The 288,358-nt window shown below is 43.0% G+C and overlaps 1 long non-coding RNA gene and 1 pseudogene across 1 annotated transcript; one reads left to right on the top strand and one right to left on the bottom strand.

The window, feature by feature from the left end:
• Positions 1–6,098: 6,098 nt before the first annotated feature.
• LOC135321818 (uncharacterized) lies at positions 6,099–184,769 on the top strand. Its single transcript, XR_010381921.1, has 3 exons — positions 6,099–7,240; positions 183,024–183,156; positions 184,607–184,769. It is a non-coding gene; the product is annotated as an uncharacterized LOC135321818 (long non-coding RNA).
• LOC105085137 (mannose-P-dolichol utilization defect 1 protein-like) lies at positions 91,525–95,955 on the bottom strand (annotated as a pseudogene).
• Positions 184,770–288,358: the final 103,589 nt, after the last annotated feature.

Below are 288,358 nucleotides of genomic sequence, written 5' to 3' on the forward strand. Positions count from 1 at the left end.
AAATTATTTGTCAAACTTTTTTGGAGAGCTAAGTCATAATATTTGGGCTGGGCCCCAGGGGCCCAAGATGCCTAGGGACACAGCCTCTGTCCTGCAGTTCGTAGGGCATCCTGGTGTCCTAGGAGAGCGTCCATCCTGGTAATGGCGTACAGGGTGCTGGGAGCAGCTCAGTTCTCCCCGGACAGGGGTGAGGGGCGGTCAGAACAGATTTAACAGGGGAAGTGAAGCTTGGCCTGACAGCCTTGAGGGAGGCGACCCTCCCAGCACCTTCATCCTTGGGAAGCAAGCCTTTCAGTGGAGCAGGGCCTTTGGGCTGAGCTCAGAACGATGTACATTCCATTCTGTCTGGCCCTTCATTCCATGTTTTCCATGCTGCAGAGCTGGAAACGAGGAAAGGCAGAAGACTTGTTTTAAAGTCCTTCTTCTAAGTCACACTGAGTACTCTTAGGCCTCGTGCACTGTAGACTGAAGTAGACTCAGGGCTGGAGTTGGGACTGAGGGAGGCACTGTGCACGTACCAGCTCAGTCAGCCACTCTCCCCTAAGCCTGGTGACCTGGCCTCCTTAATCCATAATTAACCTGAATCCGCAGGTTGCACGTGGCTTGGATGCTGAACCACTGTGTCTCTCAGGCCCCTTCTCCTCTTCCACGGCTGCTGCCTGCATTGCTCTAACAGCCCGCTTTCTTCAGAGACCTCCACGTCACCTTCATACTGCAGCTGTAGGGGGGGACTTGACCTATGGGTTTGAATTAGGTCAGTCTCACTCCAAACTCCCCATGGCTCCCCATGGCCTTTCCCATCAGCCCGACATTCTGAATCCTCCAACAGCTTCCCTATCCTTCCTTCTGAGACATCTGTTCATCTTTAGCTCTTGTGACTACCTTGTGGTCCCTCACTTCCATGTCTCCACTGAGATTTCCTCTAGGGAAAGGGACGCTGAAGAGATGAGCTGGAAAACGTGTTTCTTCTCCCGGCTCAAAGATCAGTTGACTGCATAGCTAGTCAAACCACTTAACATCTCTGAGCTGTTTCCGGGGCTCGCTTGCGCAGGACGGTTACACGTGCTCTTTATTGTTGCCGTGGTTTATAATGGATGCAGTGCAGACATCCTGGGTTCTGTATAAACATCTCATCCGATGTATGTTAGTTAGCCTTCCAGATGGCCTACGATGAACCTTGCCATCAACTTGCCAGCCCTTTGATGCAGCCAGCCTGGAAGTGAACCCCTGGCTTTTCATGAGACTGCAACTTCACCAGAGACCTCCAGGTAGAAACACCCAGCCAGGGTGCCCCAAACTCCTGCTTCACAGAAACTGTGAGAGAGAACAAATCATTACTGTTGTTTTAAAATCTCAGTGTAATTTGCTTCGGAGTAATAGGTGACTAATACAGTGGGTACTTGTATTATCTCTGGCAGACAGGGAAGCTGTGGCTCAGGGCAGTTTAACAACCTGTCTGAGGTTGTACAGTTGTCCAAAGGCGGTGGAACCGGGATCAGACCCAGGTCGGCCTGCTCAGAAGCCTGACACCCCAACTACCGTGTTATCCTCCCCCCTCATTACCGTCCCTGTGCCTCATTCGTGGTGGTGCTTACTAAACAGTTTCCAGTGACTGAGCAAACCGTTTTCATGACTCAGTATATAAACAAATCGCATGAATATGTATTTACAGGGAGTTAGCCTGTAAAAATGAAGGATGAATGAATATTAGCAATCTCTATTGTCAGTTTGGAATTAGCCTAGTTTCTTTAAAAATTCTAATCCCCAAATGAAGATAACTCTACCATTTGTTCTGACTGTAGAAATGCTGTAAAATACTTAACACAGAGAAAAAGAAATTAAGATCGCCCCTTCCCTGTCAATGTTGACATTTTGGTGAAAAACCATGTCCCAGATATGCATAAATGCAATTCCAGAAGTTACAATAAATTGCATTATATTAAATAACTTGTTTTGAAATTTGCTTTTGTTGACAAGTGATATTAAAAACATTTTCGAAATCCATAAACATAAATACACATCATCATTTTTAACGGCTTCATGGTTTTCAAGTGTATAACAGGATAATTTAATCACTCTGTGATCTGTGGACATTTATTTTTTCCCCAAATTTTCACTATTATAAAGTATGCCTTGTTGAACATCCTATGTATATCTTTCTGTATTTTCTTGTATATATTTATCCCTGAGATAAATTCCTAAAAGTAGAATTGCTGGTTCAAAGGGTATTTTGAAAATATTTCATATTTTCATAAAATCTGCCAAACTGCATTTCAGAAATATTGTACAACTTATCCTGCTAATGGCAAGTGAAAGTGTCCACTTCCCCACGACACTGGCAGCATTAGAGTTGGTAAATTCCTCATGTAAATGTGGTGGGTTCGCTGACCTGTGTGGTCCTCTACATGGCACTGATGTAGACTGACTTTCCCAACAGCTGTGAGCAAAGGCAGATAGGATGTCTCTATGGTAGCAAAGACTCGTGCCTACAGGGACGTTTTCCTGGTGCCTCTATTTTGGTCTTGACATATTTTAGTAATGTCAAATTGTTTCTTATACACCCAGTAAATATCCTTAGCAATCGTTAGTTCAAAATTGTTTATTCTAACTTGAGTTGTATAAAGTCACGGCACACAAGTGGCTTATTAAAACAAAAGTAACCCGCCTTCCATATAAGGAGCCTTTGTTTTCCTTATTTTTCTCTCCCTTCCTCTGAAGCCTTAGTCCTCCCTCCCAGCCCTCCCCTTCCCCACCCCACACCCCCCATCCCAAGCAGACGTTACCAAGCCCTCTTGTGCCCTTTGCTTGCACATGGAAGTGAGTCGTCCAGCTTCTCACCTGACCACAGCCTTGCCAGAGGCCCCACGCTAGAAGCACCCACCAGGCTCGTAGCACCACCAGGCCACCCTGCAGCCATGAGGCTGCTTGCCCCAGTCCCCTTCAGACCATGAGCTCTCCAAGGCCAAGAACCCCCCTGTTGTTTGCATCTCCCTGGTGCCTGGCATTGAAGAAGCACTCAATCAACGTTTATTGAATGAATGAAACCTACCAGTATTGTAGGTTGTCATCAGCAACTAAGCAGCGCATGGGGTGAGCTGGGAGGAGCTCTGTCCTGGGGACAGGTGACCAAGAGACTGACCTTGTCTTAGCTTCTAACTGGCTATGTGACCGTGGGCAAATTTCTCCACCTCTTTCAGTCTCCATTTCTTTATATGCAGTGAGTTTGTTCCTCTCAGTGGTTTCCAAACCTGGTTGTGATCAGAATCACCTGGGAAGCTTAAAAAAAACACTGATTCTGGGGCTCCACCCCAGATGCAGGGCGCTGGATTCAGTTTGGGAACCACTGGACAAACTCATCTCTCTGTGTCTCTCCTCCCTTATGTGACCAAGAACACATTGCCAGCTTTGAGGCCTCCATTTGCAAATCTGTAAAATGGGGATGATAACCATAGTGACAGCCCAGAGAACTTCATGGAGCTGAAATGAGACTCCAGTCTTGGGAGGAAGGACCTCAGAAACTTCTAACAGTTCCAAACATATTCATGAACTATTGGCCTTTTCTGTCTGCTTTTCTCAGTGTGACTTGGGGGCCAACTTTGGCTACCCAGCCCTAATGGAGCGATACGGAGCCCCTGAGTTAGCCCCGTCTTTTGCTTCTCCCGCTAGCAGTCCAGATTCTTCTGAAATTGCCTCCTTTGTTCCTCACTTCAGGGTGAGGGATCATCTCTTTCCAGCTTCCCTAAAACCCTCGACTCTTGAGCCAACTTAACCATTTCCTCCCGCCCCACCTCCACCCCCTGTTCTGTCCCTTATCCCAATCCTCTGACACGTTCTCAGATTTGTCTTCCACATTGGCAGGTGGCCCGCTCACAGGTTGGCCGGCTGCCCTGTGTTTGGGTCAGGGTGCAGGGATGATGCTGTAAAAAGCTGACAGGAAGCTGAGTGAACCAAGATGTGGGCTTCGGCCCATTACTCCTCCCACAACCAGGAGCAGAGGGGACCAGTTTGTGTCGGTGCTCTCCTCGAAGGCCCACCCCTGGCTGTCGATGATGAGGAACGAGAGAAGGAGGATAGAGGGAAGGCATTAAAGATTTACTGAGAAGCTACTCCGCACCAGGTCCCGTTCTAGGCACTTCACACGGATTTTCGTAACAGCCAAGTTTACAGCTCATCTGCTTTGCCATGCAGTGTACGTAGGCATCTGATTGGACCCTCATCCCAGGCCTGCCTTGGGAGCTGTGATTGCCATCTTCCAGATCAGGAAGCTGAGACTTGGAGGAGTGAAATGTCTTGTTCGATGTCACCCGGTCAACAGGAGGCAGAACAGGGATTTGAACCCTGACCCAACAGACTCAGGCATCCGCCATGCCCGACTGGGATGGCATTTATTCACGCTCCATATTTAGCATCTAAATTTAGTTCAAGCAGGGAAATGCTTGAACCTAGAATGGGATTTCTTCTTAGATTTTTGCAGCCAAAATTATTTTAATTTTATGGCTAGGAAAAATGTAAACTTACATTTTCAGCAGACCAGAGATGATAAAGTATGCATTTGTCAAATAAAATTCTTTGCTGTGATAAAGTAAATTATTCCTTGGCCTTGTAAAAAATTAGGCCTCACTTGAACTGTTTTCACTTCAGCCTTTGCTAATATTTCTGTTATCTCCATTAGGGATTACAATGATGAATGCCTTTTATTCGCATCGTTAAGCATTTCAGCGAATGTGTGAACACACGTAACGTCGTAAGTCACAGGGAAATGAAACAACACGGTCTCCTGGAAAGAAGGGAAGTCTTGAGAGTCTGACAGATCGGGTTAGCGTCCTGTCTCTGCCGCTCTGCAGCTCTGCAGCTCTGCAGCCTTGGTCAGATGCTGCAGCTTCTCCGGGGCTCCGTTTCCTGGTGTGTAAAACACAGTAATACTTACCTCACTGGGTGATTTTTAAGGATGGAATGAGAGGACATACTCATAGCACTTTGCTTTACACAGTTCCTGGCATGGAGTAAGTGCATAATAAATGTCATGGTTATTATTGGAATCGCTCTCATGGTAACTAGTTGTTTAATGATACGCCCAGGGCTCACTAGTTATGAGTCCTCTGGGCAGCAGGACTGAGTTTCGGCCTTCCCGTCTGGGGGACCCAGCTGCTGACGGACGTCCGCCCCTGTTGGAAACAGCTCAGGCAGCAGGCAGAAGTAGGTGAAATCAGTGGTGGGTGTTAGCTGTTGAGATCCTTTTGGCTGCAAGCTACCAAATAACTAACTTAAAGTATCTTAAACAGTTAAGAATATTGATCACCTCTTACAAGTATTCTCAGGGTAAGGTGATTGCAGGGTTGTTTAAGTTGTTCGGAGATGCCACCAAAGTTCCAGATTCTTGCCTTTCTTCTTTGCCATCCTCAGCCTGTTGACTGCTGGGCTGGCTCTCTCATGGTCACAGGGTGGCTGCAATAATGCCAGGTGTCACATCTTTACACCACAAAATCCAAAGGTCAGAAGGAGAAGAGGGGGCCGATCTCATCCTCATGCTTCCTTTAAAGAAAGAAGAAAAATTTCCCCAGAGCCCCACCTTCCAGAAGATTTCTCACCCCTTCCATTGGCCAGAATTTTATCAAATGCTCATCCCAGACTGGTGGTGAGGGAAAATGGTTAGGGCCAGTGACTCTCAACTCTGTCTGAGATTGAACTGGGGTGAGGGGGGAGCATCTTTAAAATACATACGGATGTCTAGGTTCTACTCTTAAAGATTGATTTAAAGGGGCTCAGCTGGGGCTCTGTAGTGCATATACACGTTTATGTGTGTGTGTATGTGTGTACACTCCAAAGAGCTCTGATGAGCATCTAGGGTTGAAAATCATTGGTTTAGACTCTTCAAGTTTCATCCCCTGGGATGGAGAGCATCTTAGTCTTCAGTGAAGCACATGGCCGTGGGATAGCTGAACCAATTCAAGTTCTAAATGGGGTGTGTGGCTATTGGTAGACATCCAAAAGCACCTGAAGCATCTGCCCCACACAGGTACAGTTAGGGTATCTGGATTAGGCCACATGGTATTTTGAAAAAAAAAAAAAATGTGAACATCTGACAGACCAGAGGAGAACTCCATGTGGCCACCAGCAAATTGCCTCGGTTTGGTTAATCTCTCTGAGCTTCAGTTTTCTTATCCGAACAATGAGGAGAATGCTACCTACCTCCGGGAGTAGTTTTGGGGTTAAATGAAAGCAAGGAAGTGAGAGGAGCTGACACAGATTAGGGCTCAGTACATGCTTGGTAATGTCCCTGGGGGTCAGATTTTTCCTGTTCCAGATCAGGAAATATAACTGGGCCTGCCCTGGGGCCCGCTGGGCCTGTTTACCTTGGTTGTGACCTGAATGCTCGACCAAAGCAACAACAGCAACGTTCTTCTGTGTTGTTTGGAAAGGAGGTTTGACACAGAGTTGGTCAGAGGGGCGCCCTTGGCGGGGCTGGGTGGCAGGGTTCACTGACCATGGAGGGAGGAGCGAGGCATGAGTGCTGGCTGGACTCTAGGGGGTGTCCGAGCCTGCAGGCCCTGCAGGCTGCTTAATGGAAGCTTTGGGTGTGGCCCGCCTCCTCGCTGTCAACTTGGCGGCTCCTTTATCTGCCTACTGTCCAGGAGGAGTCAAGTGTAAACCAGCGGTCCAGGGGAATGGGTTGTCAGGTCACTGAATCAATGCTACAGTTAATCTGTTAAAAACAGCAAGGCTCCCCATTTGTAAACATCTCCTTGATAAGCCCTTTGTAGCATATACAACCTAGGAAAATGAATGGCTTCCCACCAGCTGCCCTGGAATCACTGTCTCCCTGTGCTTGTCCAGATGCCCTCCCAACTCAGCTCGGCCCAGCCCAGCCTAGCCCAACCCAATTCTACACACGTGGACCCAGCTGAGCAGAGCTCGGAGCGATTTCCAAGGAGGAGAAGGTGGGAACCTCCATCTTTAAAAAGCCCAGAGAATCGGGGAATGAAGTAATTCCAGGAGTCTTCCCAGTGTAAGGGTGTGATTGTGGGCTGAAAACTCAGGCAACCATGAGCTTGGAACCTGGTTCTCAAGCTCAATGCTGTGTGGCTTTGGTAAGTTAATGAGTCACATGCTGTATGTGTTTGACTTCTGTAGATTTAACTCCACAATCTTGGGAAAAGAGCACAAGAAGAGAGATGACTATCAACCACATGGGTGACATTGCCTGCCATCTGTTCAGTGAGCACGCATCCTGGAATGAGAGGTGGGAAATGTGGATCTGAGTTGTCTAAGGCAGCTTTGGCTTGCTTGTCTCTGCATGAACATCTTCTGTTGGGTGCGATTTGAGTATTTAGGGCAAATGTATTGGCTGTAGACCATTTTCGCCTTGCCTGCTAACTTTGGAATCCAAGGCCTGGCTACGATGGGATTCCGTGCCCTCTACCCAACATGATAGCACTACCCAGACGGTATTATGTCACTTCCTCTTCCAGAGTGGGAGGCTCCTTGAGGAAGGAATCTGGTTCTTCTCCAGCTCTTGGTTTCCCTTGCTCCCTCTCCCCTAGAACCTAGTCCAGATCCCTACCCTTAGTAAATACTAAGATGAACACTTGGTGCCTATCTGCTCCGACCTCGTTCTTACCTGGAAGCCGCTGCAGGAAGGCTCTGTTGTGACTCACCCTCTCTAGCCAAGCTGGTCGCCTCAGTAGCGAGCTCCCACCCCAGACAGGCCAGTGAGTTCCTTCTCTGGGATTCCTGAATCCAGGAATGATGCAGTGGCTCAGGAATGAAAGATGGAGACAGATTTTTTTTTTTTGATGGTGCTCAAACTCCTGCTTTGAGTCCTAGAATCCAAATACTTGTCTGTCCTTGGTGAGACCCGGTGTCCTCTTCAGAAAGTGGCATGCTTACCTCAGTTAGTGCAAGGTAGGTTTCCATCACCTGCAGCCAAAGGAGTCTTCATCTTCACAATAATTTAGATGAGAAAATGACCCCCTGCTCCTTGGACAGGCTCATTGGCAGAGGCAAGCGTCAAGAATGAGCCCTATTAGAAGGCGTTGGAGTGACCACAGAGCCGAAGCGCTTCGCAGATAGTCGTAGGCCTGGGCCGTGGTGGCCTGAGATAAACCTGATGGAAGTGTCTCTGTGGATGAAAATCTCTCAGGCCAGCCAGTTAAGATGCACTGGCTATGTGTCACCAGGCATTACTAAGGAAGCAGGTGAGGTTAGAGACTTGGCTGTGCCTTTCCCATGACGAGTCTCCCCTCAAGCTCTTTGGGGAAATGGCTCAGTTTCAGTGCTTTGCTTCATTCCAATCGGGGGTGTAGCCTTCCCGTTCTGCCGCTTTTGGTAACACTGTAACAAATCTATTTGGGGAGGCAGTGTGGGTCTGAGAGTTAGAAGCCCTGAATTCCGGTTTTCTATGTACAATTTGTCTCATCTCTCTGGGCCTCCCCTGACTGGTCTGTAAACTGAGATCAGAAGTTTGGTCCTGCCATCTCCTTCCACACTTGCCAGCTAACTCTACTCCTACCTTCTCAACAAAACTGCCATCTAATGTTCACCGCACAAACTCAGGAGTGCAAGAAATACACCTTTGATTTTCTGCAATGACCTTAATTTTTGTCTCAAGCCCCGTTTACGCTTGAGTGGTCTTTCCCATCTTTCCCCAGGGTCACTGACAAATTCTGGAAGATTTTAGAGACTGATCCATTTGGCTATTAGTACCGTCCTCATCCCCTGTTATCCTGTCTCATGCAGTCATTGGTAGCTAAGTAACCTGCTCAAAGTCTCACATGTTGAAATGCAAACCCAAGCGGCGAAATTCTAAAGTCAATGTAGATGTAAATATAGACATTGTCATATATAGATATAAGCTATATATACACATACATAGGTGATACCTTTTTTATGATTCTCAAAAGTCTATGAAGGAGGTTTCATTGCCCCCATTTTACAGATGTAGAGACGAGCACAGCTTCCGTAAGTGTCTTTCCCTAATAAGAAGGCTTGGAGATTCTAACTCACTTCTGTCTCATTCCAACCCCTGAGCCCACCCCCTAAAATCAGTGTCTCAATTACATTCTCAGAAAAGACAAGACCTGAGGCAAAGTGTCAAATGAAACATATGCTAACTTCAGGGCTGGCTGGCATCTTGGCCACCTGCCCTATGGTAAGGACAGAAGCTGTCCTGGGGATTGGATGTAGTTCTGTGGATATTCTGACTGAAAGCCTGCATCCACGCCCGTGGCAGTCCTCAGCTTCTCCAGGGGAAGGGCTGTGTTGGAAACAGTGAAGAGTAAGGTACGAGGCAGATGGGGTGGGAGAGAGATTTCCAGCAGAGGGAAATGCTATCTGGAGCTGTGATTCTTGGATTAACATCGAAGAATGAGAATTATTGCTAATGGAAAAACTTAGCTATCATCAAGTCAGTCCTACTTTAAATTTAACTTTTTTAATTTTCAAAATAAATTCAATAAGCCTGTAAACAATCAAAGACAAAGTCCTAAGAGGCACTCACAAAAATCTTTATAACATGATCACATTTGGTCTTAATATTCCAGAAGTTTTTCCTGAAATTCTTTTAAAAATAATTGTACCTCTTGGATTGGTAATTTTCCACCCTTCTCATGTGGTGTGATTTTGTAACTCCTTTTTTCAGATGACCACATAGATTCATAACAGTGATTTCTTTTTTTAATGGAGGTACTGAGGATTGAACCCACGACCTCGTGCATGATAAGCACGCGCTCTGCCACTGAGCTATTAGTCTTCCCCTGTAACTTATTTTTTATGAGTGTAAAACACTCCATTGGGTAGGTATATCATACATATACAACCATTTTCCTATTTTGGGACACAGAGGGTTTCCCCAGTATTTTAGCCGTAGTAAACGATACACTTTCCAGCCTCTGCCCTTCCAAAGGAATCTCCATACCTAGCCCGTATCTTCTCCTCTCAGACAAAGCCACGTCACCCAGTCTCTCCACTTTGGTTGACAGTCTCCTTCCTGGGCATCTCCTGTGGAATCTTGCAGAGCAGACAATCCCATCTCTCTTCTCTGTTCTCCACCCTTTAACATTTCCAGCCATGTGTAAGTCTCCACCCTAACGTATCACCCTCGACCTTGTGTCTTTCTATTACTCTGTCTAACATCCCTCTCTTCACCCCGTATTACATCCCAGGGCCCTCTGGCTTCTACCTCCTGCATCCCACTGGAATTGCTCTTGCCAAGACCCCCACATAGCTCCCATGGACTTTTCTCAGGGTGTGCCTTTGGGACCTTGCTTCTCCGCCAGCCATCTTTGGCCTCTGTGGCATCTGTCTTTGTGTCCCTCCAATCTCTGTGCCCCAGTCTCCATCTCCTTGCTCTGTCCTGTCTTCCTATCCCTTGCATGTCAGTGTGCCCAAGGATCTCATTCTCAGCCCTCCTCTCTTCTCACTTTAGAGACTCTCCCTTTCTCTGGAGTTTCATTCTTTCTCAGTTTAAACCACTCTCAGGAAGTTGCTAACCCACCCTGGCAAACTTCTCTCTGTTTCTACCTTGAACCCTTCTCCTAATCTTTATTCCAGCTTCCATCCTTCCAGCTTACAAACATACGTCCAGAGCTTTGTGTGTGCCAGGACTTGCTCTAGGTTGGATGCAAACGTGAATTAAAACACGCTCCTCTCTGAAGACTCATATCTCCGTTTGCTGCTGGACATCTCCACTTGGATGGCACACATTGAACTCATTCTGGAGCTCACTCTCTCGCCCGGACCTGCTCCGGTGCCTGTGCTTAGTTAATGTTAAACTCGGGGTTATCCTAGACTCACTCTAACCTCAGTCTCTAGGCCCTACGAGTCTCTCCATGAGTATTTCTGAATTTGTAAGCTGACCCTCTGTTTTCTCTCCACAGCCCCATCCTTGGCCCTTGTCTCCTACCTATCCTTTTGCAAGAATCTTTTCATGAATCTCAAAGTCTTTAGAATAGTTCCTAATACAGCATAGCCATGTCCCCAATGGTTAAAACATCTGACGGCTTCTCACTGCATGTGAGATAAAGTGCAGGTGCGCTTCTGTGACATCCATGTCCCCTGTGTGTCCTGGCCCTTGCTCAGCCCTCTAGCCGTCTCTCTGCTAATCTGTGTCTTACCTTCTATGCTCCACAGCTCTGAGCTGCTCGTAGTTTAACCATCTTCTGTTGTTGTTAGTGGAGGTACCAGGGATTGAACCCCATGCGTTCCACCACTGAGCTGTACCCCACCCCCAAGTGCAGCCATCGGTGCAGTCGTGCAGTCGCTGCATGACTCCCTTTGCTTGTAAACCCCTATCCTAACTTCTCACTTATCTAGGTCCACTTTGTCTTTAAACCTAACCTCAGGCATCATCATCTCAAAAGGCCTTTCCTGAACCTCTCCCTCCCCGCCTCAGTGGGCTTAGTCACCCCAGGTTCTGTGCGATCCCAGCAGCCTGCCCATGTCTTTTTCACTACACTCATCTATTGCTTATCTGTGCTCATGTCTATCTTCCTTAGGAATTCAAATAAATGTTCAAAAAGTTAAGTTAAAAATCCCATATTTGTGCCTAGCAATTCTATGTTAGTTACCAATCACTCTAGTTCAGAATAATTTGTGGGGACTCCCATCATAAAACCAGGGGAGAAATGTGTTGGCAGGATTGTCCAAGGTCCCCAGTTGGGCCAAGAATTGAGATTTCACCTTTGACCTCCTGACTTTCCATCCCAGGCACTGACTTTGAGACCGCAGCAAAGCTCCCAGAATGTCAAGGCACTGGACAAACTCTCTGCCCCACAGATTAATTTTAGAGTCATTGAAATTCTGCCAGCTCTGGGGGGAATGATTGGGAGCCAAGCTGACAACCAGCAAAGGAGGAAATTACTCTGTGTCTATTTCAAGATGAGAGAGTTGTAACCACGGTGCCTCCCCCCAGTGATGCTGTTCGAAAAAAACATAAATTTAATACTTTCATGAAACTCAATCTTCTAACCATAAGTGTTTCAGGGCTCTCTTTGATGTTCAGGAAAAGTAGCCTGGTGCCAATGTCTTTTGCACATATGGTGTGAAAGCCGCCTGGCACTTGAGTCTGGCATCTTGCGTCCCCAGCTATCTGGAAGGAAGAGTTAATATTTGTTTTGATAACTCAGCAAATATCTATTCAGGGCCTGCTGTGTTCAAAGCATGCTGTTGGAGAATGAGCAGAGGTTCTGAGTTAGTTGAAAGAGTGTTCAAATCCTGTCTTGGCCCCTAACTGGTTACAGATCATTGGCAGAGCCCTTCTCCCCTTGAGCTTTGGTCTCCTTGTGTGTGAAATGGGGTTAGAATACCCACCTTTCAGCTAGACGGGAAGGATTCTGTGAGCTAGAATAAGAAAGAGCCTGCCTAGCACAGTGCCTGGGGCCTAAATCTTTATTTAAAAGAGAAACTAGGAGAACTCAGTTCCCTACAAATACAATTTGGGTTGGCAAGTTGTGGCTGCCATCGTACTGCAGGTGGCATTAAACACCACAAGGGATGCAGCCATTGCAAATGCATTTGGCTGCAGAAACACAAAACCAGTGGCGGATCAGTAAATGATTAACAATGGACTCTGGGGGAAAAGAAAACCCTGATTTGTAGTGTTTGCTGATTTCTAGCATGGCAATACTCCCAGCATGGCTGGTTTTAAGCTGCCAGTGGGATGGAACTGAGTGCGGAGTTGTGCAGATACATGGCATTCAGTACAGGGTACACTGCTGTACATAGTGTAGAACCAGGAGATGTGCTATCACCGCCATTCAGATACAACAGAGGTACGTAGTGTCAGGAGCATAGATAGTAGTAAAATTTGTATAATGTTCAGAAATCAAAAGAATTTTGATTCCTTATTACCTTTATTTTTAACGTAATTTATTTGATTGTAAGATTGTATAAATTTTTAATAATGGGCCCACAGAGTTTCTGGAAATTTAAGAATTCCCTCTCAGGAGCTGGCTGAGTCAGCTCCAGCACACACTGCACAAAGTCCTGCCGTAGTGACTTAAACATGTCCCATTTTACGTGTCTCATGTGACACAAAGTTCAGGGACAGGCAGTCTAGGGCTGGTGGCTCAGTGAAGCCATCTAGAGCCCCAGACTCGGCTCTGCCGTTCTGAGCATGAGTCCTTCATCCTCGTGGGTACTACCACAAGACTGCAAGAGGGCTGCTGTCCCACCGGACTCCACATCCACATCTCATGCATCAAGAACAAGGAAGGAGAAAAAGTGTGAAGCATGTTTATTTGGGAAGAGACACTGGATCATTTCTAGTTGCTGCTGTAACAAACTGCCACAAACTGAACTCAAAAGGAGCAGAGGCTGAAAACAACACAAGGCTGTTATCTTACAGTTCTGGAGGTCAGAAGTCCAAAAGGCTTCCCAGGGGGCTAAGGTTGAGGATTGTGTTTTTGTTTTTGTTTTCTGGAGACTCTAGGGGAGAATTTGTTTCCCTGATTTTTCCCGCTTCAAGAAGCCACCCACGTTCCTTGGCTTGTAAACTCCTCCTAGCCTCAAAGCCAGCAGTGGCCAGTTGAGTCTTTGATCACATCACTCTGCTCTTGTCACATCGCCTTCTCTGACTCTCCTGCCTCCCTCTTTCACTTATAAGGACCCTTGGGGTAATATCAGGCCCACGTGGATAATCCAGAAAAATTTCCCCATCTCAAGATCCTTGTCTTAACCCCATCTACAAAGTCCCTCTTGCCAGAGAAGGAAACATCTTCACAAGTCCCAGTTTTTAGTACATGAACAACTTTGGGGGCCATCCTACCATGGCCACTTTCCCCAGGGGCTACTTCCTTCTTCCCACTCTCCCACCGGCCACAGCTGGATGTCACAAGGCCACCCTTTGTTCAGGGCAGGCCAGGAGCTTTTAGAGCAACACAGAAAATGTGGATAAGGTAGGAGGGGCTGGAAATGACCGCTGGGCCATGACTGCCCACCAGCAGTGTCTGCCACGCTGGGGAATAGTTAACAAATATCCAAGTAGGTCTATCCAGAAGGTAAGACACCTCACAGTCCCACTTGACTCAATGGAATTATTTTAAAAAATAGGCCACTATCCTAAATTAGTAATTGGTGGGTTTACTATATTCAGGGTCATTGTTCAAGCGTGCCTCCTTGTTTGTCTTCCTCTCCCCGTTCCTCGGTGGGCTCATCTCAGGTCCCCGCCCATTTTGTGGCAGGTAATAGATAAAGGAGATGAGTTTCGGTGCTTGCTTTTGTGTCTTACACAGGGTGGGTGAAGGCTGACCTTCCCCCCCCCTCAAATCAAGGAGGAGGGAGCAGGAGGCAGCCTTGTGACCAGTTGCTCCCGATGATCCACCCTTAATCATGTTGGAGACTTTGTCCCACAAGGCCCACTTTTCAATTGTTTAGACACTGTACTGGGAGGGGCGATGGGTAAGGGGATAGGTAGCCAAAGGCCTCTGATGGCAGGTGTGTTGACTTTAGAGAGTGGAGTTACCTGCAGGGAGTGAGGATTTCACGGCTGACACGCTAGCTCCTCGTTGGCTTGGCCAGGGGACCCGAGTATTCCCACATAATAGGAAATACAGCCTAGAGAAGTATGTAACTGGAGAACTCCTGATCTCCAACGTGGCCACTGGAAAAAGAATAGAACCCAAGAGAAAATGGTCTCACTGACAGGGAAACAGTAAAAATTGGACCAGGACAAAGCTGTACAAAATTGATCGTATCCCATAGAAGTGTGGCCAGTGTCTCACTATGTCACTCAATGTCCCCTTTATAAGGTCAGAAATTTCAGAATTCACTCTCCTCAGAAGCATCGTTTCCCTTAGAAACATCTAGGCGCCATCGTTTTGGCACGGAGGGCGGGGGGAGAAACGCTTCTCTCTCCGCAGCCCAGCACGGCAGCTGTGCCCACTCTTACAGCTAAAGCATTTCCTCCTCTCTTTCCTCCTCAGTCCTGAGTGAGTTGATTTGCTAACCTTCACATAAATATATGCTTCACCACTCTTTTGGGCAAACAGGTGAAATAAAAATCAATTTGAAAGCCAGAAGAATGAGCGAGCAAGAGGAAAGCTAGAGAGTCAGCCACGGGAGGCCTAGGGAAGCCAGGACATCCAGAGAGGCGCGGAGAGGGGAAGCCACGTCCAGAAGGGCAGGCTGGGCCGCAGAAAGCAGCAGGCGACTTGGATAAACACTTGACATCTCTATATAGTGCTGAGGTCGCAGGGGGCCCGGAAGGAATTTTCAGGGAAAAGATATTATAGACTAAGAACTTCCCTTTCGAGTCTCTCTAAACAAGGGCTTCGTATGCAGATGCGGTGGTGTGGTTTTTGTGCTGCTGCTTGTCCCCTTTGCAAACCGCACGGGCTGCATAAATGAAGCCAGCCTCCCCGAGAGGGGGCTGAGCAGGCTGAGAAGTTGGTGGGGGAGACCGTCCCTCCTGCCGTCGGCTCCCTGCCTCTAATGGCTCCTCCAGCCGCTTGAGACAGCAGGGGCTTAACATTTTGACACCGACGTCCAATTTTTCTTGGTCCCTTCCTGTTCTCGGCCACACGGCGGTAGCCTGAGTTGTCCAGGATCTTGTGAATCCACTTAGTCACGTCAGCCAATGGGGGCCTTTGGAGTGTAAACTTTGCTGACCGGGGTGATTTAAGCCACGTCTTGGTGACAGGGCATCCATCTTAGCAAATGGTGTGGGGCCAGCAAAAGCCAGGGACGCTCAACCTGAACATGTGACCACTGTTCAAAGACGCACGAGAAGTGTGGCAAGGACAGATTCCTTTTTAAACATTGTGGTAAAATATACGTAACATGAAATTTACCGTTTTAATCATTTTTAAGTGTACAGCTCAGAGGCACTGGGTACATTCATATTGTTGTTCAACCATCACCACCATCCGCCTCCGGAACTTTCCCAGCTTCCCAGATGGAAACTCTGCTCCATTAAACAATAGTTCTCTGTTTCTCCGCCCCCTGGCCTCTGGCAACCACCGTCGGACTTTCTGCCTCCATGAATCTGACTTCTCTAGGTACCTCATTGAAGTAGACTCATACAGGATTTATCCTTCTGTATCTTGTTTCTTTTGCTGGGCATGATGTCTTTAAGGTTCATCCATGTTATAGTATGTGTCAGAATTTCGTTCCCTTTTCTGGCCAAATAATATTCCATTAACATGCCCTGTTTTGTTTATCCATTCATCTGCTGTGGATTGGTGTCTCATGTGGCTTTGATTTGCATTTCCCTAATGATTAGTGATGTTGAATATCTTCTCATGTGCTTATTGGCCGTTTGTGTCTTCTTTGGAAATGTCAGTTCACGCCCTTTGCCCTCTTTTAAACCATGTTGTTTGGATTTTGTTGTTGAGTTGTGTACAGTACGGGTTCTTGGATAACAGACCAGGGAACAGTGACAGCTGTGACTTAGAGTCAGTCACCAGTAAACAGGCCTGCCCATCCTCCCCTCTCTTTAGGCCCAAGATTTTAAAGTGTCATTTGTATAGATTTGTTTCTGGAATATTCCAATATCATTGCACCACCATGACAATCACTGGATATTTTAGTTAAAAGGTATCCAGGCAAATGGTGTAGCATTGTTTTAGAAATAGTGAATCCAGAGAAATAAGAGTTGGAAATCTGGCATCTGGAAATCTGGTCTCAGTTTGAATCTATAATGTCAACTAGGACAGAGGGCCTGAAATGGTAGAACCCAGCCCAGAATTTCCATGTTCTAATTATCTTCTGACCACTGTTGGGCAAAGCTGCATGTGGCTTACCTTACTGGCACTTCTGCTGCCCAGGCAGTACCATCTTGAGGGAAAACAGGGTGGCTCTCCGCATAAAATGCTGTGGAACATAAGAAATTAAGAAACTCTACCTTACTGCAGGGATTGGTGGGGGAGGGAGTGGAGTGAGGGGAAACTCCAGCCTCCAAGCATCCTTTGAAGTCTTCCGTATGGTTCTGAGAATCCCAAGAAGTGGGTACGTCTTGCGTCCTCTAGGAATTTGTCCTTCTGGAGTTGTGTGGCTTTAGCTTTGTTCCTCTCCCAGCCTTGATTTCTAGAGCAATATGTTTTCTGGGCATTGCTTGTCAAAGCTTTCACCAGGGCTGCTGGTACCTACCAGTGCCTGCTCAAGGCTGCTGACTGGCCTCAAACACACCTTGTCCAATGGTGTCTCGACTACTGGCTTCAAAGTTGCAGGTACCTTGCACTTGCCTTGTCCCATTCTTCCAGCTTGTACTTGCTTTTGTATGGCAGCCTCCTTACCGCACATCAGGCCTGGACCCTGTGTACAGGACAGGACCTCAGGGCTGTCTGCCTGACAGCATGAGCTGTACCCAGACTCACCTCACAGATGCAAACACACTGCTCTCTGGCCAAACTTGTATAAAGGAACCCATAAGCTTTTTCCCTTCCAGGATACTCTCATCTCTCTCCCTTATTAAAATAGATCTCACTGGGGCCCTCTGGCCAACATTGCCAGCCATGAATAAACCTCAGGGTGGGCACAGGTGAGGCTCAGACTAGGACCCCATTACATTATTTTGGAGAGAAAAGCACTATATTTCAGCTAGTTATTCATTCATTCATTTTTTTCTGAAGATGATTCTAGCACAAAGATGCTTCCCTGTTTCAGATTGCAAGACATAAATTTTATTCCTCCAATGAGACTATTCTCATATATTTGGGCATTTTATTGTAAAATGTTTTGCTCTGTTCATATAGACATGTGTATATATATTCACTTAAATATATATTTATATATGTGATATATATAATTATAACACAAATTATATGTATATATCTATTTTTAAATATATATGAATAAATATACCCATTAACACATTCATTTCCCAGCCCTCCCAGGGAGATTGCTGAATCTTGAGAATGTAAGTTTGGAGTCTTCCTGGAATAACTGAAAGAAGAGCCATTAACGAGTCCTGGAATGCACTTCTTATTCTGTAGTCTCCTCAGCGTACTGTTCTAATGAACAACTCCAGTGGAGAGGAAACCAAACTTAGTCTGTATAACGCCGGGACTCACAGACGGGGGAAGGCAAGTGCTGTGTTCGTTGAAGAAATATTTCATTTTTTGACTTGGCTTTAGATGACATTATAATCAAAAATGGAAGAAGTACTCATGCTTAATTTAACAGATCCGTTAGTGAAAGGACCTTTGGAAACATGTCCAAACTTTTCATTATACAAACAGGAAAACTGCACAAATGGGGAAAATGAGTTGCTTGAACTCAAATCCTGAGCCAAATGTCACTTGTCCATCATCTCTGTCCAAATACGTCTACGCAGGTCATTCTGAATCCTAGCTATTACCCTCGGACTGTTTGCTGATGGTTGTTTCTGACTAGTAATGGCTTGCAGTATTTACCTTTCCAAGGTCTAACATTTAGTGTGTGACAGAACACTGATGCAGAGGAAGAAGATGGTTTTGACTGTGAAATCAGCTCTATTCTAAGGCCATCTAGAAAACTGGACGAGCAGGGCTTCTTTATTGAGGGTCCTTGGAAGGACTTCAGCCTTTGACATTGTATGAATTATTTCATGCATGAGTAGGTATGTGTGTTTTCTTTAGGGAGAAGATCTGTTTATCCTGGACTCCCTTGGTTGGATAAGAGAGAAACTTTAAGCGTAAAGGTAATTTATTGGCTTATTTTCCACGGGCTCAGACCCAGGACACTAACAGCTTCCAGAATGGCTGAACGTGTTGGTTCTGCTTCTAGCTCTCTCCGCCTCTCAGCTCAGCCTGCCTCTCGCTTTGTTCTGACTTAAGGTTCTTTGTACTCAGGGCACAGAAAGGCCGCCGACCACTCTACACTCACCCTTCTGGCTTCTTACTACTGAGTAGTAAGAGAATGACCCCCAGTCCCCTGCATGGGTCACTCAGACACACCTTCCCATTCACTGGTGCAAAGCCATTGAGCCACCCTGGCTGGTCCACCTGGGTCATGTCTGCAGCCAGTGCCCCCACAATGATACTGACAATCTCACAGAACCACACGGAGTAAGGGAGGAGTCCCACAGAGGCACCAGAAGAAGGGAGATGGGAAAGCACACGGAGCAGATAAAACTAGAGCAAACTCAGGCCACCATTCACCAGACTTTCAAAGGGTGTGTGATCAAAAAGGTTTAGAACCTTAGGCATTCTTAGGGCCAAAGGCCAGGTCATGGACTTCCTACTAGGTCACATTGAACACTCTCCTGACAGAACTCAAGAAGACGGATCATTTGGTTTTTATACAGGAATGCATTTTTGCCTCATCCACACAAGTGTGCTTTGAGCACTCACTCTGCAAAGTCAATGTGTTTATGATTTTAGTTTCTTTTTAAGAGACATATTGTGTTTGGGTTTACTTCAACTACACGGTCTCCCCATAGGGTCATTGTCAAGTTACCTGAAACAAATGAAAACAGTTCTGTTCTCTGTAAAATATAATTTGCATACCATGTGATTTTATCATGGCCTGACTGTGCCTGAAAGCACGCCACACTTTCTACCAGTCGGAACTCAGGACAGTCCTCATCCAGGGATCTTGACTGCACAAGTGCTGCTCACCTCAGTCTGAGAGCCTGGGAACCCTATTGTAGGGCACGAACTAGGGGATTTAGACGATTACATGAATGTTCAACTTGTTTTATCATCCTTTGTGGAATTCCAAGAAGTGATATTTTCGGCCATTGTACAGAGGGGAGTAATCTTCCTGGGAATGATACAAAACAGCTCCCGAGGAGAGTGGCAATTTAGACAATGTTTTGTGGAGATGGAGTCCTCCAGGAGAAGGGACTGAGCTTTCATTGCTCTTAATTAGGGGATCTGTTTTAATGCTCTGTTGATCCTCTTTCTGATGGCCCATCAGGGTCCACGGAGAGGGGAGTTAAGCTCCAGGGCTTTCTGTGTGGGACGTCCAGAGAGATGGGATGGGGTGATGGAGCTACAAGGAGGAGGGGAGAAGAGGGGAGAGAACCAGAATGTCAGGTGCTTGGGTTCCAGCACCGGTCCCCTCTCTGGTCTGAGCAGGAACAGTGCTGGGTCAACGGCCCACCAGCTGAACCCTCCCTCAGGGAGCTAAGTTCTACCACTGGGAGAATTCTCTCTGCTGTCTCCCCTTGGGACAACTGGAAGACTTTGAAGACCTAGGAGATTAAAGTGCCATCACTCTACTTGAGATGCTAAGCCGAGCCTCTGGGAGTGCTGGCCCTGAGCTGGGATAGCGGGGAAGGGACACCACTACGACACAAGTTACACTTATCAATTGAAAATCACAGTGAGTCAACTGTGCAGGAGAGTCTGCTGCCGATGTAGACACCATTCTCACCCATCTAGGGTGAAGATTTCATGCTCCCCCAAATCACAGAGGCTGGAGCCGGGAATGACAATTCCCAGAATTCCCTGCTGAAAGGTTCCAGGTTAGATTACTTCAGTGATCACAGGCATGAAGGTACGAATCGCAAGGTGAACAGAGGCCAAACCATCATTAGTGCTCCTCTGGCAGTGGTGGGCAGATGCGTGGATTTTGGCAAATGGGAGGCTTTGCGATGCCCTCCAGGTGTGTTACCCTCGAATTACTTGCCTCTTTGCTGCCTGTGGTTGTCATCAGTGGTCATTCTGTGACTCCAGCTTCTTGATCTTCTAAAAGCTAGTGGTGAATCTGAGAGCTGGTGAGAGTGCCCCCTAACTCTCTCTTCTTCAGTTCCTCCAGTGGTTTTGTTAGATCCTATTTCCCTTCCCATTTGAAATACCTGCAGTGAATTTTTCTGACTGATTCCTGACTGCTACTAATAAGGTATAATATGCAAAAATGCCTCTGAGTACGAGAGAATGTGAAAAATCAGATTTTTCAAAAAGACAAAAGCCGAAAGTGGGTTTTGGAAAAACACCGCCTGCTGTCAGTATTGCTCTCCATAAGGCAGCTGTTTGGGGAACAGAGCGTCTATTTGAATTTCTGGGCAACGGCTGTTTCATTTGAAAGAGCATACTTACTATTAGAACATAACTTTATATTTGAGATGCTAAAAAAAAATTCCCAAACAACCCAGGCTATTGTTTTGTTAATACAAATTTCTAGAAGTAAAATTCAACAAAACTTGGTTGGTGGTACTTGGAAGACAGAGTGATTCATAAAGACTTGAAGGAGAGAGGGCTGACCCCCCACAAGGAGGAACTTCAGCATCTCCACTGGGCTTGGGTTACCCCGTTCCCTTTCTCTGCGCTTAAATGTTATGTTGTCAGTGGAGCCCTGCCCGAATGGACACCGTTTCAAACAGCACTTACCTCCATCTTCTGAGCCATCCCTGTCTCCCTGCTCTGCTTCCCTTTTCTTCATGGCACTGATCACCACCTGATAGACTATAGATCTGTTTGTTTCGCTTTTACCGTTTGTCTCGCTTTTACCGTTTGTCTGTCCCCACTGAATTCCAGGAGGGCAGACATGTTCGACGGCTGGGTTCACTGCTATATCCTTAGTGCCTGAACTGTGCTTGGTACCTAGAAGGTACCCAACAGATAGTCGTGGAACAGGTGAGTCCACTACCTGAACATAGCCACAGGGCACACCTTTTCTTTCCTTCTTAAAAATAGATTTAAAGTAGTTGCATATAGAGGATCTTAGATTCTTCTTTTTTCTAAAAAAAAAAATCCCCCCACTTAGCCTGAAGGAGTGCACCTCAATGAGAAAGAAAATGAAGATGCACATTTTTTCCGCAAAAACTTTGAGGTATGGAGGGATGAGTGCTCGTCTCTGGCCCTGCCTCCTGCCTGGGACTCAGACCAGCGCCTGAAAAGAGGAAGGTGCACCAGTAAAAAGATGCCAAAGCCTGCACATCCCAGAGATGCCTGAAAGGTGCCACTCACTCAGCCAAAGGCCTGTAAGTGGTAGATATTGCTTTAGCTTAAGCTTCCCCAGGCTGGAAGGAGGCCCTGGGGTCTCCTGCTTCTGGAGCAGGAAGTGGCAGAGCTGTCACCTGACCAGCCCCCGCAGAAGAAGACGAAGTGGCAGGCTGCGTCTCACAGCCCAGAGGACTGCGTTTCCAAATAACAGTCTGTGTGTTCACAGGCACACAGGGGACACCCCGTGGAGGCTTTCCCAATGGGTCCAGAGGAATTCGGAGGCAGGGGCTCGGGCAGAGCCTGACAATTCTGTTTTTCCACTGTGACTGTGGACTCTGAGCCACAGATTACAGCCTTGCAGCTCTGACTCCCATGGCTGCAGCTACCACGAGAGCCACCTCCTCTCCCCGCTGTCACCCACCTGTCCTCCTCCCTGTGAATAGACAACGTTTAGGACTCCTGCTGCTACCACTGAGAACGTATCACACTAATTGAGTTCTTGGTTCTCTTTAGCATCAGCCTTCATCAAAGTAGCTTTGCTTGGCTCTTATTCAGTGGTAAAGATGTATTATAATTGGAGGTCTTAAATCTTATGGCAGTACTCATGGATGAAATAGCTCGAACAGTGACATCTAATGGGGCTTTCTGTGCTGTTCAATATGCAGCCATGAGCACTTGGGATGTAACTGGAGCAAATGAAGAACTGAATTTTTAAATTAATTTTTATTAGTTTGAATTTAAAATTTCGGTAGCTACATATGGTGGTTCAGATGCAGAATATGCTTACATGCTTTTTTTAGACTGTCATTTAAAAGAAAACACAAACTTTAAATGAGAATGTAATGCTTGGAGAACGGTGGTCCAGGTCTGGGTTCAGCCCTTCAGTACCTTTGCTCTCATTTGGCTCATCATGATGTGATAATTTTGATGATCAACCTTTGATATTTAGGAAGGGTTCCCAGCAGAGGGATGGACTTCTTATAGCCACCCATCAGGAAGAGACGGATCCTCTGAGTGTGCTGAACCAGTTTCTAAACCTTAAAGACTAAGAACCAGATCCTGGACCTGATGCATTCCCAAAGGATGCCCCACTGAGGGCCACCAACTGGCTGGGTACCGCCTGGTGTCACCTCATCCACACTGCCGATGACTTTCCTTCCAAAGGTCAATGTACTCACGTAACTAGGAAGACCAGCACAGCATACCGAACTGGCACTTTCGGCCAGATGCCTTGCTAGGTGTTTCATTATGTGTTCTTTTATCAAATTCAGCTTTGCATGAGCAGCATTTTCCTGCTTCTTTCACACAAGTACACTGAGCCACTCTTTGCTGGTCACATGGCTAGCAGGGGGCACTTGGCCTTGAACTCGGGACTCCGGTTCCCAAAGACAGCGTTCTGCCTCTGAGCTACCCTGCACCCCAGCTAGGCTCAGAGCAGCCTGATGCAAGGCAGGAAACATAGCTTGACCCACTTGTGCTGAAGTCAGAGGGCTCTTCTGAAGCAGCAAGATAGGAACTCGGGTAATTCTCCCAAAGCACGCATCCCCTGGGCTTCTGGCTTCCATTTTATGGAGCATACATTTAAAATGAAGCTCCCTTCTGAGTTTTCTTGTTGAGCGCTACTATTGTCTTTGAGAGGTTTGTCAAAAGATGCTTGTTTCTACTGGAATCCTGTCTACAAAGGAACTCTTTGTTGTTCACAGAGACTCTCCAGCCTCAGGCCTGGGAGCCACCAAGTCACGTTCTGTATGATCTAAGTCAGCGGAAGCTGGTTCCCTCCACACACAGGTGACAGTCGGGCTCGGGCTTTGCTCAGCTGTCTGAACGCCAGAGAAATGATGGTGCCTTTTGCAGCTGTCCAATAAGAGACACAAGGCATATATTTGGTTTGACTAGAGATTAGGGAACAGAGCAACAGCCATTTTCCCATCAGTACGGACCCAGGAACTGTGGGTGGGTTACTGATGATGATCAGAGGATGCTGCTGAGAAGAGGCATCCTCAGAGTATCACATGTGATGTCTTGGCTTTGAAGATGTGCTGTTGTTCAGTCCAGGAGAATCCCTCCTCTGGCACTCTGGGTGTGATCCTCACGCTCCTTTGAGCTTCGTCCGAACAGCTTCTGGGTGGTGCCCTCGAAAGTGCGTCTACCTCAGATTTTACTCAGCAGCCAGTTGGGATCTGAGAGGAATTGTCTCTTTTTGCCAAGGAGCCTTTTGTAGCAGAGAGGATGTGATGTGGTGGGGAGAGGGTGGGTTTTGTATTTGGGCAGACCCGGTGTTCATCCTGTCAGTGCCCCTGCTTAGCCATATCTTGGGAGAGTCATTTCTTTATTTTATTTTATTTTTTATTGAGGTACAGTTGATTTACAATATTGTGTTAATTCCTGGTGTATAGCATACTGATTCAGTTATACATACACACATACATATATGTATGTTCTTTTTCAGATTCTTTTCCATTATAATTTATTACAGGATATTGAGTATAATTCCCTGTGCTATGTAGTAGGACCTTGTTGTTTATCTATTTTATATACAGTAGTGTGTATCTGCTAATCCCAAACTCCTAATTTATCCCTATCCCATCCCCTTCTCCCCAGTAACCATAAGTTTGTTTTCTAGGTCTGTGAGTCTGTTTCTTTTTTGTAAATAAGTTCATTTGTATCATTTTTTTGGATTCCACATGTAAGTGATATCATATATTTGTCTTTCTCTGTTGGACTTCATTTAGTATGATAATCTCTAGGTCCATCCATGTTGCTGCAAATAATCATTTGAAGCAGCAATGATTCATTTGCTGCAATGAAATCATTATTTCATTCTTTTCTATAGCTGAATAATATTTCAGGATATATACCCCACATCTTTCTTATCCATTCATCTGTTGATGAACACTTAGGTTGCTTCCACGTCTTGGCTATTGTAAATAGTGCTATGAACATTGGTGTGCACGTATCTTTTTGATTTCCTCAGATATAAAGGCCATTCATATGCAGTTTCTAATGCCATGTTCCATACTTTGGTGAACAGGGCATCATTCTAGATTAGTATAGGAAGCTATTTACAGTGCGGTAGCCCCACAGCAGGACTCAGAAAAGGATCACTTATCCAGTCTGCCCAGGCTCAAGGATCCTGGGTCAAGCATCCACTTTGATACAAGTGGCCATGGCCAGAGATAAAAAGGGCAGGCATGATGTCCAGGGGCAGCTGGGTGAGGAGAGAAATCCCAGAGACAGAAGGTCCCTGTGACCGGACCTGGACAGACACATAAATTATGGTTGTCACAGTTAACTCTTGCTGCTCTCATGTGAAAATATTGACTGAGATTTGGTCCCAGTTGAGAAATGCAGAACCAACAGGCATTAATTTTTACATTGAACCCAGATAAGAGTTCAAATCGTGATTAGAACTGATAGAATGTAAACAGCATCCTGACTGGTCAACTTGGTTAATTGTTCCTTCCTGCCAAGCTCATTAGCTTCTCTTAGATCTACCTTCTGTAACATGTGCTCTAGACTTAGAAACAGCAATTGCCCTGGTTAGGGTAAAGACTGTTCCTTTTATTCTGTAAGTTACAGGGAAAGGTTCTAGGCACTTAAGGGTACAACGCAGTAAGACCTGAGATGCTTGGTTCTTATTCTGCAACATGATTGAAGAAGTGTAGAAATGAATTCCACATGTCCATAATCACTTCTCACATTTTGGCTACTTTTTAAAAAAGCACTGGAAGTTAATGATACAGTATTAGTAGTAAACACAAATAGAACTATTCAAATCAAAGTTTGGTGAGAGTGGAGGCCACTTCAATGTTAAAATATACTGCAACTCCATGATTTTGGTGGGAGGAGGCAATCACTCTTCTATTTCGAAGATGCCCTAAATCCTCTGGGGTGCTAGGTGGTAAAAGTGCTTGCCACTCATAGAGTTAGAGATTTTTTTTTTTAATCAGAGAATGTAGAGTTTCAGAATGTGGGCTCTGTAAGTGCGAGGTCAAGAGGGGAAGGGACAAGGGACAAGGAACAAGGAGTGAGCGCCAAGAGTGAAAGATTGACACTTTTTGCTTTGCCGTATTCACGTAAAGGTTCTATATATACTTTCTTCACTTAAATTGTCTTCACAAGCTTCATCTATTGTTCACTTACATATTTAACACATTTTTTTCCATGACTCTCCATGATATGTCACTATTCTAAGTGGTTGTGTCATTATCAGTGGGTAAAACAAAAAGATTCTTACCTCCTTTGTGCTTTCATTCTAGTGTGTTCTGGTCCAGTGAGAGAAGCCAGACAATAAATATAATACATGAGCAACTTTTATAGTGGTAAAGGTGATACTGTGGAAAAAGAAAGATGTAGAGCAGGTTAAGGGGATCAGGGCCCCCCCAGGTGGAGTGGGGGGAGTGGGTTACAATTTTAAGTACAGCCATCAGGGTAGGACATATTGAGAAGCTGACAGCTGAGCAAAGACCGAAAAAAAGTGAGGGAGGTGATGACAGGAGTATCTGGGGGAGGAGCATTCCAGGCAGAGGGAACAGCCAGCGCAAAGGCTCTGATGTCACAGAGTGTCTAGAATCTTCAAGCAACCAAAGAGGCCAATGTAGTTGGTGAGAAGTGAAAGCTGGAGGAGGGAGAGATGGATTCAGAGAATAACAGAATAGGTGTGCAGCATGTCAGGGACGGATCATGCAGGAACTCTGAGACCACTGAAAGGTCTTTGACTTTTACTCTGAATAAAAAGAAGAACCATTGGAAGATTGTGAGCCGTAGAGTGACATGAGCTGACCCATGTAATTTGTGGAGGCCTGTCTTACATACAGCAAAAATGCACAGATCTGAAGAGGATCACCTGATTAAGTTTTAAAAAATGTGAAATCCGTGAAACCATCACCCAAGTCAAGATACAGAATATGTCCCTCACTCTTGAAATTTCCATCATCACCCTTTATTATTGTGTTTGTTATTTTTTCTATTTTATTTGGGTTTCATTCATTTTTCTTTTTTTTAGCGTCCAGAGGTGGTAGCTTAGATGAGGAGTTGGCGGACATTGTCTGTAAAGGGCTGGATGGTAAAAACTTGAGGATTTTGGAGGCCACACACTCTTGGTTGCAGGTACTCAGCACTGCCACCGTAGCACAAAACAGTCATAGGCAGGATGCAGTCAAAGAAGCTGCATTCCAGCAAAACCATGAGCGAAAACAGACGGCAGACTGGATTTGGCTTATAGGCTGTAGTTGCTGACCCCTGGACTAGACCACTGATTTTCAATTTTCCTTCCTGTTTGTTTTTGCTATTGTATTTTTCAGTTCTAAAATTTCCACTTGATTGTTACTTCTTTGCTGAGATTCTCCACTTTGTCATTTGTTTCAAGACTGTTTGTAATTGCTCATTAAAGCATTCTTATCATGGCTGCATGAAACTCTTGGGCACAGAATTCTATTATCTGTGTCCCCAGGTGTGGTGATTGTCTTTCTCACTTAAGCTGAGATTTTCATGGTCCTTGGGATAATGAGTAACTTTTTGATGGAAACCCAGACAACCAGGGAATTACGTGATGAGCATCTGGATCTCAGTTGCCATCAGCCTCCTCTGACACTGCTCTGGTGGAAGAGGAGGGCACTGCCCCATGACTCCCAGGTGGAGGTGGAAGTCTGGGTTCCCCACTTGGCACCCGCTAATACCGTCCTGGCTGAAAGGGGCAGGGGTGCTTAGGGTTTCCTGCTCACCAGGGGACTTCCACGGACCCTGCAGAGGGGCCTTGCTATAAGTGGGCAGTGGTGGAAGTCCTGGCTCTCTACCAAGGCCCATCTGACTCCAAGCAGCAGAGCTGGGGAGTGATGCCTCTTTATTGGCAGGTAGGGGTGGAACTTCAGGCTCTTGGAGCTCATTACTGCCCAGCAGAGATGAATATCCCTTTTCTCCAATTTACCTTCTCTGATACTATCCTGGTGGAGGGGGTGAGTGTCTTGTGACAGACTGATAAGTGTGGAAATCTAGGCTCCCTACTTGACCGTGCTGGTGACGGTAGGAGTGAGGCTGTAGGTTTTTCTGTCTGGCCGGAGCACAGCAGTCAGCATCTAAGTCTCCTGTTTTGCTAGGCTGCACCTTATTTGGCCCTTTGGCTAGCTCTTCATCTGCACCTCCTGGAGTCTGGGGTCCTTAGCCTCTCTGCAGCCAGTCTGGAATACCTGAAAACCCAGGGACCTCACTGCCATGTTGTCTCTTGGGGCCTGAGGTCCCTAGTCAATTGCCTTCTTCTCTCCATCTGAACACTCCTTATTACTGCTCACAGCTGAACTGCAATCCCCTTAGGTCACCTGCTTACCTCCCATGTGACCAGCTTACCTGGATACCTTCAGCCCTCATCACTCCCCTGCTCTTTTTAGTGACTCAGAGGTCTCTACTTCCTCCTGTGTCTCTCCTCTAGGTCTTTGCTTCGGCTACTTTGTCTCCCTGGAGGAATTTCCTAACCGAGAATATCTCTTCCTTCACAAATCTGCTTAGCAGAGCCTTCAGTGATGCTCCCAGTGCAGAATGCATCTCTGTCTTCACCATTCCCCTGGAGTATTTTATAAGTATCCCCACTACAGAACGTCAACAGAGGAGCCAATAATATCTCCACCATGTGCTGGGTGCAGTGCGGTGCCAGGGCTCACAGGTGAGTGGTATTCAGTCTTCTCTCTCAAGGAGTTTGCAGCTTGGTCTTAACACACTGCAATGGAACTTTTCCTTTACATGGCTGTCTCCTGCTAGGCCTAATGAGAGCAGACCTACGTCTCCCACTATTTCTGTTCTGCAAGTATCATCTACCATCAGACATGGTACACAATAGACTTAAACATCTACAAAATCTAGTTATGCTAAGAATAGGATCTTCACTCTTGGGGCTTGTTACCATCAGCAGTGGATTTGGAATTCCATGGATACCAAGCAGAGGATTCATCACCATGAATGTGTTGAAATGCCAGCCACAATGTACCCTCAGGAATCAAAAGTAGTTTTTCTGTGTTCTAGAATTATACTTAGAATCATAGGCTGTAGGAACTTATCTCAGAGATCAGTTAATTAATCCAGCATTTCCCAAAGTGTGCATATATTAGACTGATGGAATATAAGATGGCTTTTGGTGGCAGATGGATGAATTTTTTAATAGTTACATATTTTTGAATGTACATTAGAAAGATATACAGAGAGTACCCAAGATATCACTGCTTAACGAGTAAGTATAAAGGCAAACGTTAGATAATCATATTTTAAATATGAAGAAATGGTAAAAATCATGAGGGTGGTACACGAATGGGAACAGTTTGCTTATTTTGCAGACGCCTAAACCAAGGCTAGGGAGAGTCTTGCCCAAGGTCCCACAGCCTGAGAGTGGCTGAGCAGGAATGAGGCCTCTGACCACCTTGGCCTCCAGCTGGAGAAATTTCTGGGTTGCGTCCCTAGCGCCATGTGGCTGTAGAGCAGGACAGACTGGAGGATAGGAATTTGGGTGTAGGCACCAGGTGGCTAGTTTGGAGCCGTCTAAGAGTGTGGGAAAGAAGGAGGAAACCAAAGGGAACAGAAAGGGCTGGGCTGTGAGAATAAGCCTTCAGTGCTGTCTGGGCTGCGGGCGGCGGTGGGTGGCCTCGCCCTGGTGACTGCTCCTCTCCGCGGGGGGCAGTGTGCGGGCCTCGCTGCGAGAGAGGCTGCTGCCCTCAGCTGCCTGCTGATGCCAGTGGCCCCTGGTACCAGACCGCCGCCAAGTGGGAGATGTTTTCCGTTCACATCCAGACAGTGTCTCTCTTTTATTTAGTTCCACCACGCAGTGCTCTTTGGTGCCTTTGGGTTGGAGGTATGTTCTCATCCCACTGGGGGAACTGTTCCCTGGGGACTGGATTGAAAGGAATAGAAGGAAAGAATTTCATCACCCTTCTTCGCCACCTCATTCCTGCCAAGGAGGGCTGCAAAGAGCAAACCTGGCTCCACCCAGAACCGGTTCCCGAGAGAGAAACCTGACCTTGTCTGCGGAGGTGCGAGCATTGGTGCGCTGAGTGGGGCTGGCCTTCTCGGAGTGAAGGATGCTTTGGGCGCCTTGATTTCTGCGGAAGGATATCTCCGTGGACGGTTGGATCTTTTAAGTGAGGATTTAATGCAGAAAAGCCTACTCTCCAGGCTCTCACTAAAAAAAGTTTTTTCCCACATTTGTTAAAGAAATCCGTGTTGAGCACCTACCATGTGGCCGATGCTATGTTGGGCCCTGGGGATACGATGGAGGACAAGCAGGCTAAATCCGCGTCCTCTTTCATTCTAGTGGGGAGACACCAATACCCCAGTAAAGGCAGGAGGGAGTCAGGGACAGATGGTGATCGGATGAGCTGGAGGATGACGAGAGAGGCTTAATTTAGAGGGGCGGGTAGGGCAGAGCCACGGGAGGAAGGGACTGTCGGTTGAGACCCGAAACACAAGGAGGCAGCCCCCAAGCGAGAAGCTGCGGGTAGAGCCCTCCGGGCAGAGTGAGCAAGCGCCGAGGGGTGGCGCGGGGAGACAGTCTGGCCCCTTTCCCGAGGGCCGGCGTGGCCCGAGTGTCGTGGCGGCGCGTGGGTGGGAGGCGGCGCCGGGGGGAGGACGAGAGCCATCTGGTGCTGGTCTCTGCGGGCCACGGGGAGGAGGCTGGACTTTCTTGGAAGGACAGTGGGAAGCCACGGAAAGCTCAGCACCGGGGGCCAGCGTGTGCTCGTGGACCGGGAGGAGGGCAGGGCAGCCCCCCTCCGGCCTGACTGAAGCCCAAGCACCAGGAGGCCGTGCCACCCTGTCCTCTCTGTCCTGCTGGATTTTGAGTGACACTTCCATCTTTTATGGAGGGACTCTCTAAATAGCGTTGTAGACCTCATTACATATAAAGACTCTGGCTCAAGACATAAAGTGCTGTTGGCAGTAACTGCACTGAACGATTTCCTTCCCAGCCCGACACTAGGAGAAAGAATCCCATCTCCTAAAGAGCAGTATGTGTTCCTTCCTTCTGACAGAAGGAATTAGAGACTACCTCTGCTTTCCTTTCTCCTCAGGTTGCCAGGATGCTCAGGGTAAAAAAATCTATAGCCCCCAGACAGCGGGGATGTAGCCTCCATGACCTAAATAGTTGGAGTCCATTTCCCATTCCTGATCTTGGTGTCCAGTTGAAAAAATGAAATCTTCTTGGTCCTGACTTTTTTTTTCAAATCCTTTCTGTGTTGAAGAAGGCATTAAAAAAAATAATAACTGACTTCCCCAAATGGCCTCTGAATCAATATGCTGTTCTCTGCAGCCCAGGCTAGTGCCCCTCCCGTTTTCTGGCTTTACACATTCTCATCCTTTGAGGCCCCGGCTGTTGCCACGTCCTCCAAGAACTCTTCTCCAAACCCTTGCAGCTCATCTGGTGAGCACCACATTGTTTAGTCTCAGGCCCTGACTCATATCTCTCTTGTGTGTTAGTCTTCTCTTTCTAATTAGATTAAATTATACAATTCAGGGACCAAAATTTTTTTAAACTATCAATTGAGTACCTATTAGATGCAAGGTCTAAACAAAAATTTGCTTCCTAACGCTCACAACTAACCTGTGAGGAAGGTTAGGTTAGGTTGAGTTGGGTAAACCTGTTTCCTCTTGTTTACAAGCAAGAAAACTGAGGCTTAGAAGTTGCCTGTAAATATGATCAGAGGGCAAGTGGGTAGAGCCAGGATACACACCCTCTCTGGCTCCAAAGCCTTGGCGCCACAATACTCCTTACATTTCTGAGCTCACCCTGGGATCCCAGAGCTGCCTCTCACATATCCAGAGCACTGTTTCCTATCTACTCTCTGCCACTAGAAATTCTCACAGCAGAGAGCAGGTTTTTATTTAGGGCAAGACACCAGATTTTAGTGCAAATAACTCTCCCCAAATCCCATTCAACACTTTAATCTAGAGTTAGCAGACATGTAATGGGCACTGGGTTCCACCTCTGATGTGGGGGAGGATACAGAGGTCACTGACCCATGGTCTCTGTCCCCAGAGGGCCCACAGTCAAGGGGTCTGAGCAGATCCTGTTCTGAGTGTTGCTTTGACGTAGGGGCAGTGGAAAGGCTAGTTCCCTTGTGAAAGTGGCAGAGAGACAGGGGGAGGGAGAGAGGAAGCTGTTCAAGGCCTGGGTTATCCTTTAATTTATTAATTCAAGTGAGATTTATTGAGGGCCTGCTGTCTGCCAGGCGTTGTTCCTGGCACCGGGAGTTGGTGGTGAACAATGCCTACCCTCATGGAGCTGATGCTCTAGAGAGATTGTGACAAAACGATTAGATAGACTGTGTAGTGTGTTAGAAGGTGATGAGTAATTAAATGAACCATATAGTGATTAGGAGGTGAAAATAAAACAAGGACAGGGGTTTGGGTAGTGTGTGTGTGTATGTGTGTGTGTGTATGTGTGTGTTTGCAGGGGGGCAGCAATTTTAAATAGAGTTCAGGAAGGCTTCACTGGGACTGTGTTTGTGTAAAGATCTTAAGATGGTGAGAAAGTGGGCCAGAGGGATCTCTAGGTAAAAGCACATTCCAAGCAGAGGAAGAGAGAGTGCAAAGGGCCCGAGGCAAGAATGGGTCTGGTGAGAGGGAGGAGCAGCAGGAAGGCAAGTGTGCCTGGACTGGAGCGAGTAGAGACAGAGCAGTGGGAGGTGAGGGCAGAGGGGAGGGCCAGGTGGCTCAGCCGGGTGGCCCCCGGAAGGAGTCTGGTTTTTACTCAGAGTGATTGGGAGTCACTGGAGGGTTTGGGTGGAGGCAGGTCATGGTGCACCTTATACTTTAATAGACTCATTGTGGCCGTTGAGTTGAGAATGAATTGAAGTGGGCGCCCTGGATTAAACTGTGTCCCCCCTCCCCACATTCATATGTTGTAGCCCTAATTCCCATTGAGATGGTATTTCAATGTGGGGCCCTTTGGGAAATAATTAGGTATAGATGAGATCATCAGGGTGGGGCCCCCAGGGTGAGATTAATGTCCTTATAAGAAGGAGAAGAGACCAGAGCTTTTTCTCTCTCTGCCACATGGGGACACAGTGAGAAGGTGGCTGTCTGCAAGCCAGGAAGAAGCCTCTCACCAGGAACCAAAGAGCCCAGCATCTTGATCTTGTATTTCCTGCCTCCAGAACTGTGTGAAAGATATGTCTATAGTTTAAGCCACACACCCAGTCTATGGTATATTTTGTTACAGCAGCTCAAGCTGACTGAAGCAGTGGGATAGGGGTGAGGAGAAAAATGATGCTGGAGCAGAGTGTAGCAGGGGAAGTGGAGAGAAGTTTGATTCTGGATACTTTTAGAAGGAATTCATGTGGGTTAGAAATGAGCAGATTAAAGATGACTGAAGGTTTGGGCTGATAACATGGAAGGATGGAGGTGACATTATGGGGATGGAGAAACTCTCCATCAGGAAGAGTACGTTTGGGAAGGAAGAACACCAGCTCACACGTGGGTATGTTAGGTTAGGACATCTGTTGGGCACCCCCAGCAGAGATGTTCCACAGGCTGGGGATCAGAGGGGAGGCTCAGTCCAGAGACAGGAATCTGCTGGGATTTGAGCGCTATCATCTGGGAGACTCACATTTACCACTCTGAGCCTTTCTTTCCTCATATGTAAGATGGACATAATAGTACCCTTAATGGGAGAGAGACTCAAGAGGATAGAAAGAACAAATTACTGTAAAGTACTTGAAAAAGTTCGTGCATCATATGGATGCAAAATGTTATTTTTTCAAATGGTCACTTATCAGTGAAGGCATGTGAGGACAGGTGCAGACTGTGTTTTCAAAGTGCACCCCAAGTTCTTTCTTCATTTAAATCATCTGCCATAAGAAATGCAGATTCTTGGCCCATTCTAGACTTACAGAATCAGAATTTCTGAAGATTTGACTCCGAAATTCGTGTCTCTGCCTCTCCTCAGCTAATTCTCGCGTACCTAAAAGCTTGAGAATCACAGGTACAGGGAAAAACACCTCCACCAAGATGGCACATCAAAGGTTATCAAAAATTCAAGCTATCGCAGACTCTGAGTAGATCTGGGTGGCTATTGGTGAGGTCAGGGTCAACCTGAGCACACCAGGAGAGGGTGGAGCCAGTGAGTGGAACAACATGACCATGGCCAAGTCAAGAAATCCGAATTAGATTTAGAAAGTGAGCATGAGGCTGGAAACTGAAGGGGCGGTTGTTGGGATGGAGGAAGGATGCCAACTCAGGAGCAAAGCGAGAAGGCCTTAGCTGAGCCCCAAGCGTGGGCCTGGAGGGAGGGCAGCTGGTGACGGGTCTTGTACTGGCTTCTATAGACCCAGGCATGTGCAGCAGGCCAGGCTGGTTTAATGCTGGAGCAGAAGCTCTCTGAGAGGCAAATTCTGTCTGGAGGGTATCAGCCCATGCTGATTGTGCTGGAGATGCAAGTGTGATTCCTTTCCTGTGCATCCCCAGGCCTGGGAAGGAGGCCCGGTGGCTAGAGCCTCCCTCTGCAAGACCAACCTTTCTTTGTTCTCACCAGTTCCTGCCCTCTTACTTGTGAGTCCTCCTTACCACTACGTAGGTGGTAATTGATCCACAATGGACATGTTTTTATTAGAGTAATGGTACCACTTTTGCAGAAAAGAGCAATATAATTTTGTTAATGAAAGTCATGTGTCGAGACAAGGGTGGATGAGGACTTCTGGGTCTGGTTTGGCCCCGGCTCAAAACCTTCCGGGAAAACACCAACTTTCAGGGCCACACCCAGAAAGTCCCATTTACCTCTGTCAGGCCCATCTGCTTTGCATTAGAGGAATAATAACCGTCGTCTCGCAGTGCCCTTTCATAAATATAAAATGTGCAATAAAATGGTTATTAGAAGGTAATCAATGGTGCTTATGTTTTCTTTAGGGAGGACATTGATGGTGAATTTGCACATAGCCCCCTTGGCCATTCTGTGTGACTGGCCAAAGTCTGTTTTGCTCCTTGGCCCTTGGTAGGTCAGAGGGCAGGACCTCTGAGAGTTCCTTTGCCAGGAAAGCATCCCTGTGGATCCTCATACTGGAGAGGAGAGAGAAGACCAACTCCGCGATTGGCCCAGGGAAAACCCTCACCTGCTTAATAGCTTTAAGGTTGGGATTAAATGAACTAATGCTGATGAAAGATACAAGCTCAGTGGGCTTCATACTGCCAGGGCTTGCTTCCCCGTCTTATTTGAATATTCCAGGGCAACTTGCAGAATATTAAGAAAGTTAGGGGCACTTTTTAAGAAAGTCAAAATCTTTCCCATTAAGGAAGCCCACATGATTTTCCCTTTTTCTTCTAAAGCATTCACTGGAGGGTCCCCACAATTTAGAACTTGATCAAATAACCCATGCAAACCAGCAGGGCTCAACCTACATGTTATTTTATAAAGGTGTTAGATTTTGTTTTAAATATATTAACTTAAGAAAAAAATGTATTAACTTAAGAAGTAATGGTATTTGTGTTTATCATCAGATTACAAAATCCTTCGAAATAAGAACCCTGTTGGTTTTTTTTTTCCCATTTCTGTCTTTTTCAGTACCCAGAAGAGTATTGGGTGCTTTTTTGAAATTAATAAGTGTCTGTTGACTAGCTGGTGATTGCAACGTCAATATTTAGTTGTTAATTTATTTGTTGTTGTTTTAAATCAACAAACATTTATTGATAGGTACCATGCCAGCTAGAGGAGAAACTAATATAATAAAAGTAGATAACTTTTTTCCAGAACCTACTCCATGCTAGAACTGTTCTAAGCACTCTATGTGTATTAACCCTTTAATCCTCACAACGTATGAGTGCCTCAGATTTGCAGACTAAGGAATGAAGGAGGTCTGACCATGGCACCCATGCTCTTAACCACTGCAACACAGCTACCTGATGAATAAATGAGGCCTGGTCCCTAACCTCAAAGGGCTTTCCATCAAAGAGAGGTCAGGGCTGGGAGTGAAACCCATGAGGAGGAGGTATGGCAGGCAAGGACCAGATACCAAGGGCCCAGAATGATGATGGAGAGGTTGGGCCAAATGGCCTTCAAGAATTTCTGTAGAATGAGGCCCACACCTGCAGAAATCTTGTCTTCATTTGCTCAAAAGGGGCTCCATTCGTCCCTTCTGAAGTTAATCAGCTCAGGTGAGGGCGCTGCCTGGGCACCATGTTAGAATCATCGACTCTCAGGCTGCTTGCCTAAGAGGCTGTGATTAGGCTCCCATTCGATGCCCCCGTCCTGGGAGAATGTCCCCCATCTCTGCTTACATGCTCTCAGGGCTGTAGACCTCACCACTTCACCAGATGGCCCACTCCATCATCGGGCAGCTCTAGCGCAGAACTGAAATGGTTTTCCTCCAGCACTGACGCAATGGGGTTCCGCCTTTCTCCAGAGGTCAGTCTTTTTTGGACTCCCTGAATCAAGTCTTCTCCAAGAATACAGTTACAGATTCTTCAGCTGTTTCTCAAAGGACACGATTTCTAGACTTCGTTTGTTCATTTACTCATTCAGTGAACACTGGGCTAGATGTGAGGGATGCAAAGATGGTCTAATGTTGGTCTTGTCCGCAGAGTTCATGATGTTGGGAGGGAACAGCAGCGATTCCCTGGGCAGCTTGTTGGGAGCTAAAATGGCTGCCTGAGCAAGGTCCTAGAAGAGGAGAAAACCCACCTCCTAGAGGTGCTGGCTTCTGGGTCACTCTAATGAGAGTGTTTCCTGTGGTTCCTTCCTCACCAACCCTACATTCTTCTGTCTGTGTCCTCTCCTTGAGTCTCCTTGAGTGTTGTCATAGACATCACTGGCTTCAAGAAGCACACATGCACGTTAACTGCAAAATCTCTTTCCCTAGAGCAAAGCCCTCCCCAGATCTCCATCCCCGGTTGTCCAGGTGCCTCCACGACCCCTCCACTGGCAATCCCAAAGTCACTTCCAGCTCAACACATCACCACCCGAAGCCATGGTCTTTCTCCCAAGACAGTCTCAGAAAGCTTAGGGCAACCTGCCTCTCATCAAATAGCTAGCAAGTAACAGTGACCAAACTCAAACCCAACGCTGTCAAAGTCCATTCTCATTCTGGACTGCTTTCCACCCACTACAATCTTTGGGTCAGGAAATGTGGGAAGGAAGGTTCGCAGTCTTTCCCTCTTGTTTCACCTTCTCTCCGATGCCCTCTTCTGCGGTGCTCCATCTGGTATTTTGGTGCTCCTTTCTGCAAGGCTCTTGTCTCAGTAAAGAAATCAATGCGAATGGCTTCCTCTTCCCTGAGGCCTTCACACTTTAAGCCTCCGCCTTCACACTGACTCACGACAGCAGAAAGAGTTATTCTCTGGGAACAGAGGACTTCCCAACCCTCACCGTATACTCAGTTCTACTATGCGAGTCTAGTGCTTTTCCACCAGAGGTGGAATCAGTTTTAGTCTCCACTGTCTCTCCAGGCCCCAGAGCAGTGCTTGGCTCAGAGCTGGTCTCGGCATCCCCTCACTGACTGGCTGGATCCTGTCTCTGCGCCGGGCCAGAGCATTTAAAGGTTAGCTTTAGAGTCTGAAAGTAAGTCCAGTTGTTCAGAATACAGTTCAATGCAGCATCTATTTAATGAGCATCTACAATATACTAGGTATAGTGCCAGCTCCTGGGATTTCAGCCGGAAAAAGACGCAGCTATGGGCTTCAGGCAGCTCAGAGGGGATGGAAGGGAGGGGCAGAGGGGGCAGCGGTGGTGGTAGGGGAGGTGGGGCAGAGCAACGCAGTCGTTGTGTGGCAGTGGGACTGGTAAAAGACGCGAGGCACTGACATGGGGCGGAGCTGGGAGCAGCTCGCTCTGTGGGTGTGAGGGGGGGATGGGAGGGGGATGGCAAGGTGGAGCTCCCGCGACCCCCAGACCGTCAGCTAACTTTCCCAGGACAGGACTGAGCATGCTGTTCTTGATCCCTCTTGGGTGGAAGTGGAAATTCTTCCAGGGCCTGAAAGAGAAGTAAAATCTAGAATTGCAGTGTCTCAGAGCTGAAGGAGGTATCAGAAACATCTAGTCCAGTGGATTTCCAACTTCCTTTTAGTAGCAGACACTTCAGCCTAAATCTTACCAGGACACCCACTTTGTAAAATGGATCCAAACTGAGTCTCCGGCAGCTTGAAAACCATGGTGTAGGCCAAGCCTCTCATTTTTCAGGTGAGGAAACCAAGGACCAAAGTCCCAGAACACACGAACGGCAATATTGGCCCATTGTGGGTCCCGGGTCTCCTCTCTGTGCTGCTGGCGGGTCTGGGCGGCGGAGGGACCAGCGGACAGCCCGCCGGCCTGAGATTAACCATCAGGTGCGGGAAGCAGTTACATTCTGCATGGGCGCGATCCGCCCGTCCCGTTCTCCCTCCCTGCAGTTTATGTCAAAACATGCAGGCGGGATCCTGCTTCTTCTCACGTTTTAAAAACATACAGTGGACTTGTGTTTACAGTACTGCAGGGGGATGTGACGCGTAACAGCAGAGCACACCACCCCCTGGAAGAGCCACCCAGCCCTGACCGTGGCTCTCTTGGTCCCAGACCACAAACTCTGGAAACGCTCTCCTCTGGGCTCCAGTTCAGAGTCTTGCCAGGGGATGTCTCTGAGCTTCAGGTCTTAAACAATGTTATACGCTGTGCAAACAAACAGCACCAACAACGATCTGCCCCTTGGATCCGAGCCACGTCTGTCTGGGCCACTCAGCCTGGGATGCTCGCAGTGGGGTGGGGAGGGAGAACAGATTAGGGATCAGATTTCCAGCTCCAGACCCTGTTTTCCTGCTTCTGTGGGACCATAGGTGGGCTTCTGAGCTCACTTGGCCTCAGCTTCCCCATCTGAAAAACGGCAGAAGCTACATAGCTTTGAGCTCATTTCCTGGTTTTCATGTGTGTGGGGGGGGGGGAGGGGTTGCTGTAAAATCTTTTTTAAAATGGGAATAGTACAGGCAAATCCAAAACATAAAATAGACGAAAGCCAAGCCGTTTGGTTTCAGGCAGCTGGAGAGACCTTGGTCACTGCCATCCCCTCTGCTCTTGGAGCCCTTGAGATGCCTCTCTGGATCCCTAGGGTCCTCAGCACGTGGTTGGATACCTCATGATTTCTCAGGTCCTTTGGGCTCAAACATTCGCACAAACAGAACTGTAAATTCTAAGTCACAGTTGTGACTACAAAAATATGTCTGTGTGTACACGTATGAGAGACTTTACAATTTGGCATTTTATTTTATTTTGACCAAGACATTGCATTAAAAAAGTTGGCAGATCAAGGTTCACAGCAAAACTGAAGGAAAGGTACAGAGATTCCCCATGTACCCCCTGCCCCCTCCCTCCACAGGCAGAGCCTCCCCCGTCACCAACATCCCCCACCGGAGTGGTACATCCGTTCAAATTGATGAGTCTACATTGACCCCTGTGTGAAAAGTCCACCAAGAGTCCACAGGTCAATGAAGTACATTGTGTGGGTTTGGGCAAATGTATAATGGCAGGTGTCCACCAGTATGGAATGGTACGGAATATTTTCACTGCCCTACAAATCCTCTGTGCTCTGTCTCTTCATCCCTCCCACCTGCCCCTCCCAAGACATCGTATTTTTAACTGATTTTCTTGATTCGAAAAGGAATACATACTCATTCTTAGAAATGAAATTACTGTGAAATAAAAATCCCATGAAATCCTGCTCTTCTGAATTGAAATTATATCAAAAGATGACTCTGCCACTTACAGAACCTTCCAGGTCGAATGAGCACAGCTCAGAAGGCAACTGGTAAAGCCACTCACTCACCTTTGCTGGTTGGGAGATGACCCCGTTCTCTCTCCTGTGTGCCTCCTTCACAGGGAATGGATCTGTCTATGTATCATGACCCACTTGATCCTCAAACTGGAGGACAGAGGAAAGCGATGGGAAGTGCCTTTCAGAGGGAGAGGCTGTGTCTAGGACTGTGTGGTGAGGTTGGGAGAAGCCAGGAGTAGAACCCGGCAGGGCGGCTTCAGTCTGAGAAAATGAACCCTTCACTCATTGCCGCTATGATTCCTTTTTCTTTCTTTTCACTTCTCTTTCTTTTGCTGCCATACTGGGAAGGAGCTTTGCGTCTTTATCCTGGACCATGATTCCCACAGCCCCGACCCCTACCCCCAATTCATCCCTGCACCAATTTCCTCTGCCCTCCCTAGTCCCCCAGCTCCCATCTCAGACCCGTGGAGTCCAGGAAGAGACAGTGATAACCTAGGCCACCACAGGGTGAATGATGACTGTGGCCACTGGCCCTCAGCATCACTACCACGGCCCTTCTCTGGGCTGTCCCGCACTGCACAGGACACAGTGCTAAGGGACTACATTTCCCAGACTCCCTTGCAGCTGGAGTGCTAGGTCCTCTTTAGGCCCAGCTAGCAGATGCCCTTGCTGGGCATTTGGAAGGTGAAAGGGAAGCAACGACTCCCCACAGTTGATGGCAAATCGCATGAATGGCAACAACGAAGCTTTCTGCAGCCCGCTGAGGTTTAAGAATGAATTCTTTCAGGCATCTTGTTGAGGAACCATCGCCTGCCATACACATCACCTTCCTGAGTTTCCTCCATTTTCTTTAGTTTCCAGGCTGTAAAGTGGAAGTAAGAAGAACGCCTACTTCCCAGGGGTTCTGAAGACTACGTGAGGTGAGGCAGGGGAGGGCTCAGCACGTGCCTGGCACGGCCCCGGGCTGGTGGATTGCATTCCTTTCCATTTTCCACTCTGCCCTGGGCCTCAGTGCATCTTACCTGCCCTGGAACACAGCCTCTTCCTTGAAGTAAACTTGAAGCCAACACTGGAACAGTGTTTCCCAAATGGTTCCACAGAACACCCCCTCGGATACTAGGGTCCCAAGCACACATTCTGGGACCACCATCCTAGAATATTCCCTGGAAGAAGCGTTAGAGATCTTTGCTTTCACAACCCTCCATTGTAGGGAGACTGGGAAGATGACTTTCCTAACGTTACATAGCAAGTGACTTGCAGGGGAACCCTGGTCTCTTAATTTTAGGGTCAGGAGGAAAAGTCATGATGAAATACCTGTTTTCCTATCTGTAAAAGTTTATAATAAACCCTTTTCTTTCTACCTCATGTGGGGCAAGTGATAGTAAAATATTATTTGTGAAAATGCTTTGGAAATCCTGTGAATATATGTCTATATATTCATATACACATTTATATTTGGAAAGGCTTCATATGAAGATAAGGCATCACTAATGATCAGTGTTTGTTAATTATTGACTAAGCGTTTGTTGAGCACCTGCTAGGTGTCAGTTACCACCCTCAGTGCTGGGCACACAGTGGAGAACCAGGCTGCCAGGGGGTTGCCTTCCTGGAGCTCACACGCTGGGTGAGCTGGAGCTCGAAGGGAAACATAGAGACGCACAGAGGACAAATAAACAAATGAATAAACAAGACAATGTTGGGAGGTGATAAGTGCCATGAGGAAGTAAAGTAGGGAGTTCCTATCAAGAGTGACAGGGACTGTTTTAGACTGGGTGGTCATGGCAGCCTCTTGGAGCAGGTGACCTTACACTGGCCCTGGATGACCAGAAGGAAGCAGGCAGGGGGACCTGGGAGGAGAGGATGCCAGGCAGACCGAAGGCTGGACCAGAGGCTTTAGGTGAGGCAGGACTGGTGTGGGATGATGTCCTACAGGGGAGGACCACACAGCCTGGCGCAAACAGAGTGGAGGAAAGGAAAAGGTGGTAGTTTGGATACCCAAATTCTAATCCTGGCTCTGCCACAAGGTAGCTGGCTTACCTGGGACATGCCATATCATAGCCCTGGCCTCAGTTTCCTTATCTGTCCAAGGGGAGCATAAATCCAGCCTTAGCCAGAGTTGTGCTACAACAGTGTGACCTGCCCTCAAACACCTCTGCTCAGAAGCCCAGTGATAAACCACAATCTGTCTCAGGCCTTTCCTGGAGTCGGAGCTGCCGGGATGAGGGCCCACCGACCATCCGCCAGCACACAAAATACGAGCCCTGTTCTGGCCCCACGGACAACAGGCGCAAGACAGAGGGTCTGCTTTTTCTTCTCGTGGACTCAAGCCTTCAAGCCTTTGGACTGAGTGCCAACAATAATTCATCAGGAACGCTTTACAACTCAGCATTACAAAACCTGTTAGGAGACAGATCGCCCGCAGGACGGGTTTGAGAAGGAAACGTGTTCAGGGCTGGTGACCTCAAGATGATTAATGATTTTTCACAGGGTGAACTCTGTCCTCTGCCTCCCATGTGCTGTGTGCTCCTTTGCTCCCTCACCAGCTTCTTTGCAGGGGAGGGGGAGGGGAACGCCAGAAGGGGAAGCCGGCTGATCAGAAAGAAAATGCAGGAACAAGAACCCTGTGTTGGAAAGGTAGGAACGTCTTATTGTGATGATTTTATTTTTATTTTTAATTTTTGCAAAAACAGCAACGCAGGTTCTATAATCTTGAAATGTACAATCTGTCTCTGAACTCTGAACGAGCTCATTTCTCTGATGCATTCTGCACAGTGCCTTGTCTTTCACCATCTTTCGTATGATGAGCATCGCTCCCATCTCCACGGACCCAAACCCTGACTTTATTGAATGTGGGATGTAACAGAAGAGGAAATCACGACGTTTTGACGTTTGAAGTCATGGAAACTTGATTTTTACTTTTTAAGATGAAAAAAAAAAATACACAGCTGTGATATATGCTGTTTCAACACACCAAAAGTATAGCGTTATTGAAAGAAACACTTCTGGTCCCCCCATCCGCTTCTTTAGTCCTACAGCCCTGAGATCATCAATGTCAAATCGGTGCCGTCCTTGGTAGGCGCTTACCCACGTTAAACTGGCAATAGTCTCAGACACCCTCCTGCAGAAAATGGATGTTCAGATGCAAACTGAATAGTGGCGGACCTTTCCAATTTCGTGGGAAAAGCAAGTTTATGATGATGAGGATAAGGGCTACTATTTATTGACTGCTTAGGTTAAAGCTACTCTTCTGTTGTAGTGCATTACGCATGCATTAATGACAACCTTATGATGACCACAGGAGGTGCTTACTAATATTATCTGCATTTAACAGATGAGGAACTGAGCTGTGGGATAAGGCTGAAACAGTAAAAGCAGGATAGGAGTCCAGGACATCTCATTCTGGCCCTGGGGCACTGCTGGATGCACCTTTCTCAGTGTTAAGTCTTTCTTCTATAATAGTCCCTGAAACTCTCTTGACTACCCTGAATGTCTGCTTGCAAGTCATTACAGGCAACAAAACCAATGAGTAGGTAGGAAGTGATTAACAGTATGCATGACTGGGGATTGTGCTGTACACCAGAAACTGACACATTGTAATGGACTGTACTTCAATTAAAATTAAAAAAAAAAAAAATAAGGGCTGAGATTCCGGTCTCCCATACCCACTGTGACAGCTTCTCCCCCAGGGGTCCCTGTTCTGGGTGAGCCTTCTTGATGTTATAAACACATGTGTTTTTCTGCTCCTAAAACTACTCCTATTCCAAAAATCTTATTAACTATATAACCACTTCTTGGTATCTTGCCTGACTTTTAGGTGCTCCAATACCTGAACAGGTTTGAGAACCTCTGAACTTGACCCTGAGGGCATGACGAAGTGTGTAAAACTTGTCGACATGTATTTTGTGGTTGTTTTGTAAAAGCAGTCAAAAGATGACAAAGTATCCAAGAGCCCAGCTTTAGACTCAGAGCCTTGATTCAATTATGCCTCTTCCATGTAGCAATCGTGTGACCTTGGGCCTCAGTTTCCTCACCAGAAAATCGGGGATGATAGCACTACTTGCTTTATAGGGTTGGAATCAGGATTATTTGAAATGGTGTTAAAGGAAAGCATTTAACACAGTGCCTGGCCGACAGGAAGGACTTCATGTCTAGTAGCTGCTGTGATGAAAACAATCATTTACCCTACCTGTTCAGAATTCTTCCCCTCACTTTCACTAATCCATTTGGAAGAATCATCATCTGAAATGTATCAGTAGTTGCGCACTAGACTAGGCTGATACTACAGGTCCTTTTAAAAACTTTACAGAATATGAGATCCATGCATGATAGAGGAAAGAAGGGAACTGGACAACTGGTAAAACACATCATCTGCCTCATTTTAAATTGAGAGTCAGGCAGGTCATTCCCCCACCTTGGCCAGTTCCTGGCAGATAGACCAGGTGGGGTGGGGGCCTTAGTGTAAGTGCTGGCTTGAGATGTTCTTGTTCTTATAAAGATCCTAAGCGAGGCCACCCTTTGGAAGATGCAGTCCAAATGAAGTCCCCCACTAAAGAACCAGAACAAAACAAAAATCTAATTACCTCCCAAAGTCTTCACCTCTGAATACTATCATATTGGGGTTAAAGTTTCAACATACGAATTTTGGAGGGACACGAATGTTTAGTCCATAGCCGGCGGGCGCTCCGAGACCACAGGCCACTGCCGTCCACCTCAACTGGCTGAGTGAGTGGCAGCCAGCCCCTCTGTGTTGGGAGACTTCCTTCATTCTCTTAGCTTGTTCTCACACCTGACATTCTAGATGCTTCCCCTGCTGTAACCATCTGACATGCGTCTAGTAAAGGTATCGGTGTCAACATATAGATTAAATAGCAGAGTGTATTTTTCTTACTTTGAGGTAAAGTGAGGAGAAATAGAAATTCAGACAGTGATTCCTGCATCCCATTGCATTGCATCACATTCCTCAGTGGGAGGAAGACTGAAATTCAGGGAAGTGAGAACAGCGTGACCTTTCCGGAGCCGAGGTCACTCTGGGGCCCACGGACACAAGAGAGCAGGGAGCTGCACTGTAGGATTCTCGCTTTAACGGGGTTTGCTGCCTTCCTGCCCATCTGATTTGTTCTTCTCTTTCTACTGAGCATCTTTCTCATTCTCTCCCCTTGACCGACCTTTTCTTCAGTCTCCTCTGCTCCACTTACAACTGCGGCTCACGTGTGGTTCCTCATGACCTCTCCGTGGCTAAGGATGCAGAGCTGTGATCCTGGGCGGTGATGCTGCCTCTCGGAGCCTCGCTTTCCACTTCTGTAAAATACGGGAAATAAACTACATGAGACGCCAGGTCCTTTCAGGAGAAACAGCTGTGCTGTCAATGTTGTATTTATTTCCCCTTCGCCTAGGAAAAGAGGCCGATGGTTTGAAGCTAGGCCTTGATTTGGATTCAAATGCGATTAGACATAATTTCCAAAGTTAGCTTGTCTGAAACCCAAGCCAAAGAGATTGAGAAGGGCAGGCATCCTCTTAAACTTGGTTTAAAGTAGAGCTCACTTTACGGCCAACCTAAAAGGTCACAGAGAATTCAAAGGCCAGGCTGACACAGACTTACACTTCCCTGAGGGCTAAGAGAGACAGCACATCAGAACGAAGTGAGAACTAGGAACGTTCGCAAGAGCGACAACCTGAAATACACTCTAATTTGCTAAAAAAAAAAAAAAAATTTTTTTTAAAAAGCTTTACTCTTTTGTCTCTTGTGATACAACCTCATAACTAACCAGTGTGCTGCAGCTTTGTGGCTGAAAAGCACCTGCAAATGCGTCATCGACTCCTACTGCTAACACTTTGACCTTTGACCTCCCAGTGACCCACACCCAAGGGTATTTGCACCTTTTGTGCTTCCCTGTTGCCCTCACTTTGCCCCAGGCTGGGTGCCTTCCGCCCCCTGAGTGAGGTGTCCTTCCCCGTGGTTCCTTACTGCCCTCACATTTTCAATACATATTGCAAACCATTTCCAGAGACTGGGAGCTCCTGTGGGTAAGCACTTGTTTCTTATTACTAATTTCTCACTCCCAGAAAAAAAACAACCAACCAACCAAACAAACAAACAAAACACAGCTCCTGACACTTGGCAGGTGTTCAATATTTCAGTGAATAATGGTTCCAAAACCTAGGATTTTATCTCAGATTGCAGGGTAGTTAGGGAACAGGGGAAGTTACCTTGCTTTTGACTCAGTATCGCTTCGTGTCTTCCATTGACCACCATCCTTTGCCAAACTCATCATGTTTCTTGAGCTGACCAAACGTACAACAGTTACCTTGGGTGGGGTGGGGAGGACTTTAAAGGTTCCATCAGCAGAAAAAAAGCTAAGTAACTTGGAGTAAATCTCATAACTCAAGGCTTCATGATCTATAAGGATCATCAGCTCAAAGATTCTCACTTAATAGCAGTTTTAAATTTGGTAAAACCTCTCTACTCTTAAATCCCACTGACAGTTTCCCCTGCCTCTCTTCAACCCATCAGTAGCTTTTAGGACGAGAAATCTATAGCAGGGACCCTAAGCTGTCAGAGGGACCTAACGTTAAACAATGATGATACATGCAATTTGCTATTTTACAGTATCTGGAGTGTTCAGCCTATGCAAATGAATGGAAACACAGACAAAGCTTTGGGAATGAGCTACTTAGTAGGGTTATTTATCACTTGGGGAAACTGAAAGCGACCTACAGGGCCAACATCAAGGGAATAAATGGTTTGGCAAATTTCTCACGGATGACTCAGGTAACACCAATATTTACGAAGGATCTGCTCTGTGCCAGATGCCTTCTGGGTGTCATTTAGTACAGACGCCCTCTGAGTGGTTCGGCGAGGATGACATCAAGTGACCAGGCAGCTGTACCAGGGGCAGGTTCTCTGCGAGGGGAAGTGTGGAATGTGATAGGCATGGTTCCTAGATGTAGGATGGGGAGGACGTCTGGAGGGACCAGGGAACATTTTCAGAGGACAGTGATAGCTAAGCTGATTCATGAAAAAACTCAGACACTTGTGTTCTACACAGAGAGAAGGGTGTGTGCAAAGACCAGTTGCTAAGGTGACCTTATGCATTTGGGAAACTAGAAGAGCCCTGATTGGCTGTTGTTCAGTGTAGAGTTTTGGAATCAGAAGAGGTAGGCTACAGTGGTAAGCCATGTTAAAATACTTGAATTTCTCCTTTGAGAAATGGGGAGCCACTGAAGATTCCCCTTTTTTTTGTCTCCCAGGAGGAGAGAAAACTATGTATCCAGAAAGCTTCCAGGACAAAGGAAAATAAAAATGATAGAATATTAAAAACAACAGGAGACATTGCACAGTTCTAAGTCTAATGTGATCTTATCTATGTAAAGACAAATAACAAAATGCATGAGAAAAATCCTAAACAAAAATATGCCAGAATGACAGCAGAGGCTGCCTCTGGGCGGTAGGATAACACATGACTTTTCTTTCTGCATCTTTACTGTTTCTCATACTGTCTAAACTTTCTACTTGACAGAGTCTATAATTTGGACAATCAGAAAAATACACAAAAATAACAATCTTACAACCTAGAGGTCCATGAAAGATAAATGTTGGCCACATGTTTCGTGGGGATTCAGGGTGGCCTTGTTTTGGGGGCCCACCCTGACCAGATGTCCTCGTGGGAGAGGGAAGCCAGGGCCCCTCCCCTAGGAGAGAGTGAGGCCAGACACACGCCCTCCCTGCCTCCGGGTCTGGGCTGTGCTGCATGGCTGCCCATAAGCCCCAGCTCCTGCCCAAAGTGAACAAGGGAGACTTATACTGACCGGGGGACTCGGATGAGACATGGTCATGCTGAGTGTGAGCAGTCAGGGGAGAGGCTGACGTGAGAGGTCACAGTGTGGGTGGAATCTCAGTCTCTGTGAGCACCACGGCATAAAGCATGGAAGAGGGGAGAGACGGACCCTGTCAGAGAGATGGTCAGACAGACAGACACAGAGTCATCGTAGAAGATACAGAGACAAGGCAAGGATACAGAGAAAAACAGACGAAGGAGAGGAAGAGACAGAAAGAGATGGGGAGACAAGAGAGAAAGACAGTGAGAGACAGAAGCAAAGAGAGATCATCAGAGGGAGGAAATACAAGGTGTGAGAGAGTGACAGAGAGAGAGAGAAACTGAAGGACCAAAAGAGGCAGAGTCAGGAGACAATGAGCAAAAAACAGGAATAGAAACAGAGACGTACAGAAACAGAGGGAGACACTGCAACCGAGAGTACAGGATGAAAGAGAGAGAAAGACAGAAGTGCAGAGACACGGAGATGATACACAGACAGGGGCTGGCAAGAGAGGAAGAGGGTGGAAGCGTGGCAAGCAGGGAATGTTCCCGGCAGGCACATCAGAGGATCTGTGTTTATCATGTCCAAGTGGTGGTGCGTGCTCAGAACCTTTTCGCAGACATGCATGGCCTGTCCTGAAACCCATTTCTTTCCTAGTTACATTCCCAAAGTGTCAGTAATATATTTTTTTAAAGGTTTAAAAAATCATTTGTATAACAAGCTGTAATTTATGAGGCTCTGCTGTAGTCAGGATTTTCACGATCACTTCCCTCCATTAAGTAGCTAATATTTTGGTTCCTCAGTGAGATTTTAATGCCCATTTTACTTATGTGGAATCTGAGGCCCAGAGGGGCTAAGCACCTTGTCCTCAGGGCATGACTAGCAATCCGCTGAGCTGGAATGAAAGCCCCAGCCTCCCACACTCCCAGTTCCGGCGCCACTGCTACCGCACGCCCCGCTGCTTCAGTCCATCGTCGAGTCTTCAGTGCGCCATGCTGGGGGCTCTGTGTAGAGGGATCGGGAAAACAGCTTAATGCATCAGTAATCATTAAGTACCTGCTGTGTGCAAAGGCACTGGGGTGGTGGTGACACGGTGACAACCAAGCCGTGGTTTCCACCCTCAAAATGCTTATGCTCCAGTTGGGAAGACTAAATTAACAGAAACCCATGACAGTCCCTCAGCTGTGCCCTGGGGCTTCTGGTTGACTTAGTTTGAACACCTACTGTTTTGGTGGCGAAAATCCAGAATCCTCCTTGCAATTTCCAGAAATTCTTGCTCCTCTTCTTCCTCATGGTCTCCTCTCTTTCTGCTGCTGCAACTCCATGGGCCATGGATTGGCTCTGGACCACTTGGGAAACTGACCGCGGCCCCTTGGCCATTTTATTTATCCAAAAATCTCTACTCCTACGGGCACATGCTATGACTTCACCAGTGTTAATGAAGGTTTGGGAGGGAAGGGCAAGAACCCTCTCTCTCAGCGCCTGCTTTTCCCCCCTGCTGGGCTCGCCACATTGGGCTTTGCTGTCTTCCCAACCCCCTACCCCAGACACGCCTACATCTTGCTGCGCACAGACCCCCAGCCCCCGCCCACCACCTGACATAAAGTTCAAGGCCCCTTCCTTTGAGGTTTAGCCTCACCCACCACCTAGCCTTCCCCAGATCTTCTGAAACTGAGGGGCATGCATTTTTCTATGTCCTGTTATACCTGAAGCAATCAGAGGTGTACCAGGGATCAGTTGTGAGGGCATTGTGAGGCAGAAGGAAAAGAGGAGGGTGAGTGGGAGCTATCAGGGCAGGAGTGCTGGAAGCCAGGGTTCTAGGGGTGGGTTTCTGGAAAGCTCCAAAGCTCTGGTGGAATTTGCTTTTCAGGATGTGCAGGTTGCTGGGACAGCAACCAACCATCCACTTCTCTCTCTGCATCTCCTAGAGCCTGGCTGGAGGGTAAGAGCTACAACTCCTCGCTCCTGACCTCGAGGCCCTCCGTCCCTACGTGGTTGGCTAGGGATGGCGGGACACAGCAACAAAGCTTGCATTTGTCTCTCTGGAGACTCTGGGTTCTCTCTTTAAGTGCTCACTTTGCTAGAAGACAGAACTTGCTCTTATTTTCACTTTCAGGACGAGGAAACCAGCCTCCCCTCAGACCTAGCTGGAGGGGCAAAGGCATTTGTATTGCATCTGTTTCCAGCTGCCTTTGAGCATAGCTCATCTTTTTACACGACCGAGAGTTTAATATTTATCAAATGCAACAATGCATCCAGCCCTGAATGGAAACCGCAACAGCATGGTTCCCGGCCTCCTGGGCCTCCTTTCCTGGAGGGGGTGATCTCACCCGGGGACCGCCGAAGTCCCCGGGCATGCCTGTCTTCTGTGTGAGGCCCGGGTGAGTCTTTCATTCACATGTGTGAAAAACGTTCCAGAAATATGTCCGGAGGCTTTCCACCAGCTTCTGCTAACACAGGTGTTATGTCTTCTGGCCTGGGCCAAATTCATATGTTTACATTCTTATTTTTCAGTCATCTAGTTTAATATATACCTAAATAGTCACCCACCACAAGTGAAGTTTTAAAAATAAGGCCCCAGAAAAGAGAGGGAGAAGGAGAGGAGGACGTGCGGACAAGACTGGGGTCTGCAGCCCCGTGGCCCAGGGTCCCCTGGCTGCGTCCATGGAGCAGCAGGCAGCTGCTGGGGCAGCTCAATTTCAAAGAACCTCTATTTCCACATCTGTAACATGTGGATGATAATAATCCCCCTTACTGACCTTACAGACTTGTCATGAGGATCAGAGCTGCTGATGGACTTGAAAGTGCTTTGAAAACAGCCATATCCACAGCGATCATGGCTATTTCCTGGGCATCTACTTTGTGCCCGGCATGGGAATAGCACTGGCAGAGATTATCTGGTTGAGTCTCCACAGCCACTATAGGAGGTAGATGCTTTTAGTCCTGTTTTACAGGAGAGGAAACGGAGACATCATAGGATTAAGTAAATTACCCAAGATCACACATCTTGTTAAGAAAATGTAAGCCTTCTAATCCCTGAGCACGAGCAGTTTTTAAACTTTCTTCCTCCTCTTCTTCTTCAGGTTTTTCTTCTTCTCCTTCTCCTCCTGCCCCGGCCCCTCTTCTTGTAAATGATGTGATAATCATTAGGATTGTTCACCAAATCCCTCTCTGCTTGGCAAGTTTGTGATTCTCTGCCCTTGTTAAAATCAGCCACAGCCATGTGACTGGCTTTGGCCAATGGCATTTGAACAGAAGTGACATATGTCCCTTCTGGACAGAAACTAAAAAAAGTCTGTGCATGGTTTTCCACATTCCCTTCTCACTTCTGGAAACATGTATTGAGTTGTATCTGTTAGAGTAACAGAGCCCTCCCCTAGCCTGTCCCATCACATCCATCTGCCCTGGAGATGTGCGTAAGGGTAAAATATCTGTGTGTTTGTGTCTGTAAAATCTCAGAGATTTGGAGTTGTTTGTTACTGCAGCCTAACTGAGCCCATCCTGACTGATACAGGTAGCAGACCTGGTGGCGAAAGCATTAACAGGGAAAAGAGCAGATTGTTGTAACAGGGATGGCACTGACTGGAGCGGGAGTCTCTGAATTTGTGTACAGCTCTCAATGTGCGTGGTAAACTTGGGCATCTCAGTATATTATATTGGAATACAAGGGAGGGAGAGTCATATACCTCAGGAATGATCAGGAGACAGCAGGCAGAAGTCACGGTATTCCTAGCAGGATCCAGGAAATACTACTGTGTTATGTAAAAAAAAAAAAAAAAAAAGTTTATTATTCTCTGTTAAGTTTCACACCACCTAAAATGAGATAAAGACAAGAAGCAAATGCACTAAATAGTTGAGAAACAATTTTTTTTTAGAAAAATGTAAATGCTTTTCTATGTATTTATTTAATTCCCCATCACCGAGTCATACCACCTACCCAATAGAAAGATTTTTCAATTTTTGGATTTTTTTCATTGGAACACCTTGTCCTGTCCGGTCCCAAGACGCCAGTGTTCTGTGGGTACATGGCTCAAGGACAGCTAGACTAAATTAATGACTTCCCCTCTCTTCTGTTACAATGCCCTCAAATTCTGAGTCCATGAACCTCAAACCTTTCCTCATGTCCTTTTGGAACTCTTTTTTTTTTTTTTTTTCTTTAACAATAATGCCACTTGTGGCTAGTCAGGTGACAGATGGCTAAGCTAACTCTGGAGGCTTGGAAAAAATGTAAAATAGACAGGTTAAGAAAATGAGAAGGAAGCCCAGTGTGCTTTTAGGCAGACTGAGCGGGGAGATCTGTACAGCGTGAGCCAGAGAGTGGGCATTGCAGGGTCTAGGTCTCCTCAGCACGTCTAAGATAGACCCGCTTCTGTTCATTGCCATGACCACTGTCAACTGTTGCCTGAACTGTGTCAATAATCTCCCAGAAAGTATCCTTGCTGCCCAGGGCTGGAGCCGGGGGGAGGCCAGGGAAGTACCTAGGACTTAACATTTAAGGAAGCACTCATACTTGGGTGTTGACTCCCAGCTTGCACAGCCAGGAGAGTGAGTGCTTCTTTCAATGTTTTGCACTAGGTGCCTCCCTTGCCGCCTCCTCCTGTCCGCACTGCTGCCAGGCTTGCCTCCTCCCATCACGGTCCACGCCACAGTTAGAACAAAATAGGAATCTGATTCAGGATGAAGTTACACTTTCTTGTTCATTCATCAGTTCATGGAGTTTTTTCTTTTTTTCTTTTTTCTTTTGTTATTGGAGGTACTAGGACTTGAACCCAGGACCTGGTGCATGCTAAGCACATGCTCTACCACTGAGCTCTATCCCCGACCCCTCATTGAGTTTTTGATTGATTGAGCCATTCATTCAACACACGTCGAGCCAGGCACTGTGCTAGATGCTGGATTAGAATGATGAGCAAGACTGCCTGTGTTCCTGTCCTCCTGCTGCTGACATCTGAGTGAGAAAGACAGACAGGACACTGTGAACAAAAAGAAACAGAAAGACATGATGAACTCTAAGTGCTGGAAAAGAAACAAACAAGGGTTGAGGTGTCAAAAGGGCGAGGGCAGGACTGAACTTGGATGTTCACTCCTTGGACTGGACAACGAAGCCCTCCCTGAAGAGGTGACAGACAGGCTCGAAGGTCGAGAAGCCAGAGTGTGAAATGAATTCCAGGCGGAGGGGACAGCACATATAAAGACCCTGGGGCAGGGGCTGGTTTGGAATGTTCAAGAAGTGGAGTGGAAACCAATGCCATGTGTGGAGTGGGAAAGGTGGAACCCGGGAGCATGGGCCAGACTGCACTGTGGAAGCACTTCAAGTTTGGCTCAAAGTGCAACGAAAGGACGTGAAAGTGATGCAGAGGGCTCGTGTGGCTAGATCAATATTTTACAGCGTTATTTCATCTGCTATGTGGAGCCTAGTGTCAAAGGGGAACAGACTGGACAGAGAAGATCAGCGTGGAGGCAAGAGACACTGGTAGTCTGGACCTGGGCGTAGGCACTGGAGATAGAAGAGAACAAAGGCAATTAGCATTCTGGTGAGCGATGGACAGAAGCCATTGGATGTGGGTGTGAGTTGGGAGTGACTGGTGAGGGAAGCAGAAGGGTCAGGAACTCTAGGAGCTCCCTGCATCAATGAGAAGATGTGGAAGGGAGGGGAGGAACAGGTGCACGTCTGCGGCAGTAAATCCGTAAGACTCCTGCAGGTTAGTATATGTTTGAGGAACTGTTAGACATCCAGATGAAGATGTCAGGCAGCCGGCTGGCGGTGGGAATAGGCAAGGGCTACAAGTGTGAACTTGGGAGTCAACAGCTCACACTTTAAAAGACAGATGGCACTGAAAGTCGTAGGAAAACTTCCTGCTTCTGGCCAAGATGGAGTAATAGGAACCAGATTTACCCTCACATTCGACAGAACGAAAAACTGGACAGAATGTAAGAAATGAGTTTTCATACGAGAAATATTCAGCAGCAGAGGGCAGTGGCTCTGAGGGTGAGCCATCACACGAGGTGGGCTGTGATGTCCTGGTTTCCTGCCTGGAGAGTTTCCAGGGGGCGATGTAGGGATGGGGGAGCCAGGCAGAGTCTGGCGGTGTCCCTGAGTTGAAATGACAGAGATGGGAGTCCTGGGAGGCCAAGGTGGACAGAGTTTGTGTTGCAGACGGGAGAGCACACAGATGTGCTGTGGCTGTGCCCAGGACCCAGCTGGCCTCGTGGCGGCCTCCTCTCCCGGCTGACCCAGACCGCAGTCTGATATCTGCACAGCCCCGGGCAGCGGTCACAGCTTTCCGCCTCCTTTCGTGGGTGGAAGATTCCCACTGAGCTCCAGGTTTCACGCGGCGAGCCTGACACTGGCCCCCATCACCCGACAGGGGCCTCTTTCCCATCGCAGTTGTGGACGGGCTGGCTGCCCCTGCTGGCTCCTGGCTCGGAGCCCCGCAGGCCTCGAGTCCCTTCCCACTCACTGCTGTTTCTCTTCCATGTGTGGCCTGCAGGGTTTACTGCCCTTGTTTTGAAACATGATTATGTTTTTTAAAAGCCTTTTATATCTCATTGCTGTTTTTGTTTTTCGTTTTTTACTTTGGCTGGAAAGTAATGGAATAATCTCGATTTTTTCCCTTCCTGGGTATCAACGTTGGATTCGCTTTCTTGACATGTGCTCTTCGGGTGATTCTGCAACACCCCTTCCCCTAGTTGTCTCCTATCCCACCCCCCACCCCACCCCAGCCTGCCTCACTCTCCCTGTGGAGTGCTCCAGGGACCCACCCTGGCAACAGTCTCTCATCCAGTCCCACTGCTGCGGGTGCCACATCACTGCCATGGACTCCAGCCCAGGCCACCCCGTGGCACGCCCATTAGGCACTCCTGACTCAACACATTCGAGATCAAACCCTGTAACTTTCACCCAAATCTGCTCCTCCATCTGCATTACCTAGTGTGGTAAATGGCACCCCATAAAACCAGATATTTAAGCCAGAAACCTGAGTGCTATCATAGATCTGTCTCTCTCTCTCTCTCTTTTAAAACTAGCACATCTAATAAATCACTGTTTGACAAGTTTTACACGTGTAACCTACATATATCTTGATCTGCTGGCTCTTGCCTTGAAGTTAACCTTGGCTTGGATTCATAGAAAAAAAATCCGGCAGTTTGGCCACCAAAAATGAAAATTTAAAATAATTTTAACCTTTACTGAATTCTGTACAAAACTAAGGAGAGGTCCCATTCATACTATACAGCAGACTTTGAAATCTTCTAATCTATCTATCTATCTATCCATCTATCCATCTACATCTATCTATGTATCAACTCTCCCTGAGCTACTTCTTTCTTGTTTTTTTTCCTGAAAAGGTCTAAAACTCTTCAAACCCTGCTACTATTTCCAAACCCAAGGATTTTTTATTCCCCATTCTATTTTTTTGTTTGTTTGTTTTTTTCATGATCTACTCCGGACTCTTTCTGCTGTAAGTCAATCTCATAATTGTCTGTACCTCTCGGGTTTCCCCCAATTCACATCTCTTTCAGCACCATGAAAGACCAAGGATGGAATAGAGTCATAGACACATCCTTGGAAGGAAAGGAGGGTATTGAAGAGGGAGAATGAATTTATCTCAAGTTTAATATTTTCATCTCTCATCACCAAAAACCAATTAAATTTCCTTCACATCTGTTCCCTTCTCTCCATTCCTGCTGTAACAATTACATCCCAGTGTCAAACACGGTGAAGAGACAGACATTTTTCCCTAATTGGACAACTGAGCCCACCACGGTTTCACTGATGCTGGCAGAAGAGATGTTTCATGGGTCAAAGACAAAGGACAATTTACTGCTCACAGTAATAGCAGTAGCCAGGGTGGTGGCATCATTGCGCCTTTTCCCTGAGCCCCAGTTCCCCCAGGATGATGAAGTGAGAGCCAGAAGACACCTGCACACACAGTGAGTTCACGGCAGGAGAGGAACTCTGAGCTTCGGAAACCACACCTTTTATGAGTAAGCATGTCTCCTCTTTGCTCTGGCAGGTGGTGGGGCAGGGAGACGCTGTCTGTATCTTCCCTTTGTTCTGGAGGAAGATTCTAGTGCTTCCAAGGCTGTTGGACATGCAAAGGGCCTTGAAAAGGTAGTCCAGAATAGGGAGCAGTCAGTGCCTCACTCACAAGACACCGGGAAACATAAGGAGACCCATGGGAATCGTCTCCTCTCACCTTCTCTGGACAATCATCATTTATTGTTGAACTGTTACAGTATCTGCCCAACTGGCCGGCCGGTGCCCAGTCTTGCTGTCTTCTGGCCCATTCTTCCTCAGCTGCAAGGGCAATCTTTCATAATGCAAATGGGGTCATGCAACTACCATTGTTACAATTCTTCAATGGTCCCTTAGTTCCTACAGGGTAATTTCCTTAGTGTGCCTCATAAAATAGTTTTTGATTCAGCTTTTGCCTGGCTTTTCAGCCATCTTTTCTATTCTGTGCTGAAAATGTTTGACGTCTAAAAATGACATATAATCCTTCGGTTAATATTTTCACAGTGACTTTTAGAGCTCCCTCGACATGGGAAGCAATTTACAGGTTAATGGGCTTGAGACAACCTTTATAAACTACTTTGTAAACGTGTCAACTATTCTTGCTGAAGTGCATCTCAAATTCTGCTTGTACTGCTTGTATGTGACTGTGTGTGTGTGTGTGTGTGTGTGTGTGTGCGTGCTAATGATAGACAAAGGAAATTTAGGAGGAAAATTCTGTAAGCCTAACGAATGGAAGTACATGTTCTATTTATTTTTATTTTTTTTTCTGCAAGGATCTAGGCCTTGCAGAGATCAACTATAGTTGAATTTGCCTCCTGTCTGTTTCTCACAATGACCTCTGGCTCTGATTTGCAAGTGGGGTTTAAAATCCCCTCGCTAAAGTTCACACAACTGTCATTTCAGGGGCTTTGCATTTTCTCCCAGTCTGAGCTCTTTTAGACAAATGTCAGTTTTTGGTTATTAGCCTGGTGAGAATTTCTAGAAATAAATAAACAGTTTGGAGAAGGAAACCCACTCTGGGAGTGGAGACTGCGAGTCAGTGCCACGTTGGCTTCTGTCCTGAGGCTCTTTTTGACTGAGACTTAAGGCTGGGAGTGGCCTTGGAGCACTGCTTCCTCACATCCACTGCTGGAATAGAAGTCCCTGCCAGGAAAGGGGTGGTAAAGCGAAGTTTATGTGGGGCATTCATGACATACTGAAGCAAATAGATGATTTTTATAATGACTCGAAATTGATGAATTTATCAGGGATTATGACATTTCATAATTGTTGCCTCAAGAGAGACCCAGGTCTAACCTATGCTGCCTCCTTATCTCCCATGACAACCCATTGAAGATTTATTATTCCTGCCCTTTGCTGACTGAGTGACCCTAGGTGAGTCACTGCTGTGCCTCAGCTTTCTACCCATAAAATGGGAACAATAAAACAATGGGATGATTGTGAATATTGAAATGAAATACACAATGTTATGTGAAGTGTACTTTAAGCTATAAAATGCTATAAAAAACAGAATGTGTATTTTTTGGCTCCTGAAGGCCTACTATTCCCTCTTATGCTGCTCCGCTTTGACCCCAGGCTCTGGCTGATTTGTATACACAGAGCGAAAGTCATGAACATTTATAAGAAAATTTTATTTTTTTCATCAACAGTTGTTGCAAATGGAAATATTTAAAAACACAATTAAAAGCATTGCTATTTTTCAAAACTACAGGCAAGCAGTTAAAAAAAATAGAAACCAATTGGCAGTATTAGCTCCAGTCCTTGCCCTGGAATGATGTGAACTTGACCTGTCATCGCCCAGACGTGCCTCTTCACCCGCCGTTTGCTAGACGGCGAAGTCCTCAGGGTGAACACAGACTTGTCATTCCCCAAGGTCAGCACACTGTGTGAGTGTGTAAGTGGGCAGTAGATGTTTGTTTACAAAAAAATAAGTGGGCCTTGTTTTCGTCATCTTTAAAGAATTAGACTGGGACTACATCAAGGCTCTTTTAAGTAAGGCTGGTGACACACTGGGTGGGTTTTGAAAGAAATCTTGTGGGCCACAACTAGCATTTTAAAATGCAATAGAAGGGAAGAGTGAAAAACGTTAAGAGTAGATTACACACAGTAAGGTAGACATCGCTTTGTGAAATCTTTGTTTCAGTTGTGTGTGTGTGTGGTGGGGGTGGGATGTATGCGCTGGGTCTAGATGTGAAATACGTATGTTTCTTATTGTCCACTATTGCTGGAAATGTATGAAAAGCACTGGACTAGTCAGTCCTCCCGTCTCTAATGTCACATGACTGCTGTCACCACCACCATCACCCCTCACATTTGATTAATATTTTACATTTTACAAAAAAATGCTTGCACCCTCCCCTTCATTTGGCCCTCATCAGAACCTGGAGTGGAGGAGGGACATGTGATTACATTTACTCTTTGCATTCTTCTTGTAGAGGAGGAGAGACTTGTGTCCTCAACTCTTCCTTCTAGAAGGGATTATCTTTGTCTGGAGAAACCTTTAGACGAGGCCTGGGAAGGATGTCCAGGCTGGAGATGCTCTCAGGAAGAAAGGAGAAGGTCCCTGTGTCCTGTGAAGTGAGCTGTAGAAGAGGGGGCTTGTGTGCAGGGGGAGGCCAGTGGGGTTGCATGGGAGAGGGGAGGTGGTGAGGTGGAGAGAAAATTTTTTTTTTAATGTGTATATATTTTTTATTGAAGTATAGTCAGTTTATAATGTTGAGTCAATTTCCGGTGTACAGCATAATGCTTCAGTCATACATGGATGTACATATATTCGTTTTCATAGTCTTTTTCAGCATAAGTTACTACTATATATTGAATATAGTTCCCTGTGCTATACAGTAGGAACTTATTGTTTATCTATTTTATATATAGTAGCTAGTATCTGAAAATCTCAAACTCCCAGTTTATCCCTTCCCACTCCCTTCCCCCACTGGTGACCATAAGTTTGTTTTCTATGTCTGTGAGTCTGTTTCTATTTTATGTCTAAGTTCATTTGTCTTTTTTTTTTTTTTTTTAGATTCCACATATAAGTGATATCATATGGTATTTTTCTCTTTCTGGCTTACTTCACTTAGAATGATGATCTCCAGGTCTATCCATGTTGCTGCAAATGGCATCATTTTTTCTTTTTTATGGCTGAGTAGTATTCCATTGTATAAATATATTACAACTTCTTTATCCAGTCATCTGTCGATGGACATTTAGATTGTTTCCATGTCTTGGCTACTATATATAGTGCCTCTATGAACATTAGGGTGCGTGTATCTTTTTGAATTGAGATTCCCTCTGGATATATGCCCAGGAGTGGGATTACTGGATCATATGGTAAATCCATTTTCAGTCTTTTGAGGAATCTCCATACTGTTTTCCATAATGGCTGCACCAAACTGCATTCCCACCAGCAGCGTAGGAGGGTTTCCTTTTCTCCACACCGTCTCCAGCATTTATCATTTGTGCACTTTTTATTGTTGGCCATTCTGGTGTGAGGTGATGATGGAACCTTGGAGAAGCTGGGCTCCGTAGTGGAATCTGCTGTGATGGCATGAGCTGACCTTCTTCCCAGGACTCCACCAACTTTCAGATACAATCACTAAACGGTCATGAACTTCTGCTGTGATTGGATTTCTTGTGGAAACTAGCACAGAGCTGACTTCTGCATGGAGTTGTAGCCAAAGTCAAAGCAGAAACAGTCTCTGTGGATGAGGAGAGAGCAAGCATCTGGGTGACAGATCAAGAGACTGAGGGTCAGAGAGGCCTATGACAGCTTCTCAAAAAGAAGCTGGGTGGTTGACCAGAGGTGCTTAGTCAGCTTTGTGCTAGATGAAATGAAGGACAAGAACCCCCTATTCTGTTTCTGTAAAGTGTTTTTAAAACTGATATAGATCTATGTACTTGAGGCTCAAATGTGGTGTTGGCTGGGGAGGGGGGTAGTCCACACGTAAGTTAGCAGAAAATGGTCAACAAGAAAGACACAGGCTACCTCAGCTGGAGAAGAGCACCTTTCTTTCTTTCTTTTTTTTTTTTTTTTTGGAGTACAGATAATAACTGAGAGTTGTTGCCATGTCCCCAGTGGGGCAGAATTTTCTGTTAGTGCTGAAAATCAGGTGATCTCTATTATGCTTCCCACTGCTATACTGCGGAGATGAAAAAGTCAGAAGTCACCCTCAGTCACAGACATCTGCAGCAGGCACACTTACAGGGTGTCTAGAGAAAGGTGACAGGTGTCCCCAAGTTTTGGCATGGCAGGGAGCTGCACTGTGGCCATCAGGAAAGGAATGGTGAGAACCACAAAAATACAGCGAACACACTACTGTATGTAAAATAAACAACAAGGACCTACTGTATAGCACAGGGAGCTATATTCAATATCTTGACCTATAATGGGAAAGCTCTGAAAAATAATAAAATAATATATGTATCTGAATCACTTTGCCATACCCTGAAACTAGCACAGTGTTGTAAATCAACTATGCTTAAACGAAAAAATAATAGTAAAAAATCTTAAAACAACAGTTGTTAAATTATAGGTGCTTAAAAAATCAGTTCAATTTATGAAGGAAGGAATGAATGCGTTTAATGTATTAAAGAATAATAAAAATACCCAAAAAAGGGCCAAAAAAAAAAAAAAGCTAAACAATTCCAGACAAAGAGACTGAGAATTCTTATCAATTAGACAGTTCAGTCCCAGAGTGAGGAAATGTCTGTTCCGATGCAGGTTGGGTTAAGCACAGTTTATCATGGGACAGTGAGGGCACAGAGACTGATGCGGTGTCAGGGTGGTACACTGAGCAGGATCCAGTCAGAGACACCAGGCTCATGTCATCTCTTCTCTGTCCTGCGGTGATTCTCAAATTGAGGTGGGGAGCATCAGTGTCAAGAAGACTTTGTTAAACAACTGCTGTGTTCTGGCAGATTTTAATGAACTTTTCCCTTATTACACCCTCTCTCTGCCCCTTTCTCCCCTTTCTCAACCAACTGAAAATTACTACCTGCAAAAGAGATATTACCAATGGGCACGCATTTTGGTCGAGAAAGTTCGAGAACTCACGGGCAGGGTTTGTAGCCTGGGCATCGGTTCATGTCACGTGTGTAGAGATCTGCATATCATTCTTTTTCTCGTAGTTTAGATTCAGTTATTCTCAGTGTATTCCTGAAGTCTATCAGGTATCAAGATTTGAACCAGATATTGGAATTAACTTTCTTGCCTCCAGGGTAGGCAAACCAGGTAACCAGCTTCTGCCCCGTCACTGCGCTCTACCTGAGCGAGGCTAACTCTTAACAAAGCGCTCTACGTATTACAAAAACGCCTTTGTAAACCACAAAATGCTCTTTGAACATAAATGGAAGTGATTTCTGCCCTGCTCCAACAGTCTTCTACACTCAATAAGTCACTGCATTCACAGTGGTCTCTTTATGAAATTCCCCATCCCCCACTTCTGAGCAAGTAACTTGATACAGCTTTTTGGAGACCCCTTTGTCTGTCGGTAAATAGCTCAGGGGGAAGTTACAAAACCTCTCTCCCCAAGAGTACTTACCAACCCATGAAGACTGGAGTGAAGTTTTCACATCTTTTATTTCTGAACCTCACAGTGACTCTGGGAGAGAAATAGGATGATGCCCATTTTACAGGTGAGGAAACTGAGGCTCAAGCTACCTGTCCAGGGGCTTTAAACTGAGATCACCCGACTCTCTGAATACCCTCCAACCATTAGACTATCAGTGAGGTCAGGGAGGAGGTCTGTCTTGCTCACTGCTGCAATTCTAAAACTTACTCTGTAGAGCAATGCTCAGTAATGTCCACTGGATGAACAAATGAATGAATGAAGGAATGATTGCATGCAGATCAGCTACAACATTCAAATTCCCTGGGGCTGAGTGTAGTGTCTGGCAGGGAGTAAAGCTCAGTGGATGTCTGTGGTAAGGATGAGTGAGTGAATGAATGAGCGAGTGCCCCTGTGAGGGTCAGACGTGCCAGATGGAGGTTAAGTGCTCACTCACCTGGGCTCACCTCCAGGTTCAGGGACAAGGATGTTTCTTCGGGTCCTTGTAGACACTTCCCGACAGTTCTGGAGGAAGCCTCGCCCATGGGGCCTGGGCGCCTCCCTGCTCTCAGCACACGCAGCAGGTCTGCAGGAACACACACCCGTCAGAAGCATCTTTCCTCTACAGAAAGCAGAGCTGGTATGTGAGTTGAGCATCCCAGAAGGCTGTCACCCCTACCCCCATCCTTGGGACCATATATGGGCATCTCTTACCCACAGATCAGCCATAAAAAGTCCACTCTGCCCCGCCTCTCTGAGAAGCAGCATCTCAGTGCTCCAGTCCCTTTGTCCCAGTCCCTGGGTCTTATTTATGGTCGGTCTGTTTCAGTGTTCACAGTTCCCAGGGAGGCCTCGCTGCTCTGCTGTGGGCCTTCCGAGGACTGTTGATACTTGAACTCCTGTCCCAGTGAATCAGCTACCCTGTGCATTTAACACACCGTCCTGCCCACATCTGCACTCTCGGAATGTCCTCCTTGTGTGGCTTTGCCACTTGGGGGCTGGAGTTGAGGAAAGGAGATGCTCTCTTCTCCTGTCCTGTCTCTTCTTCCCGCCTCTGCAACAAGCACCTCTTGTTCACAGCAGAGCAGCCACTGCATTCAGGTCCACCCCCACTGCCCAGGCCTTGGCCTGGCTCTCCCCATCTCTGGCCAGCTGATGGCTCGGTTTCTTGACTGTTCAGTGAGGACCCAAGGCCTGTCTTGCTCACTGGGCAGGGTGTCACTTCTGGCTTGACTGAGTCCTGCTTCCAGGACATGTTCTAAAAGTGGCTTGTTTGTTGATATAAGCTTTTCTTGTCTTTTCTCATTTTCTCCTTAGAGCATGTTAATTAAAAGAAAACCAATAAATAAACAGCAAAATAATTGATGCTAACCAACGATCAGTGTACAAATCATCACTCACTGCCTAAATCCCAACTTTTTAATCAGGCACCCCAATCAGGGCCTTTGCTTGGTCTTTGTGCCTTTTTGCGGGGGGTTGGTGGGAGGCAGTTAACATTGCTCCTGCTTACCTCGTGCTGTACATGTTAGCCCCTTTGCGCATGAGCTCTTCCTTAACCCTTGGAACATCACTGTGGGCAGCACAGGGATCCTGTCATGCAGCTATGAAAACTGAGGCTCCACAATGTCAATCAGTTGTCAAGTTCATGCTCGTTAGTGCAAGAGTGGGGACGCACTCACATCTCTCAAAGGTGCAGCTTGCTTTTATTTCTGCCTCATCCTTCTTTTTAGAAAGAAATAGTCAATAGAAAACTCTCCTCCGATGGCCCATCATTGCGTATGTCATGGTCTTTGTGCCCAAGAGATCTTGGATACAAAACTCCCATACGAAGCTACGAAATAGGATTAAGTTATGTGATTTATCATGTTGCCCAAAAGTGGAGGTTTCAGTTTGTTTTCAAAGGAGAAGTTGCTAAGAGTGTGTGCCTATATGTGAACTTGTTATGAGTCCAAACTCGTGACAGGCCAATAAATAGGGAACAAAGTGTTGGGGCAAGCAGTAGCAGCTTTATTCAGAAAATCAGCAAACCAAGAAGATGGCAGACTAATATCCTGGAGAATCATCTTACCCCCAGCAGCATTTAGGCTCCTTTTATACTAAAAGGAGATGGGGTGTGGTTGTTTGTTGCAAACTTCTTGGTGTCAGAGTCCTTTGTTTTTGCAGCTGCCCAGGTCATGATGTTCCTGTAAACCTCCGACAAGACAAATGTTATTCTCTGTTCTGTAACTTTTTATCTCTGTATGAATGGAGAAGTGTTAAAACCTTAAAGGTCAGAGCCTTGAGAATGGGCTGTCTAGCCTGTGTATTTCAGGCTCTAGGCAACATTCTTTTACAAAAGGTACAGAATCAGTATGACTGAGCCCAGGAAACAGAGCCCAGGGTTACAACTAAAGGAACAGATCTAAAGTGGAGTCAAATATTTTCTTCCCTATTACAAACTCAGGAGTTAGTGGAATTAATGTTCCCTGACATCCATTATGCCTCTGTGATAAGTACCTCATTTAATACTCTCAAACAGTCTTCCCAGATAGATATTCCTCACTTACGAGGCTTTGATTTATTTCTATTCTTATCATGAAAAATTTCAAATATATGGAAAACTAAAAATAATACAATACACACCCATATTTCCCTCATCTAGATTAGCAGTAATTGTCAGTTTTCCATATTTACTTTCTTTTTTCTCTGCTTAATTAAAGTATAGACATCAGGACATGTCACCCCTAAATATTCCAGGATGCAGTATGACATAAGGAATTTTCCAATATAACTATATATCTTCATCTATATACATAAATTTTCTAATATAACATTGAGTCACATAGGAGGAAGTTCCCCATATTAAAGCAGGAGACATGTTCAGAATTTATCAGCTCCAGACAAGTAAACTATCTTTGGAACCCTGTAGGATGACCCACTTTTTTCTCACCATGCTGAACACTGAGTTATAGGGCTTACATTTGAGAGGGTGAATTCCCTAAATGTAAAGGTAAGAGGGGCTGTAGATGATGCTTGGAGAGACTAGGCACTGACTGCAGCCCCCAGGTAGCACCTGCATTTGGAACTTTCCATTTTGCATCTCCTATCTTTAAGGTCACTCAAAGTGCAGAGAATACGTAGGCCCCTTGTACCCAATGGAATTCAGGGGGTGTAGCTGGATGTGATGAACCTCAAACTTGAAATCCTTCTTAAGAATCCTGACTATCTTTTTAAAAATATGAATTCTGCTTTATAATCTCTCCAAGTGTGTCTTAATATGTATTCATGAATGTATTGTTCATTCATTGCAACAGCTGTCTTCTGAGGACAAGCTATGTGCAAGCACTGGATACAGGTTAATGAACAAGTCAGACCTAAGAGGTGGGATCATTTTGTTCCCACGTCCTCACTCCGCTTTCCTAGTGACATTAGCTCTCTATAGGCGGTGCCATGTTGACCCCAGGGCTTCCTGTGTTCCTTTTTCTCTTTGGCACACTTTGCACCGGGTTTGAGAGAGGAAATGGTAAGTTTGCAGGTCCCAGGAAGCAGGAGGTGTCCAAGGGTGCTGACCGATGTGGTCTTCTGGTGAAGCACAGTCCTTGTATGTTAGTGGCTGGTGGCTCAGTCTGGTTTGCCGAGAACTTGATTCACTGGACTCTCACTGCACACCTACTGTGTGCTGGACTTCAGTGGTCCTAAAAAGATGAATAAAATGGGTTCCTGGACTATGAAGCAGGCAAATGTGTGTCAAACTAATTATATGATAACATTATGGGGGATCTCTAGTGTTCATGGCCTCTAGCTCTCCATTCCATGAGAATCTGTTATTATTCTTTCATTCACTTAACGTGTATTTATTGAGAACCTCCATTTTAGGTGCTGGAGACAATGAATAAGATAGACTGAGTCCTTAATGTCATGCAACTTACCTTCTAACATGAGGTCATACTCCTTTCTGTAAAACGTATGTTTCCCCAGTGGCTTACAGTTGCAAAGTACTTTTTTCATACATACCTAATTTTGATACAACATTCCATGAAATAGGCAAAATAAGTCTTCTTATTCCAATGTTTCAGGACAGGAAATTGAAGCTCAGAGAAATTAAGAGGCTTGTGAGTAAAGCAACAGGTCTGGACTTTTAAGATCATGCTCTCGTCTCCCCATCACATGAACTCGAGTTACTGAGGTCCCAGGGCTGTGTAAGGCATGGTACTCAGCCCTGAGGATAGAAAGATGAAGGCTCCTGCATGTATAGATCAGGTCCTGACTCCCTCCCTGAGCTTCCGTCTCTTAATAATGTTGTTTCTTCCTCTCCCTTTCCTTCCTTCCTTCCTACTTCCCCTTCTCAGTGAACAACACCACAATTCACCGACTTAACCAAACCAACATTCTAGGGATAGTCTCAGTTTCTCTCTTTATCATGCTCACCCCCTATACCTTGTCAATTCAGCTTCCAACATATATTTTGAATGTGTTCAGTTTTCTCCATCTCCACCATGACCTTCATTGTCTACAGCCCTTTTGCTTTTCTGGACCGCCACAATACATCCAAAGAGATGTCCTGCTCCTGTCCTTGCCCTACGAAGAGCAGACTGAAACTGAGTGCACTTTGAAAAAACTAGGCATGACCCTTCCTTGTTTAATATCCTCTAATGAACTCAGTTCCTCTTAGAACAAAATCCTGCCTCTCTCCCCTGGTCTGTGAAGCACTGTGTGATCTGGTCTCTTCCTTCCTCACCCTTATCCATAAACAACCTATCCTCATCCTAGGACTCCCGCCACACTCTCCTGCCAGCCACCCTGGTGCTCTCCATCGCATGAGAATCCCAAGCTGATTTCCATTTAATGGCCTTTGCTCTTTCTTTTAATTCTCACGTGGGCTGGGCCTTCTAATCATTTGATTCCCAGATTAAATGTCACTTCCTCAGAAAGACCTTCTTCGGCCTATCTAACGGAGCGCCCCACATTCTCACAGCACTCTGTTAATGTTCTGTATTAGACCAATCTCTGTCAAATACAGCTTCTTGTTTACTTGCTTGTCTACCCTTGCCTGTCTCCTTCAACAGAAGGTAAACCCTGGTAGATCAAGAATTTTATCCATTGTCTTTCTTTATCCTCAATATGCCCATAACAATGGCTAGCACATAGTAAATGTTCAATAAATATTATTTGATGGAAGGAATTAAAGCCAGGGCTTTTTCTCTCCAACTATGAATACATTTTAACAACTTCTTGCTCAAAGCAGTTGATTGTAGAATATGACCAGGTAAGGGCCCATGGGTATAAATCTCTGGACTTGGTAAAAGAGAATGGCTGGGAGTTCTAAGTGCTAATTCTCCACGTAAGTGAAGCTAGGAACCCACAGATTGCTCTCTTGGCAAACCTTATCTTTCAGAGGCTCTTAAGTAATAAATAATCAATGAAGACTGACTTCAAACTCAGTGCTCTCAAGTTGCCTCTCTGACATCCATGCAATAACCCTGTGATATGAAGCTTAACCACGTCATGGGACAGGTGAGAAAATGATGTTCAGGGAGGTGAGTTAATTTGTTCAAGGTTGTGTGTCACAGGAGAGCCAGAGCTGCAACTCAAACCCAGGGCTGTTTGATAGCTGAGCCATCCTCTTCCTGCCCTGAAAGCCAAAGATACATTAGCGAGCAGAGCCTTTTCAAGATTAAGGAGAGAAGTGTGCAGGTGACCTGGAAAATCATGACACATCTGAGTGGCTGATGTTCAGACTCAGTGAGTGGAAGTGCTGTCCAAGACAACTCTCCATCTGAGTGTAATTTTCTCTTAAAAAAGAGCAATTTCACTGCAAACTTGGGAAGCACCTTCCTCAGAGAGAGCCCAGTCATAAGGGTGCCACCTTCAAAATGCAAGAATGCCTGATTTGTGCTTTTTTCAAACGGTAAAGAGAGCTCTGAAGCATATTAAATTTTTATGAGGTGTGTTGCTGACTAAAAATTTTTTTGAGCAAATAATCATACAAAAAGAGTAGACCACATACTTAAAATTAAAACCTCCAAATAAGAAAAATATTTACTAAACAAACTTACACCAAGCCACAGTGACCTTCCTAATGGGCTTTCTCCCTGAAATATTGAGCTAATTCAATTCTTGGAATAATTTTAATCAGCAAATTGATGGGTCATTAGTAGAGAATGGTGATACTTGAGGTATGGCCTGTGGGATAATGTGAGAATCCTGGCTAACACGGGAAAGATCTGCGGAGTTCAGGCCCATCACTAACTGTGTGATCTTGGGAATCCAGATAAGCTCTTTGGGATACAGTTTCTCCATCTTTAAAATAGAGATAGTGGTATGTGCCTTTATTGTCTCTCAAGGTAATTATAAAAATCAAATGATTAACGGATGTGAAGACATTTGAGGTAATGAAGTGTAATGGAAGTGTAAAATCCTTATTTAGGATCTTAACGGTACTGATTATTCCGGCAACGCTAACAGACTTATTTGCAATGCCCAAGAGCGGGAGGCTTTTGTCTTAGGACTCTTTTCCCCTGTTCTTTCCTTATAGCCCATCCCCAAGAGCTTTTAAGGCTTTCACCCCGGAACACGTGCAGTTTGTTATTTTTATGGCCTCTGTTACAAATCTTGTCCGTTCCCTTGAGCCTGGTTATTTACAAGACTTCTAAAAATTCTTCTTCCCTCAGTTCCTTTTTCCTCCAGGCCATCCTGTTATCTTCACGTCATTCACCAAAGCAAAAATAGCCCATGACACCCAACTAACCATCAAAAACAGCCCTCCTACCAGATAGACTTCCGATTAGACCTCCTCAGCTCTCCATCACTCAGTCTAACTTGGCTGCAGCCAGATGGACCTCTTCTTTGTCCTCTAACACCCATTACATTTTCCCACCTCCAATCTTTGCGTTTGCTGCTCCTCTTCCTAGGACTGCTCTCCCTTCTCCCAAATGTCCATTTCAAGCTTCCAGACTCAGCTTAGGGCTGCATTTTCACGGTAGTTCTTACCTTCATTAAATTCTTTTCACGATTCGTCACCCCTGAGCTGATGGCCTTTCCTAATTGGAGCTGGTTTATCCAATCTGTTGAGAAGCTGGGCTGTCAGACTCTTCCTCAGTGTTTCCCCAAGTTTATTATTTATAGCAGTGTTTTCCAAGTCTTGGACATGACTCACAGTAAGAAATGGATTTTACACTGAGGCCCAACACACACACACACAGACACACACACACACACACACACACACACAGACACACACACATACATACATGAATGCATACAAAACAAAAAAATTCAAGAAACATGAATTATCCTTGTATGTGTAATACACGCTGGTGGTGTTTTATAGTATTCTAGTCTCTCATTGAAGCAATCTGGCTGTAACTTACACATTGATTTCACAATCCACCAATGGAGTGAAACCAGAGGTTTGCAAAACACTAGTTTATAGTATCAATTTTATGTACAGAATCTTTTGGAGCCCGGCTCTTGGTATTCCAAGCTAAACTTTTGGAATTGAAAAAAAAAATTCCTCTTTCAAGTTTTGATCATGCACTCGCAAGTCTTGACTTTCAAGACCATTCTCTATGCTATGAGCTAGTGCAAATTTGTTTAGAAACTCCATTCACTATTGATCACCTCCTGTGGTGATTCTGTCAAATTCTAGCTCTTAAATATCAGTCAGTTTTCTTCCTCCTTACTGTATCTATTGCTACTTTGCTAGTTCAGAGCCTTATCATCTCTTGCCTAGAATATACCAATGGCCTCTCAACTGACCTTCCAGTCTCTAATATTATCTCTTTCCCTTTGATTCTTTCAGGTCAAAGTGTTAATTTGCACATTGTATTATGTCAATATAGCATAAATTCTATAAATAGCATACAAGTACTCTTAATATGAATGCAGCAAATTTCTTTTTAGGTCTATTCATAGGAATTTAAAGTATTTTTGTTATTGTAAAAGGGATCTTTTTGTATTACATCTTATAATTATTTCAGACATACAGGAAAACTTTTAAAATATGTATTTTTAACAGTTATGTTATTGAACTATCTTATTACTTCAAAAGTTATTCATTTAATATTTTTGTGTGTTTTCTAGGTATACAACTATATATGCCTCAGATAAATAAAGCTTTTATTTATAAGACATTTATACATTTATAAGCACATGAGACATTTTAAAGTCTTATTTCTTTATTTTATCTTATGGTATTATCTAGAAGTTACACAAGACTGGTAAATAAAATAGGCGGTACCTGTTGTTCTTGTCTTGTCCTTGACTTTCATAGGAATTCATCTGATATACTATAGCTAGGAATAATTCTGTCAATTAATTTTTAGATCAATATCTTTTGTCATGTTAAAGAAATAGTCTTCTATTCATTTTTACTAAGATTTAAAGTAAACAATAATGGATTTTGAATTTTATTATACATTATACAAGAATTTGTTAAAGTGACTATATAATTTTATTCTGTTAATTCATGATGTGATTAATTATATTAATAATATTGTGTTAGAAATAATATGTGGATCTGGAATAATATTATGGCAATTGGTCAGAAGAACCAGGAATACCTCAATCCTATCTCAAGTTTTTGTCACCCTCCTAAAAATGTTCCTAAAGGGGAAATATGCACAAAGAATAATTACAAAGAGGATCACATTCCAATTTAAAGAACTGGAAGGCAAGGCTGGGCCACATAGAACACTAATTTTTCCTAAGCTAATTTGGTTCAGACTAAAGTTTGAAAAGAAAACTATTACTTCTTTTTCACTAAACCCAAACTGAAGCCAAGTCTCAGATCTTTACACCCCAGTCCCATTAAAAGAAGACGTGTGAAAGAGAAAGAGAGAGGGTGACTGGTCTTTCTTTGAGAAAGCCCTAAGTTTGCTTGTGGCATCTGATGAATGGATAAATAGGAATAAGACAGAAGTCAAGTCCGCTTGAAAGATTTCCTAATATTGAGACAGTCTTACTTTCTGGAATAAACCATTAACAAATCTTGTTGCTTTTTTCCAAAAGACAGCCAGAATCTGCTACATTCTCACCACCTCCACTGGTATACCATGGTCATGGCCACCACGAACTCCTGCTTGGATTATAAGAATAATCTCCAAAGTGCTCCATTGCTTTTACTCTTACTTCTAAAATCTATTCTCCATTCAATTCCAGAGTGGTTCTTTAAAATTCAAACATAAGACGAATTATGCCACTTTGTTGTTCAAAATTCTCCTATGGCTCCCATCTCATTGGAGCAAAACTCAAAGTCCTTCCAATGGTTTATAAGTCCCTACCTGAGCAGTCCCCCTGTACCTCAGACTCTCTGATTTCTTCTCCTACTGTTCTCTCCTGGGTCACCACAGGCTTTTTGCTGCACCTTGAACACTCCAGACACATGTTCCTTGTTCTTTTCCCAGCCTTAGGTAGCTTCTTCACATGAATATGCTGACCAGTATCTGCTAAATGCTTGAGGTGGATCCTTTGAAGATCTCCAGAGTTTTCTGAATGGCTGTCTTCTCTGGAACTCTATCCTGAAAACTCTAGCTGCCTTTGTCTTCTCAGAATCTTAGCTCCACCTTCTCAAATCAGAGAGTATGCTGGGCTCCACCTGTGTTCCTCCTCCCTGCACCCCAGCAAACCCCAGCTTGCTCTCCAGGTAGCAAGCTCACTTTATTTCTTATCTCTCATCCATCACTCATCACCTGATATCCAAAGACTTGAAAACCATTGTTTTATATATTTTGCCCAGATAGTCTAGTTGTTTTAAGTGGAAGGGTAAATATGGCTCACGTTACTCCATCTTGGCTGGGAGCAGAACTTCTTAGCCCTTCTTTTTCTCCCCCCATTTTTCTGTTTTATTAGGTAGAATTGTTACATTGACTGCACATACACAATATATTGCATGTAAATACATATGCACAATATACTGCACATTTTTTAAATTTACTTATATGTACTATTCATTGTTTCCAAGAATGTTTAGAGCTTTAGGTTTTTAAACTTACATAGTTATCAAAGGAATAAAGCCAACCACAAAATAAAATAAGAATGAATTCCCAGAGATATATGTACCCCACTATTAACAGCAAAAGTCTTTATAATTGCCAATATATGAAAGCATCCTTAACGCACATCAATAGATGAATGGATAAAGAAGATGCCGCATGCGTATATATATATATATATATATCTTATATATATATATATATATATATATATATATATAATGGAATACAACTCACCCAAAAGAAAGAAGGATATTTTGCCACTTGCGGCCCTTTATTCACTTTTTTTTCTTCTTTTCACTTCAAAAGCCAAAATTTTACAACTGGCATAAACATTTCCACTGCATCAAAAACAACAAAATACCTAGAAATAAACTTAACCAAGGAGGTTACCTATACTTTGAAAACTGGAAAACATTGATGAAGGAAATTGAAGATGATACAAAGAAATGGAAAGCTATCTTGTGCTCTTGGATTGGAAGAATCAACATCATCAAAATGGCTGTACTACCCAAAGCAACCCACAGGTCCAGTGCAACCCCTTCTTAATTCCCTTTTCTCCTTTAGTTTTTCTCCACAGCACTTACTAACATTTGACACATTCTTTATGTTACCTATTTATTTACTTATTGTCTATTTTTCTACTTACTAGAATATAATTCTACAAGTGATTCTTACTTGTTCAGTGATGTATCTTTTGACCTAGAGAAGGGGTTGGCATGTTGTAGGTACTCAATAGTTATTTACTGAGTGCCAGCATCAGGAGGAATTTCCCAGGACCATCAGGCTGTCGTTCGACTTCTGCAAGAAATCCTCAGTGTCAGCGGGGTCTGTGTTTGCGGGCTGGACACTCAGCTGCAAGAGTCTGTCACCTCTGGAGTCACCCTCCTCGTGGAACACTTACTCATTCCTCTTGCCATCTCTCTTAAAGCGCTTTGCTTACCCAACACTCCTTAACCGGATCACAACTCTGAGAAGCATGGATGGAGGGTCTTAAGTTTCTTTTTAAAAATATAATCACTTTATAGCCAAGCATATATGCGTTTCTTCTCTACACCTACCCCTAAGCAGCTGCTATTTAATCCTCATCTCTTGCTTTGTATAAAACATGAACGTTAAAGGCCTTTTTAGCTCATAAGGGTGGAAGTTCAGGTGGGAATGAATCCAAGGGAAACTTTGGACTCACTCAGCAGGGGTGGGCCAGCTAAATAACAGCACCTTTTCCCACAGACTTCCCCTTGTCAGAGCTCTGAGCAAGCATTTCCCATCTGTCAGCTGGGCCATTCAGCAGTCACTCACTTGAGGAACTTAGTTAAGTGTGCGCATGTGTGAGCATGTGTGTGTGTTCACTGGAATGTGTGGAGGTCTCTGGGACAGGTTTTCCCAGTTTTAATCTCTATCTGGGCTTCACTTTGGTCTCAGAGATTTTGTACAGTCTTTCTTCTCATGACTTATTGGCTCTGTGTCATCCTTTAAGTCTCAGCTCAAATACTTTTTAGAGAGGACTTTTCTTTCTAAACCAATTAATGAAGGTTTCTCCTGTTACTATCATCCCTTGATGCAGTTACAGAATTCTGTAATTATCCAGTTTTTTATTAATTTATTTGGTTATTGTCAGTTTCTTCCTGCGATGTGACATCCATGGGGAGAGGAACTTTGCCTGTCTTGCTTATTTCCTTTCCCCCTCTGTCTCACATAGGGCCTGACATATAGTAGGTATTTAGAAAATGTGCATTGAATGAATGAATTAAGCTACTAGGAGAACAAAAGACAAAAATGTCAATGAAAGAGTGCAGAATTTATAAGGAATTGCATATTTGTATATGGCTAGGGTAAAAACTGCTAGGTCAGAGTGGAGATTCAGGGCTAAATCAAGAGGGCATTTTATACCCTGCCATGGTGATAACTAGACTTTATCCTGTAGATGATGTGGCTCAATGGAGGGGCTTAAGCAAGGGAAAACACAGTCATATGTTTTGAAATAATCGATCTACCTGTGGAATAGTGAATAGATCAGAAGAGAATAAGACATGCTACAAAGGAACCAATTTGGACACTGTCAGAGTAATCTGGGTGAGAGATGGTAAAACTTCTAGGTAAGGCCATTGGCAGTGGAAATAAAGGAATATTCAAAAGATTTGAAGCAGAAAAATATGTTTTGCTTGAAAGTGGGAAATGAGGGAACTGGAATTAAAAGGAGTAGAAACAGAGCAGCAATAAACTCAAATGGGTCAAACAGAGCAAAGAAACATTGTTATAAAATGAGTCTGGGTTGGACCTTAGTAAAAATTATGGAATAAGAATCTCTGAAGATCCTTTCCTTCATAAAAGCCATGAGAACACTGGCAAGAATTGTCAGAATTAACTCTTTCAAAACTGTGGAAATTAACTAAAGGCTTGAAGCAACCTGAGGAGCATGTATTCAAGAAACACAACTGAATCCGGGTATGAAAATTTGATATGAACAGTGAAATTTTAATTTTTCCTCTTTCCATTCCCTCATTTTTAGCTCCATGGGAACCTTGAAACTAACAACCTGTAATATTAGTGAAAACTAGCAGTCTGTCATCCACTAGAGGGTGCAAAACAGGATTGGAACCATTTCAAAACCCTATTTCCAGAGCATTGACATTATCTAATTAGTCTGGTGGTATCCTGGAAGACTCCATTCTCAAGGCTGTCCTTAGCTTGCTTAGCATAAAAAGTCTTTACCACAGAGCACTTGTTGAAAACAATAAAGGACAATTGCTTAATATTGTGGCTTCCTAAGACAGTAGCTAACAATTTGGGCAAATAATGGGCTAACTGAAAAGCTTAAAGGAAAAGCTTGAGAATAAGATCTTCACACAGAGCTTTCAAGAGCTTTGACATATTCCTGAAAATCTAGTAGCTCATATGCAAGAAAGACCTGAGAAGGCTGTAAGCTCTTATCTGTGGCTGGTTTTGAGGTTCTTCTCAGGGGGAAACTGAAGGCTAAGGTGAAGTTGTTAACTGCCTGAGTGTTGAGGGCATGTTAAGCATGCACACAGGACTTTTTGGCAAAGACTAGGGAACTTATTGGTTCCAGGAATTTAAGGAAATCTATGTCTAATTATTAGCTGACCACTAAACTAACAAAGTAGAGACTTCACTATTGACCCATGTCAAAGAACACAGGCTTTACAGAATTAGTTCAGTAGAGTCACTAAACAAATGATAGCAACAATAAACGGTAACAACAAACCCTGGTTGGCAGATGGGAGAAGAATCTGATTTCCAAAATTGCCACATTTTAAAAAATATTCAGCTTTGATAAAAAAAAAAAAAAAAAAAAAAGGGTATGCAGAGAACAAGAAAGTGTGGCCCTTACACAGAAAACATGTAGTCACTAGAAACTGAGGAAGCCTAGATTTTAAACTTAAAAGACAAAGAACTTAAATCAGCTATTTAAAATATATTCAAGGATTTCAAGGAAAGCATGTCTAAAGAACTAAAAGAAAGCATGAGAATCATGTCTTACCAAAATAATATCAACAAAAAAATGAAAAATTAGAAAAAGGAGCCAAGTGGAAATTCTGAAGTTGAAAATTACAATACCTGAAATGAACAATTCACTACAGGGTATCAACATCAGATTTGCACAGGGAAAAAGGAAAAATTAGGAAATTTGAAGATAGGTAATTTAAATTATTCCATCTGAAGAACATAAAAGAAAAAGAAGAAAAATGAACAGAGCCTGAGAAACCCATGGAACACCCATCAAGTATACCAACATACATATAATAGGAGTCTCAAAAGGATGTGTAGGGTAGGGGAGTTAGGAGGGGTAGAAATAATATTTGAAGAAATAATGGCTGAAAACTTCCCCAACATAATTTTAAAAACTTTAATGTACACATCAAAGAAGCTTAATGAACTCCAAATAAGCTAAACTTGAAGAGATACACACTTTTACACATTATAATCAAAGATAAAGAGAAGATCTTGAGAACAGCAGAAGAGAAGTGACCAATCATGTACAAAGGACCCTGAGTAAGATTAACAGCTGATTTCTCATCAGAAACCATGAAGTCCAGAAGGCAGTGGGATGGCATATTCAAGGTACTGAAAGAAAATAATATCAAACAAGAATACTTTACCCTACACAACTATATTTCCAAAATGAAGGTGAAATTAAGACATTCCAAGATAAACATAACTGAGGAAATTTTTCAATAACAGATCTGCCTTATAAAAATACTAAAGGGGTCCTTCAGGCTGAAATAAAAGGCATCTGAGAGTAGCTTAAATTCTGCATATGAAATATAGAGCATCAGTAAAGGTAACTATATGAGTAAATATAAAACACAGTATAAATGTATTTTTTGTTTGTAACTTTTTCTCTTGTCTGATTTAAAAGACAATGGCATAAATCAATAATTACATATCTGTATTAATGGGCATACATTGTATGAGGATGCAATTTGCTTGACAATAAAAACACTAAGGAGGAGTGAGAGAATGGTGTTATAGAAAAGCAAACTTTTGTATACTATTGAAATTAAGTTGGTATTAATCTGAGCTAAATTATTATAAATTAAAAAAATACATTGTAATTCCCAGGGAAACTACTAAGAAAATGGCTGGAAAAAATAGTGAAAGAAACAAAGGAATTAAAGTATGAGACTAAAAAATATCTATTTAACACAAAAGAATGCAATGATTTAAGGATAGAGAAATAAAAAGGACATAAGACTTACAGAAAACAAATAACAAAACAGCAGACATAAATCCTACCTTATCAGTAATTACATTGAATGTAAAATGTGTTAAGTATTCTAATTAAAAGACAGAGATGGACAGAATAGATTTAAAAAATTCAATTATATGCTGTCTACAAGAGACACACTTAAATTTAAAGACAAAAATAGGTTGAAAGTAAAAGGATTGAAAAAGTGATGCCATGAAAACAGTAACAAAAGAGAGCTGAGTGGCTATAATAATATTAGATAAAGTAGACTTTAAGTGAAAAAAAAGCTATTACAAGAGATAAGGGTATTATATGTAGATAAAAGGGCTGATTTCCCAGGAAGTTATAATAATTATAAATATATAATTTATTAAATCTATATTTATTTATTTATTTTATGTCAGTATAGTTGATGTATAATATTATATTAGTTCCAGGTATACAATACAGTGATTCAGTATTTTTATAGATTATACTCCATTTAAAATTATTACAAAATAATGTCTATATTTCCCTGCCTTGTACAATATATCCTTTTTGCTTATAGTTTGTGTCTCTTAATCTTACACTTCTATCTTGCCCCTCCCAACTTTCCTGTCTCCACTGGTAACCACTAGTTTGTTTCTCTATATCTTTGAGTCTGTTTCTGCTTTGTTATACACATTCAATTAAAAAAAAATTTTTAGATTCCACATATAAAAGAGTATTTGTCTCTCTCTGACATTTCACTAAGCATAATACTATTTAGGCCTATCCACATTGTTGCAAATGGCAGAATTTTATCCTTTTTTATGGCTGAGTAATATTCCACCATATATATTTTACATAAACATATACATATACATATATATATATATATATATCTCACATCTTTATCCACTCATCTGTTGATGGGCACTTAGATTGCTTTGATATCTTGACTATTGTAAATAATGCTGCTGTGAACACTAGGTATATGGAAAGTAAACCTAACAATAGAGCTCAAAACACATAAAGTAAAAACAGACGGAACTGAAGAAAGATATAAGCAATTCAACAATAATAGCTGGAGACTTCAATACTTCACTTTGAATAATGAACAGAACTTTAGAAGGAAGATCAACAAGGAAACTGAAGATTTGAACAACATTATAAATCAAGTAGATCTAACCTACCACTACAGAACACTCCATCCAACAGCTGCAGAATAAAACAAATCTGAAGTATGGAATCAGGTAGAAAAGGCATAAAGACCTGGCATTGGGAATAATCAGAGAGTGTGAAACATGAAGCCAAGTACACTTAAACTCAAGGGCATATGAAAGAGGCAAATTGGGTTCATATGTTTGTGTCCCAGACTTTAAAGACACTCAGTTGAATTTTCAGACATGAATCTCTTTATTCAGGATGTAACTCTCACTCAGTCACTCAAGTCATGATCTCTCCTTCCCCTTCACAGGTAAACCCTGGGGTTTAATACAGTCTACTGTCACTTCTGGCTTTGCCAAGAAACCAACTTGCCAAAGTGTTGAGACTTTGGAAGACTGAAGACAAAAGACTTAGCAATAGCACAGATGAAAGGATGCACGAGGTTGCACATCAGTTCTGAAGAGGATGGTTCTTGAATGGTAGTCAGGGAAGAGTGCTTTCTAAGAAACTGGCTTGTATTTAAAGCATCTTTGCAACACAAAGGTACAGCACTGTCCATTACTATGGGTCCTGAGCATTTTGGTACAATGATTAAATTCTCTGCTTTGGCTGTAGCACCAGGTGGATCTAATTCTTCCTGTTAACACATGTATTATATTGCACAGCTTAACCTCTCTAAGTCTTAGCATCTTTATTCATAAGACATAAGACAGTAATCATAACAGTATCCATCTCATAGGGTTGTGAGAATTAAATGAAATAATAGTAATGCTAAGTCTTTAGCTCAGTGCCTTGTGAGTCTAACACTTGGTAGATTGAATCTCTTTCGAAGGGACTGAATCTCATTAGGCTGGGATTTAGAGCACTGTCCAGGGGAAAATCACTCTTTTAATTTAGGTAAATTATTTCCCTGAAAGTTATTGCATCAGATCAAGCTATATTAAAAAAGAAATCCCAACAGCTCCCCAAGGACTCACTACTCCCTGCCAATGTCATCCTTGGAACAGAGTCATGAAATGGTTAAGCAGGAAAAACCCTGGCCTGCTCCTCTTAGGGTGAGTGTTTATTAATATTACACAGGAAATATCAAGTCACCCTGCTTCCAGCCAATGGAGCAAATCCATTTGTATGTTGGACACCCACCCCCTCCCGTCCCAACTAACGTTTTCATAAAAAGTTGTCAAATGTCAAACTAGTCTTTTATTGCTGTAGCAGAGAAGCTTAGAGCAGAGCACAAGCTGAAGCTGAAAATATGACCTGGACTCAGGACAGGATGTGGCAATGATGGGGGAGGAGAACCTTGTGGGGCCCTCAGAGGGTTAACATCGTCTGAACGGAGACCAGACTTCAGAGCAGACCAGAGCAGGGAGCCTTTCCTCACTTTTTGTAGCTCAGGACTTTCATCCATCTCTTAGCAAGAACTCGAAGCTGGTTGTTTTTGTAGGAATACAAGCCTCGATGATCATTCCAGAAAAATGAAGCTAGTTTTTGTTTTAGAGCATGAAGTCAGTGCTTTTGAAATAACACTGTTGTCATAAGGTCTTGAGTTAAAGATCTCTATGGATCTCATTCTGTAGACATTCCTGAGTGCTGCAAATAGAATTGTCTATTTCAGTCAAGATTCTGGTGCCCAGAGGGAGCAAAGCCAGGTGGGTAGCAGCTTTCTGATGCTTTTTAAACCAGTTTACTTCTGCTGAATGAGAGCAGAGCGCTCATTCCCCGGCAGACTGCAACCCCCCGCCATCCCACGCCCCCCGCCACCCCCGTTTCCTCCATTGTAAAGTGAGAAACTGGGATCGCTGATTTCTAAGGTACCCCTGGTTCTAGGAGCCCCCGACATAATCCCCCAATCCCCAACCATGGTGAGTCTGAGTAGCAAGAAATGAAACGTGAAGTGTGTTCCTTGGTCCTGGGGGACGGGAACTCTAACAATTTCCTGGTGACCTCGTACAGCCCAGCCGTGGAGAGAAAGCGTAAGGAATAAAAGGGGATAGGAATGAGATTTATGTTGATATATTAGGTGAGGGTTACTGGCCACGGCCGCCCTTTCAGCGGGGTTGGAAGCTGCTGGCAGGTATTTTACCAGCTACGACATGTATATGTGAGAAGGAGCCTCCTATTGGGAACTTTTCCAAAGTCTAATAAAGCTGTGCTTTGCTCCATCTGACCTTGGCCCAGCGACAGGTAAGCCCCACAACTTCTGCCACCTTATAAACACTGAGATGGGCTGCAAGAAAGGACTGTAGAGGCTCTATTTAGAGGCTTAGATCAGCAAGTAGGCAGAAAATGTCAAAACCACTCAACTAATTTATCGATGGCTTTGACAGGAGTATATAGGAAAAAAATTCTGCCTCGCACTGCACATGTCACTCCAGCCCCTTCACCTGGAGGACCCCAAAGTTAAGAAATGGCCCAATGAACACACAGTGTTATGGTCAGATGCGGACAGAGGTAGGAAATGAAAAGAAAGTATAGGTGAGCTGGGGCCACTAGCATCCCTGCCTTTATTTCTCTTTCTTTTTCCCTTTTTTTTCCTCCTTTCCCTCTCTCCCTCTCTGTCTGGCATAATTTGAATGTTTACTATATGCCATGGCACTGTGTTAGGAATTAGAAATGGAGATATAAAAAATGCAATCTTGTCACCAATAAAATAATAGTATCAAGATCATAAGTAATGGATGATGAACTCCATTCAGCTCCTAACACCTAGTTCCATAAGGAACTCTTGGCTTAGTTTGGCAAACCACAAACAATGTGATAGATGGGTAAATATAGGAGTAGAGGAAATCACAATGCACTTTCTTAGGGTAATGGTGAATAGTTAACCAACACGGCGACAAGCGAATGGGGTGAAAGGTGACTTGGAGATTTCCAGGTGGAGGTGTGGGAGGAAGGCGTTCTGGGTATGAGGGATGGTATAAAAACACAAAAGAGGATAGCAGTTGTGGGGAATAGAGTGGCATGTAATTTCACTAGATCGTAGGGCTGGGGGGAGGGATGTGGGGACTGATGGAGGATGAAGCTGGTGAGGTCAGTTGGTGCCAGATCATGGAAGGTCTTGCTAATGAAATTCTTCAGAATTATTTCTAGCTGGAGGAGGCCGTGAGGAGGATGACTTAAGTGGGGTGGGTGGGCAAAGGTTCTGATTAGATTTGCATTTTATGAAGCTCGTTTCAATGACAGTAGTAGATGGAAGCTAAAAACTCAGTTAGAAAATTGTTGTGAAAAGGTGTGAAGAGAGGGGTTGTGAGTGTGAACCAAGACAGGGATAAGGGACAGCACTCCAGGTCCAGAGGGGAAATAGACGTGATGCACCATAAGAGAGTTTGGAATTAAAATGAAGGCAAGGAGCACAGGCATCCCTAATACTGAGGTGCTTTGCAAGCCCCTCAAAGGAAAAAGCCAAGTAACAACTGCAGATAAGTATTAGACAAATCTCAGCGTGGCAAATGCCCTAGAGGGTCTGGACATTTTGAAATTCCTTTGAACAGCAACCAGGTTAGTAACCAGGATCTCTTTTCTGGCATGCATGGAGTTGCTGTGATAACAAAAGACAGTGCAAAATGAAGTTACTGTTTTCTCCTTGGTCTTGGGGGTGGCTGTTAACTTCAAAGAGGCTGGAGAGAAGGTCTATGTGTCTGAGCTGAGCTCCTCAGCCAGCTGTGCTTGTGAGCCTCAGGCCTCAGTTTCCCTGTGGGTGTGAGATGTTCCAGACCAGGCTATGTCACCTGAGTAGCTGTGTCGCTGGGACTACTCTATAGCAAGAGAGGCTTGTAATAGGTGATCTTTCAGACTTTTCCTGAAATTCTTACTGTTTACCACCCTGGGCTTAGCTTGGCATGTGTTAGGGGTCCTAATAAAGGTTTATTGAATAAATAAACAAATGAACAGAGTAAGGTGCCTTGGAGTGATTTCATGAAAAGCATAAAGTGCCCGTATCACAAAGTTCTTGGGGCAGCCTCCCTGGTGCCAGTTCCTTTGAGTTTAGGGTCTGATTTCTGGGTGAAATTCTTCCCTTGGGGTGAGGGAGAGGGAGGAAGTAGGAGCGTTCGGCTCTGAATCATGGAAAACGACCACACTGAAATCAGATCTTCTCTGCCGGGTGCAGATTTGTTCCCGGGTGTCAGCCTGCAGCGTTGGGTCATCAACCAGCTGCGACGCTGCACAGGTTGTATTTTTTCCTGCAACATTTGGTAGAACGTTTCAGGCTGGAGGAGGGGGAGGAGGGGGGTGGATTATCTGAACCAGATGTTTGGGGGCCATCTCTGTGACACAAGTGAGTAATTAGTTTTAAGTGATTATCCATGTGACCAGTCTGGGTGCACTCAGCTTTTCTGGGCTGAGGAAGCAGGCTTGGCTGGCTGCACCCTGACTGGAGAAGAAGTGAGAGGTGCTGAGGGCTGTGTGCGTGTGTATACCTGTGCCCAGAGATTATTTCCAGAAAAAGCTTTATGAGTCGAATATAAATGGCTATCTGGGATACCTGGGTGATGGGTCTGGGATGGCTTTGACGGGTCCTCCACACAAAATGCTTCTGTGTGCACAGAACAGAACAGACTTAGAGGAAAATTGCTCTCAGTGTGGAACATGTGATAGACCCGGGAGTGTCCTCTGGGAACCAATTGCCGAGGCTCCTCTTGGATGCGGGACATGCCACCTGAGAAGGTGTGGTTTGGTGGCAGCTGAAGAGCAGCTGTCCTCCCAGCCTCTGTAGCTCCTATAGCTTTGGTTCTATGTCAGCCTCAAGTTGTGCGTAAGATGCTGGCACAGAGGGTCGGGAAACCCTATGTTGACTGATGTGAGCCTCGTGGAGGGAACAGTGGCTCAGAATAGAAATTATATTAAATTCCAGAAAAGAAAAGCACATTTCTCACCTACGTGCAATTCATGACCCTCATGAGACTTGTACCTGCAACAAAAGTGAGTGCCATGAAGTGTCAGAATTACTGCCACTGGATGTTCCGGGGAGGGGCGGCAGGGACACAAAAGACAGAGGGACAATGCCTCCTTGAGAGGCAGGAAAGACTTAATAAACGAGACAAGATCAAGATACGAAGATCTTGAGTTCAGCATTTAACAAGAGGCCAATAAGAATTTGCCCTCGCACATTTATTTTAAACCACAAAAGGCTACCGAGGATGACTTTAAACCTGCAAACGCCTTTTTGGTTTCCATGGCAGGAAACCCCCAAGGCATCATTCCACCAGCCTCCATTCCCTCTGGCCTCCCTGGCTCGCAGTCCAGCACGTTCCCGTTTTCCTTCTGCCCCACGGGAGGAAATGTGAGATATTTCACTTGAGACAGATCGCTCATCAAAGGAGGGCGTTGCTCACTCCGAGTCGTCCTCACTGGGCCTCTGTGGGTTTGCTTCCATCCGTCCATCTGCACCTGAAATGCAGGAGCCAAGGGGGTGGGTGAAGAGGGAAGATGCTGGCCCCTTCTTCCTCCATCCCACAGGGGGTGGGACTACTGTTGGTCAACATTGTTGGTTCCTTCACCAAGACCGGAGGCATTCTGAGCCTCCTCTATGTGTAGAACACTGTGCTTAATTCTTAATATGGGTTAGCTTCTGAAATCTTTACAACGACCTCCTGTGAATGACATGGATACTACTCAAATATAACAGGTGAGGAAACCAAGGCACGGGAAGTTTAGTGCTACACTTAAGTAGCACTTATTTCTGCACCCAGACCGGTTCATATATTTACTCTTCATAATAACGCTAGGAAGTTGTTAGAAAAAATTATCTAATGCTTGGAAATAAAGCAAAAGGGGGATGGCACACTCTCCTGAAGTCCCACTCAACACTGTCTAATGAGCCTGCGGTCATAGGCAGGACAATGGCTCCCCAAAGATGTCCTCATCCTCATCCCTGTATGCAGTGAACTTGTCATGTTACATAGTAAAAGGGACTTCGCAGATGTCACTGGGGTTATAGAATTTATGGTGCGGAGATCATATTGGACTCTGTACGTGCTCACAAGCTAATCATTAGAGAACCTTCTCCAGCTGTTTTCAGTCCAAAAATCCAGAGAAGGGGAGTCAGAGACATTCGAAGGTAAGGGGGATTTGACCTATGTTGCTAGAGGGGCCCACACAGCTTCTAGGAGCAAGACCAGCCCCTGCCTGACAGCCAGTAGGGAACAGAGACCTCAGTCCCACACGCAGCCAGGTGGAGCTTGGAAGCGGACTCTTCCCACAGCCACCCTATTAGAGCCCGACTGGCTGACACATTGACTTTGGCCTTGGGAAACCTGGAAAAGAGAAACCAGTGGAGGTAAGCCAGCGTCCTGACTTACAGAACCATGAGATAATACATGGGCATTGTTTTAAGGCACTAGATTTGTAGTAGTTTGTTTCAGCTCCCCAGAGTTCTCTAGCAGTGCCACCCCCCAGAGGGTACAGATATGATGGAGATGTCTACTCTGCCCTATCCCATTCGGCAGCCACCAGCTACCCCCAGAAACTGAACACTTAAAATGTGACTACTGAGAAAGTGGATTTTTAATTTTATTTACCTTTAATTAACCTGGATTTACATATAGCCGTGTGAGGCTAGTGGCTACTGTATTTGGTGGTGCAGCTCTAGAGGGGAACATTTGTTCCACTGACTATTATTGACTAGGGCCCAGACAGACTCTTCAAGCTACCTGTCAACGTAGAGGTTTTGTCTGGTAGAGATGCAAATTCTTTCTGTCTAATGAAAAAGGTAACTTCAAAGGTTACAGATTTATTGCCTGTAGGACATTAACCAGTTTGTTTAACATCTAATCTGACAATCTTACTCCAATTCTTTCTCTAGTGCCTACAAAAATCTCAGTTCTTCAAATGTTCTTTGAACCATTTTTACCAATCTTTCGGCCCCTTGCTTTAAGGAGTTAGAAAAAGCTTTGACAGCTGTACATCTGTGCCATGTTTTTTAACTTTTTGAAAGTCATGCTATTATTAGATAATGTTATTATCCTCATTTTACAGATGGTGAAACTGAGGCACAGAGAGGTAGATAATTTGTGCAAGGTCACACAACTCATGAGAGTTACAGCCAGTTTGACTTCAGAGGCCATACTCTTAACAAGTGCAAGCAAACATCTTGGTTTGTTTGAACATTGATTCAAAAAAACACCATCAGAGCCTCTTGGAACTTGCTTTTGGGGAGCCCTGTAAAAGTGAATATTCATAAGGCAGAGAGATGCCTGGCCATGTGGGTTGGTAGGAGGTGCATAGGGTTTAGCATATACACATCTGAAGATCATGCCAGGGGAGGGCTGAGACCAATTCCTGGTGGCTGCTTTTTTTTTTTTTAATTTTTCATTGATGTGTAGTTGATTCACAATGTTACTATCAAGTGTAGAGCAAAGTGATTCAATTTTATATATATATATATATATTATATATATAATATATATATATATGCACACAAACATACATACATACACACACACATATATTTTTTCTTTTCAAGTTATTTTCCATTATATGTTACTACAAGAAATTGAATATAGTTCCCTGTGCTCTATAGTAGGTCCTTGTTTTTCATCTATTTTACATATAGTATAGTGTGTCTGTTAATCCCCAACCCCTAATTTATCCCTCCCTGCCCTTTCCCCTTTGGTAACCACAGTTTGTTTTCTATGTCCATGAGTCTGTTTTTGATTTGTAAACAGAATTTGTATCTTTTTTTTTTAGGATTCTACATATAAGTGGTATCATATGATATTTGTCTTTGTCTGACTTACTTCACTCCATACGATAATCTCTACACCCATCCATGTTGCTGTAAATGACATTATTTCATTCTTTTTTATGGCTGAGTAATATTCCATTGTACAAATATACCACATCTTCTTTATCAAGTCATCTGCTGATGGAAATTTAGGTTGTTTCCATGTCTTGGCTATTGTAAATAGTGCTGTTATGAATATTAAGGTGCATGTGTCTTTTTGAATTACAGTTTTCTCCAGATATATGCCCAGGAGTGGGATTGCTGGATTGAAGTTAAGTTGTTTTTGCTTGGTTTTTGTTGAGGAAGCTATAGAAGAAAGAAGATAGCAGAACTCTCAGCAAGTGACTTAGCTAGTTTCCCATGTCAGATATGCCTGGTAAGGTGTCCAGTAACAGAGTCACATCCAGTAACCATTGGAAAAAGACTCCCTCCCTTACCATGATAATGTCATAGTAAACTGTGTTTTATTTCTCTGGGATCTGGAAGACCTACACAGGGATCACTTGATCTGCTGCTGAAGGCCTGCCTACAGCACGAGGCTCTGCCAGCAGCAAAGGCGAGATGCTTCCCCCTCCCCACTTAGACTGGCACTGGGTTTCCCCAAGGCTTCTTTGCTGTTGGATCATTGGGTGACATTTAAGATGTCTGATCCTTCTTCTTGGAGTTCCTAAACCATTATTCTCCTTAAAGAGGATCACTATGAAACCAACTTCACCTTAAAAAGAAAATGGGTTTGTGAAGGCTATGGACTTATATCCATTCTTGTAAAAGTTTAAAAGATTAAAAATCTATTACTATAAACAAATGATATCAATGATTATAGCTACTACTTTTGAGCTTATATGTGATAAGCAGTGATTGCCATTCAATATACATCATCTTAGTTAACTCAACCACCCTGAACAGTAACTCTAGTTCTCTGCATTCTGTAGCTGATGGAACAGACCTGTAGAGGCTGAGATGGTGCATCCCTTGATCTGGATGATCTAAAACCTGTGCCTCTTCTGACTATTAGAAAACATACGAAATTAAGCCCAGTGTCTTTTCTCTTTTGTGTTTCTAATACCTAACATAATGTGTGAATTTATTGGTGCTTCATTAATATTTGCTGAATAAATGCATGCATAATGATTGAAAAAAGTATATAAGGCATTCATTATTTCATTAATCCATAAATTTTTATTGGACAACTGCTGTGTGCTGACTCTATGCTATGGTATAAGAAAGTAGGGGTATAAAATGAAAAAAGATATCTTCATGGGAATGCAAAGCAGTACAGCTGTTTTGGAAGAGAGTTTGGTGGTTTCTTTCAAAACTAAGCATAATTCTACCATACAATCGAGAAATCATGCTCCTTCGTATTTACCCAAGAGTGCTGAAAACGTTTGTCCACACAAAAACTGGCACACTGATGTTTACAGAAGCTTTATTTATAATTGCCAAAACTTGGAAGCAACCTAGATGTTCTTTGGCAGGTGAGTGGATAAACTGTGATACACTCAGACAATGGAATACTATTCAGTGTTGCAAAGAAATGAGCTATGAAACCATGAAAATTAGTGGAAGAACCTTTAATGCATATGACTAAGTGAAAGAATTAATCCAAAAAGGCTACACATACTGTATGATTCTAACTATATGACATTCTGGAAAAGGCAAAAGTATGGTGACAAGTTAAAAAAAAAACAACAGTGATTGTCAGGGGTTAGGGGAAGGATGGTGAATAGAGAGAACACAGGAGATTTTCAGGGCAGTGAGTGTGACAGTGGTATAATGGTGGATACGTGTCAGTATCCATTTGTCCAAACCCATAGAATGTACAGCACCAAGAGTGAACTCTAATATAAAATATGGATTTGGGGTGATTGTGATGTGTCAATGTAGGTTCATCAGTGGTGGCAAAGGTACCACTCTGGTGGGGGATGTTGATGATGGGAGAGGCTGTGAATGTGTGGGGGTGGAGAGATTTATGGGAAATCTCTGTACCTTCCTCTCAATTTTCTTGTAAATATAAAACTGACTGGAAAAAATAAAGGATTGAAAAAAAATATATTTTCATTGCCCCTGGGGAGCTCATGGTCTGAGAGCTTATCAGTTCTACTTATCAGTGATAAGAGAACTTGTCAATGATACTAATTCTGACCTCACTGATTACTGGGATGCTGCAAAAGACACTTTTTTTGTGGGCTGGTACACTGAAGTGATTTTTCTCCATGAAGTTTTATTTAATAATTTACAAGCTCTTGGTTACATTTATAGTATTTATAGTGTGTGATTTGGAGGGGAGGCAAGCAGTTTTTTTCATGTTTAATTATAAAGAGTATTCACATCTAGTGTAGTTTTTTGTTTGTTTTTTCATCTTTTTATTATTTTAATTTTTTTATTGAAGTACAGTCGGTTACAATGTGTCAATTTCTGGCGTACAGCACAATGTCCCAGTCATGCATATACATACATATATTTGTTTTAATATTCTTTTTCATTAAAAGTTATTACAAAATGTTGAATATAGTTCAATATATGAACTCATCTACAAAACAGAAACAGACTCACAGACATAACAAACAATCTTATGGTTACTGGGGAAAGGGAGTGGGAAGGGATAAATTTGGGCATTTGAGATTTGCAAATATTAGCCACTATATATAAAAATAGATTAAAAAAACAAGTTTCTTCTATATAGCCTAGGGAACTATATTCAATATCTTGTAGTAACCTTTAGTGTAGTTTTGAAGAGGATTTTATTCCCACAGGAAAGATTTCAGAATGACCTAAAGAGATGTGGCATTTTATCCTTGGGCCCAAGAGTCACATCATGGAATCCAAGTAATTCTAGCAAGTTTGTGGATTCTTTATCACAAGAGCATCCTGAACCACTCTCAAAGATTGGGTTTGGTACCAGACACTGATTTTGGTACCAGAGAGACTTGAGAAAGAATCTCAGCTCTGCCATTTATTAAATAGTGACCTTTGAGAAGTTATTTAAGTTTCCTGAGTGTCAACTTTCTCATCTGTAAAATGGGGATAATGCCTTCCTTTCTGGGTTGCCACAGAGAGTAAACGATCTCAAGTAGAGAAGAGCGGGGCAGGAGCATGGTGCTCATAGCATCTTCATCACTCCATCAGTGGGAATGGCGAATTTACTATTCCTTTGCTCTTCATTCCTAATCATAGTTGGAGTTAACACAGTGCTTCTCTGACCTTAATATGCCCACGAACCACCTGGGGATCTTGTTAAAATGCAGTCTCTGATTTAGTAGGTCTGGAGCAAGGACTGAGGGTCTGCATTTCTAACCAGCTCCCAGGAGATGCCAGAAGCTTCAAGGCTGTAACAAATCTTTAAGCATTAAAGTGACACAGCATCATCTTACACACAGGGCAAGTTCCACCATTCTCTGTTCCTTTGCTGGGGAAGATGAAAATACAAGGCCTGGGATGGAAACTCTAATTGAAATAACATGATTTCATTGTTTTCTGGAACTATGCTAAAAAGAGCACTAGAAATTTAAGATCCAACCTTCCATCAGTTTTGCCAGGCTGAATCTTTGGTATTTTGCTATTAGAAATCTTTGTCTATTGTGTGGTGTATCAAAACTTTTGTTCCCTCTCACTCCCCCTATTAGGTATCTCCCCACATCCTCTTACCACCTTCAGTTAAGCTTGGTGGCTTCTGATGGATGAATCTTAGACCAACTCAGTTATGACTGGTAGGTCACATGTCCAACACCTGGCTGATACCCATTTTCAAACTAAATATACAATTTTATTTTTGGTAAAAAATGTTTTTCAGATGAAAATGAAAATTACAATGGGAAATTGTGGCTGGCAAGGGAAAAGAGTCATTTGGGGTAATATCTCTCATAATTGGGGGTAATTTTGACAAACGTAGACGTTGTAGAATTCCCACACATCCTCCCTGCCAAAAAGAGGTCAGGAAAGAGTGCTGTCCACAAGGCAAAAGCCTGAGCTCTCCTCCCCTTTCCAGCCCACAGATGGGATGGTGAGCTTCATGGCAGTCAAGCTTTCTGCTCTCGCCCTCAAGAAATGTGTTTTATTCTACCCCTGGTGAGCAATTAGAAGTTTTATGGCTTCAGCCATGAGCAGGGTAGAGCCTAGGCTGGGGAATTGGCCATGGGATTTAATCAGAACTTTGGTTTTGGTTTTTACATTCATGAAAAATATGCACTGTATTCTCTGTCTCAGAACAAATTGATCACTAACTTAGGTTTAAAATAGAGCAGATTTCTGTACTCTTGTGTTTCATATTGAGGATATTTACAAAATAGTTTTTCCTTTTAGGATATTGGGTTACCCTGTGATTATAGCATGATTGAGGGTTGGTGTAGGTCTGAACCTGCCACACCCCCGTGCCACTCTGCTGGGTTCCTGTGGCTGAAGCTGCCCTTCTGTGATCTCAGCTCTCAAGGATGCTTGTGCAGGGACTTGTGATTTGAAACAAAATATCATGGGTAGAGTTGCTTATCTCTACGACAGGATGGGTGGTGTGAGCGAGGGCTTCGGAACCAGGTAGATCTGAGTCTGAATCCCAGGTGTACTACTGCTGTGTTGCTCACCTGTGACATGGTTAGGGTGAGGCAAGGGAGGCTCCTAGGATGTAAATTTAAGGTGGCACTCACACTCCAGTGATGGCCTTGCCCTTGTATAGCCCTGAGAGTGGGTGCCTCCTTAAATTGTGCACTTAGGTGCTTCTCATTCCTTACCTGGTCTAGTGTTGGTGTGTGACCAGGGGCAAATCACTCACCTGCCTCAGTCTGTCCCCTCATCTGTGAAATGAGGGCAAGAAGAACTGTCTTATAGAATTGTCATGAAGATGAAATATAAAGATGTTGGTAAACTTCTTGACGCGGTGCCTGGAACTGAGCTCAATAAATAGTAACTGTGTTTAGTTTTAATTCACCCATTAATTGGGCATCTTGAGTAACTCCATTTAGGGTAGCTAGAGTTAATCCCTTTTGTCCTTTGGAGTCAAAGAAAGAATCCAGGAACATTTAGAAGTGTCTTCATTTAGGACAGTGTTTCATTTAAGTTATTCTTTAGGAAATAATTTGTTTTGCATCTAGTTTTACATATACTTATTTCTCAGAGTTAAAGTCTAAAGTGTTGTACCAGCAAAACGGGGAAACAGAATCTGAGCGTATCTAGTTATGCGCAGGGCAGAGCCAGGAGCTCCCCGGAGAGCAAGCACTTCATCGTGGGGAGACAGAATGTCCCACCCAGAGAACGAAGCACCGGCTGATTTGGGCTGGATGTGCACAGCGTCTGCTGGCCCCAAGGTCTGGGATGCAGCCACAAGGCGTCCCAGACTCTGATCCTGGGGCTGTCACTGGGCTCACTCACTTAGCACACACTCAGAGCAGCTTAAATTTCTACTTGCAGAAGCGTGTGTTTTCCTGTTCTTTTCTCTCATTGCTTGTTTTTCCTCCTGGTGCAATGCTGATCAAGGCGTTCATGGTCAGGATAAAGAGGGGAATCTGTTAGAACACTGGCCTGGTAAGAGGAGAAGCTCTGAGGGGCTCGAGTCTCCCAACTGATACTCTTGCCATGTTGCTCTGAAGGGAAGAAAAAAAAAAGCCTCATGATTTTTTTAAGCTCCCAAGTTTTGTGCAGTTAACTAGATAAAGACCAGGTACTACTGATTCTACTAGATCCTACCCACCCCTCTTTTGAATATTGCTTCTAACTGGGCTGCTGAGGGATAATGACCGAGGGTTATATTCTGGACTTCTGGTTCCAGCTCGATGTATTTGCCATCTATTTAAGGGTTCTCTATCTCAGTTTCTTAATCTGTAAAATAAGAGATTAAATTTTGGGGGCCATCTTTTTGTAGGATGAACCAATTCTGAGGCCACTGTGTGTGTGTGTGTGTGTGTGTGTGTGTGTGTGTGTGTGTGTGTTTGTGTGTTGATGGGAGGGTGTAAGGGCTGTCTCCTAGACTTGGAGGCTATAGTAAGTCTAGGTTTAATATTTGAATCACTTGCTATGTATTCAGTTCTAGGCCATACACCACTTAGGGAGAGTCAAGACACATATTTCACTTCATTTTCCTGCTAAGCCTGGATTTTTTCACCTTGGAGTCCCAGGTAGCTCCTTGATCAGAGCTGTTTCATAGGACGGAAGCAATTTGCTATTCTGAGCCCAGGGAATTAAAAGAAGGAAAGGAAGGAACTTCTTTGACCTGGAGAAAGTTAGCAGCTGGCTTGATTGATGACAACTACATGAATGGACTTGAGTAGGATCTAAAGAAAGGCATAATGTATGTATAAAGGTGTGGGAGAGTGGTGGGCATAAAACTCCTATAGAAACTCAGTGAAAATCCATTTGACCTAGAGGATTTAGGTGAGCAGCTTACCTGGAATCTTTAAGGTGGTATTGGAGTTGGACTGAAGGAGGGGCAGAGCAGACATGGAAAGCTGGAGCAGGAAAGAACCCTGAGTGGGGGTGGGGGGTGAGTGGGAGGGGGGCAGTGCTTGTTTGTTGCTGTTAAGATAGAAAATAAATGTTACATAATTTCAAAACACATAAATTAGGTTACTCTATTTAAAAGAAGATGCTAGATTTGTCTATGTTAAGTGCTTATTTCATTCTAGACTATTAAATATAAACTTCTCACACTGTTAAAAGAGGTCCTAGCCAATTATACAGGTAGACTTTCCCAATTGGGTATCAGAATAATACAATGCAAAGAGCAATGGGTCTTAAGATGGATTTGAAGGAGAACTGGGAGACATCCGGATTGACTTCTAAGTACCAGACACTGTGCTAGACAAGTTACACATGTCATTTAATTGAGTATTCAGTCCTCAAACATTTGACTGCCCCTGTTCAGGCACAGGGACACAAAAAGGAACAAGGTATAGGACTTTCTCTGACACTGTCTTAGTCTAGTGGGGCAAATATACTCATGAGCAGACCAACATAATTTTGCGTGTGTTGGGAAAAACTCAGTCTTCCTTCCATGTACATCTCACTCGCACCTACTACCATACTCACAACATTTCTGACACCAGATGTGTGGGGCTGGTTCAGGTGAGAAGGACCCTAAGGTTGGGTGGATGAATGGCAGCACTGGAATGTACTTCCAGTAGCCAGCTCAGTTTTACTGCTCCTTTGTCTCCTTGTAATGGAGGAGCTGGGCAGTGATAAGGCCATTGCAGAGGGAAGAGACTGCAAAGGTTCCAGACATGAGGGGGTCTCCAGTTTCCTGCATGGAGGTGAAGATTCTGGCCAGGGAGCCCCCAAAGAGTAGATAGAATGTGATTGTTGAGAGCTGGCCCGTGTACCCTTTGGGATAGTTGCTGGCTGTCTGGAGCAGCCCTCCTATAATACAGGAGAACAAATCTGACTACATTGGATCTGTTTCTTTGGTTTTTACCACTGTGCCCTGTTTCTGGGCTTAATCTTGGTAGCTCTGCACCTTTTGTCAAACAATGTTGCCTTTAGCCTGAAATGTAAGGGAGAGCCTGTTCTCAAGGCTCTAACCTTTAACGATGTTAATACTTCTGCACTTATGTAAAGATAACAAGTTGCAGAATAGGAAATAACCTTTGTTTTGTGGAGGTTTACAGGGACACCATGACCTGACCCACATGGACAGCTGGAAGAAGAAAGAATTCCTACAGCAAGAAGTTTGCAACAATCAACCACACCCCCTCCCCTGTTTTTTGTATAAAAGACTAGAATAGGATGGTTCTCCAAGAGGTTAGTCTGCCATCCTCTTGGTCTGCTGGCTTTCTGAATAAAGTCGCTATTCCTTGCCCCAACAGGTCTCCGCATTTATTGGCCTGTCCTGAGGGGAGCAGAACGAGTTTGGACTCGGTAACACTCCCACCATCACAGCAGGCAGGTGGGAGGCCTGGAGCAGAGTGACTAAGGCCAGGGGCTTCAGTGGTGAAAGCTCAACCAGCAGGACTGGGAAAGCGACACCTTTCACAGTCTTTCCCCTGTAGTGCAGGACCCGGAAGGCATCAGGAACAGGGCTTCACCCCCAGAGCTGAAGGAGAAGTTGCTGGTGAAGCTGTGGGCCATGGTCCCAGTCAGTGCCACCAACGCTAGCTAGCATTACAGACTGGTGACTCAACCCGTCGGCACTCTCGGCTCCCAGGAGTTTAAACACTTGGGGCAGTTTTACCAGAAGTGACCCAGTCACGATGCCCGGCCCCAGGACTCTGCTGAGGAGCATCTTGAGACAGGGAACTTCCTTAGAGTGAAACATGTGTCCTGGGGGGCCGCGTTTTCTGGTCGCACCCTCCCTGCTGTCCGATTTGTAAAGCACACCGACGCCGTACGCCTGCGCAGTCCCATCTTTTGCGCCCTCATTTACGCTTAGGCTTTGGCGCCAAAAACCGCCCGCCTGCGTCTCCCGCTCCTCCTGCCCCGCGCCGTCTGGGCTGCTTCCTGCGGACTTTACCCTGGCAAGGTGAGAGAGAAGGAGCGTGAGGCTCTAAAACGGCGTTGGGCTGGGGTGCTGAGGCTTTGTGTCCGCTGTCCTCTCGGGGTTTCCGGGGGGAAGGCGCCCACGGAAGCCAGGCCGCGACCCTGGGCGCCGACCGCGTCGCCTCAGGTCAGCCCGGGCGCTGGCGGGTCTGCGGCAGGAGCCAGGCGAGGAGACCCACATGCACAGATTTTCGGTGATCTTACAAAGTGGAGTGTCAGAGATGTGAACGGTTTATTGTGGGACGTATATTGATGCTCCTCTGATAATGCTCCCACCGTCCCATAGCAGTAAATACTACTCTCCCCATTTCTCAGACGAGGAACGCTGGGAGCTACCAGGCCACTCAGCACTTGGTCACAACTGGGAACCAGCCCTTAACCTGAAGCTTTTTCCAAAAGGGGGCCACTTGGACCCTCAGGAAGGGCTTGGATTCAGGCCTGGCTCTGGTACTAGGGAGCCAAGATGGCTCGACCGTCATCTCAGCTCCATGGGCCTCTGCTTCCCCCTGTGTCACCAAAGATACTGAGACGTGGCAGTGTCCCAGGTCCCTTCGGTTTCTGACATTGGGACGACTTGCCTGCAATCTTCAGATCTGACCTCGGTTTAGTACTGCTGTTGGGGAGATACTGTGGGTTGGCCTTCACGTTGTACAGTTTCTCTCTGCTCCAACACGTGGTAGAGACCTCTCATGAGTTGCCTGGTGGAACGTGGTAAGACAGTTGCCTTTGGTGAGGGGTCCAGTCCAGGTTTATTCATTTTCTTGCTTTGTTTTACCTGTGTGTAAAATGGAGATGAAGCACTGGCGAAGGAAGAAGTTTAAACCATTTGCAATCTCAAGCTTCGTAACCCAGTCTTTGTCTTTTCTATCTTCTGTTCTTTTCTTGACTGAGGATTTGCCCTATTTTGGGAGCTTTTCTTTTAGAATTTGGCATCTTTGAGCATTGAGAAATGAGGCTTTTGTAGCAGAGCAGGTGGCTCAGGCCGTGATTCGGATTTTTCTCTCAGGACCCAGGTTGTAATTGGGGGTGTGGAGTAACTGTAACAAGGTGTCAGAAAATACTTTACAAATAAACACGACAAACTTAAGTCAACACGTTGAATCTACAGAAAGTTTAAATCAAAGCCTTGGAACAAGACGGATACGCCTGTGTTCTAGTTGAAAGTTAACCTTGTGCAAAGCTTTGTACAAAGGCAGTCCCAACTGGCAGGAACTTGAAACATAACTGAATACGCTGCCCTAACCAAGAAATATAACAGACTGCTTACTGGGGCCCTTGGAAAAGAGAATGTGTAATCATTTTCTGATCTCTCTGATACGCATTTCTATGAATAACACTGGGGACAAGTGAAGACTGTTTTATGGTTCATAAGGAATCAACTCCATGAAACATGATTTTGAGGCTGAGCTGGCCTACACATGTCTGAATCCCTGAAGAATCTTTAAAAATAAGCATCAGCTCAGCTTCCCCAGCAGTATCAGAGGCCTCTTATCTGCCTTGTGTTCTATTCCCCCACCTTTCTCCTTCCACTCACAGAAGACAAAGACGACCAAAGAAAATTGAGCTAATCCAACATTTGCTACATTTATTCTTTTTCTCTAATTAAATATATTTTGCTAAGTATTCCCTCTCCTTTTCTGGCTTGGACAGGATGGATCTAAGAGGAAAACACCCAGTCATTTTAAAGGGGACGCAGGAGAGTAGATGGTAGTGTGTTATTCTGGAAAGAATAACGATGACTTTGTGTTTGTTCCTGACCTACAGATCTTGGATCCCCTGTCTACTTGTCATGGGGCCTTTGGCATGCTACTGAATATCTCTAAGCCTTCATTTCCACATTTGCAAAATGGGAAGGATAAAAACTAGTTGATAGGGTTGTTGTGAAAATTAAAGGATATCACGAATCATATAATCATGACTTATTTCTCCTAGTTTCCCCTATCATGAGAGTTTTGAGGGTTATCTCTAGTAAAAAAAAAATGATGACAAGAGTGGGAAGAGTTGGAAATGTTGGAAAATGGACACATTAGTAAGATTGTGCATACTGGCCCCCTTGTGGCTGGGGATGACTTGGGTTGTGAACAGAAGAGACAGTACTCCTTCATGTATTCAATTATTATGTGAGACCCTTTCAAGCCCTCTCACCTGGAACTGGCTTCTTTGAGATGGCTGCTCTGTTAGCGTGGTTCCCAGAGTGAGTCTGTTGAGCAAAGCCCTATGCTGATGGACATGCCGTGTGATAGTAAAAATACATCCCTGCTGCTTTAAGCCACTGATACATTGATATTTGTTGTTATCACAGCAGAACCTAACTTATTCTGACTGATAAAATTCATCTTCAGATTATGGCATTTCCCTTTGGTGAATTTCATGCATCTTCATGGTTATACCTTATTCACCATCTTCCAAGTTACTGCTTAAAAAATCTGCAGTTACTATTTGTAACAGTAGTGTCTGATTTAGCAGTGACATGCCCAAGAGAACTTTTCTGAATGGCAGCATCTCTTCTGTTAACTTGATTTAAGCAACGTTGACTTTTCAGCTAGTACCAGCTCCAGAGAGGCCAGTGTTCTCTTTAAAGACTCTGTATTCTGACTTGTGTTAAAGAGTCTCAGTTTTGTATCTCCAGTCTAAATCTCCTGAATTGCAGATTTGGTATCCAGTTGCTGTTTAATAGGTACCTTGGATGTTTTATAGGTACCTCAAACTTGATTTGGCTTGGCTAAAAGTTGGTTTGGCCAAAGCACTATTGTTTGTTTCCCAAATTGTACTCCACCTACTCTGCACTTGTTCTTTCCTATAATTTGAATGAAACCTCAGTTTCTTATCCTGGCCTGCAGGACCATGCCTGCCTCTGATTCCTTCATCCTTGCTCTCTCCCCCTTGTGCACTAGGACCCAGTCACATGACATTGCTTCTGATTCTTAAACATGGTTCTTTCTTTCCAGTCTCTGGCTCTCTGCATTTGCAGGTGCCTTTGCTTGGATCCCTGGATCTTCCTGCGGCAAATTTCCTTCCCATCACGGAGTCACCCTCAGGCAGCCCTCCTTGTTGGCCTCCTTTCCCATCCGTAGAGACTTGCTCCCTACCGCATTATTCCACGGTGTCTTCTTCAGCACCACCATCTCACATATTTGATTAAGTGTGTCCTCTCTGCCTCCTCATCTTTCCTTAGGATGTAAGCTTGTTGAGGGCAGGGGCTCTCTGTCTGCTTCACTCTGTATCCCCTCAGGCCTGGAATAGCACTTTCCTAGAACATAAGAGGCATTACATCAATGTTGGTTCTGTAGGTTTGGGGAGGCATGGGAATGGTGCAGTGCTGAACTTGTGTATAGTTACGTCCCTTTCCCCATGAGGGGCTATTGTCTGAAATATAGAAAAAACTCAGTGAATTCAATCAGCAGTCTTCATTAAAGGAATGCCTGTTAGCGAGGGAGGAAGGGGGTGGGGAGGGATAAATTGGGAGTTCAGGATTTGCAGATACTAACTACTATATATAAAATAGATAAACAACAAGGTCCTACTGTACAGCACAGAGAACTATATTCAATATCTTGTAATAGCCTATAATGAAAATATGAAAAGGAATATATATGTATATTTTTTCTTTTTTTAATTTCAGAGTTTCTTTTTTCTAGTTGAAGTATAGTCAGTTTAGTGTTGTGTCAATTTCTGATGTACAGCATAATATTTCAGTCATACATATACATACATATATTCCTTTTCATATTCTTTGTCATTTTCATTATAGGTTGCTACAAGGTATTGAGTATAGATCCCTGTACTCTACAATATAAACTTGTTTATCTATTTTATATGCAGGAGTTAGTATCCGCAAATCTCAAACTCCTGATTTATCCCTCCCACCCCCTTTCCCCCAGGTAATGATAAGTTTGTTTTTTATGTCTGAGTCTTTCTGTTTTGTAAATAAGTTCATTTGTGTCTTTTTTTTTTTTTTAAATTCCACGTATAAGTAATATCATATGGTAGTTTTCTTTCTCTTTCTGGCTTACTTCACTTAGAATGATGATCTCCAGTCTATTCATGTTGCTGCAAATGGCGTTATTTTGTTTTTTATGGCTGAGTAGTATTCCATTGTATAAATATACCACTTATTTATCCAGTCATCTCTAAATGGGCATTTAGGTTATTAACATGTCTTGTCTATTGTAAATAATGCTGCTATGAACATTGCGGTGCATATATCTTTTCAAATTAAAGTTCCCTCTGGGTTGTCCAGGGGTGGGATTTCTGGATCATATGGTAAATGTATTTTTAGTTTTTTAAGGAATCTCCATACTGTTTCCCACAATGGCTGCACCAAACCACATTCTCACCAACAGTGTAGGAGGGTTCCCTTTTCTCCACACCCTCTCCAGCATTTATCATTTGTGGACTTTTGAATGATGGCCATTCTGACTGGTGTGAGGTGATACCTCATTGTAGTTTAGATTTGCATTTCTCTGATAATTAGGGATATTGAGCATTTTTTCTTGTGCCAATTGGCGATTTGCATGTCTTCATTGGAGAATTGCTTGTTTAGATATTCTGCCCATTTTTGGATTGGGTTTTTTTGTTGTTGTTGTTATTAAGCTGTACGAGCTGTTTATATATTCTGGAAATTAAGCCCTTGTCAGCCTCCGCATTTGCAAATATTTTCTCCCATTCTGTAGGTTGTCTTTTTGTTTTGCTTATGGTTTCCTTTGCTGTGCAAAAGCTTATAAGTTTAATTAGGTCCCATTTGTTTATTTTTGCTTTTATTTCTATTGCCTGAGTAGACTGCCCTAGAACATTGCCAAGATTTATCTCAGAACATGTTTTGCCCATGTTTTCTTTTAGGAGGTTCATAGTATCTTGTTTTATGCTTAAGTCTTTAAGCCATTTTGAGTCTATTTTTGTGTATGGTGTGAGGGAATGTTCTAACCTCATTGATTTACATGTGGCTGTCCAGCTTTCTCCCAGTATCACTTGTTGAAGAGACTGTCTTTTCTCCATTGTATATTCTTGCCTCCTTTGTTGAAAATTAATTGACTGTAAGTCTGTGGGTTTATTTCTGGACTCTCTATTCTGGTCCATTGATCCATATGTCTGTTTTTGTGTAAATATCACGCTGTTTTGATTACTGTAGCTCTGTAGTATTGACTGAAGTCTGCAAGGGTTATTTCTCCTTTTTCTTCAGTATTGCTTTGGCAATTCTAGGCCTTTTGTGATTCCATATACATTTTAGAATTATTTCTTCAAGTTCTGTGAAAAATGTCCTGGGTAATTTGACAGGGATCATATTAAATCTGTAGATTGCTTTGCGTAGTATGACTATTTTCACAGTATTAATTCTTCCATCCAAGAGCATGAGATGTCTTTCCATTTCTTTAAATCATCTTTAATTTCCTTAATCAGTGTTTTGTAGTTCTCCATGTATAAGTCTTTCATCTCCTTGGTCAGGTTTATTCCTAAGTATTTTATTTTATTTTTTGATGTGATTTTAAAAGGAATTGTTTCTTTACCTTCCTTTTCTGATAGTTCATTGTTAGTGTAAAGAAATGCAATTGATTTCTGTATGTTAATCTTATATGTGTATGTATAAATGAATCACTATATGTATACCAGAAATTAACTCAACATTGTAAATTGACTGTACTTCAATTAAAACAAACAAACAAAAGAATGCCTATTAGGCACTGAGCTAATGACTGGGCATAAAATAGGTTTCATCTCAGCCTTCCCCAAGACTCTTAAGGATCTAATTACAGCTTTCATTCATGGTGTATATTTTATGTGCCAGGCTCTGTAATAGGCACTTTATGTATATTACCTCATTTCACCCTCACACTTGCCTTTGGTACCCCTGTGGGATGTTTTCCTAAATATTTGCTGCTCTTTCTCTTCCAGGCACATGGTGTCATCACACTCCTGATCCCCTTTGTTGGGTGGGGCCTTATGATTAGTTCTGGCCAAAGAACAGACTTAAGGCTAATGTGCCATGTGCCACTTTCTGGGGTGTGGCCCTTGGGTGCCACCAAGAGGGTCTCTGGAGCTTGTATTCCCTCTGGCACAGCCACCAGGTGTGTGGAAGGAGGCTGCCCTATTGGCCTGGTTCCTGAATGTGTTTGGAGCAGGGCTCTCTCCTTGACCTGGGAGGACATGTGTGTGATCAAGAAATGCCCCTTTGCTATTTCAGGACATGGAGAGTTGGAGCTTACGTGTTACTCCAGCATCACCTAACACATTCTGACTGATGTGTGAGGTACAGTGATGCCACTTTATAGATGAGACACTCCATGCTCAGGGAGGTGACTCACCCAGGGTCACTCAGCTAGCAAGCGGGGCACCAAGACTACAGTATTTTTACAGTTCAGTGGTTACACTGTTTTTAACAGATACATAAATTTAACCAGTACAAACTTCATTCACTGATTTTTTTCAAGAAATATGTATCTTTAGTTTCTCTAAATCAATCTTAGTCTGACTCTAAGCTCCCATCTCACATAGTGGTGGGAAATTCAGTCTCATTGGTCTTTTTTGTATCTTTACTTTTTTCTTCCCTAGACTTTACAGAATATCCCAGGGGTCATCTCTGGAGTACACAGTTTTGGGAGACCTAGTCGACCTCATGGTTACCCCTAATGCTCTGTGTGGTCCCTGAACATCTGGAGAGTTTACTGATTCAGTGACACACTTAGACAGAGGAATCAGTTCAATCCTAGGTACCTGTGTCTAGAGACCTGCATCTCTCAAAGGTCCTGCCACTTCCCCTAGGCCTGGGAAGCAGGGTCTTTTCATTCTCACTATACTGGGCATCTTCAGATCTCTGAGCTTTCCTCTCCCTCCCTGCTATCCTGCTTCCCTTCCACTCTCCTTTCCTTCCTCCCTTTCTTCCTTCCCTTCTTTCCCAATATTTATAGAGTGTCAGCTATAAACCAGGGACTAGCCTTTGTGTTGGGTGTAGAGAAGTGAAACGGACAGAAACTCTTGCCCTCAGGATGCTCAATAACAGAGAGTCATAGAGAGACAGACAACAAATAAAACCAATAAGCAAATTGTATCAAAGCTTGGAAGAGTTTGGTGCTACAGAGAAAGCAAAGTAAGGAAGAGGGATGGGAGGTGTTGGGAGGAGGTCAGGATGAACCTCGCATTTTGCACAAGGCAAAATACGTGATGAAACAAACTGGCGAATTTCTGGAAGAAGGGACTTCCTGGCAGAGGGAAATGAACATGGAAATGCGAAGAGGGCAGAACAGCATGCCTGGGATGCTCTGGGAACAGCTAGGAGCCTGGTGTGGAGATGGAATGAACTGTGTTGGGGCAGACCAAGCCCCATCTTTTATTTGGAATAAGAGGGGAGCCACGGGAGGAATCTGGGCGGGAGTGATGTGATCTGATTTCCATTCTAAAGGGGAGGGAGGGTAGAGGGCAAGAACTGAAGCAGGAAGAACACTTAGGGTGCTATTTCAATAATTTCTTTCAGTATTGGGGCGCCTCCCTCCTCTGTCCCATGTTTAGGTGCCACCCCACCTCCTTCAAATGTGCTCCCTCCCTCCCCTTCCTTGCTCAGGGAAAGCTAGCTGCATGTGTTTGAAGACTTTCCCAGAACCAAAATGACCTCCATAACCTGTACACACCTTCTAAATTGGGCTGGCTTCTAAAGTTAGAGGACACCAAGGCTCACCTGATCTTGGAGGGCAAGAGAAAAGTGAAAAGCCCAAAACACAAATAGTGCTCATTTTTTCTGAATATTTCACAGCAGGCAGCAGCAACAAAACACTAATGATCTCAATAGATATCCTATCCCCCAGACATTGTGTTAACAGGCGCTCCAAGTAGGTACAAGTTACCTGAAAGTGTGGGGAGAAGAGATAAGGAAGAAGAGAACTTGGAAGCGTGCTCATGTGTGTAGGTGGGGAGGAGGCACCTTCTAGCAATTAAAGTAGAATTTCTAGGGACAGGCAGAGGCAAAGGCAAACGCTCCAGATGTTGTAGACAAAGTATAGAACATCCAGTTAAATTTGCATTTCAGATAAACAATGAAGAGTCTTTTGAGTATGTTGGAAATATCTTATGGAACATACTTAACACTAAAAAAATTGTTCACTGTTTTTTGAAAAGCAAATTTAACGGGTGGTCCTGCATTTTTATTTGCTGAATCTTGCAACTCTAATCACAGATGATATTTGAATATAGCCGTGGTTGAGAACCACAGCCTGATTCTTCAAAGATGTGTGTCCTCTAGGCAAAGAAGTGGGGAATGAGAAATACGGAGATTTGGGTGGAAAAACAATACAGGAACAATGGCAGAGCTTGGAAGAGCCTGGCTCACTTTGCAAGAGAGGGAGAGAATTACATTAATTATGTAAAATGTGTTTTAGAACCTTTGGCTTACTTCTTTCTTACCTTCCTTCCATGTAGAAGAAAGATGTATTTGTCCATGACTGAGGCTAACATTAATCATGACAGTTTATTTGTCTTTATACTGCATTTCTGATTTAATGTGCTAGTTGAGATATAGTTGTTTCATGAAAAAGAAGTCATCACAATAATTTTTTTGTCTCCTGGACCCTCAGGATAATAAATTAAGTGTTCACATAAGCCTTGTTGACACAGAGGGGAAGTTTCTGACTCAAAAGACCCCAAACCAAGAAAATGAGACTTCAGATGAACACGGTGTCTCCCTCCCTGTTGTCACAGGCAGGGTCCCCTGGGGCTATTTATTGCTGATGGATGAAAACAGCCATTCCTCAGGCTGGTCATGATTGTCCACCTACTGGGAAGTCCATCCATAACGTACGTATTTCAGATGTTTCCGGCGTGAAACATTTATCCTTTTAATACTTGACCTACAGCACGTATGTGTGATGACTCTCATATATTAGGTGCTCCGGCTTCACGCACTTCTCTTTGCTCCAGTGGGAACTATTTTAAATAGACTTTCTTTGGAGTCATGAAAATCCTCAGAGTTTGAAGGAAATTCTCTGAAGTATCTGTCTCGTTAAATTTTCGATACTACAAGGAAACTGGATTTTGCACATTTTGCAATTTGCTCAGTTTGGGCAGGGTAAACATTTATTGAATACCTCCCAGGTGTGAGCCCCTGGACTTGGGAGGCAGTGGGTGGATAGTGGCATGGCATTTGTATTTCACAGGATTAGAATTCAAGTTCCAAAGTCACTTCCCTTTAACACTATACTATTTGGCAGTTTCTGGTATGAAATAGGGTGTCAATCTGAACCCAAATCCTAATAATGCTAATTCGAATACTAAGCCAATACCAATTCTAACACTTGTATTAATACTGTTGCTGATACTGATAGCAACATCAATTGCAAAAGCAATTCCTGTTCTAACACTCTGTAGTAGTCAGGGTTCTCCAGAGAAGCAGAATCAAGAGAATATGTAGATATAGAGAAAATGGTTTATTTTAAGGAATCAGCTCACACAATTATGGACACTGGTAGGTCCAAAATATGCAGGCTGGGCCAGCAGGCTGGAGTCCCAGGTTAGGAACAGATGCTTCCTTTTGAGTCTGAAGGCCAACTGCTTTCTTTCATGCAGGGGAGGTCAATCTTGGTTCCAGTTGGCCTTCAACTGATTGGTGGGGGCCCACCCACCTTATGAGGGGCAGTCTGCTTTACTCAAAGTCCACTGATTTAAATATTAATCTCATCTAAAAGCACTCTCACAGAACCATCCAGCATAATATTTGACCAAATATCTGAGCACCAAGGCCCAGCCAAGTTGACACATAAAATTAATTATCTTACATAGGTACAGATACTAATATTAAGATGTACTAATATTGTATTAGTCAAGAGTTTCACCAGAGAAACATATCCAGTGATTGATTGATTGACTGATTGATTGACTGATTGACTGATTGCAGAAAATTGGCTTGTACCATTGTGGGAGCTGGCTGGCCAAGTCTGAAATCTGTAGGGCAGGCCATCAGGGAGGACACACTAGAATTCTTAGGTAGAAGCTGATGCTGCCTTCCACAGGAGGAATTTCTTCTGAAAAGTCTCAGTTCTGCTCTTAAGATCTTTCAGCTGACTGAGTCAGATAACCTTCTTTAATTAAAGGCAACTAATTGTAAGAGTTAATCACACCTACAAAATGCCTTCACAGCACCACCTCACTTATTGTTTGGTTGACGTTGGTTACTCTAGCCTACAACTAGCCAAATTGACACATGAAACTACCATCACAAACCTAGAGCAGCATGCACACGACTTGGCAGATACATGTATCCAGTCATTTCTAGCTAGGATGGTGAGAGAGACAAAGGAAGACTATATATTAATCCCAATATTCAGAAGTTTATGATATAATAGAAGAGATATGATTAGACTCAAGTATTTATATGACAAGGTAGTAAATAAACCAACAACTGACATTTCCTGCACTGTTGGAATGTACTGGTCACTGGGTTAAGAGCCTCATATGTGTGTGTGTGTGTGTGTGTGTGTGTGTGTGTGTGTGTGTGTGTGTGTGTGTGTATATAGAGAGAGAGAGTTGATTTACAATGTTGCATTAGTTTCAGGTATACAGCAGTGGTTCAGATATCTATCTATCTATCTATCTATCTATCTATCTATCTATCTCAAAATGATCTGAAAAAAGATATCTATATTCTTTATATATATATGTAGGTTATATAAAATTATTACAAGCTATTGAATATAGTTCCCTGTTCTATACAGTAGGACCTTGTTGCTCATCTATTTTATATGTAGTAATGTGTCTGTTAACCCTAGATTCCCAATTTATCCCTCCCCCACCCCTTTCCCCTTTGGTGACCATGTTTGTTTTCTATGTCTGTGAGTCTGTTTCTGCTTTGTAAATAAGCTTATTTGTATCATTTTTTAGATTCCACATATAAGCGATATCATGTGATATTTGTCTTTTTTCTGTCTGATTTATTATGATAAATACTAAATACTCTAGGTCCATCCATGTTGCTGCAAATGGCATTATTTCATTCTTTTTCTGTGGCTGAGTAATCACATATATTTTTATATTTCATTTTCATGCAGCTCTATAAGATAAATATTATTATTTGTATTTTTCAGTAGAAACACTGAGTCTTAGGAAGTTTAAATTATTTGTCTAAGATCACACAGCTAACAAGTCTTAGAATGAAGATGCTCATCTGGGACCAGCCAACAGTTTTAGGCAAGATAGGAAGAATGAAGTTTGGTGGAAGGGAAACAGAGGAAGTGTTCAGTGGAGCTGGAGACTGGAGAGTCATGGGGGAGGTAGCACTGAGCCAGGCCTGTGGTGGGGGGACTTGAGTGGATAGAATGGAGAATGCAGGATTGAGGAAGAGCAGGATTTTCTACCAGGAGGAGCAAAGACTTTGGGGCGGACATATATGTGGGGCACGGGGTCCTCTAGCATGATGGCAGTGCCCTCCATCAAGGGAGTACGAGAGGAGCCGGGGTGCGTAGACACAACTCTCATGATATCTTTGGGTTGGGTAGATTTCTCAGGAAAATCACTTAATATGCTGAGTTTGGTACAATGAAGTATCACCTCACACCAGTCAAAATAGCCATCATTAAAAAGTCCATAAACAAAAAATGCTGAAAAGGGTGTGGAGAAAAGGGAACCCTCCTACAGTGTTGATGGGAATGTAATTTGGTGCAGCCATTATGGAAAACAGTTTGGAAATTCCTTAAAAAACTAAAAATAGGCTTACCATATGATCCAGCAAATCTACTCTTGGGCATGTGTCTAGAGAAGACTCCAATTTTAAAAGGCACGTGCACCCCAATGTTCATAGCAGCACTGTTTACAATAGCTAAGACATGGAGGCAACCTAAATGTCCTTTGACAGATGATTGGGTAAAGAAGATGTGTGTACACACACACAAACACACAAAATGGAATACTACTCAGCCATAAAAAAGAATTAAATAATGCCATTTGCAGCAACATGGATGGATGTAAATGTTATCATACTAAGTGGTGAAGTAAGTCAGAAAAAGACAAATATCATATGATATCACTTACATGTGGAATCAAAAAATGATACAAATGAACTTATTTACAAAACAGAAACAGACAGACATAGAAAACAAATTTATAGTTACCAAAGAGGAAAGGGGGAGGAGGGATAAATTATGAGTTTGGGATTAGCAGATACACACTACTATGTATAAAATAGATAAACAACAAGGTCCTACTCTATAGCACAGGGAACTATACTTAATATCTTGTCATAAACTATCATGGAAAAGAATCTGAAAAAGAATATATACATGTATGTATAACTGAATCATTATGCTCTACACCAGAAACTAATGCAACATTGTGAGTCAACCACACTTTGATTAAAGTAACTAAAGAAAATAAATAAAAACTAAAAGTGTAGCTCAAAAAGAAAAAAAAAGATGCTGAGTTTGGTTTCTTGATTAACAGTACTGCCCAGCCCCCCTTCCGTAGAAGCACAAGTAAAACCAGGAGCCCAGGAGACAGAAACTGTCAGTGATGCGGTCCATTAATGTTACTGGTAACAGTGAGAAGAGGAAGAAGAGGAGGAGGAGAAGAAGGTGAGGAGGAAGGAGGGAGCCTTCTGAGAATGTCACTTCTTCTCAGAGCCTGTGATTTTTGTGGCTCATTTGTAGGAAAGTGAGCTTACCTGCCGTGCTCGTGTAACTTTTTGGGACACGTTCTCATTGTTTTCTTAAAGCCCTAAGCTGTAAGGAAAATCATGGAGAAACGGAGGATTTGAGTATCTGAAAGCTGCGAGGCCAACCTGGCCAAGGCATTTTTTTGGGTGCAAAATTTATAAAATGCCTTGGAAGTATTTTCCACGGCACATTCGGTGACTTCACTCAGCCCTGCTTAAATGGTCTATTTTGGTTTTGAGTTCATAAAGCCCCTCTCTCTCCCTCTCGTCTCCCTGCTCAGGTTCATGTCCAGATAAAACAGCTAACTCAAATATGGTGTAAAAATATAAGCCCCTTTTCGCCTGGCTTTTCATGCTGCGCCCCAAAGTGTGCCTGGGTGTTGAAAGTGAAAAGGGGGTGGGACTGGGGGGGAGGGTGTTTTTCCAGCCCAGGTTATGAGAGTGGGCACTTTCTGGAGCTTGCAGCCAGAGCAGTTGCACCCTCGTTGCCATGGAAACCATTCAGGATGATGCCCGCATGCAGTGGTCGGTTGAGAGCTAGAAAACTTGCCAAAGTCAGCAACTGGAGTAAGTAGAGTAAATCAAGTTAAGAGGGAACGGGACAAGATTTTGGAAAAGGAGAGAATACATGGGTCAAACCATTAACCAGACCTGCAGGGTTAAGATGATGAGATATAAATTGACTGGTATTTCCTGAGTTTAGGAAAGGAAGTCTGGATGGGATTTATATCTGGTCCTCTGGCCCTCAGGGCCCTGTTGGTACCTCCCATCCCCGCCGCCTGCCTGCCCAGTGGGCCTCAGGTGTGGAGCATTTAGAGCAGGATGGGGCGCAAGCCAGAAAGCTCTGGGTTTTGCAGCTATAAATACATTTATCCAGCCCGTCATCCTCAATTAGAGCTGGAGTGCCCACAATGCCGTGCTCTTCCTACAGGCTGCAGGGAGGCCACACAGGGTGCCCCAAGCTCTCCTTTCTGGTCTTTAAAAACCTTTTCTCTTCATGTCCTGACAGTTATCTGTGGGGCACAGCCTTGGCCCTGTTGGAACCATGACAGTGAGAATAATGGCCATGTTGGGCTTGGCGGGAAGGGGACTCTGCCTCTAGGCAAGGTAGAAGGTTGGTTTGGCCACGGGAGATCCTCCTCCATCTGCCTGGCTTCACTGACTCAGGTGTTGATGGGGGAGCTGTACTCTGGTCTGTGTTGTCACAAAGGTGACAATAAATTCTTGTACCCATCTGTTTTTTTTATTATTTTTAGTTAACCTTCCAATTGTCTTGGGAGAGGGGTAGTAGTGGTTATTTGTTCCACTTTACAGATGAGGAAATTGGAGCTCAGAGCGCTTAAGTGGCTCACCCACGGCCACATAAGCCGTGTACACAGAGGTCAGACTATGACGTTGATAGTTACTCTCATTTTATAAATAAAGAAACTAAGGCTCAGAGAGGCTAACAAAGTACAGGGACACACAGTGAGCAAGATTTGGAGCGAGGTCTTAAATGCAATACAGTCAGAGTCTGTCTGACTTCACAGCATCACTGAATTCCACCTGCTCTGAAATCCTGCCCTCCCTACTGCTGTCCCTGGAAGGACTCCTAGAAAATGCCAGATGGGGCCTCTGGAATTGAAGAAGATGGCTGTTGTCTTCCTCTGTCACCCCATATTGGTTTCTCTAAGCTCTCCTCACTATCCATTTATTCATCCATCCATCCGTCTGTCCATTTATTCATCCATTCATCTTTCAGTCCGTCCATCCATCCATCAATCTATCCACTCAAACAATCACCAAGTGCTCATTGTATCAGGACCTGATCTGGGTGCTGGGAACACACTTGTGAATAAGTTGTAAACCCAGGAGTCATCCATGATTCCAGTTTTTCCTTACTTTCAATATCTCCACATTTTAGTCCATTGCTGTCAACACCACCTCCAGCCAGGAGGCCATTCCTTTCTCTTCTCTCCATGGTTCCATCCTACCTCAAGACCTCATCGTCTCAGTGATAGCCTTCTGTGTTTTTTCCTGTGTCCACTAGTTCATTCTCTACCCAGCAGCAAGAGTAGCTTTTTAAAAAGCTACATCAGATCACTTCATTCCCCTGCTTCAAATCTCCCAATGGCTTTTCACTCTACTTAGAAAAAAGATGGCCTCCTTATCATGATGACTTTTTATAATCTGTACCCCCTCAATGAGTCTCTGACTTCATCTCCTATTGTTGCTACTCATTCTCTCTCTCCAGCCAAGCTAGTTTTGCTTCTGTTCTTCACACACCTCGTTTCTGCCTCAGGACTTTGGCCCCGCATCCCCCTGCCTGGATGACAGTATTCTGGGGTGGTTCCTTCCTGTGCTCCTGTCTCAGCCCTGCTGTGGGCGCCAGGGAACGTTTCTTGGCATCCTGTCTAAAGAAACCACTCTGCCTTCCTCCACCACATTTCTCTATTCTGGTATCACTTATGACTCTAGTATCATTTGTAATTTGTTTATTTTCTTTCTCTGCCCATTAGAATTCAATCCTTTGAGGCCAGGGACCAGGTATCTCTCCTTCACTGCTGTGTTTGCAACACTTCAAGCAGTGTTTGTGTGAGGGAGCACTCTGCAAATGTTTGTTGAAAAAACAAGATGGGTAGATATGATCCCTGCCTTTATAGAGCTTATAATCTAGCTGGAGAGATGAAAAATTATAAGTATTTATTAATATTACCAGATACGTGATGACCCACATGATTTCAGAATCCCTGATTCTGGTGCTGTTTTCAGCAGCTGCTCTTATCTCCAGGGTCCATGCTGGCTCCTGATGCCCTTTGTCCACATTTTGAGTGTGGGGTGGGGAGAGAGATCAGAGCGCATCTGTTCAACAAATGTTTTGATTGGTCAGGCGCTGGAGAAGACTTCTGGGAGTGATAAAAATCAGAATGAAAACTTGTGTTATTTCTGTTCTGCAGGAAATTAAAGACCTAAACCTTGGCATCTTTTGTGAGTTTGCACCTAAGAGTCCTACTTCTGCCCTCTGAAGTCTTGCAGAATATATCTGATGTCTTTTCCCCTTTTGAACTAAAATATGTTCATTTCCAGTATTTTGTAATGTATAGCCAAGTAGAGAGAAGAATATAAAATTACCTAAAATCCCACCAGAGATAAAAGCTATTAATACATTGGTGTTTTTTCTGCCTGTGTTTCTTGGTATGTGATATATAAACCCATCCATCTCTATCCGTTTATCTAGAACTTTTCACAAATTTGAGATCATGGAGTATGTACAAAGTGGTATGTTTTCAGACTGAGAAGAGTCAGTGAGGAGAGATTGGATGAGGGCTGTGGGTGGGCAGGGCCAGGCTCATGTAAGCCCCGTAAAACACCATGGGAAGGCTGGCTTTTATGCTGAGTGTTATGGGAAGGCACTGGAGAATTTTAAGAAATGATACAGTTTACATTTTGGGCAGCCTGTTCCTATATTCTCCCCACACTGGAGGCAGGCAGGAAATTAGGAGAAAGGTAAGAGATGGGGAGGGGACAGAATAAGGAGGTGGGCAGGAATAGTAGAAGTGTAGAGGACTTGCTGCTGGACTAGACACTGAGATGTGAAAGAAAGGGAGGAATTCTGTCAGTGAGCTCGTGCACACAGGGCTCTCACATAATGATGCTCTGGGTACCCTAACTATTTTAAGAAGTGCATTAGATTCAAGACACAGTCAAAGATAATAGAAAGGGTTTACAAACTTAACGGATAAGGCGAGAAACTGACCTGCAATAATATGATATATTACCATGATTAACTGCTTTCATAAGAAGAGATGATGACTATTTGATCACTTCATTTTAAAAAGAGGGAGGTGCCTAGGTGTCAGTAAATTTCCTTCTGTCCAAACAAGAATGATTAACTTCAATTATGACTGCCTTTGGAGAAGTGTGCAGGCCTTTTCATGTGTTTCAAGGTATTTCATTTAGACATTTTGGAAAAACATACATCTCTATTCATAGCAATGGTTACTGTTCTGATTTATAAGTTCTGCTCCACTGTAAATCATTCAAAACTCAAAAATTAAATTTTATGGCATAACACTTTGATGGCTCTATGCCTGAGCAAAGGGCAGGAGGAATGCAATTTTTCTTACTGCCAATTACGATTGGACTTCTTTTCGTTATGTCTTTTTTTTTCAGTAGAGCAGACTGTACAAGTCATATATGTATGTATGGTACACTAATGCTCTGTTAAAAAAGCTATTCAAAATTTGACTTAAAAAATGGTATGCCTTTCATCATTAGCTCAATCTTATTTAGTTTTAGAATTATGTTTCCCAAGCATACTAGAAATTTAATATAAATTCCCATGTCTAGAGCATAGAGAATGTCTGTGGGGCTTGGCCATTTAATTGCATTGGGTGCAAACATGAATTATTCAGTTATACCCACATCAGCAGGAGTGGGTCTTTATACAGATGTGCTTGCTCTTTCTGACAGTACTCAATTCTCTTTTCATGTACATGTATATTTATATATATTTTGCCTCTCTCCCAGGAGAATGGGATTAGTTTGGCTTCCTTATTCGGGGCGAGGAAGGAAGCCACATCTGTTGAGTGACTACTGTGTTCAGGCCTGGGATGCTCTAACGCACTGTCACCGGGTCTCCCCTACTGTCCTTCATCGCCCTAGTTTTACAGGTGATAAATGAGAGTCAGAGAGGTTCAGAGACTTTCAAAGTGTCATACAGATTCTAAATCATTGAGTCAGGATTTGAACTCAGATCTGTTTGGTGCCATGCTGTGCTATTTCCTCTTCACTGCGGGGAAAAATGAAATGTGTTCCTTGTAGCCTTTGTTCTCATGTTCAGCTAAAGACAACATGTGTTCTTGCTTATTAGCCTGACACGTAATATTTGAGGGTTTCTCCCTTGAAGAGTGTTTGTGCTGTTATTTGTTATCCAAGTAGTTATAAGAAAGAAAAGGAGAGCTGGATAAAAAACAAGATGATTTAATAAGTATTCACTGAGCAAGTTCTGGGCACCATGCTGGTTGCTGAGGGGGGGGTTCCCGGGGATGAGTTAGATGGTTCTGAAAAACCTCTGCTTCTAGGAGCTGGTCGGAGGGCGCGCTGACTGCAGGGACCACACTGTGATTCTGTGATGGAGGCTGGGCGCAGGGAGAAGTCCGCAGACCACGCCGCCAGGCATGGGGAAGGAGCCCTAATGGGGGAGGTGGCACTTGGGCTGGACTTTGAAGATGAGTAACAGTCCGAGAGGCAGAGCAAACAGGACAGGATTTCAGACTCAGGGACCAGCATGAGGTCGGCTCACGCTGAGTGGTTGAGAGGCATGTGTTTACCTGTTCCCTTATTTCTAGCATCTTACTCAGGGAGAAGATTCCGGCAGGTTGTTGCCTCAGAACAGAAGGCAGGTCAGAGCCTGGCAATTGGGTTTGGGAGTCTGTCCTGAGGGACAAAGGTGTCTGGAGAAGCAGGCTCACCTGTTGAGCCTTTAGTCAGCCATGAGGGGAACATGAGTTCCAGCTGCCAGGGCTGAGCCAGAGCCCCAGGGAACGTCTCAGCGTACCCAGCCCTGACTGGGTATAGGTTATTTTATTGTGGCTTAGAACCACCGTTAGATCTTTTGTGAGAAAAGATTTCTGTAAATCTATATTCTATGTTGATACAAATAGAAATATTTTGCATTAAGATAATTCTCCTCCTCTGTATCAGCATGACTACAAGAACATCCATTCCTTATGTTGTATAGCAGTTAACAATTTGTACATTCCGTGTACACACCAGTCACCTGCAGTCAACCACATATTCATGAAGGCTTCTCCGAGGCACCACATATCCCTTTATTTACAATCTTCATTTCTCAAGAAAGTTATTCACGAAGGTTAGATGACATTTCTAGGGAGAATAAACCTAAAATGACGGGGAAAATTTTGGCAAAGAGCAAAGTGTAAGAAAGGAAGATGGCACCATGAATGGGATGGGAACGGAGAAGACATGCTGTAACAACCTCTCATGTGAGAGAGAAAGTTGCAAGTTTGGGATTAAATTTTTGGCAGCTGAAGATACTGTTCCTCTGGTTGGTTATTTAATATGACACTTACCCCTGTTGAGAGAATGCAATTTTGCATGTACGTGTCTCATCGCTGCTCCTACTGGGAACCCTGGGTGGGCAGGGCCCATGGTGCCTTCACCTTCAGACTTAGTGTCTTACATGTTAAAATGATTAAATAAAACAGATGTCTAGCTGAATAAAGAAGAGACTTTAGCAACCCGAACAGTGCTGTTCCCATTTTACAGATGAGTAAGAGAAGGTAGACCTGGATCAGAAGCAATGCCCTTTGACTCCTATTCTAATCCAGTACTTGATTGTCTAGATCCTGATGTTCTTTTTTCGTCCTCATTCAGCCATTGCAAACTCTGCAGATGTTGAAGAGTGAGGTGCTCCTCAGACGAGGCTGAGCAGCCCTTCACACACGTCTGCGTTTGGCTGGAACGGGCGTCATGGGACACAAGGCCCTTTGATATTTTCATTTCCTTTTTGGTGTTTTTTTTCCCTTAGAATTGAGAAGTTGGTTTCTCTCAGCCTTTGTTCTTTGTCGATAATCACAGCATTCCCTAATAGCTTTGTGTTAATGACCATCGCGCCAAACAGCAGATGGTAAAGGGGGAGTATCAGGGGTCTGTGAATCACGTGGAATTTATGCAGAGTCCTCTAAGAACTCGTATCACAGAGTTCTGCAAACGATTACGCCTCTCTGCTGTAGCTGTTGTCTTTTACGTCAGTCTTTGGAGCCTGCTTTGACTTCAGTGACTAGCAACACCCTTACACAATAAAGACCTTGCCACGACAGCCTGTGGCAGCTGGCTTTGCAAATACTCTTGCAAATACTCTTGGTCTCCGGGTTCGATTCTTCCAGGAAAATATCGGGACTCTGGGCTGAGGAATCAAAAGTTATTTTCCATGAGCAGAAAACACGGTGGAACTTTTAACCTTTGCTTTATACATTCCAAGCAAGGAGCATATCCATCTTTTTGTATTCTTAATGCAAAGGAAGTATTTATTTTATGGGGACTAGTAAATGGGTTTCCTATGCAATGTGCTTTCTAGAACACAGACCATGTATGTTACATAAAACAGACATACTTCCATCCCAGGGGAATCTCTGTTCTTCTTGCTTTTCTTCTCACCTCCCTGAGCTTTGATCTTGACGGAGTGATGCTTTTGCCTCTGGCTGGAAGATTCATAAATCTGAGGGGAGGAAGAGGTTGACTTCTTGGCTCTTCTCTCTCTTAGCAGCTCATGCTAGATTTATCAAAGACCTCATCTCTAAGAACACGCCTGTAACACCTCAACATCCTTGTAAGATTTCTGTGAGCTTTTCCCCTCTGCCCTTTTGGTTTTTAAAGGCTGATGTAGCTTTTGGTATGTGGGGGATTTGTGAGGTTAATGGGATACTTCCAGGAGATGTAAGTTTTTGCCAGAGGGTTGAATCGTGACGAAAGAGTAGGGTATACTTTTGGTCCCAGGGACACTTTTTAAGCTGAGATGGGACAAAGTAATTGCCTTTGTTTTCGATATCAGGAAGATGTCTTTTAGAAAGCTGCCCAACAAGGTAGCCCTTGACAAGAATCCCACAGACTCCCAACTCTGGAATTTCACCTTTGAGTTTTAAACACCTCTCACAAAGTCCATTGAGGTTCAGATTCCTGGAATTAATAATAAACAAACTTATTTTTGCTGAACTTCCATTGTTTCAAAAGAGATCAATAAAACTCTCCTAAGTCAGAGACTGTGCAGAAACATTACAATTTTTTCTTCCCTCTTGTTTTGCTGAACTCCCCTTTTCCCTAGGCCTAAAAGTTCACCTGCGTTGGTTAGCCTGGCTTTATTTAATGCTGCACCAAGGTACTGAAGGCTGGTATAGTGGAAGAGTTTTCAAGCCAGACAGTTTTGGTCCCCCTGTTCTGACTAGTCACTTCCTAGATTTGTAGCCTTGAATAAGTTACTTAATCCTCTAGTTTTCTCATCTGCAGAAGGGGATTAATAACCCAGACTTTGCTGCGTTACTCTATGGATTAAATGAAACAGCACATAAAAGCATCAATACATAGCAGGCACTCAGTGAATACCATTCTTTTGCTTTCCATGACACTGAAGGAAGGGTTTCAGTTAGAGGAAGGGCATCATCAGGTTTGTGCATAGAACTATCACTCTGGATGCTGTGTTGAGTGTGCACTGGAGGGGTGTATTAATTATCTATTGCTATGTAGCAAATTATCGGTTAGTTGGTGAGAACAACATACATTTATCACCTCACAGTTTGTGTGTTAGGAATCCAAGCACAACTTAGCTGGGTCCTTGGTGTCTCATGAGGCTGCAGTCAAAGTGCCAGTTGGGGCTGGGATCTCATCTGAAAGCTCAGCTGGGGAAAGATCCACTTCCAAGCCCAACTGGTTGTTAGCAGAATTGAGTTCTTTGCAGATTGTTGGACTTAGGACCTCAGTTCCACACTGGCTGTCAGCTGGAAACCACCTTCAGTTCTTTGACAGTTGGAGATTTTATGGGGGTGGGGAAAACAGTGAATTTAGTTTCAGTCGTGTGTTTTAGAAACTTTAGCTCTCATCTTTGCTGCAAGGCTGGTCAGCCTGGGGCTCACTCATGTTAAGGTAGAATTTTGTGCAGAATCCCAGGGTATAAAACAATGAAAAGTGGAGTTGCTCTGGTTGAATCTAGGGTGGGGATGCATGGAAGTAAGCCTGTTGAGGCTCCCTCTTACCTCTGCAGAAATTTCCTTAGGTGCCATATTGGTTTTGGGTTTGAATATATCTGACTTGGGGTTTTAGCCACTCCATAAACCCTTTTCTAACTAATAAGGGATATAAATCCATATTTTAAAAACTGTACATAAGCAAGGAATAAGTATTGAAATATCATCAGGTCTTGTGTAATCTCCAACTGTTGAGATTTGTATGGTACAACACAGCCTTTTCTCTTATTTATGCAGAATCCAGTGGTAAATAAGTCTCAATTCACATGACTTTGAGTGTCTTCACCTCTGCATTACTCCTGTGACCCAAAGGAGATCACAGGTGCCTGGAGAGGAGACTTGGGACCATAGCTTCCATTCTCTGATTATGATTCCTCTGTCCAGCTTTATCATTAGTTCCTGGATTCATCTTTTGCATCAAAATTCTGAAACTTCTCATATAGCTCTGGTGGACAGAAATTATTCTCCTTTTATTATTGTAGTGTACCAGTCAGCTATTGCTACCTAACAAACAACACAAAACCTCAGTGACTACTTGCCCATCTCTACTGAATTCTTGTGTTTTAGTGGCGTTCTTGTAAATATCTGATGCTCACTTTACTTGATAACAAAGGAGTGGAATTTGCATTTATGCTGAAAAGTTCCATTTTGCTACTTACTAACCTCCAAACAATTCCTCATTATTCAGTCTGTATGGGTCCAGAGGTTGCTGTAAATAGAAATAAATAATAAATGCCACCATAGTTTGGTCAGTTCACTGACATAGATTGCCACTTGCATATACATATCTCACCATCTGTGATTCAAGTTATTTCAGAAAACATAAGGGGGGGGGGACTCTGACTATCAGAATCCGAGACAGACAGTGGGCCCAGGCCAGGTGCGAAGTGCTCAGAAAACAGAGGAGGTTATGGATTCCAGAGTTTCTCCAGGGTTTACAGAATGACTGCGGGTATCAGGGTGTGGGTGTCAGCTCTGGCAAAGCCCTTCTCACCTGTGGCTGTTGTTTCCTCTTCTGCAAAAGCGAGACTGTTGGCTGAGGTGGCCATATACTTTGCTGTCTATCTGCTGTACTTTTAATGGTGAAAGGAATGACAGTTCCAGGACAAGAGCTCTAAGCCGGATTTGCTGAGGCTATTTGGGACCTAACATTGGGTAAGTTCTGTGAGTCCATGAATCTCAAGCAGAGATCAGCATTTACTGCACACCTTCCATATGCTTGGCCTCTTATTGTACAGACTGCATATATTCAAGTGACCTGTCTTGGCTTTATTTCTCCCCCGGGTCTCTGCACCCCTCAAGGTCCAGGCCAAACCCCACCTTTTACAGTGATTGGTATAAGATACTCTTTCCATCAATTATACTGGTAGTCAGTCCTATCTGCTCCCCAGAGATGAGGGAGGAGAGACTCGTAGGGGTTCTGGGCATAGAAGCAGGTGTGATGGTGTCATTCGCCAGGCTGCCAGGCAGGACTGCAGTCCTGGGGGCTCCAGGCCCGCTCCCCGTTTCAGGCCCAGGCCTGGGCTTTCACAAGCACATGTTTCCTCTGATTGATATTAAAGGTCAGGCCAGGTCCTTTATAGGCCGCGGGAAGTGAGGCTTATTTCTTGCCAGGGGAGTTATTATGCCTGGTATCACAGGGTTTATAGGCCCCGGGAACCGTGTCATGGGGCTTTTGAGTTTAAATGGAGGTAATTCATAGGCTCCAGAAGACCTGTAACGTTTATAAGAATTGCACAGTTTTGTGTAGCTCTCAGGTGCCTAAAATTCAAGGCTCCGTTTCTCAGTCGTTGTCAGATTCTGGCTGTCAGAGTCAAAGTCGTGCTTGTAGTTCTAGGGAAGACCATAGGACTAAATAAAATCTCAGTAGGAAGCTTAAAACACAACTCTCCAGGCTGCTTTGAAAACATGAGAAGTGTCTTTTCTTCCTAAGGTTATCCTAGCTTTAGACTAAAATAAAGTTGCCCACTGATACATAGAGCTTGAGAAATTAGAGTAAAAATGCATTTTTTAAAATGGGACAGACATCACATTTTTAGTAGGAGCCAGACTGGAATTGTGCAGGTGACTCTCAATTTTACGTTTATGATGGTTTAAGCCTTACAAAAGCTTTTCTGACACTGCCTTATATTGTTTCTATATCTTACAGCTAAGAAAATAGACATTCAGAGGTAATAAGCATCCTTCTCAAACATTCCTGTGTCCAGGCTAAGTGCCACGCCATCTAACCCCAGGCCCCCCGTTCTTTCCACTGTTCCAGTGCTGATACTGCATCATGGCTGGTCTCTCCCTCCCCCTCCCCTTCTACCTCTCTCTCCCTCTCTCCTCCTTATGGTTTGGGTATTTTTAAGGCTGAAAGTAAATCAGAATGAAGCAGCCACTCTTGATGAAGCTGCTGTATTAGCTTACCTTTCATTTTCGTTGTCTTCTTTATGGGAATATCATTCCTCATCACCATTTTTTAATAAAGATAACAGTATTAGTACCTCCCATCATAAATTATAGATACTGTCGTTAGTCCTACTGACACTAAATAGGACTGGTTAACTGGTGACTGCAGGTCTCAAAATAAACTAGGTCTTATTTTTTCTTACTATTATCATGCACTAGCATTATTTGTTAAGACCATAGTCAGGGGCTAAGGTTTGGCATGGACAGAGAAAATTCCCACACACCTCTCTGAGCACTTTGAAATTTATTGCCATCAGTGACAAAAAAGTCATTCAAGAAAATAATGTTTTCCTCTTTAGGAACCTTTTCTTTGATATATAAGGTATTGATTATATAGCCAGTTACTGGAACTTGCGTACTCTATTCCTTTTGAGCTGTTATTTAATCATTTCTAATCTTCACTTTCCTGATCTATATATAACATGTGGATAATAATACTTTATTTTAGCTTTTGCTGGGAAAACTGAGACTTCGAGGTATTTTGTGAATACTAATTAAATTGGTTAAATAATGAAGAAATGTTTTTATACCAACATTTTAAAGTGCTGTGAATTGAAAAGATACTTATACAGGGTATCCTGTATGTGGTACAACACCAAGCTGGGATGCTTACATGATAGTTCAATTAAATAAGATAAGGAATGAAAAGATACTGGAATAGTACCGGGTGCATAGTCAGCCCTCATCAGATTCTAACTTTTATTATATAATTATCCATAGTTGCAGAATAGCTTGCTTTTGGGCTCCTGAAAATTGAAAGATAGTAAATTATTTCTTAAAGACTCTTTTCCTCCTAAAATGTGCATTCTAGAAACTGGTTCTGTTTGATCCTCAAGTCAACTGAATGCATATATATAGAAGGACCATGTCAAAAAGATAATGAGAGAAGGAGAGCTGTATGTGGTTGTTTGATGACTGTTCAGCAATGTTCACTTTTCTTCCCCCATATGGGCAGAGTATACTTAAGACTCTTTGACTTTGGGCTTGGCCATGCGGCATGTTTTGGCCGATGGAATGCTAGAGGGTAGAACATAAGCAGAGACCTTAAATGTGCTTATGTAGTTTGACTTGGCTCTTGGCTCCAGTAATCATAAGAAGAGCGGGCCCAATGAAGATGAGAGATGTGTGGAGTAGGCCTGAGTCTTACCTGTGGCCTGCAGCCAAGCCCAGCTCACCCAGCCCATGATATGAAGTAGAGTTGCCCCAGCTGACCAGTGGATCCATGAGCATGAGAATACAGGCTTACTAATGGTAGCACTTACCTTTGGGCTGGTTTGTTATGCAGTGTTATTGAGGAGATTGTTGACTAATACATTGTGCATGCATCCTCTTACCTAGGGGCCAGGACTCTGCAGCTCTGCTCCCAGTGTTCTCCGTCAACTCTGTATCATGCCATGCCTGTTGCTTGACTTCCGTAGACAAACTTTTCTATAGTTTCATATTGACCTGAATGAATTGAGCTCTTTAGTTTTACAGGTAGAAGTTACCCTGAAGTCATTTAGTTCAGTCTCTTCGTTTTACAGATGAAGATGTCAAAAGAAAAAGCAATTTGGCTAAAATCTCACTTTTCTTAGAGGCACGGAGAATGAATCCAGGCATCCTGATGTGCCCTTCTGCTGCATCTTTTCCTTTTGCCAAATGAATCCCGTGAATTGATGTTTCAAGATACTGTAAATCTGCTTTAGCAGGGGAGAAAGAGTTGATAAGCAGCTGTGAAGGGCTGGTGAAGGCGTTCGGGAGTGGTGCTGAGGAAAGTTGAAATCGACAGGTTGGTCAGGCATTTGCTGTGGCTAGAAATAAAGGCTCTTCTGAAGTGTGCACTCACTGGGCTTGTTCAAAGAGTTTCTCTGGGAAGAAAGGGATGAAATTAAGCCATGGAAATTTTTGGCCAAGTCATGAAAAAACATTTTCCAAAAGAGCTGTTAATTTGATGGTGGAATGAGTCACAGCCCATGGGCAGGGCTGAAAATCCCATCAGCTGAATTACTCAAAACTTAACTGGACAATAAAAAAATGTATGATCAAGGCAAACATCCCTGCGGGGTTAAGCCAAAGAGACGCTGTGTCCCTGTTTGAACTTTTCCTTTGTATCTTCAGGCCAAATCTACATGGAAAAATTACCTGGTACCTCCAATCATGAGAATGTTGGGGCCAGATTATTTCAATACAGAAGATTTTCCTCATTTCACTTGTCTTCAGGGTCAAATTCATTGAATGAAGACCAGACTTTCAGTATTGTTATTGTGGCAGGCCTGGCGCTGACTAGTTGAGAGTTGGAAAATAAAGTTTCTCTGTGAATTTAAACCTTGAATTTCCCAATTTATAGGAAAATATGGTCCTGTTTAGTAACAATGATATCCCGATGAGGCTTGCTAACTAGAAGTACACAGCAGTGTAGTTTTAAAAATAGAAACCTAGTTTTAAAGGTGTTTATCTTTAGATATACAGTGGTCCTTCCATAATTCCTTCTAAAGATTCTGCGCCCAATTCCAGAGTGTGTCTGTGTGTGCGCGCGTGTGTGTGTGTTTTCCACACCGCCAAACAATTCTCTGACCCCAGCTGGGTGTCCTACAATTAAATTCAGTTTTGGCACTAACTACCTGGAGAGAGAGTGTCAGATCCCACAGGTTAAGGGCTCAGTCCCACAAGACTGTCTTCCAGTGCAGATGTCAGTTGTAATTCCAGGCTGTCACCTGTGCTTCTGGATAAGTAGCTTTAAATCAGAGGTTGCCATGGCCCCTTTCTTGGGTTAGATTGATCTGCTGGAGTGTTTCACAGAACTCAGGAAGCCTGTTTACCCACTAGAGTACTGATTTATTACAAAGGATACAAATCAACAGCTAGATGAAATATAAAAGGCAAGTTCCCAAACAAAGGAGACACTCCTTGTGGAGTTTGGTGCACAGAACGGTGGCATGTGGATGCCTTCCGATTTTCCAGCCTGGAGACTCTTCGAATTCCATCACTTTGGGTTTTGCTGAAGACTTCATTTCAAAGGCATGATTAATAACATCATTGGCCACTGGGGATTGATTCAACTTCCAGCCACTCTCCCCCCACCCACCAGAGGTCAAGGGAGTGAGAATGAAAGTTTCAACCTTCTAATCACAGGGTTTCCAAAATCACCTCATTAACATAACAAAAGACCCCTATATTGCTCTCATCCTTTAGGAAATTCCAAGGGTTTAGGAACTCTGTCAGAAATGAGGATGAAGATCGAGTATCTATTTCTGACTACAAATCATAATACCACACCCTCCTTAATTTTTGTTTGAAAAGAAAGAAATGAGATGGTCCCTACACCGTGACAAGCTGTCTAAGATGCCTGGTGACACCAGCACTCCTTCACTTCTCAAATCAAGCATAACTCCTGGGGAAGCCCTTCCTGCACCCTGTGTTAGGACAGGTATGAAATGCACAGAACCAAATGCTTTTTCGGGGCACTTATTTCAGCCTGTAATTGTGCATTCACTTATGTGACTGTTTCATTAACCTCTGTCTCCCTCATTAGTCTGCAAGCTCTTCACTTAGTGTCCTTGGTCCAGTGAATCAGTGACTGTGTGATCAGACTGAGGATGGACACTCTTGGTTTTCATGTTTTATTTCTCTTTCTTCTTGAGGCATCTGTTCATACCCCTTCCTGGGTCTCTTGTGAAATGGCCTGTTCAGTGGCTTGTAGTTGTTCTCAGGTCAAGTTCAGGCTCCGCTCTGTGACCTTGAAGACGTCCCAAGCCATCGTTCTTCCTCCCCATCTATACTCTTCCCTTTCTCCCTGATTCCTACCTGGAACTCCACTTTCCAGCCACCATGGGACGTCTTCAGTTCTTCAGTGCAAAGCTCTGTGCTCTGTCTTTTCCTTCTTCCTCTATCTTGCCCATGTTTCTCTTTGGGTTTGTATTAATTTTCTAATGGTGACTGTAACAAATTATCACAAACTTGGTGTTTCAAAACAATAGAAATGTATTTATTCTTTCATAATTCTAGACACCAGAAGCCTGAAATCAAGGTCTCCTCAGGGCCATATTCCCTCTGGAGGCTCTAGGGAATAACCCGATCCCTGGCACTTCCTGCTTCTGGCACTGTTGCTTCTCCTTGGCTGGTGGCTGCCTCTCTCTGCTGTCTTCACATTGCCATCTGGGTGTGAGGCTTCTCTTCTGTATGTCTATCTTATAAGGATCCTTGTCATTAGGTAAGGACCCACCTGGATAATCCAGGACAACCTTCTCATCTCAAGAGCCTTAACTTGATTACATCTGCAAAGACCTTTTTTCCAAATGAGGTAAAATAAGATAAAATTACAAATTAAGGGGATTAAGATGGGGGTAACTTTTTTGGGTAGGAGCCACTATTCAGCTCACTACAGGTCTTGATGTTTTTTCTTAAGAATTTAAACAGCTTTTATTTTGTTCTCTCTAATGACTAATTAACCCTTTGTCATATTTGATAAAGAATATTTTGGGCACGTGACAGCTTGTCTCTTAACTCCCTTGGTATTGACCTGCAGTCCTGTAGCCCCCATGACTGACTAGGTTATTCTTGAGTACTAGCCCGAAACTGATTAAGAAGAATCCCAGTCTTCACGTATGTCACTAGAAGGAATTAAAGGGGATCCTCTACATAAGGATCAGCAACATGCTTCATATTCCCTTTTTACAGTTTTCTAGTTTTCTCATATTCCACACTCTTTAAAATGGCTCATTCGAGGGGGAGGGTATAGCTTGAGTGGTAGAGCACATGCTTAGCAGGCACGAGGTCCTGGGTTCAATCCCCAGTACCTCCATTAAAAAAATGGAATAAAATAAAATGGCTCATTCTCTCAAAACACCCTTCCTCCATCAAAGAATCTTCTTGTCCATTTTAGAAATAGTAGAAACTTTGAAAATGGACAGGGATTTACTTGACATAAGAACTTGTGATGGGAATTACGTAAACTAAGATCCTTCATGTAGATAGTTGTATTTAGGTGATGAATACAAGGGGACCCATTGTACCTTTCACTCTTGAGTGTGCTAGAAGGTGTCCTCCTCCAAGAGCCAGATTTCACTCTGAAGATTGTCCTAACCTCTCCCTAATCCCTCCTCACCTTCTAGTCTCATTCTTCCCTGTACCCCACAGCCTCCGGGCAAGCCAGGCTGAACCCATTCCTCCTCCGGGCTGGGTGGAGAGGAAGGTGCAAATTCAGAACACAATTGGCAGACAAGGGGCAGTGTGAGAACATCTTCACATTAATACATTTTTATGGACCACTCAAATTTTCCAGCTTCACCTTATGCATCTATAGGTGTTACCTTTGGGTGTTTGTTGATTACTTCAAAGCTTAGCAAGTTGTTTCCTCTACAATCTGTTACTTGATAATTTTTTTTTTCTGTATTTAGTCCAGATGATACTCTCTTGCACTTACTGATATGCTTCTTTGATATTTTAAAGCCATTTATTCATTCAACACAAACTATTTGAGAGTTTGCTGTACTTCAGGTGCCAAAATGGGAACTAGGGATACAGAAATAAAGCCATAGGCTAGCCATTAAAGATTGTCAATCAGAAGGGAGACAGACAGGAAACAAACACATAGAATCTGGCATAGTATGTGTAAAAGTGCAAGTACGTGCACCTCTCAAAAGGAGGATGGAGGAGGAAAGAATTTATACTTTAAGTTCACAGTGGCTGGTATTCGAGGCCCTGCAATGAGTTCTGAACATGCTTTGTATCTACTGCTCTCAAGAACCTTTCAAGATAGGTATTACTATTTTTTTAATTTTATAAAATTTTTAAAGATTACTTTCCATTTATAGTTACTACAAAATATTGGCTATATTCCCTGTGTTGTACAGTACATCCTTGAGCCTGTCTTACACCCAAAAATCTGTACCTCCCAGCCCCTCCCACCCCCAAGATGCCCCTCCCCACCCACTGGTAAACCACTAGTTTGTTCTCTATACAAGAGAGGTATTATTATTATCATTTTGCAGGGGTGGAAAGTTAAGAAACTTGTCCAAGATCCCACAGTTATCAGGTGATAGATCTGAGTTTTCTTTTGCATATTTCTTTTTTGGCTTTCAAATATTTTATTCAGTGGGTACCTACTCACTTTTATGAGGCTTTTCTAGTTTTTAACTGTTCTTTGTAGAGCAGGCTTGCTGTTGGTATGAATTATATAATTTTTAACCTTTCAACGGTATTTTAAAATTCAATTAAAGTATTTTTTCAGTATACTAAATTCAAAGAAATAGGCCTTTAAAACCAGGGAGATAGATTCTCTGGGTTGAAAAAGGGGCCTTCCAAAGAGGTTATACATCATAGTAAATTCCAGATAAACTATGTATTCATCAACTTCTGAAACCTCAAAAAAAACTAGAAGGAAACATAGGTAATTCTCTAATCTCCAGATGTGTAATACTTTTCTGACCATAAAACAGTGAAAGGAATTGCAAACATAGAAGAAAACTAATTTTACAATATAATTAAAATTTATACATGGAAAACAATACATAAATTTAAGTGCAAATAATAGAGTGGGAGAAGATTTGCAAAAATTATTACAAAGTTTTGATAACCTTAATAAATAAATCTTAATTGTTTTTACCACAAAAAGAAATGATAATTATGTGATATATAGAGGTGTTAGCGAATGCTATGGTGGTAATCATGGTGCAGTATATAAATGTGTCAAATGTCAGCACATACACCTTAAACCTATGCAATGTCATATGTCAATTGTGTCTCAATAAAAAAAAAGAGTTACTGCTGCTCTCTAATATGCCCCCCTTTACACTAAAAGAGGATAAGTAAACAAGGAAATATTGTAAAAATACCCCCTCCCCACTAGATTCAAAGGATGATAAACATACAGGTGGGAAGAAAAAAACTCGTGGAAGGGTCAGCATTTTTGCTTTATTCAGGTCTTCAACTGATTGGATGAGGCCCACCCACATTAAGGAGGACAATCTGCTTTACTCAGTCTACCAAGTCAAATGTTAATCTCATCCGGAAACATCCTCCTGGACACACACATTCAGAATAATGTTTAACTAAGTATCTGGGCACCAGGTAGCCCAATTAAATTGATACATAAAATTAATCATCACAGTTATGTAGAGTCACTTCAGCTGCATTTTATTGGTTAATGCTCATTACCAGCAAGATTCAAAGGGAATGGAAAGAGACTCCACTTCTTTCAGAGTCTGTGTGCTTTATCACAGTGAGGCAATGATGTCTCTGTGAAATGTGCATGACTTGATCCTGTCTCTTATCTATTGATAATCAGGAAGGTGGGACCCAGGAATCTGAATTTTTACAAATTAATTGCAGTTTAAGAACCCATGTCCTGGGCAATGGGGAACAATCTGCCTAATGGGGTTTTTCTTCAACTCAGATTTTTCTTTCTTTAGGATTTAGACCTTTGTATCCAGTTGTATTGTTTCTGTCTTTATTTTTTGCTTTTCTAATCCTGTCTCAGTATTGTCCTCTTGAACTGAGTCTACCTCATAACACAAAAGAATGGCACTTTCTCTTATTTTTTATTTTTAACCGTGCTAAGTTATTTTAAGATATGCCTTTTAATTTTAAAATAATTTTATATTTATAATAAAGTTGTAAAGGTAGTACAGAAAGTTCCCATGTTTCTCACCCATTTTTCCCTCCCTCTCTAACAGGTAAGCATGGTACATTTGTCAAAACTGAGGTGAAATGCCCTTCTAATCATGTCATGTCAGGGAGGTCATGGGATCCATGTGACATACCATTGAGGATATTAACCTTCACACTTGGTTAAGACGTTGTCCACCAGGTCTCATTGTAAAGTCATTATTTATCCCTTTCCATACTCTATTCTTCAGAAGTGAGTCACTGAGTCCAGCAACCCCAGGGGGATTGTGGGGGGCAGTTAAACTCCACCTCCTGGAGAGGGGATTGTTGACACATAATATTGGGAATTCTTCTGTAAGGAAGATTCCAAATACTATATTTAGTCCCTTAAAGCCAGGAATTTTCAAATAGGGACGTTAGATAGAATGGATTATCATAGCAGCATTGCTCAGGACAAAATGAGGTCCATTTCTTCCAGCTTGTACAACAATTTATACATCTTCTTTTCTTCTACTAGGTCTACAGTAAAGGTACTATCTTTAGGATCTATTAAAATATCACATACTGCCTTAATAAAGATTATTTCCTGAATTCTGAGGGTCACTAAGTCAGCTGCCTAAACCAGACTTTTAAAAACCAAGTGAAAAAGACCATGCCATGAAAAATACAATTGCCAGCGTTTCCAAGGAAACTGGAGTACAAAGGGGGCTGTTTGCCTAGAGAGGTCTGTTTATTTTATTTTATTTTTTTAAACTATCAAGAATAACCCTTTGAGATGTGACATTCTGTTTTCACAAGCGCACTCAAGGTGTCAGACAGAGCCCAATTTTATATTCCTTGAAAATAGAGTGCGCTGCAGTGTTTGCCGGACTTTTCAACATGTCACTTTCAACCAATTTTATGTACAAATGGGTTACAGTCCCATGAAAATATTCAGAAAAAGAGGAAACTGTTTCAAAAAGGAGTATTAAGTATTATTACATTGAAAACCATTCAGTGGAAAAACCTTCCCAACCAGCCTCCAGTCTCTCAGAGGAGCAAGGAACCAGCGTATTTGTGTAAAATGGGAGAATCCATCTTGACCAACTAGAGGTCTGAGGGGAGCTCAGTTAAGTCGGCCATTCATCCCTCTTCTAAAATCAAGCTTGCTTTGGTGATGCGATCTTGGAGTCGCTTTCAAAGGTGCCCACGACCCTCTGCCCTCTGCCCTGCTTACTTCAGTTCCCCCCAATGTGGCTCCAGAATGTACTTGTTCACCCCAAGACCGGGTCTTCGGACCTGTGAAGAACTTATTACGTGAGGTTTATTGAGAAATGTCGGATTACAGGGTATTCCAGAAGTCGTTTCCATCTTTAAAATGATATATTCATTTAGAGTGCTGAGGGCTCGCTTCTTAGATCTGTCATTTTAAAATATGCCCCTCTCGCCCCAATGCAGCTTTGATGGATCCACGCCTGAGAGCAGCTTTTCGAGGTTGTGTCAAGACAAGAAGTGGGGATAATTTAGGGTGACAAGACCAATTTTAAAAACAGACACCCAGTGTTCCTTATTTTGGGGACTGGGCTCAGACTGAGCTACTTCGTGGCATCTAGAGCTTTGCAGAGAGCTTCTCAAGTTTTCCTCTTTGCTCCCAGGAAAGTGAGGCTTCCCACCAACAGCACGGGTTGAATCTATGCCCAGAGCAGATTTCAGAGACTTGAAATCTAGGGATGTCATGTGAATTTGGTGGAATCTTTATTGACTCCCCTGAACTTCCTCCTTGACAGGCTCTTTTATCGTTGAAAATAGTTTGTACCCATGTGCTCTGTACATAAGTGTTTTCTACTTCAAAATAAAATGCCCCTGCCATCTTATCTTGCCGTCTTACTCAGTGAGACTCTGAGTGGCCAACTCCTGGAGAAATGATGATCCAGGTAGAGGATACATTCTTCTCTTCCTCTGTCTGTTTCCCATTCTGCCTTCCAGGACATGGCCCCTATCGTAGCCCCTTGATTGGTGGCCCCCTCAGAAAACTAAGTTCAAGCCCTAACTCCCAGGACCTGTGAATATGATCTGACTTGGAAAAAGGGTCTTTGCAGATGTAGTTAATTTAAGGATCTTAATATGAACTCAGCCTGGATTAACCAAGTGGACTTTAAATGCAGTGACACACATCTTATAAGAGACAGAAAAGAAGGAGACACAGACACAGAGGAGAATGCCAAGTGGAAGACCCAAGGGAAGATGGAGGCAGAGATTGGAATTATGCTTCTGTAAGCCAGGGAACACCTGGAGAAGATGGACGAGAGAAGGAAGGATTCTCCCTCAAAACCTCCAGGAGGAACAAATTCTTCCAGCATCTTGATTTCAGACTTCTGACCTCCAGGACTGTGAGAAAACACATCTCTGTTGTTTTCAGCTGCCAACTTGTGGTGATTTGTTATGAGTGCTGGAGAAACTTAATACACGTGTGTTCCCCCAGCATTCTTATCACATTGCTCCTTGGGAGACCTATTTCATTCATTCAGTTCGTGCTTATCAGAGTCTAGGTCCTGGAAATATCAAGACCAATAAGATAAGCCAGTGCCTTTGAGGAGTTCATGACCTGGGAGTGGAGGGAGACGGCTCTGTGCTACCGCCACTCAGCTGCGCCAGGTGCTCGAAGACGCCCAGGTTAACCTGTCCTCACACCTCTGTGTTGGCCTGTGGCAGGGCTTCTCAGCCCCGGGGTGTTGACACTTGGGACAGATGAATCTTTGTTGTTGGGGCTGCTCTGCCTCTACCCACTGGATGCTAGTAGCAAGTCCACCCCCTCCGTTGTGACAATCAAAAATCTATCTAGGCATTGTCGAATATATGTCCCTTGGGGGAGCAAAACTGTCCCTGGTTTTTCTCTGTCTGAAACATGGTTGCCCTTGACCATCTATCTGGCAAGCTCTTGAATCTCTCTTGATTCTCAAGTCTGGGTGCTCCTCCTCCACTCCCTCCACTCTGCACAAACCTTGGTTAGAGCAGTTGTCTTTACTTTCTGCGTTTTTCTGTCTGCACCTCTAGCTTCCTCCAAGACTCCAGGTGTTGCAAGAAGATGTGGGTGTCTTTGCACATCTCTGTTTTCCCCTCCGCCCAATGTTTGTTGTGACAAGAAGGAAAGACCCCTTAGAGTCACACAGGGAGGCCTCCAAAGGAGACAGATGTGCAAGGCCTAGAAAACAAACACTTTATTACTAGAAAGGGCTTTCTCCCCACACCTCAGTGTAGCCTCCTGGGTTGCTGGACTGGGCCTATGTGGATCACAAAGGCTTCTTTTGTGCCCCTGGCCTGAGGCCAGCAATTTGAGCAGCCTGGCCATCTTCTGAGAACCCTTTTCCCTGGACCCCACCAGCTTGTTCTGTGGTTCAGCAGTCCCTTGAGGTATTCCTGGGAGAAGGGTTCTCCTGGTCATTGATACTTAGGAAAACCTGCCTCCTGCCTCTCAGAAATCCACAGTGCACACAAATGCAGAGTAAAGGCTGAGATGAGAGCTTGATTTCACATGATACGTATCACTGTTTTCTGAACTTACAGGACCATGGGGCCCAAAACACTTCAGAAATCTGTAGCATCATAAAATACATTTTAGGAAATAACTTAAGTTCATCCCTTAATATTTGTCTTACGTCAACTGTTGCACACTGATTTATGTTGTTTTTATTTGTTTTGGGGTTTTTTTTTTAGATTTAAATTGACACCTATAAATGAGGAGATTTCTCCTAAAAATAGGTTTGAGGGCTTCTTTAATTTTTCTTGTCCTATTTGGTATGAATTATCTGGGACTGAATGGTGTCTCCTACACTTAAAAGGGAAAGGAAAAGTGTTCTCCAGGAAACCCTATCCCCACCGTTCCCTTTCATCTCCCTGATGGAAGCTAAGAGTCAGATGCCTTTTATTATATGCTTATATTCTCATTTTTGCTGAAAGTAGAGAAGTATTGCTCTCTTAGAAATGAGGACAAAGAGACATTAGGCTTACAGTTTGTGTTTTAAGAAAAAAAAAATGGAAGTGGGCATCTTGGGCAGCATCACCTCTCACGTTAGAGTCTGCCTTCCTTCGTGGAGAGAGGAGGCCGGGGAAAGAAAACCCCAGGCCAAGCTCACAGCGGGAAGTAAAAACCCCTTCCTTCCAAGGCCGAAAATTAGGTCTCGACGTTCAGAATTTCCACCGGAACTGGGTCCTCTTCCACTTCCTTCAGGAGAGAGACTCTGAAGAGAATCTCCGCTCAGTAGGGCGACCCCCAGGAAGTGAGGAATCTTTGGGGTGGATGAAGTGAGACAGCTGGACATGGAGAGGAGATCTCTCCTGCTGGATGGCATGGTGCTGGACATGAGGAGAGGGACTGGGAAGTGTAGGTTGTGTCTGTTATGTTTGTGGCAAAACCCATTAAGAAGTTGGTACCACAGGTCGGTGGGGAGTGGGGATTCGGCCACAGACAGAAAGAAGAGAAGCGAGGGACACTGAGAGATTCTTGTGGACTCAGGCTCACCGGATTGGAAGGATGTTAGTGGAATCTGATTCACACCTTCTGATACCTAAAACTAGGGCAGATTTATTCACATTAAAGTGTAGTGACAGGTGACCCCAATTGGATGTACTTTTATGTAACAGGCAAGGAGAGGAGCTCCAAGGCTTGCGCCAAAGAAAGGGTCTGTAAGGAGGGGGTGGTGGACACCAGGGGTGGCTGGAGGTGGCCTGGGTGGGAGGGCTGCCCTAAATGCAGACTCACTCTTTGTACCCCTCCAAGCTCACCTGGCTGATGGACTATGGAGCATGGATACAGGGCGCTCAGGCCCGCCAGGCGTTTGGACTTCGGTGTCAAAGACAAAGACCATGAATTCTTCGTAATTCAGCACATCTTTTTAAAATCATTCACTTTCCACTGAAAGAGTTAAAGTGGCACCTCACTGTGACCAGTGCAATTAAAACATCATTTAGACACTTGAAGAATAATCTGGCTCCAGATTTTAAAGGGCCTCCAATAAGATCCCGTGGGCCCTTTAGGGAGCGAGATAGAGTTGTTATTGGTGTGAAAGGAGGGTGAGGGGGCAGGGGGTCACAGTCTAACCCAGCGAAGATAAATCTTCCTGTGCTGAGCAGAGGCCCGGCTATCCCCTTGCGATGTGGACTTTATACACAGGATCTGACTCGAGATTCATTAAACCATTCCCATTTAAGCCACCAGCACCCACGAAGGCAGATCTGGGCAATCTCATATTCCAAGAAGTAAATGTAACGTCGTAGGCCAATGAAATTGACTAGTCTGACAGGAACACACAAACAACCGGGATGTGGGGTGGCACCCCGTGTCCCCCTGCCGTGTTTACTTAGGACTGGAGGTCCATTAAGTGCTCTGTGATGGCCTTTTGATAACATGCCCACCTTTGTGGGGCGGCTGGGGCTGGATGTCTGCCCTTAAATGTGACAGCTGACATTTTTGGATACATTTAAAGATGGGCTTGTCCACCACAGCGACCAGGACAGAAACCACACATTTTTAAAGTGATAGCCTCTCTTGCTCATGCTTAGGAAGGAACAAGTGGTTCTTTTCAGGGCTTTCCGTTTGTGTAGAAGGTCTCTTTCCTCTGTGAGAAGATTGTAAAACTTGGCACTAGAGATTGGGGATCTATCCCTGGAGGGAGCAACATTTCAGCAAATATTTGTTGGATGCATTAGGAAAATACGGGTGAGATACATGCCCTTTATCAGCGGTGCACATTTTGAGGGATGGGGAGGGGAGGCAGACACCCCCAAATGCTTTACCAGCTTGAACTTTGATTCTTAGAAGCCAGCTCTCTGGAAGTTTGGAGAGTGAATTGTGGCTTTCAGAGCCACAGCGTCCCTACTAAGTCATATTTCTGTTAGTTCCCTGCAAGCACCCATACGCTCTACCTTGCAACCTACCTTCACTTCTGTGTCTGTTCTTGGCTCCCCATCTCCCACCCTGCTGATGACGACCTATTGTTGATCTTTTTCTTTTCATTGATTGATTGATTCTTTCATTCCTTCACCTAATGTTAAGTGAGCGCCTGGCACTGCCCTGGTGCAGGGGATGTTGTAGTCAATAACTCAGAAAATTCCCTGTTTTTGTGGAGCTAACATTGTAGGGTAGGGCAAAGGGAGAGACAAATGATAAATAAGTAAATTAATTAATAACCATGATAACTTAGACAATTTTTTTTGTTTTTATTTTTTTTCGGGGCGGGGGGAGGTAATTAGGTTTATTTATCTATTTAAATGGAGGTACTAGGACCTCCTGCATGCTAGGCATGTACTCTACCACTAAGCTATACACTCTGCCCATCCCTGATAACTTTTGAGCATAATAAATGCTATGAAGAAGGTAAAACAGGGTGATGGGGGAGGAGAGTGGTGGTGGAGAGGAAGCCGGATTTAAGGTGGGTGGGCAGGGAAGACCTCCCCGAGGAGGAAGCCCTGAGCTGAGATGGGGCCCGGAAGCAGTAGCCATGTGTTTTAGAAGCAGCTGTTCCATTTGGAGAGGTGGCCCGAGGGCAGGGTAAGGTTGGATTGGTTGAGAAACACCAAGCAGCTGGGAGACCAGAAGGGTATGAGCCAAGGAGGGATGTAGGAAATCTGGTAAGAGAACTAGGTTGGGCTCAGGGTGTGTAGGGTTCTGAAGGTCAGGGGTAACGGATTAGGCTGCAGTCAGCATAGGTGGGGATGCTAAAAGAGTGTGTAAGCAACAGTGTCATGTGATCAGATGTGCATCAAATCAGTGTGGTGTTTCTTACTGTTTTAGGGCCAGTTGTATGTAGCCGTGCTGTGAGACGTTTGTAGCAGTGTGAACCCCTCCTGGGGTCCTAGACTCACAGCGTGTCTGTAGAGTAATGAAGGGACACATTCTTCCTGTCCCACTGTCTCTGTGCTCTGCAGGGAGGACCCATGCCCTGCTCGGCCCTGGCACCCCAGTGCTTTGTACACAGTGCCTGGTCCGTGAATGTCTACTGCACTGACCTTAATTATAAGCTCCTGGAGGTTAATAACATTTGCCCAATTTATTTTGCAGAATTCCAGAGGGCCCTTAAGAACAGTTCTTTGATGATGAATTGGGCTCTTGAAATAATGGGATTAATGGAGATGGCTCCCACCCAGTTGGGAGCTAATTAAGGTGAACTCCACCAAAAGAATTTATTCAAATGACTTCCCTTGGTCAATTAGTTTCCCGCAGATGATTTTAGCATATTTCTAAAATGTTCCAGTGTTCAGGCAAAAAAATCAAGATTAAAAGCCCAGGCTCCGTATTGGAGGACCCAGAAAAAAAAAGTCAAATTTTAACGCTGTTCCCCTAACTTCAAAATTAAACATATTACATTCTTGGGAGTACGATTTCAGCCTCTTTACATTTATGATACAAATGGAGCCATTCGCTCTCACTTCAGTCTATAAAGGCAAGGCTCGTTAGAAGGAGGAAATTTCCTTTATCATTAACAGGCCACACTCACATGATAAAAAACGTCTCCACTCTTCCCGCCTCCTTCCCCAAAACTTCGATTCTCATTTTAAGCGGTTCCCACATAGGCTATTTATCTTCCACATTTCCCCAACTCTCAATGGCACCATTATAGCCTTTATTTGGAATCATAAAACTTGGAGAATAAAAAAGAAGCAAATTAATCCTCCCAGGGGAGAAAAGGAAGACGGATCCTGCCAGCTTTTAAATTGTAGGATTGGACTGGCCTCGAAACACAGTTTTCTTTTTCAACAGCTTAGCCGGTGGGGGGAAATGAATGGTTATGACAGAGAATCCCAAAATAAAATGCAGAATTATGCAAACACGTTCAAAACTGACATCTTGAAGTAAAAGCTGTTGAAAGCCGGAGGAATAAACAACATGGGCTGGAAGGGGAACATTTTGAAGCTACGAATGGGTTACTCTGCTTTTATTATTCACAATGGAAAAATAATCTCCATCATGATGTGAAAACCACAATTTCCTTTATTTGTGGATCCTGCCAGATTAAAAAGCATTCAGGGAAGAAATGCGGCTGGGAGAATTGAACGCTGTCCGAAGTGGCAAGTGCTCTGTGTCCAGAATCCTGTCGCAGACGCCGGCTGGCTCTGTCCAACTGCATAACTCACTTAACCTCCTGATAACTCGTTCCCATCATCAGGCTGGAATTAGGGAGTCAGCCTTTCGTCTGGGGCCTGAGATCTGGATTTCCCAGCTGCCAGTTGGAGAACATGCTTTGCCATTTCAATTTGCTCTAAGGAGTCTCAAGGTTGTTGTGAAAACAAATGATAAAAGTCAGTTAACAAGCCGGCTGCCACCAGAGCAGCCAATGAGAACACCTCGGGCCGCAGAACGCCTCTAAGTGCATCCCTAGTTCTGGGAACAGGTTCCATGGTGACCAAAGCCTTTGTTATTTTATTTCCTTTCATTTTTTGACTTTTAAAATTGCGAGGTAGAGTCCCTGAAGAATTGATGAATATTGTGTTCTCATAAAGTAAAATGAAAATCACTGAGCTGAGAAAGAGTATACAAGCAGGGTAGAACAGTTTAAAAGGATCTTGGAGACGATCTGGTCTAGCACCTCATTTTGCAGAGGGGGAATCTGTCCACGCAGAAAGTTTAAGTGACTTAGCAAGCTCAGGGGGCCATGGGTCTGGTAGTGGCTGCGGGCTTTGAAACCTAATTTTGATGGTGGTTTACTTAATCCTGTAATTTGAAGGTGAATCCTTGAAGAAGGCTGACAATACCAGAAGTTTTGCCTAACAGTCAATTTGATGGCGGACGGAAGAGATGCTGAGGAAATGTTGGATAATGTCTTTTACTATAAACGAGGTCTCCTGAATCTAAAGGGGGCACCCTTTAGAAAAGTGGTGAAGGCATAGCTGTTAATTGCAGTGTTTAAATTGCAGTATTTTAAAAGATGAGTTTAAAATTTTTCTCCCTTTCTTTCTCCCTTTCTCTCCTTCCTTCCTTTCTTCTCTGGCTTTCTCTGTCTCACCTTAAATTTTTTTCCTTTTTTTTTTTTTTTAACTTGAAGAGAAGTTCTGAAGGAAAACTAGGGTAAATCTCAGCCTTGGTGACCTAGTGTTGGGGGAAAACCCGGGAAAGTGGAGGGTGGTTGATTCACATCGTAGAGAGGAAAAAGCTCCCTGTGATTTACTCTGACTTGCTAATTTTCAGAAGGAAATTAATAAAATTGATTCCAGCAAAAACTCTAAGTGGACAAATAGAAGAAAAACAGATCGGGAATTGTGACTATTGAGGGCAGAGAGAAATCTTACCCTCAGGGAGAAATAAATATTTAGGAGAAATCACTAACTCTCAGGGTCGTTAAAGCAAAGATCACTCATAGGATGGGAGCAAACCCTCCCACCAACTATTAATTCCAGTTCCGAGACTCGGTGGCAGTAACATGATTAGTTATTGTGGGTTCTGGAAGAAAGCGGGACCTTTGGCCATAAAGCCCTGGAAATATGTATTTTTAAGTACTATAAAAGATGTGGAAAGCAACTTTTCTTTTCATCCTGGGGGCTAGAAATAATACACCTGCAAGGACAGATGAATGGCATAATGTTGGCATTCAATGGGGCATTAAACATTTTGCACCACGTTTATGGGGTTTTCCTGTCATTAATTCTAGGTAAAATAAACTTTTAAAAAATGTTTTGTTGTGTTTTTGGATGGCGTTTATTTTTCACCAACTTGCTTTTCTTTGCCATTTTTTTTTCCTTCTGCCAGGTTTCCGTGTCTATTATGTTTTCTTGTGTCCGTCATATTCTTGGCTCATTTCCTAACTGGCCTCCCTCCCTCTTCTCTGGGGCCTTTCTTTTTCCTTTACCTGCCCCCTCGATGTTCTTTCTTTCAGTCCTGGTGCACGTGTTCAGACCCAGGTCAGGGTCGGATGTGGTTGGTCCTGCTGGCCACTGTTGCTGTGGTTTGCCTGTGGTGCCCTGGGATTGGCAAGGTCTTGGACAGACTGTCCAGGAGTTGCAAAGACTGGGGCCACCTAAATCTCTCCATTCCCAGGGTATCCGCCCCACAATTGATTGTGATGGCAAGGTCTTGCATTTCTTCCTCATTCAACATGTGGTCTTCCTCTTCGTTTTGCCTGCCTCCTTTAAAAAAAGTCTCCTATTAGAAGGACATGCTCCTTGCTTTTGAAATTTGGGCAGATTTGCAGCAACGGGAGAAAGGATGGTGTGTTGGGTGAGACGTGCAATGGGAGTTAGGAAACCAGGGTCCTTTGTCCCAGCGGCTACTCACATAGTGCCTGTGGGACACTGGGCAGTAGCTAAACTCTCTGATGGTCAGTTTTCTGAGAGGTTTGCATAAGATCAGTGTGTCGTCTTCTCCTGGGGTCCATAATGTCACTAAATCCTCCTCTGGGGCTCCAGGCATGATAGAGGAGCCAAGCTGTCTTGATAAAGTAGACCTGAGAGACTCAAAGGGGTAAAATTTGTCTCTAGGATCTAAGGATGACAGCTTACAAAGTGTGGTTCAAGGCCTAGCCTATAGGGACTCCTTAGAGCTCTGTGAAAGTTGAGTAACTTACTTAATAAATCATCATCGAAGGCTTACCATAGCAGCAGACAGACAAGACAGATCCCTGATGTCATGGAGCTTAACTCTGGTTAGCATTTCAGGTGGTTATAAGTGCTAGGAAGAAAGTCTCACATGCTAAGAGGAGGGTGAAAGGTTGCTATTTTATACAAGTTAGTCAGGGAAGCCTGCTGGGAGGAAGCAGCATTGGAGCAGTGTCTAGGGAAAGAGCATTCCAGGTTGGAGGAACAGTTAATGCAAAGACCTAGAGGTGGGTCGTGTGTTTGAGAAACAGCAAAGGGTGGCTGGTGCTGAGGGGTCGGGACTCCTGGGCTCTGCCATCAGGTCCATCACTGTATCCAAGGCCTGGAGTTGGGCAGGAGTGTGATGCTAAGCAGATGCTCCAAGGCCTGCCTGGTGACCAGGAGATGGGTGAGGGATCTTGTAACTCTGGATCCTGAGTCTTTAGTCCAGTTAACGAGCATTCTGTTGAAGACTAGTCATCTATGATCCTAGTAGTCTGTGGTAGACTCTGTGGAACCTTGCTTTGGTAGCTTAGGAACAGTTTTCTGCTCAATTCTAGAGATTTCACCATTATCACTGTTGGTTGATCCTTTGACATCTATCATTGTGGACATGGGGCCATTTCCTGAGAGTAAGATGTCTTAACACTCAGCACTGGGGATGCAGGACAATGGATGCAGTTTCCCTCCTGATGCTCAGACAGGACTCTCAGGCTGGATTTAAGGAATCCACTGAGAAATGCAAGTAAGATTATTTAACTGAATTAATCCAATCTGGTAGGGAGACTTTGCTGGCCTCAGATTATGGATAACCCGCTGGTGCTTATTAAACAGGGAACTGCTTTGAACAACTCCGTGACTTACCCACTTTACAAAGGACTTGGAGGGCGAGGCAGTTTATCCTCATGTCTTTGTAAAACCCTCCCCTGTCTCAGCAGAAGAATCCCTTTTAGTTCCTGGGTCCAAGCAACCAGGCCTTGGGGAAAGACTACATTTGGCACACTAAGAACATTCAGGATCAGAATTTAATCGGCCCCCTCGTTGGTTGGTTAAAGATGCTGTCAGTTTAGCAGCTTTTTTTTTTTTTTTTTCCTAATTATCTTATTTTTTTCTGTTCCAAACTGTCATTCACTGCTTCTGTTTTTTTTTAAATATTTTTTTGGGGGGTGGGTGGAGGCAGTTAGGTTAATTAATTAATTAATGTAACTTTAATGGAGTACTGGGATTGAACCCAGGATCTCGTGCATGCTAAGCACACACTCTGCCACTGAGCTGTACCCTCCTCCCTGCCCCCTTTGGCAGCCTTCACAAGGAGAAACTTCTGGAAAAGAGATACCACTTTCATCCGAGTGGTCTTGTTTTCTGGACCCCTGTGATAGTGGCCAGACTTCTCGGTGAACAAACAAATGTCTCTTGGGTCCTCATGCAGAAAATGTTTCCCAGATGCACCCACCACCCCTCCGCTCACTGAACTTGCTTTTTCAGCTGTGATGTCAGCTCTGGGCTTTGATTCACAAGGCAACTTAACCAGAAATCCCGCCTCTCTGCTTATCCACAAATCCTACTGTTCCTCAGGCCCAGCTTAAACCGTGCACCTTCCATGAAGATGCCCAGAAACTCTCCCTTCTCTGCCTCTTCTGAAGCCCTAGGACACTCCCTGGCTGCCCCTGCCATGTCCAAATCGTGATCCTTCTCATTCTCCATCTCCCCATTTTGGAGAGAAATATCTTGTAGTTGGAATTCAGAGTTTACCCCACAGTGCCAAACATCAGATCTCTTTTTTGTTGTCTCCAGGTTTCTTGAAGCCGTGTCTTCTTCATTTGGGTGTCCCCAATGCCAGCATGGTGACACATTGTGGGTGATCATCAAGTATTTGATGCCAAAATCAGTATAATTATCTGAATGGATTTAGGTGGAGCACAGACAGTATGCCCAGCACAGGATATACACCATGTTATGAAGAACTAGTGCAAATGAATAAAAATGCAATCTGAATACCAAGAGGTACATGAAATAATTCACATCAGATAGATTAGCAGACGGTGTTTGACTTCACTAGTTATAAGGAGGCAAAATGATCATGCTCCTTGCTGCTGGGGACTATGACTTGGGATTATATATGCATTGCTGGCAGCCGTGTATGTTAGTGCATGTCACTGCACATTGATAATGTGTATTCCGAGTCATAAAACATTCATGTGTTTTGACATGATAATCCTGCTCCTAGAAATTTATTATAAGAAAATAATGTAAAATAAGGAAAAGAAACCCTACAATTTTTCATAGTCGTGCTCCTTATAATTTTAAAAGCAAAGCTGCAAACTTCACATCCAATAATAAGGGTTAAATAAAATCTAATACATATGTAGTCTGTGGAATACTCTACACCTATTATAAAAAGCATTTATGGAGGTTTTAAACAAATTGAGCTACCATTTTAAATATAATGTCTAATGATAAAGCAAAATACCATCTTTTTTCAGTAGCTGTACTGAGTAGGGGAAGGAGGGATGAGTAAGAATTAGAAGAGCTGGAATTGAAGGCAAGGGACATTTATTTGGCTTGTATTTTACCCTTCCTGATCTTTGGGTTCTTTGTCTACGAAACAGGCATGGAAATTTTTACCTCTTATAATGAGATATAATGTGTGCCAAATCCAGGTTCTGAGAATAAAGGGCATGCTCAATGCATGTAGATGATTATGATTATGATTATGGTAACTGGGAAAAGATTACTGAACTTACAACCTAGACCAAAGAGCCAGGACTATGATACATAGTTAAGACTGAATGGGGAAAATGGGCTTTGGTGTTGCTTCTGTGACTGTGGGAATTTTAGGAGGGAGAGCTTGCTGAGAAGATGAGGCAGGATTTTGAAAGATTTTAAAGGATTCCCATCTCCCTGATGGGGTGGGGAGAGCACCATAGGAGGGTGGGAAGATGAAGATGAGACAGTGAGGTGGGGATGTCCGTGGATTATGGATAAAGACAGGCTGGCCTGGTTAGTAAAGAGGGGTGTTTAAGTGAGTGAGTGGTGAGACAGATGATGAGGACAAGATTCTTCATTTCTTCCCTGGGATCTATTTTTAAAAGAAAGTGAATATTTGAATGGTAAGGTAATCCTTGGTGGAAGACTGAAGCTTCTGATGGAATGGAAGGAGTTAACAAACTCAGACTTCATCCTCTGCCTTCCTTTCCTATCCCTACACTCTGTCAGGAAATGACCCAGGACCAATCATTTACATCTTAGTATGAATTCATGTCTACTTGTTCCTGTTTTCAGCAATCAAAATTCATTGGAGAATTCTTCAAAGTATTTGTACTTTCAATCTTATTCTTTACTATTGAATGAATTACATTGTTCCATGTGATAGGAATTCCAGTAATCAGGGACTCTAGAGAGAGGCACACATTTAGTGCTGACATTGAATATGTAAATTGCCAGTAACTCTGCCTACATATAATGCCACTCCTACCATAAAATTTATCACTGTGCTTATTTCTCATTAATTAATTCAGTCTTTTATCCATCCATCCATCCTCTCATCCATCCACCCTTCCATCTATCCATCCATCCAACCACTTTTTCCACAATCTTCAGAGCAGCAGTCATTGGGATAATAAAAGTAAATATGACGTAGTACAAGTCCTTGAGGATCTTGGAAGATTATTCTTTTTTTTTTTAACATTTTTTATTGATTTATAATCATTTTACAATGTTGTGTCAAATTCCAGTGTTCAGCACAATTTTTCAGTTATTCATGGACATATACACACTCATTGTCACATTTTCTTCTCTGTGAGTTATCATAACATTTTGTGTATATTTCCCTGTGCTATACAGTGTAGTCTATTCTACAATTTTGATATCCCAGTCTATCCCTTCCCACCCTCCACCCCCCTGGTAACCACAAGTCTGTATTCTCTGTCTGTGAGTCTATTTCTGTCCTTTATTTACGCTTTGTTTTTGTTTGTTTGTTTGTTTTTGTTTTTGTTTTTTAGATTCCACATATGAGTGATCTCATATGGTATTTTTCTTTCTCTTTCTGGCTTACTTCACTTAGAATGACATTCTCCAGGAGCATCCATGTTGCTGCAAATGGCATTATGTTGTCGGTTTTTATGGCTGAGTAGTATTCCATTGTATAAATATACCACATCTTCTTTATCCAGTCACCTGTTGATGGACATTTAGGCTGTTTCCATGTTTTGGCTATTGTAAATAGTGCTGCTATGAACATTGGGGTGCAGGTGTCATCCTGAAGTAGATACCCTTCTGGATACAAGCCCAGGAGTGGGATTCCTGGGTCATATGGTAAGTCTATTCCTAGTCTTTTGAGGAATCTCCACATTGTTTTCCATAGTGGATGCACCAAACTGCGTTCCCACCAGCAGTGTAGGAGGGTTCCCCTTTCTCCACAGCCTCTCCAGCATTTGTCATTTGTGGATTTTTGAATGATGGCCATTCTGACTGGTGTGGGGTGATACCTCATTGTAGTTTTGATTTGCATTTCTCTGATAATTAGTGATATTGAGCATTTTTTCATGTGCTTTTTGATCATTTGTATGTCTTCCTTGGAGAATCGCTTGTTTAGGTCTTCTGCCCATTTTTGGATTGGGTTGTTTATTTTTTTCTTATTGAGTCGTATGAGCTGCTTATATATTCTGGAGATCAAGCCCTTGTCGGTTTCACTTGCAAAAATTTTCTCCCATTCCGTAGGTTTTCTTCTTGTTTTATTTCTGGTTTCCTTTGCTGTGCAGAAGCTTGTAAGTTTCATTAGGTCCCATTTGTTTATTCTTGCTTTTATTTCTTCTAGGAGAAAATTTTTTAAATGTATGTCAGATAATGTTTTGCCTATGTTTTCCTCTAGGAGGTTTATTGTATCTTGTCTTATGTTTAAGTCTTTAATCCATTTTGAGTTGATTTTTGTATATGGTGTAAGGGAGTCTTCTAGCTTCATTGTTTTACATGCTGCTGTCCAGTTTTCCCAACACCATTTGCTGAAGAGACTGTCTTTATTCCAATGTATATTCTTGCCTCCTTTGTCAAAGATGAGTTGACCAAAAGTTTGTGGGTTCATTTCTGGGCTCTCTATTCTGTTCCATTGGTCTATATGTCTGTTTTGGTACCAATACCATGCTGTCTTGATGACTGTAGCTCTATAGTATTGTCTGAAGTCTGGGAGAGTTATTCCTCCAGCCTCTTTCTTTCTCTTCAGTAATGCTTTGGCAATTCTAGGTCTTTGATGGTTCCATATGAATTTTATTATGATTTTTTCTAGTTCTGTGAAATATGTCCTGGGTAATTGGATAGGGATTGCATTAAATCTGTAGATTGCCTTGGGCAGTGTGACCATTTTAACAATATTGATTCTTCCAATCCAAGAGCATGGAATATCTTTCCATTTTTTAAAGTCTTCTTTAATTTCCTTCATCAATGGTTTATAGTTTCCTGTGTATAATTCTTTCACCTCCTTGGTTAGATTTATTCCCAGATATTTTATTACTTTGGGTGCTATTTTAAAGGGGATTGTTTCTTTACTTTCTTCTTCTGTTGATTTATCGTTAGTGTAAAGAAATGCAACTGATTTTTGAACGTTAATTTTGTAACCTGCTACCTTGCTGAATTCTTCAATCAGCTCTAGTAGCTTTTGTGTGGACCTTTTAGGGTTTTCTATATATAGTAACATGTCATCAGCATATAATGACACTTTTACCTCTTCTTTTCCAATTTGGATCCCTTTTATTTCTTTCTCTTGCCTGACTGCTGTGGCTAGGACTTCCAGGACTATGTTGAATAGGAGTGGTGATAGTGGGCATCCTTGTCTTGTCCCAGATTTTAGTGGGAAGCTTTTGAGTTTTTCACCGTTGAGTACTATGCTGGCTGTAGGTTTGTCATATATAGCTTTTATTATGTTGAGATATGTTCCCTCTATACCCACTTTGGCGAGAGTTTTTATCATAAATGGGTGTTGAATTTTATCAAATGCTTTTTCTGCATCGATTGAGATGATCATGTGGTTTTTGTCCTTTCTCTTGTTGATGTGATGTATTACACTGATTGATTTGCGTATGTTGAACCAGCCTTGTGTCCCTGGGATGAACCCCACTTGGTCATGATGTATAATCTTTTTTATGTGTTGTTGGATTCTATTTGCTAAAATTTTGGTGAGGATTTTGGCGTCTATGTTCATCAGTGATATTGGCCTATAATTCTCTTTTTTTGTAGTGTCTTTGCCTGGTTTTGGTATCAGGGTGATGGTGGCTTCATAGAATGAGTTTGGGAGTATTCCCTCCTTTTTAATCGTCTGGAAGAGTTTGAGAAGGACTGGTATGAGTTCTTCTTTGTATGTTTGGTAGAATTCCCCCGTGAAGCCGTCCGGTCCTGGACTTTTACTTGTAGGGAGGTTTTTAATTGCTATTTCTATTTCCTTTCTAGTGATCGGATTGTTCAAGTGTTCAGATTCTTCTTGATTCAGTTTTGGTGGACAGTATATTTCCAGAAACTTGTCCATCTCCTCTAGGTTATCCAGTTTGGTTCCATATAGTTTTTCATAATATTCTCGTATGATATTCTGTATTTCTATTTTGTCTTGGAAGATTATTCTTGAACAAAAGCCCTCTTCAAATATTCTGAAAAATATTTTCTATGCAGAATTAGTTAACTAGATCAAAGACAGCAAAACAATATTCATGGATATCTCTTGTTCAGAGACTTTGCACACATTGGGCAGCTTCAAGTCAACTCTCATAGGTCTCCAGTATAAATGCCAAGTGGAGTGTCCTGCAAAGCTCCTCAATATCTGGCCCCCCAAACCTTCCCTCCTCATGTCCTGCCCCTCCCCACCACTCTAGCTGCTCTGCTGCACTGGCTCTTGGTCTTGAGCAAGCAAACTTTTTCACATCTCTGTGCTTTTGTGGACATTCTATAAATATATCCCCAGCCTGGAACACTCCTCCTCTGTCTCTTATCATCCCAGTACTCCTCCCAATCCCATTCTTATACTATTTTCTCTCTGAAGCCTTCCTGGTCCTTCCCAGGTAGAGCAAGCCACTGTCTCATTTGTATCCAAGAGCGTGTTAGGGATGCCCGTGACCACTGTGAGGCTTGTAAGATAGTAGTAGACGTCTGGCTGAAGTGGAAAGCATGTGTGATTCCAGGAGGGATGGAGTTGGCCATGAATTCTGGCTCACAACCTTCACAAATTGCTTGACCTTGAATTGGTTACCTGACATCCGTCAATTCCTGCTGCGCTCATATTCTCGTTGCTTGCCTTACTGGAAACAATGACCCCTTGCAAAGTCATTGAGGGGATAATTGGGGCATTGTGAGGAGAGGAGCTGGTCTGTGACTTGCACATGGTAAGAGCTCAATATTTGCTCACGTGTGTCCCCTTATTGTCCGCCTTGGTATGTCAGGCTCATCAGGACACTGAGGAGCCCCCAAGGTCAGGACCACCGACTGCTTACGTGTGTGTCTTTCACAGCATCCAGAGAGCACGTGCTTCTCAGCAGCAGTACAGCATGGTGACTAAGAGCAGGGGCCCTGGCTCCCAGCTCCCCAGGAGAAGCCTGATGCTACCACTTCCTAGCTGTGTGAACTTAGGGAAATTGCTTGAGTTCCCTGTGACTCTGTTTTATCATCTGTTGAGTGGGGATAATAATAGTTGCTGCCTCACAGAGACGTTATGAAGTTTACCTGAGAGTCTGGCCATGGTAAGCCCTCATTAAGGGTGACTATTATTAGTAGGTGCTCAGGAGCTGCTTTTCGAAAGGCCAGTGAATAGACTTTAGTGTGCCGTGGTCTCAGGAAGTCTGGCTAACACGGAGGTGTTTATTTGGTTCGGAAAGCCTGTTTTTTGACCTACCTATAATTATTTTCTATTACTAGGTTATTATTAAGTTGAGAGGAATGACTTTCCTGTGATGGTCAATGTCCCGAAATCCTGAAGGTTAAATGCTATCGATGCTTCTTACATCCAAGTGGAAATTATTCTGTTGGTTTTAATAACGTGGATGTGTTCTAAGGTGCATAGTTGTTCAAAAGTCAAGGTTTTTCTGTAAAGCAGTAACCAGAAATATCTGAGAATGTTTGGAAATACTCTCTTCAAGTCTTAATCCTCCCATTCTCAAAGGATCCATGTTGCTGGCCTTTTGTGGGGAAGTTTAACCAGATGACAAAACCTCGGAGGAAAAGAGCCCTGTCTTATTCTTTATACCCCGTTCAGCTTCCAGAGCAGTCCTGGGCCCACAACATTGCCCACTAAAGACCTGTAAGGTAATACCAAAAAAGGGGAGTTTTTATCCTTCCCAGCCTAGAGTTCATGCTCTGAATTTCCGCATGATCATCGCTCCACTCTAAGGAAAGCATTACTGTTGGTTTGTGCCAGTATTTCATTCCTGATTATGAGATTTTAAAAAAAAAATCTAAAGCAGCATCATTTTCTGTGGAGAGGGTTGGATTAAGGGAGCCCTGCGGCCGAGTGTCACCTCTGCCTTCAGTTAGCTGGTGAGTCATGCCTTTGAGCTTGTACTTCCCCACCTGAATGTGGAGCAGTTCATGTTAATACGGTGGTAATGAGGGACCACCTCAATGGCTCACCGTGCGAGACGCTGCCAAGTGCTCTAGGAGCATCCTCGCATCGGTTTCCGTAGCAGCCCTGAGCAGGATCCACGTCCACCCCCTTCCTGTTACAGGCGAGGAGTCTGAGTTTAGGGCGTGCCGTCATTTGCCAGAGGTGTAAACAGCGGGCTCAGAACTTGAGCTCGGGCCTGTTTATATTTCAGGAGTCTATGAATAACCGTTCATGTGTGACAAAAAGTGTTAACATGTTTGATTTTTTATCAGGGAGGATGAAGAGCTGACTTCTAGTAGATTAAAAAGTGCATCCATCCCTCCCTCCATCATTCCTTCCCTCCCCTGCTCCCGAGTCTTCTTCAGTCAAATCCATGGCCTACCTTACAGAGCTGGAGCAGTAATGTTCCCCCATCATTCTCCCTCTGTGGTGCTCTGTGTTTCTCTTCCTGTGTGCTGGTTATAATTGCTGTTAAATAATTAATGATTCACTGGGTTGTTTAATGTCCGTCTCTGGCTAAAATGTAAATCGTGTAATGACAGGGCTGCCTCTGCACACTCTGTGACTCCAGAGTTTACCTAACCCAGTAAACAAGGCCAAGAAGAAGTGTCTGTTAAAAGGATGAAAGAATGAGCACATACCACATGCCCCATGGTGGGGAGGCCAGAATTAGGAAAGGTGGACTGATGGCTGACCATGGTAGTATTTCTTTTCAATGCCGGGCCCGCCTTTCTGATTACACACGTCCCCAGCCGTGGGCAGTAAGGGCTAGTGGGCAGCTCTGTTGAAGCCCAAATGGCCATCCTTCATCAGTGCTCTGAAAGATCCACTCTTGGGGAGGGTGTAGTGCAGTGGTAGAGCATGTGCTTAGTGTGCACGAGGTTCTGGGTTCAATCCCCACTACTTCCACTAAACAAATAAATAAATGAATAAATAAACCTAAAAGGTCCACTGGATGGGTGGATCACTGTTAAGCTCCTTTACAAAGTGAACATTTGTTCATTAGTTCATTCATTTGTGCACTCAGTCACTCTGTCAAGCCGTCGTCACTGCCACCAACATTTCCTGAGCACTGGCTGGTTGCGGGGGACAACGCTGTGAACAAGAGCGTACCCTCTGGGAGAGAAAAATGCTATCAGCCATTCTCATGAATCAGAGAGTACACTTGCATTATTTCTGGTCCTCACTTTGACCCTGCAAGTTATTATAATTATGTTGTGAAGGAGGAAGCAGGCTTAGGGAGGGTAAGTGGCCTGGCTAAGGCCACACGGCTAGAGAGTACCAGAGCTAGGACTTGAACTGAGGGCCGATAAGATTCTAGAATTCTGTCCCATGAGATAAAAGAACATGTGACTGCGGAGTGGGCAGCATATCTATGCAACTGTGAGCGTTACTGAAGATTTACATTCAATTGTATGTGCGAAATTTGCTCTTTAATGCTCTGCACTGGTGCATAGCGCACGAGCTCTCCATTGAGGAGGTCATGCAGTTAGGGGACTGAAAGGAGAGCTGGCACTGGGGCATGTCCCTTGGATGGCGTCCCCGGGGGAGGTCACATGGGATAGTCTGGAAGGAAACCAGAGCCTCACAGATGCATGTGGACTCAAGGAGAGCTTTCCAGACAGAAAAATCTCACATGTAAACTTTTTTTTTCTCCCAGAGAGAAGGGGTTGTATGTTCACTTGTTGAGGGTGCTCTCGCGAAGGTCTGCATGTCCTCCCTCCTACTCTCTTTGGTGCAACACGGAACGATGATTGACCCCCCCCGCCCGCAGGCGAAGACTTCTTTAGAAGAGAGTAAAAGACCTTTAGGTGACTGTTACCCATGGTGACTGGACCGACAAAATTAGCCAGCCACAAGAGAACTTTCACCTCTGAAGCCGAAATAGTGTTGTGTGACAGTCCAAGCCTGAGCTGAGTGTAGGGAGCTCTGAGATCTGATCCTAGCACTTGCTGGCTGTGGACCTTGGCCCTGTTCCCTGAACTCTCTGTCCTTTTATTCTTTATCCCTAAAGGAAATGGGCTGAGTGAACCAGCTCAGAGGATCTTGGCTACACTCGGAGGAGCTACAGAAACTGTGGGCCAGTGCCTTGGGGAGCAACGTGGGGTCATAGGGGACACAGAGGTAGAGATCTGGGACCTCCACTCCTGCATCAACCCCAGCATTTCTGCTCTTATTTGCCTTCTCCATTGGAGATTTCATTTGAACAAAGCTTCCTCTGCTTTAAGAGAGGTCCGTTGGTCTCCCGTCGCTGCAGCCCCTTCAAGGCCCCTTCCAGAGGGGTCCTGGCCACCAATCTACATTTGGCTAAGACCTCTGTGTGACCCTGGGTGCCTCAGTTACCTTGGACTCCTTCAAGTCAGCTCACAAAGGGCTGAGAATTGGGATTTGGCTTCAGGTCAGGAATCCTGGTGCTATCAGTGTGGGCTGTGGGATGGAGCCACAGGACCTTGCAAGAGTGACTTTCTGGGAGGATGCAAGGAAATTTAGCAAGTCATTAAGGAAACGACTGGTGAGCAATTCGTGATCAGCTGCCAGCATCAGCTTATTTGCATGGCTGATGGTTGAAACAGGATCCTACCTGTAGCTTCCCCTGCAGGGGCTCCCAGCCAGCCCTGCCACATCGGCTGGGCCTCAGAAGCTTCTGGGTCTCCACTCACCCAGGACTGCTGGGAGGACTACAGATCAGGTGGGCCAGAGCCCGAGGGCAGCAAAGGAAAAAGGCTGGAGCCAGAGAATGATGTCTGTTGTAGCTTCCCTCAACAGGAGAAGGAGTGGACAGCGCTATTCCAAATTGATTTCCTAATACCATGTAAAGAGGTATTATAGAATAGAGGCCAGTGGTTGAGCTGTGTGACTCTAGGCAAATTACTTAACTCCTGTGAGTCTCTGGTTCTTCATCTGTAAAATGGAGATGATACTTGTATATATTTCACAAGATTGATGTAAATTTTGCACTTTAGAATGTCTGTATGACACTTAGCATGGAGCCCACCATGTAGAAAAACAATTATTCTTTTCATTTATTGTTTGGTTCTCTGGAACTTCACTATTTCTGCGATTCAAAGGGTGGTAAAATAAAGCTAATGGATGGAGATGTCACTGATCTTCATGCCTGGGGGACACTAGCTGTCCTCGCGAGTGTACCCGCTTATTGGTGCACGTACAATATGCTTAGGTATCTGGTCGGTATGTAAGTATGTACCTGAATTTGGCCATATGGTGTTGTGTCTATTCTAACCAAGCCAAGGAGGTCAGAAAAGCCTTTCAGACAGTAACACATGCAGTCCTGACTCCTGTCAAGTTCTGCTCATTTCTGTATTGGAGGATCACTCGTTGAGTGCCTCCACCCCAGGTCAGTCATTCCCTACAGGCTGAGGATGTACACAGGATTCTTGACTCAGTGGAGTTTACTGGAACAAAGGGTAGACATTCATCTATTCAACAAACACCTTGTCAGTGTCTGCTTTGTATCTGGCATTGTTCTAGATGTCTGAGATGGAAAGAAAAAGAAGATGCAGTCTTTACCCACAGGAACCTGTGCCCTGCCAAGAGGAGGAGCAATGTGTGACATCCTCACCAGCAGCCCACCGAGCCCTCTCCTTCTTCAGGTGCCTCCTGCTCTACATTAATATGACCCATAACAGCCCTGACCAGTGGTCCTTCCCGGTTAAAAAAGCCGTTTCCAAGGGTCACTGGACAGCTGTGATGTCAGAAATATCAAATGGGAATCACTCTCATTCCTATTGTTTCCAGTCAGTTAAAACATAAGGTCAGTGTGGACAGACCCTGTAGTCACGCGCAAGTCTTGTCTGCCTTTGTGTCTAGTTCCGTGAGAGCAGGAGCCTGAAGTTCACAGGGAATTTCTGTACTTGCCCCGTGTGTGCCCGCTGTGGCTCAGAGCCTCCTTGGCCAGGCAGAGTGGAGGCAGGGCTGCAGGCAGCTGCACCCCAGGGGGTTTCCAGGAGCCTGGCCTCACTTTGAGAGAAGGATCCTCCCTGACCGATCATATTCCTGTTTTTCCTGCTTCTATTCGAAGCAGCAGTTTTGAATCTCTTTCGTATCATTGCTCGTTGGTGGCCAATAACCTTTCCTCTGGTGGCTGGTTCCCAGTTTCGGTAACCTCTCTGCCAGCTGCCTTCTTGACTGTGTCTCAGTAGATCGTATCTCTCCAGGCCCTTCCGTTTAGGTAGAGTCTTTCCATCCCTCTGTGTCTATTTTTTATTTTCCAAAAGCCCCGTGTGCTAGAATTTTAATACTGGAGTCTGTTTCCTGGTTGGGTCTTGTCTCTGTTAGCCAATGATATCATGTTTCTTTTTAACACATGGCCTGTGGTTTTATTCTCTGCCACATTTGGATGCTGTTTATGGCTTCTGTGAGGGAAAGGTTAATTTCCCTTCGTGGTGTCTGATTTTCTTCTTTTAAGACGTAAACAGCTGACTTGGTTTTAGTTGGAGTCAGAATCTCTGTGTTGACCCAAATCTCTTAGAGCCTCCAAATAACACTTGATAGTACTTGACCGATAACAGTGGGCAGGCTTCACAGCCATCGTTCATATTTCTTTCCAGAACCTGTTATGTCTCCCTCTGTAGAAACCTTCTGTTTCTGCTCTTTTCTCCCCTTTTCCATTAGTCCCTTTCCCACTATGGCTTCTGTGCCTCTCTCGGGGACCACCACAGTGGCCTTATAAATGCTCTGCTTGCTGCAGTTCTTTCCCGGTGTTCCTCTCACCCACTTCTGCCAGCCAGTGTCTTCCAGAAGCACAACTCTGATCCTACACACATCACACCCATGCTTAACCCATTCCTTACTGCCTACATCTAAACTCTTCAGGCAGATTAGTCCTCAAAGGTCTCAGTTCAACCTTGAGACTTCTGTGAGATTATATGAGGCTCGAAGCCAAGCAGAATATCTGGGAACTCCTTCAAGTCCTCTAAGAATTCGTGTTCTTAAGCGGTAGCTCCTGCCCAGCCACGTGCGGTGAGTGTTCACGCTGCCTAGACCCTCTCCTTCTTTCCCTTCATCTCTAAACGGCCTGGATATCCTTCAAGACTCAGATCAACCCCTTCCCCTCCAGCTGCCTCCCCATCTTCTCCAGTTCACCTTCATGTCTCTTGATGCTGTTCTTGCCTGAAATCCCAGTATTGTGACTGCAGTGATATTTACCAGCTAACGGGCCCCTAATCATTTCATGCATGAGCCGCAAAATCTGACAACATCTCTCCAGTTAGTCCAACTCTCAAAGTTGGGTTAAGATTATAAACTGGCTGATTTGTACCTAAAATTGACACTTAAACTTTCCCCCCTAGACCCCTGTGGTCTGGAGACTGGTAAAGGATTTTGGTTGGTGGTGGGGGTGACTCAGAAAAGCTGTGTCTCCTACGGTCTGATCCTGATTAAGAGATGCCTGTGCATCTGCATGTGAATCAGATCCTCACGTCTCCACCAACTCTTCCCCCAAATGTGGCCCCTCACAGGGTCCAGGGGTCCACAGTCACCTCTCTGCTGTGTGGATTGAACTAGGTGTTAGTAAATATGACATCTGCTCCCTTGGGGCCCCTTCTGATTCACTGGTACCCTCTTTGGCCCTCCCACATAACTCCATGGGCGCACTTCCTGGACACACCCCCTCATGCATCACACATGTTGGTGTCTGTCTCCACATCCCTCCACTCACCAAGCCCTGCCACTGCTCTTAAGGTCTTTTGTGTTCACACCTGTGAGCCATTCAGCACCTTGTTCCTTGGGTCCCTGTTCTCACCTCCTCCCAGCTGCTTCATTCACCCACTTTTGTGGCTACACCCTGTAGCTGGTCATTTTCTGGAAGGGCTCCACCATGGAAATCATAAAATCCACACCTCCCACTCTCTGACCACAACCCTCCTCTGCTTCCAATTCCCTTGCTCGCTTGTCCTCAACTCTGGTTCTTCAGTTGGGCCCTCCAGTTCATCGACCCACTTCTTTGCCCTGCACAGTCTTTAGCTCCTGTCTTTTCTCCCCTCTCTGCATCCACAGACTCCACTTTTCATCACTCCAACAACTCTTTAAACTTTATGTCCTGGCTCTAACTCTCCTGTTGTCACATACACATGACCTGCTACCCCTGGGTGACTCCAGTCATCTGCTCTGTCTGCACTCCTGGCCTGGCTGCTGGCATTCAGTCAAGGTCAAATCCATTCTGTCCTACAGATCAAGGCCACTGTGCACTCACACACATGGTCCTCCACAGATGCCTTACTGCCGCCCAGTGACGACAGGCTGTTTCGCTCTTCAGAATTCTTGTCTGTCGTCTAGTGATAGTTCACATTCTCTCCTCTCTTCTCAGACCTCAACTTCTACTGTACTCTCATGCCCAGCACATAAAAAACAATCATCAGAGGCCTTATTCATTTTCTACCATGAAACCTATAAACCAGCATGTATCCTTGCCCTTCCTTCCTCTTTAAAATCTTCTCATCTGGCTCTCTGGCTCTCTCACGACTTTTCTCCTTCACTTTTTCCTTCTCTGATGGTTTCTTCATCTCCTTTTTTTGACAGCAACTTCCCATCAGTATTTAAACATATTTATTTTTTTCTCATCATCAAAAAAGAGAACAAATTTTTCTTTAACCTTATGTCTCACTCTATGGACCACCCAGTCCCTTCTTCCAAAAGTATGGAAACTGAAACCACTTGGCTTGAGGGACTAGAAGGTGCTCCTTGTGACTTAAACATGTGATGCTGGCTTGTAGGGGTGGGAGCTGAGGGAGGAGCCTGGTGCTTAGTAAGTATTGATTAAACTGAGTTGAGTGAAGAGAGGCTTGTTGGGTGTCTACATTGTTGTTTAACAAATATGCCAAGAATTTGAGTGCTACGCAGGAATGACATAGAGTCGTTGCCTCTGAGAAACTTATGGTCTAGTTGGAGAAAGAAGTACCAGCCCTTGAAGAGGTGGTAGTGCAGGATAGATGCTAACTGAACTGGCTCAGTCTTCCAAATACCCGCTAAACCTGATCCCTTCTTAACTATTGCAGCTCACTGTGATGGTCTAACGCAGTCTCATTTCTTTTCTTGGTTATTTCAGTAGCCTCCTGTTTGACCTCCCTGCTGATTTCTTCTCTCCCTTTGGCCAGTTTTTACAGCCCATATTTGCTTTTTGAAATATACCACATCTTGTCTCTTTTTGTCTCCAGTCTCACCCCCTTGGATGCCAATCTTTGTTAGAGTTCACATCAAATCCTCATAATCTGTACTGATCGCCAACCCTCTGACATCACCATCTGTGCATCTCCACCTTGCTGACTGGGCTCCAACCGTACAGACCTCCATGCTGTTTCTTAAGTGCACTATGTTGACTCCTGTCTCAGGGACTTTGTACTTACTACCGTTTCTACCCGGCAGGCAGTTTCCTGAAACATCACCTTGGCTGCTCCTTTACGTCTTTTAGGTCTCTGCTCAAATGTCACCTAATTAGGGAGTCCTTCCCTAGTCACACTGTATATAATCCTGGCCCTCTTAATTCCCTCTCCCTCACCCTCCTTTATTTTTCCTCTAGCATTTATCACTATCCAGCAAGCAATTATTTTTTTCATTCATGTATTTTCCATATCTTCCTACTAGAATGTAGACTCCAGAAGGGCAGGGTCTTGGTCTTGTCTCATCTTTAATGTGTATGTACAGGTCCTTGCACATAATAATCACTCAGTAAATAGTGAGTGACTGAATAATGAATGATGAAAAAGAATCTGTTCCCAACCTACCCCATGTGCTCATTCATCAATTCAAAAAGCATTCATTAAGCGTCTATTATGTGTTAGAAGATGCTTACTGACATCTTCGAGGAGCTGGTGCTGTGCTGTGAATAAGCCCCAAAACAATCTGAGGATTTCAGTGACAACCAAGGCAGATCAAAGTGACTCAGATGTCTCCAGTTCAAAATCCATGGTCTGGTGTCCCCATTCTAGACCCAAGCCCCAGGGCTGGTTAAATGCTAAAGGACTTGCGAGTAGAAGGTCATGACATAAGCAGACATCACATTCTCTTCTTCTGCTTGGTGTCAAGCATCATTTTTCTAGCATCCAGAGGCTGGAAAGCTCATTAAAACAGTCCCATCTTAGTCCTCATTTTACAAATGGAGAAACTGAGGCCCAAGAAGGAGGGACTTGCTTCGAATTAGAGAGTGAGCTGCCTGCCGAATTCAGCAAGAATCACCAGGTCCTGCTTCTTGGGTAGGGGATCTTTCCACCATACCACACTGCCTCTCTGCACCACTCCTTCCTTTAATCCCCTCCTTACAATGTCCTCCTTTTCTTCTTGACAGTCAGAACTTTGTTAGGGAGCCGGGCAGTGTGTGCTATGAAAAGCAACTTTATAGCTCTGTGCTGTTATGATCATATTTGGGGGCGGGGTGGCGAGAGCAGGCGGGAAGGAGCCAAACAGCCTGGCCTGCATGGCTGCTCTGTATTTTAATGGGATCCCCGCTGGTCACACCCTCTCCCGGGCTCCCTCACCCGAGGGCCACATCGCGGTCACCAAGCAGTCGGGGAAATGAAAACAGTAATCTTAGAGCTTAGAGTGGAGCTGAAGGCAAGCCCTCCCACCCCCCACTTAAGGCCTGGTGCTCAGACAAGGCAGCAAAGGAAAGGAAGAAAGCAAGGGGCCAGAGCAGCAGGGCCCTCCTAGGAGGGAGATGGAGAGTTTGTTTTTCATGGAGGGGCCAAAAGCAAGAGCCTGCCGCCCACACCTGGCTGATTACAGCCTCTACTCTTTGGCTAAGATGCAAAATATGGTAGAAGACCCAGGACAAAAAAAGAACCTATTATGGGACAAGTTCAGCTTATCTACATAGAAAGTGTCCTCAAAACTTGTAGAGGCAGGGCTTATGAAAGCTGTGTTACAGGAAAGAAATCAATGATCATTTAGTGAAAGAATGTAATTACAGAGCCTTGAAATAAAACATCGTATCAACAGCCAGCGTTTGTCGAGCGCCTGCTGTGCGTTAGGCACTGCGCTAATGCCGACGCCTGCTATCTCCTTTTCCTCTTCAGCCCTACACGGGGAGTGCTGCGACTGGCCTGTGTTGTGGCCGAGGAAACTGCAGCTTAGACAAGTTAATGGTTCGCCTCAGGGCACACAGCTAGTTAAAGTGTGACATTAGGAGTCCCGCTTGGGATGTGACTTTAGATTTTATGTTCCTTAACACTATTGTTTAATTTGTGCTGAGTACTGGGAACAAAGGAATCAGAATAAACAAGACTAACATAGCTCCCATTCTCCAATGTAAGAAACAAACAAACAAAAACATCTGATAAAGTTGCCAGCTGGTAGGTAGCAGAGCTGAGGGTTAAAACAAAGGCAGTCTGACTCCAATGCTGGTGCATTCACCGTTTTGCCAGGAAACACTTACATCCTCCACAACACAGACCTACTTGTCTATGCAGGCACATTCGAGTCAAAGTGACCCCCAAACAGCTCCCTGAACAAGCTCATGAGTGCCTGTGCACTCTCTTCCCTCTACTCACAAATCCCCCCTCCTTCTCGCCTTACCTGCTGGAGGAGATGTTCCAGGACCACCAGAGACCTGTGCGATTGTCCCAAGCTTAGCTTAACCTTAGCTAGGAGAATGGTCAAGTCCTTACAAACACTGGAAGAGGCAAAATATCTAGGTATACATGCCAGCAGATTGGTGGATAAGCTCAAGGTATATGGAGTTCTTTTCTGTTTGTATATTCTCAGTGAAATAAGACACAGAGTTATGGACTGAATGTTTGTGTCTCCTTCAAACTGGTATGTCGATGCCCTAACTGTTAATGTGAAGCTGTTTGGAGGCAGGGGCCTTTAGGAGGTAATTAGGTTTAGATGGGGTCATAAGAGTGCGACCCTTTTGATGGGATTATTGCCCTCAAAAGAAGAGGAAGACAGAGTCTGTATGTATGCACAGCAAGAAAAGGCCATGTGAACACACAGCAGGAAGTTGGCTGTGTGCGAGACAGGAAGAGAGCCCTCACCAAGAACTGAATTTGCCAGTAGCCTAGTCTTGGACTTCTCAGCCTTGAGAACTATGAGAAATAAATGCCTGTTTTTTTTTTTTTTTAAAGCCACACAGTCTATGGTATTTGTTATAGCTGCCTGAGTTAAGACAGTAACTTGTACCAAGAAGTGGATACCACTGTAACAAACACCTGAAAATGTGGAAGTGGCTTTGGAACCGGGTAATGGGTAGAGGCTGGGAGAGTTTTGAGGTTCATGCTAGAAAAAGCCAAGGTTGCCACGAAGAAATTGTTAAAGAAGATTCTGTTGAGAACTCAGAATGGGAAGAGGAGAGATACAGAGAAAGTGTCTGTCTTTTTAAGAGAATGCATAAATGATCGTGAACAGAATGTTGCTAGAAATATGGATGGTGAAGACCATTCTGGTGAGGTCTTAGGTGGCACTGAGGAAGATGTTATTGGACGATGAAGAAAAGATGATCCTTATTATAAAGTGGCCAATAACCTGGCTGAATTGTGTTCATGTTCTAATGACTTGTGGAAAGTATAACTTCCAAGAGATGAACTTTCATATTTAGCTGAGGACATTTCCAGGTAAAGTGTTGAAGAAGTGGCTTTGTCCCACCTGACTGCTTACGGTAAAACGTGAGACTGGAGAAACAAATTGAAGTATGACTTGTTAAGCAAATAGGAATCGTAACATAAAGGTTGGGAGAAGTCTCAGTCTATCCCTGAGAAAACCAAGGGGGGGGCTAAACAGCCATCTGAGGAGATTTGTGTAGGCATAAACTGTGGATCTCATCAGCCAGCTCAGCAGAGCTAGTTTGAACAAAGAGGATAAAAAAGAAGGAAGACTGTTGGACTTTTTTGATTTTACAGGACAGAACCACAGAGCCATTTAGCTGCAAATGTGCCCTATTCTTCAAGACAACAGTAGACTGACCCTAGAGGCAATTCAGAGATCCTTCTCAGAGATACCTCTTTGGTTTCAACAGGCCAGACAGGAACTGCCCAGAGCTGTGGGGATGTGGCCCCTGCCAAGCAGAGCCATGGGAGTGGGATCACTGCCCCAGGGAGTCCTGAAGCTGGGACTGCTGCTCTCGTGGGTCCAGCAGGGAGAGCATTGACCAAAGAGGATTATTCTTGAGACTTAAGATCTAATGGAATTTGCCTTGCTAGGTTTTGGAATTTCTTGGGACCTGTCACCCTTTCCTTCTTTCCTCTTTCTTCCTTTTGGACTGTTCCAAAAGACCATTGGAATGTCTCTGGGCCTGTCCTGCCGTTGTATTTCGGAAGCACATAATGTGTTTGGTTTCACAGATTCACAACGGTCTCCAGGAATTTTGCTTCAGGATGACTCCTACCTGGGATCTCACCCATATCTGATCGATAAGACTATTCTCTGAGAGACTGTTCGGTGATTTCAGACGTGAGGAGCAGGTAGTGTAGGCTGTTCAGGAGAGCGGGAGAATGGATGTCAGAGGGGAACGCTGGAGGGTTGCCAGGCAGCATGAAAGACGTGTTGGAGAGTGGCTGTCGTACACTGAGTGTGAGATCCATCACTGTGGTTTGTGCTTTTTCACTAGAATATTCAATCGTCCAGGTGCAGAAGCAGAATTCAGTCTACCTGGAGTTTGGAATTTGCTAGGTGAGTACCATTGGAGGAGGCAGAAGCAAAGAGACTGAGAGCTTCTGCAAGAGCTTATGGGATCTGAGTTAGGCAGGAAACTGGGAAGAATCACCAGAGGAAGGAGAGAAAACTGAGGGATGGAAAGTGGGGCACAGAGGGGAGCTTAGAGTTGGGATCAGGAAGGGGCTACAGTGACTGGTCATGATGTTCTCAGGTATGACCAATGCAGGTGGAAGACAAGATCATGGGAAGGAAAGAGGCCAGGGAACTGTCCGGGTTATTTGAAGAATCATTTGTGAGGATAACTGCCAAGAATTATGACGGTGATGCTGGAAAGAGGGACAGTAAGTCAGACTAATATGAAGGAATGGGAGGAAAGTAGTCCCGGGGTCTCCAGATGACAGCTGCAAGCAGGGGAATGATGTGTGCTGTTGACATCCATTTCCAGGGAGCAGTGGCGTTTTAGGGAGGAGGAAGAATCGGTGTCAGAGGTGCCAAAAAGGGAAGACCAGGACACCTATTCCTCCTCCAGCTCTAGAGGATTTGGTAGAGAAACAGCCACCATTGAGGAGGTTATAAGAAGCCAGTGTCCTCAGGGTGAAGCCAGGTTTTAGTGAGAACAAAAGATGTAAGGGATGTTCAGAGAAGGAGCTCAGTTACAGACGATCTTACTGATGACACACTGGCTTGTCGTGGGCTTCGTAGACCTCAGTTCTCGTACAGTGTCTTACCTGGGCTGGCACTTACATCATGGTGGAAGGAAGAATGGGGGTGATTGTTCTGATCTCTTGAGCCTTCCTGGTCTTCCTACCTGTTGAGGCATCCAGCTTGTCACTTACTGAATGGGTGAGTCAGCGAATGGATGGATGGATGCCTAAAAGCTGGCTTAGAACTGGATGGAGTTAAAGGTACATGCTCATCTGTCTGCTTCTACTGAAGGCTGGGTTCACAAACACACATTTCTCTACCTGACTTTCAAGGCCCTTCACATTCTAGCTCATTCCAACCTATCCTATCTTGTTTCCTACTCTTTCCAAATTTGAATTCTCTACCCGACAGTTTGGGCTCCTCGCTGTCCTGTCAAAACACTACTCTCATTCCTGACTCTTGGCTTTAGCTCAGGAATTTCCTCCTGCTAGAATGGCCTATTGTAGTCCTGTTTCCCCAGCCAGTTCTTTCCTGTCCTTCAAGGCCAAGGCAAGTCAAACGCATCCCTGAACCTCTCCTGATATTAAAACCTGCCCTTCTCAGATTTTCTGCAGCTCTTAAAAATGTACCGCACGCTATAGAGTGAGTTATATCTTGTCTTTTGCTATTTGCTATTTTAAAAGGAGGATTAACCTTGATTTTCTGGGTGAAATATTGAGTTTCTTAGGGGAAGGAGTGTTTTCTCTACTTGATGTGATGTGTTTCTTGCAGTTTTGGGCCCTTTGCCAAGCTCAGCATCCTGCAGGCTCTGTCCAACTGTAGGTTATTTCAGCTCTTCTGTTAGTCCTTGCCTTTCTCCTTTGATTATCTTGAATCTGCTGATTTCCTTTCCTCCTGGGCTTCCCTTCCATTCCAGGGAGCTGGGTCTCCTTCTGCCTTTTCTTGCCCGGCTTGCCTTTCTTCCTTCTTGAGTATAGAATTTACACAGTTCAGTTCAGGGTCCTCTTCTTTTCTCTCTCTGCACCTTCCCCCAAATGTATGAGCCACTCTAAAATCTCACCAGTCACCTTTTTGCAGCATCTTCAAAATTCATCTTTCCACCTGGCTACATCCCCACAGACTAGAGTTATTTCTGTAACTACACACTGAACACTTCCATGTAGGTTACCTGGATGTCTCCTCCAGTTCAACATGTTTGAAATCAAAATCCACATCTTTCTTTTCATATTAGGTCTCCACCTGCAGGACCTATTTCTGATAATGGCACCGGCCTGCTTAGCACACTGAAAGCCTTCATTAGCTTTCTTGTGATCTGTGGGGTAAAATGTAAACTCTTTGTCTTGATGCGTAAGAACCTTCATAATTTGGCCTCCACTGACCTCTCTAGCTTCATTTTCCTGACCATACAACGAAAATCCAACTATACTGAACTTTAGCATGTTTCTCAAATGTAGCATTCAAGTTCATGTCTCCATGTTCTTGTACATGCTGTTCTTTCTGCCTGGATGCTGTTCCTTGCTTTTCTGTCTAGGGAATTTAGATTCAGCTCCAAAATCACCTTACCTCTGGGGGCTTATCCTAACTTTCCAGAATTCAATATGGCCACATTTGTATTTTCTTTGTGTGCTGTTATGTATATACTGATTATAAGACATATGCTGTATTTATTTATTTGCATGACTGTCAGCCTATTCTTTTGTTTATATTCTCTAGCACAGTATCTGGCAATAATAAGTGCTTATTAAATTTATTTTGAGACCATCAATAAATGAGTAAATGAATGAGTTCTCCCAACTTCCTGGGCCTCACATTTCAAATTAAGATTTGACTTTCCTGTGTCCTTTACCTCTGTTGTTTCTTGTTCTCTCATTTTTAATTACATTGAAAATGCCCCATCCGGTTGTGCATTCATGTCTCCACTGCTGCAACCTGTAGTCTCTGCTCCCACTTCACATCCTTTTTTCCTTTTGGTACAGGGCTGATTCCTGTCATAATATCAGCTTTGGTAATACGACTCCCTGCCAAATTTAAGATCCATCCACAGCTCCTCTTTGCTGTCAGGACAGAGTCCACAGTGCAGCCTTTAAGATCTTCTCTGATCTGGAAGCAAGTTGCTGCCACATCATCACTTAGTTCCCTTCACTCTGAATAAGACATGTCTCAGCTACCAAACACACTTTCCTTTTACCCCTGTGGCATTTATTTTCTTTAAAAAAATCTGGATGTTTATTGTGCACCTACTATTAGAGATTTTACTGTATTGTTTTGTCCTTAATCCTCAAAACAACATTTTGAATATTGAATTGGGTTGTATTCTCCTCAGTTGTACACGAGCAACCTAATTCTCAGAAAATTGAAGTATCCAGGGTTATACCCATTTTACAGATTTTACAGTTTCTGACTGGCACCCTTTTTAAAAAAGTATTTTTTATTTTTTGAAGGGGGAGGTAATTAGGCTTGTTTATTTATTTACTTAATGGAAGTGCTGGGGATTGAACCCAGGACCTTGTGCATGCTAATCATGTGCTCTACCAATTGAGCTAAACCTGCCCCCTCTGACTGGCACCCTTTTGGAAGGATTGATTTTTCTTTTGTGTATGTCCTCTTTTCCTACCTCACTGTAAGTCTGAGTATAGGCACCTATTAACAACTCAGCCCTACTGATATATGGAAGAAAGATGAAGCGCTCACAGCTGACATACTGTGTTGGAGTTGGCTGACCACCTTCTGAAGGAGTCAGTTAACAGCAGGTTCAAAATGAACATCTTTTAAGCAGTTTGCACAATTCTATGCAAAATTAAACAATCAGGAGAAGTCTCAGAATAATTGTGACATCTCAGTTAAGGTTGCTGGTCTACCTTGTTATCCCTCATTAATGCCTCATCCTTTCCCACGATCTTGGACCTTTATATACTTTCTCAGGTGGTACAACCCAGTGATTTATCAACTTGATTATCCCTCTTAACATCTGAGATTTATGAGGTGCAGGCCAGTCTTTCAGTTACACTTTAATTGTGTTAACTGCAAATGCAATTAATTGTGTCAGCTTTGGGGAAGAATTTCACAGCTCCATTTGGGGGAGGGTGGTAAGTCCCTTATTAAAGTAGTATGTGTTGAAATTCTCAAGAGAAAGCCCAGATTCTATGATTTTTGTGAGGCTTGACTATATTCTCCTCCTTCTTTTTTTTTTTTTTTTTCTTGATTGCTGTTCATCAAGGAGACTGGTAGCTGCTTGCTTGTTGCAATTCAATTTGGGGGATATTAGCAAATGAGAGTCATTTTACTTTCTGTAATACCAGCTGTCAAAATTAATACCCCATGCCTCCCGCAAAACATAGCGGTACCTGTTCTCCTGACTTGATTTGCTTGCGCTCTGAGCTCTTCATCATCTCTTGATTCCGGCTCCCTGCCCGAGGCCAGGTTCCTTGGGAAGGGGCTCAAATGCCCTTTCCTGCTTCCAGCATTAGCCTGACTCCCGCCTGTACTCACTCCGGGTCCTCACATAATAAATCACTTTAACCCGTTCCTAAAACAAGGTCAGATTGTACTGAGATTCTTAAAAAGAATCTAAAACTCTCTATTTAGGTGCAATTCTCACGGTAAACCTTCTGGTCAAAGAAGGGACAGTAACAGGGTCTACGGAGGGAGGGAGGGGGCGGGGTGTGTGTTGGGGCCCAGTAGCTAAGGAGGGAGCGTGTCCTCTTGCTTTGGCCAAGGAATCTTTGCGACGTTTGAGTGGGCTTCCACGCCATAAACATCGGGGGGCATTTAACATATCAAACGCAAATAAAAATGACATGCAGATGGCTCACTTCTGAGGAGCCTTGTGCAGTTTTGGGAATCCTCCATCCCTGTGGTTTTCCGAACTGTTATAAGGATATAGTCCTGATTAGGCTTCTCTATGGCACTGCCTTTCAGCCCCAAACCCTCTGGGCCCCGACCTGAGTCCTCAGGTCCTTTTTTTCTGATAGCAAACTCAAAGCCTGGCCCCAGGCTCAAGAGTCATTTAGGATTTTCTGTGGCGCAATTAAGCATGTGCAGCACACCACAGCCACCGAGACGCTGTTTATTCAGCGAAAGTGCTCTGTAATTTATTTAAAATAATCCATCTTTCACAAATAAAGGGGCCATTGACAGCCCCCCCTGCAGGCCTCTGCTGAAAGGTCTCTCCACGGTCTGTTTTGCTGGTCCCAGCTACATACCTGACAAAGGTGATTCAAGCTTCTCCGTTTTTTCCATCCCTCCCCCCTGATTAATTCTCTCCCACTTTTTTTTTTTTAAATAAGATTTTACTAAACCTGCTTGTTTTTTTTTACACCAATCATCAGACGAGTCTTCCCCCTCCCCATTTTTTTTAAGTAAAAAAAACACAAATTGGCCATTAAAAATGATTAATGCCAGCCAATTTGATAATCGCCGAGCGGGAGGTGCCAGCCATTTTGGGATTTAGTGCAGCCTCGGAACCCGTTTCTTTATGGTCCTCAGCTAATGAGGAATCACATTAGGCTTTTTACTGTATATGAATTGATTAGCTGAAAATGAGATTACGTCCATGGTGCAACACCAGGGACAAAGAGCCCTTTCTTCTCAAACACTTCCCAGTGCCAGGAAGCTGCTTGAACTTGAAAATGTTTTTTTTTTATCCTGGTTTTCCAGGAAAATACTGGATGAGCCCAGGTATGGCCTCTGCTGAAATAAGCTTATCTATAAAAATCTCCAAAAACACAAACAAACAAGAATACAACAACAATGAGGACTTGCATTTGGGGTTTGTCGATGGAAATAAATGCGCAGCCTAAAAGTTGAGAGTTATGTTTTATTTGGCGGACATTTCTGAAGACTCGAACCCCTTCAAGCCCGGGATGACAGCCTCCTAGATGGCTCTGAAGGACTGCTCCGAAGAGGTAGGGGAGGAGCTAGGATATATAGGAGTTTCACAACGAAGAGCAGGTAGTTGGAACATTTAAAGTTTACTAGTTAACTAAAGAAAACCAGGCATCTCAAGAAGTTAAAGAATTTAGTGCTTTTCTATGTATGGGAGGAAGCAAACATTTGGGCTCATTGAATTCTCTCCTTTGACAAGCATCTAGCTATCTGGGACCAGTCTCTTGTCCTTTCTTATTCTGAGTCCCCTCAGAGTGCACCACCGTGAGTGGCTGCAGAGGCCGGGCTGCAGGCTTGTCTTCACTGGGGGGTGGCGGCAGCCACTGAAGACTTGATGGCTTCAGCAGTCTTTGTTTACTGATTTGGTTTGCAGTATTTTTCATTCACTGGTTATAAGTTTGACTGATTCCAAGGAAGCAGGAAAAGGTGGAAAGGACCCAGGGCTTCTGAGTTAAATGTGTCTGGGTGGGGAGCTGGTCTCTGCCACTCATTTGCTCTGTGACTTGAGGGCAACCACTTAACCTCTCTGAGCTTTATTTTTCTTATCTGTACAATGGGATAATAACACATACTTTATAGGGTTATTAGGATTAAATGAGGTAATATATATACAATATGTAGCACAGAGCCAGCAACATAGTAGGCTTTTTGAAATATATTTTTTCCTTTCTTCCCCTCCCTTCCCCTCCCTTCCCCTCCCTCCCTTCCCCCTCTTCCCTCCCTCCTTCTTTCCTTCCTCCTTCCCTCCCTCCCTTCCTCCCTCCCTTCCTTCCTTCCTTCTGTCTAAATAAATAGTAGTTATTAAAGTTGCTTATTAAGCTTGCTTACTTAGAAAGGAAACAGCACCTGGAGCTGATGGTGACTGTGCCAGCATTCCATCCTGGCATCTAGCAGGAAATAACCATCTAGCAACCTGGCTGAGACAAGACAGACTCTGTAGTTATATTGCAGAGATTGGCAAACTTTGCAGGGAGGCAGTGGGGGGCACTCCCTGCCTGTATTTGTATGGTCCAAGAGCTAAGAATATTTTTTTACATTTTTAGATGGTGGAAAAAAAAATCAAAAGCAGTGGACTTTTTCAAAGATGAAATACATCACATACCATTACAGATCAGCAGGCACAGACGAACATTTGCAATCGATTTTGATGGAGCAGGGCTAGAATTCTGATCTGATCCATTAAGCACGCAAGCCACAGATCAGTCACGTAGTGGAGATCAGTGGTCCTAGTCTGAGTCGGGGCTGCCTGTGTGTGCTCCCCCACCTCTTTCCTGCCCTCTTTCGGCCTCCCCACTTCCAATACCATCTTTTTGGAAGTAGGTCCTCCCCACCTTCTCAGATTCCAGCCCTGGACATTTAGACAGAAGGAAGGAAGGGAGGGAGGGAGGAAAGGAGGAAGGAAAGTGCTATGAAAGATCTCGGGATAAGGAGATGCACAAAGGAGTTTGCTGTCCTACCTCTAACACCTTCTCTCTGGGAGATTTTGGGCAGCTCCGTGCACCCAAGTCAGCCTCTGTGAACTCTTTCCTGAAATTGTGATAATCATCGTGCAAGACAATGCTGGTTTTCCTCAGGACCCCCCCCCCCACTGCTTCTTTTTGCTTTAGACCCATAGCTAGACTCAAGTCCCAGAAGACCCCTAGAGATGAGGTACAAAGTGTGACCCATAAGGAGGTGTGTTACACATCCAAAGAACTACTTGACTTTTCTAATTTATGCAGACGTAAGTGTGGGGCCACGTGTGAGAATGGATATTAAGGCTGTGGGATAAAGGTAGCAGGACCATAAAGTCGAATCAGGCTGAGCTAACTGATGTGGGCTCTCGAAGCACAGGTCGTGCACGTAATGCTGTGGCTCAGGGAGCTAGAAAGAGCTCAAACAGTTCATTTGGTTGATTGGCTGAAACATGGACATGAAAAATGTGGCCTATGGTGGGAAAATGAGAAATGCTGGCCCTTCTATGGTTTAATGTATCTGAAGCGGTTCAGAGACTTAGGGACAGTGTGTGTTAGAGTGGATTTGTTATTTAAGGCCTACTCAGCCACACTTGGAGGGTGCAGAAGACATGGCTCTGACTGATACTTTGAACATAGATTTATGAGGGGGGCCCTGGTGTCCTTACAGAGCTCTGTGACCACTCTTCTCTGTAGACCAGACCTTGCAGTGGGGACAGTAGTTGCTGAATTGGGAAATCTAACTGCTGTCGGGGTACAGTTGTCCCTCAGTATCCACAGGGGGGTGCTTCCAGGGCCAACCAGGCATCCCCAAAAATCTGAGGATGCTCAAGACCCATACTTGGCCCTCTGTATTGGCAGCTCCTCATCCTTGGATTCAACCAACCACAGATCACGTAGTATTGTATTTATTGAAAGAATAAAAAGTCACATATAAGTGAGCCTGTGTAGTTCAAACCTGTGTTGTTCAAAGGTTGACTATAGTTGGATCCTGGAGTGATGGGCCGAGCGATGGTGTTCAGCCACAGAAGTCAAGGTGGGCATGGTAACTGTCATGGACAACAGGGTCAAAGCAGCGATTGGAATAGCCTGACTCACAGAGCTCTCTGGTGTTGGCTGACTGATCACAGTGTGACTAGAAGTGAGATACACAGGAAGCTTACCAATTCTCACTGATCTGTATAAGCAGAAAAGTTCTAGGCCCCAGGTGACCAAAACTCTAACTTGAATCATAAAGACGTAAAGTCATGACCCTTCAGTCAATTTCCAGGTTTGAGCCAGTTTACAGACCCAGAACAACTTGAATGAAGGGGAGACTGGTTCCCCTTGAGGAAGGACCCCAGCACTCTGCCATAGATTTATACTGTTAATCTTCCTCCCGGGCTTCCCCAAATGGACCTGCCACCTTTCACCAGGGCAACTGCATTGGGGAAAAGGACGTAATCAGGACTTTCAGGAGCTACTGGATACTGGCCTGGAACTGTCACCTCTGTCTACCAGTCAGAGTAGCAGTTTATGGAGATCAGGGGATGAGTGGAATTGTAGGTCAGGCCCACCTCACAGTGGGATCAGTGATCCCTAAGCCCACCCTGTGCTTATTTCCCCTGTTCTGGATGAAGAATTAGAATAGGTAGTTATACAGTCGACAGCTGGCAGAATCCCCACACTGATTTCCTGACCTGTGGAATGAGGGCTGTTCCAGTGGGATGCAGAGGCTGTTCGAACTGCATGGATCTAGGAAAACAGCAAACCAAAAACAAGAGCAAATTCCTGGAGGTATTACAGGGATTAGTGACACCATCAAAGATTAGGATGAGGCAGCGTGGTGATTTCCACTGAATCCCCACTCAGCGCATCTACTTGGCCTGCACAGAGGACAGGTGGGTCTTGGGGAGTGACAGTGGATTATAGTAAGCCCAGCCAGGTGGTGACTCCAGCTGCCGCTGCTGTACCAGATGTGGTTTCTTTGCTTGAGCAAATTAACACATCCCCTGGTGTCTGGTATGTAGTGATTGATCTGGCAAATCACTTTTACTGTTTGATACCTATTGGTGCAGACCACCAAAAGCAGTTTCTTCCAGTTAACAAGCCCAGCAATAAATACACTGTTGCTGTGCTACCTCAGGGGCATGTCAACTCTCCAGCTCTGGGTCATAATTTAGTTTTTAGGGCTCTTTTTTTCCTTGCCCCCGGGGCTCTTGATCACCTTTCCCTTCCACAGGGTATCACAGTGACCCCTTACACTGATGGCATTGTGAACAGGAGGCAGCAACTACTCTGGTAACTGGTAAGACATTTGCATGTCAGAGGGTGGGAAATGAACACAACAGAAATTCAAGAGCCTTCTATGTCAGTGAAATTTCTACATGTCTAGTGATGTGGGGGCCAAGATATCCCTTCTAAACTGAAGGAAAGTTGTTGCATCTGGTTCTTCCTACAACTGAAAAAGGGACACAGTGCTTCATAAGTCTCTGGAGTTTGGAAGCAACACATGACTCATTTGGGTGTGTTACTCTGGCCCATTACCGAGTGACTTGAACGGCTGCTGGTTCTGAGTGGGGCTCAGGACAAGAGAAGGTTCTTCAACAGGTCCAGACGGCTGTGCTCTGCTGTTTGGGTCCTGAAATCTAGCCATTCTGACAGTAGCCGACTGCAGTGCTGTTGGGAGCCTTTGGCAGCCCCTGCAGGTGAATCACAGCACAGACGCTAGGCTTTTAGAGCAGAGCCCTGCCACCCTCCACAGTAACCATGGTCCACTGGAGAGACAGCTCTTGGCTTATACTGGGCCTTACCAGACTGAATGCTTAGCCATGTACCACCAAGTCACCATGTGACTTGAGCTGCCCTTTGTAAACTGAGTGTTCTCTGACCCACCAAACCGTGAAGCTGGGTGTGCAGAGATGACACCCCTTCATCAAGTGGAAGTAGCATGAATATGACCGGCCCTCAGCAGTCCCGCTTGAGGCGTGGTAAGTTTCAAGAAGTGACCAAATGCCCATGGTCCCCACTCCTGCCAAACTGCCCTCCCTCTCCCAGTCTGCACCCTTGGCCTCATGGGGATTTCCTTGTAATCAGCTGGACAGAGGAAGAGAAGAGTCTTCCCTTGGTTTACAGATAGCCCTGTATGCTGGGCAGGTGCCTGGAAGTGCACGGATGCAGTGCCACACCCCTTTCTGGGACATCCCTGAGGGACACTGCTGAAGGGAAAGCCTCTCAGTGGACAGAACTTTGAGCAGTGCTTCTGGTTATTCACTTTCTTGGAAGGAGAAATGGCCAGATGGCCTATTAGATATGGATTCATGGGTTGTAGCCAGTGGTTTGGCTGGTTGGTCAGGGACTTGGAAGGCACATGATTGGAGAATTGGTGACAAGGAAATCTGAGGAAGAGATATGTGGATAGACCTCTCTGAACAGGCAAAAAATGTGAAGGTATCTGTGTCCCATGTGACTGCTCACCAAAGGTTGACCTCAGTAGAGGAAGGTTTTAATAATCAAGTGGATAAAATGACCCACTCAGTGGATACTAGTCAGTCTCTGTCCCCAGGCACCCCATCATCTCCCAGTGGCTCATGAGCAAAGTGGCCATGGTGGCAGAGATAGAAGTTGTGCATGGGCTCAGTAACATGGACTTCTACTCACCAAGGCTGACCTGGCTATGCTCACCACTGAGAGCCCCATCTGTCAACAGCAGACACCAACACGGAGTTACCAATATGGCACCAGTCCCCCAGATGATCAGCTAGCTACCAGGTAGCAGACTGATTACATTAGACCGATTCCATCATGGAAGAGGCAGCATTTTGTTCTTTCGGGAATAGACATTTACTCTGGATATGGGTTTGCTTCCTCTGCACTCAGTGCTTCTGCCAGAAATACCATCTTTGGATTTATAGGATGCCTTCTTCACCATCAGAGCATTCCACACAGCTTTACTTCTGATCAAGGAACTCACTTCACAGCAAAAGAAATGGGGCAGTAGGCCCCTGTTCATGGACTTCAGTGGTCTTACCGTGTGATTCACCACCATCCTGGAGCAGCTGGTTTGATAGAATGGTGGAATGACCTTCTGAGCATACAGTTACAGTGCTAGTTAGGTGGTGATACCTTTTAGGGCTGGGGAGGATTCTCCAGAGGGATGTATGTGCGCTGAATCAGAGTCAAGTATAGGGTGCAGTTTCTCCCATAGCCAGAAATCACGGGTCCAGGAATCAAGGTGTGGAAATGGGGGTGGCACCACTCACTACTACCCCTAGTGACCCATTAGCAAAATTACTGCTTACTGTTCCCATGACCTTGCGCTCTGCTAGACTAGCAGTCTTAGTCTCAGGGAGAGGAACACTTCCACCCAGAGGCACACCCATGATTCCACTGAAATGGAGGTTAAAATCGCCACCCAGCCACTTTGGGCTTCTTATGATTCTGAATCAGCAGCACAAAAGGAAGTTCTTATGCTGCCTAGGGGACTGATTGATCCTCATTACCAGGGGGAAATTGGATGACTACACAGTGCAGGTAAAGGAGGGTATGTCTGGACTGTGGGAGATCCCTTAGGGCGTTTCTTAGCACTACTGTGCCCTGAGATTGAGGTCCGTGGAACTTTATAACAATTCAGGCAGGACTTCTAGAGGCCAAGATCATTTTTTGGTGAAGAGGGGGAGATGTAAGTAGGTTTATTTATTTAATTTTTTAAAGGAGGTGCTGGGGATTGAACTGAGGACCTCGTGCATGCTAAGCATGCACTCTACCACTGAGCTACACCCTCCCGCCTTAAAGGCTGAGGGTTTTCAGGAATGAAGGTTTGGGTCACTCCACCAGGTAAAGAACCATGACCCCTGAGGTGCTTCCTGAGGGCAAAGGAAATACAGAACTGGTGGTGGAGGAAAGTAGTTCTAAATACAACCACGCCCGCATGACCCATTACGGAAATGAAGCCTGTGATTGCCATGAGTATTTCCTCCTTATTTGGTTATAATTTATCTATATGTCAAATACCTTTATTTTCTCTCTCATGTCACATAAAGTGTATTGACTTTATATCATAGTATTTATTGTTCATTTTAACTCATAGTATTTAAGTTTCAAGAAATCAATGAGAAAATGAAATACCACTCGAGGGCTTTACCTCTTTTTGTGGGGAGAAGATTAACCCACTTCCAGTTGATGGCAGGATAGCTGTATCATGTTAGAATTATGGCCTTCTTAGTGTCTTTATTTGGAGATTAAATATGGTTTAAGGAGACACGTACAGGTGCCAAGTTGACAAGGGGTGGACCTGTGATACTTAGTTTTTTGTGTCGAGTGGACTACTGGGTGCTCCAGTATTTGGTTAAACATTATTCTGGGTATGTCTGTGAGGATATTTCTGGGTAACACTGGACTTGGCAGGTTGAGTATGCCCTCTCCAGTGTGGGTGGACCTCATTCAATTCAGTGAAGGACTGAATTGAATAAAAAGCTGAATGAGAAAGAATTCTCTCTCTCGGCCTGTCTGTCTTTGAGTTGGGACTTTAGTTTTCTCCAGCGTTTGGACTTGGACATGACTGGAACTACACCACTGGGCCTCCGGGTCTGGGCTTCTCAGCCTCCACAGTCCTGTGAGCCGATTCTTTGTGATAAGCTTCTCCCTCTCTCCCTCTTTCCTTCCTTCCTTCCTTCCTTCCTTCCTTCCTTCCTTCCTTCCTTCCTTCCTTCCTTCCTTCCTTTCTTCCTTCCTTCCTTCCCTCCTTTCTTTTCTTCTTTCCTTTCCTTTCCTTCCATCCTTCCTTCATCTATATCCTGTCTCCCTCTCTCTCTCTATATTTGTGTCTAATTTATCTATATATTCTATGCACATATGTATCCCATTTGTTTTGTTTCTCTGGAGAACTCTGACTAATAGAGACGTTATGCTAGGTGTTGGAGATACATGTGAAACCAAACATAGCCTCTGGTCTCAAGGAACTTGTCTACTAAAGGAGAAGAGTGTGCAAGCAAGTTAGAGCAAGATGGTGTTGTAGTGAGCAGCACTGTAATTCAGGAAAACAGAGGTCAGGGTGGAAGGAAGGATCTCTGGCCGTCACTAAAAATCAGGGAGACTCATAGCAAGAATCCATAATCCTAGCTCTGCCTCTCCCTCCTTCACCACAGCAAGTAACCGAAACACCCTGTTTTAAATACCACTGTTTTTTCTTCTTCAAGGTTCTCATTGAAATTCTCTTCAGTTTGTGTTGGATCCAATATTACGATTTTCCTAAGACTCCTCACTCCTTAGGACTTGAGTGAACTTTTATGCAGCAGTAATAAAAATAATTACAATAATAAGTTTGATAGGCAGCAATGAGGTAGGTACTATTTTATCTTTATTTTGCAGGTGAGGGAATTAAGTTCAGAGAGCTTAAGTGACTTGCCTAAGGTCACACAGCTAGTATGCATAAGCAGAACTGAAATCCGGGTCAGTTTGACTTTGCAACCACTGTGCTCAAGGTGTATACATTTAGACATTTCCATTTTCTTCCAAGATATTCTCATTTCACTGTTCTTGGGACTTACGCATTTCAAAATGTGAGTCAGGAAATACTGCTTCTTGTTCAGAGCCATCCAGTGGCTTCCAGTCACACTTGAGTAAAATCCTAAATCCTTACCATGGCCTACAAGGCCTTAGGGGATTGTTTCCTGCTCGCTTATTTTTAATCTCTCATTCACCTGTTTTCCTTTCGTTTACTCTGCCTCAGCCCCCTGCCCTTATCTTAAATTTCGACCCACAGAATCTGTGAGCGTAGTAAAAGCCAACCCACAACTTGAAAAAGGGACAACAGAGCTGACTCTCATACCCAAGAGTGGGAGAGGTACGGCTTTGTTTTTGGAGCCCTTGAATTCTTTTTTTTTTTAATGCAACATCATCAGTGTCTTTAGATTTTATTATCAGCCTTCTCCACCAATGAGGTCCGTAAAAGTGGGGATCAAACAAAGTATTGTTTGTTAATACATATCAACAATATAGATAGATACATAGATAGATAAGTTACATCAGTATATACATATATAAAATAATATATATTTGTATATGTATTTATATTAAAAATAGTGTGACTGTAAGTAAGTATAGATATATTTAGCATCTCAAATGCTACCTACCACATGGAATTGTTTGAATGCATGAATGATTTAACAAATTGACTCAGTGACTTAAGTATCTTTTATATGCTGATGAATTGCAAGTTTACATCTCCAGTCCAAACATCTCCACAGACTCATGTCTCCAAGGGCTAGTTGACATCTTCACTTGGTGGTCTAACAGGCATGTCAAACACAGCATCTCCAAAATCAGACTCCTGATCTTCTCCCTTTTCTCTGGCCCCCCTCCCAAACCTGCCCCTTCAGTGGCTTTTCCACTCTATTTTGTAGAAACTCCATTATTTTAGTTTACAAACCCAAGGATGCTCTGAGGCCGCAGTTTACAGCACTCAGTTTCTCTTCTCAAGCAGTTCATTAGCCGGTCATGTAGGCTCTCCTTTCAAACCATATCAGGGTCTGAGTCTCTCCCTGCATCCGCCATCACATCTCCTGGATTATCATAGTCTCCTAACTCACACCATCTTGCTTCCACGTATCTGTCCCTGTTCTCTTCTCAGTTTAGCAGCCGTCTAGAATCATGGTGAAGCGTAAATCAGAGTGTGGAACGTCTCTGCTCTAAACCCTCTAACGAGGCCTGTTTCTTTCAAGATAACAAGAGCGCTTCCTAGGATGGCCTCTCTAGCCCTGCGTGGTCGGCTCCCATTCCCTCCGTGACCTCATCTTCTGCTCCTCCCCTCGTTCACTCTCTTTCAGCCTCTGGCCAGTTCACTGCTCCTGAAGCACATTAGATTCATCCCACCCAGGACCGCTGGCTCTCACCACCACTGCTGCCCCCCGCCCCCACCCCCGTGCTGGAACACTGTTCCACCAGCACCCATAGCTACGCCCTGACCTTGTCTAACATTGTGCTCAAATATCCCCTTCTCAGTGAGATATTCCCGGCAGCTTAGTTAAAGTTGCGCCACCCTCCTGCCCTCTCCAGTCCCATTCCTTGCTTTCTTTAATGCCATCATCCTCCAGCAGGCTTACTTGGTTTGTTTTCTGTGCCCATCACTAGAATAGAAGCTCTGTGGGTCAGGGACTTCTGTCTGTTTTGTTCACTGCTCTATCTTCAATGCTGACAGCTCTAGAATAGAGAAAACATTCAATAAGTAGGCACTGGATAAATGGAAGGGCAAATGAGAGTGAATAAGCCCAAGATACCCCGCCGAGCCTATCACTGGTGCAGGGCTGCGTCAGTGATCTAAGGTGACCCTGTGATGTTGAAGAGGAAAACTTGCATTTGGGGCAACCAGCTGTCCCGCTCTTCCTTGGGGAAGTCCTGCTTTATGCCTGGTGTCCTGTTTTAACTGTTAATTAGTGGCCTTTTTCACGCTGACAGTGTCTTAAATGGCCACCTTGTTTATATTCCATGCTTATATTCCAAGGAGGCACGCTGCACCAGGTGCTACTGACGGCTGTCGTATGACCAAGAGGGAAGGTAGCCTGAGTGTGAAGTGATCGTAGTGGAGGGCAGACGGGGGGGGGGGGGGGAGGGAGGGAGATGCCCAGTGCCCCGCTCACGTGGTTGAGCCACTGAATCACCCAGATAATTTGCAAGCTTATCAGAAAGAGTTAGGCAGTTCAGCAGTTTAGCAGTTATTAGAAAGAGTGTATTTCCACATTGTTTAAGCCTGTTTCCATTTGGATGCCTGTTACTTGAGTTAGAATTTTCAGCTGATAACTCATCCTAATCTGCTATGGTAAACTGTCAGACTACTACAGGTAGCTCTAACTTCAAAGAAATTTCAAGGTCGGCAGCTTCTAGAATGGCTTCCAACGATCCTAGATTCCTTACATTCAGACTGTTGTGTAATCCCCACACCTTAAAGGTGGGCTGGCCCTGGCCACTCGCTTCTAATGGATAGAACATAGTAGAAGTAGTGATAAGATGGCACTTCCAAGATCAGTCTACAAAGAGACTGTATGTAGCTTTCATCTTGGGTCCTGCTATCTGGCTCTTCCTCTGGGGGATGTGAGCCGTGTGTTGAGAATAGACCCATGTGGCAAAGAACTGATGTCTTAGGGGACCATGTGAATGAGTTTGGGAGCAGATCCTCCCTGTATCCCCACACCACTCCCATTCCCATCTTGAGGCAAAATGACTGCCCTGGCCAACACCTGTGAGACCCTGAGCCAGGGGACCCAGCTAAGCTGTGCCCAGATTCTAGATCAATAGAAATTATGAGATGGTAAATGTTACTGTATTGAGCTTTTAAATTCTATCTTAACTTGTTATGCAGCAGTGGATGACTAATACAAGGAGGGAGCAAGGAATGCCTGTAGTTTGGTTCACTTGAATCCTGAGACGTGGACCACTTTCCTGCGCAGGCACCTCTGCAAGAGAGAGACAGCATCTGGGGAAGTACTAGAGGTCTTAGTAAGGGCATCACACCCGACCCGTTTGTCAGGCCCCGGAAACAGTCAGCTAGAAGGGAGAATGGAGCTGAGTCCTAGGAGACTGGGAGATGCGATTCTGATGGAGTTGAAGTTGTCACGTACAGGAGAGCTGCTGATCATGCCTTAGTCAGCTCGGGCTGCTGTAACAAAATACCGTAGACTGATGGCTTAGACAGCAACCATTTATTTCTCACAGTTCTGGAGGCTGGGACGTCCAAGGTCATGGTGCTGGCTGATTCAGTTTTTGATGAGAGCCCCTTTCCTGGCTTTCCAGTGTCCACCTTCATGTGGTGTCCTCACATGGCCACAGTGGAGAGACAGAGAGCTGGGGGGTGGGGGGGGGGGAGAGAGAGAGAGTGCTCCAAGCTCTCTGGTGTCTTGTCTTATATAGGTATTCATACCATCTCGAGGACCCCATCCTCAAGACTGCATCTAATCCTGATTACTTCTTAAAAGTCCTTGCCTCCAAATACCATGACACTGTGAGTTAGGGCTTCAACAGAAGGATTTGGGGGGAGACACACATAATTTCAGTTGATAACAGTACAGCATCAGAGATTGCAGGCAGGAGACTGGGGGTGGAGGGTGAGAAATCATGCTTCCCCTAAATATGGTGGAGACACTTGCTTTGTGTGGTTTTGGCCTCCACTTAAGAGAAAGATTGTAGTGAAGAAAGATGTGAGAGGTCCTGGAATCAGGCAGTAGAGTGTGGTGGTTATGAGCCCAGGCACTGGAGCCAAACTGCCTGCATCTGAACTCTGGCTCTGCCATTTGCAAGCTGTGTAGGCCAGTATGGATTACGTCATTTTACTTAATTTCTTCAGTGCCTCAGTTTGCTCTTTTATAAAATGGGACAATAATAGAGTTATTCTGAGGATTAAACAAGTTAATATATGATAGATGCTTAGCACGCTGCCTGGCTTGTAGTTAGCTTTAAATAGCATCATCGATGTTATTCTTCTTACCATCAGACTCCCCGGGTTGAAATTCTGGCTGAGGTTGGCTGTGTGTCTATTGGCAAGTAAGTTGTCCTTTTATGCTCCCAGTTTCCTCACCTGTTAACATGCGAATAATAATACCCTGTCCCATAGGTTTGTTGTGAATGTGAAAAAATAATGCATATGATGTGTGTAGCACCTAGTGAGCCCTCAGTGGAGATCATCTGTTATTGTCTTTCCTCCTTGCTCTGTAAAAGAATTTAGCTCATTGTCCCAACTTGGAGAGTCAATAGGGAATTTGAATTTGCTTTACAGAGATTTACTCTAAAAGTTTTTTTGAAACACTTCTATTCTAGAAAGGGAGGTGCCCTAGGCTATTTTTTTTTTTCTATCACTATGTATTTCAGTTAAAAACAATCTTGTTGATGGGTCATGGATTGCAGTGAAAAAGCCTGGACAATGCTGAGCTGTTTTTTTTTTTTAATCAAACTATAGTTGATCTACAATACTGTGTTAGTTTCAGGTGTACAGTAAAATGATTCAGTTATATCTAATGTGAATATATATAATAGAATATATCTATTCTTTTTCAGATTCTTTTCCATTACAGGTTATTACAGGATATTGAATATAGTTCCCTGTGCTATACAGTAGGTTCTTGTTGTTTATCTATATTGTATATAGTGGTGTGTATTTGTTGATCTCATACTCTTAATTTATCCATTCCCCCTTTCTCTTTGGGCTGCTTTGGATTTTTTTTTCTCCCCCATGTGAGTTGAGGAGTCTTAGAAAGTTACTTGCCTCCCTGACCTTCAGTTTCCGTATCTGTACAATAGGGGTAATAATGCGTCTTTCACAGGGTTGTCAGAATGATGGGATAATGTAAAGTATACAGACACTCCTTGCCAAGTGCTTGCCCCAGAGTATAAACTGACATCTGTGCGGAGACATCTTCCTCATCCATTCCCAGTGCCTTCTTTTTCTCAGAATGTAGTACCGTCATGTAGTAAGCATTTGTAAATGCTGCCAGTTAATTAGTTTCATGCAGTGTTGCTGGGTGGCTTAATCCCTGTTCCTAGCACTCCTGGGACTGTATGAAATACAAGACGAGCATTCTTACCATAAAGTTATATTAAGGAATTTAATGAACAGAAAATGCCATATACCATCTGCATCAAAATTAAGTATGTGGCCTATGTATAGACACAGAATTCCTGAGCGACCTCATTCTGTAAAGCCTGTGTGCTCTGCCTGCCCACAGTTCCTGGAGGTGAGACATTTCCTGATGTTGGTTTCGTGGCTTCCCTGGTATCAGAGACTGTGGCTGAATGAAGGGGCTTTGGTCTCCCCAAAGCCTGCTCTCACAGGGTATTAAGCTCATGGATGCAGGCTGACTACCTGTATTCAGATGCCAGCTCCAGTACCAACTAGGGCAAGTCCCTACAATGGTGCCTCAGTTTTCTCCTCTGTAAAATGGTAGCATTAGCCAAGGTAATTATTGCTGGTTGCTGTAACAGGAACTCCCAGTGGCTTGACACCCTTACACTCTCTTTCTTTCCCACTTTACTGTCTGAAGAAGGAAAGTGTGGAATATTGGGAATGGTGGTGGGAGAGGAGCCACACGCAGAAGTGGATGCATCCCTTTTGCCTATGCTCCATTAGCCAGAATCCAGGCATAGGAACCTTTTTTGAATCAAGGGGAGTGGTGGTGGGAAAACTGCTGTGTGGTGAGGGGAGATGCAACCGTGAACAACTGACGTTGTCTCTGCCACAGTGAAGATAACGGTCCTGTCTCCCAGGGATGCTGCGATGATTACACGTGTGGGGCACTGCCTTCCGCATGGTAAACCCTCAGTAGGTCATAGCTCTCTCTGCGCTTTCCCTCATCATCAGCATGGCCATCAGTTTGTCTCATGGTCCTTCCCCGTCGAGCAGTGGTTTCAGGGAATCCAAGGGAGGTAGGAATCACTCTTCTTGGAACCACAGTCTCGGGCCTAGTGTCAGATCCTCACTAGGGACATGGCTAAAATTTGCCCAAGTTGGCATCTTTTGATAATTTGTGCTTCTTGCTGTTGACTTGGGCTGCCCAGTTGGCTTTTGTCATCGGTAGTTCCAGGTTAATTTCTTGCTGATTTCATGGGTGTAGAGAGTGGGGAGGGGAACTTGATGAGCTTTTGGAGAAGAGTGGTCACTAGTGTAAACCTTCCCCATCCTTTGTCTTTGCCTAAGGGTTATTTCTCATCTTCATTGGATTCTCTGTTCTGCAGTTAGTCTGCCAGAATTTTAGGCTTCTCATGTTCTCTTATTCATCCATTCATTGATTCAAAAAGTACTTATTGAGTGTCTGTCATGCACTAGGCATTACTGGGGAATATATCAGTGAACAAAAATTACAAACATCTCTATCCTCATGGATCCTGCATGAGGTGGAGTCAACACTAAATGTAAGTCTAATAAGGCTAATAAGACTGCGATGAGCGCCATGAAAAAAAACGAGCATCATGAGCAAGGTGAGTGTTAGGGACTGAATGTTTGTGTGCCCCTCAGCATTCGTATGTTGAAATCCAACTTCCAGTGTGATCGTATTAGGAGGTGGAGCTTTGGGGAGGTAACAAGGTCATCAGGTTCGAGCCATTGTGAATGGAATTAGTGCCCTTAAAAGAAGGGACCAGAGAGCTAGCTCATCGTATATCTGCCATGTGAAACAAAGAAAAGTGGGCACCAACCCCCATCATGCTGCACCCTGGTCTTGGACTTCCAGCCTCCAGAACTGGGAGAGATAAATGTTTATTGTTTAAACTATACAGTCCTATTTTTAGAGTAATTTGTTAGAGCAGCCCTAACTAAGATGATAAGATACATTAGGTGTGTTAGAAACAGGGAGAGCTGAAGTTTTTTTGTTTTTTGGTTTGTTTGTTTTAATTAATAGACTGTTTTTTAGGACGGTTTCAGGTATACAGGTAACCTAAGCAGAAAGTACAGAGAGTCCCCATATACCCTTGTTCCCCTGTGTGCGGTTTCCTCTGTTATTAACGTCTCACAGGAGTGTGGTGCGTATGTTACAACTCATGAACCGATGTTGATACATTATTATTCACTAAAGTCCATAATTTAAGTTAGGATTCACCGTGTTGTACAGTTCACGAGTGAGCTGTCATTTTAAAAAGCGTAGTGTATCAGGTACCTCTTGTGCCCATGTGACATCCTCCCAGCTCTCCTTTTAATTACATCCTGATTGAGTTGTGGCTTTTCTACCTGCTTCCTATGACACCTGCTGGACATCACTCAGCCGTTCTGATGAAGGCACGTGCAAGCCTGGATCCACAAGGGTATTAAGATTTTCGCAAGGAAACCTTTGACCAATGGAGGGTGGGAGCTGGTGGATGGCAGCCTAAAGCCATTGAACATGAGGGCTGCGATCTATCTAATTAATGTTCTTGTTGATCGTGTAACAGGCCCAGAGAGGCTAAGAGGTTTCCCAGGGACACACAGCTCATCAGCAGATGTTCTGAGGATGAGATCCTCAGCCGCGGGGCTCCCAGTACAGTGCTCTGTCAAGGCAGGGAATAGAGAAAGAGAAAGCACTCTGTCACTGGGCTCCAGCTGAAAGCACAGATCAAGGATAATCACCCTGCTGACCAGTCTTCTTGCCTTGGTTTACATCACTGTTATTTTTTCCCCTGTTATTATTACTAAGCAATATATTCAATATTTTATAAAAGAAAAATAAATACCTGCTTTTTAAAGAGCAGTTTCCAGTGACTCATTTAGGAGGAAATCTCCTTAGAAACTGGGATATTGGAAGATTGAAAACTTTGAACGGTTTGTTTTTCTGTCCTGGACTTAGATTCTGTGAAAGTTTCTGCATTGATAGCTCAGGGGGTTGAAATATCATTTTCATCCCTTTTCCTTGTCCCTGGGAAGGTCACAGAGCCTGCCTGACCTGCCATCATCCCTGGATGCCACAGTGCGACTTGAATGTGACCCACGCTGACCACATCTCCAGGGTGTTCAAGCCGTTTCCATATTCATGTAGTTACTGGGCTTTTTATGTGTTTTTTTTTTTTTATGACCATGAAATTGAGAGATGAAGAGGCCTGGATGCTGCCAAGTCCGTGTGGCCAGGGCTCCGTGTGAGTCCCCTCGCTTTGCCAGCGCCCTTCATTCCTGACGGCGGCTTCCCTCCCGTTCCTTCCTGTCCTCGTCTTCCCGGCAGCGCCAGCAGCGCTCAGCAGGCCCAACTGATTCGTGAGGTCTAAGAGTCGGGGACTTTAGTGATTAGGGGAAACAACTGTCCCCTCGTGTGACCAGAAGTAGATGTTCAATATTTGGCTTTTGTTTATCACACCCTTATTCTGAAATACAAAAACGAGACAGAAAGAGTTAATAGTGTGACCTTTGGAAATCATTTTTTAAATTTGTGTAATGTAATAGCAACTAACCTTTATATAGGGCTTACAATGGGGCAGGCTCTCTTTTAAACACTTTATATGGAATATGTCATTTAGTTCTCAGTATAAGACAGTATCCATGAGATACTATCTATCTGTCTATCTCCCTATCTACCTACCTACCTACCTACCATCTGGCTATCATCTGTTGATCCGTCATCCATCTAACATCATCATTTTCATCATCATCATCATCATCACTATTTACTAGGCAAATAAAGGGCTAGGAGTTGATCCCCATCAGTCTGGCTCCAGAGTCCATGCTCTCAACTACTACATAAAAAAGTTAGAAAGGGAAGGAATCAACACAGCCAGCCTTCTCATTCACATATGTGGACATTCACTCACGTGGTTCAGAGAGGGGAACTAACTCTTCTGAAATCACACAGCAAGTTAGTGGCTGCTTATTTCCAATCTGAAGTTCTTTTCCTTCTTGCACAGTGAATCTCTGTCCCTCAGGTGTAGGGAGAGAGCCTAATGCATTAGGTATCAGAGATGGAAGCAAATACTGAATGACTTTATGCGAGGTAGAGTAACCTGCTTAGAAAAGCAAGGAGGCGGCAGAGCAAGTGGGGAGTATGTGTGTTGGGGGAAGGACGACGCTGAATTTAGAAATTGTGCTGCATTAGGCTCTGGCCAAACTCCAACAATTTTTATTCAATATTATTATTTTTACGTGAAAAGGAACCTGCAACAGTTTAGGCTCAGCTATTTGCCTTCAGGCATTGGTTTGTCAAATATGGGTCCAGTGCCAGTCAAGCAGTGAGTGTTCATGGGTGGCATGTGTCTGTGTGTGTGTGTATGTGTTCTGTGCTCAGGTGTTTGCATGTGCCCTTCTCTGTGTGTGTCCATGGTGTTGGCATAAAAGGCAAAGCATCCTAGGACTTACTGGCTACTTCTTACCTCCAACCCACCTCCCTAATGTGTCAAGAATTATAAATTAATCACCTGGCTGGCTTGCACTGAACTTACTAGTGTTTATGAAAGGGAATTCATTGGATATGCCTGTTAATGGAACACGTGTAATAATACTAAAGCCTGTGATTAAAAAGAAATTTAAGACTCACGAGTTTTTAATAGAAAAACATATCATTTGAGTGTTTATTTGCTGGTGTAAAATGGCTGAAATTTTTTAACGGGAGGGGTGCCTTTTTTTAATTTTAGAAGGATCATGGTGTTCACACTGAAAGTTAGCAGTAGTTTTGCAGAAGCCCTTTTAGATTGTGTTTAGCAGAGGACTCCTGATAAAGCAGAAGCTGTTAATGGTTTCATTCTTTGATGGAAATAGATTGCAGAGTAATTCTACCCATAAGTGTTATTCATTCATTCATCAAAAACGTACTGCATACCTATCATGTGTTAAGCACAGGGCTGCATTGGGATTCAGAGATGGAAACCCTTGATCTTACCCTTAGATGACCCACAGTTTGATGAAGGGAAGACAGGTGAAGAAATAGTCTCAGTACTTGTCCTGATAGAGGGGTGGAAAGGGCAGTGAGGTTAGGCCAGGAGTCAGAGGCTGTCCAAAGGAGGCAGGATTTAAGCTGAATGAGATTTATCCAGTTAACCAAGGTAGGGAAGGCTTAATCAAAGGATAGTATTGCAAATTCACGGGGTCTTGGGAGCAAGTTGTGTTGGAGAGAACCATCAGCTGTTTCTACTGTTAGAGAGTAAGTGCCAGTGATCTAACAAATAATTACTGCTCAGATTCTCTCATTCACCCATTTATTCATTCAGTTGCATAAAGCTGCTGTTCTTGTTCATCTGAGTGTAGATATATACATGCACACAAATATATGTGCACACATATATGTATATGTTAATGTTTCTTGGCAAAATGTGGTATTTGATTTTCTTAAGTTTTAGTGAGATTTAATCATCCACATTATTTTATGGAGAGGTGTAGAAAGTTCTGCATGTAAAATGGAGCTGGTTGATTTTGGCTTTTCAGAAGTTTGCCTGTGGGTTTTTTAGAAATCTTTTTATTTTCCAGGGAAAGTTTGCATAATTTCTCCACAAATCCTATTTATCTTCCGAAATGGCAAGGAGAACAAACTGTTTTGGGTTTCACAGAACTGGAAGACTGCAAAATGTCTACATGTTTTCAGGATATCTGAGTATAGGTTTAGGAGTTTGAGATGTCTTGAAGAGAAAAGTTGTTTTAGTTCTACTTTTTATTTTTAGCCTTGCTGGTAGATTTTAGGAAAGTCAAAATAAGGTCCTGTGCATTTGGGTTTTCTAAAGCTCAAACAAATATGCATTCATTAACTGTTCATTCACTAAGTATTGATTAAGCACTCATAGTGAACTTTAAAAGGAGATGTGAGATGAAACCAATTCAGCCTCTATTCTCAAGTTCGCAATCTGTTGAGCGTGAGGAACAAATAAAGCGGTTGGGGGAAATGGAGTTTACTGTGGAAAACATATTGAAAAAGGAGAGGTATAAGTTAAGCCTTGAAGAACTAATATGGCAGAACCAGGAGTGTGAATTCCAAGCAGAGGAATAATCATGGACTGTGACAGGGAGGTGAGACTAAGCAATAATCTGATTTTTGAAGGGTGGTTGACATGTCAGAATGAGATTTTAAGTTTATATTTTGAGGCCAGTCAACTCTGCTGCTTCCCAGACATGGAAATGATAGATAAAATATAGTAAAAGGGAAAAAATCCTCCACGGTTGTTCAAAAATAGGATACTCATCTCTGTGCTGCAGGGAGCAGGGGAGGATTGGAGTTTAGACCCTATGGTGCAATTAGGACTAAATTGCCCTAATGGTGCCAGGATCACTGTTTCTCAAAAGTGCTGGAATGTGGTTCTCCCTGCTGGTGTGAAAAGTTGCTGCTTTTTACTTTGTATGAAGATGTGTACCTTTGAGTTATTAGCCAAGAGACTCTCCTGGCTAGTGACTGTGTCTATGAATGCCTCTGGGGGCAAGAGCTCCTTGATTCCAATAAAAGACCTAGCTCTGGCCAAGAGTTTCAGGGGCTCAGGTGAAGGCAGAAAAGGTTAGACGTGAAGGAGTACATAAAAACAAACGTATTTACCCCCACGTCAGAGAGAAAAACAATAATACTCCATTCAAAAATGTGCCCACAAACCAAAGTTATAAAACACATGAAAATATTAAAAGGTGGTCAATAAAATCTGTGACTGGATGTGTCAAGGCACATAAAATAGATTTAATAAAACAGTCTGAAAAAGATTTGCAAAAAAATATATGAGGGGTGATTAAGAATCATAAAGGAATACATCATGAACAAAACCAGGCTATTAATCTTGTATCCTGCAATTTTACTGAATTTGTTGATTAGTTCTAATAGTGGAGACTTTAGTTTTCTTTGTAGAGTATCATGTCATCTGCAAATAGTGACAATTTTATTTCTTCCTTTCCAAACTGGATGCTTTTATTTCTTTTTCTTGTCTGATTGCTGTGACTAGGACTTCTAATACTATGTTAGTGTATGACATGTAATAGTGTAATGAAATGTAAAACCAAGGAAGTGAAAAACTCATACCCTGAAGCCTATAAAACTTTGTGAAGGAAACTGAAGATAATACAAAGAGGTAGAAAGACACCTCATGTCCTTGGATTGGAAGAATTAATATTGTTAAAATGTCCATTCTACTCAGAAGGATACACAGATTTAATGGAATTCCTATCAAAATACCCATGACATTTTTCACAAAACAAGTAATTCTAAAATTTATAAGGAACCACAAAAGACCCTGAATTGCCAAAGCAATCTTGAGAGAAAAGAACATAGCTGGAGGTATCATGCATCTTGACTTCAGACTATACTACAAAGCTATAGGAATCAAAACTGCATGGTACTGCCACAGACACATAGTTAAGTGGGACAGAATAGAGAGCCCAGAAATAAACCTACACACTTACGGTCAATTAAATCTATGACAACAGAGGCAAGATATACAATGGAGAAAAGACACTCTCTTTATTAAGTGGTGCTGGGAAAACTGGACAGCTACATGTAAAAGAATGAAATTAGAGCATTTTGTCACACTATGTACAAAAATAAACTCAAGATAGCTTAAAGATCTAAATGTAAGACCTAAAACCATAAAACTCCTAGAAGAGAACATAGGTAGAACATTCTTTAGCATAAATCATAGCAATATTTTTTTTGGTCTGTCTCCCAAGGCAAAGAAACAAAAGGAAAAATAAACAGATGGGGGCTAATTAAACTTCAAAGCTTTTGCACATCAAGGGAAACCACTGAAAAAATTAAAAGACAACCTACTGAATGGGGGAAAATATTTGCAAATGATATGACTGATTAGAAACAACTCACATGTCTCAATATAAAAAACAAACAAACAAACAACTTGATTGAAAATGAGCAGAAGACCTAAATAGACATTTTTCCAAAGAAGACACACAGATGACCAGCAGGCACATGAAAAGATACTCAGTGGCAATAATCACAGGAGAAATGCAAATCAAAACCACAATGAAATATCACCCCACACCTGTCAGAGTGGTTCTCTTCAAAATGACCACAAGGAACAAATGTTGGTGAGGATGTGGAGAAAAGGGAATCCTTGTACACTGTTGGTGGGAATGTAAATTGGTGTAGCCACTGTGGAAAACAGGATGGAGATTCCTCAAAAACCTAAAAATAGAACTGTCATATGATCCAGCAATTCCACTCCTGGGTATAGATCCAAAGAAAATGAATAAAACTAATTCGAAAAGATACATGCACCTAAATGTTCATAGCAGCATTATCTTCAGTAGCCAAGAAATGCAAGCAGCCCATGTGTCCATCAACAGATGAATGGATAAAGAAGATACATATATAATTAAATAAATATATGTATATTATTACTCAGCCATAGAAAAGAATGAAACTGCTGTTTGCAATAATGTAGATGGCCCTGGAGGGTATTATGCTTAATGAAATAAGTCAGAGAAGGCCAAATACTATATATCACTTATATGTGGAATCTAAAAAATTATACAAATGAATGTGTATTGCAGAAACAGACTCACAGACAGAGAACAAACTAGTGGTCACCAGTGGAGGGGGCAGGGATAGGGGATTAAGAAATACAAACTACATGTATAAAATAAATAAGCTGCAAGGATATATTGTACAGCACAGGGAAATATAGCCAGTATTTTGTAATAACTTTAAATGGAACATAATCTATAAAAATAGAATTACTATGTTGTACACCTGAAACTACAATAACATGGTAAATCAACTATTCTTTAATAAAAAAGTTTAAAAATGACCAATCTTAAAGCTAACAGAGAGAAGAGGTAAGTTAACAACAACAACAAAAAATGACATACAATGACAGTGATTTCTCCTTATCATAAAGATGCTAAAAGGCAATGAATCAATATCTTCAGGGTGATGAGAGAAAATAACTGTCAATTTATAATTTTAGATCCAAAAAAACTATAAGAGGGAGGTATAAATAAAATTTCAGACAAAGATTAAAGAATTTATCATCCACAGCTTTTACTAAAAAAAAAAAAAGATGTGCTTAAAAAATGAAAAGTAAAACCAGAAAGATGAATAGATGCAAGTAAAAATAGCGAGTACATTAACAAAATATCTTAGTATATTTAATGAAGGTAAACACAGCTTACCAAGAAACATATAAAACTAAATGTCCAGATAATATAGAAAAAGAATAGATACTAGATTATAACAGAATGGTTAAAACATGATAAAGTCCTTGATTTGTTTATAGGAGGACAAAAATAGTGAATAATCCTAGACTTGTTAGAAAATTATAAAAGGTTAATGTTAAATACTAAAATATAAACACAATTTATATATTGCCAACCAACAGTGAAAAAAGAAAGAATTGTAGACATCTCAGAGAATTAAAAAAATGAGAGCAAAAGAAGTTAAGAAAAAGAACAATAAAGTACATTTTATGTATCAACTTGACTGGGCTAAGGGATGCCCGGATCTGGTAAAGCAGTATTTCTGTGTGTGTCTGCTAGAGTGATTCCAGAAGCACTTAGCATTTGAGTTGGTAAACTGAGTAAAGCATTTGGCCCTCCCCAATGTGGGTGGTCACCATCCAATCCACCGAGGGCTCAAGTAACAACAAAAAGTTGGAGGAAGGGCAAATTCCCTCTTTCTGCTTGAGCTGAGACATCCCTCGTCTCCTGTTCTCAGATACTGGCTCTTGGGTTTTCAGACTCGGAGTGGAAATTTCACCATCAGCTTCCCAGTTCTCAGGCCTTCAGACTCGGACTGAATTACACCCCCGGCACCCCAGGTCTCCAGCGTGCAGACAGCAGATCATGGGACTTCTTGGCCTCCATAATCAGGTGAGCCAATCCCTACAATAAATCTCGTCATATATATATATATGTCACTGATTCTGCTTCTCTGGAGAATCCTAGCACAAATGATAAATGAGAACAAAAAAAAAAAATACAGGAGATATTGTCTTGAATAACATGGGAAAATCCTGAAAGTTTAATTTTAAGTATAAAAAGTCAGTTGTAGAATAAAACATAGAGTATAATATTATTATTTTTAATTATACAGACTATGCAAAACAATTCTATCTTAAAACAAATAAATTAATATCATATAATGTATGTGTGTGTGTATGTATGTTGTATGTTTGTATAATGTATGTATGTGTGTGTGTATGTTTGTATATATATATATAATTTGTTAAAAATAGACAGAAAGGACCAAGATGAACACCAGGTTAGTGGTTGCTTCTGGAGTAGGATGGAGGATGGGAGGATAAGGAAGGAGTTTAAAGGGGCTTCAGTTCTCTCTGTAATGTTTTCCTTCTTCACAATAGCAAGTGGAGCATATTTTAAGGTGTGTTCAATCTGGGTGATGGGTACAAAGGTATCATTATTTTCTGCATTAAATTTTTCATATGGATTTTGATGGGAGGACCATGTGGGAGCATCTTTTTGTTTTCACTCTTCCCTGGCAGTGATTTTAAGCCATGGTGGGATTTCTGTAGAATCCTTCATCCATGCTGCTCTCCCTCATCTTTGTGTCTACGTTGTAGTTACCTAAAAGAGAAAAATCAAAATTGTTCTTTTCATGATGGAAACAACCACATTCTTCAAGGGGCTTTAGTTCCTATGGAGTTTAAAGAAGACAGTATATACTGAATATTGTCCTCAATGTCCAGCATTCTCTATGGAGTCAATAAACTCCGTAAAGACCGAGACTGCACCAGGCTTGTTCAGCACTGCATTTCCCGTGCCTGTGCCTTGGTGTAAAGATTGGGTTAATACATCCATGAGTAAAGGAAGGGCTGCTAGATTTACCCAGCAGCCGCTTCTCGCCTCGTCCATATGCCCGACTCTTCCATAGTCTGTGCCTTTGCACAAGTCATCCCTCTCATTGCCTCTAGGAATGACCTTGCCTGCTAGTTTGCTGTGAAAATTCCTCTTCTAATCTTCCTGTTTCCTGTAGATAGAAGCTTCCTTAGGTCAGAGGTCCTGTCTGTCTCTTTCAATGCTGTAGGCCTATAACCTGTCACGTTTCTAGAATAAATGTATTCTAGTTTATGAGCCCAGATGTCACCTCTCCTCGAAGCCTTTCTTGACATAGCTTCCAAACCCCTACAACTTATATTCCAGACAGTTAACCATGGAAAAAAAAATTGACACTTACCTAGTATATATATTTCAATGACTGCTGTTAGTATTGTAAGTAATTATTTCCCTCATTAGATGTTAATTCCTCAAGGAACAGGTATATATCTTTTTATCTCTGTGTTCCTAATTTCTCGTCTGGCAGGCATGTGGAACGGAGCAGCTTGTCAGCGTGCACTTGTTGAGCTGACTTATATCCATTTGCACATGTTCTGTGCATTTTCTGAAACACTCAGAATCCTCCTGACGGTGCTTCCCTTCTCCGGACAATGGCCAAGTGACCCCAGCGCACAGGTGAATCTCCTGCCGCTTGTGAGGGAGCCTGGAGTAGCCGCTCAAGGTGGATGCCCAGGAAAGGGTAAGGTAACGTGGGGAGTGAGGAGAGGGGTCGGTAGTTACCTTCATCTTATCTGCCCAGGTCTGTGACCAGTGAGTCGCCTGGGGATGGGCACAAGCCCTCCCGCGGGGAGGACTCTTCTGTGCTCTCAGTCCCCTGCTGCTGCCATCTGTTGATAATTACTGTCTGGTCTCTGCTGAGAATGTGTGATATTTAATATTTCCTCACCACTTGAACAAACATGCGGCAATAACAGAACGGCACTTGGCCACAGGAGTAGAAAGATGTATTTGCATGAAAGAGTCAGTGTACACCTTGGGCCAGGCAAACAACTGCCTTCTCTTTGCAAAGTTACGAGAAGTCCCCATGTTTCAGAACCTGGAGAATAGGTACATTGACTTAGGTTGTGTTTTTGGAAGAAAACTCTTAAAAATCCAAACTATCGAGAAGATCAGGAAACAAAATGTAACAACTTCTTTTGACAGTTGATGTGATTTTTCTTTTAATGAGCCATCATGAAATTTTCCCAGGTAGCTTTTCAGCATTTTTAGAGAAAGTTGATGCTCTTGACAAGTAGTAAGAAAGAAGAAAAAATGTTTTGTACATTGGAAAAAGAGTTCTTCCATTTGAAAATCTTTTTTTTCCCCAGTCCTTTCGGGAGTGGAGAAAAGAGGTTTCTAGTTTCATTTGCAGGTGGGGAAGTTCAACTTCCCGGTTTAAGAATAACAAGAAGATTCAACAGGGACAAGCTTTCTGCCCTGCTTTGCATTTACAATAAACGCTGGGTTACTGATGTGATCGGAAATAGACTGCTTTGGTTCACTGAGCAAGTCTGGAGCTGAGGCAGAGAAAGGTGGGGTCACCGATGGCATGTAGATACGTATGGTTCGTTGACCATCTGCGCTGAAGTGGCAGCTGGGACTGAGGAGTAGGGCAGGTGCGGGCGTTGTTTCTAGTACTAGAAAAGAAAGCGAATCGTTCCCCTGTCTTGTTCCGCATCATCCCTCATGTCCATTTGGGAACCGTCAGTTTTTATCATGAATGCTTTTTTATCCCCAACATCTATTATGAAAACTTGCAGACATACTGAAGAGTTAAATGTATTTTACAGTGAATACCAGAATGCTTTCTGTGGTAGAGGGACGCTATCATTAACAGTTTCCTCTGCTTGCTTTATTATGTCTCTGTTCATCTATTTCTTCCTTCCTTGGTAGGTATCAATCAATCCATGTAATTATTGTTAATGCATTTTAAAATATGTTGCAGGCAGTCATGAATGCCTTTACTGTCCACTGTTATCCAAGAGAGAAACCTCGGTTATTGTAGGTACCTTTTCCTTGACTCGCAAGGCCTGCCCGGTGATCACAGAGGGCATTGCCCTGGGCACTGGGTAGTCTGTGCACAGACATGGAATTTACTTGCCACAGGGAGGCAGAAGTTAAAAGTAAAATGAAGACAAATAAATACACAATTACACGTTGTGATCATAGTCATAGAATGGAAAACAGAATAAAGTAGAATGGAATATAGAATGAAATGCCATCTCCAAGACTGTCTCCTTTCCTTTAACCCACCACCTTGCTACCAAAATGACTTTTTGAAACACCACTTGGATCATGCCTACCACCTGTGGGATAAGACCTACAGTCCCCTGACTGGACGACTGCAATCTTATGACATGGCTAGACAAAGGTTTTCACTACTCCACAAATATTTATTGGCTCCCTATTATGTTCTGGGTGCATGGGAAAGATGTTGTGAATATTAGAATAAACACATCTTGATCTCTAGCCTTGAAAGGTTTATGGTCAGGCTGAGGGAACAGATCATTTCAGTATGATGCTTAAAATGCTATGCACACATGGCGGAGAAGCAACCCAGCGCAGCCTTGGGTCCGGGATAGGAAGATCTTCCGAAGGGAAAAATGGATGCTTTGAATCCAGAACACATATTCAGGTGAAGAAGGATGGGAATGTATTCCAGCAAAGAAGACAAAATATTTAGGCAAAAAGACTGGTGGGATAGAGAAACAACAAGCCGTTAGTATTTACTAGACTAGAAATTGCTAAGTTGACAGGCTGGTGATGTGGCTTGTGGGCGGCCTCACAGAGCACCTGCAAAATGGCAAAGAGGCCAGGGACTTTATCCTTATGGAGGCAGGAACCACTGAAGCAGTTAGAAATGCAGTGCAAAGCATGGGTGCAGGGCGGTGGGAACGGGCAACTCAGCAAGCAGCAGGAGTTAGACGTGTGTCGCAGTAATCCAGGTGAGACAGGCTCCTGGTGCTGGTAGTAAAGATGGAGAAAGAGGGACTTATTTAGAGAATGCATAAGAGGTGAAGTCAGGAGCGTGCAAAGAATGAAATGGATGAGCACGAGGCAAGTGAAAGGGCGAGGTTAGCAATGAATCCCAGTCCTCTGACCTGGATGGGTGAGTGAATGGTGCGTCGAATAACTAAGATGGGAAATAGTAAGAGGCAGAGGAAGATAATGAGTTCAGTTTTGTAGGTTAAATTTAAAGTGCCTGGGAGATGTCCAGGTGGAGATGTCTACAGTATGGTGGACATAAAAATTGGAAGCTCAAGAGAGAACCTCGGATATGGGGGAGTATGCTGGTTAGAAACACGTAAGAGGGTGTGTCTCAGATTTATCCTAGCTGCGGGATGAGGGAGCTGGAGCACTTTTATATCATCTGTCACCAGTCATTGGTGGAGTGTGCTAAACACACTGCTACACGTGTGTGCTACGTGTCTGTGCTACATACACCTGTCCTGCTTTATATTCAGATATCAACAAGAAATTAAGTTTAAATGCCTTGATTCTACTGAGTTGATGTGGCTAGAACCTGAATCTCCTGATTTCTGTCTCAGTTATCTTTCCTCCACATTCGTCCCCACTCCATTCTCAGCAGTGCGCTCTCTGTCCACTTGTTCATCCGGTCGTTTGCTCGTGACCTCAGCAAGCCCTTGTTAGGCACCTCCCCTGTGCCGGGCAGGGCCGGCTGCCGTCCCTGAAGGCAGTGGGAATAGAACCTTGAAGAATCTCAACTTCCCTCCCTTCCGGCCGTTCTCACTTCCTGAGAGGGCAGTGGTATTTAGACTTGGGGGAAGACCTGAAGGATGGAAGACAGACTTCTCCCAGATGTCTGTCTTGCCAGCATGACATGTCACAGGGCCCTGGGAACTTGGATGACTCAGTTTCGAGGTGACGTGGAAAGTGACCACTAAGAGAGCATGCACTGCTCCAGCTTACGCGAAACCATAAAGTGCTCCCTGTCTGCACTCACAAGAGAAAAACTCCTGTTTCCTATGGCCTTTACCTCCTAATCTTTACTGGTTACAAGAGGGCATTCCAGGCAGTGGAGTGCTTAATAAATATTATACAGTTTGCTAATGGCAATGCTGTTTGGGAGTGATATTTCCTTCTAAATGTGCTAGCCTGGTTTAACAAATCTGCTGTGTGCAGTTTCACCTTTCATTGTGTTGGTTGAGCTGTCTCAGGGGCTCCTTAGCAGGGGCCAAGCAACGGCTCAGAAATGCAGAGTGAATGAGTCTGCCGGATGCATTAATAGTTTTTGTCTGCGCTGACTTCCCCTTTGTTGTCAGAGTGTAACCAACACCGAGGGGCTCCGCTCTGTTCAGTAACTGTGTGCATTCTCACTGCGAGGATGTGAAATGCTTGAAGGGCTGGCAGCAGCATTTCCCTACATCCTTGTGTTGTTTTCAGACCCTTTTGTATGCACCGATGGTCATTTCTAACTCCTCTCTCACTTAACCCAGCCTTTTAGGAATGGTTTAGTTGGAAAATTGACAAATGGTACCAGTGTCTTTTTCAAAATTTTCTTTACTCCCAAAAGAACTGAATGCCAGTTCTAGGTAATTGTTACCTGTGAGGTGCAAAGGCATGGGATTCATGAGCATGGTCGACTTGAGCTCAGGCAGACTGCACTTTGGAACATGGTTCTGCTTCCCTCTGTTCTCTGTCAACCTCAGTTTCCTCATCTGAAACATGAGTAACTACCAGTACGTGGTGTAAATGCTCCTAACTCCACCCGTCCTTCCCCTCTTGTTCTCTCTCCCTTCCTTACCTTTCTCCCTTTCTTCCTTCCAATATACGTTGTCATTTCACCTTTTTTTTTTTTTGATCATCTTATGAGCTTCCAAAGTCATCCAAAAGGAAGTTCATCTTAAAGTAAAAACAGAAAAACAAAACAAACCTTCTTGACCCCCTGTCTTCCAGCTACTGTCTTACCCCCTCACAGGCAAACTTCTTAAAGAGTTCTCTGCACTTGGCATCTGTAACTTCTCATATCCCACATATTCTTTAACCTTCTGCAGCCTGACTCCAGCCTCTCCTGTTCCACTGAAAATGTTCTCCTCAGAGTAAAAATAGTTACTGTAGACCAGTTAACCATCACATTGCAATAACCAAGGCACCTCCGTGTTGATAGTGCTTTCCATTCTTCACAGGTTTGTATTTGCTAGTCCATTTAGGATGAAACTTTTTTTTTTTCTTGCTGGATATTTTACATGTAAGTTGGGTAAACTCTCTTGTCTTAGATAGGTCACTAGTTATTGTTTTGTAATATGAACCCACAGGAGTATCAGAATCTTGGTCGATGGGGAAATAAGACTGCTTCCACACTCAACTGTGCTTTTTATTTAAAGAAAAAGTACTTATTAAGGGAACTAAGCACAAACATTATAACATTAGCACAAACAATGTATTTAAGTAGGACACCCAGTTTAAAACAAAATATACAGGAAAACACACTTTTGTAGAATTATGATTTGTTTTCACTGATCCTTTAGCATTCTCCATCATTGTTTAGTCTAGCTCAGGTTTTCATTTTGACTTAATTAATTATTAACTATGAATGTTTCCTTCAACCATCACAAACTATTTATACTTCTTGGTGAAAGTTCTGCTTGGATATATAAACATATGCCCCTTTATAAGCAAGGTTGTTTTTTTTTTTTTTTTTTTTTTTTTTTGAGTGTGCAACACAGGGTCATGAGAAGAAGTTGATGTGGACCCATCTGGCTGATTCTCTGGCGAATCTGAAGTCGGTCGATTTTAATTCTCCTTGGGTCTACCGAGCATAAGATCTCCGCCTTGTTAACAGCATGAGAAGCAAGGCTCTTTTTTTCCCCTGATTCCAGCTTTTATGGACAATGTAGTTTGAAGATGCAAACAGCTGCATCGGACTACACGTCTGGTGGACCTCACTCCCGCAGCAGCTCTCACCATTTTTGTTGTTCCTGTGGATATTTGCCTCCGTATCTCTAGGTAACACGCTTTCCCTGCTGTTCCTGCATTTGTCAGTTTCAGGCCTTACTGACTGATTTCCTACAGTGGAAGACAGGATGTAGCTCTCTTCCCCGCCTCCTCCTGCTCAGCATACACACTGGCACGGTCCCCCACCCCCAACCTTCTATTATATTAGGTTGAATTCTAGGAAACTGCTACTTTTCTTCGTCAAAAATGCTTCAGTGTTGTCAATTTCCTGATCTTTAGTTATACCATAATCTTAGTTAAGACAAAATTCAGTGTTTGTAATAGTTAAGCCATTTAGCATATTATAATTACTTTCCTTCTATAGCAGACTTTTGTGTGTTTGGTTGGTTGGTTTTAAAAATATACTTGTTACTAAATGTTCCTCAAGCTCTCTCCCAGTTTGTTGAATCTCCCCTTAACATAATAAAACAAAAGTAGCGTTCGATTTCCGTCCCCTGGGAGACATTGTCGTTAGGGCCTTTTTTCACTCTAGAGGACTAGTTCCTTTTCTAGATCTGCAACCTAGACCCTCCTAAAACACCCTAGGGATACCCTGTCTCTTGTGTTGGAGTTTCTGTTTCCTCTGTCCATGACTTCTGGAGTTTTGGTCCATTCTCCTTGGTGGACCCCTGCTTTTCTAGGTTTTTGATAAAGGGAGAAATAGAAGTAACTTTTGGGGGATCTGGCAGGTTATTATTCTCTGTTTACACTGAATTAATACTGATATATTAGTCAGAATTCTCTAGAGAAAGAGAACCAGTTGGATGGACGGACGGGTAGATGGATAGATAGGCTTATTACAAGATATTGGCTCATGCAGTTACAGAGTTTGGCAAGTTTCAAGATCTGCAGAGTGATTTGGCAAGCTGGAGAACCAGGAAAACCAGTGGTTTAGTTCCAGTCTGAGTTCAAAGGCCTGAGAACCAGAAGAGCCAACAGTGGAGTTCCTGTCTGAAGGTCAGCCTTTTTGTTCTATTCAGGCCTTCAACTGATTGGATGAGGCCCACCCACCTTAGGAAGAGCTTTACTTAGTCTATCAATTTAAAGGTTAATTTCATTTAAAAACACCCTCACAAAAACAATCAGAAAAAATGTTTGACCAATTATCTAGATACCCCGTGGTCCAGTCCAGTTGACACATAGTTTACCATCACAGTTGGAAATCACTTTCCCTGAGTAATTTGAAGATATTTCTCCATTGTCTTCCAGCTTCAAGAGTCCTGCTTGAGAATTATGATACCTGATTCATTTTTGGTTTGGTCTGAGATGTGTGGCTGGATGTTTGACCCTGATCTCCATTATCAGGTGCCAGAGCTAGGCTTTTCTTTTCTTTCCTTTTTTTTTCTTCTCCCAGATCTGGGCTTTTTATAGGGGGAACTGCTGATATGAATGTCTTTAGATAATTTTTCTTGGGCTGATCAGATTTCCTGGAGAGTAATCTTTTAGTGTCCTGCTTGGGAGATACAGGCTTGGCTTCTAGAGACCTGAGAGCCTAAAGGAACAATTAGAATGTAAATTTTCATGTAATCTCCTTGTTTCCAGAGCACTGTACCTAAACTTCACATGGTGTCCCCTGGTCCATATACCTTCTGTCTTATCTTTCCTAGAAAATAAACCTGCATTTACTACCAGAGTTGTAGTAGTGGAGAGGATATGGTGATCCAATGGCTTTGTAAAAAGATTTTCAGCCTATTTACCCATTTCATCTCCACATTTATGCTTATCTCCATGGGGTCCTGAGGATGCTAACTGCTGACCTGTATAGAGGTACCATGGTGCAAGTTGGCTAGCTCTCATTTCTGTGGCAACTTCTAGGTCAGTTATTAACTCATCCTTCTGTTTCCTAGCTCCCCAAATTCTGTGGCTTCTATTTCCTTTCTAATTTTCTGTGTCTTTGTGTTCTACACCTTAAACATTCCTTCATTGTTCTTTCAGTGAGGTTTTCCGATGAAGTGACGCTAAATGTTCATTCACTGTGCAATCGCTCCTTGAAAGCTGGATCTTGCTGCTTTTCTTACGCTCTTGCCAAAGGTGGGAGAAGGTTAGGAGAAATGACAAGGTAGTGTGATGTTGCTAAAATTCAGTCACCATCTTTCTCCTAATCCAAGTGAAAATTCTTTGATTGAATTACCTCACTAAATTGCTCTGTCCTTTGAGCTCGCCACTTACGAAGAAATTTCCAGGTTTACTTATTAAATATTGAACTCTACCGTGTAACTAGAACTTTTATAAGTAATCTAAAAAGATTTCCTAAACATTCATCGTGTACAAAACCTTATCTAGCTATATTCTCAAGAATTTCATAATTTGATGTGAAAAATTGGTCTGTAAAGTAGAAAGAAGTAATGAATCAAGATTATAATGCAAGCAGTTCTGTTAATTTCTATATCATCACATTCCATTTCCCAGATGCAAACAAATCATCATTCTTATGACTATGTGATAACCTCCTCCAATTCTGACTCCCTGGAACCTGGGAAGGAAGTATACTTTACGATGATTAAGTGCCTTACTTAGTGTGCATTTGTGATGCCTATCTCTTTCGAAGGTTTTAAAATGAAAGCTGTGTCATCTCTCAGAAGTGAGTTAAGTGTGGCCCAATCTGGAAATGGTGGTATTTTTAGTGACTGATTTTTATTATGACTAGGTTCACCTGCATGTGACAAATGACCTCAGATTTCCTGAACGTGGTGATTTTATGATGATAGACCAGTCTTTCTTGTTTACATAAACAGATAAATGGGTCCAGGCTCGGCTTGGGCACCATAATTACCTGGTACCAGGACTCTCTGTTTTGTTGCTTCATAACCTTTAGGATGCCTTCTTTTTGTCCGAGATGGCAGTGTCAGCTCCAGCCACCATTTCTTCATTCCAACCAACAGGAAGGAGGCAGGACAAAGAAGGGGCTGTCTCTTCATCTTGGAAACACTTTCAGGCAGCTCCACACATCGTAATGGTCAAAAGTTGGTCACATGGCCATGCTTAGCTGCGAAGAGGGATGGAAAATACATCTATTCCAGGCAGCCTTGTACCAGTAACTATCAGGGTTTCTGTTTCTAAGGAAGAAAGGAAGAAATACAGAACAGATCTAGCAGAGGAAGGGGAGTCTGTTTCACAGGGACACTCACATCTATCCGACTCTTGACCCCCACGTTTCAGAATCTGGAAGACACTGGGATGACGAGGTGGTGACAAGTGACCCAGGTGATGAGTGCTGTGTCAATGGCAGGACCAACAACCAGATACCTGTTTTATGATTACTGATCCTGTGCTGAGATCCAGCTTGGAAGTGAATATTCTTCAAAATTATATATTTTAGTTATAAAATATCTCAAACACACAGAGAAGTCTGGCACTCGTTATCCACCACTCAGTATTCAGATGTTTGTCACGATTACTTCAGAGATCTCTCATCCTTATAAGAAACAGAAGTGTCACGATCTCCTCCATCTCTTTTCCTTTCTTGCTGTTGACTATTTACCCATGATGTGGGCTGTCTGATTGGAATAGAGCTTATTTCATTTGTGGTGTTCTGTAGTTGCTGTGTGGTGACGGGGGCTAGCTTGGCTAATAGGGGGAGAAAAAAGGCAGTATTTTCTCAGGTGTGATTATCGCTCTTAACAAGACATAATCCAATTAGTGATGGTTGTGTCTTTTAAAAATATCATTTTCAGCTTAAAAAACATTAGAATACTATTTGCACACATATTTGAAATACGGTATAATTTAAAGAAAAATAAACACCTATTATATATAGAAAGATATATATCTATTAAGTAATCTACTTGACTATATTTTTTTCTGTTAAAAATCACTGCCTATTATATTTAATTTTTTTTATACTTAAGAACAGTTTTTTAATGACAGATCGTAACGTTTTAAGTGATGCAGCTGCCCTTGCCTGTCTTAGGTCAGGTTCTCTGAAAATACTCTGAGACCCCGTGGTTTGCATGCAGGTGGTTTCCTCTGGAGTGTGAGGGAGCAGGGAGGGAGGGTTGAGCAGAAGGAGAGGCTGGGCGGAGATGCAGTTGCAGCAAAGGTCTGAGCTAGCCCACCAGGGCTCCGGAGCTGGGACGGCTGCAGAGCTGTCCCCTTGCTGCTGCTGCGCCCAGGCTAGTGACTGGACAGGAGCTGCTTCTGCGGGAGGAGCGTGACCTTGGGTGAAGCACCTCTCTCCACCTAAGGTTGTGAGAGCTCAGGACTGAGGGGGCCCCTGGCGGGCACCCCCCCTTCCACTTCTAAGTGGGGCACACCCCCAGTTCTTGTACCTTCACCAGTCATGCGTTTCTTATATTTTGCTGCATTGTTGACTGATTCTAATGATTCTAAAAAGATGGTTCACTTCATTGTCACCAAGCACCCTGGACTTCAGGGCTCAGTGTAATATCGTTCAGGCTTCTTTGAGGGAAAATCTGGTAAGGTATTGCAATTTAAAAAATAAAGGAAATGCATTATTTGTGACTAAAATATATTTTAAAAATTTTAAAATATATTTAAAAATTTTAATGACAAGCCTTCTATTTTTTGGTGGAAAACACCTTATTGTTACTGGAATCCCTGAAGCATCTTTAAGGAGGCAGCTCTGAGACTCAGGTCTATTGAAAAGAGCCTACTTTTGGAATCAGATGTACCTGAATTTGAACCCAGAGAGTTAGTTACTTGCTGTGTGACTTTGGCATGTTATACCACCTCTCTGTGCTTCAACTTTTCTAAACAAAGCAATGCACTTCTTCCAAGGTCCCTTTGGTCTCTGAGAGTTACCCATTTATGAGAGAACACAGCCAGCACTTCCAGTGTAGTGAGCCTAAGAACTGTTGTAGGTCTGACCAATTTCCTGGCCGTCTGTCAACAGGATTAACTTATCATTGAAGGTTCCTTGGTGAGGCAGCGCTCACAGCAGGAGTGCCTGGGGAAGGCTGTGGAACGTGACTTCATGTCAGGGCCTCCCTACGGCCAAGCCTGCCTTAGGAAAGACTTCATTCTTTGGCTCTGCCTGCAGTAGGGAGCAAGGGGAGACTCAGGAGGGAGCAGGCAGGTGCCAGCAGCAGGAGGTACAGCTTCAGAGCTGGGGTCCAGCTTCTATTTCAAGCACAGGGTTTGTGTAATTGGATTGTCATTTGCCCAGTACACTCCCCACCCCTCCCCCCGCCCCAGCCGTCTCTCATGAGTGGCCCCCTTGCTCCATCAATATGGGAACATAGGGGACTTTAATTAAGACAGAGGGGCAGCCCTCAGGGAAGATGCTGGAGTGTGTTCAGCCCCTGAGCTCAGGAAGCATGACTCATCCCCCGAGCTGGGGGCTGGCACTTTAAGACTTGAGTGCCTGCCATCCAGTCCCCTCACACACATGTCCCCTTTCTTTCTTTCCATTTCTAACTGAGAGAAGATATGCTTTATTTGAAGTGAGAATCCCCTGGTGTCCACGAATGTCCTCCACTCCCGCAAATGACCGCGAAGGGAGTAATAACTCAAGGAGTGCCGACAGAAGGCAGTTTAGTGATCTCATAGAGGGTCCGCCGGGCAGAGCAGGGGGCAGGGGATTAGGAGAACTTGGCTGCAGAACTCTGGTCCTGAGCCACATAAGCTTTCTTCTCTGCGCTCTGAGCAGGCAGGAGCCTAGCCTGCTCTCTCTACCTCCTGGGGCTGCGGGTCAGGCGCATGACATGGGCGATTGGGAGGGGAGCTCGGCCCCTGGAAATCCAGGATCAATCAATCTGTCAACAAAACCTACGGGGTATTTATGGAACGTCTGATATACGAGTGAGGGAAACCCAATGTATGTTAAGATTCATTATGTTAAAATATTCTTTGAAACATTCGGAGAGAAAAAAAAGAGAATTTGATCCCTTCAAACATGGAAAGTCAGTTTCTGGCATTGTTGAAATGTAAAACTGGCTGAAAGCTGCCCGTGAGTAGTCGGGTGAAGAGACAGCTTGAGGGGTGCTGTTGTCCTGAAGCAGCCTTTTCGTGCACCCACGCAGGTCTTCATCCCCTGAGTCGCAGCAGGGTTAGGTCTAGCAGCTTCATCCGCACCACTCTGACCTCTGACCTCAAGACCCCACCCAATTCTGGGCTCTGCTTCCATCCAACCCCCCACTTCAGCCTTTGTCCAGCTTTGTACCTGCTGGACCTGCGAGGAGAGAGAGAGGCGGACAGGTGTGCGTTTCTTGGCTTGCAAACTACTGCCCCCAATCCTTTTGTCCCTCCCCTCCTGGAGTAAAAGTGTTAGTCCTCCTGACCAAGGCTAACTCCTTCGCTCAGGCTGGCGGCAGACTTTGCCCGGCTTAGGGCAAAGTGAAAATTCTAGGCAGGGGATTTTCTGTCTCTCCTCTGGTGCCTCAGTCCACAGTGGACAGGTGACCCCACTGTGATTGTAACCTCCGTGATGGAACGCACTCAGCATCTGGGTCAGGGGTGGGTGAGAGTCCTTCACTGCATTGTCCTCTGAGAAAGCTCTGCTCCTGCCAGCCTGGGTCAGAGCTGCCACTACCTTGCCCTGCCCCAAGATGCTGTTAGGGCAAGACCCTACTGGGACAAGAGGGTGACGGCAAAAAGGGCCTTCCCCTACCCGCACAACCCGGTCCCTGTCTCGGGCAGAGGTGGAAGTGACCGCAAGGTGGGCAGGCAGGCCAGGAGGCACTCAGGAGCTCAGTGGGCAGCTCGGCCTCTGTCCCCGGGATGTGGTAGCGCTTGTTTGCCCAGGCTCCATGTCCCCAGCACATGCTCCATGTGAAAAACAGAAGATCACAGATAAAATTGTTAGAATTTTAAAGACCAAAAAAAAAAAAATTTAAAGACAGCAAACTGCGGGCCCTTCTGACCTGCACAGGCCATGTGCTCACAGTCAGCCCCGACCTGACGGCTTTCCTGGAGATCACCCTGTTGCTTGCTCCCCTAGACGGTGCCGTGCCCAGGATGCTCTCTCCCCCTGAATCTCACTCCGTCTCTTCCCACTGAGTCTTCCCCTTAGACTATATGTTCAAATTCCACCTATTTTTTCCTATTGAAGTATAGGTGATGTACAATGTTGTTAGTTTCTGGTGTACAACATAGTGATTCAGTTATACATATATAGATTCTTTTTCATATTCTTTATCATTATAGGTTATTACGAGATATTGACTATAGTTCCCTGTGCTAAATAGTAAGACCTTGTTGTTTATCTATTTTATATTTAGTAGTAAGTATCTGCAAATCCCAGACTCCTAATTGATCGCCCCCCCACTTCCCCCCTGGTAACCATAAGTTTGTTTTCTATGTCCATTTACAAGACAAAAACAGACTCACAGACATAGAAATTCCACCCATTTTTTAGATACCTCCTCACCTTTTCTCCCCATCTTCCTTCTGACCTTCTGACCGATCTGTCTCTTCAAGAAGGCAGACTTGGAAAAAGAGCCAACTTTTTACAGTGTCTCTCTCTGCTGCTTTATGTCTCGCTCACCCTTAGTCTCTTCCAGTGAGGCAAACTGCTTTCTCACTCTGAAAACTCCCCTTGCAAAGGTCGTCATTGAACTCCTAACTACACAGTGACTGCAAAGGTCGGATTTTCAGTGTTTCACCTTCTCTGACTAAAGAGATGCTGTTTGACGATGTTGGGAATGCCTCGTCTTGATATCCACGGCCATTTCTCTTCTGACTCTCCCTTCCCAGTTTATTCCCTCTGAGTTCCGGAGGCCAGAAGTTTGAAATGAAGATGTCGGCAGGGCCATGCACCCTCTGACGCCCCCAGCGTCAGATCATACCTTACTTCTTCCAGCTTTGGGCAGCCCCTGGCATTCATCGGCTATGACGGCATCACTGCAGTCTCTGCCTCTGCCTTCACATGGCCATCCTCTCCGTGTGTCCCTGTTTCTCCACACGGCTTTTTATTGGGATCCCAGTCGTGTTGGATTAGAGACCCACCCCTCTTCAGAATTTCACCTTCTTTAACTGGTCACGTCTGTAGTGGCCCTATTTCCCAATAAGTTTACATTCTGAGATCCTGGGGGTGAGGGCTCCAACATACCTTTTTGGGAGGACACAATTCAAGCCACAACATATTGTAAAAGTAGTGTAATATTGATAAAAAATGCATGCCATTTAATTTCTCCAGCTTCAGTTTGTTCATCTCCATAATGGCTGTAATAGCACTTGTTCGGCTCACCTCATGTAGTAAAGACCATATTAATAGTCAATATAGAAGCAGGCATCCTTTGCAAGTGTGGCAGTTTATCATGATTGTAAATATGATCCCCTTTCATTGTTTCGAGGTTGCTGGGCTGTGCATTTGCAGTACCTCTTGGCGTGAAAGGTGTGGATTGATTAGGGCTTGGGGCGCACACTGAGGCTTTGCTTCTTCAAGAATGTCTTAGTAACCCCGTGTTTCTTAACTCTTGATATGTTTTCTCAGCCAGCTGGTACTGCTGGACTGTGAAATGGGGGGTGAGAATTTATGCCATGTGGAAGGGCACACTGGAGGAGCAGCAGAGGGATTCAGGTTCCAGGAGGTTAGGGAGCGCAAGGACCAGAGCCCACTGACTCCCTGCCCCCACGGCCTCCCTCTCTCACAGCTTGGGCCACTTGACCAGCCAGTCCTGGTTCTGGTCCTTGGAAGTGTCAGGCCCTTGGACAGTCAAATACTAGATGCTTTGAGAGCCCACATCAAGCTGGCCTTCCTGACCTTGCCATGAGTAAGCCCTGCCTCGTGGCTGTTGTAATAAGAGCATTTTCTAAGCTCTGAGCAACTGGCCTTTTGCACCCAGATCCCTTTCACTACCCTCCTTTCCCAGATTACCTCTCCTGGCGGCCTGGCTGTAGTGCCTGAATTCTACCATGACTCAAACTTGAGTTATGGCACTGAACCGCCGTGTTGAATAGCAGGACAGAGGAAGACGAGCTTCATTAGCCACGAAGCCCGCAGCTGGCTCACTGCGGCTCCCCATCGGGCAGAGTCTGTGTGGTGCAGCCACGTCTGTTCAGAGTTTCCCAAAGAGTGATAATCTGAGATGCTACGTGGGGGCTCTCTGGTGGTACATGGAAGAGGGTGGGAAAACCTAGCTGCAGCTCCTGGCTTGTATCACTTACTGAGTCATCTTGGTCTTTATCTCCGTTTCCTTATATGTAGAACAGAGATTTTTTTTTTTTTTTCTAACTTGAGCAGAACTCAGTGAGCAGTGATAAGGAACAAATGAGGCCAAGGACACGTGGTGTTTGGAGAGTGTGTGACATGCACGGGAGTGCCTGCACACACACAAGTTCAGTAGCCTAGGCACCTGCATGTGCAAAGCCATATTATCAGTCATTTTTAAAAGGACATAGTGGAAGTATGGCCTCTTGTTCTGCACTCTTCTCCCCAAGTCTGATCCCTTTAGTCCTCACCTTTTCAGACCATCTCTCTGCTGCTGACCCTGCTCCCTTATGTAAATATGCTCTCTAGTACGACTGGGTTTTTGGTTGGCTTAATACAAGGAAGACTTTTCAGTGGCCAGAGCTGCTTAGAGATGGAGTGGAATGCCTCACAAGATGCCCATTATTATAAGGGATGTGTAAGCAAGAGCCTGGATAACCACTTGGCAGAAATGTCCATTTTTAATTATTTATTTGGCAAATATTTACTGTGCACTCACTGTATACCAGGCATTGTATTAAGCACTGCAGAAACAAAAACAAGTAACACTCATGTGTCTAAACGTTTGGCTGGAACCTTAGGCCGGGGCTATAGCTGACTGCTCAGCACACATCATGCTTTTTCTCAGCCCTGTGCCTCTTTTTATGCTTTTTTCCTACCTTGCTCTGCTTACAGGTGGTCCTCCCTCCAGGAAGTCTTATCTAAATTGCATTGGTTCGGGTTCAGTCACTTTTCCGTGTGTCCCCAGAGTACCTGGTTTTATCACTGTATGTTATGATTCTTGATGTGCTGTGGATTCTTTGAGGTTCATTGGGGTGATATTTTTTTCATCTTAGTATCTCAGCAGTCAGCAACAGTGCTTGGCATCAGGTAGAGGTACAAACTGCATTTGTTCATTAAATGTGAAGTGAGAACATACCTTCCCAGGTGAGGGCCAGATTAAGAAGAGTATTTTCTTTTATCCATAAGGCATCCCACTTTTAAAAAAGTTTTTCCTCCTTTAAGTAGTTTTTGAAATTATAAAACTAATATACATTCCTTAGAGAAGATTTGAAAAATCCAGAATAAAGAGAGAATTAAGAAAATGAAAATACACTCGCAATCCCCCCACCCAGACACACTGATAACATACCCTTCTGGCTCTATTTTAAAATATTTTTCATATATGCATGTTTCTTTTTTTATTGAGGTATAGTCAGTGTACAATGTTGTGTCCATTTCTGGTGTACAGCACAATACCTCAGTCATACATGAATATACATAATATTCATTTTCTTATTCTTTTTCACCATGAGCTACTACAAGGCATTGAATATATTTCCCTGTGCTATATAGCATAAACTTATTTATCTATTTTGCACATACCAGTCAGAATCTGCAAATCTCAAACTCCTAGTTTATCCCTTCCCAAACCCCTCCTCACTGGCAGCCACAAGTCTGTATTCTATGTCTGTGAGTCAGTTTCTGTTTTAAATATAGGTTCATTTGTCTTTTTTTTTTTTTTTTAGATTCCACATACGAGTGGTATCATATGGTATTTTTCTTTCTCTTTCTGACTTACTTCACTTAGAATGACATTCTCTAGGGCCATTCATGTTGCTGCAAGTGGCATTATTTTATCATTTTTTATGGCCAAATAGTAGTCCATTGTACAAATATACCACAACTTCTTTATCCAGTCATCTGTTGATGGACATTTAGGTTGTTCCCATGTCTTGGCTATTGCAAATAGTGCTGCTATATACGTGCATTTTTAAATGATTGTGTATTTGTTAATATATTGCTGTGTGCAGTAATAAAGCGACCTCAAAATATCAATAGGTTAGCACAATAAAATTTTATTTCTCCCTCATGTAAAGTTCAAATGGGTGTTTCTGATTGGAGGATGTCTCTCCTCCCAGTGATGATTCAGATACCCAGGATCCTGCCATCCTGTGGCTCCGCCATCTTTGATCCAGGGCTTCCAAGAGTGTTGGCCTGGGGAAAAAGGACTGGAGGATCTAGAAGGGAACTTTTTATAGGAAGACCTGAAAATAGCCATGGCACTTTCTCTTGTAGTCCATTGTCTAACTTGGTTAAAGGTTGGTATTTTGTTAAGTAATAAATTAGTAATATGGTCACGACTAACTCCAGGACAGACTAAGCAGTGTGGTATGTTGAGAGCACAGAAGAAAAGGACATGCTTTTGGTGAACTTTTAGCAGCCCTTCCACAAATTCAGGTACTTCTCTATGTACATATTTTGGAGATTATATTTTTTAATAAAAGTAGTCATAAGGCTTTTCTCACTTTATTACACAATCCTTCAAAAAAGAATAAATATGTTCCTAATGTTACAGATAAAGACTGTAATGGGTGAAGTAACTTGCCTGAGGCCCCTCAGCCAACATGTGGCAGAGCTTGTCCTCTGCAGCCCATCTCCAGACTGCTCCTGCAGCGCTTTGTAATGACAGGCATTCAGAGCAGCAAAGGGAAAAAGGGTAATAAAACCATTGTCATGACAGAAACCAGGAAGATAATCTAGAGAGTATCTTGAAGCATGACTGAGTAAGCAAGACCACTGCTCAGATACTTCAAACCGGTATATATATATAGAGAGAGAGAGAGAGACAGAGAGACAGACAGACAGACAGACAGAGACAGACTGAGATGGAGACAGACAGAGATGGAGACAGAGTTAAAAAATAACCCCTAAACTCTCAACAAAAATGTAGTACGGGGGAGGCTTGGTGGATTGCAAATGTTCAGAATGCGCATCACTTACAGTAAGTGGTTGGTTTGGCCCATGGCCACTGTTCTTTGAGTTAGCATTGACCCTTGACAACTTAGATGACTTATTGGCAGCATGCAAGATCATTCAACCCATGCCTGAGACTTCCAAGAAAAGAGAATTGACCTCCCTTGTTTGCAAATGACAACATTGGCTCTTGGAACCAAGCAAATGTTTTGTCAGGCTGACTATGTCTCTTTCTCACCATCTCCCATGGAGGGTCATGGGTTCCTGAGGTGTGAAAATAACTGGGAAAATTCAGAATTGAGCTAATACCTATTTGCTGGATTCTGAGCATACATAAGGCTTGCGGAAGCTGAGAACATGTTTATCAATGAACAAAGTTTCATTCCTCCTGTAAAATGACCTCTCGATGTGATATATGGATATTGAGTGCCCTGCTGTGACTAAGAGCTATCTAAAAAAGAAAAAAATATAGCCACCTCCTGAAGCATGTATAAATTGCTTTTTTAGACCCTATAAAATTTTAGCTAGCACCAAACATAGAACTTCATTCATCATCCTACAAGTGAGGACTGCCAAGGGAAGCCGACTCTTCCTGAGCCGAAAGTGGCAACACTCCAGGATTGGCAGAAATCAAATGAATCATTTCCTGCTTTTAGTTTTAGATAAATAATCAGAAAAGATTGTCTAAATTATGATCCAAAATCCATTTTTCATAGCCTCAAGACTTAAGAACTTCATGTGGAAGCCCCTTTTTTCTAACTACTTTATTGCACAGCGTTGAAGAGATGGTAGGTAAAGCCACCAAGTCCAAGCTATGTTTTTAATGCAGGGAAGACTTATGACCTCATTGTGGTGAGTATATTAAATACATCCTTTTATTTTTGTATTTTGATGCTTTGACACTGGGGCCTTGCTGACCCAGGAGGGACTGCCCCTCCCAGGTTAGGAATTCCTAGAGATAGAGGACAACGCACGCCGGTGGGGTGGGGGGCAACTTTCATATGCAGACCAACCAATGCAGAGCCCATGCCCCCAGCCATCTCCTCTATGGGCTTTCGCACTCGGGGCCACTATCCATCTGCCCCATCACTCCAGCGCCAGGTACCAGACAACTAGGGGCAGCATGCTACCCTAGGCTCACAGAAATTATTCAGACCAGCCAGCCCTAAGCCTGCTGACTGCGCCTTACCTGTTCTCCCCTGTGGAAGCCACAGTAACAGCTCCTCCCTGAGCTTCTCTGCCTCTGCTCCTCGCCAGCCCTGGGGCCTCCCGTCCCCGGGGCCTCCCATGCCGCAGCCGCTCCTTCCTCCTCAGATCTGTGATGGTAAATCTGCCTTTGCCAAGGCAGTTGTTTCCGTATCTTTTGGTCTTGCCATACCTTCATCATAATAAAACCTACATTTTAACACAGTCAAGACAAAGAGTATAAAAATAAGAATCAAGGACTTGGGTTCCAGTCCTGATTCTGGAACTGCTGTCCTGGGAGACCTGGAGCAAGTCTCCTAATTGCTCTGGATCTCAGTTTTCTTGTCTCCAAAATGAGGTAGCTCGATTCCCTAGACGAATCCTAACATTTCTTTAAATGCCCAAATTCTGTGGATTTGCTCCTTGAACATGCGACGGGCTGTTCATTATGCAGTCTTCCAAGTGATGCGATTTCTTCCTGGAGCATTTACTGAATACCTGCTGTTTGATTAGCACCAAGCTGGGCACGAGGGGTCCAAAGATGGACAAGAAAAACATCCTGCTTCCAAATGCACCGTGCGATTCCCATGTCCATGGGGGTGTCTGTAGAGCTGTGAGACATGTCTCTGCTGGCTCTCCTGAGAAGGCCTACTATGCACCAGAGACGCTGGAAAGCGCTCAAGTTAGCTGAGAAAATGCAGAATTAACGTGGAACGTATAGACCAGATACGACGATGACGTGCCGTCAGCTGCTTTTTCTGTTGCGTGGGTGCAGATAGTCATAGATGCATAGTCAAATGAGAGGTCTCCAATTTGCTAAGCTTCTGTTTGATTCTGGAGGTTCTTAATTACTGATTCTCTATAACTGTACTCGTTGCTCAAGTACCGCAGGGCCTTGGTTCCTTGGGGAAATACTTTTCATACTCATAGTACCTTCTACACTATTGCTTCCACAAAATATCAAATGTTCCCTCAACACTGTATTGGAGACTATTTTTCTGGGATTTTTAGTTTCTGAGTGTTTTTTTGTTTGTTTGTTTGTTTGTTTTTGGCAAGAGGAGGACAAATTCCATTCTGAATTCCACTTTTCAGCGTTTTTATCCACTGCATTCACCTCCTCCTGATTTTATGTTTTCTTTATCTTCTGCGGCCTCCCCACTGGCATTAGCCACCGTTAAAATTTTCTATTGCTGCCTCACTGGGATTTTGCTGTTCCCCTTTTCAGGTATACTTTCCTATGCCTGTAGCAGGGATAATATTTTCAAAAAATATTAAAACAAGGTGTTTTTCCTTCCCCATAAACTATGTTGCCTAGCAGTTCCCTCCGCTCAATGAATCAATGCCATTCATTGCTTTGGGGAGATTGTGGCTACCGACTAGAACAAAGGATTCATTGCTCAATTTTTGAGTTTCATACTAGAGTTTTTAAAAAGTGCATAGAGAGATAATAGTCTTGACAGCCTCCTTTTCATGGAGAGAGATTTTGTTTTCTTTACTTGAAATTCCCCAAACTTCCATTTACATGTAAAAAGCAAGGCTGAGTATGTGAGCTGTATTGGCCCTTAGCCATCATGTAGAGAAGACAAGGAAGAATATGTGAGTTCGTGTCAGTGGAAAGGAAGAAAACTCTGCTGATGGGGGGAGGAGAGTCAGGAAGTGAGGATGAAGATGCTGCCTAGGGCTTGCTGAATGTGGCCCCGAGTCTGCACTCCCTGGTGGGGAATGCATTGCGCGTATCACTGGTAGGCTGAGGGAAAAGCTGAAAGGGAGAGGGCTTGCTTCAATTTCCATTTGAAATTTTGGAAAGAGAACATGTAAGTGTCCAACAGACACAAAGGTGATAGCAGTCAAGCAACAGTGGGGTTTGGCCGAGGGTGGAGAGGGGATCTACAGTGGCCCGTCCCACTGCAGGTGACATGGGAGGTCTCTAGAAGGTCCAAGGTGACCCTACGTGGGATGAGGAAGGTAGGGAGAAGTGAGAGAGACTAGAGGGTTCATAGAGTCATGGGCACGGGGTTCTGTAGAGAGGCTGCAGAATGGATGAGCCCAAATAACCCAGCCAGATGGACAAGGGAGTGGTGGTCGAGGGTCCACCACGTGGGCAAGAACAGAGATGGAGAGCCTGCCACCAGGGGAAGATGGCGGAGCTTCCCAGGGCAGTCACTCTAGAGGAACAGCAGGTGCTTCCTCTGCAGAAGCTCTGAGGGCAGAGGCCAGGGATTAGAATTTAAAATAACCTTGAACCAGGAAGTATGAACTCCCCTTAAGCCAGAGGCTAGCAGGAGCTAGCAAAGAATGGTAGCACAGAGCCCAGACACCCCTCTCCTGCTTTCATACTTTTACAAAGTTTCCTCTGGTGTCCATCTATATGGAGAGACAGGAAGTGGAAGAGCTCTGGGGGAGCAGCACCAAAAACTCAGCACTAGCTTAAAGGGTTCAAGTTTCCCAACATGATCCTTATCTCACGTTCATTAGTTGGCTATCGCTTGTAGCATAAATGCTTCTTTGTTTTTAATCTTATATTTAAAACTAGCACAACATTGTAAACCAACTATATTTCAGTTTAAAAATCTTTTATTTCATGAGAGATAGAGCGGTCTGAAAGAGCATGTGAAAATTCACATCTATACGTACAGTTGTAATGAGGCCACATGGTCCAAATGCATCATTCTACAGGCACACAAACTAGAGGCATGACTTGTTCTAGGTTACAAAGGCTGGATGCAGGTCCTGAGGCAGTGGGGAGAGGATGGGGACTCTTTCCATGACGTTGGCCTCTCTGAAATACTCTGGATGTTCATTTTGGTTATAGCAGGTCTGCTATCGTATCTAAAAGATTTGATGAATTCTTAGAATGTTTTATCATGTATAGCCCTCATTTTCAATCCTTAGAGGGCTCTAGACATAACTAAAATGAAAACATTTCATTATCACAGTGCTTTTCAAAGTGTGGTCCCTGGACCCCCAGCGTGAGCATCAGCTGAGCATGTGTTAGAAATTAAAGTTCTCAGGCCCCATCCCAGACCCACTGAGTCAGAAACCCTGGGGGTGGGCCCTGATACCTGCTTTTTCACAAGCCTTCCAGGTGATCCTAGACAACAGAGTTTGAAAATTCACTCTATTATATCATAATTAGCAGTGTTTTCAGAAATTATCGATTTTCTTATTCAGGGTCATAAAGATAATTCATTTACACACTTTTAAAACAGAGGTGTGGCTGCCTGTTAAATATAATAGATAAAAAGAGCATTTCTATTTCTGTTCTTTCCCTCAAAACCCATTGGAAGCCATAAAAGAAGGTGAGACAGAGGGGAAAAAATGGAAATGTAAGTGGAAGCATGTGTGCTGACTTCTGGGAAGTGTGTACTGGGTCCAGGAAGGGCACTGAGCTCAGCGAGACATGTTCACGCTCACACTTAGAGCAAGACACAGACTTCCCTACAGGGAAGTGTTCAGGTCTTGGATAATCCAACCAATGAACTTCTCATTGAGCTGTAGGGCTGTGGGTGGAGGAGGTCCCTGTTTCACACTGATGCAACAGCCAGGAATGAAACAGGCAAAAGCGCAGGAGCTCACAGTCTAGTTGTAATGACGGATTGGCCTCTCCAGCACCAGATGTCCTAGTCTCTTGCTATGGACTTAATAATTGTGTTCCCCAAAATTCATGTATTGACTCCCTAACCCCTCAACATGATGGTATTTGGAGATGGGGTCTTCGGCAGGTAATCAGGTTTAGATGAGGTCGTGATGAGATCAGTTGCCAAAATAAGAAGAGACACCAGGGAACTTGCCACGTGTGGACATAGTGAGACGGGTTGTCTGCAAGCCAGGGAGAAAACTCACCAGGAGCCAAAGCTGCCTGCGCCTTGATCTTGGACTTCCAGCCTCCAGAGCTGAGAAAATAAATTTCTACTGTTTAGGGCACGTGGTCTGTGGCACTTCATTGTGGCAGCCAGCCCCCTTTCTATTTACCAAACATGCCAAAATACGCCTTCTCATGATATCTGTATTTTCTTGCTCCTTTGCCGAGAATGCTTTCTAATTCTTATCTGCATCTCCTTCACGTATGTTCTCAAATGTCATGTTTTCCATTGGGTTTTCCCTAATCATCTATTTAAAAGTGCAGTCTCCTCCCAATGTAACACCCCTGTATTTGCTATCTCCCTTCACTTCTTTATTTTTCTCATAGCACATCAACTTCCTAACATTCTGTGTACCTTGCTTATTTAATTTTTATTGTCCATCTCTTCCCATTAGATTATAAGCTTCATGAAGACAGGGATGATTTTGGTCTTTAGCTTGCTGCTACATCTCTGATGTCTCCAGCAGTGAGTACTTGGCTTATAACAGGCGCCCAGTAAATATTTGTTGAGCCAATGAATGAAGTCAGGACATTTTTGCTATTTGACATTATGTCTGAATTAGAAATGAATGCTCAAACATTCTGCAGTGTTGTCGATGTCTCTATTGAATTTTGGTTTCCCCTCTTGGGTCCTGCAGCGTTCCTTGCCTCTGTGGCTCAAGTCTCCTAGGTAAGATTTTGAGTCCAGCCCACCTAAGTTCTTAAGGCTGTATATTGAGACAGGATAATATGTGGTTCCAGTACAGAGCTCTCATTAGAGAGAGTATCCAGGGTTCAGTTGATTCCAATTCCATCTTCATCTGTGGTTCTTTCTTGCAATTCCAAACCTGAGGTTGACTTTGGAACATCATCTTTCTCGAGTTCCCACAATATTTGCTCTAGACTAATGAAAAAATGAATGATCATAAATATAATTACTCTGAAGGCCTGAGGATATTTTTGGTACACTTGGAAGGAAGATGGGCTTGAAGGAAAAGTAATTGACAGCAGAGGACTTGAGGTATTTTTCTCTCTCAGAGCTTATGGGTACCACAAATAAATAGCATTTTCCATCCCCATTTTGGTTCTGAACAAATGAGAGAACTAAAAAATTCAGGAATATGACATAGAAGGGCCAGAACATCACCCTAGTTACTGTTAAAAGTTGAGGGGATAGTTTAGTGTGATGGCCAAAGAGGCCTGTGCCCAGGACAAGCCAGACATTTCCACACTTCCACCGCAGTGGGCAGAGCTGGTCTGCACCTGCAGCAGGGTGGGACAGCCCTGGCGACAGCAGGCGCCATTGGCTCCCCGCACTTAGCCGGCTCCAGAGGAGAAGTATGGAAAGCCAGGGCTACACTTGGGGAGCTCTCAGGACATTTCTTTCTTGTGGAGAGAGCAGTTCCCAAACTTCTCTGTTCATGGAATTTTTTTATCGCATAGAGTCTTGTGGAGCTGGTGAAGCAAGGAGTGCTCTTTGAGAAATGCTGGTATGAATAACTGCAGAGGTGCGCTCCATCTCTGGTATTTCATGAAAGAGCGGAAGCGTCAGGTCAGTTCTTTCTGGGAAGTTCTATGGATTCTCCCCATAGGCAAACATGTAACACACCCCTATAACATGCCAGGCACTGTGCTATGCACTGGGCAGGTAAGGATAGGAGAGAGGATGCCATAAGGACCAATAGGACAAGCCCTGGCTTTCAGAGAATCTATAATCTAAGTGGGTGAGATGACACATGGACTCTGAAGACCGCCGTGGATGGAGTTGGGGAAGATGTTGTGGCGCGGTGTGAAGGAGGCCTCCTATGTTAGGTCATGGGCTAGGTGTCTTGAACGAAGGGAAGGAAATTTTCTTGAGTGTGTTTCTTGACGTGACCTTGACTTTAAACATGGGAAGTAACGCTGGAAAAAAGTTGTTTAGCTGTGCCAGTAAGTTGAATTTTACTTACTTAAGATTTTTACCAGGCTAAAACAATACTCAGATGGAAACACCAGCCACACAGGGCTCCGTGTTTTGTAACGTGTGGGCCAGAGTAGCATGGAGTAAGCGAAGGAATCTGAATTCAAACTCTAGTTTCACGAATAACTGGCTGTGTGACTTTGGACAAATCACTTAACCTCTCCCAGAACTTTGCTTGCCTCTCTGTAAGAAAAGAGTAATTACGACAAGAGCCGTCCTACTTCCCAGCATCCTGAAGGGCAGGTAAGAGAAGGGATGTGGCATTTACCCAGAAACTGTAATTTGCTAAACTAAAGTAGCTGCATTACTACATACGTACGAAGTTTTCTGGGACTGTAGAGGAACTGTCCACAGCCTTATTTTATATCCTTGATTCTGAATTGTGATACAGTGTGCAGATACATAGATAGTACTCATCTAGCCATGTTTTATTTTCTCTCATAAATTTTGAGGTAAGGTCTATGACTTTTTTTTAATGAGATGTGTCCAACATATGAATTATTTAAAAAGCATAGAGAAGATCCTGCTAATATCCTATGAGAAAAGTCTTTATGTTCAATTTTACAAAGTCAGTTTTTCTTTAAATGCATTAATACTGAAAAACAAGCCACCACAACTAAAAAACGCTTCTGGAAGGAGAGATATTTTACCCAAAATATCAGCATGAAGAGATTTTTATGGCTGGTTTAAAAACCCCTTAAATTAAGGGGTTGTAATGGAAAGTCTGACAGGCTTAAATAAGGCAGTTCAAAAATATATTCTTAACACTTAACACATACCATACATGAAATGTATTTTTAACATGCTATATGTTTATTACAGATTAAATACTTAAAAATGGAAAAACAGCCCAAATGTTTCTTAAATATTTGCTTAATACAGTCAGAACACATTGAGAATTGTAACCGTGAAGAGTACATGTTAAGTGTTTAACTAACATCAGATGCAATAAAATGTTTCATTTGAAATGTTAATAAGCAGGCGATAAAAATGTCACATGAGACGACAGATTACAGTTTCACCCAAATTCTCTCTAATTAAGGTGAGACGATGGAGAGATACTGGATTGGCTGGCTTCAAGTCCTGAATTTGTGAATATCATGATCTGATTTTACCTTGATCTGTTTTTCCTTTGAGGGACCTGTTTAAAAGCATCTGAGGCATCACTTTTCCATCAAGATGTTGCCTCCTCTTGGAGGTCCTTTCTGACTGCTTTTGGGAGAGGTTAGGTGCCTCTTTTCTGCACCTTTTGCTAATCTGTGCGACATTCTATGGTAACACATTGTATCACATTAAATTGGGCAGAGAGTGCTAACTCTATTGTTAACTAGCTTTGTGACCTTGGGCAGGCTACTTAACCTCTCTGTGCCTAAGTTTGTTCTCTTGTAAAATGAAGATGATCATAGGACCTCATTCATAGGGTTGTTTTGAGGGTGAAGTGAATAGAAATGTGCTTGGAACAGGTTCCAGCATAAAGTGTTAGTTCAGCTCAACATGTACCCTTCATTCTAAAATTTGCAGTATGTTCTGGCGATAGTAAGAAAATAATTAAGAAGCATTTGGGGTTCCCCTTATTTGAAATTACTTAATGTATAATAAACCTATGTTAAAATACTTATATATATGTTTGTGTCAAGTGTTAGTTTTTAAAAAAAATTTAACATTTTGAGAGTATCTATTTAAAAGCTCATCTCCCCCAATACTCTGTCATGTTCCTCATGATATTTTCTGCCTGTTTCCATTGGTAGTACATTATAGGAGCACCAGAGCTGTGTACTAAAGTGATGAATGGATGAGCATTATATAGACACCCTGCTAGGTACAGGTTTGCCTCATCAATCTGATTAGATTCTTTTTCTTTTTTTGCAGTTTCTAGACCTTCAGACATTCCTGATTAAATACCCACTAATTAGAGAAACCACTTCTAAATTGCAAAAGACTTTGCCTTTTGAACTGAAAAGCCCAGTGCAATTAATGTCTATAGATTAATGTCTCAAGCAAGGCAAACGGAAATGAGTTTTGGCAACGGCTGCAGATATTGGGAAATCATTCCCAATTCTGTGACTCTGGCCAGTTAAATAAACTCACTGTGCCCTGATGTCCTTATCTGCACAGTGAGAGTGATAAGATGTCTGCTAGACAGGCTAAATGAATGAGCGTGCACGGCGTGCTGAGAACAGTGCCAGGGACACAGTGAGTCCTCACGCAGTGTAGGGGCTGTTACTATTAGAATAGGCATCACAATCACCTATAATTATGTAAGTAATAGTTATAATATGTTAAATGTATTACTACACAGTGCCCTTACTATTATTTAGCAAACTGGAGATATTCTGTTTTGTTTTTGCTCTTGTATATCTTCGTTCCTGTTTTCCCTATCTGTCTTTGCCCATAAGCTCCTGGAAGGAGAGGGATTGTGTACTTTAATTGACACTCCCCACACCCCTCCCCATAATTCTGATTGGCATAGCTTCTCCTCCATCCCCCAAATACTGCCAAGGAATGAAGAGCCAGAATGGCAACTTCTTAGGTGAAAAAAAAGGCTTCTTAAGATAACTGATCAAAATTCTCCCTCTGTTCTTTTATTTTTCTGAAAGAAAATATTGGTGGCTGAAAAAAAAAATTAAAAATGAAGCAGGTAATTGGGTCCAGCTGGCTCAGCTGCCAACAAAAGTCTGTCTCTTTGAGTCACTGTGGCTTAGAGTACTTGGAAATTTAATGGTGTGGAATTAATTTGAAGTTTACGGCAATTTTACACACACGTGCTTCTAACACTAATCTCAGATTTGGAGATTGTTGGTGTTCCCTCTGACCTCCTCCTTTTATCTCTGCGTCACTAATAGGACCATTATTTTATTTAGGAAATTTCAAGATTTGCCCTCATTCTTGATAAATGATCATGGTTTATAACCGAACCCTTTCTTTTTTCAAATTCCTGTGTTGTTGTTTAAGATGATTTTCTGGCCTTTATTTCTTTGTCATAAATATGTGAGTGATTTCTAGGACCAAGGGCAAAAAGTCAAACAGTTTCTGAAATGCAACTAATAATTCCTGCAACTAGTCTGCTTTTAAGGCAAGTGTGGGGAAGGCAGTGGGCTTATTGGACTTAAACACTCTACCTTGACAAAATCATTGAAAGCACTTTGGGAACTCGGGAGTATATATGCATGTCACAGATCTTTTTAAGATAACAGTTTTATTGAGACAGAATCATAAACCATAAAATTCACCCTTTTAAAGTGTGTAATTCAGTGGTTTTCACTCTATCCACAAAGTTGTGCAACCATCACCATTGTCCAACTTCAGAGAAGTTTCATCACACCCAACAGAAAGCCCATGTCCATCTGCAGTCACTCTCCAGTCCCCTCTCCACCAGCCCCTGGCAACCACTAATCTATTTTCCATTTCTCTGGACTTGCCTAGTCTGGACATTTAACATGAATGAAATCATACAGTACGTACGTAGCCTTTTGCGTCCGGCTTCTTTCACTTAGCATCTTTTCTAAGTGCATCCCTGGTGTAGGTGTCCTTGCCGAATAATATTCGTTTAATAGATATACCACATTTTGTTTATCTGTTCATCAGTTGATGGCATTCAATTTTTAAAAATCTTGCTGTTGTGAACGATGCTACTATAAATATTTATATAAATGTTTTTCTGTGGACTTATGTTTCACTTTCTCTTGGGCAAATACCTAGGAATAGAATTGCAGAGTCATATGTAAAAGCTTGAATATACAAACAGAAAGTGGTCAGAACATATATAAAAACAGACCCATAACCTATGGCAACCTGCCCAGGAAACCAAACTTCTTACCTATAATAAACAGCTCAGAAAGTCAGCCTGCTCTAAATCAGGTCTGTAGGAAGCCAGATTGCTATCTTTAGCAACAATCCAGGAAGCTAAATATTAATTTCTATAATAATCAACCCCAAACTACCAGGACTTGATTAATAACTAACAACTTCCCCAATTTTTGTCTTGGCTTACAAAGTAGACCCAACCGGAGAAAGCCATGTATGTCCACCTGCCAACTAATCACACAGGATGCTAGGCCCTTTAGTTATCTTGTGTCCAGCTTCCCCAAGCCAACAACTTCCAACCAGGGCACATTCTTTTTCTGCTATAAAGCTTTTCCACTCCTCTGCCTGCCTTTGAGTCTCTGTCAAAAGGCAAGCGATGGTGCCTGACTCCCTTGTTATAGGGAGTTCTGAATAAACTGCCTTTGCTTTTCCCATTTGGTTGGTCTTCCTTTATTTCCATGTATGTTAACTCTGTGTTTAACATTTTGAGGAGCTACTAAGATGTTTTCCAAAATGGCTCACATGCCATGGATTTTAGTTCTCCTTTGCCTTACTATTAGTGCAAGCAACAAAGAAAGGAGCAAAAGAGAAAAATTGTAGAGCAGACCGAGTTTTCTGGAGCAAATGGTTTTATCGTGGTAATGTTTCATTAACGTACCCGGTAACAGAACTAGCTTCAGACTTGAGAGTCATAGAGGAGCCTTGAGGAGCTCAGGTGGGGATGTTTAAGAGTTAGCTGAAAATTCAGTATTGGAGCTCAGAAAAATAGTCCAGTGTGGAGAGTGTCAGTGTCTTCTACATCTTTCTAAACATCACAGTTACTTTTCCAAACTCTTTCCTTTTGCCTCTCGAACCTCTAACTTCAGTCTTCCTCGTTGAAGATCATTATTTCAATCAAGTTTTTCCATCAATATACCTTCCTCTTGGCTCATTAAGAAATGTAATAAACCTTTATCCTTAATAAGTGAGTACTAGTGCAATGATTTTCGGCTTTTGGTAGGAAGAGTCTGGGGGACGGGACAGTAAACCAGGGAGATACTGTGGCACCATGAAAATCTGGAGCTATGAAAAAAATCAAGACTTTTTGTTTGTTTGGTTGGTCTACTGTTATTCAGAGCTAACAACAGGACAGATATTTCAAAACTATCTCCCCATATAACCCTCCTTTTAACAATAAGATGTAGGTATTTGTATCCCTAATTTATGTTAGAGATTTTGGTCTTTTTATGTCTACTGATGTATCCTAAGTGATCAGAACAGTGCCTACCACTTAGTAAGTGCTCAAAAAATTCTTGTTGAAAGAGGACTCTTTTTTATTTGCCTGCATCATGTAGCAGCTTTTATGCAGTAGAGCTGGAGTCCAGCGTCAGGTCATTTCATTCCAAAGGTCGTGCGTGTTGCTCTATCCCTCATTGTCTCCATTTCCCTGTCACTCTAATGAGGGGATACACTAGATCAGAGTTTCCCAAACTAGTGTTCCATCTGTAGGAGTTGATTCATCTGTGTGTTCACTGATGTTTCGCTCAAATAGAGAAATACTGAATGATCAAAGTTAGTTCAGTTTCTTCAGGACTTCTCAAAATCTTTCATATGTCAAGGCACCTTGTGAGTCGCCAAGGGAGTTTTTCTGAGTTTGCCCACTTTCCCCCCTGTCTGTGTGTAGCATCTGTTAACATCTCCTAAGAGTGCAGTTTTAGAGTATATGGTCTCAATTTCTAAAGTTCTTTTGATTGGTTCCTTCTAGCCCCATAATTGGTTGACTTGAATTGTGGTAAAAGAAAAAATTAAGGTCAAATCTTATTATAGAAAATATGGTTAAAAAATATGATTATAACAAAAATATTTTAAAGACCTGGACATAGGCCTAGAGTAATAGGAGTTTGCTGATTTCTTTAGAGTAAAATTCGCTGCTACAAATAATTTAGTACAATAAATGACTTTCTCCTGCCTTATTTTTTACAATAGAAGGGGGAAAAAAAAACCCTAGCACCTTGTTGTGTGGTATTTACTCTCAAAAGACTATTGATTGAATGCCTCCCAAGCACTGCAGTGCCCTGTGGGGAACACCATGGTGGGCTGACACAGGGCTCCAGCCCTCCAGGTAGTCATAATTTGTTGGCATGATGAAGTAGGTAGGATCATAGAGTTAGTGGCAAAGCCCCCCTCTATATCAGATAGATAATTAAAAAATTAAGAAATTATTCAAGACAACAGTTTGAAAAATAAAAGATTTTTCGGGCTTGATTGCCAAACAGACTAGGTTCTGAGCTTTCTGAGGACAGCATCCGTGTTGCTGTTGTGTCCCTTGGGCTGGCCTGGGGTGGCAGAGAGTGGGCGGGAGGGACACAGCAATGCAGTAGCCACTAGCCCCAGCCCTGCTCTCCCCAGCTCTTTGGTCCAGGGCGCTTCAGAGCTGAGTCTGCTCAAGAGCTCCATCTGAAGAGGCCCTTGGCCTCAGCTCCTGCCAATGACCTTCAACTTGTCACCTTTCCCTCTAGGCCCTGAGGCTCAAGGGAAATGAAAGGTGTTGGCTCAGCAGTCAGACCTAGTAGGACCTCAATCCTTGCACCACAACTCTGCTACTTTACTCTTCTCAAACCTCTCTTTCTTCCGTTGTGATGGAGATATACATACATACATACATACATACATACATATATGATATGATGCATATCATATGTGATATATATGATATAAAGTATATGTATCTATTGAGATACATATCACATATGGTGTGTGTATATATATACATCACAATATATACACATGTATAATTTATACATGTACACATGATACAGACACATCACAATGGAGATATATCTAGATACATATGTATATATATAATTATATATTTAACTTATATACATGTAAATATATGCATATGTTAAAATATGTCCGGTCCTGGACATGCTTGAGGGTCTAATGAAAGAGCCTCTTTCCACAAAGATACCCATGCAGAACTGGTGAGGCCAGCTAGGTGGGCCCAAACCATGTCCAAAGAGCACAGATATATATATGTAATTTATATATATGTAAAATACCTCAAAGTATTTATATGTATTATATATGTAATTTATGTATATAAAATACTGTAAAGTTTCATGGCAGTGATTAAATGAGAGTGCATGAAAAGCCCCAGGGCCAGTCCTGTCAGTGAGCGGCAGCTGCTTTTCCTGTCAGGGGAGACCTGCGGGCTGCACCACGGCTGCCGGGTGCCCTCTGCCCAGTCTCCCCTCCAGCCCGCCTGCTGTGGCGGAGCAGGAGTCTGACAGCTGGCACCTCTGCATTGCAGCCCCTCTTTCCCTTCTGGTTGGGTCATTTTGTCCCACCAGGCTTCTGCCTGTTGTTTTTTTTTTTCCCCCTTGGATTTGTTTCTCTGCAGTTCCCTTGTTAGGATCCCAGCCCCTCCAGACCAGGGCTCTCTGCCAGTGTGGGTTAGCACTCTTAAATCAGGCAGGGCTCTCTGGGTTGCAAGTGACAGAAACCATTCAAATTAGCTTAAACAAATAGTAACAATGAGGAAGACAGTGATAGGAAATTGAAGACTTAGAAAACAGACATCATGGCTGCATTGAAGGATGCAGATTAGATCAGAAAGACTCTGTCCCTCTGCTTCTTGGCTCTGAGTTTTCTGTGTTAACCTCATGTTTGGATTCACTCTTTTCCCCAAGGTGGCAAAGATCATTTCTGATCGCTGTAAGCCTGTAACGTTTCAACTGCTAGCAATTCCAGAGAGTAAACTGCATTTGTCTCTTTCCAGCATCTATATCAATCTTCTAAAATTATTCTAATTGGCCCATCTTAGGTCCTCCCAGATTTGTCATTGTTTCCAGTCTTGGCCAATCATGGCTCTGCCTCCTGCAGCTGGAAAGGTGAAGTCGTGTGATTGACAGCTCTGTTAGGATCACACTGAGCAGGAAAGGACAGTTTCCCCCAAAAAGGAAGCAGGATAGAAACACAGCAGATACAGACACCACCTTATCTGGCTCTGCACTGACTTGAAGTTTTAAATCTCTGGATTTCTGGTGACGGGAATGGTCTGAACCCCATAACAGCCAGCTGTGCTCTTTGTGCATCATGGTTTGGGCCCGCCGAGCTGGCCTCGCCAGTTCTGCATGGGTATCTTTGTGGGAAGAGGCCCTTCCCTGGCTTTCATTAGACACCCTCAGGCATGTCTAAGACCTGACATGCTTAAAAGCCCTAGGGAGGGGATCTCCGTATGACTTCATAAATACAATGTGCCAAGTTTGTTCCTGGGCACCGGGGATGCAACACTGTGTAAGACCACACTTAAGGGTCTCTGGGCCTAGTAGAATTTTCCCCTCCCTGCTGGCCCCCAGCTACTGATGCCTGGCCAGCAGAAGACTTGAGGAGAAAGTTAGCTTTAGGGAGATAGAGGGGAACTTGCTCCCAAGGTGAAAAGTCCAGTGTGAGTTTGTGGCAAAAAGAGTCAGGGAAACAAACCAAGGTATGGGGTTGGGGAGGGGAGGCACATCTGTACGATGTTAGAGCAGGGGCAGGTAGATTGTGATCTTATTGTAGGGAGACCTGAATGCCCACAGAGGGCTCCCAAAACAGGAGTTCAGAGCTGGGAAGAGCCTTCGACGTCACACAGCAGAAGAAACCGAGGTGTAAAAAGGTGAAATGAGTTACTCCAGGATCCACAGACCAGGAGTGGAGAAGCCAAGCCAGAATTCTCATCTCCTCACAGCCCAGCTCCCTCTCTGCCCTAAGGTACTGTGATGGGGTCACCCGGCAAAGGTCTCCAGAAGCCTTTGTGTGCCGGCAAAAGCCCACTGCTCTTTGATTCTTCTTGCATTGACCCTTCTGTGTGTCCAGCTCCTGGAGAGTGGGTGGATTCAGCAGACACAAATGACCAGGAGTGAAGTGTGTAGATAGCACTGAGAAGCTGACCAGGAAACCGAGGACTCAGTGAGGCTGGACCAGCATCTGCTGGCTTCTCCTGGAGGCCCCCCATCTGGCAAACCTCCCTGCATGTCTCCTATCCAGCAGGACTTTTCCAGACACATTTCCTCCAAGGTCCTCCGAGGGAGTCAGAAAGAAACAGCATGCACTTTTGCTAGTCCTGGTCTTGTTCCAGGTGAGAACGCCTGCTGCAGGGAAATGCAGATGCCTTCTGCCTATTTGTGCCAAAAAAGATGCCCCTCCTACAAACTTATAGGATTATTTGTTCTTGAAAATGCACTATTTCTGCTCCATCCATAGAAATTCAGTCCAACTCAATTAAAACATCGTGGCCTTCATGAGGGCACAGATGCCCTGGAAAATGATTTTGGGGGTGTTTTCCCTGGCTGTGAATAGTTCAGTGTGGAGGCGGCCACCCATGTGCTTAAAAATGAAAAAGTCCTGATGGTAATGGAGCAATTCAATAATACTAACTTGCTTTTCGAGAGCAACTTTCTTTTAAGGTTAAATTTTGGTTGGGTTGATCATGAGCAGATATAACCTGGGCTTTATCTCGGTTCTGAGCTCTTTCTTTCTCTCTGTTCTCTTCTCTCCCCCTAATGCCAAAGCGATGTTTGTTTCTCCCTCACTCCTTAAGGCCTGGGTGTTGCTGGCTCACAGATGAGCTATTCTGATGGCAGAATAACTGACACAATATAGAGATTCTCCATCTAGGCAGTGTTTCCACGAGGCTGCAGACCAGGCTGTGACCTCACACCGGGGTCTGCACCAAGTCCCATTGGATCAAGCCTGTATCTCTTTAATAGATTGACTTGTCACAGAGCAGAGTCACATTAGCTTGGAATTCTGGGTTGTCCATACCGACCCGCACCCATCCTATCACCTGTGTCCTGCTGCTTCAAACAAGCCTGCCCTCTTCGTCTTCTGCCCTGGACTCAGAGCCTTAGTGACCCATGGTCTCTTCTCCATCCATTAAAATCCGTCTCCTTAACCAGTGCCCCATTCATCCTCCTTGTTCTCAACCTGGGGCCCTTTCTGACGTTTCTGTAATTCTTCCCCATCTGTCACCCACTGCTCCATATTACGTGTGTGGTGGTTTTGCTATGTGAGAGAGTACGCCTTGCTTCCAGCTGAGTGTGAGATCCTTGAGTCAGGGACAGTTTATTATATGGCCTGATATTCATCTCATTTATGTTTTATGAGGTATAGATATTCAGTGGCTTTTGTTGATTCATGGATTTTTATCAACTGAAATTCTCACCTCAGTAAGCCAAGTCTTTTGGAAGTAGATTTAGGCACCCATGGGTTTGTGTGACTTGGTCAAAACCCTGAAAGGCTGAACACTCACTTAGAGGGCCACCTAAGGGCATGGGCCCTGGAATCTGTAGGTCTGTCTTGCGGTTGGGTTCTGACATAAACTAGTTATAGGATGCTAGCAAAGACAGTGCTCTTTGAACACATTTGTTCATCTGTAAAATGGGGGAATAATAATAACAACAACTGTAATATGCCTGTCTCAGGTTGATGGTTAGGATTTAATGAAATCATAAAGCAACACGCTCAGGAAAGCATGAGGTCTAAAGTTAAACTGCCTGGGACCAGCTCTGCTACTTTCTAGCCGTGTGACCTTGGGTAAGTTACTTAACCTCTCTGTGTCCTACTTTCTTTTATCTGCAAAAGGGAAACAAAAATTTAAAAAAATAATAATAATACCTTCCTTTTAGGGTTTTTAAGAAAATTGAATCACAATAATTTTGAACGTGATTGCAATGATGCTTGACCCGTAGCTTGTTAAATGAACAAACAATAATAATGCACATAAGTCTTTTATGACATGCAGGCACACGGTCAGTGCTGTTACTGCTGCTGCTTCTATGGAGAAAGCCACCACTGCCGCCACTATTCTGCTACTGCCGCCACTATTCTGCTACTGCTAACAGCAAACCCTCGAAGCAGCTTGTGTAGTTCACACACTCAAATCCCACTTTCAATTTCTAGGTTTCCATATGATAACATAGAAGTCTTTGGTTCTGTAGTAGAATCGATTCAGTTCTTTAATAGCTTCTTTTTTCATTTTACTTTATTTTATTTCATTTCATTTCATTTTTTCCATTTTCCCCTCTGGTCCCAATTGGGTAATCTAGACCCCATCATTTAAGAGCTTGATATACTTTCAGATTCCCTTCAATGGTGGGATGTTTCAGCTTCTTACCACCTGACTTTGCAAATCTCCATTCATTTGCAGTTCCATTTCTCTTCCAGAAAATTCACCTCTGTCCCTTGTCTGCTAACAAAGTTCCACTTGTTCTTCAAGACAGCTAAACTGTCTTATTATTCCTTTCACTCCCTGCAGAATAATTTCTTCCTTATCTACCCAGTGCTGTAGGAAATTACTATATGGCGTCAACTGAAACTCCAAGAGTAGGAAGGGATATTGTTTACCATTGTGCTCTCTGCACAAACAAAAAGGTTGGCATAAAGTTAGCACATATATTAGTCAGGAGGGACTAGGAAATGCTGAGTAACAAACGACCCAAATTTCAGTGACTTAACAGAATAGTTTATGTCTCATTTTTGTTAATGTGTCATTAGGCACTTCTCCACATAGTCACTTAGGGACTCAGGATGAAGTAGGCTTGTGCATCTCCTAGCTGTATGATCTAGAATTCATAAGCTCCTCAGTGCCATGTCAGTGGAAGAAAGAGAGAGACTCAAGATTTATGCGTAGCCGTTTCATGGTCCCAATGTGGAACTGATACATGTAACTTCCACTCATGATTTATTGGGCGTAACCAGCTTCATGGTTACACCTAACTGTGCAGAGGATGGAAAATATAGGGAGAAGACTCAATATTTGGTGAATGTGACTGTCTCTGCTATGGAACTCAGTAACTATTTGTTTAATTGATGAAAGGGGCATTATAGCCTAATGGAAAGTGCACCTGCTGTATGGCAAGTAGCAAGACTAGACTAGACAGTGTAGAGCTGGAAAAGCCGCTTGATCTCCTGAAGCCTCAGCTTCTTCTGAGAAGTGTGGGGAAAAATACATACCTTACTCTCAGTTTTGTTTTGACTCTTAAGAGGTGATTTATGCAAAATTGGCACAAGCACTGCTGTCTAGTAAAATGACTGTGGTTTGTTTCCTGTGCCAGTGAGTCTCTGTCGCCCTTAACTGTATACACTCCCCCTCCTTTCCCTCTTCCCTGCCCCAGGAAGTCGTCTCTAAGAGTTGCTCGACCAAGGCTCCTTTGCTTTCTGCCTTCTGGTTGAGTTCAGACAGTGCGAGGCACAGAGAGGAGATAGGAGAGCAGGAAAAGATGGAGGTTGATGCGTTTCTTTCTTTCCCTCCCTCCCTGATTCAGGATGCTTCTGGCGGTGTCAGATGACCCCTTTGCAGGGCTCTGTTCTCAGCCGGGCTCCCTCCAGCATCACTGTTTCTTCTCCTGCCCCTTCAATCGTATGTGTGGTTACAGTTGCCTGCTGTTGTTAGTCTCTGGGTGCTTTTCTTCAGCCCTGACCATACTGCTATAAATGGTTTCTTTTCCAAAGTCTGCTCACAAATCCTCCTGGACGTGTCATCTGCTTCCTGCTCCTGATTGTGGCTGGTACTGTACCATCTGGACTCTGAACTACTTGGGGGGAAGGACAGTAACTCACTTCTCTTTGTAATTCTCAAATCCAGCACAGTCTCCAGAATAGGGGATATATGTAATTTTTTAAAAAGTAGCTATTAAATATAAAATTAATAAATAATGAAACAAATAATATAAACTAATAAATAATAAAATAAATAATACTAGCTAATATTCATCGAGCATTTCCTATGTTTCAGGCAGGATGCAATGTTATGTACAATTTGAACCATCTGTGGGGTAGGTACCATCATTGCCCTCTGATTTCATACAATGACAGTGATGTCCAGGAAGGCTGAGCTATCTGTCTTGCGTCGTTTAGCTAGTAAGTGGTGGATCTGGAACTTGAAGCCCAGATGCCTGATTATGAGTCTCCTGCTTGTAACTTCTATCCTAAATCAGTTGCTGGCTCTTAAACGGAGATTAAAAGCCTATGGCGACATCTCCAGGCTCTGAGACCTTTTGGGTAGACAGCACAAAGACTTACATTGACAGTCATTCAGAAGGCATGGGAAATAAGGCCATCTTTGTTCCTTGTGGGGTTCTAGGTCTCTGGTTTAATTGATGTACAAATGAAATTTCAGTGAATGAAGTACAGGACACATTTGGCCTGAGGCCTTTCCTTTGCCTTCTCCAAGGTGCTGCCTGGTTAATGAGGCCATTGAGGGAAGGTAAGCCTCTAAGTCTGTGGGTGGGATTTGGGGGTGTAGGCAATAGCCCATAATGGACGTCTGTGTCTGCAGCTTTCCTGGGCTGGGGCTGAGGGTGGAAGGTGGTCATTTCAGCCATGATGGGAGAGCTAATGAGAAGAGGGCTACTTGCATGGCTTAAGGATAGACGTGCAACTCTGAGTCTGAGAAAATGCTTTGAGACCCTGCTTTGAGACTTCCCCGCTCCTTGCCAACCTTAAGTGCGTCCTTCGCTTTCCTGCTAGAGTGAACTCTCTAAATCATCTCTCTGCTCACATCATTTCCTGTAAAGTCTCTCTCAGTATTTGCCCGCTCCTGATTTCATACTCAACCAGACCTGGGTGTTCCCCTTCTTTCCATCCCTCTAACTCCTAAATACCCCGATCAGAACTGTTACCACTCGGTGTATCTGTGCTCTGTCCTGCCTTCTCTGCTCTAATTGGACCCTGTGAGGGAAAGGACTAGGATTTTTTTTAATCACTGGCATCTAGCACACAGCCTGGCACAAATAGTTGATATTAATCCTGTTTACCTGAGGCTTAGACAGATGCCGTGTCTCATTCAGAATTTACAAATTAACAAATGGTAACATAAAATGTCTGCTGACAAGCACCCACACCATCTCTCTGGAAAACAAAATTGTTTTATAAAAGAGATCACATTGAATTCATCTCACTTCCCTGTTTGATGGGCTCACTGGACTGTTTTGAAGGGAACATAGCAGGTGTTCTGAAACGGAGCATCGGCTTTGGGTCTTCGTGTTATTCTCCCATCTGAAGTGGATGAAGTGCATTCGAGAAAGGGATGGTAATACACCTATGCAGAAAAATTGTTGGCAGAATGACCACATTCAGAAATGCTGTTTGGCATATCTGCAGGGGTGTGTGTGTGTGTGTGTGTGTGTGTGTGTGTGTGAGTGACAGAGGAAGAGATAGATGGAGGGAGGGAGAGAGGAGGAAAATGAGGGAGGGAGAAAAGCTCTTCTGCCATCTTCTTAGAGGAGAAAAAAGTCGAGTTACCAGAAACATATCAGGGTAGGGAAAATCACGTAATATCAGCTACATAAACTATGAAATACCAGCCATAGCTCTGTTTCTGTGGTTACCCAAAACCGGTAGTAGTTTCATCAAAGTAAGAAAAAGAAAACTTAAAAGCAAAAAGAGAATCTGTATAAGAGTCAGCCAGTGCCCCAAGGTTTAAAAAATCCTTATTTAATACTCCCTTGTAGTCAAACCCACACAGCCCAAGAATGCTCCTGCTCCCTAAACAAAGGCATAAGGAAACCTGTCAATACAAGTAAGCGACTAGGTCATCTCACTAGTGGGTCATTCATTCATTCAACAAACACGTGTTGGATAACTACCCCAGGTCAGGTGCCACAGGGCACTGGAGAGACATCAGTAAAAACCCACCTCAGTATTTCACATTCTAGTCAAGGTAGTCAACAACCATGAAAAATATGTGAGCTAGATTTTATGTTAGAAGGTGATATTGATATGAGCTACGGAGAGAAGTGAAGCAGGGAACAGGGACAGGGTGTGCCAGGAGAGTGTTCGTAGGTTGGCCAGAGTCATTGACAGTGAACAGGGGGCATTGAAAGGACTTGACATGGTGAGGGAGTGACCCATGGATCTGGTGGAAGGACCAGAGGGAAGGGCAAGTGCAAAGGCCCCAAGGACAGAGCTTGCCTGGTGTGTGTGGGGATCAGCACGGAGTCCAGTCTGTCTGAGCTGAGTCCTTGAAGATGAGCATGGTAGTAGTGAGGTGGGAGAGGCTGAATGGTGTCCTTAGCCAGCTGTTGAAAAGTTTGACTCTTACTGAGATTGAGAAGGGAGACTGTTAGAAGATTGACAGCAGAAGAGTGTATGATCTGGCTCAGTGTTAACAGGATCTCTCTGGTGTAGTGTGGAGTATAGACTGTGGGGGGTGGGGAGCAAGGGCGGAGGCAGGGGAAAGGGTTTTGCTTTCCCTTCGCATTAATCCTGTTGAAAGATGATGATAGCTTGGATGAGGGTGGTGGAGGTGCTGGTGGTATGAAGGGGGTGGATTCTGGCAAAATTTTTTCCAGAGCAGAGGGAATTTTCTTGCACTGTGCCCTGGGGCTTTGTCCTTAGCCCTGTCTTCACAAACATTTACATCAACAGTAGGAAATCTGCTAAACACATAGGTTCACCAGATCTGACGGAAGGGAATGGCCTAGATTGGAAGGGTAGATGAGAGAATGGGGATCCAGGATTAGTAAGACGAGCTGGAGAAGTGGGCTCAAGGTACATTATTCTGTGGTAAACGGTTGGCTTCTCCAAACCAACCATAGAGATAAATGAATCACGTCATCGCTGGTCACTTTTAAGGATTTAAGTTGCTGTGAAGGGCCATATGTATGATATGGCTCTCAAAATACTGAATGCTGCCTCACTAAAATATAGTCCTTAGGAAAAAAGAGGTGAGAGTCAATTCCTCTCTGCTTTAATTAAACCACATCTCATACATTTGCATTGTTTCATATTCTCAAAAGGGTAGGCGATTTGAAAAGAATTAAGAGAAAAGTGAACAGAATAATTATGAAGAGACATAAAACTAGGTATCATAAAAATGATTCTCACATCTGAAAAAGAAGAATTTTTACAGGGGTAGAGATGACAAATCGTTTTTAATAATTGATGCTCAGCATGACATAGAGAATACTTAGAGATTTTCCTAAGAGACTCCAGTGTAAACATATTGGCAGAAGTCCCAAATGGATAAACTTCAATTTCATGTAAAAAAAATATTCCACATCCAGAGTTGTTCAAAGATGAAATGTTTTGAACTAAAAAGTCATGGGTTGTTCGAGCAGAGGCAGACTAGGCTGTTGGACTGGGTGATCTTTGAGAAGTCTTCCAGCCCAGAGATCCCAGTTGTCTGTGATTTCAGATTTGCTGGAGCCAGAGTACTAACATCTTAATTCTTGAGCTGAGTTGTAAACTCCATAAAGACAGTACACATTATTCATCTTTGTTTTCCTCACATTACCCGGAACAATGTCTTAGTGATTTTCAGTGTTAAAATAATTATTGGAGAGGAAAGCATATGGTTTGTGAAACTATTGTAGACTTGATTTCAATAGCATTTCACACCCACACTAGATTTCTAGTATTCGTGTAGGGTTAATATCTAGGAACAAATTACTTCTATTTTTCACTGAACTATACCGGGAACGGGAAAGAGGGTTCAGTTTATTTTAATCTCGTAACTGAATTTTTTTAAGCCTCTTCTTGCTTTCCTTTTGACCACAGCTCTGCTTCTGGAGGGTGGTCCCCAGCAGAGAGCCAGATGAGCTGAGGAGCCAGTGCAAGGATGTGGTGGGCTCCACAAGGCAAGCAGGAGTTGGGGGAGCCAGGAACAGTGCTCCCTAGGGCCTGGAGAGAGTCAAATCTGCAGGAAGCAAGTCAAATTCTCAACCCATAAAGCTGGAGCAAGGCCCAAGCTAGATGGACCTAAGGATGGTGTGCCAAATGGACCTGGCTCAGAAAGGGAACGGACTCAAGGAGGGGGTCTGCAGTTGCTGAGAACAGCTGTCATGGGGTATGTGGATCCTGACTGATGGCATGAGCCATCTTTGTGGATTTCCTTCTGCCTTAGGGTCTCAGACATGAGCTACTGTGTCTAATGCACTGAGGACCATGGGCCTGGAGCGAACTAGTGGTGCTCATAATGGAATACAGACCTTGTTCTGTGTTCTTCCATCTTGTTTCTCCCCCAGAGTCAGCAAAAGAGGACCAAGTCTGTGACTGTACTTTATGATTTGATTCTAGTTTAGAGAGAGGACAGATGCAGTGCAGCACCCAGGAGCCAAAATCATATCCCTTCATGTTTCTCTCTTCTTTCGTTCATGAGCATAATAAGAATCAGGAACTACTGGAAGACAGTCTCCCTGGTTCTGTCTTGCCAGGGCCTTGACCTCAAGCTTGCATGCTCTCTGAAGTCCAGGCATCTGCCATCTTCCAGGCTTCCCCTTCTCTTGACAAACATGCATTGCTGAAGTAGGCATCTGCAACGTGTTGGGGCCACACTGTCATGACCTTCTTCGCCCTCATGGGGCGCCTAGAAAAGAACCATTTCTAGGCCAGGCTCGTCAGCAAGGCTGGGACACGAGGGTTGGAGCCAAGTGTTCAGAGCCTCTTTATCACCACGGGCCGTGTCTGCCAGTAGAGAATGTTCCGTTTATTTTCCCCTGAGTAGGTCTGAACCATTCCCTTCTGCTGCCACACCATTTCCCTAAAGTTGAATGATGGACCCTGAGAAGGCCTACTATTCATCCAACATCTGTTTCTCCGATTTTCTAGGCTCCTTGTTGTTTTGAAGTGCTCAGAATCAGTGTTTTAAGTGCATGTGGGCATAATATTCAGTATATTAATACACACTGGAGACAGTTCTGCCTACTAGAAAGCCAGGTACTACAGGGTTATAAAAGTCATTTGATACCTTGTAAAGCCCAAGACACCTCACCAATGCCCAGGCCCCATTACTTGATGTAGTCAGGTGATAACATGTGTACACTTGTACAGCTTTCTCCAGCAAGTGCCAAAAGTTCATGCTAAGTACTACATAAATTATCACCTAATTAAGTACTGTTATGGTTTGGATCGGGGGGAAGTGTAAACTCGATTCTCCTTGGAGAGCAATATGCAGAAATATGATGTGGAATTAATTGTATGGGTCCAGGTCAAAGATCAAAGTACAAGTGGAACTGCTTTTGCAAAGGGAGAATTTGAAAAGGATTTTTGTTGGCATCTCAGTAATTTCGCGTTTTGTTATTAGGTTCCTGCCAGCTTGCAATCCCACTCCTCTGCCCCTTTTTTCCTCAGTTCTCTGTAAATGGGTTAAGTGAGCATCCTCCCCTTCCCCTTTGCTGTCTCTGTCCGCCCTGTTGCTTCTTGGCCAATCCAAATTGAGGCAGGAAGGACTTAATCTAAATTAAAAGTCCTTGGGTTTGGCCATTGGCTCTCCAAATTACTGGCTGACCTAATTGCTGGGCAAATTACATAACTCTGGGAGCCTTAGTTTCCTAATCTGTAGGATGGAGATAATAGCCCCCATATCATTGGGTTGTTGTGGAATAAATGAGATAAGTCCCACAATGCACTTGTATGATGCTACAATGACTCAGTAAACATTAGCCATCATCATCTACCCATCATCTTCTCTTCCTTCTTAGTCTGACAGGGGCAGAGAACCCTTCAATAAAGGAGAGTTAGCCCTCTTAGGTTTGAGGTTGCAAAATATTCTCTACCCCAGACCCCCCACTTTAGCTTAAGGAGCCCATTCATCTATTTATTAACTCAAAATATTAATTTATTAAACACTTTAATGTACCAGGTGCTGTGCTGTTTGCTAGTTCCTGAGGCTACACATATTCTGAGCTTGAATCACTTCTGTGATTCTGTTCTTGGGACAGGTCCATTTACTCTGGTTCCTGGGAAGCTGTCCTTGCCCCTGCCCTCCCGGTCTTCCCACTCTCCCCAGTTAAATTAACATTCCCATTGGACTCCACTATTTCTCCACAAGTGGCTGTGTGACAGAATGGATGAGAACACAGACTCTGGAGTTCGATTCTGATCTCAGGCAGGTAATTTCATTTCCCTGTTACTCCATTTTCTTTTCTGTACAATGATGCTTACAGTGGCACCTACCTCATAGGTTTTGTGTTGATCACTTACTAGTTTGGTCTCAGAACCATTACTCATCTTTCCTCTCAAAACTTATTTCCCAGGCTCTGTTGCCTCTCACAGTGTTCAGTCAATGGTAGGCACTGAAAAGAGATTGGAGGGCCAAGGAAGGGAGAAGTCATGTGGTCGGAGTCACTCCTCCTTGGTCCCAGCTCCTGCTGGGTGGCCTCCATTGTAGGTCCAATTTCTTCTGTTGCTCTGGCTCCTCAGCGCTGGTTCTCTCACCCTGTTTCTGTGTCCCTCCCACCTGCATTCCTCTAGGGTGTTGTGTGTCTTCATATTTCTGCTCATCTTTGGGTTGCCTTACCATTCTCGATTTAGTTATTCAGATTTCCCAGTATATTTGTAACTAGGTTTCTGTATTAAATACCTTCTGTTGGACTATCTAGATTGAGCCCTAGTTTCTTCTCTGGTACATGGTTTTGTGAGACTACGGTGGGTTCATATAGCTCTTTAGGTAGTTACTGGCACATAGTAACCATTCAACACATTTTAGTTATTTCATTTTATTGGTGAATTTGCCCTGTTATACTGCAACTGTTGGTTTACTTGATATGTATTTCCTCTGTGAGTTCCCTCTCTGAAGGACCCCACACCCCAATGTTCATTTCCCCTGTCAACACCTGAAGGACGTTCTTACTGAAGTTGAGATTTTCTCTCTTTTCAATTGATTTTTGATATTTTTTAAAAACACTAAGATGCCCTCTAAACTTTGTCAGGGCTCATGTGAACGTGTGATGAGGACTGTGTGATTATGCGCTGAGATGTGACGTTTTCCAAGTTTGTTGTAGGTGGGCTTTATTTCATTAGCCCATACCTTTAAGAAGAGTGGAAACTTCACTTACCAGAGCCTACTCATTTGAATTTACACTTTACCTGAGTTTTATCTTTCCTTATGCTCTGTAGAAGAGACAAATAACAAAGAGAGCCAGTTAAATGTAACGATTTTTAATTGAACATTTACCATGATCTAGGTATTCTATCCAATGCCTGAAATACCCACATGAACAGGACACGGATGACAGTCTTCAGAAGGCGACTGTCCAGGGAAAAGACAGAAATCACTGCAATCATGACAGTGACCAGTGCTCATACAAAAAGTGCTCTATGAGCAGGGGGAAGATGTGACCATTCTGCCAAGAATAGAGAATTAGGGAATCTGTGAATGAGGCTTGAAGGAGATGACAATTGAGTTAATAGCAGAGATTTTTTTTTTTTTAAACTACACTTGAGGTACCTGATCTCTAAGGTTTCTTAAACTCAACTTCTCTGATTAGGTTACAGTCTCCCATAGCATCCATTACACACCTGGGCAAAGAGAATTGCTACTTTTAATAAGGACTCTAAGCTTTTGCATGCTTTAGGGCCAACAAGGCAAAATTATATTTTGGTTGTATGTTATTCTCACTACTAGTACTAATACCACTGGAACTGCTGCTGCTGGTGTAGCTCTGCTCCTGCCGGTGCTGCTGCCCGCCCTCCTGCTGTGGCCATTGGAGATCCTGTCCGCCACTGCTGCCGCTACTGCCACTGCCAGGTGATGCTTATTTTTACCAGGCATCATCCTAAGTTCTTTATATATTTGAGGTAAGAGATTGTATCAATTTTTAAGAAGGCATTTCAGGAATAGTGATGAAAAGAAGTGATTAATTCACCAGAAAAACTGAATTAATAAAATTATCTCATTTCCCAAAGAATTCTGAGAATCCCAGTTCCAGTTACGAATAGCTGTCCTGTTTCCCCTTTTGTATGTTTCTTGGTAAGTATTATTTCACTCATGACAATCATCTATCCCAGCAAAATGGTGGTCTTTCTTAGGTCAATAACTAAATCTGTTCTTCTGTACCTTTTGAAACTACTATATAGTATTTTGCCAAATAGTGCCAAATGTCGGATGGAGGATAGCCGTTCATGTGCAGTTCTCTCTAGTCATGACATTTTCATACAGTTCCTCAGACATAATCTTGCCATTTGGACATGTTCTCTTAAATGGGAACCTCCTTTTCTCTTCCGACTGGTCAACCCTTAGGCATTCTAATGCTCCATTCAAAGGTCTTCTCACCTGAAATCATTTCCTTCCCTCAGGTCTGGGTTAGGTGCCACTTTTCCATTCCCAGAACACTCTGCCCTCTCTCTTGTCTATCATGTGTTACATGTTCAGTGCACGAAGTACAGTTGACCCTTGGACATGCATTTGAACTGTGTGTGTCCATTTATGCACAGCTGCTTTTCAATGGTAGGCGCTACACTACTACATGATCGGTGGTTGCTTGAATCCGCAAACGCAAAACCGAGGACACCAGAGGAACCATGTATGTGGATGGCCAACTATGAATTACATGCAGACTTTTAGACTTTTAACTGTGTGGAGGGTCTTCACCTCGAACTTTGGCACTGTTCAGGAGTTGAGTGTATTACGATTGACCATCTATGATTACATACTCGCTGACTTACTTGTGTGTTAACCCCTCTATACTGTAAACTCTTTTGGAGAAAGGATTTTGTATTCTTGGCACTAAATACCCTCCTTGGCACACAGTAAATATTCGTGGAATGAATGAATGAATGAAGTTAGATCCAGAAACCACACTGAGTAGGGATAAAATTTAATTTCCTGGTCTGAATCTTTCTGTGAATGGGATTCATCTGGTTGCATTGTAGTCTTTTTTTTTTTTTTCATTTCCAAATTCAGCTCCTCTCAAAAAAATATACATTTATATGTGTCAGTCTGACCCACCCTATTTGCTATAATGGCCTTAGGGAAAATATTTCACTCAATTTGGCAGAGCAGGAAGAGTGAGGCTGGAGAACAAATCAAACATCAGCAACTCACTGAGGGAGCTGGAGTCTTGATTTCCAGTCCAAGAACTAGATCCGTCCTCAGGAAGGGAAGGACAGAGTGTGATAATGCTGTGTGAGATCTCAGTGACAACATTAATGAAATGGCCTTGCTCAGGTTTGAATGATGTGAGCTCAGAAAAGCCCTGTGAGGTTGAGTCTGTTTTAAATATCTCTGCTTGAATCATCTTGGTAGCAGCTCTTCTGAATTCATGGTGACTTGGACAGTTTTCTCCTTCTGTAATGAGATGTGTATGTTGGCCAGTGTAGGCTAGGCAAGGGCAATCCTGGCTTAGCTAATTCCTGGAAGAATGTTATAATTATTGGGTAAGAAAGTTTGAAAGAAATGACTCAGAAGGACAAGATGTTGCCTTGAAACAAGTAACCTTCAAATGAAATTACCTTCATTTTACCTACAAGCCATCTTTTCCCTTCCAAGCATCTGAAGAAGTTTGGAATGAGGTATACAATGCAGAGGAAGTCTCATAGCCCATAGCTGGGAGGAAGTACTGGGGTTCGAGAGATGGGTGAGGAGCTCCCCAACCCCACTCTGGTTTCACTATCTGGGTTGAGAAATATGATAAAAGAATAAGGCAAATAGGGTTAAAATATCACCCGTTGATTGATAAGTGATAAGACTGGTGGACACGGCTTAGTGAGACAGGCAAACAGACTGCCTAATTGTGGGTAACGCTGGGTCACAAGACAGAGACATCCTCTCCTAAGCCCAACCCAGCATTAAGCATCTACCAGTGTCCCATGTATTGTTTTTACCTGATCCAGAGTGGTTCTCACTGACCCTAATATGTGCTAGAGACCAGTCGAATCTTCAGACTCGGACACAAATCCATATCCTGAATATCTGGGTCTGTAACTGAGCCCCACCATTTGCTAGCTTTGTGACCGTAAGCAGACTGTGTAATTCTCTGAGCTTCTTCAATAAGGCATAAAATGAAGATGACAGCAGTACCTACCTCAGAGGGTATCGTGAGGATTAGTTCATTAGAACGTGCCATATAGAACATAGCTGATGTATTATACTTCAGTTAATGAGCAGTGGAAGTGTGTGATATTATTTTCACAGATAAAAGCAGTGAAGCTCAGAGAAGTTGGGTGATTTGCTGACAGTGTTGCAGGTAATAAATATCCTCTTAGAGCTTGTTGGAATTTGGATCTGTCTGACCCTGATGCCCATGCCTTCCCTGCATCTCCCAAAATGTTTCAAAATGGTTGTCAAAGTATGACGTAAGAGTGATTTCAAATGGAATAAATATGATAATATTTAATGGAATGGTTAAATTGACCCCCCGACCCTCCCATCCATGGTGATCAATGTCACCTTCGTTAGTTGCAGCAAGACTAGCTGCCCTAGTTACTGTCATTGCATAAAACTCTGCTGGTGGCAACTCTGCAAGGTGGGAATGCCCTCTTTCCAGCTCTGGGTCCTTCTTTGCCACCGACCTTGAAATAGCACCTTGAGATCTCATAAAGTCCCCTCAACAGCCTCTTAGCTTTCTGGCTTCAGCTACCTTTTTCGTAGGTGTTACGATTCAGTTCACTGGGTTGGCTGGGGAGTAGACAGCCTTTCATCTTCCATTGTTCTCATCTCCTGTCCCCCTCCTCTCTAGCAAGACGCATGGTCCTGATTATCTTTCTTCAGGAAAACGTAAGTAATGCTGACAGCTAATATTTAGTGCGACTCAAGTATGCACCAGATACTTGTCTAAGTGTTTCACATGTATGGAAACATACTCTTCTCACAATGCCCATTTGAGGTAAGTAATACTATTTTTTCTATTTTACAAATAAGAAAAATGAGGCACAAAGATGTTAGGGAACTTGCCCAAAGTCTCATAGCTAATACGTGGTGGGGCTAAAACATAAACCCAGGTAGTTTGGCTTCAGTTGACAAGCTGTTAACCACCAGCTCTATTGCCTCTCATGCACACTAACTTGAGTAATGCCAGGAAATTCCTGGGCCCCAAATAACCATCCTCCACTTGAGTTTTGTCCTCCATGCCAATCTCCTATCAATATACATCAAGACCTGTATCTAATTCTTCTCTCCAGACTCCCCCGCCTCTCCCAACCAAGTGTGACCACTTCCTTTCATGCCACTGTTGCTCATGTCAGTCATTTCTATTGTAACACTTGTGTTACTCTAGCACATTTTTTTTGTTAGTAAGATGTCATATTTTATTGAGGTATAACTTATATTCAAAGAGCAAAGATTTTAAGTGTACAGTTTGGTCAGTTCTAACAAATGCATACAATGTGTATAACACACATCTTTATAAGGTATAGAACACCTCCATCCTCTAGAAAGTTCCTTCATGCCCACTTCTAGCCAATTCCTGCACATCCTTCTCCCCTAAAACAGCCACTATTTTGATTTCTTTCACTGTTGGTTTAACTTTCCCTAGAACTTCATATAAACGGAACCAGACAGTATGAACCGTTTTGTACTTGTTTTTAATTCACTCAGCAGTGTTTTGAGACTCATTCCCTATCGTTGGGTATATCAATAGTTTGTTCCTTTTATTACTAAGTAGTATTACATTATATAAATATTCTGAAGTTTGTTTATTTATTTTTTCTTATGGAACATTTGTGGGGTTTTTTGTTTGTTTTTAGTTTTTGGCTTTCATAAAAAAAGAGCGGTGAACATTCTTTGGCAAATATGTTTGTGGACATAGAACATAAGTTTTCATGGATTATAGGATGTTTAATTTTATAAGAAACTGCCAAACCATTTTCCAAATCAGTTGTACTATTTTACACACTCATCAACAAGTTATGAGCATTCCAGTTACTCCTTATCCCCATCAGCACTTGGTATGTTGTCTTTAACATTTTAGCCTTTTTAATGAGTGTGTAGCAGTATCTCCAGGTGGTTTTAATTTCCATTTTCCTGATGACTAATGTCGAGTACCTTGTCATGAACTTTTAGGCCATTCATCTATTTTGTTCATCTTCATTCATCTATGTCTGTTCAAGAATTTTGCTTCCCACCCACCCCTGTCATTTCTATATAGGTTTTCTTGACTTTTTATGTTTGAGTTTTAGATGTTCTTTATATATTCTGGTTACAAGTCTTTGTTCGATTTATTCTGCAATTATTTTCTTCCATTGTATGACTTGTCTAGCCATTTTCCTAATTGTTTCTTTTGATGAATAAAAGTCCAATTTTGATGAAGTCCAGTTTATCTTTTTTTTCCCCTTTTATGGCTAGTACTTGAAGGGTTCTGCACAGAAAATCTTTGCCTACTTGCAGGCTATGAAGATAGTCTCCTATACGTCATAGTTTGCTTTTTACCTGTAGGTCTATGATTTATTTTCAGTTGTTATGTGTGTGTATGGTGTGAGGTAAGGGTTTATACAATTTTCCCCTATATCTAGTTATTCTAGCACAATTTATTGAAAAACATTCTTACCTCATTGAATTGTTCTGTATATTTTGTCAAAACTTAATTGACTATCTAAGTGAGACTGTATCACTTGCCTTGTTCCCATTTGGGGGGAAAAGCTTTACATTAATTGGGTTTTTAAACCAATTTTGCATTTCTTGGATGAACTTTTCTTAATCATAATACATTATCTTTTTAAAATGTTACAGCATTTGAAAGGCTAATTTAAGAAAATACGTATTTTCTGTCTATATTCATGTGCAGTGTTGCTCATTAGTTTTCTTTTAATGTTTTTGAGCGATTTTGGTATCATTGTTATGCTGGGCTCATAAAATAAGGGAGCAAGATTGCTATTGTTTTTTACTTACCTATTTGATGGAATCCACTAGTGATGCCATCTCTGGAGCTTACTTTATGGTATGCTTTTTATTTACTAATTCAATTTCATTGATAAATATGACTATTTAGATTTTCTGTTTTTTTAGGTGTATAGGATCTATGATGTTATTTCCTCTTTCATCCCTTTTTTGTCTTTAAAATTTTTATTTTATTTTATTTTTTCTGGGAGAGGGTTAATTAGGTTTATTTATTTACATATTATTTTTAGTGGAGGTACCAGGGATTGAACCCAGGACCTCATGCATGCTAAGCATGAACTCTCCCACTGAACTATATCAGCCCCCTTTCCTCTTTCATTCTTGATACTGATAATTTGTGTTTTCCCACTTTTTGTTTTCTTGCTGAGTTTAGGTAGAGATTTATTATTAACGTTGTCAAAGAGCCAAATATTTGGTTTTATATGATTTCCTCTGTGCTTTTTATCTTCTATTTTATTACTTTCTTTTACATTATTTTCTTCCTTCTACTGACTTCAGATTTAATTTCCTCTTTTTATTTCTAGCTCCTATAAACCTTTAAACCTTTATTATTTTCTAGTACAAGCATATAGAGCTATAAAATTTACTTTAAGCAGTGATTTAGCTGCATCCCAGTGCATGTTTAGGTATGTTTTGTCATTCAGTCCAAAGTATTTTCTAATTTAGCTTGTTATTTTTTCTTTGACTTTGGTTAATTTGTAGTGTGTTTCTTAATTTTTAACTATTAGGTTTTCCAGCTATATTTTTGGTATTGAGATCTATTTTAATTCTTCTATATTTAGAGAATATGCTCTGAATAATTTCAATATTTTTAAATTTATTGAAGCCTTTTTATGGCCTAATAAATGTTCTATCTTGGTGAATATTCTGTTGACAAATGAAAAGAATGTGTATTCTGGAGTTGATGGTTGTAGGGTTTTATAAAGAATAAGGTCAGTTTGGTTGACAGATGGCACTTTCAGATTTTCTAGACAATTTTTAAATTTTTGTCTGCTTTTGCAGGAAATATTCATACAGTGTTAAGATCTCCAGATATTATTTGTGTTTATCTATTTGTCCCTTTAGTTCTTTAGTTTTTACTTGCTGTATTATAAAGCTTTTTTATTTGGTAAATATATATTTAGTATTGCTATTTCTTCTTGATGAATTGACCATGCTATCATTTAAAAATATCTCTCATTATTTCCAGTAATACTCCATGTCCTAAAGTTTATTTTGTCTAATATTAATATAGACACTCATCTTTCTTACTAGTATTGGCATGATACATGCTTTTCTATTTGCTACCTTTAATGTATCTTGTCTTTCCATTTAAAGTGCATCTAAAAATACACAACCTATGGTTGCATCTTGCTTTCTGTTTTCAGTTCACTCTCGGATTTTCTGCTATTGATTGATTTTTTTAGTTCATTTACATGGTTATTGATATTGCTTTACTTTGTCTATCATTTTGATTTTTGTTTTATTTTTGTCTGTTATGATTTAATAGTGTCCATCACATAAGATCCTTACAAAAGTGTATTTCCATTTGTCTTTCCTACACTGTGCTATTTTTTCTATTCATTTTACTTTTACATATGTGATTTTTCTTTTAAGAGTCAATTAATTTTTGTCTTCTACTGTCTTGGGGTAAATATTTGGTAAAATTGTCCCTAACTTGAACTTTGGATTTCTTAGACTGATTCATTATTAGGCAAAACAACAACAACAAAATTGATGTCAATCTGTGGGTCTTTTTTTTTTTTTTCTTAATGGCAGTCTTCATGGTGTGACCTGGTTTCCTGCACAGCTCAGTTCATCACCTTCACAGCTCTGAGAAGGAATGATGTCTGTTTTATTGTGGCCTCAGGCATTGCATACTCCTGGGACCTTTTGTAAGATGGCAAAGCAGGCTTGACTCAAAAGAATTTTAAATTTTATTTTATTAAACAGAATATTAATTTAACCCTTCAAAAGAGTCAGTTGTTTTCTGAATACATTAAGAAACATGGGCAAAGGTATTTTATATTTACCATTTCTTTTCAGGTGGAGAATGCAGATAAGTAAACTTACTGTTGTGATACAGTTTAATAAGTGCCTTAGAGGGTAGGATGGGGCATTTTAGGAACATCAGAGAGAAATGCTTACCAGAACCATTTGGTATGTAGCACGTGTTCAACAAAAGTTTGTGAAATTAAATGGCAAATGCCTTAAATTTGTTCTACAAGATTTCAAAAAATACCTCATTAGTTTATTCATTTAATAAATATTTATTCAGTATTTACAGTGGGATAAACTTTGTTCAAGGAGTCTGGAAAACAGGTCCAAATAAGAGAGCCCCAAATGTTTCTTAAACAAATTCATAAATGCAAAATACCTCATTAATAAATTCATAGATGTTTGTTAAGTGCCTCTGTTGCAGGCACAGTTCTAAAACTCTTATATACTTATATAAGCAATTAGTGAAAATGATCTATCATTGCTATTATTTGGAAAGAGAATTTTAGGCACAAAATTTTACGCATGTAATAAATATGGTAGATTTTAGATAAAGTGAATATGGGCAGGCTGCTCTGGGGATAATCTTCCAAGGAGATGATCAGGAACCAGCCCTATGATTCTTGTACTCTGTCATCTGCTTTGAGAATGTAAATGTTTGAGAAAATGAAGAGAAAGACTGAGGTGCAGGCGAGGGTGGTCTTTTTCCTGCTGAGAGTGAAGGGTGGGGGTGTTACATCTTTCTCATGTTTGGAGGGCTTCGATGGGGCCACTCATTAAGCTTCACTTATGTTCCCGGCGGTTGGTGGACAACAAGGACCAAGATACACCATCACCTCGGAAAAGCTATAGCAACCATGTCAGGTCAGAACAAATAAAGTACAGTGCTGGGGAAGCAACCAGTGGAGGAGGAAGTACAGGAGCATGTTTCGTGGACCAGGTAGTGACAGAGCCAGCCAGGGGCCATTTCATGTCTTGCCCAAGAGGGCTGCCTGGGAGCGCACTTAGGCTCAAATGCCACAGTGGATGTGAGCCTTATCCCTGGGGAGTCTAGGGCGGGGGGAAGCAGCCAGCTGAAGGAGAGGCATGGTCCACGTCAGAGTGGTAGATGGAGGGTCCGGCAGAGAAGCTTCCAGACAACTTTCCGAGCATCCACGAGGAAAGTCACTGCTGTGCCCTCGCCGGGCCCAGCGAGCATGAAGACGTTCATGTCAGCAGGACTGCCCTTTCTCCTTCTCTTTTGCCAACTCATTCTTTTGACTTTTATGGGGTGTGGAGCAGCATCTAGTGAGTCGGGGAAGAAATAGAAGATAAAAAGGACAGAAGCCAAATACACCTTCTCTGAGGACAGCTGCCCCTTAGCCTTAGGTGGGGGAGGGGTGGGAGGCGTCCCACCTGGAGAGAAGAGTGACTTGGAAATAGTGCCTTGGGCAGAGGCTTTCAGTAACTGAGTTGAAATTGTGCTTTGTGACTTAATAAGGCAGAAGAACTACAAGAGTGAAATAAAAAGTTATGGTTCCAGACAATTTTTCATCTTCCTCCTCTGAATAATTTTGAAAAAGACCGTAAGAGACAAAAAAATCAGGGTTTTTATTCACATCCTATGAGTTGTGCTTGTCTAATCAACTGACTGCGCCTTGAAAATTCTTTCCAAATACCAGCAGTCATTTCCTGTATGTCATCTCCAATCCTCAGACCAAATGAGTCCTGTCAATATTGTCCACAGATTTAAAGCCTGTTTTCACTTGAAAGATCAAGGAATTTATAATCAGTTTTCCAGTGTTGTCACAAGACTCAGGTTTGAGGGTTGAAGACTCTAGGCATCCAGGATCCCTTTCTCTGCTCAGACTTCTGTCGGAGGTCTTGGGATGAATAACTGTATGGTGGGAAAGAGGGAGCGTTAATTACATAACTTGGACTTTCCCTTTAATATGGGGACAAAAGAGGGCAGTAACTAAAAAGCCCACTTGTGACAGACAGGTAAGCACGAGGGCTGTACCAGAAGCTACTTTTTGGTGACTCTTGTGCGCAGACTGCCTCTCTTGGCTATTGCTTGGGTAACTGCCCCCAGTTAGTTCCCCTTGGAAAGACAAACAGCATTAAAACTAAAGAAAGTTCTACAGCTGACTCTGTGGCATTAGAATTATCACCCAACAAAATCGCTGTCTGCAGCCAAGGGACACCTTGTCACAGTGTCAGAGCAGGCCTGGCCGAAGGCATCCTGGGGAAAAAGAGAAGCCTGTCTAGACAGATTGGAATGTCTCGTGTGCCTAATTAAACAGTCCCTCTTAGAGCTCGTGCTGTGTGAACAGTTTGCTTGTTTATTAATGACTTGTGGAACATACCTTTAAAGAGGTGCCACGCACTTCATCCCCTTCCATGGATTCATGGGAACTGGGAGCCCAACAGGGCCCTAGGGATCAAATAATCCAATCTTGTAAGTTTCCAGAAGAGAAAAACCAAAGATCGGAGAGATCAGAGAGAAAAACGAGGCTGAGCAGCGAGTTGGTGGCAATGACAACACGAGAACCCAGGTCTCCGACACCTGGTCCAGTGCTCTCTCCACCAAGCCAGCCTGTCTGTTCTGTTGACAGACAGCGTGCCCACCCCCAGAGATGCTGCTGACAAATCCCCAGGTGGCAGTTTGTCCCCCAGAGCTATCTTATTTATTAAAAGTCCCTCATTACTGGTATTCCTTTGGGTTGTCAGTCTGGCTTTTTGCTTTAAAACTATAAATGCCCCCTAATGGGTAACACAACTCAGGCTTGGACTTTCCTAGAAGCCGTTTATTTTGGAGATGATTCTGGGGAGCACTAGTGTGGGGTGGGGAGCAGACAGGGAAAAGGAAACCAGGAGAGGTTTGCTGTTGAAAAGGTGACTGCTATTGGCAACCAAAGATCCAGCCCTTTGGGGAACTCAGAAATATATTCAACACTTCCTGCAGAGTTGTTCCATCAGAAGGGTGAGGAAGTTAGAGTGGTTATCTTTCCACTCTCATTGGTTGACACTGACCCCAGGGACTGCAGATGCTTTCCTTCATCTTGTCTGTCATGCTTGCACCAGGCTCTAAGGCAGAGCGTCACCAGTGTTCGCAGTAAGTCCCCGTGGGCACATCTTGGACCGGGGATACAGGGAAGGCACTGACAGCACCTGGGCTGAGTTGCTCTCTGTCAGTCCTTCCTGTCTTAGCATAAACTAGACTGCCTGAATGCTTTGCCCCCATGACATCTAACGAAAAATGAGTGAGGAAAATGGTAGATTTGTTGGGGACGGGAGGAGTTGTGGCAAAGAGTTTGGGTAAAAAAACATGCCCAGAAGATAGCGAGACTCATGTTTTAAGATGAGTTTACAACACAGGGTTCTGAGGGCTGACCTGTTTATAGGTTACTTGACACATTTTAATGAATCAAAGCCAACAATTTATAGTTGCCAGCCTGCCTACAACCTTCTTCCCCCTTTCTACTCCCAGCCCCAATTTTATTAAAAAATACGGACAATCAGGGAGGAACAGATGCCATAAAACTCACTTTTAAATTATCTCAGTATATTTTGATTCAAGCCAAACTTTTCCATTCCGTTTTATTTTATGTAATTCAATTCAATGAGATCAAACATTTATCAGTTACCTTTTATGTGCTCAGTAAATGTGCTTTTTATGACTTTTCTTTGAGTAAATCATGGTGTGTTAGCTTTGTTAAATGAACGGGGCACCTTGTGTCTGCCTACTAATCTCAATCTCCAGATATGTTCCTACCCCCGACTGCTGTTTATCAATCAATCAGTATTGTTTAGGGGAAAGCATATTGGACTTGAAATGAGATTTAGTTCTGAGGCATCACTCAGTGCCTATTTAGTCAGCAAATCATTGGGAAATCTGTATCACTAAGCCTTTCTTTCTGGAAAATGAGGTGGTCACACCTGGTCTGCGTAACCGTATTCTGTGTAGGACTCATGGCATCACACCTAGGAGAGAGTTTTGTAACCTGTAACGCACTTATATTTATTCTGCAAACATTATCTTAGTGCCTGCTACACACGGTGACAGTTGCTGGATACATGTTGATAAAAAAAAAAAACCCTGATCCCTACTTTCACGGGATTTACCACCTAGAGACATTCAACAGCATGGTGACTATTTACAACATGGTGTAGGAGGCACAAACACATAGAACACACCACCTCTGTTTCTGTGGATTTTGTGATCTAGAGAAGAGGAGGGAAAGTTAATGAAAAACTAACAAGGCAGTATGCGTGATTCTAGTGTAGTGCTTTGGTACACAGAGGAAGAATATCTGACGGATGAGTAGGCTTTCAATCAAATAAATTGGAGAAAACATGGCAGTAGGAGGCACTGGGAGGCTCTGCACAGATCTCCCTGGATCCCATTACTGGCTCTCTGCTTCTCTCTCCCGGCTTCCCAGCAACTTTGCCTCCAAAGTGGGTCCCTGTGTCTGTTCACTGGAGGCCTGCCCTTGGCTCTCCCTAGACTTGCAGACAGCTAGAAGTACCGGGGAGCTTAGTTCCTGGGGCAGCCCTGGTTGATGACTAATTAGCATGGGAGGATAAAAGCTCAACTCTCCTGCCCAGGATTGGGACAAAGTTGGAGGCATAATTCGCACTTACGAGCTCCCTGTGGGAATAGCTAAAGTTACCCTCTCTGGGACGGTGCCTGAAATCACACCCTTGCCTGGCTGCTTCTCCCGCAGTGCTGTGCTGCTTCTGCTCTTACTGGTTTCTCGTGGGCACACATCCTTAGTAAATTGCTTGCACACAAATTCTTGTCTCACAGTGTGTTCCTGGGGAATGCAACCCAAAACAAAGGGCATTTCAGGTGGTTGATGGCCTGGGGAAGGCTGCAAGTTTAGGAAGGTGGAAGGTATTATGGAGAACAGCATGGTTTATGCTTGTGGCTGGAGGTTGTGAATTTGACATTAAACCACGTCATATTCATTCATTTGTGAAACGTTTATTGGGCAGTTCCTATGAACCTAGTACTGGTTTTAGCCCCTGGGAGATATGAGCAGAAAAAAAAAAAAAGGTGAAATCCCTGACCTGGTGGAACGGATAGTCTAATGGGAGAAGAAGAAAATAAAGAATAAACATAATAAGTCAGTTTTATATGTTGTGTGTTAGAAGCTGAGCTACATAAATAATAGGAGGTTTATTGATTTCATATAATTTGGGGGAAGATTTTTGCCAATATGTCATGGTAAGATGATACATCATCTTGGGTTCTCATTTGATTTTTTTTATCAATAATATTTCAACAGCTAGAGTTTTAGAGTATACCTAAGCAGTGACTTACGGAGAAACCGTCTTAAAGTTGGGAAGGAGTGACTGTATTATTTATGAGTTATTGTGTAACAAAAATTATCCCCCAAAGTAGCAGCTTAAAAGAACACTTATTACCTCAGGGCTTTTGTGGATGGGTGAATGTGGGTGAGGCTTAGCTGGCCTCTCTGGCTCGGGTCTTCTCAAGGGCCGCAGTCTAGAGGCTGGCTGGGGCTCAGGCATCTCAAGGCTGGACTGGGAGAAGATGGGGGATTTGCTTCTGAGCTCACTCACATGCCTGATTGACATAGACAGCAGTTCCTTGTCACACAGCTTTAACCATAGGGCCACTGACCACGTGGCAACTTACATCCCCCAGAGTGAGGGCTCTGGCATGGAGAGAGAGAGAGAAGCAGAGACAGAGAGACAGAGAGAGAGTCACAGAGAGGGGAGCGAGTTACAGACCTTTTGTACCCTCGTCTGGGAAGTGGCATCCCACGGCTTTTGCCGTATCCTGTTTGGCAGAAGCACTTGGTGCAGCCTGTAAACAAGAGCACGAACACCAGGAGACAGGCGTCACGGGGGACCATTTTGTAGGGTGCTGACCACAATGATATTTCGTTTATATTCTAAGTATTAGAGGCTTGACTAGACCCTTGCTTTCTGAGAAATGGGGTCATGATATCAGGTGATCTCCAGCATAATTACTGGCCTGATTTTTGCACAGAAGTTTTAAGGCAAGTTATCCCAGTTCAACTCTTGATGTTATAATACAATTATAAATACTTGATTTCAGAAAACCTATTTCATTCTCTGAAATGTGATGTTTGTCATATAGCTAGAACTTTGCGTTGGCGTTTGCAAAGTTGATCACATAATAAATATTTTTAAACAGCCTGCAGTGTGGGCTGTACTGGGTGCCTCTTCTTAAAATCAAAGAGTAATCCAGCTTGGAATAAAAGTGGATCCTTTGTTGATGAGTATTGCCATTCCTCCTTGGGTCTCCTGTCCCAGCGTTGCCATGGGGCCAGCTGCCGCTCTGTCTCCTCTGGATTGTTAGCTTTGATAAGTAATGTGGTGTGGGCTGAAGCCTCGGAGTTGGCATCAGTTCCAGCGATTAGGTGGTTATAAAAAGGTGAGCTGGGGTCATTTCCACAGAAGTCTTATTTATAACGAAAATGATTGTAAAAGCTAGGGGTTGAAAGATAAACCACTGATAATCAGGAGTTCCTGAAACCCCCAGATCTTGTTCTGAGACTTACAGAGGTTTAATGGTGGATGTCATATTATCAGTAAGGTGGCTAAAAAATACACAATCCCAACCTCATCCCCCGAGTGACCTTTTCTTTGGAAAGTAGCCGCCTTTCCCCCTGTTTATACAGATAAAAATAACTTCAAATCATGGTGCAGGTTTGAGGCATAGATTTTGGGAGAAGGAATTGAAGCTGGGACTTACTTTCCAGCCTCACCTTCCTCTTAGCGCATACACCTTTGACACTAGTGACCAATGGAAGGGTCACGTGAATGAAAGGGGAAGATCGGGGTAGGCAAGGAAAACGCAGTAACACAGAGTAGAGAGGTCGGGAGCATTTCTGAAGGAAGAGTGTAAATCAAGGGTTTTGGTTTTTTTCGTTTTATGAGAGGCCACCCGGATGGTCAGGGTGCCAAGCAGGCCATGATGTTGTGAAAAATAACAATGGAGCCAGCAGGATGTCGTCATGCAAACATCATCTCAAACAGGAGGGCGGGGGCTGCTCTCTCCTACTGCCCCAGGTTCTCACTGTCCTCTCCCCACCCCATACCCCTGCTCTGCCAGTTTCTTCCCAAGGTCCTGGTTGGCCCTCCAAGGCCCCGAACACCTTTGTTGAACAATAAACACAAATGACCGCGGTGGTCCTGTCAGCCCCAGCTCTTCGTGAAATAACGGCTGGTCTGCAGCCCAGGCTGGAATGGTTTTCCCAGCAAACCCACGTGTTTACGCGGACAGGCAGTGGGGGCTACCTTGCAGTGTCCTTCCCCCGTCACTGTAAGATCTTTAGTAGCCCAGAGTTGTGAGGAACACATCTTTGCATTGTCCTTCAGAGTCAGTTACACATCAAACACTGTGCTTACAAACTCTTACATTTTGGAAAGAACACTTCACAGTGATTAAACATTTAGGTATGGCACACACTCAAAACTCTGATAATTTACTCAGACTTTATAACTTACAGAAAAACATGAATTATTGTCCAGTGATATACACATATAAATATACACACATATATTATAAAAGATTTCTTTTCCCTGCATGTGGAGTATCCAAGATGCTGGATGAAAAAATGCATCTGTTTTCCTGCATGTTTGCTTTTTTTTTTTTAATGGTACCATAAATCCAGGGAACTCCTTCTTGGACCACTAGCCTCTTTCAATAGAAGCATGTTTTCACTGGGATTTCCACATTCATAATTATTCCTCTCATTTCTCTGCTGTGAGAAGACAAGCTGCTATTTCATTGCTTTGGGGAAGTTAATAATATGGTAGGCAAAACATCAGGAAAAATTATAATGAATGAAGCTATACAAATGGAGGGAAACACATGCTGCTGTTCTAAAATGCTCCTGTCATAAATCCTGGAAGTTTCACTATAGTCACAAGCAAATAACCCTTTAACGCATAAACACTCAGTTAATTAGATGTAATACGCTGTGTAAGTTTGGAGGTGTTCTAAATAAAGGAAAGGTCAAATAATGGTACTTGAAACCACTGGCTCATAGTAGTTCCTCTCTTATTCTAAATTTCTCAGCTGGAACGAGACCCTTCTGCGCCCCTCTTTAAAAGAACTGCTCACATAGTTTATAAATATACTATTACTGGCTCCTTATTTAGGACATGGTGATCAAGCCTCACACCCAGACTGAAAAAAAAACCTTTACTTGTCTTAAATTTCTCTCTCTTGGGATGTCTCCCGAGAAGCTGTTTGAAGAGTTCTGTTTTTTCCATTATTCCCAATTTATGGAAGCACGGGTTTTATTCCCCTCCAGCCCCTCTTAAGTTTCTTGGAACATTTTATATGGTGCTTACGGGGACACATCTCACCTGACTGATATTTGGTAATCCCTAAATAGCTACTTCTCAAGTATGACTCCGAAAGTCCTCTTAATAGAGGGGCAAACATTTTGAGAAGCAGAGAGCCTTTCGGGGCACCAGGCTGAGTTAGGTGGCTCTTCCGTGGGTGTTGGTATTACCTCGTGCCTGTCACTGTGTTCCCTGTAATTTATGGAAGGTAGTTTTTAGTATGTGTCTGCCTTCTACACATTTGGGACTGTATCTCCTTCATCTTTGTGGTCTCAGTGGCCAGCACTTTACCTGAAACAGAGTAATGTTCAAGATATGTTTCATAATTGCATGTATTCATTCATTCATTCATTCATTCATTCATACAAAAAATGTCCGTTTCATGCTTGGTCCTGGGCCAGACACTGGAGGGCTGTGGTGAATCAGAAGCAGAAGGTTCCTCAGGATCTGAGGGTTGGCTGTGTTTTTATATGTTTCAGTAACCTAAAACAAAATAACTTCATAGAAGGAAGGAGCTTCGAAGATTTGCTCTTTGACACCTTCCCTGTGTAACAAGGAAACCTTGACCTGAGTCAGGGTGTGTCTTATTTTTAGTGTCAGAACTGGCTAGACCCAGAACTCGGCTCTTTTTCATTGTGTCTCCCCCAAACCATGTGGTCCCTGCTTACTACCTTTTAATTGTACAACACTTAAAAAACTACGTGACTGCCAGGGAACAGATGGAGCAGCAAGCCTCTTTTGGGAAGAGTTGTTGGGCCACTTTTCTTCTTACAGAAACCAGAAAAATCTCATCCATTGATCCAGAGGCATTGACTTAGCCTTAAATTTAAAAAAAAATTTAAACATTACTGAAGTGACAGCTCTTAGAATTATTATGCGTAATGCATAATACTGTATAGGAGGTTTAGAATTGTAGAATATTTTTCTATGAAGTGGAGAGAATAAAGGAAGGAAGACTTGTATGATTCAGTTTTGCTGCATTAAAAACAAAAATACTTTCCCCCACAAATCTCAAAGGCTATGACGTGTTTATTTCTCACATGTTGGCTACCGTGGGCCGGCTGCCACCCAGGAAGCAGGATGAAGGAACAGCTCTTGCTGGCGACTTGCTGTCTTTATTCAGAGAGAAATGAGCAGGAGAGAGCCTGCAGAAATGCATGCAATGGGTTTTAAATCTTCTGCGTAGACAGGGTGTGCATCAGGTCAGCTTGCAAATGGCATGGCCAAACTCAGCATCCATGGGATAGGGTGGGAGGGTGTGCAGTCCACCTACAGGAATGGAGCAAACATGTGTAGGAACTATAGTAAAATCCGCCGCAGAGGAACAGAGTGTTTGTGAGCTGGAGTGATGGAACTGTTTGGTCCTCTTGTTCTTTCTTTGCTCTGAATAGCTTCACCTCCTTTGCTCCACGGTAGCCTCCTGCTCAACCTTAGGACAGATACGGACAGTTGAGGGGGCAAGACTGGTCTCTCACTCAGAGTGGGTCCTGACCTCCTGTGAAATGTATCACTCTCTCTTGTTTTCTACTCATTTTATTTCCTAAGAGCCTAACATTGTCTCCAGTATAATGTGGACTCCTCAGAAATGGGTGCTGTAGAGAGCATAGTGGAATGTTTGTAATTAGGAAATGGCTAAAAAGTAAGCCTATCGTGGTTGCAGGGAATTGAGATGATGTTACAGGTGATTTTAGAAACCAAGGTCCATCGTTTTAATTCCCGGTATTGAGAAACAGTTTCCTGTGTGACTGTCTTCTTGTTGCCAGATACACAAGCACTGAGGAAGCAGAAACTTTCACGTGGATTTCTGTCACATCAAGTTAGTATCTAAATACTCTGAGATACCCAGAGAAAGGTCACCCCAAAGTACTAATCACCCTGCCTTGTACGTAGTAGGTCCTTCATAGATTTCAATAAGCTAATTTGCATATATGATTTTACAAAGGGAAAAGAGAGAAGCAGGAACTTTAGCAATGAATCTAGTGGTATACTCGGAAATACTTCATGGACGGAGGAGCTAAGACACAGTGAGCACTTCTGAGGCTAAATTGTCTTAAAAATGAAAAAAGAAGCATCAGAAGGAGGAGGAGTAGGGGGAAAATAAGAAAAATACTGCATGGAAAATATCTAAAAATGTTAGTGATTAACCCATCACTGAGGTGTACTGTTGATATCAAGCATGTTCTGAGCCTCGGAGTGCATATGAAAATGGAGGGACCAGAAATCCATCCTCCTGGTTCTTTCACATCTGAAGGGTCATCCCAGAAGTCTCCAGCATGTGCAGTGCTGCAAGTCCTGTGCACTCCTGGCCTCAGGCTCTGTCCACTGAATTCTCCACCCTTTCTCCTGCTGAGGGTTCTTAAGACCAAACTTTACCAGCAGACATTTTTTCTCATGTCACAGATGCTTTGCAGTTTAAAGGGGACAGCAAGGAATGAGTAAAGTAGGTGAAGGGATGGAAAGGAGAGAGGTCACCAAGAGAGAAAGGAAAGAGGGATAAAGAGGACAGGAAAAGAAGGAAGATACTGATTTTGAATTCAGTGACATGAAGTTCTGAATGTTGTGTGCATATCTTTTGGGTATGGACAACAAAAGGAAAGCAACGCCTACCTCTTAAAAACTTCCTGCTGGACAAGTGCTTTGCTAGATGTTTAACCTCTATTACCTTACTCAGTTTCTATTTTCTGATGTAAGTATTATGACATCCTCTTCGAGGTGAACACACGGTGGCTCAAGGAGGGTGAGTGCCCAGATCAAGAGGGCTAGTCCGTGGGTCACGGATATTGTCCCCACTGCCATGGAGCCTGAAGCCAACTGCAAGTCAGTGTCCTTATTAAATAGACAGGACACGTTATTTAAATAGGCATGTAAACCTGAAAGCCAGGTAGGAAACACTGAGTGTCCTGGTTAATTTCAGGGAGCCTGTATGAGAAAACTGGACTAGAACTGGGGGCTCTGAGAGATGACTGTTAGAGTCAACCTGGTTTAACAGTGCATCTCAAGTATTTGGGGGAGACATTAATGTTCTGAGAAGGGGTACATGGTCAAGGCTTGATATATGCTAGGTTAGCTGCAGGACTTCTCAGAGCCTTTAATATGTTAATGTGCACCATGTCTCTCTAGAAGGAGGTCCAGCCTGCAGAGTTTCTCAAGTGTATCTTACTGTAGCCCCTTTACATCCATCTTTTGAGACTCCTTGTTCACAACACATACATTGTGTTGTAGTCCCTGACATAGGCTTGCAGTGAGGACTTGTCAGACAGCTGCCTGGGACTCCACGCTCCCTCCTGGGCACTGTCCCCATCTCCTAATCCCTCCACATAGTTTCCACGAGACGCACCAAGTTCGTGTCAAATGGTCCTGCACCTTGGCTGCATCCATTGTTCCAAGGGTGAGCGCCGGACCTAATTTGGGCCATTCAAGATACTTTTTCAAGAATTTTAGAATAAAAACTGAGCTTAGTACCTCTGTGGGTGCCTGAAAGTAAGAGCAGGGAAAAAGAGCGACTCCCCACTGGTCCCACCGACTAGGGAGTGAGAGACGAGGATAAAGCAGATGCACACGGGGAAGTGGGAGGTGCGGCAGGAAGAGTCTCCAGCCCTCTGCAGAGCGCTGGCCCCAGCTCACACCTCTTCCCACTGCAATAACTCAGCTCTGGAATCCCATCAGACACCTGACATCCTCCCGTGGAATCCCCTTAGTGGTCTGAGCTACTTTACTCAGGATTTCCATTTACATAAGCAACAAAGTAATGCAAGGTAATCAAAATGAATACCAAGTAATCAATCAAACAAATATATATATATATGTATATATATATAAATTATTTAAAATAAATACAATGCCAGTTTTGCTTGCACAGAATGAAAAATGAAAAAAAGGAAAGAGTACATAGAACCATAACAGTAGAATGTAAGTGGGAGGGAGAGAGAAAGCAGTCAGTAAGCCATCAGTGAGGTTTTAAGGATTTAACAAGAGCAGATTGCACTTCTTCCAAAAGACTGAAAAATTCTTTGTGTTGTTCAAAAACATTATCACTTTTATTCATTCATACTGTTGGAGTCTTCTTCCTCTCCCCCCCCCTCCTCCTTTTTCTTTTACTTATTCACAAAGGTCCAGGTGAAGACAGTGTCTGTGGTGTTAAGGACACACAGATGGGCTAGGCATGGTCTCTGCCTGAAGGAGGCTCACTGTCTATATGTAAAAATAACCCAAAATACACAGCTGTCTGATGTGTGGTATGTTCTGCTTGTGGCCTTCAGATCCACTCCACACCCTTCCCCTGTTCTGCTCTGTATCACAGGGAGTGACCTCTGCTGAGTGCATGGCCGGCCTGTCTCATCAGCTGGCCAGTGGAGAACCTCTCAGGAGATTAGACAGTGGGGAAGGTGCCAGTGGCAGTCTGTCTGCCTCTCTCCCTGCTGGCTGTTCTGGCTCCTGAGGGCAGCTGCCCACGGCAGGGGTGAGTGTAAATCCTGAGTTCCTGGGACACAGGCCCGGCAGGGACAGCGGTTTCCTGCCACTGCCAGCCTCTGTGTGCTCTCACCGTATCCTCTTTGCTCTTTTAGCCCCTCCAACAATGGGGCAACCAGTTCGTTATATTAAATCACCTATTGTGCTCTCTGGCATGGCCTGCTTTTTTCCTGACTGGACCCAGACAGATGCGTCATCTGAATGAACTAGGAATCCTAACAGAAGAAACCAGCGAGGGGAACAGGTCAGAAAAGTCTTCGCAGTGGAGGTGACTCTGATGAGCCTTTGAAAACACCCATAGGCATCGATCACACAAAGAAAAAAAGAAAAAAAACAATAGTAACTGTATTTTACCTTAACTTTGGAGTTCATTGGGTAAGATTTGTTTATACAGGAAAGCTGGGGCCAGGCTCTGTGTAGGTTCATGCATATGGTATCTGTCCAACTACAGTTGGGATGCACACTAGGCACAGTGAGAGAGCCAGCATATTAGGGAAGCAGGGAAAGGTGAACTCACGGGACAATAAACAGATGCTTCTGATTGGAGCAAAGAGAACAGCCAGAAACAGCAGAGATACAGAAGTAAAAATGACTTCTGAAGGCCAGCGTCGATAATATTGTTTGTAATGCTCTGTTATCTCATACAGAGAGTTTGCTCACCGCTAGCATGAGTAATGTGCTTATTCCTTCATTTACTCTTCCCTTTAGCCGGCATTTACCGAGCCCATGGCCTGCTTCAGGCCCCGGGCTAGGCGTGGACACGTAGTGAAAAGAAGGCTCGGCCCAGCACCGACAGTGCTCAGAGCCCCGGGCCGGAGGCAGGAAGGCGGCAGGGAAAGGGGGCTGGGCGGTTGTGAGAGGTATGCAGATGAAATGGCCAAAACTTGGCGACAAGTTTGGGGTCGATGGGGAGTGGAGAATCGGGAAATCAGTTTCCAGAGCTTCTGGACTGTCAAAGGCTGGGAAGGTAGTGGCACGCGGCAATCCTAGGACAGACGTGGATCAGGGAGATGAGTAAACCCCGAGGCTGGCAGGCGTGGTGGTCACCGAGGGACGGAGGGAAAGCTAGAATTCACACCGAGGCAGGGCACCGATGACTTGCTGTTTTGTTTTCATCTTACAGATTATTGAGGATTGTGAAAGGGACACAGACTCAAGGCCATAGGCTCTTGTAAAAATTCATATGCGGTTTTGCGTCTTCCCTTGTGGGGGTTAAAACCCAGTTTCATGACTTCACTATTGTATGACTTTGAGCAAACTACTTCTCAGCTCCAGTTCCCTCACCTCCAAAGGGCGACACCCCTGGACGAGATGAGTAATACCAGCACTCAGATACTGAAATGGGAGGGTCTAGTTACTTGCCTGGTACGTGGTAGGTGTTTCCGAAATGTTTTTTCATTTTTCATTCACCACTTGCTTTGTCTTATTAACCCCTGATATAAGTTTTCACATTCTAAAACATCAAATAACCTATTCTTGTTTTTTAGAAGATGACATTTACCCTCCTCATGAGTATGTTGATGAGGGAGGATTTTAATGGAAAATTCCATATTTTGAATGGAAAAGAAAAAAAAAAAACAAAAACAAAGTCCTTAAGTGTACCCCAGACATCCAGGCATAACCAGAAATTAAGTACATTAAAAAGTACTCAGTTGGCTTCTCAAACACTTGGAGGTATTTTCAGGTATTTGAGGTTCTTCCATGTATAAAATATACAATGTTTTTGTAATACTGGTAATTTGGTGACAGATGCGGCTGAAATTCCATGTAATAGAGTATGTAAAAACGAGGAAGCAATTAAGGCATTTTTAGTTCCCTCTGAGGCTTGCAAAAATTGCTTAAATATAGCTATCCAAAACAACATACATTTTTTATCAAAGCCAAATTTAAATGTTATTTAATACTCAACCTTTTGGCCGGGAATAGATGTCAAGTTTTTCTTTTTATTGTTATTTTTAATTTAAACAAATGTTGCCTTGGATTGCTTTCCCTTTAGTAGAATGTTTGTGAGTCTCAGAGGAAACGCCAAGCATGCTTTTTTTTTTCCTTGCTGTAACATTTACAAAGGATACTGGCTTCCCTAGTTGAAGGGAATGCTGCAAATAACAAATGTGTGCCCTAGCAGAGGGTCATTTCCCACTTTTTCCTCTTTATGTCTCTGCCATTTGGAATCGCATCCTCCTTTCAAGTCCCAACTCAATTTGCTTGTAGTGGAAAGAGCCTAGATTTTGCTGCCCTGGGAAAAACTGTAATAGTGATGCTCTTGGGCTCTAAACTCAGGCAAGTCCTCTATTCAAATCCCTGGGCTGCGTGCTTAAGCTTGGTGAGCCTCACTCTTCCTTCCATGGTACTTCATATGATTGCTGAGAAGAGAACAAATGTAATGGCAGCTGTTGTTCCTGCCGCCCAACATCTACCCCCTCTTTGTCTGGGAATAACACTCCAGTCGTACTTTGGATATCCCCATGATGAGACTGTCTGTCAAGGTGACCTGCCTCCCCTGGCCAGGAGATGGCCATGTGACCAAAGCGAGGCCAATCAGAGGTTTTCTGCCTGGAATTTGAGTCTTAAGGGGAGGGATGCTAAGACAAAACACTTGGAGCTCTTCCTGTTGTTGAATGTGACGTCAGGTGATTTGTGCGCCAGGCTTACTGTCTTTAGTAATAGTAATATCATGCATGTATACTGAAGGAGGCCCTTTATATATGTTTGTAAATGTAATCCTTACCACAGCCTTACCACTGGGTACTGTTGGTATCTAGCGTTTTACTCATGTGGAAACTGAGGTGCAGAGAGAAGGTTGTGCCTGAGCCTTATGCCCCCAGACCCAAGACAGAGTTAAGTATTTTCTCTTTCAGTGCACCTCACACCCAGTTTTACTATGAATCTCACCCTATGGTTTTAAGTTTTTTTTTCCCCTTTAACAGAATGTTTTTATCTATCTAGGACATAGGGATGGTTCCTCCAAAGAATCACCCCTGTCCTTTCAGTATTTCCTGCACCGAGAGTGCTGGTACTTGTCAGTCTTTTCGTAATTGCTTGTTTAATTATTTTCAACCTTGTAGAAACTGGTCTTACAGCAGTTAGAGACTTATATGCCCTAAATCCTGTATCAGAATCGATTCTTCATATTTGAAGGCTTGATCAATAAGACAATATTTAGCCAAAATATACATATGTATGTATGTATACATACATATGTATTTATTTCAGCATGAGTATTTGTTGGGTGAGTCTGATCTGAGGTAAGGGAGTCTGCATGAGTCTCACAGCCAGTGATGACAGGGGCCTGGTTTCCAAAGCAGAGAGAAGAGGACATGGAATTCTGGGGCAGTGGTGGCACAAGGGCCCGGGTGGCTGTCATCACAGAGCCCTTCCACAGGCTGGGGCAGACGCGGCGGCTGTGAAGATTTGGGTCCGGTGTTAATGACTGGCACTGCTGATGGTGGCGTATTCTTCCACTTGAGGTTACCATCTGAAATGTCTTCCCTCTATTAGATCTAGCGACCTGTATTCTAGTCATCGTGGTTTGCCACTAATTAGATTGCTTAACTGAGGGCACTGAGATTCAGAAAAGTGAACTGACTCCCTTGATCAAATGTTGGGTATGATGATTTGTGATACCTCTTTCCTATTATAAATTCCTATGCGATGCAGCTGTTACTCGACATATATGCTAGAAAAGTGTAGCCAAAGAAGAAGAAAAGAAATAAGCGACTGAGGCTGTTGCCACGACAGCTGTGCTTTAGCCTAGAACAAGCTGGGAATGGGCTCCGCGTTTCCTATGCTGACCTCCCCTGATGTCGCAGCAAGTTGAACATTAAGATGCTCAACTCCAAGTTTTATAACTTAAAAAAAAAAAAAAAAAAAAAAAAGAAACGTATTCTCTCTGCCTCTCCAACGTTTTAGGTTTCTAACATTCCTAATGTTCTACAGTCTTGGATTGTAGTTACCAAGATAAATGACAAACTTATTTTTAAAAAGTGTGTTCCCTGGCGGCCTGACAAGCTGCTTTGGTCTGTTTCCACGTGTCCTCGATGAGGTACTTTGGCAAGCGCCTCTGAAGAAATTTTCATCTCTCTTGAGCCCAGATCCTAATTTTCTGAAAAATGCTTCTACATCTTCCATATGGATTTTTCACATGTTCCGTATCTTCTTGGGCCAAAGAGGTCTAAGTTAAAAACCGAGACTAGCGTTTTCATCTGGGAGGTCGGTACTGCCATCATCAGTGGATTCATTACTTCTCCTTGTCCTTGGTTTCTGCCTGACCTAGTTTACTCATAGTCATATTTTCTGGTAGTTGATTGATATTTAAAGCACATGCACGTACACACACACACACATAGTGAGCTTAGAAAGTGGCAAAGGAAGTCAAGTTCCATGTCCAGATTTGTAGAGTAGCAGTAATATGTCCTTGAGCATCAGATGATGTTTATCCACCCCACGCACTAGATGACCTGAGAGGAGACTTTACGCATAAATATTTGATGTGACCAAGACTGATGCTGAGACAAAGTGGACCTACCCTTTCCTCCAAGTCTCCCCATGTAGCTGTGGGAAGTAGAATCTACAGGAAAATGTGCTGGCCTTGGAGTCTGGAAGGCAGAGTCCCCAACTCAGCTTGTATGTCGCTGCCTAAAGTGCTCAGTGGATCTTCTTGGCCAAGTCTCATGATCTCCCTCCCAGTTCCTTCAACTTTCAAACAGCCCTTGTTCTGCTTGTTCAGTGTAGCGTTGAACTGCAAATTCTCTTGCGATATGTCGAATATTACACATTAACATTTATTCTTATCTCCTCATGAGCAAATAATCATTTAAACTTCAGAGATTTTGTTGCTTATCAAAAATTGAAATTCTCATCTCTCCTTATTTAATGATGTTCTATACCCTGGCCCCTCAAAAAGCAAATTCTTGTAGGTGGTGCAGCAAACTCAGGCTGGTTGTATATGGACAATGACCTTCATTTATCAAAAAGCAGATAAACCAGAGAAAGCTGAGTAAATAATAAAATAGAGAAACAACTGAGTTTGACTTTTCTTTTGGTTAACTTTGTTACCTTTGACCCCATCCTTTTTGATTAGTTTAGTATTTGAATAGTCTGTGTTCGCAGACTTAAATTTGTTCTTGACTTTACACAATGGATGAGGGGAGAGCCTGGGGGAGAGTTATGTTTCCTTACCGAGTACCGATTTGATTTGGCTCATCTAACTGACTGGGAGGATGGCTGCTTCATTGAGACAGTGACGTACCTCACGGAGAACTTTGTAAGTCAGTCAGGTGCATATGAATGCACTGTGTCCTCCAACAGGCCAGCTCTCTAATACAATTGTCTGCTTTTTGCTTAGAGTCATCAAACCACAACCTGCATTGGTGTTCCTCCCAGAACTATTTCCTTTTGAAGCAACACCCTTTGGCAGCAATTTGAATAGTAGTGTTTTTATGGGTTGAATTGTGTCCTCCTAAAATTCGTATGTTCAAGTGTAACCCCCAGGGCCTCAGGATGTGCCCTTATTTGGAGATAGAGCCTTTACAGAGATAAAAGTTACAATAAGGTCTTTAGGGTGGTGGGCCATAATCTAATATGGCTGGTGTCCTTATAAAAAGGGGAAATTCAGCTACAGAAACACACAATAGAGGGAAGGTGGTATTAGGGGAAATAGAGAGAAGATGCCATCTACAAAGCAAGGAGAGAGGCCTGGGAAAAATTCTCCATCACAGCCCTCGGAAGGAACCAACCCTGCTGACACCTTGATTTTGGACTTCTAGCCTCCAGAATTGTGAGATAATACATTTCTGTTCTTTAAGCCACCAAATCTCACCAAATCTGTGGTACTTTGTTATAGCAGCCCTTGCAAACTAATACAGTGTCCAGAGTGATGTAATTAATAGGAATGGTTCATTTTAGCTAATATGTGTTGAATGCCTACCTCATTTCAGGTCCACCACATATAGCAATGCCACTGTCAACACAAGGTAGTCAGTGAAGATCTCCATCAGGAGGAGGTGGCTTTAGAGGTAAATTATGGAAAATAAAAAGGAGCTAACTTTTGGGATTCTGAAGAGAAGAATATTCTTAGAAAGGGAATAGTAAATTTGGAGACTGATGGGATATGTAGCTCAATCTATTAAATAAATATTGTAATTTGAAAAGACACATGCACCCCAATGTTCAAAGCAGCACTATTTATAATAGCCAAGACATAGAAACAACCTAAATGTCCATGAACAGGTGACTGGATTAAGATGTGATATATTTATACAATGGAATACTACTCAGCCAATAAAATAATGCTATTTGCAGCAACATGGATGGACCTAGAGATTGTCATTCTAAGTGAAGTAAGCCAGAAAGAGAAAGAAAAGTACCATATGATGTCACTCATATATAAAATCTAAAACAAGAAAAAAGAAGACACTAATCTAAAAAACAGACTCACAAACATAGCAAACAAACTATGGTTACAAAGGGGAAGGAGGGTGGGAAGGGATAAATTGGGAGTTTGAGATTTGCAAATATTAACTGGTAAATATAAAATAGATAACAAGTTTCTTCTGTATAGCACAGGGAACTATATTTAATATCCTGTAGTAACCTATAATGAAAAAGAATATGAAAACAAATATATGTATGGCTGAAACATTATGCTGTACACCAGAAATTAATACATTGTAAACTGACTATACTTCAATAAAAAAAAACAAAACCTATTAAAGAAACAGGAAGGCTAGTGTGGTTAGATTAAATTTACCAAAGAGGACGCTGACACCAGGGAGATCAGAGAGATAAACCTGCTGAAAATCATGCAGGGCTCTCTGTTGTCCTAAAATATAGCTTAGCTCACTGGTATCAGCTAACATATGGAAGGCGTCTTCCTGTAAGACAGTTGTCATATAAACATATTTCTACAAAACATTGTGTTTAGATTTGAAAACAGTCTTATACTTTCTTGAAGCTCCTTTATAACCAATGGCTCAGGGACTTCTCAAACCCTGTGGTAGGTTGGAGGTAAGGGAAGCAAAGATTCAAGAGGAAGGACAGATTCTTATTTCAAATGAGAAAACTAAGACTGAGAATTTAGACGTACTCTTAGAGAGAGACTGAGTCGTCGGTCCTGGAGCACATAAATGCTGACCCTCAAATCTGTTTGACTGCCCTTCCTCACACAGTATATAAATAAGCACACCGCTGGGGAGTTAGCATAAAGTGGCCTGCACTGGAAAAGTCCAGCGATTGAAGTCCTGTTTACTCTGCAAGGTCTCTGCGCAAGGGCCACTTCATCCAGAAAATCTGCCTGTTTTGCTACTGAACCCAATCTCTCCCTCCTCTAAAATATACCTATCTAGGACATCACTCTATATGTTTCTGTGTGCATGGCTTACTTCCCCCACAAGAGAGTAAATTTTATTCACTTAATAGCCTTCCATAGGGCATGGCTTACTTATACAGATGTATAGCCAATGAATTAATTTGTGTCAGAGGATTGAATAAAACCATTAAATAGACCATAAATTTTACTTCTTGGTATCTCCCCCAAAGAAGTGCCCATGCACAGACTTGGATGCAAATATTCATAGCATCTTTATTCAAGATAGCTCCCGAAGTTGAAGCAACGTAATGCCCATCAAGTGGAAAATGGATGGAAAATGGGTGGACAAAATATGGTGTATCTGTGCAATGGAATAATGAGGAAAAAGCTACTGATGCAGGCTGTGTTGTGGTGGAACCTCAGAAACAATATGCTAAGTGAAAGGAGCCAGACACAAGGGGCCACATGTTATGATTCCATTTATATGAAGCGTCCAGAAAAGGAAAATTTACAGAGACATAAAGTAGATCAGTGGTTGTCTGGGATAAGGAGATTACTATAATTAGCACAGGGGATCTTACTGGGGGATGAACATCTTCTAAAACTGACTTATGGTGATGGTTGTACCACTTGGTCAGTTAAGTAAAAATTATTGAATTATACACATGAAAAAAAGTGGATTTTGTGATATTTAAATATACCTTAAGAAGCTGTTAAAAACCCAAAATGATACCTAAGGCTATGGGTAGCTATTCTAGAATTTAAAGTTACAGAGCAGCCTGCCAATTTATGTAACTATCACTAGCACCTGAAATCAGCTTTAGAAATTATGAATCAATAATCCTGTTTCTGTTTTGTCTGTGGTGGGGTAATATTCATATTTCCTCTTAATTTAAAGAATAAAGACTTGTCACACCACATCCAAGTGACCTGTGGTCTCGCCTCAACTTTTTTTTTTTTTTTTTGCCTAAATGTATGAACAGAAGAACAATCAATGAATCCTGATAACTTAAAAAAAAAAAAAAAACAGGTTCATTCTACCAATGAGACTGGAGAAGACAGCATTGGAGCTGGCATTCTTGCTCTAAATTTATTCACTGAATGTTTTCCTAGAAAAGACCGTACGTGGTATGCCCTCTCCAGAAATAGCTCATTAAAGCTTTTGCATAATGGATGGTGAAGTAGTTTGCAAAGGAAAACATAATTAGTCACGCAACCACGTCCTTCAACCTGAATGACAGGACCATTTCCTAAAAAACAAGGCCATTCAAAATAGCATTAGGTGTGCCCTTTTCTAGCGGAAAGGAGACTGGATCTTTTCACTGGCATGTATTTCAGCTATCCGCGGCAACATCCTCTTAGGATCCAAGAAGTGCTCCAAAAATCTGCAAACTGTGTACCATATTAGGTTTTGAGCTGTTTAGAAGAGGAAACTCTGGCAGCCAATTGGAAGGAGCCATTTACGGCTATCAGGTCGTGGTGCTTGTTGTTCTTGGGAGTGTCACCAGTGGTCTTTGCCGTGGTTTCCCAGCCGGCTTCCCCGTGACATTGAAGGGGAGCCCTGGCAGAGGGCCCAAGTCCCGGGCACACTTTGGCCCAGCCACTTTCATTTTCAATATTGGGGTGAGAGTGTAGTAATTATGAACATTTTCTGGTGGAGACATGATTTTGGCTATTTTCTTCATTTTTTTTTTTTTTGGTGATATTATAAGAGCTGCTACTTCAAAAATAGTTTAGAATATCTTTTGGGTAACTTGAAATTTAAAATTATATAGATAAAATTATATACATAAAATATATAATATATTGTATATAATGAAATAATCAGAATGTAACTGGTATCAAAGAGACCTGTAAGTGCTGAAAAACAAAAGCTAGTCAGGATTTTAGAGATCTGACTCCTTATTCTGAGGAGAGAAACTTGAGCCTGGAGAAGTTGGTCGCTATTCTAAGATCACACATACCACATTAGTAGCAAAGCCGGGACGAAGCTGAAATCATCTAGACTTTCAGTCCAGTACTCTCCCCACCAGGCCAAGCACCCTGAAGGCCAAGTCCCTGCCCTTCCTCCTAGTGCACTTCCTCCAACAGACGTGGGACTGCCTTCCAATTAGATCTGTATGCATGTACTCACTCATTCATCCGCGTATTTATTCAATGAGGATGTACTTAATGATGACTGTGAGTCAGATGTAGTGATAAAGTCAGTTCATAGACACTTTAAACTGATAGTAAAGATACACTTTTTTTTCCCTTGCCAAACAACTTGTTATAAAGAGTCATTTGCTTATTTTTGTCTTTGAATCTCAAGGATGGTTATTTGGATTTAGGCCTTAGCTCACTCATGATTTAAAAATGCCTGATGTTTTTTAAGGGAAGTATAGTGAAATTGCCTATATTGTATTTGTTTTTGTTTCAAACTTTTTTGAAATACTTGCAATTTTCTACTGTCATTAGAACCAATTATAGAAAATAAGGCTCACAATGTGATACATACGCATTTATTTGCACAATGGAAATTTTGGAATGCGTTGTGTGAGTCACCATGATAAGGTTCAGGAACACCATGGAGAGAGAAAGTAAAGCCAATCCGGATCCACCTGGTCCTTACAGCATGGATTTGGTGGGGAGGAGATTAACTATTTAGATAATCACACAAGTAAATGGAACATTTCCTTCAAGTTTTGGTCTGACAAGGGAGGGAGAGAGAGAGGGCACATTGTCTATGACCAACTTCCTGCTCCCAGTTCACCAGATGAATCAGAAAGGGAAGACCATGTAAGCATTTAGGAAATACTCTGTGCTGACACGTGTTTGTCACCATGGGCATTCCAGAGTCATGAGGCATTTGAGGTGACAGATACTAAATGTAGGTGTGGGTCAGTGCTGCCTTAATAAGAACATGTGCCCATTCTCCTAAATGTTTCCTTTCCCCTTCATTTTGGTGACCAATAATACTACTATAAATGTTTTTTTTTTTTTTTTGAAGTTCAGAGGGTATTAATATGTTGGATCACTATGTAAATTTAAAGAAGTCAGAAGCAGCATTTATTACCTGGGTAAAACAAACAACAAACAACAAACAAACAGACAAATGAACAAAAACCTGTAGTGCATTCCCTAAGCAGAATTCACTTTGCTCTGGGATTCTGAAAGGTACAAGCTGCTATAAGAACTGATGATGAGGGATTTGGCCTGGTCATGGAGGTGAGAGGTATTTCCTCTGACTTAAGAGATGACTGATCTGGGAAGCTGGAGTTAACATCTTTTGCAAAGGTCCTGTTGTGACTAAGGCAGGTGCTCTTGAGCATGAAAAAGAGGGTGATATGAGATGAAGCCCACAGCACTGTAGGACTTTTGCTTTATTCAAAGAATTATGGGAAAAGGTTGGAGGATTTTAGCTATAGGAGCGGACTATAGGTGAACAACAGTGAATGCAGGTAGATAGATCAGTTGGGAACTTTTTGTAGCCCACGCTTGAGGGGGGTAAATAAGAAGAAAAGTGGACAGAGTAAAGAACTATTTAGGAGTGACTATAATAGGGGCAAGTAATAGTGGGATTTGAAGGGTGATGGAAAGGAAGAGACCTCAGATAAATCCTAAGTTTCTGGCTTGCATAGTTAAGTCAGTCAGTGTGTTACTCACTGCAGTAATGAACTCTGAGAAAAGACCAGGTTTGGGGCAAAGAGTTTGAGTCTGGCTTTGGACATACTGAGTTGTAGTAGTTTTGAGGTATCTAAGAGATGATAGTAATTGGGCAGTTAGATACGGGGGACTCTAGATGTAGGTTGGCTGTCTTCCAAAAATGGGCCCCTGAGATTTACATCTTACATCATTTGCCCAGCAGAGAGCTATTCTTGATGTTTCTGGTCCTAAGACCGAAAGTCCTAGGGAAATTTTTCGTCCTGGTTTCTATCAGTCAGGAGTCTTAACTTGGTTAAAAAAAAATAACTGTAGCAGGAAGTATCTTGTAGCTTTCATGAGAGTGATATGACTTTTGGAAAGGGGTGGGGAAGGAGGGGGACAGATAAAAACATAAAATTTTACTCTAATAATGCTGGGCTAATTAAATGTGTGAGACTAACCTTGTGATAAGTCTACATTCCCAGTATTTTCGGTATTCCTGGGAGCTCTTGGATGTGGGGAATGGGAGAACAGAGGGCTAAAGGCAATAAAGGCAGCCTAGGGAAATAACAAAGGAATGCCCTGCTATGGGTATTATATTACATGGTATTATTATCATGTATTTCTGTGCCTGTCTGCTTTAACAGATTGCAGAATTCCTGAGGGCTGGGATCGTTTCTTATTTATCCCTGTGTTTCCAGTGACCTGAAAAATACCTGCTCAAAAATTCTTGATGAGTTAGTTTCTGAATAAATACATTAAGAAAAGCATGTACTCTGGTTACCAAAGGGGAAAGGGCGGGAGTGGGGCATGGAATTAGAATTATGGGATTTATAGATATAAACTATTAGACATAAAATAGATAAGCAACAAGGACTTACTGTATAGCACAGGGAACTATATTCAACATCTTGTAATAATCCATAATGGGAAATAATCTGAAAAAAATATATGTACATATAACTGAATCACTCTGCTGTACACCTGAAACTAACACAATATTATAAATTAACTATACTTCAATTAAAAAAAAGAAAAGCATACGTAAAAGATTGAGGGTAATATGACTTTGGTTTTTTTGTTTGTTTGTTTGTTTTTTAATTTTATTTTATTGAGTTATAGTCAGTTTACATTGTTGTGTCAATTTCCATTGTAGAGCACAATTTTTCAGTTATATGTGAACATACATATATTCATTGTTGCATTCTTTTTCGCTGTGAGCTACCACAAGATCTTGTATATATTCCCCTGTGCTATACAGTACAATCTTGTTTATCTATTCTATATATACCTGTCAGTACCTACAAATTTCAAATTCCCAGTCTGTCCCTTCCCACCCTCTGCCCCCAGCAACTACACGTTTGTATTCTGTGACTATGAGTCTGTTTCTGTTTTGTATTTATGTTCATTTGTCTTTTTCTTTTCTTTTCTTTCCTTCCTTCCTTCCTTCCTTCCTTCCTTCCTTTCTTTCTTTCTTTCTTTCTTTTTTTTTTTTTTTTTTAGATTCCACATATGAGCGATCTCATATGGTATTTTTCTTTCTCTTTCTGGCTTACTTCACTTAGAATGACATTCTCCAGGGACACCCATGTTGCTGCAAATGGTGTTATGTTGTCATTATTATGGCTGAATAGTATTCCGTTGTATAAATATAGCACATCTTTATCCAGTCATCTGTCGATGGACATTTAAGCTGTTTCCATGTCTTGGCTATTGTAAATAGTGCTGCTATGAACATTGGGGTGCAGGTATCTTTTTGAAGTAGGGTTCCTTCTGGATATATGCCCAGGAGTGGGATTAATGGGTCAGAGGGTAATATGACTTTGAATTAGCTCCTTAAGCCTTCTAGACTTGGGGTTTAAATCTGTATAATGGATTTACTGATCTGTTCTGTATGTTATAGGTCTAAAATTCTATTGTTCTATTAAAACATTTTATCGAATATTTAACTTTTGATTATCTGTACAGATATTTTCAGATAGTTGATAATCTCAAATTCTATGTTGGTTTTCTCCTCTTATACCTATTGCTACCTGAGGTAGTAGGGAAAGCACATGGGCTTTGCATCAAATGCATATGAGTTCAAATTATAGCTTTTCCACTGGCTAGCTCTCTGCCTTTGGGTAATTTATTTAATTTATTAATGTTATTTTTTTTAATTTAAGTAATAATGATAATATCGAAGTTGCAGAACTTTTGTGATGCTTGGAAAGAAAGGATTTATGGACATTAAAGCACAGGAGGCCCCCATACATGGTAGTTATTCTTTTTCTCACCTTTATGCCTTGGTATCAGTGGGGAGTGGGTTTGAGTTGCAGTAATAAGAATATACTTGTTAGTTTTTGTTAAGCTGATCACACTTCACCCTTTTACCTGCTCTATGTGGTTTTGAATAGCGTAATTCAGTTGGTTTTAATCATTGTTTCCACAGAACATCAGTATTCCACAGCTACATTGATAATGTCAAATAATATTGATCTTTCCCCAATTATCAGGAAAAGAAATGAGACGTTTTAAAAATTTCAAGTCTTTACTTAATATATGTTTCTTAAACTCATAGGCATAGAATACAAATTTGTGGTTGCCAAGGGGGCAGGGGGTGGGAAGGGACAGATTGGTATTTCAAAATGTAGAACAGATAAACAAGATTATACTGTATAGCACAGGGAAATATATACAAGATCTTATGGTAGCTCACAGAGAAAAAAATGTGACAATGAATATGTGTGTGTTTATATATAACTGAAAAATTGTGCTCTACACTGGAATTTGACACAACATTGTAAAATGATTATAACTCAATAAAAACTGTTAAATATATATATATATGTGTTTCTTAAAAATATTTGGGACTTCTGCTTGTTAGTGCAACCCATCAAGGGTAACTAAAAAGTCTTTTCCATGGATTTCTGTTTCGTTCAGAAAGACTCTTCCGAGAGCGCCTAGCGCACAGCAGCACGGCATCCTTCCTTGCCGGATCTCACAGCGAGACGTGTAGAGCAGTAGCAAGTAGTTAAGTGTTTTGAAGTTACGAGGGACTCTCGCATTGAGTTTTGAAGGAAAAACCTAAGTTAGACGGATGCAGAGGTGGGTTCAGGGCCTCCCAGGAAAAGTGCCAAGCAAGAACAGACAGGGAGGGTGGATCACTCACCCACCGCGGTAGCTTTGGGTTATAAGCATGCAGTCATTTGTTGCCAGTAAAATTATAGTATTACTGATGCTCAGAACAGATTAGGTAGACAATGGCATGTCTAACGGAACACCAGGAGACAAAGTGAGAACCACAGGTTAAATCCTGTCACTCCTGGGGGAGCTTATGAAAATCTCATCTGTAATGTGCCTAATACTCTGATGTCTCCTTCCAAAGCTGCTCTCGCCTACAGTATCCGAGGGCCGCTTTGATGCAAGATGATGTAATCTTGATGTATTATCCTTGGCTATCTGTGTGCCTTTTGTTACAGTGAATATTCGTAAGTTAATACAAAGATTTCTGCGATGTTCACTTTCTTTCAGTAAGTCAAAATGAGATAAAACATATGGAAACTCATGATAATGGCAGAGTGCCAAAATCGAGTTGAAAACACAAACAAAGGGAAGCTAGACTAGAATACATTCCAGGAAACGACAGAAACATGAACTTATAATGAAAATACTTACTGGTAGGTGTGCCCAGTTTTGTATCATTTGATTCTCACCTGAACTCCATGCGGTGAGGGCCAGGATGCTTCTCCTCTTACAAATGAGAAACCGAAGCACAGAGAGATTACGTGACTTTCCCTAGATGGCACAGCTGGTAGGTGCTGTGGTTTGGATTTGAACCCAGGCAGTCAGGTTCCAGAGCCAATGCTCTTGATCTCTGTTTGTGGCCAGTCGCGTTTTGTTTGAGAGTGACACCACCTTCCACTTTTGCAACACATGTTTTCATGAACTTGTTAATTCACTTGATCATGGGCTCAGCTTTCTCCAGGCCCTGTGGAAGTTTTAGTCACTGAGCCATGTGCTGGAGTGGCAGTCAAGGTCACTGCATGCTCTCTACTATCGAGGAGCTCATTCTAGTTGGGGATAGTTCACAGGACATTTTTTACTTCACATTTTTTACTTATGCTGTGTTGCTTGAGCTGCACAGATGATCAGAAGGATGGTACCTATTTCCATGTTGCAGAGGAAGAAACTGAGGCTGAGAAAGGCCACGTGAATTCCTTAGAACAGTTTCCAACCGTTAGTTAGTGTCAGGGTTTGGAGTCAAACCCAGGTTTTCTAACCTGCCACTAACGTTCTTGGACATCTCTGACGTATAAACTGGTTGTGTGACTCACCTTTGGATAGCTGGGTGATCTTGAATGAGTCACTTAAATTTTGCGATCTCAGTTTTCCCGTCTATACAAATGAGAGGCTCACGGCTTGATTTAAGCTCCATTTCTATTCTGATATATTTAATTGCAGTCAAAAACTACTACTAATTATTCAAGATGGGGATATCGGTGAATTAATATGTGATTTTTTTATTAGCTTGTCAGTCAGTGCACTTCAGTTAAAGTCAATAAAGCACCTACACTGAGAACTAAGAAGAGGTGATCAGTTATGGTTACAAGGATCTCAGAGTGTCCTGGGACTGAGAGATACAAAATAACTAACTAACTGCACCTGGGGTCCCAGTGTGAGTCTTTGTGTTGAGTATTTCTAGAGACCAAATCCTGATGTGAGACTAGTGAACTGCTGAGTGGACTGGCCAGGAGGGATGTAGGTATCTTTTAAGGCAGGAAATGTTCTTCCCAAAGAAAACTTTGGCTTGATTATCAGTGTCTAAGAAAGTTCTGTCAGTCAGTTTGCCCATGGCCTCTGTCTGAGTCTTAGGAAATGGGAACCGCTAGTAAAAAGTTAAAAGAACATTTTACCTTTCTGTAATGAAAACTCTTAAGACATGGAGGAACAAAGCAAATCTGCTATAGAACCCACTGTTAGAAGGCAACATAGATGGGAGGAATGTTCTGTGTTGCTCACATTGGCACAGAAGATATTTTAGTAGGTCTAAAAATGGTTTCCAGAAAGATACATCTGAGTCCCAATTCCTGGAACCTGTGACTGTTACCTTATTTAGAAACAGGGTTTTTGCAGATGTAGCTAAATTAAAGATCTTGAGAGGAAGAGAGCATCCTGGCTTATCTGGATAGGTCCTCAATCCAAGGGCGGGTGTCCTTAACAGATGCACAAAGGAGAAGACACATACAGAGGAGGAGGTGATGTGAAGGTGAAGCAGAGACCAAGGCAAAGAAGCCAAGGAAGTCAGGACTACCGGAAGCTGGAAGAAGCAGAGAAGGATTCAACTCTAGAGACACCAGAGCCTGCTGCCACCTTCGTTCTAACTTCTACCCTCCAAAACTGTGAGAGAATACATTTCTGCTCTTTTAAGCCACCATGTTCATGGTAATTTCTTACAGCAGCTACAGGAAACCAATGTGGACACCGGCGCCTCAGGAGAACGTGCCCAGCAGACATGGTGGGACCAAACAGGAGTGAAAGTGGTGCGCACTCAAGGAAGCTGTGGTCACCACAATGATGCCTTGTGTGGTGAATTTCCCATGGTACCTATAAATAGGAAACAGTCCTTGAAATGCAAACACAACTTAATGGGAAGGTGTACTTTTTAAGGGAAGACTGAATGTGACCCCAGTTATATTCAGGGACTGCTAAAGGCTGGCAAACCATGGATAACCTCTCTAGAACACAAAGCCAGGTGAACTCGGAACTATGATATAATAGACAGGTACAGATAATTAACACAAAAGGCAAAAGCCCCCACATACTTGATATTAATGCTCTAACATTTAACCTCTTACTGGTGCAAAATTCTGTGAACTGGTTCTACTCCATCTTGTCTTGTGTCATCTGGTGCCTGTTTTCCAGGGTCTCTGTAGCTGGAGAGGAGAGAGATGGAGGAGACACCCTTAGCCTCAGCTTCCTTTAATGGAAAGGAATACACATCACTTCTGGTTATGGTCCATTGACCAGAACTAGTCAAATGATCTCAAAGTAAAATTAACTACAAAGGAGGCTGGAATATATACCTGGTTGGAGATATCATGTATATTTGGTAGCATTAGTGGTCTTTGCCACATACAGGATTGAGTTGTTAATCTTGATTAATCTAATTTTCTGCTATAAGATCTGGACTATTGTTGGGCACACAGTAACCTTAATTAGCAATTACGTCTTGACTTAAGTGGTTCAAATGTAAACTATTTTTTTTTTTGATTTTTAGGTTTAACTCATGGTCTCTCTGATTTCCATAGGATAAAATTCTGATAGGAAGTGTTTAATTTTCTTACATTCTATTATAATTAAGCACAAAAAATAACTTTTTCTGATAAATAAAATGAGAAGAATTGCAGTAGTCTTACTTAATTTTAGAAATTACTAGAGTTTGTAGTTAGGGTGTCATTTAGGCAGTATTGATTACCTGTTATGAATGAGGCAATTTTCAAAGAAGGTGTTATTAGGGATTTCAGGAATAACGTTGCTAGAAAAAATACAGCTTGTTCCTCAGCTGCAGCACGTTCCACACAGCAGGCTTAGAGTTGGTCCAGTGGACACAGAGAAATGCGGGTTATTTTGTCTACCCAAAAGAGGAGGAAGAAACGTCCATTTGTGTGCCACTGACTGTGTGACAGAACTGTTGCTAGGTACTTTGTGTCTGTCTCATTTCATGATCACACCAACCCCATTTGGTAGGCATCATCCTCCTCAAGTTACAGCTGAACAGACCGAGGCATAGAGGTTTTAAAAGACCAAGGTCACACTGCTAGTAAGTAGAAGAATAAGCCATAGAACTGGGTCCCTCTATATCTGATTTTCTCATTCTTTCCTCCTAGAGCACCGTGTCTCTATTGCTAGAAAACCAACCTGTTGTACTTCTTTGGTGGCGGGTGCTGTTGGGAGAGTGGGTGCTATTGTTTCAGCACTGTGTGACTGCAAAAATGGAACTCAGAGCATGAGCTACAGAAAAATCTGTCCCCCTTTGGAGGGTCTTTTACAAATAAGCTATTTGTTTTTGTCAAGGACAGGTTTTGGTTTCATGGGATACGACTTTGTTTTCAACGACTCATTAAAGAAAGATGACTTACTGCCCTGTTTTCTAAATCTAGTCACAGACCACAATCACTTGCAGGAAATGGAATGTTTACTTGAGTTTATTATACAAGGCTCTGGATATGAGCTGTGGGATTTTTACACCTCATAGCAACGGTATTACAATTTATTTACAACTTCATGTTGGCAGCTGCACAAACTCTTATGAAAAAGGACAATCACACCTTGGGGACCAGTAATTATAGGCAAAGGTATAAATTGGGCAAAGCAGTGTAAGCATTTGGCACTTAAGTTGAAGAGAATAGAAATGGCTCTGGCAATCGCACAGAAAGCCAGTCCCTTGTTCATTATGAGGCCATGAACTAATTAAACTGAACTTGTCAGAATAGACGGATGAATAGATTGGACTGGATTTTGGCACTGACGGGTCCCACACTCATGAAAACCAAGTTGTTTTAGTGATGTCATCATTTGGAACTTCTAACTATGATATCACTTTTGACAGAATTAATGTGGAATTAATACCATATGTACAAGCATTAATAGGTATTGACTTTGAACACTCAGTGATCATTTGAGGTTAGTTTCCAAAGGAAAACTATGAGATGTGTCTTCCTAGCATCTCCAGTTATCAAATATCAAACCCACATTAGACATGATTTTGACACGTTTGTTAGAATTCCTCTGGGACAAATTCACATAGGTGTTTCTAGAAAATATTTGCATAGGAACATGGTGAAACATGTTTCATTTGCAGTCATATTGAATTAGGGGATGAGAGGATTTAAAATTAAATTCACAGTTAACTTAAACTGCCCAGAGGGGTTTTTTTTTAATGAAATGTTCAGATTTTAGTTAAAAACTAAGACTTAAGATGCTCTTATTAATTGAAGTAGTGGTTATGGCTTCTAATTTTCCAAAGTAAATGGGCTCTTTTTATCTTTTTATCACCAAAGTAGTTACTGTCTAGGTAAAACTTATCTTTTTTAATGTTCATCATGAAAGGCTTTTTAGAATCTTGGGGTGGGATGAGGTGTGGTAGTTTTCATTTATTAAGCAAACATGTACTTAATGCCCTCTATATTCTGGGTATTTCTTAATATTTCTTCAGATACCTTATAATTAATTGCTTGCCTATGCATAGAAATGAAAATGTAGAAAACGTTACTGCATTCATGCAGCACAACTACCTGGGTAGATAGGAGTTAACAGATAAGCAAACAAAGTCAGAGTGAGCTCAAGATACAACCCTGAATAAGGGTGAAGCTGGGATTAAGCCTGGTGTTCTGCAGAGTGCAATGCAATTTATTTAGCAAGATTCTGTGTAGGACACTTTTTATAGTTTATCTCATTAATCCTCACAACAGTCTATGTTACAGTCAAAGAGATTGAAGGCCTTGCTGAATATAACTGAGAATTGAACTCACATCTGTCCAACACCAAAGACCATGCTTTTCCTAATAGGTTGCCCTGGCTGCTCAGTACTCTTCTTGCCTACCAGGTAAGAAGTAAATATACCAGATGCAGAAGAAGCAAGTAATGCTTGTCTTCATGGTAGGAAGATGATACGGTGGATTAGGAACCCTTGGTTCCAATGCTGGCTTCTCTGCATGCTCATTGTCTCACTTTGGCAAATCCCACAGCCTCTTTCTTTGTGTTCCTCCTCTGGGATGCCAACATCTCCGCACAGGTGTTCTATGGAAAGCTAAGCCAACCCCAGTAAGTGCTACAGAGCACTGTTTAAATGTTTGTTCTTATTATTGAAATGTGATGTTTCTCACTGTAGGAGGTCAGTAGTCTTTATGGGTGTGAGTGAGTATTCTACTAAACACACTTGGTTTCTGAGCAACTTTTGCTGTCCAGTGCAACATTACAACAAGATTTATTACAACAAATCTTCATAAAGATTAGAAGGGAAGTGGAAAATGGAGCCCACTGTGCCCAGCCGCATGGACTTTTGAATAAGGCTATTTGCCAACTCTGTCAGTCCACTCACTGTGGTTCCTTGGGAAAGACAAACAGATATTTTAAGCATAAATTTTCAAAAAGTGGGAAGAATAATACCTCCCTCTGGGGATTGTTGTTACGCAGCTAGGGCTGCCATAACAAAGTACCGTAAGCTGGGTGGGTTAGACAACAGAAATTTATTGTCTCATAGTTCTGGAAGCTGGAAGTCCAAGATCAAGGTGTTGGCTGAGTTGCTTTCTTCTGACAGCTGTGAGGAAAAATCTGTTCCATTCCTTTCTTCTAGCTTCTGGTGATTTGCTGGCAATTTTTGGTATTCTTTGGCTTGTAGAATCATCACCCTAATCTCTGCCTTCATCTTCACGTGATACGTTCCTTGTGTGCATGTCTTTGTCCAAATTTCCTTTTATTTTTGAAAGGACATAAGTCACATGGGTTAGGGCCCACTCTGTGACATCATCTTAAGTAATTATATCAGCAAAGACTCCACACCCAAATAAGATCACTGAGGGCTAGGACTTCAACATATGAATTTGGGGTGGGGGGTATAATTCAACACATGTTGTTTGTTGTATGCATAAAAAATGAGATAACACACATAAAATGCCTAGTACATTTGATTCATGGCTGGTGCTTTGTGCTTCTAGGACTTCACTCCTATTGGTTAATGATACTTTGGAGTTAGGGGGAGAATATAAAGTGTGAAATTGATCTCTTTATGGCTCTGTATGGAAACTTTATCACGAGGACTGGAAGTGGTGTTTGTAGTCATTAATTACTGTTTTCTCACAGTTCTCTTGGACTCTTTCCTTAGTGTGTGAGCTTTTGAGGGAAGTCCAGCCCTTCACACAGACCAGTATGTCCTGCCCAGCCACCTGCTTTGGATTCAAGTCTTTTCTTCCAGACAACTCCCAGAGGTTTTGTAACAGATGTGTAAAATATTCCAGGCTACCTTTTCATCATTTATATTAAAAATTTTTTGAAAAAACTTAGATGAAAAGATTTCCCCAATGCATTTTATACAAGGAGCATATTAGTGTTTCATTAGAAAGAGCAGGCTAAATTTTACAAGGGAATTACTAAATAGATTTAAGTGATAATAACAAAAAGTAACCATTTATTGGATACTAATCTCATCTAGGCATGCCGATAATACTAAGCTACTCACACAACTACCCTGAAAGGTAGATATTATCACTTCTATTCTATAGATAAATAAACTGAGATTTAGATTAAATATGCTATTGAAGGTCAATAGCTGGCAGCTCGTCGAAGTGGACCTGACGGTCAGGTGTGTGTGCTCGGTCTACACTCATTCCAATCCAGCAGAGCAAAGGATGGTGTAAGTGTTTTCTGGGTGGAAGAAGAAATCCTTGTTTTCTGGGAACTGCACCTTTTCCTGCCACTGTCATCTAATGTCTCTGAGTCTCCAATATCTCATCAGAAAAAGGGAGACAATTAATGCCATTTGCATGTTTGTTTGTTTGTTTGTTTGTTTGATAAGGGTGGGTGTGAAAACCTATGATACAGGACTTAGCTCATGCTGGAGGCTCAAACATTTGTTGAAGAAATAAAACAATCCACAAGTGAATGAATGAGAGAGTAAGAAAATGCATAGGAAGTCTGTTGAGGACTAAAAATGAGTTTATAAGCAAATATCAGAGAATGTGATCGAGCATAGAATTAACTTATACTTTTGAAGAGATTTGAAAGGCAGAACCTACTTCAGAAGAAACCAGTTCCAATATGGAAGCACTTTTGGAGCACGGGCTCTGGGTGAGGCAGTGTGTTCAGTGTTGTAAATGGAGCTGTATTTACTCTCCACAGTGGCTCCTTGAGGTAGATGTTATACCCACGTCCACTGTGCAGATGAGACACAGAGAAGTTAAGCAGTTTACCTATGGTTGCCTAGCTTGTACCTGTCACAGAGTCAGGCTCTGAACCCAGGCAGCTGGGTTCTCATGCACACTTGGCTCCACACGTGGCTCTCATGCACCATCTTCAAGGCCTCCTTAGTGGAAAGGCCCACACACCTGAGAGCAAGTGATCAAGCTTAGACTCTTGGATTTGTTTCTTGCCAGCTTGTGCAGCACTGAACAATATGCTTAAACTCTCTGTGCCTCAGTTTCCTCCTCTGTAAAATGGAGATGACTACTTCATAGGGATGAAGTGAGAATTAAAGTGAATTGATTTCTATTAAATGCTTTAAACAGTGTCTGGCACAGAGTAGGTAGGTGCTCAATAAATGTTAGCCGGCCTATGGTCATTGTGGCTGTTGTGGTCTTTGCGGGGAGGAAGGTCACAATGGGACATCTGATAAAGACCTCTAGCCTCATTCTCTGTTAAAAGGCTTGGAATCTCTAGTGGTGTCCAAACATTTTAGCATCAGGACAGCTGGCTTGACTCAAAATCTTAGAAACTGGTAACCTGAAAAATAGTCTTCTATAAATAAACAAAGCTGAGAATTTTCTTGGTAAATCTTACTTAATTCTTAAAGAAAGTATGTAAAATAATGTTCTTATATTCTCCATTGTATGGTGAAGAAATCGAGTCTCAGGTTTAAATAACTTGCCAGAGTCATTTGGCTGGTAAGTGGGAGAGCTAAGATTTGATCCTGAGAAGTCTGACCCAAGAACTCGTTCATAAAACCACTTTGATTAACTATTTCTACAGCACTAAGTTTCATATCTATCTAAATGAAAATAGCGAACAAGTTTCTCTCATTTTATAACATCAAAATTAACTTTAATTCCTATGCTTGGGCAACTCAACTTGACAGTATCAATAGACTGTACCTGCTGTACCCCCAAAGTATCTGGTATAAAAAACAAATCACGATTTATGGCAATTGCCCTGTGGTAGGCAAATTAAGGACCCCTGTCTAAAGATATCCACATCCTTATCCCCAGAATCTGTTACTTTACATGGGAAAAGGGACTTTGAAGATGGGATTGGGTTAAGAATCTTGAGAAAGAGACTATTCTGGATTGTCTGGGTGTTCCCAGTATAGTCACAGGGCTATAATAAGGGGGAGGCAGGAGAGTGAGAGGAGGAGATGTGAGGACAGTAGCTGGGGGGAGGTGGGGGAGAGAGAGAAGGGGAGAGATTGAGATTTGAAGGTGCTGTGCAGCTGGCTTTGAAGATGGGGAAGAGGCTATAAGCCAAAGAAAGCAAGCAGCTTCAAGAAGCTGGAAAAGGCAAGGAAATAGATTCTTCTCTGGAGCCTCCAGAACAAATTTAGCACTGCTGACCCATTTTGGACTTCAGAACTGTAGAATAATAATAAAAAATGTATTGCTTAAGCCTCTTAATTTATGGTACTTTGTTACAGTAGAAAAGGAGAGTACTATACCCCCATATGGCACTATCAGTGCAGTTTGTGCCGACTGAACGAACTTGGCTCTCTCCTCGCCCCACCCCGTAGGTTTTTCCCGTGTTCAAAGGTAAAGGACAATCTACCAACAGTTCTACTACTAGACATTTGGGGAGAAGATGTGAAACTACACAAAAGCTTGCACACAAATATTTATAACAGCATTATTTATAAAAACAAAAATATGGCAACAATGTAAATGTATATCCATTGATGAATGGATAAAAAATACATTATATACACATAGTGGGATACTGTCCAGTGACAGAAAGGAATGAAATACCAATAAATGGATGAATGAATCTTGAAAATACTACGCTAAGTGAAGGAAGCCAGTCACATTGGACCACAACTATGAAATGTCCACAAAAGGCAAATCTAGGCGATAGGGAGTGGGGGTCGGCAGTGACTGCTAGTGGGTAGGGAAGTGTCTTTTGGGGGTGATGAAAATGTTCTAAAGTTGGACTATGGAGATAATTTTACAACTTTATAAATATACTAAAAATCACTGAAGTGTACATTTTGAAAGAGTGAACTTTATAATACATGAATAATAGCTCAATAAGGATAAAAAAGTAAAGGAGGCAGGTATTTATATTCTAAGCAGTAGGTAATCCCATGTTTTGTTTGGTGTATTAATAAAGGTTCTTCAGAGAAACAGAACCAACAGTATATGTATGTGTATATATATATATATGTATAACACTCTAAATATGTGTATGTTTTATATACACACACACACACACACACATACATAAAACAATGTTTGTTTCTTTCACTGGTACAGAAGAAGGCAGTTTAAACAACTGATTTCCTGGAACACAAGACGCTGGAGAGCCCAGTGCTGTCGTTAAGAAAAGGCCATCTGTATTCCAGAAAGACCATTCCTGGTGGTTCTGATGTGAGCTATACAATAAAGTACCAATTTTCAGTGTGAGAAGATGATGCCTTGCTCAAATTAAGATAATCTCGAGCTAGGTCTAGAATCCGTGAAAATCATGTCATCCAGGATTTTACTCACCTGAGAGAACAAAATATTTTTGCTGGCCTCGGTTCATCGTCTTTCACACATTTTACAGTGTGCGGTATTTTAATCACCGTCAACCTGATGCGCTTTCAATGTAGAAGCTTTAGAAATGCTCGGTACCTTTTTTCTTTCAGTTTCTCTGGCAGCATTTAACTCTACAAGAATGTGTATGCTCCTTTCTTCACTGTATGCCCCACAGAAAATTAAACACTAAAGAGATTCTTGAAAATTTAGACCTGCACTTAATTCATGTGTATCCAAGAAAACAAACAACCCCCCCCCCAAAAAAAACCAAAAAACAAAAGAACAAGGAAGTAAATTCTGCCATTTAAAACAACAAGGCGCGTCTATACTATGCAATGATGACGTTGGTTATGGAAAGAATAGGGAGAATGCCTTAGTTCAGAGTGCTTTGACAGAAAGAACAGAGGGAATTTATGGTTGTCAGGGCCTGGAGGGAAGAACGGGAGAGGAGACGGGGTGTGTGCAGCAGCAGAAGCTGTCTGGGAGGGCTCGAGGTTCTGGGCTTGTTCTGAGCTTTCTTGTTAACCAACTCATTGATGGTTTTGATCTTGGATCACCCACTCACCCATGCTCTCAAGCTCAGCCTTTCTCAGAAGTGAAAATGGCCCATCCCCAACTTCTCTCTTTTTTTTTTTTTAATTTTTGACTCTTTTTTTAATTGAAGTATATTGATATACAATGTTTCAGGTGTACAGCAAAGTGATGCAGTCATGCACATCCACACACAAACACATATATACAGATACATATATCTGTTCTTTCTCAGCTTCTTTCTCTTTATAGGTTATTACAAGATATTAAATGTAGTTCCTTGTGCTACATAGTAGTTCCTTGTTGTTCATCTATTTTACATATAGTAGTTTGTTAATCCTAAATTCCCATTTATCTCTCCCCTCCTCCTTCCTCTTTGGTAACCATGTTTGTTTTCTATGTCTGTGAGTCTGTTTTTGTTTGTAAATAAGTTCATTTGTATCATTTTTTTTAGATTCTACATATAAGTAATATCATATGATACGTAACTTTCTTTATCTGACTTACTTCACTTAGTATGATAGTCTCTAAGTCCATTCATGTTGCTGCAAATGGCATTATTTCATTCTTTATGGCTGAGTAGCATTCCACTGTATACATACACCACATCTTTTGATTAGTAGGAATGTGGAGAGACATTGTGAGAGTAACCTCTCATGTTGCCTCGCTCAGCTCCTCCTGAAGGGTCTTCAGATGACCCGGTTCTGAAAGAGAGACTGGCTGCACATAGCCTGCTCCCACTCTCCCCGTCTTTCTCTCTTGGAATCCAGATTCCCACAGGGAGAACTTGCTCTCCCTGCTGCTCCAGGCAGGACAGTTTTTGTGGAGACTTGCTTGCTGTGTGGTAGTCTAGGACAGCCTGCGATGGGGTGTGTAAGGCTGCAGATAATTCTGGAGTTTATGGTGAGAAATTTCAGTTTCTCATAGATCTGAACTTCACTAGTAATAAAGTTGATATTTTTTCTCTCATCTTCCAGCATCTTTCCTTTGTGCATAGTTTCTTACGAACTTGGGTGAGAAAGAGACATGCTGTTTGTCGGGGACTCTGAAGGACCGTGATCTGCCTCTTGTCTTTAGTCTGACTATTCTTCTAAGCATGTTTACCTCATTGTGTCCTTTCCTGGCACACAGTTCTGCAAAATCAGATGATGTGCACATTTTGGAAAGAATTGTCCAACAGGCTTGTGATCGTGACCCTTTGGTTTATTTTCATTTATTTCTGTGTTTTAAAAATCAAGATTAAAAGTAGAGGCTTGTTCTAGTAAAAATTTAAATTTGGGAGGCCCATTAATGAGGCCAGTTGGTCAGTCTATGAATATGAATGTTGATTAACTACCTGCAAGATGCCATGGATTGAGAACAGAATGTAGTCCTGGTCCTCAAGCATCTGCCATTCTAACGGGAGACGCAGTCACCCAAAGCGATGGTTATGCTGAGGTTCTAAGCTCAGAGATAGATGTGTGGAGAACACTCTATCAAAAATGGCTTGGTCAAAATGATATAACCAGGTGCTTCTGTTCCAGCTGAAGGCACGTGTGGCCTAAAAGTGTATGTCATAACCTACCGTAAATCGCAAACAGACTAATTCTAGTATTGTCAAATACGATCAGAACTAGGATCACTGAAGTCTCTTCAAGAGTAAGGATTTGTTTTATTTATTTATTTGTATTCCTTCACCTTAGAAGCGTATCTGGCACATAGCAGGATACATACGTACATGACGTTTCATCCATTCATCATCCATCCATCATCTGTGCATTTTCCACACGTATCTGAGTGTACCTTGAAAAGTGCTCAGTATATTGTTACAAATAAAAGTGACAAGAGTGTCTTGTCTGATGGCATTTATTAATGCTAGACTTCTAAAAATCCTTTCATTTAAATGCTTTCACATGTTAATGCACAGCTACTGAATGCTTACTGTCATAAATGATATATGATACACTTATATATTATAAATATCACTGAATGTTTATGTGACTGTCACCTCCCACAGGATGTTTGCATCTCCCTTGTAAATTATTATTTGTATTTCCAATTCCTTTGATGTAGAGTTTCATATATAGGAAGAGGGAAAAAAAGCAGGATACTGAAAGTCTGGTCACTAGTCCTGGGCCCAAATAAGGAAAAACCAAGTTAAAAATTATTTAAAGAAAAATCTAGAAGTAGATTTAACATCTCTGGAAGTTAAATTAAATTTCAATAGAAAAAATATAATACATTTAATTTTATTGTTTAGATGATCTCAGACTAGAAGTCAATAATACTTATCCTTATCATAAAAGAGCTACCAAGGCTTCAGTCCCCCCACTGAGTTAAATCTCTGGATGCTAATGGCCAGTACAGGGGGCTCACGTCTCTGGACAGCTTCACTGCCATGTTTGAGTTTTCTGTATTCTGTGGCAGCCGAGGCTGAGGAGTGTGGGCATCCTGCTGCAGAGGCTGTCGTCATTGATCTTCCCTCCCTAAGGAGGTTCCACGCTTGCCTCCCCTCCCCCACCTGCCCTGGATGCAGCTCTTTGTGCTCAGTCCTCCTTTTGGGGCCACTTCCCAGGGTGAACCACCTCCAGCAGAGCTGCTCAAGATCATTTCTAGAATGTTTATCCCCCTCCCTTTTTTTTTTTACCTCTGGGGACTGCCAGCGGATGGACACTTCTATTTATTTCTTTTATTTTTATTTTTTTAAACAGAAGTATAGTCAGTGTACAATGTTGTATCAGTTTCTGGTGGACAGCATCATGTTTCAGTCATACATACACATAACATATATTTGTTTTCATATTCTTTTTCATTATAGATTATTATAAGATATTGAGTATAGTTCCCTGAGCTATACAGTAGAAACTTGTTATTTATCTATTTTATATATAATAGTATCTGCAAATTTAGACCTTCCAATTTATTCCTTCCCATTCCTTTTCCCCTGGTAACCATATGTTTGTTTACTATGTCTGTGAATCCGCTTCTGTTTGTAGATGAGTTCATTAGTGTCTACTTTTTTCTTTTTTTAGTTCCTCATATGAGTGATATGTGGTATTTTTGTTTCTCTTTCTGGCTTATTTCACTTAGAATGAACATCTCCAGGTCCATCCATGTTGCTGCAAATGGCATTATTTTATTATTATTTATGGTTGAGTAGTATTCCATTGTATAAATGTACCATAACTTCTTCATCCGGTCATCTGTCTATGGACATTTAGGTTATTTCCATATCTGGGCTGTTGTATATTGGACACTTTTCTTTTAAATCTCCAAAACAAAATAGATTGTTACAGTCAATCGTTTTCAGATAATAGTCTTTAAATCTACCTCTCTAAGAAAAGCCACCCTTAAAGATGTCAAAGTCCACTAACCTTTCTGAGGGATGGAATGATGGAAGGAGGGATGGTTGGAAGGGAGGGAATCAGAACAAAGAAGGTAGGATTAGTGTTGGTTCAGAGGGAGGACATGCCTTTATCTGAGACAGGAGGGAAAATGGAAGACAGATGAAGACATAGAAATATGAAGCAGAGAGACAAGTCAGAGATTACTTTTTTCTGTAGACTAAAGAAACTAAAATACTTAGGTTCAGATATATATATCAGCTGCTAAAATAATGCTGTGTAACAAATTGCCCCCAAACTCAGTGTCATACAACAATAAATATTTATTTCTAGTTCATTGGCAGGGATCAGATCATCTAGGATGGGCCTGGCAGGGCTTGGCTGGGCTCAGTCATGAGTCTGAAGTTGGGCTAGGTTTGTTCATGTGTCTGTAGATTGGCTCTTCTCCACATGTTCTTCATCCTCTTATGGAGCTAATGGACTAGCCTGGGCATGCTTTTGGCATGGCTAGAGAAGAAGGCAAGAGAAGCAACCCCAATTGTATAAGACTTTTTTTTTTTGTCTGTTTGTGTCAGACTTATCAACATCACATTGCCCCAAAGTAAGGCCATAGTGGAATGTCCTGTGAGGTCACATGGCACAGATATGGGGCTGGGAAGAACTGAGACCATTCTGCTACTCTACCAAAATGTTGTTTACTCTTACCTATCCTCTGCCCCATCTCCAAAAAATCTTAGTAATTTTGACACTTAAAAAATATAGCAATGAAACTACAGTGATATTAATTCTTATGGTTTGAGAATTCCAGAATAATCTTCTAGCCACTAATCACACAGCAAAGCAAAGAATGCTGTATTTTAAGGGCACCCTCTTAGAGCCTGTGGATTCTGTAGATTTCCATCTTTTTATGTTACACATGGGGAATCTGAAGACAGAAGAGATGGTTAGTGGAAAAGCTGGTATTAGAATGTGAATTCCAGTCCATTAAACTTTCCACTTTACTTTGGACTCAATGCAGCTCTGTAATGGCAGAGAGAATTAAGACCCCATTTTACAGATTGTTAACCAAGAGATGAAGTTACATCCCAGGGGTCGGATAGCAATTCAGGGCCTTTCCATTTTATCCGGCCAGTTGTACAGTTGTACATTCTATGTTCCTTTTCTCACCGTAGGGCACTCAGCTAATTTTGAAAAAGGAAGGCATGAACCTTCACTTGGAAGCCACAACACTGTGAAACTGAGGTGTGATATAGAACTTACAAATTAGATATTAGCTCGTAATGTGATCTGGCCGTGAGGAAAGCCGACCCTGCTGGGCCGGCCTGTGCTAGGAGTCAAGCTGCAGGAAAAGGAATAATCCCCCTTTATATGGCACTGGTGAGACTGCACCTGGAAAGCAGGCCCCTGCTCCCAGCCTCGGTACCCAGGCCATGTGGATGGGGAGAAGGGAACTGTATGATTCATTTGTAGCTGGAGGAAATGACCTAGGGGGAGAGATTAAAGAGCTTACCAGGCTTGCCTTCCTCCCCTAGCAAGGGACCCCGGGCAGCTGAGAGGCCCATTGGCTGGTCCACTGTACTGAAGTCTTTGGGTCCTTGAGGCAGAAGGCCCTACAGTATCTGCTCTGTTGTTCCAGTTCCATCTCTCGTTCCCCGCCCCATGCTCTTTATGTTTTTTTAATCTGTTTGGATTCTTAGCTTCTGAGATTTTCCCAAATCTTTCCTACCTTGGGGCTTTTGTATCTCCTTTGTCCTAGCAGCTGCTTCCTGCCATCACTTTTAGGTATCAGCCACCTTGTCACTTTCATAATAAGCATTCCCTGGACTCCCCAGCAAGGTGAGGGTCTCCTGTTACCTGCTCTCCATCACCTGCATATTTCCTGTCCCTCTCGTCTTACCTTGACTGCCTTGCGCACTGTGTTTCTTAAGGCATCAGAAGCTGCGTCTATTTTGTCCACTGTTGTATTATATCCCTGACACATTCCAGGGGACAATAAATATCTGCTGAGGAAATGAGGGGCAACCAGCAGTTGGGCACAGTGACAGTGAGTCGCACCTGTGTGCCTTTGCTTGTGCTGAGTCACCTGCCTGGGGTGCACTGCTTCTTTTTCTGACCTGTCCAAAGGCAGCAGGAAGAGCGCTGGCCCAGGAGACAAAAAATGTGACTCCAGTCCTGTGTCTTCAGCTTATCAGTCACATGACGGGAGGGAAATCATTGACCCTCTTCAAGCCTTGGTCTCAGTCTATCAAATAGAGATAGTAATGCCTTTCCTGAGGATTAAATGCAAAATCCTTTCTCATTTTTAAATGGTTTCTGAAACACATTTGAGATGGTTAATTGCATGTTCACAAATACCAGGTCAATCTTGCTTCTGGTATAACCTTTGTTCATTACCAGTTATGTCACAATTTCTCTGAACTTTTCGTTCCTCTCTTGAGATATGGAATGATCATATCTGTCCCACATCCAGAGCTGTGGGGGTCGGGGGAAGGAAAGTGGGGCCAATGGAAGATGGTGGTGAGACATGGTGAGCAGGAGCAGGGTACCACATCCTCCCCACCCTGCTCTATACCAACCCCCTTCCATCAATGGATTGACATGACTGCTAAGGTACAGAGATCCCCATGTGTTCAGGGATGTAGAACCGGCAACTGCACTTAATGAAACATGAATTGAATCTCTTCAGAAGGGTGTATGAGGGCTGGGGGGTCTAGGAGTCAGTGGCTTTCATCACTTTTGCAGCTGCTGGCTACTCACATAGCTGGTAACCCCTCCCTACCCCCACCCCAAATCTGGGTGGCAGTCCCTTGCATGTAGTAGCTGTCGCCTGTATTTGGCAAGAAGAGAGAAATAATTACCATTGAAAACAAAAACTGATTCTAGCCTTATTCTGTCTCCTCAGGGAGTGTTCAGAATAATTCAAGCTCAGGAATATGATTATTTTACTTAGGGAAGCACACTGATGGGTGGCCTAGGCTGGGAAAAAGACCAATGGACTTGTTCTGCATCGTGGTTGAGAGCATGGATTCCAAGTCACACGTCTAGGGACTGAATGCTGGTACCACTCCTGAGCGGGAAGGCCCTCAGGCTCTCTGTCTGTCGTTTTCTCATCTACGATGTGGGATGGAAATTGCGCCCGCCTCAGTGGCTTCTTGTGAGGATTAACTGAGGCAAATACCTAGAGTGTAGACCAGTGTCTGGCAAGCAGAGATTGAATGACAGATATTAGCGTTTTTTTGTAATTACAGTTGATCCCCATTATTCATAGATTCCTTATTTGCAAACTAAGCTACTGGCTAAAATGTACTGTAACATCAAAATCAACACACAGTGCTTTCACAACCATTCGTGGACGTAGGACAGGTAGTGACAAATTCAAGTCACCCGTCATGCACGTTTCCGACTGAGGCTGAGCAAAGCAATGCTCGGCTCTCTTGTTTCAGCCCACACTGTAGACAAGTGTCCTTCTCACGGGCTGTTCAGTCGTACGTGTTTTGCATTTTTCTGCTTCTTGGTGCTGTGTCAGCTGTTTATTTTATTTTATTTTTGAAATTTTTAATTTTTTTATTGAAGTATAGTCAGTTACAGTGTGTCAGTTTCTGGTGCACAGCACAATGTCTGAGTCATGCATATACATACATATATTCATTATCATAATCTTTTTCATTAAAGGTTATTGCAAGATACTTGAATATAGTTCCCTGTGCTCTACAGAAGAAATTTGTTTTATCTATTTTTATATATACTGGTTAACATTTGCAAATCTCAAACTCCCAAATTTATCCTTTTCTACCCCCTTTCCCCAGTAACCATAAGATTGTTTACTATGTCTGTGAGTCTGTTTCTGTTTTGTAGATGAGGTCATTAGTGTCCTCTTTTTTTTTTTTTTTTTATTCCACATATAAGTGATATCAAGTGGTATTTTTCTTTCTCTTTCTGGCTTACTTCACTTAGAATGACAATCTCCGGGTCCATCCATGTTGCTGCAAATGGCATTATTTTATTCTTTTTATGGCTGAGTAGTATTCCATTGTATAGATATACCACAACTTCTTTATCCAGTCATCTGTCAATAGTATGTCAGCTGTTTAAATGGGCCCCCAAGTGAAGTGCTGAAGTGCTGTCTAGTGTTCCTATGTGTAAGAAGATGGGTGTGACTTACAGAGAAAATACATGTGTCAGATAAGCTTCATTCAAGCGTGGGTTAGAGTGCACTTGGCTGTGAGTTCAATGTTAATGACTCAATAATATATATTAGATAAAGTGTCTTTAAATGGAGACACATACCAGTTTATGTATGTGACCAGAGGCTTCTCTGTGACCAGGGAACCTTACCCTGTCTTTCCCCTAGGAGCGGTGACTCAGTATTCACTAATCCAGTCTTTGTGGTGACTTTATGTAACTACTGCAAGTAATGATAACCTACTATACTTTGAAATCCATTCTCCCAAGAAAAGAATTGAATGGTTGGGGTCTGTAAAAATGAGGAAGATGTAACAGTGATCTCTTTCTCTCTGTCTCTCTCTCAAAATATAGATGAATATAGATTTAAAAGACTGATAGGAGCCCACAGAAGGATGCAGACTGAAAATTCTCTCCGGCTGGTAATGGCCTATATGTGAAGGCAAGTATCTTTATCTTGGTGAGATGGATTGATAAATTCTGACCAGCAGTGGTCCCCCCCAGCCCCCACCTCTGGTCGGAAATCAGCCCATTTCTCCTGGAAAGAAAATGCACGAAGTAGGTTTGTAGTTAACACAGACCCTGATGTTTCTGCTGCTTTTCTGATATTAGTGTAGTTTGACCCACACTTATGGGTGGCTTTAGAGAATTAGGGGAAACGCATGCAGGTTTTGCCTTCATACTCTTAAATGGCCTATAGCACCTAAGAGGTGAAATGGTTGTATTCATGCTAATCTTTCATCCCGTCCATCTGAATGACCTAAGGAAAACAATGACTTCATGTTTCTGCTGAGTCCCTTCACTTAAACTACAGAGCAGACCTATTTGTTGTTTCTGCTCAACATCATAATGTAAGATCATTTGCTTAAGACATTAGTGAAACTCTAGCAATTTCTGTCTAGGACTGTGCTGTCTAATACAGATTCTCAAGTGCCTCGGGGCACTTTAAAAGAGAGTGTGACCCTAGAAACTTAAGAGTGCTTGGGGATGCCCATAGTGGGCCCTCATGCTGGAGCCCTCTTGTTGCGTGTGTTATTTCATATATTGCAGATAATTGTGATTTGGGGGTTTGAAGCCAGCAAGAGAAATACAAATGCTGGGCTCTTAAAATCTAAGTTCACAGTTCCCCTCCATCTGCCCTCTTCTCTCGTGTCCTTTGTGCCCGTCCCGAACTATATTTCATTTATTCATTCCCTCTGACCTCTTTTGAACTTTTACTATATAGAAGGAGCTCTAAATTGCTGGGTGCTGAGGGGACAGGGTCCTACCTCATAGAGACAGTTTTATCCAGGATACTTATTTTATCTTGGGTCTACTGGAAGTTTTCTCTACATCTTCATTCATTCTGCCTTCTGCCCCTCTTACGTCTTTCAGTAACTATTGGTCAGGTGACGATGGTGGGATCAGAGAGAGGAGGATTAGAGAATTAAAAGTCAATAATGAAGGGGAGGGTAGAGCTCAAGTGGTGGAGTGCATGCTTAGCATGCATGAGGTCCTGGGTTCAATCCCTAGCACCTCCTGCAAAGATAAATAAATAAATATGCCTAATTAACTCCCCCTCATAAAACAAAACAAAACACAACAAAAAAAAAGTCAAAGTCAGTAGTGACAGTCTCTGCTCTGCCTTCCAGTAATTTACAGTCCAGTGACTTTTCGTCCCATTCATCCAAACAACACTTCAGTCTTTGTGCTTTATTCTTCTTAGTTCTGCATCTTCATGTGTGAGCGTCTCCTGACTTTTTGTTATTATTTCTCATCTCATCTCCCTCTGTTTTCTGCCTAGGCGATTTCATTCCACTTCTGTGGCTTATATTATCAGCCCTTTAATCACCACCAAATACATCCCTTTAATCCTGACCTCTCTGTTCCTGCCAAGCTCTGGACCCATATTTCCATCTTTCTGTTGTGCATTTTTCCTTGGATAAAACCAACAAATTACTGCACACCGTGCTGCTTATGAAAAAGGGGTTGAGGAAGGAGTCTATTAACTGAATGACAAATCGAGTTCATGATATACGACTTTAAGGAATCACAGTAAATTTACCAATCCCAAAGCTCCATTGTTTTTTAGAAAACATTTCAGTAATGTAAGCACTTGAGAAGACACAGGAAAACATGAATTAAAAAGAGATTTTTATGGTGAGTAATGGAAACATTGCTGGTGTTTTGGTTTTCTTAAACATAATTACTCTAAGTCAAAGAAGTGGATACATTTGAGAGCAAACAAAAACTCTGAACACAAAATTCCTTCCAAAATAAAAATGCAAATTTCAAAGTGAGTACACTAAAGCCCTCCTTTGTGTGTTAAGTGTATTTCTGTAATCCCCCTATCAGAGAGCTTACGGTAAATGCTTGTGTTTGATCTAAAGATTTCAAATAAATGACTCAACAAGTTTAAACTGAAATCTTTGGCCACCTCCTCCTCACACACACCTGTTCCGTCTCCTCTTCTCACAGTCTTGGTTGGTGGCATCATAAAAGTAATGTATACACATTCTTTGAGAAATCAAATGTCACTAGTAAGTAAAAAAATGAACACCACTTCCTATTTATCCAGAGTCCCACTCCTTAGTAGAGTTATTTACATTTTTATTTCTTCTAATTGTTAATAAAATGATATTAAACAATTTATTATTACATGTTTCTCTGTCAAATCTGCTGAGAAAGATTAGGACTTTGGGTCACATACACTATCCCCAGTTTTGTTAAATGTTATAATTAAAATTGCACTTCTTGTTCTACCAAATTTGGAGAGTATTTCTTGATGCCCCACCCTTTACAAGGAGGAAATTAGGCTTAACACACTCTTAACCTCCTTTCTTCCTTGTATCTCTCAGGTTGTGTCAGCTGTATAATTTTTATCCAGCATCAGAGTTTTAACATTCACATCCTGCTTTGTGATTATGTTTAAGTGTTTTTGCTGTTTCTAAAATTGATTCTAAAAATTTGAAAGCAAACAATTAGCCTTTACAGTATAATGACAAAGTCAATGTAGTAAGAGTAACTGTTCGGGAGAACCGAGTGGTAGGGTTGGACTCAGAGTGAAGAAGTGCAATTCTGTGCTGCTTAGAGTTGGCAGAGAATAAATGTCTTCTATTCTAACTGCTCAATATCATGCTGCATTTTAGCTCGCTTTCCACTTAAGCCAAGATATTCTATATATTCTCTAGTTTTTCTTGGTATTTCTAATTGTTTTCTTCTACTTGCTGACAGATAAACCATGCGCTTTATTGACCATTTCCATTGAATTTCCTGGGTTTTAATCTTATCCTTTGTTTAATAATGTCTACTTTTTTCTTAAAGATAAAACTATTAAAGTGTCCCAAATTCTATTCAAATTGGAACTTCTGCTTTATGAGCAGAGCCATTTTCCCAGAATTTTTTCCATTATATTCTTGCATTAATCAGGCTAGGTTTAATGCTGTAATATCTCCAAATTTCAGAGGCTTAATTTCATGGAAGTTTCATTTTTCACTCGCATCACAGTTCATCTGAGACTAAAAGGGAGCTCTGCTTCCTGCAGACATTCTGGAAACAGACCCTTCCATGGGGTGTCTCAGCTATGTTCTAGGTTTTGCTCTCCTCTGCAGCTGGCCAGTGGGTGCGCAAGGCTGGCGATGGGGGAGGACACCTGTGCTTCTGATCTCTTTGGGCTAGACGTGGTGCACGTGACTTCTGACCCTTGACGAGAACTGTTGTATGGCTTATCTAGATGCAGGAATGCCAGGACATGGGTCCACTGTTTGCCTGGGGAGAGACGGAGAACACAGCTTCTACCATCACGTCTGAGTTAATCGCGCAGGCTCCTCTTACAGCATCTTCTTTTGTTCTGCTGGAATATGTAATAAAGGTTATTTTTTCCACCAGAAGGCTGTACAAAGACAAATGTTCTGATCCCTTTTATGTCTAGAAATGATTTTATTTTACTCTCATGGTATTGTGACGAGGTGTGGAATTCTGATTTCAAAATAACATTTTCCCTTAAAACTTGATAACCCTTTCCCTGCTGTCTTGCAGCATTAAATTTTTTTTTTATCCTCCATCATATTCTTTCTTCTTCTAGAACTCTTTTAGAGGAAGGAGGACCCTTCCAGGTTGATCCTTTAAGATTTTAGTTTTACCTTATATCACTTCCTTTTCTTTGTTTCAATTTTGTGTTCTGTAGTATTTTCCTCAGATCATGCTATTCAACATTTAAAAAATTTTTCAGCCATCATATTTTAAATTTCCATGAATACTTTCTTGTCTCCTGATTAATCCTCTTGTATCAGCCTACGCTTATCTCATTGATGTGTCTGTTCTCAAATATCTCTTAGAATACGCATTAGAATTACTTTGAAAGTTCTCATATTCTGTGGATTATCTCTGTTTATTCCAGTATTCTTTTTGTCCATCTCGATTCTCCTGTTTTGTGCTTTTTTATCCCTCACATGGTTGGAAATCCTTAGTTGTTTAAAATAAGAAACTGAAGGGGATTTCCTTTATGGGTAGGTCTATTTTTCCGATTCTTCAAATGTCTCTTACGTAATTCTGCTTAGAAGAGGGGTATTCTTTTAATAATCTGGGGAACTAACTAATATACTAGAAGCCTTAACCTTTTCCAGAAACATCTATCCGTTTTGTCAAGAAGCAAAGCTCATCCTATTCAGTGTCTGTGGTGTGGAGGATAATGGTCTCCCACAGCTGCCTGTTTCCTAGTTCCTGGCCTCTGTGAATATGTTATATTGTCTGGGGCAAAGGGGACATTAAGTTTCAGATGGCTTTGAGATTGCTAATCTGCTGAGTTTCAGATGCAAAGTTATCTTGTGGTTTCCAGGTGGGCCCAATGGAACCACGAGGATCCTTCTGAGTAAAAGAAGGCAGCAGAAAATCCATTGTCAGAATCCTGGAGAGATTTGCAGGGAGAAGAGTCGATGAGTCAGGGAATGTGGGTAGCCATCCAGAAGGCGGGAAAGGCTTGGAAACTGACCCTGCCCTGCAACCTCCAGAAGAAACACATTTCTTCTGGCACTTGAACCTTGGTGCAGTCAGACCTGTTTCAGACTTTTGATCTCTAAAACTCTTAAGATCAAAATTTTTTTTTGGTTATTTTAAGCCACTAAGAGTGATAACTTGTTATAGCAGCAATAAGAAACCAATAAAGTCTTATGTTAACGTTTGACAGGGTTGATCATTCTCTACTACTTTCAGTTTGTATTTATTTATTTAATTGACATGTAGTTGGTTTGCAATGTTGTGTTAGTTTCAATGTACAGCATAGTGATTCAGTTATACATTTATCTATATATTCTTTCTTCCTATGCTTTTTCATTATAGGCTATTACAAAATATTGAGTATAGTTCCCTGTGCTGGATGGTAAGACCTTGCTGTTTATCTATTTTATATATAGTAGTTAGCGTCTGCAAATCCCAAACTCCCAATTTATCTACTTCTTGTAAAAAATCTCCCTTGGATGCTGTGGTCCCATGCACTCCTGTTTTCCTGTCATCTCTCTGGTCCTTATTTCAGTCTTCTCTGAAGTCTCCTCTTGACTTCTAAATGTTGAAGGGCCCCACGGTTGGGAAATGGGCACCTTTTTACCTTTCGTTCCTATACATTTCTTTGGGATGATTTCATCTGTGCCTTTAGTTCTAAGTATCATCTTTATGCTGGTGACTCCAAAAGGTTTATCTTGAGCCGAGACCCCATCTGTACCCTCATGGAATTGTGTACTCAATCTCCTACCTGATAGCCCACCTTGGGTATTCCATAACTCTCGCAGGTTTGACATTTCAAAATTGAATTCACGATTTTCCCTTGAATCTCATGACTTCTGCCTCAGCTGGCTGCGGCCATAGTAATGCCGTGTAAGCAGCCACATCAAAACGAAGTGACAGTGCGCAGGCATCGTGACGTGCACTGGTCTGCGGTGGCTGGGCTGGCTCTTACTCAGGTTTACAGGCCAATAATGTAATCTGTCTGTCCTGACAGAGGTTCTCCCACCCCAGAAAATGCCTTTGCCTGCAATTTGGTGCACTAGCCATCAATGAGGGTGTTAATCTTTATCTATCCCTCTCTTCACCCTCACACCCATTCTGTAGAAGTCCTTCATTTCTTGCCTTCAAGTATATCTCACATTTGCCCACTTCTCACCCTCCACTTCCACCACCACATCCAAACCACTGTAATATTCTTTTCTGGAGACCAGAGATCTTTATTCATTTCTTCATTCATTTGATACATAATTAGTAGTTTCCTCCTCTTAAGTGCCACATACAGGACTTCTCTTACTGACCCTAAGTTAGAGTCTGCCTTTATTTTCCATCAGAACTGATTCACCAACTTCATGGCACAACTCTTATTCTATGAACCAGAGCAAAAACACTGACTAAAATAGACATGACTCTTTGGAGATTACAATCTAGGGAGGGGAGCGAAACCTTTTCTCTTGTGTCTCTGTATCCTCTTGTGCCTTCTAACATCCTGTCCACCTCAGTGGAGCCAGAGTAATTTTAATACTGAGAGAGATGATGTAACCTCTTGCTTAGACTTTTAATGGCTTTGGATTATGGCAAGACCAATATAAAGTTGCCCCATAGTGGCCTACCAAGCCTCGTTTGACCTCTCCTTGGCTACTGGTTAGCCTCAGCTCAGCTCCTTCCCATCCTATGTCCTGTGTCCCATCCACAAAGACCTCCTGTCGTTTTCAGTTCCAGCACACACCAAGCCCCTTTCAGCTCAGACGTAGCGCATGCCAGTCACCTGCTACCCAGAACAGCATGTTCCTAGATCTTCATAGTATGTGTCAAGTCTCAGCTTAACAGTCACCTTCTCAGTGGCTTCAATAATGACTTTAACTAAGACTCAGGCTTCTAA

This window comes from Camelus dromedarius, chromosome 1, assembly GCF_036321535.1.
Source record: "Camelus dromedarius isolate mCamDro1 chromosome 1, mCamDro1.pat, whole genome shotgun sequence".
In the NCBI taxonomy this organism is placed as follows: Eukaryota; Metazoa; Chordata; class Mammalia; order Artiodactyla; family Camelidae; genus Camelus; species Camelus dromedarius.